At 50.8% G+C, this 285309-nt stretch overlaps 12 protein-coding genes across 23 annotated transcripts; 8 read left to right on the top strand and 4 right to left on the bottom strand.

Moving 5' to 3' along the window:
- The first annotated feature begins 3661 nt into the window (after positions 1-3661).
- On the top strand, positions 3662-9812 carry LOC122388017 (solute carrier family 45 member 3-like). The gene is made up of 9 exons (XM_043378753.1): positions 3662-4160; positions 5204-5384; positions 5957-6147; positions 6698-6863; positions 7231-7411; positions 7606-7743; positions 7995-8100; positions 8488-8711; positions 8859-9812. Exons 1-9 carry the CDS (start codon positions 3995-3997, stop codon positions 9192-9194), a joined length of 1689 nt encoding a protein of 562 aa, XP_043234688.1. The 5' UTR covers positions 3662-3994; the 3' UTR covers positions 9195-9812.
- A 5093-nt stretch (positions 9813-14905) lies between these two features.
- LOC122388045 (protein SDA1 homolog) lies at positions 14906-33244 on the top strand. The gene is made up of 16 exons (XM_043378811.1): positions 14906-15092; positions 20594-20698; positions 21229-21327; positions 21761-21943; positions 22106-22339; positions 22591-22692; positions 22862-22987; positions 26807-26947; positions 27306-27409; positions 27771-27945; positions 28320-28451; positions 28775-29062; positions 30208-30416; positions 31865-31949; positions 32510-32671; positions 32924-33244. Exons 1-16 carry the CDS (start codon positions 14997-14999, stop codon positions 32972-32974), a joined length of 2292 nt encoding a protein of 763 aa, XP_043234746.1. The 5' UTR covers positions 14906-14996; the 3' UTR covers positions 32975-33244.
- A 10690-nt stretch (positions 33245-43934) lies between these two features.
- LOC122388042 (formin-like protein 6) lies at positions 43935-177854 on the top strand. 5 transcript variants are annotated; one of them, XM_043378803.1, is made up of 16 exons: positions 43935-44126; positions 86178-86211; positions 112417-112463; positions 113436-113471; positions 113903-114111; positions 114674-114832; positions 115134-115250; positions 116727-116811; positions 122493-122669; positions 158917-158961; positions 168972-169226; positions 170889-170990; positions 173418-173543; positions 175823-176107; positions 176323-176515; positions 176731-177854. In XM_043378803.1, the coding sequence occupies exons 4-16, from the start codon at positions 113462-113464 to the stop codon at positions 176846-176848; spliced, it is 1881 nt and encodes a 626-aa protein (XP_043234738.1). In that variant the 5' UTR covers positions 43935-44126; positions 86178-86211; positions 112417-112463; positions 113436-113461; the 3' UTR covers positions 176849-177854. The 5 variants fall into 5 exon arrangements, with proteins under 5 accessions (XP_043234738.1, XP_043234739.1, XP_043234742.1 ...); XM_043378804.1 differs by having other exon boundaries at positions 43953-44126; positions 112417-112467; XM_043378807.1 differs by lacking the exon at positions 43935-44126 and adding an exon at positions 82634-82842 and having other exon boundaries at positions 112417-112467.
- LOC122388043 lies at positions 48982-52457 on the top strand. Its single transcript, XM_043378809.1, has 2 exons — positions 48982-50375; positions 52411-52457. Exon 1 carries the CDS (start codon positions 49175-49177, stop codon positions 50327-50329), a length of 1155 nt encoding a protein of 384 aa, XP_043234744.1. The 5' UTR covers positions 48982-49174; the 3' UTR covers positions 50330-50375; positions 52411-52457.
- Positions 78543-80243, top strand: LOC122388044 (guanine nucleotide-binding protein G(i) subunit alpha-2-like). Its single transcript, XM_043378810.1, has one exon. The coding sequence runs from the start codon at positions 78749-78751 to the stop codon at positions 79805-79807; it is 1059 nt and encodes a 352-aa protein (XP_043234745.1). The 5' UTR covers positions 78543-78748; the 3' UTR covers positions 79808-80243.
- Positions 177855-178672: 818 nt separating the features above from the next.
- LOC122388049 (LIM domain only protein 3-like) lies at positions 178673-199264 on the top strand. 3 transcript variants are annotated; one of them, XM_043378821.1, is made up of 6 exons: positions 178673-178754; positions 186250-186336; positions 194103-194337; positions 196201-196326; positions 196654-196770; positions 198874-199264. In XM_043378821.1, exons 2-6 carry the CDS (start codon positions 186252-186254, stop codon positions 198962-198964), a joined length of 654 nt encoding a protein of 217 aa, XP_043234756.1. In that variant the 5' UTR covers positions 178673-178754; positions 186250-186251; the 3' UTR covers positions 198965-199264. The 3 variants fall into 3 exon arrangements, with proteins under 3 accessions (XP_043234756.1, XP_043234755.1, XP_043234757.1); XM_043378820.1 differs by lacking the exon at positions 178673-178754 and adding an exon at positions 185282-185462; XM_043378822.1 differs by lacking the exons at positions 178673-178754; positions 186250-186336 and adding an exon at positions 192543-193305.
- On the bottom strand, positions 179392-182385 carry LOC122388048 (probable transcriptional regulatory protein Nmul_A2722). 4 transcript variants are annotated; one of them, XM_043378816.1, is made up of 2 exons: positions 182264-182385; positions 179392-180649 (listed from the first exon to the last, which is right to left on the bottom strand). In XM_043378816.1, exon 2 carries the CDS (start codon positions 180607-180609, stop codon positions 179806-179808), a length of 804 nt encoding a protein of 267 aa, XP_043234751.1. In that variant the 5' UTR covers positions 180610-180649; positions 182264-182385; the 3' UTR covers positions 179392-179805. The 4 variants fall into 4 exon arrangements, with proteins under 4 accessions (XP_043234751.1, XP_043234752.1, XP_043234750.1 ...); XM_043378817.1 differs by lacking the exon at positions 182264-182385 and adding an exon at positions 182157-182213; XM_043378815.1 differs by lacking the exon at positions 182264-182385 and adding an exon at positions 182021-182151.
- Positions 199265-203196: 3932 nt separating the features above from the next.
- Positions 203197-229720, top strand: LOC122388046. The gene is made up of 12 exons (XM_043378812.1): positions 203197-203285; positions 204863-204981; positions 205758-205921; positions 206250-206429; positions 206828-206929; positions 207316-207456; positions 207948-208086; positions 209067-209164; positions 210307-210466; positions 210960-211955; positions 227425-227574; positions 228006-229720. The coding sequence occupies exons 2-12, from the start codon at positions 204870-204872 to the stop codon at positions 228050-228052; spliced, it is 2289 nt and encodes a 762-aa protein (XP_043234747.1). The 5' UTR covers positions 203197-203285; positions 204863-204869; the 3' UTR covers positions 228053-229720.
- LOC122388047 lies at positions 222834-224791 on the bottom strand. 2 transcript variants are annotated; one of them, XM_043378814.1, is made up of 2 exons: positions 224551-224791; positions 222834-224295 (listed from the first exon to the last, which is right to left on the bottom strand). In XM_043378814.1, exon 2 carries the CDS (start codon positions 224261-224263, stop codon positions 223469-223471), a length of 795 nt encoding a protein of 264 aa, XP_043234749.1. In that variant the 5' UTR covers positions 224264-224295; positions 224551-224791; the 3' UTR covers positions 222834-223468. The 2 variants fall into 2 exon arrangements, with proteins under 2 accessions (XP_043234749.1, XP_043234748.1); XM_043378813.1 differs by having other exon boundaries at positions 222897-224297; positions 224548-224654.
- A 1168-nt stretch (positions 229721-230888) lies between the features above and the next one.
- LOC122388062 (chitin deacetylase 1-like) lies at positions 230889-241542 on the bottom strand. The gene is made up of 10 exons (XM_043378841.1): positions 241217-241542; positions 237182-237263; positions 235568-235689; positions 235047-235174; positions 234481-234689; positions 233798-233951; positions 233294-233432; positions 232470-232716; positions 231954-232157; positions 230889-231458 (listed from the first exon to the last, which is right to left on the bottom strand). Exons 1-10 carry the CDS (start codon positions 241269-241271, stop codon positions 231350-231352), a joined length of 1449 nt encoding a protein of 482 aa, XP_043234776.1. The 5' UTR covers positions 241272-241542; the 3' UTR covers positions 230889-231349.
- A 1489-nt stretch (positions 241543-243031) lies between these two features.
- Positions 243032-255247, top strand: LOC122388060 (sodium-dependent nutrient amino acid transporter 1-like). Its single transcript, XM_043378840.1, has 12 exons — positions 243032-243295; positions 243551-243719; positions 243996-244085; positions 248988-249210; positions 250382-250533; positions 250880-250998; positions 251858-251961; positions 252198-252387; positions 252614-252790; positions 252997-253273; positions 253533-253627; positions 253871-255247. Exons 1-12 carry the CDS (start codon positions 243257-243259, stop codon positions 254219-254221), a joined length of 1986 nt encoding a protein of 661 aa, XP_043234775.1. The 5' UTR covers positions 243032-243256; the 3' UTR covers positions 254222-255247.
- A 282-nt stretch (positions 255248-255529) lies between these two features.
- LOC122388059 (sodium-dependent nutrient amino acid transporter 1-like) lies at positions 255530-281625 on the bottom strand. Of its 2 annotated transcripts, XM_043378838.1 has the most exons (14): positions 281448-281625; positions 274676-274771; positions 272796-272882; positions 272072-272285; positions 271653-271742; positions 265625-265847; positions 264793-264944; positions 262735-262853; positions 261880-261983; positions 261023-261212; positions 260620-260796; positions 259817-260093; positions 258987-259081; positions 255530-256609 (listed from the first exon to the last, which is right to left on the bottom strand). In XM_043378838.1, the coding sequence occupies exons 1-14, from the start codon at positions 281478-281480 to the stop codon at positions 256223-256225; spliced, it is 2244 nt and encodes a 747-aa protein (XP_043234773.1). In that variant the 5' UTR covers positions 281481-281625; the 3' UTR covers positions 255530-256222. The 2 variants fall into 2 exon arrangements, with proteins under 2 accessions (XP_043234773.1, XP_043234774.1); XM_043378839.1 differs by lacking the exon at positions 274676-274771 and having other exon boundaries at positions 281448-281596.
- Positions 281626-285309: the final 3684 nt, after the last annotated feature.

The raw sequence follows: 285309 nt of genomic DNA, 5'->3' as shown, positions 1-285309 counted from the left end.
CACACAGTCTCACTAACCAGACTTGACGAGATCCATCCGTCTGCCCGGGGCCAGTCCGACCAGCAAACAGGGGCGCGGGAACTACTTTCAGACTGGGGGGCACACCATAATAGAGATCAACCTAGGGTACCCCTAAATCTTGTTTTCTCACCGGTTTAAGGCCACTTATTTTTCATCCCTTGGCTTTTTCAACAAAAAAGAAAACATTTACAAAAGAGTACGGCATTCCGTCTCAAAGTTGTGGGGCCCCGCCCCCACGGCCCCAGAATTGAGGGGGGGGGGGGCAAGCTGCCCCCACTGCCCCCCCCCCCCGGTTCACGCCCCTATGCCAGCAAACGGGCTCGGACAGTGACGAGCGAGCTGCGCCGCTGCCAGCGGTATAGGACGGCTGGCAGCAGACTGAAACACCGAGCTGCCAGCTCGCCGAATAGTCAGCTGACAGCTCGGCTCCGTCATCGATGACGTCAGAGACAGACAAGTGATGTCACGTCACTTGCAGATGGAGTGGTGTACTGATAGTCTTTCACCTCAACTGAAAGCTACGATGTTTATGTATGTCGATGGTAATTGGTATGGTATAAATAAATAAGTGAATAAGTTATTAATGCATTGATAGGTAGACGGTATACATCACTGCAGGTTTTCTTTTAGAGTGATAAATTCAACTGGCTGCGTATCCAAGGACTGATGTGGGCGGATACCGTATATAGTCGATATATCTTTACGGTTGACCCAATCTACTCGTGCTTGTCAGGCTTTATGTCTTTAACGGGACCATTCATTATCTGTGATTGCGTACTTTTATTATGACATGAGTCATAACATACGCCAAAGCTAATTTCTGAATGTTTTTTTTTTGCATGTCTGTATATGGCAGCAACAACGAGGGACGCAGATTGCATGAACGATTTTAGGCTTAATAATTTGGCTTACCACCCAGTCCATCATTCAGATCACTTATCGGAATACATCTGATAACCATAGGTTCCACACTCACAGTGCATGGTCATTGCCTGCGCTATCATATTGCTACCCCAAGCAATGCGCTGAAGTTTAACGATTGCTTTGCTCTCCTTCGGTGATATGACCGCTATCTCACCCGGATTTTGTTATCAGCTGATACGCTATCCTCCGCTTCCGTCGCGGCATGTGTCGTCAGGTGGGGTCAGGGACAGGTGTGTCGCTATGTTAAACAAGTCGAAGCAACTGAAAAGGTTTAGTGTTTGCATAAGAGCCACGCATTGTCACTTGTCAGTTTGCTTGGGAGTCACGAACACTATAGTTTTATTCGACTAAACCTAAATACGTTGCTAAAGGGACTATCCCACCTTCTAAAATGTTGTTAAAACCAGTTAAATTGTGCCCGACTTTATAGATTGGATGACCAGGAACACGGTTCTGGCATTTATTTTTCATTAAACATCTTAGGCTTCCCATATTCCAAACACAAACTTTCAAATATGTGACGTCACAGCCCAAAATTACCTCCTTCCCCAGGCCACATTACTGTCATAAAGCTGATTCTTTTTACTCTGTAGGCACCACAACAAAGTTCAGACCAAGTTTTAAGCGATTTTTCAACGAACAAACCCATTTAAATCAGAATGACTAAACGAGGTGACGTCACACTAACGGTCGCTCCATGTTGAAGATAGGGCCTTGTACAAGGCCCATTTTCAAATGAAGGGAACGAATTTCTTCAACACCAAGAGGCCGCGGGGGTTGCAACCTAGATAGATACCTAGTGGTTTCTGAACCTCGCCGCAAACTTGGCTATCTCAACTCAAACCCCATGTTAAAGGTGAGATAGTCCCTTTAAATACTTACAAGTTACAATTTACATACTGTAAATATGTACAGTATTTGAATATTTTAATACTGTACATATCTAAATGTTAAGCCGAAATAATTTTAATAGCTAAATATCTAGCTCGAATAACTTGGATAGCAAAAGCCAAAAGACCTACTTTACGGTAAAATGATCTTCCGCTCCAGAATGTTAAGTGGTCGTGGACGTGGTCTGGGCCTCGTTTCATAAAGCTCTGCCGTAACTTACACCTTTCCGTAATTCACACCCTTTCAAACTACGGAGCGCAAATGAAGCCGTTTCCGGCCTTATACGGCCTTGGCCGTTTCACAAAGCCACGACTGGAATTGTTTACACCTCCGTAACTAAGCAGATTTGCGTGGTTACCGTAATTTATCAAGCGTCCTAGAAATTACAATTTCATGTCAACACTTATTTTTTTACGAGAAATTATAAAACAAGTATGTTGAATTTAAATCTTAAAAATTATTTATGAAAAAACAAAGCTGATATTGATGACCATCCTTTATTAAATCAATATATTGAAAACAGCAGAAAGCCAGCTAAGCAGAATTGCCTAACTACGAAAGTGGCGCGACGCGGCGAATAAACAAAATTCCGATAGTGGCCACAAAAAGCGACTGGTACAGAAGATTCGCAGTTTCTTTTTCTCATTTTGGCTGTTCTTTCTTCCTCACCGGGCTCAACATTATAAAATACATTAAAAGTTAGCTTCGAATCTTCACATTAATTCAAATTCACGCAACATTTTTGTGCGTAGTTTAGGTACACCACTGATATCAAGAACTTGATAAAATATTTGGCGTTAATTACGTCGTTTTATGAAACCCGAATGGCATCAATTGGTCCGGAATCGAGCATTTGCCGTAAATGAAGCTCCGTAATTTCGATGGCGTGAATTACTCCGGTCCCCGGCTTTATGAAACCGAATTGGCATCAAATACGCCAAATCTGGCATAATTGACGGAACGCCGTAAGTAATTCCTTTTATGAAACGAGGCCCTGGTGGCCATCAGAACGCAACCGCCTACTAACGACACAAAACAACCCACCCGCCTGCTAACTACACAAAATGTGCGCCGCCACATCAGAGGACACCGGCTGCGTTTGTCGGTATCGACATCCAAAACATTTACATGGTCTCACAGAAAAGCATCAGTGTTCTGCGTCCCATTTAATTATGTACTCTATCATTAAACAACGCATCTAGAAACACCGTCTTTTCAGGAATTTTTTTTTGTCATCACAGCTTACATCATGCGTCGTAGACAGGCATTGTTATGAAGAGAAAAAAGCGAGTGCTGTCAGGTTGACAATTCAAGTAACTACTAAACTCATTCACCGTGCCATCTTTTCCGCGTTTGCCAGTGTTACGTGACAGCGAAGCCACGGCCATTCTATGTTATAGCCTAAGCGTTCATCACCGAGCTCATATTCTTTTTGTTCATTTTGGCTGATCGTGATAGGTGAGCTTATACCAAAATCGTTCTGTTCACTTCGACTGACCTGCAGCCGCTACTACTCGCTTTTCCTTCACTCCGTTTGAAACTGCGGGGTATGCTGTTCCGCAATACACCTATGTGCTGCGGCGCAGTCCGCAGTCCGCAGCCGCTTCGACGGCTAATCGTGGATTACTGTTGTATCCTTGTTTCATTCGAAGCCCTATCACATCCGCTCGGTCAACAGTGGCATATTACAACGGTTATATCGTTGTCCATGATATAAAATGTAAGATATCCTTTTTATATTGAACCCGGGGCTTCAAATGCGACTATGGCTGACATTTTCCGAAGCGATTTCGATAATGGCTTTGAGTGAATGAAAACTAACGCCCATTAATTTGCGTTTAATGGTGGTTTTCTACATATCTAGTCTCTTTTGCCCGTAGGCGGCAACCGGAAGGCTTACCATTAATGCTGTCGAATGTCGGCCGTACTGTGAACTCAAGCGTTTATCAATTGGTCCGTATTAAATTTCGCTCTTTCGCCCTATTACCATAAATTTGCACACTGTTTACTGACCACTCAGCTCAAATATGCTCACATATTTCTTTGCTACAATTCTCATTTCAATATTTTGATCAACTCTACGAATCACGCAGCGCCTTTTGCCCTCACAGTGCGGTGACCTCTGGCTGACCACGGCGCCCGGTCAAGGCCGGCGGGGATGGTGACGTCACCAGGGGGCGGGCCCTCGCTGCCCCGGCTGCTGCTGCTGAATATGGCGGCGTGCGGCGGCGAGCTGGGGTTCGCCTCTGTTACCACCATCGCGCCCACGCTGCTGAGACGCAGCAACTTCAGTGAGACGGCCATGAGCCTCACCATGGGCATCGGTAAGTTGGGACCGAAGTTTTAGGGTAGAAGGTTAGAAGGTTAGAGGAGACAGGGTTCACATTTAAATGCTTAGAAGTAACACACAATACCTGGTGCCACCTCTTTAATCGCATCGCTGCTATTCGGGAGAATTAACAGCCCTGTTAATTGACTATGGAGATTGGCATTAATTAAGAAGCGATACCATATCCAATCAAGACCATCGAACGTTATCGTGTCAATGCTCGAGATTGATGGCACTGCTGATTAATTGGTTTAGCCTTTTGACCTCCGTCAATGATCTTCGGGTGACCGGTCCGTCGCGATGATCCTCATGGTCGGTTGGTCGGTCAGTCGCTTGGTCCGTCGCGTCGGTGGGTCGGTCGGTCAGTCGGTCGGTCAGTCGGTCCGTCGCGTCGGGCGGTCGGTTGTTTGGCTGTTTGGTCGTTTGGGTTGAAGTAGGTTGGTTGGGGAAACACGTGTGGAAGTTTCTGTTCATTGTTCTGCCTATTTCACCTTTGCAACTTTTTCTGATGCAGCGTCCGTGCACTCAGTTCGGTATGTACAGGTGTGCAACGTGCAATATTGTGCAAAAGTCAGCTGTTGCTGATAACCATGCTCTCTCTCTCTCTCTCTCTCTCTCTCTCTCTCTCTCTCTCTCTCTCTCTCTCTCTCTCTCTCTCTCTCTCTCTCTCTCTCTCTCTCTCTCTCTCTCTCTCTCTCTCTTTCTCTCTCTCTCTCTTTCGCTCTCTCTTTCCATACTTTCCTATAGGAGCGGCCGAAAACTAGAAACGCTCAAAGCCTCATTAACCTATTTTCAAAATTCCAAACATGGCTACCGTCCTGAGCCTAATGCTACTTCTCGCCTCGAGTGAAAATACTTTACCTAGGCGACATCCTGAACCTGTATGGTATGGTATAGCAACCGCCTCGGAATGACAGGACCCACACCGGCCTCTGCGTGCATTTCCGTTCCTAGTAAGCGCTCCACCCATGCAAGGGGATACCAGGGCCTTGGAAATACCATTTCCGCAGTGATGAACCCTCTCTGCTTTGCCGACAGGTCCGCTGCTGGCGCTGCTGGCCATGCCGACGCTGGGCCGCTGGTCGGACCGCTGCAGCAGCCGGATGGGCCGCCGGAAGCCGTTCCTGCTGGGCTACAGCGCGCTGCTGCTGCTGGGCATAAGCTGTCTGACGGGCGCCGCCGAGCTGTCGGCTGCCACGGCCGGCCTCCTCTCGGCGGAGTCAGTACAGAGCCACGGTGTGCATGCGGGACCGGGCCGGGAAGGCGGTGGCAGCGCAGCCGCACTCGGTGTAGCGGAGCGTGCAGTGCACCTTCCGCAGGAGAATTGGTCGTTTTTCGGGGGCCCAGTGGCGTGGATGAGTGGTCCGTTTTCATGGGAGATACGTTTTACATGCCATGTGGCTTTATATGAGACTGCAGCTCTAAGCCAGACCAGACACGAGCACTCGTACCGACTTGGTAGTAGGGCGGTTTTCTATACTTGACGCTCCATTCGTTTCCAAATATTTGGACCAGAGGTGCTGCCATTTACATCACGGTAGATACTGTTCAGATATCATACAGACGCGTGCTGGATATTTATCCTCGTCTCAAACGATTCCGGTAAACATTAGCGTGGAACTTCACTCTTGTAAACATTTAGGCGCACATGGAAAATCACTTCGCTGACCTCGCGAGCCCTATGTGATGTAAGCAAACTGTGATGTGACCTTGGTGCGTGCGTCACTGACGTCCCGCTGACGGCGATGACGCGGCAGTGACGTCCACTGACGCGAGGTCCGTGTCCGACAGGACGATCCTGCTGCTCAGTGTGGTGCTGTGCACGTTCACCGCCCAGGTGTACTTCAACCCGTACCAGGCGCTCATCTCCGACATCTGCCGATCGGAGGAGGCCAACAGCCGCGGCTTCTCCGTGTTCGTCATGCTCGTCAACATGGGCTCCATCGGCAGCAGCCTGCTCTTCTCATGGAACTGGTTCTCAGGTGAGTGGAACTGGCGAGTGGAGACCGACTTGCCATCCTTCTTTGTTAGGCCCTAGACAAAATATCGAATGACAAAATATCGGATCACATGTCTGCAGTCAACGGATACTTTGATAGCAAACTACGAAAATATAAACACTCGAGCATATCTTAATCGATGTTGTATGCTGCGATGTAATATTTATTCGATGAATAGCCATGGAACATCTCCAGGCTCGATGTAAGGCCCTCCAGCAAAAGAGTGGTTAGTTAGCCTATGTGCTTTTGGTGTAATAACTTTGAATGACAGAGACACTCCTGTAAAATGACGCAATAGAAATGTGAAGAGGGTTCGTGCACACACTTCGGCAATGGTTTTCAACAGCCAATAGACGTATTCATCCATGCAGATCGCTTATTGTGATGTTGGCAACCAACCACTAAATACCTGGAGGGCCGTACAGCCAAGTCGTCCAGGCCAGGCTGTCTCCGATGACGTTAGTGATCTGAGTGAATAGTCGTAACGTTTGACTTGGTCTAACGTGAGGTGACACGATGTCTCCATTTGCAGACACGGTGTTAACATCCCAGCACATCACCTTCAAGGTGATAGCCGTGTTCATCACGCTGCAGACGGCAGTGACGCTCATCAGCGTTCGCGAGCCGCCGCTACTGCCGCCGCCGCTCGCGCCGCCGACCGCCAGCGACACCGCCAGCACCAACAGTGATGACGTCGGGTGGGTGTGGCACACAGAGCCCAGAACGTTCATATACTTTGTGACGTATTCGTGTTCGGATTCAGTATATGAGCATGAGCCTAGAGGGCGCTGATATTGGGAGGATAGACGTCACAGATGGAAAACGAGATCAGAAAAAATAATAATTCCGATTTATGTGGGTAAGAGACTGCATATGACCTGCTTTGAACTCTGATTTGACGGCTACGTAAGCGTTCGTACTTTCATATTTCGTTACCCGACTGCCGGCGTGATGTGGGGGAATCGTGTGGGTCATGCGGACGTGCGGACTACCTGCATGACGTGAAGTGAAGAGAAATAGTTAAACACATTCGCCTCAGTTTGCGCCGTGCTGCCATGGTTTCAGATACGCCAGCGACTCAGAGCAGGGCTCGCCTCTGATCCGGGTGCGGGGCCGCCGGTTAGCGGTGCTGCGTCACGGGGGTGCCGGCATTGGGGGCACCATCAGCAGCGGTCTGGACGGCCGGCGGATACTGCGTCGACTGCTAATCACCCCGCTCCAGACCACGGCGCGGCTCGTAGGCCAGGTGACTATGTGTGGGAATTTATAGATCCACCTCGGTGTCTATGACGCACTATTTTTGGAGCATTCTGAACTCTCGATGTGCAAGAAAATGTCTGACCTACGTCACGTGTATTGATTGTTCACCATTGGGTCGCATTTATGTGGAACTCACCTTCGCCAAGCTCGTCTGACGTTATGCCGTGGCTATTTTCGCAGATCCTGCTGTGGCCCTATCAGATCTTCCGGGAGGTTTACGACGCGCCGATGGTTTTACGCCGACTCTTTATTGTTGATGTGCTCTCGTGGACTGCGCTCATGTCCTTCTACATGTTCTTGGCCGATTACATGGGACAGGTAAGTCCGTGAAGCAGACTTGCATTACAATACAGGCCAAGAATGTTGAAAAAATATATCGTAAACTGATCAAGACACCAGAATCATAAGTTTGTCGTTAGTTGCCGTTTATATGAGCGTGCGATATATTGTGTATTGTGTATGACCGTATACCTATACAACCATATGCATGACCGTGTATGTAGATGTCTTTTACGCATCCTAGCTTTCCAATAAGCGTCTCGGTCTCATCTGACCTGGCTCACCCTCAGGCGTTCGGGGGTCGAGCAGAGGACCCAGAGGGCTCTGAAGGTCGGGCCAAGTTTGACGCGGGTATCCGAATAGGCTCCCGAGGACTTCTCATAGACGCTGTCGCCGGTAAGACGTTTGTATCCCCTCCCATGTTCGTTGTTTGTTTATGTCGATTCGTTGTAGAGCCGACCGGGTCATGTTGCTGTCTGGTTGTCGCTGCACCAGACACAGTGTTTACGTGAAGGGTGACTCAAATCCACGGTTGCTCCTGCAATTCGTACCCAGTAACTAATCCGTGCTAACGTGCGAGGAACATAGGCTGCAGTGATCTCTGTTCCTACATATAAAAAGTGTTTAATGCAATTTATGTAGACATTGTCATTAATGTGTCATCTTTATTCGTGGGAAAACGGTGCGAGGCACATACGAGTACATATATGATTATGCCTTTGCTTTTCGAAAGCCCAGCCTCCCGATACCAGAGACCGACTTTTCTCGTTCTTTCTCTTCCAGGTAGTCTGTTCAGCCTGTTCTGCGCACCGTTGCTGACGCAGCGCCTGGGCCGGCGCGGCACCTACGTCCTGTGTCTGTCGCTGTTCAGCGTATCCATGATGATGTTACCGCTGACATCGTCAGTGCCCGTGATATACCTGTTGTGCACGGTGATGGGCTGCGGGTACGCCATCCTGGGCACGATACCCAACAGCTTGGTAACCCTCTACCACTATCAGCCCAAGGTGAGCCATTCGTTTAATTGTATACTGACATTAAAGTAAGAAAAGTTCAGTTTTCTTCCGAATTCGACTTCTTTTATGACTCATTCACTTAACACTTATTCGTATAACTAGATTTTAACAAAACTTCTTCCTCGCCTTCTCCTTCAGATTTTCTTCGCGGACAAGCCGTCGAGCGAGTCGGCCGGTCTGGGTGAGAATTTCGCCATCCTGGACATGTCTTACTGCCTGGCGTCGATCCTGCCGTCGCTGACGCTGGGGTACCTGGTCGACACGTTCGGCATGCCGCAGCTGTATCTTCTGCTGGGAGGCCTGCTGGGAGTCGTGTCCGCTGCGCTGGCCACCACGCTGATCTACAGGGCTGAGGACATGCCGTCCGCGGTAAAACCTCCTTCTCCTCCGCCGGAGATGACGGCGACACCGCTGGAGCTCGTGAGCTCGCCTCCGCCGGCTCCGTCGATACGAACCTCCGAGGCGCTGGTGTAGCGACTCCTGCCGTCAAAATCGGCAGGGCAGACTGTGATCTGACGCGTCCCTAATCTGTGATCGCAGAACCGTATAGCCATCACGTGCCTACGGGGTACCGGCGACCGCAGCGCCGTGCCTCACTGTAGAACTAGCGCCGCGAACAACAAATGTCTGTCGTAACATTAGCAGTGTATTCTCGTGGGGGGGGGGGGGGGGGGGGGTGGAGAGGGACTGGTAAAGATTGATATAAATCTTTAAGGTTTATCACCGTTTTACATACTGTTTGTAGGAATGGTTTTGTGGAAAATGACAATAAGGCGTGTTTTTAATGACTCTATCCTATTTTATCACGTTTTTACTGTACAAGGCTGACAGGGTGAGGCCTATTCAGTTTTGTTTTGAAGTTAGCGCAGGTTGATCTAAATGATAAAAAACGGTGATTGACGATGCATTTTGGGTTAAGCAAGCAAACTTGCAAGATTTTATTGTGATGTGCCACGAAATAATGATTTGGTTCTACTGACTAGTGAGTAGGTATCAATGCGACTGCACCGGCATCATCCGAATGTACGGACAAATTTTCTTTAGATAAAAAGCTCCGACAGTGTTAGCATTTAAACGAAACGACGTAGCCTGTAGGCACTGGCGGTCGCAGGGGGGGGGGCCACGGGGGCCATGGCCCCCCCTTTGGTGCTGAAAGGTGGGGCCATACTATCTTTTGGCCCCACCTTTCAGATCGAACAAAAGTCCTAGAAAAGCTTTTCGTATGTTTCATTTTCTTTCTTGCGCCATCAAAGGACGTAAATTTCACTCATGAGTGGGCTCAGTTTCGCATTCTGTCAATTTGGCGGTCAGCGTCGCTGGCACCGGTTCACGAGTATGGCCGGATCTTATATGGAATATCAGCGTGGGTTTACTTAAGGCTCTCGTAGGCCCAGCATTCAGCAATGGCTGGCATGAGACCCTCTTCGGCAGTGGCGGGTGGGCCCTGCTAAAGGAGATTGGCTCCAAGACACTAAAGTAAGACCTCAAGGGTTGGTGCTGTGCACCTCAGAAGCCCGGTGGTGATGCCGTATGCCGGCTTGGTTTCTTAAGGATTAGCGTGGGACCTTCGGGGCCTGCACAGAGTTTGCATGAGCTAGTATGTAATCTCAGAGGCATGTGTGTAATGTGTACACAGTGGCGGTCGCGGGGGGCCGGGGTGGGGGCATCAGGGCCATGCCCCCAAAGGTCAATAAAGGGGGCCATCATATCATTTGACCCCCCCCCCCTCAAACAACCAATGGGCCCCCATATAGGTGTATGGGGCCCTGGCAATTATTCGATCGTCACGAGGCTAAAAAAAAAACACGCCAAGCTATTAATATAGCTCCCACACCGGTCTTTGAGCGTCCTACACTGACCTTTGAGGGAACTTCAGTGGCGGTCAAGCGCCCACGTTGACCGCTAAGAGCCTACATTAACCTCTGAGGCCCCACATCTGGCCTATGAGGGCCCCTAACCGGCCTCAGGGGTCCCAACCGGCGTCTGAGGGTCTCACACCGGTCTCTGGTGGCCTTATTTCTGTCTCTGGTGTCCCAAGATGAACCTTTAGGTGCCAATAAGGGTCCCGCACTGGCTGCTGAAGACCCGATGCCGGCCTCTAAGGGTCTGCATTGGCCTCTGAGGAGTGCCCATCTTGGCCTTTGAGGCCCCTCTGCTGGCCTCTGGGGTCCAACGACGGCTCATGCCGGTCTTTTAGGGCCCCACGCTGACCTCTGAGGGCCCATGGTGGCCTGTAATGAGTAAGGACCCACATTAGCCTCTGAGAGCCCAACTCGATCTCTGATGGTCTCAAACTACTGGCCTTTGTAGTTTGCAGGCCCTGTACTGGTCTCTGAGGGCCCTAAACTGGCCTCTACATGAAAACATACATGGGTGGGTTTCTGAAGATCAGAGGGCTCACGCAGTCTCCGGCACAGCCTTACGTTGGTCCTGATCGAGATTGCTTAAATTGCTTTACGTCCTGATGGTCCCGCGCTGATTCCCTCATCTTTCGACGTCAGGTCCCCATGAGCCGGTGTGGGTCCTGGGGCTGGCAGAGACTGATGAAGTCCTTAGGGCTCAGGGCCAGTCTTTTTAGCAGTAGGACTACGCAGGTTGAGTGAGCCCCAACAGAGCCGTTGCGAAGCCCCGCAGGAGTCGCGCGCGGCCCTCAGCTGCCAATTCTGAAAGCTCGGAACCTGTGGGGGTCTCCAGAGGTCGGTGTACCTACTCTCTCCCGCCGCCACACAACTAGGTACCTATATGGGTAAATGTCATGGTCTAAAAATGCTCTCTGGGTTTCACATGCTTGTTCAAAGCAAGAGGTATCTGAACTTTTTAGCAAGAGGTACCTACCTATCTGTACTTTTCCGAATTGTTTTATAGTGGTAAGGTCATGAATCCGCGTGCCTGACCTTCCAGTATACCTATGCTACACCGATCCGTCGTCATGGTGCAGCGGCCCGACCGGTGGGCACACCGTGAGACGGTAAATGGAACTGGTGATTTTGCCTTAAATTGAGCTCAAAGATTTCACGCAAGAATGAGATGGATGAAGCATAAGTAATTCCAACTGTGCGGCGCCTCGTGAACGTAAAAAAAATTAGCCGATCACCCCCCCCCCCCTCCCGGTGACGGATAAATGTTATGTCCCGCGAGTGTGACTTTGGCCCCCCCTTTTGCTAGCGGCTGCGACCGCCAGTGCCTGTAGGTATATGTTTGTGTACCTTTATGTCGCAAACAAATGAATGCTCTTGAACGCATATCACAGACCGTCACAAATCAAAATGATAGTCGTACAGCAGCGATATGGGCCGCTGAACGAATAATAGAGATTAGAGCAGTGGGGATGGCTAGCATGGGTTTACAGGGTGGGCCAAAAAAAGTGTCACTTTTCAGCAGCTATTTCTCGAAAGTGGTAAGAGATACCAAAAAGAAATTTTCACAACTTAAAGAAAATCGTTTGACAAATTATATGATACCCATTTTATGAAAAAGTTTCAGTTGAACTGATGTTGCCATCACCATTTCAAAAATGGGATATGTGCGTCTTTTATGTTTGCCCATGTGCTCGAAGTGGGCACCTCAACGCTCAAGGCACGTCTGAACACGCTCCAGGAAACTGGCGCCCACTCTCTCCGCGGTGCCTGCTGGCACGACACGCACGTACTGCTCGACGCTGAGACGCAGCTCCTCCAGGCTACCGGGCTTGTTGCGGTAGACGCTGTCGCTGTCCTTGCAGGCTCCCCAAAACCAGTAGTCCAGCGGGCTGAGGTCAGGACTGTGAGGGGCCCACTGCTTTTCGCTTTCCAGTTCCCTTGGTGATCACGCTACAAGCTTTGTTCATGCAAGATGTAGCGCCACCGCACACGGCCTGAGAGACACTGCAGCTGCTCCAAGAGCTCTTCGGTTGCCGCGTGATCTCCAAGGGAAGTGAAAAGCAGTGAGCTCCTCACAGTCCTGACCTTAACCCGCTGGACTACTGGTTTTGGGGAGCCTGCAAGGACAGCGTCTATCGCAACAAGCCCGGTAGCCTGGAGGAGCTGAGTGTCAGCGTCGATCAATACATGCGTGAAGTGACAGCAGCCACCGCGGAGAGGGTGAGCGTCAGCTTCTGGAGCGAATTTCCGGATGACCTTCAGCTTAGCGGTGCCCACTTCGAGCACATGCGCAAATAAAGAGACGCACAGATCCCGTTTTTTGAAATGGTGATGGCAACGTCAGTTCGGTTGAAACTTTTCCATAAAATTGGCATCATATAATTTGTCAAACGATTTTCTTTAAGTTGTGAAAGTTTCCTTTTCGTATCTTTTACCACTTTCGAGAAATTACTGCTCAAAAGTGACACACTTTTTTTGGCCCACCCTGTATTTGCCCACTTGAAAAAGGTGAAAATAAGGTGTAAAAACCTGTCAAAGTCGCACCCAGAAGTTTGTCTCACTTCGTTTTAGGTAACATATCTCATACCTAATCTTCATCTGTGAATACCGACAACTTGCCACTTGTCAGCAACTGTATTTTTGTTTGTATTTTCACACATGTACAGAGCCGTTCTGTGTGTCCGTTTACGAAATACAGGGAAGATAAACATGATTCGAATAGGAAATTCCTTATTATGATGCACACAGCTCATGGGCCGGGATGTCAGTGGAATTGAGTGGCATGCATAGTGCCTGCCTGAGACCTCTGAGCCCAGAGGTCGGTATACACAGGTCTATGATAGTACATGTTTAACCGTGCTTTCGATTTTGTTTTAAATTTAATTTAGTTCAATTTAATCGATTTGATAAAATAGCTAGCCCCGACCGTCAAAATGATATGGCGGTGTTCCAACTTGAAAGAACGTTACCATTGGTTCAGCTCTGCTCCTGAGTCCTGAGTGGAAAAGTAATAGTCTGCTGACCAGGTCCAGCTGAATTATAGCACTGAGCTGAATATGGGCTGTCTTGATGGACATGCCACTGAGATAACTGTACATAGCCAATCTGCTCCACCCACACCCACATCGGGTACGGCATAAGTAAGCTGTAACCCGGAGCGGACAGGACTTTTCAACCGCCATACTTGCAATGCAAGCTGGCGCTGCAGCCATCCTAGGATGGTATTTGTTGCAAAATGCAATGACAAATTTTGACCTTTCCTCATCAAGGTCATGCTATAACTTGTAGGGGATTCAAGTATCGGAACCTGCAACTTTTTATTGGCTCCCCCCGTGTATAGACATTACGTTAATCAAAGTTACTCTACAATGCCCGCCTGCCACCCGGGTGTATTAACCCTCGCCGGCCGAGGGTTAAACCCTCGAGGGTTACCCTCGAGGGTTAAACTCAAGGTTAAACTAAGCGGCCCGTATGACTGTTCGTTTACGTTCACCGTGTATCAGCCCGGCATCTGCCGTTACCCAACTCAAAGATTTGGCTCACATTCCCGACTCTATATTTTTAGCAGGTAGGTACTGCGGATCAAATCATCTCCCGTTCACTTACTCACATCCACGCGTACCACACACATTTTGCACACTCATACCCGCACTACGCGCCGCGCCGATTAAATATAATTTAGACGGGACGGTCCTGGATATACCTAAACGAGAGTGCCCACCGGCCACCGCTATTTGCGGCGGGTCAGAAAGCCAACTAAAATCCAGGACATATGTCGGGGACTTCCGCAGCGCCTGGCCGCTGCGGCGTCAATTTAGGGGGAGGGAAAAGATTGCTTACCGAAAGGTGTTGCCCCGACGACACCGCACTGGCCAAATGCCCCGAGAGACGGGTCCGCGAGTCCCAGGTGCCGGCCAGCCGCAGCCTTTCACCCGGCGGGCACGCCTTTCCCGCCGGAGGCTATCATACGGCGGACTGGCCTAACGCGCACTCTGGTACTCCGGCCCGCCGCTCCTCGTCGATGTACGCTTCGCGCTGAATTTTGCCCTTACAAACTTAAAGTTTACCAGTTACCGATTATAAGACGGCTGACAAAAACACATTATCAACTTTGTCCATTCTATTAGTTGATTCGAATAATGCAATAAGATTCCCAATTCCTCATAGATAACTATATCTATGTAATTCCTTCAATGCAATATTAATTTCAGCCGACCTGGCAAGTACTGCGTGTTTAAAAACGTTGGCTGTAATTTTGATCCTTGTTTTATAATAAGAAAAGTGCAGTGAAATAACGACAAAATAAATGTTCCGTTTATTGCGCAGAAACGACATTTACACATGCGTGTCTGCTGTTTTGGTATATACACACGTGGATATGTCACTTTGCCCTTAATTTTGTTATTTTTCGTCAAGCATGAATAGAACCGCGAGAGTTGGAAACCAGTTGCCTAATAATTTGCCTCAGCTACAAAACCTCATCAAGAGAGACCATGAAAGCTATCAGGAAGAGGTAAGCTGACACCAACGCTGGCTTGCTGTTGCTGAAATCGAGATATGAATTCATATCTCAATTATGAATTGTTTCACTGTCTTTACATTAGTGTTGATATAATTTTAATTATTCCATTTCAGTTTCATGAAATTACTTAACGGCTTACACTAAGTAGCATAGGTAGAAATATAATTTCTATTTTGTAGCGTTTAGTTCACGGTTGCTAGGGCTGGTCTGTGGTTGATAGGAATCGCCACAGCCAGTTTAAGTGTATTGTTTGGGGCAAACCATGCCAGCTTAGATGTAATGGGTATGCTGAACTTTGACATACAAATTTCTGCTACCTGTCCAGAATTGCTCAGTAAGATGCCAGATGGTAGGGACTGGAAGGGGTCAGGTCAGGGCCTGCTCATTGCTCAATAAGCTCTACTTAGTGTGAGCCATAGGCGGCGGAACAGGGAGGGCACCGCGGCACCGTGTCCCCCTTTGATTTTGGCATTTTAACATTAGCCCTATGGGCGTTGCATGGAAACAATGGGACCAAAAGTCGGCAGTGCCCCCCTTAATTGAAGAATTTCTGCTGCTACTGGTGTGGGTAGTCATAAAGCAGGCGTCACACTTCCGTGTTAACGGCCGGAGGTCAGGTGACGGGCTGTGGCCTTGAGACGGCCGCCGATTTATTACGTCACAAACGTACTATCGATGCAGAGTTTTCTATCGATGTGAGTGCTTTGATTTACGGAGCGGGGAGATGAAAATGACCAGCACACAGCGGACGCAGGGAGAGGAAAGGATAAAAAACTTGGTCACAGCAGCGGACTCGCTTCGAATCCGAAGGTCACCGGTTCGAATCCCACCATGCCGTTCGATCAGCGGCCGACAGTCGCGAACTTTTTTGGGTGTATGCGTGTTTTTTTTTTGTGTGTAGAGGGCTGGGATCGGCAGTGTTGAGGGTGCTAGAGCTCACTGACTCGACCCCAATGCAGAGATCCTGGGTTCGAATCCCACCACGGCGTTACCTAAGCGGCCACTTTATCGTAGGTACTTCTTTAGTTTTATAGGATTGGGATCGGCAGTGCTGAGGGTGCTAGAGCTTACTGACTCGACTCCAATGCAGAGGTCCCGTGTTCGAATCCCACCATGGCGTTGCCTCAGCGGCCACTTTATCGTACTTTTTAAGTTTTAGAGGGCTGGGATCGGCAGTGCTGAGGGTGCTAGAGCTCACTGACTCGACTCCAATGCAGAGGTCCTGGGTTCGAGTCCTACCACGGCGTTACCTAAGCGGCCACTTTATCGTAGGTACTTTTTTAGTTTTATAGGATTGGGATCGGCAGTGCTGAGGGTGCTAGAGCTTACTGACTCGACTCCAATGCAGAGGTCCTGGGTTCGAATCCCACCATGGCGTTGCCTCAGCGGCCACTTTATCGTACTTTTTAAGTTTTAGAGGGTTGGGATCCTATAAAACTAAAGAAGTACGATAAAGTGGCCGCTTAGGTAACGCCGTGGTGGGACTCGAACCCAGGACCTCTGCATTGGAGTCGAGTCAGTGAGCTCTAGCACCCTCAGCACTGCCGATCTCAGCCCTCTAAAACTTAAAAAGTACGATAAAGTGGCCGCTGAGGCAACGCCATGGTGGGATTCGAACCCGGGACCTCTGCATTGCAGTCGAGTCAGTAGATTCCAGGACAAATCTTCGTATGGCATTTCTTCGTCGCGCAATTCTTCGTCCGCATTTCTTCGTCCGCAAATCTTCGTCGGCGCATTTATTCGTGTCGCATTACTTCGTCTCGCATTTCTTCGTAGGTGCAAAAATTCGTAGGGCATTTCTTCGTATCCGCATTTCTTCGTCGGCGCATTTCTTCGTCAAGCATTTTTTCGTCCACGCATTTCTTCGTCTACGCAAATCTTCGTCCGCATTTCTTCGTCCACGCAAATCTTCGTCTGCGTAAATCTTCGTCCGCAAATCTTCGTCCCCGCAAATCTTCGTCCGCAAATCTTCGTCCGCATTTTTTCGTCCACGCATTTCTTCGTCTACGCAAATCTTCGTCCGCATTTCTTCGTCCACGCAAATCTTCGTCCCCGCAAATCTTCGTCCGCAAATCTTCGTCCGCAAATTTTCGTCCGCATTTTTCGTCCACGCATTTCTTCGTCCAACCAAATCTTCGTCCGCAAATCTTCGTCCACAAACCTTTGTCTGCGCTATCTTCGTCTCCGCAAACATTCGTTCACATATGTGGTTCAATAAAACCATGAAGAAATATCAGACAGTCAAGTGAATGACGAATTTAATGCAAGGAATGGATGATCGAAACTTTTGAAGACAGGTAGATGAGGTCAGTCAGGTGAAGCTATTGTATTTGGGAGCCGACAATCGTAACATTCCTCATTTGTGTCCCGGACATTCTTTTTTTTGCGGTCGTTGAATGACAATATAATCTCTTGTACCCTCGCCGGCATAGGCGGCGGAACGGGGAGGGCACCGGGGCACCATTCCCCTCTTTAATTTTGGCCTTTTAACAGTAGCCCTATGGGCGTTGCATGGAAAGCATATTGGACCAAAAGTCGGCAGTGCCGTGCCCCCCTTAATTGAAGATGTTCCGCCGCTACTGCCCGCCGGACCTATTTGTTTTCTACGGTACACGCCGGCCGAGGGGGCGGGTACGACCCCCCCCCCCATCGCCGTTTCGCCACTGTGGAGCTATAGCGCGTCGCGGAAAAAAAAACGAGCGTGACCGTGTGCGCCGTTACGAGCCGCAGAGATTAATACCCGATTTTAAAGCGACCCTCCCACCTTAACATTAGATTTGAGTTGAGATAGCCAAAATGGGGTCCCTGGCTCACAATTACCGGTTTCGACACTCACAACATCGAGAAATGCCTTAAATCGGAAATATTGAATTTCAAAATTGCAGCATTTTGATTCAGAGGGGCTAATGCTTAGGAATACCCCTCTGAATGTGTGACGTCAGCGCAAACATCTAGCGATTTTTAAATGTTTGACTAAAACGTTTTGTAGCACGCGGTGGTATATGCTATTTGCGCGCAACATCTGCCGTAAACGCCGCACTTCTAAATTAAAGTCGCTAGAAACAGCGGAGATCCCAAAAAAGTAAACAAAAGTAAAAGTCTAATATCTTGAAAACCGGTGAATATTTTTCGGTGAAATTTGGTAGATATTCGTTTTCGCTCTTTCTGAACCGAGCGACATCACTTTCATGCCAATTCATAAACTTTTTTGAAGGTGGGAGGGTCCCTTTAAGGCCTTCTAGGTCAGGGGTCGGCATACGGCCCGCGGGCCGGATCCGGCCAGGTGGGTGACGGTTGGATCCGGCCCGCGACCAGCTGACGTCCGGCCCGCGGCTGGTATCAGCGACTTACATCGTGTTCCGGCCCGCGGTTCCTTCATAAATCGACTCCGATATAAAAGTGACTCAAATGTGCTTTGGCACAACAGTTCTTCCCTCGCACACTTCATGAGTTTATAAACACAATTTGCGGGTGTTTTTGTCTAATTCTACTTCTAGACAAAACTTGCAACGGTAAGATTTGGTCAGCAGCTTTTGCGCGCAGCATCAACGACTGCTGCAGCTGCGTGCACTTGGCGGCTTCACGTGGTCTACTCGCTTAACCTTCCAGGCGGTGTGTGTGTGGGGGGGGGGGGGGCGGAACACGATGTAAGTCGCTGATACCAGCCGCGGGCCGGACGTCAGATGGTCGCGGGCCGGATCCAACCGTCACCCACCTGGCCGGATCCGGCCCGCGGGCCGTATGCCGACCCCTGACCTAGAAGGCCTTAAAATCGGATATTAATCTCTGCGGCTCGTAACGGCGCACACGCTCGTTTTTTTTCCGCGACGCGCTAGCTCCACCAGTGGCGAAACGGCGATGGGGGGGGGGGTCGTACCCACCCCCTCGGCCGGCGTGTACCGTAGAAAACAAATAGGTCCGGCGGGCAGTAGCGGCGGAACATCTTCAATTAAGGGGGGCACGGCACTGCCGACTTTTGGTCCAATATGCTTTCCATGCAACGCCCATAGGGCTACTGTTAAAAGGCCAAAATTAAAGAGGGGAACGGTGCCCCGGTGCCCTCCCCGTTCCGCCGCCTATGCCGGCGAGGGTACAAGAGATTATATTGACATTCAACGACCGCGAAAAAAAGAATGTCCGGGACACAGAACATATGGAATGTTACAACTGTCGGCTCCAAATACAATAGCTTCACCTGACTGACCTCATCTACCTGACTTCAAAAGTTTCGATCATCCATTCCATGCATCAAATTCGTCATTCACTTGACTGTCTGATATTTCTTCATGGTTTTATTGAACCACATTTGTGGACGAGTGTTTGCGGAGACGAAGATAGCGCGCGCAGACAAAGATTTGCGGACGAAGATTTGCGGACGAAGATTTGATTGGACGAAGAAATGCGTGGACGAAAAATGCGGACGAAAATTTGCGGACGAAGATTTGCGGACGAAGATTTGCGGACGAAGATTTGCGGGGACGAAGATTTGCGTGGACGAAGAAATGCGGACGAAGATTTGCGTAGACGAAGAAATGCGTGGACGAAAAAATGCGGACGAAGATTTGCGGACGAAGATTTGCGGGGACGAAGATTTGCGGACGAAGATTTGCGCAGACGAAGATTTGCGTGGACGAAGAAATGCGGACGAAGATTTGCGTAGACGAAGAAATGCGTGGACGAAAAAATGCTTGACGAAGAAATGCGCCGACGAAGAAATGCGGATACGAAGAAATGCGTTACGAATTTTTGCACCTACGAAGAAATGCGAGACGAAGTAATGCGACACGAATAAATGCGCCGACGAAGATTTGCGGACGAAGAAATGCGGACGAAATATTGCGCGACGAAGAAATGCCATACGAAGATTTGTCCGGTTACGGAGTCAGTAAGCTCTAGCACCCTCAGCACTGCCGATCCCAATCCTATAAAACTAAAAAAGTACCTACGATAAAGTGGCCGCTTAGGTAACGCCGTGGTGGGATTCGAACCCAGGATCTCTGCATTGGGGTGGAGTCAGTGAGCTCTAGCACCCTCAACACTGCCGATCCCAGCCCTCTACACACAAAAAAACACGCACACCCAAAAAAAGTTCGCGACTGTCGGCCGCTGATCGAACGGCATGGTGGGATTCGAACCGGTGACCTTCGGATTCGAAGCGAGTCCGCTGCTGTGACCAAGAGTCCTTTCCCTGCGTCCGCTGTGCGCTGGTCATTTTCATCTCCCCGCTCCGTAAATCAAAGCTCTCACATCGATAGAAAACTCTGCATCGATAGTACGTTTGTGACGTAATAAACCGGCGGCCGTCTCAAGGCCACAGCCCGTCACCGGACCTCCGGCCGTTAACACGGAAGTGTGACGCCTGCTTTATGACTACCCTGGTGTGAGCTATGCCAGTCCATTTGTTATAGCATTTGTGCTAAATTTTTCAAGACCATAAGCTTTGCATCTACTGATTTGAATTGGTGACACTATGTGATGCTTGCCCATTCCAGTTTAACCAGCAATGGCGCCACTACCAGTCAACAATGCAGGTGTTCCGGCTCCAACCAGATCAATACAACCAGAACCTGGATGAGCTGACCATGTTTGTGGCACAGGTAATACTTCTTTCAGCCTTATGAAGGTTCTTAACTGTTGACTGATGGCTGGAGAACTGACACTATTAACCTAGCATTGTGTAGGCTCACATTAAGTTTAAAAACAAATATATTTTTAATGGTGCTTGATTCATTACTTTTAAATTGAAACTGAAATTCATATGCAATGCTAGCAAACTTCAAGCTGACATTTCCAGGTTCTAATGTCTCAGGGGTGGGAATATTCAAGCTATAGGGGAATATGCTTTAGCTTTTATGAAAAAAGTGATCATTTAGCTTTTATCCTGTGACCTCTCATACCTAACCTGAACTATCAGCCTGGAGCGACATATAGTAAAGGTAGGTAGTTAATTGCTAACAAAAATTTGACAAAAGGGGAAGTCTAACAAAGAACTGAGAGGGGTCTCCAGTTACTTAACTTGCTGGGGAAAACAAAGGGAGATTTCGCCTTGAAAAGATGAAACAAAATGTTACAAATACTGTTAAGCCATTTTATCCCATCAGGCATCTGACGAAGCTCTGTCCGTCAGGTGGCTCACTGCTACCCGGAGACGCTGGCGCTCTACCCCCAGGAGCTGATGGACATGCTCCGACAGTACAGCACCGTCATTGACACAGACATGCGCATGGTGAGACATGACCAGGATGAGAGGGGATTCCTATTATGTGTTTTGCTGTCAGAGTGCTGTTTTTTAGCGATATGATAGCTGTGTGACGATACCCAACAGTGCGATTGGCATAAACGTTTAACGTAGTGTGCTAGATTGAAGGTTATAAGCTGAAACTCGGACGCAAACGAAATATTTTGCTGCAATGGAAAGGTACAGTAGAATCCGCTCAATAAATCCTCGGATAATAAATTCAGCCGCGTATTTTGGCCACTTGAGCTGTTCACGGATTTTTTTCATGAAGCACAATTGGGTCCGGTTAATAAAGCTAATGCTTAATAAATCCAAAACTGCAAGATGTCTTCAGGGTGGATTTATTAAGTGGATCCTACCGTATGTTTTCGCTAGAAAGCGATGCGTCCAATTCTGCTTTTGACGTTACTTTAATTTGTAGACGTTCGTGAAGGCCCTGATACTGCTGAGGAACAAGAACCTGCTGACTCCCACGGCACTGCTGGAGCTGTTCTTCGAGCTGCTGCGCTGTCAGGACAAGGCGCTGAGGGACTTTCTGCAGAGCCACATCGTCAGCGACATTAAAAACGTCAATGCTAAACGGAAGAACATGAAACTCAATTCGGTAAGAAATCAGAAGCAGATAATTTTTTTCGGGGTTTATTGGATGCAGCCTGCACACCGCGCGGGTAGATAGATGCAAAGTCCAAAATTATAACTTAGCATTGGAGTTGACTGGAAGTGACTGCCGCCTGACGATACGTTGTCCTGCTCCCCTAATCCACAGACTCTACAGAACTTCATGTACAGCATGCTCAAGGACAGCCACGCCAAGGCGGCCAAGATCGCGCTGGACGTCATGATCGACCTCTACAAGAAGGGCGTGTGGAACGATCAGAAGACGGTAAACGTCATCACCACCGCCCTCTTCTCCAAGACCACCAAGGTGATGGTGACCGCGCTGAAGTTCTTCCTGGGCAAGGATGAGGACGAGGAAGATTCGTCAGACAGCGAGTCAGAGGTGCGGACTTCGCCGAGCAAAATTTTGGCGATGTTATACGGCGATGTTGAGACGAGTATGTTGCCATACGACGGTCGTGCGTTTTGTGTCTCTAGGCTGCTCGTGCTGCAAATTCTTTAAGCTTACCATTGTAATTCCCAAGGCCGGGGCTACATTTATTCCTCGATTTAAAGACGGCGACATCTTTTTGCTAAGCTGTCGCTAGGATCCTATATATTTACGATTTGTTTAGTGATCGATCCCTTTTTCAGGATGATACAACGGCGGCAAAGGCTGTTATCACGTCATCCAACTTTACCAAGAAGACCAGAAAGAAGAAGAGAGCTCTTGAAAAGGCAAAGGTTCTGGCTAATGTGAGTTACGCAAGCCGTGAGCGTTCATCTAGTTTTGCACCGCTCACTGTCTTTCACTCATCATTTGACATTTCAAATAATTTCACTGCATTTTTCTTTGTTACGTTTGTCAAAAGTAATTTTGCCATCTTGTCCCTAATCAATAATTCATGTGACAACCTATCTTCAGAAATCGAAGAAGAAGAAAAAGAAGAGTGAGTCGTTCAACTTCTCAGCGCTGCACCTGGTGAACGACGCCCAGGGTTTGGCTGAGCGGCTCTACAAGAAACTGGAGACGCTGAATGAGCGCTATGAGGTGGGTGCAACGGACTGATTTAAAGGCGTCCCATTTCGATCAAAGTCGCCGTTACAAGACCAATATCGTGTGTGTTGGGGAGCGACGCACGGCCGCCCGGCCGGCCGGCGGCTGGCGGCGGGCGCCGGCCGCCAAACCTGCAGCTCTGCCGGCGGTGATGACGTCGGTGGCGCGGGGGGCCGCTAATTGGTCGGCGGGCGCCCAGCCCCCCTATATAATGCGGTGCATCGCCGGCGGCGGGCAGTCGCTGAGCGGTGTGCTCGGCGGGAGGGGCTCGGGGCTGAGCGGGTGGCTCAGCACGGGGGCTTGAGCGCGGCGGAGGACAAGAGGCCGGAAGGCACGGGGAATCAGCACAGAGTTGTTAACTGAATTGACGTGTACCGTACGATCACTGTTAATATACTAATCAGCTGAGCCGAGGTGTTTGCCGGTGAATGCGCGTCCGAACAACTGGCGCGGTCGGTAGGACTGTTCGGACACAGCGGACGCGCATTCGTTGGCTTACACCATTTCTTAAGTAAATTTAAATCTAGTTTTTTTTTAATTGACCTCAGTGTAGCATCGTAAGATGGAGAGAGAATTTCTACTCTTGACTAACTTTGAAAATTTCACGGGGGAGAACAAACAGGCATGGGGTCGATGGTACCGACGATTCCGGGCAAAGACGGTCGCCTTCTCGGAAGAAAAAAGGCTGCAGAGCCTACTCAGCCTTCTGCAAGGCAGCGCTCTGGATTACTTCGCCTCGCTGTCGGAAGACATCCAAGGCAACCTGCAACAAACAGTAGCCGCATTGGAAGCCCGCTTCGGCACGGCAAAGAACGCAATGCAGGCACAAGCTGAACTGGCGAGCATCCGACAGCAGCCCGGCGAGGCGACTCGCGACTTCGCGGACAGGGTGCGCCAGGCCGGCCGGGAGGCGTACCCGGGGGCGGCAGCCGGTGACCCGTCCGTCGAGGCGACCATCGTCAGCCGCTTCGTGTGCGGCCTTCGTGACGAACAGCTGCGGATGCGGGTGCTGACAAAGGACCCGGCCAGCCTCATGGAGGCCATGGATGTCGCCGCTAAAGTCCAACAGCAGCAGGACGCACTCCGAGCAATGCGGCCACCCAACGAGAGCGAGGCGTTGGCGGTCCGGGACCGGGGCGCACCGGGCGCAGATCGCCTAGACGCGCTGGAGAGGGGCATTGGGGAGCTGCAGCGCGCCCTGCAGCGTCTCGACACGACGGAAAGGCGGGACGACTACCGCACGTGGTACGGGACGGGGGCGAGGAACCCCCAGCGAGGGTCATCGAACCCAAACAGGCAGGGCCCGGGGCGCCGCTGTTTCCATTGCAATAGCCCGGACCACCTAATCCGCGACTGTCCGGCGCGGCACGCGCAGGCAAGCGGTTACCAGCAGGCGGCCATGGAGTGGGCGGAACGCCCCCGTGGTCCGCCTGAGGAGGCCGGCGGATGGGCACCGTTCTGCCCCGGGTGCAGCCATGGGGGACAGCGATGGGCGGGATGCCCGCCTGCCCCCGCAACTGCAGCCGTAGGTACGCCCGATATCCCGTCGATGGAGGGTCCAACAGCACACATGGGGCACTGGCAGCGGGGAGGCACACAGGCAGCGGGGTGCGGTCGTGAGGGGCAGTGGAGGGTGGGTTACCCACCTGCCCCCTACGGCACACCCACCGCGGGGCAGCCCGCACGCGAGGGACAAGGGAGCCCTCCCACACCCGCGGTCATGCAAAGGGACACTCACGTAGCTGCGGTGGGTCAGCCACAGGGAAACGAGTAAGTACCGGTGCGACGGGACGAGTGCCGGTACGGAATCCATCAGAGTCCCACAGCGCGGGGTTGACGGCATCAGTCGTAAAGGTGCGGGTTGCGGGTCACCAGGCTTGGGCTCTGGTAGATACCGGGGCCGACTTCTCCATGATGAGGGGGGATTTCTGGGACATGATCGGGGAAAATCTGCACCTCCAACCCTCACCGAGCACGCGGCCCGCCAGGGGGGCCGGAGGTAACGAGCTACAGATGCTAGGAGTGGTGCACAATCTGGGGCTCGAGATACAGCAGAAGACATTCGTCTGTCCGGAGGTGGAGATAGTTGGGGGCCTGCTGTACGACATTGTGCTCGGAAGAGACTTCTGCTGCCGCGAAAAGACGGTCATCGACGACGGGAACGGGGTAATCAGGCTCGGGAGCCTGACGCTCCCCCTACCGAGCCACGCGGAGGTGAGGCCGCAGGGGCCCGGGCGCTGCGAGCGTTCGGGGGCCGCGAACACCGGTCTGGCAAGGCGCTGCGCACAGGCCTGCGAGCGGGCAGTGGCCCTAGTGATGGGCACTGCTCGCGCCGTCTTCCAGTCGGCAGGGTTCAACCGACAACGACACAGTCCAACCCAAGCGACCCCATGTGGGGTCCCCGACGAGGCCCAGGGCTCCGGGACGAGCCGTTGCGGGGGCGGGCAGCCCAGCAGCGGCTACTTCGAGGACGCAGTGACCACGAATGGACCAGAGATGGAGAGCGTGAGCCGCTGCGAGGGCGGGTCGCCCAGCAGCGGCAACGCACGTCAAACAGACAGGGAGACCGTCCTGGCCAGCAGTGAGGTCAACCTGGCCAGCGAAGCACTTCTGGTGGCGGACAGACACGCACAGGCCAGCAGCCGTCCAGGTGTTGACGGCGACGCTGGTGATGCCAGCCCGCTGGAGCAGCGGAGCGCCATGCAGAGGGGGCAAGAGGAGAGCTCACCACTCAACTATGCCCGACGGTGTATCAGCCAGCAGACACCCTTCGATATCCCTATGCTGGAGAAGTGGGGTCAGGTCCTGGGATCAGGAGGTCACCATGTTCGGATGGTGGACGGTCTCGTCGGCGTCGACACGACGAGCGGGTTCAGGGCGGCGGTGCCGCCTTCCCTGCGCACCCATGTGATGCAGCTGGCACACGAGCCACCGACGGGCGGACACCTGGGACACCGCCGCACCACGCTAAGGGTGAAGCAAAACTTCGTGTGGCCCGGAATGTATAAGAACATCAAGGAGCACTGCAGGACGTGTACCCTCTGCCGGAGGCGGAACAAGATGGTACCGTCGCCAAGAACCCCGACACAGACGGAACTGGTCACACGTCCCCTCGAGCGCGTACCTGGTGGCAGAGTGAGACCACCGATCGCTAAATGGTGTGCGCAGCATCGCCCAGATCGCGGCGCGGGACCCGAACCGCCCCCTGCCGCCCTCGGTCCGCCTGCGCCGTACCGAACGACGTACGGGCGTCTCAACCGCCCCCGGTACAGTATCAGGCGGGGTCCGTGAACCGCGTGCATTGTGGGCGCTATAGTGTATGTGTGTGAGCGGCCGTGCTCCTCTCCTGTGTGTAGGGGGGGGTGTGTGTTGGGGAGCGACGCACGGCCGCCCGGCCGGCCGGCGGCTGGCGGCGGGCGCCGGCCGCCAAACCTGCAGCTCTGCCGGCGGTGATGACGTCGGTGGCGCGGGGGGCCGCTAATTGGTCGGCGGGCGCCCAGCCCCCCTATATAATGCGGTGCATCGCCGGCGGCGGGCAGTCGCTGAGCGGTGTGCTCGGCGGGAGGGGCTCGGGGCTGAGCGGGTGGCTCAGCACGGGGGCTTGAGCGCGGCGGAGGACAAGAGGCCGGAAGGCACGGGGAATCAGCACAGAGTTGTTAACTGAATTGACGTGTACCGTACGATCACTGTTAATATACTAATCAGCTGAGCCGAGGTGTTTGCCGGTGAATGCGCGTCCGAACATGTGTGCGCAGCTGTAAAATTGATTTAGCTCCCTGGATCATCGTCACTTCTCCCTCATTTTATCGACAGGTGAAACTGATGATGATGAGTCTGATCTCGCGTCTGGTGGGCATTCACGAACTGTTCCTGTTCAACTTCTACCCGCTGCTGCAGCGCTTCCTGCAGCCCCACCAGAGGGATGTGACGCGCATCCTGCAGTATGCTGCTCAGGTCGGTCACGGGAAGATGGGTTGAATTGGAGATGCGCTTCGAATTTGATGGAAGCTCCTCGGGCATATATTGGGCTTCGAAAGATAATCTAAGGTCCATCTTGCTACCAACCATAGACCTCTACATACCTCTACCTCTACATATAGGTATGTAGAGGTCTATGTACCAACATTAATTGTCTTGCATAAATGCTGATGGATTGGATTGACTGTTTTTAGCTGTATTATCTGAGGTACCGATAAAACAAAGCTACGAGTACTACCGACATCGTGCACAGTTCATTAGCCTGCAGCTCACTGTTGCCATCTTCGCTAATCGGCGTGTCTGTGGGTAACCGTCTCTCTCCTCTGTTCTTCAGGCGTCCCACGTGCTGGTACCACCGGATGTGATCCAGCCGATGCTGATGACCATCGCCAACAACTTCGTCACCGAGCGCAACTCGTCCGAGGTTATCACCGTCGGGTGAGTCGGGTCGTTCTGGTAACTGGGGAGGCGCTTTGCTACCGACAGAGATGGGGTGATTTGTCAAAGACGTGACAATTCCGAAAGAGACCACCACGATGAAGACGCAAAGCTGCTTTCTTTTTGGTCAGCTTTGTAATTTTTGGATTGGTGCAAATTGGGCGTTATGATTCAGTCCAGCTCTTGCAATATTGCGCTTACTTACATTTTTTAACGTTTTTATTTTAGGACTATGTAATTATTTTGATGAGGAAGAGTCAATTGGCTAGAAATGAGGTGTCGTTCGGTAATTTCGAATATTTCTGATGGCTTTCATCTGAGCGTGAGTTGATTTTCGCCAACATTGTTCCCCCGCCGACAGTATCAACGCGATCCGCGAGGTGTGCGTGCGTTGTCCTCTGGCGATGGGGGAGGACCTGCTGCAGGACCTGGCGCAGTACAAAAAGTACCGCGACAAGAACGTGATGATGGCGGCGCGCTCTCTGATCCAGCACTACCGCACCACCCACCCCGAGCTGCTGCACAGGAAGGACCGGGTGAGTCCTGGAGAACGCTGGGGACTGTGCTGTTACGTGACTCGTGCTTGGGATTTTGGGGTGTTTGGGTGGAACTAAGTGGATAAGATTTGAATAAAATAATGTGTTAACTGTTAAGCTGGTATGTGAGTCGGGTTCTTGTGATAAAAAATTGTTAATCGGAATATCAGGATGGTCCTTTTCTTGATTATCGTTGACCTTTTGACTATTGGTATGCCGTTCTCATCTTTATGAAAGGATTCATATCTCCCACACTCTTCTCCATGCAACAACAGCTAATGCCGTCACTTCAGCGTCTTGTGCCTGTTTACAGTTACCTGCACCGAACTGCTTTGACTGTGTTTGACCGTGACTGGTTTGTGTCTTGGTTCCAGGGCCGTCCGACAGAGGCCACTGGTGAGCTCGAGCGGCCGGCCTACGGAGCCGTCAGCGCGCGCGACTATATCCCCGGCGCCGAGGTCCTGGACCCGGAGAATCCCACGGAGGACGACTGTAGAGGCGACGAGGTGAGGGACGTGGGGGAAGGTGGTGTGGGGCACGATTAGACCAGGAGTGATAGGTGGAATGTTAGCCGAGGCAGTGTGCCTGTAGGCAGACATAATTTTGGCGTGAAATAGACCAGGAACGTTGTAAGATAGATCGATGATTATTGCATTCCATATAAAGCACAGTGATTGATGCTGTACATTATTGTCAGAGAGCACAACTCTACTGTCAGCATAAAAACGAATATCTCTGCGTTTACCGCTTCCCCAGCCCCCCACTGTGCCCACATATCCGTGCTGTTTTCCCCACTTCTAAACACCGCCTCCCCCTCGCTGTTCCCCAGGACGACTCTGACGGGTGGGTGAACGTGTCGGATGGTGAACTTGACGAAGAGGAAGGCGATGGTGAGGACGCCGAGTTGGAGGACGGCGCCGAGGACTCGGGAGATGAGGAGGGCGAAGCCGAGGTGGACGCCGAAGGAGAAGAATCTGATGAGGAGGTCGATGACGAAGAGGGGGAGGAGGAAGATGACGAGGGAGAGGAAAGCGACGAGGATGAAGAAGTGGAAGAGAAAGTAAAGACAGTGAAGACTCCGCAGAGGTCCAGGAAGTCGTCAGTCAGTAGCAAGGTGGTAAGTTCTGGGCAGATCGGCTTAATGGCCTGGATTTTTACGTCAGTTTCAGACTCTGGGCGGTGAAACAGATGAGAGTATTTCATATCACTGCCAGCCAGCCCTAGCAGCTGCTTTTGGTCAATCGCGAAACTTACGTCAGACATTTGAACCGTCCGCGGCGTCGACAACTTTTAGCCAAACTTTAATGCTCTCAATGATGGCTGCTAATGTCGCTCTTTTTAAAATGTCCCTGGTGTCATGGTTTGAATTACCTGAGACCTATGGCTCGCCCAGGTCACGCTCCCGGCTCAGTGACCTCGTTGACCTCTTAACCCGTGCGTTTGGAAGACAAACCAACTTGTCGCTGGCGAAGTTGCGTCTTTCTACCGGGTTCGGCCGTAGTGTGACTCTTTGTCGACCAAACTACGGCCGGCAGTCGCGGCCGGTGACCTATATGCGGCGACATTTGGCCTTGGGGCATGTTTCCGTGACCTATTCGTGACCCGGAGACGGTAGCGCTGATCTCTGCGTAATCCGCCGCCGGCGTCCGGTCTGAGAAGTTCAGAGCGTTTCTCTGATTGGTGCCGTAATGTCACAATGGTGGAAGCTTAGCATTTCCGAAGCTGGCCTGTGATGTGTGCACCTTTGCCTTTTATCGTTACCTGATGATACAATTCGTAGGGCTGACACGTTGGAGATATGCTTCTAACTAAGGGGGCGTCTCGTATGATTAAAAAGCTTTGCTGGCAAGGACACATCCACTCAGCAAAAAGCCGACAAGGACAAAAAAAGTTGAAAACATGCGATCGCATCCATGGTTTTAGGTATTGGTATAATGCAATATGGTATAACAGTATAATGCAATTAACACGATTGTAGGATTGGACTGCACAATACAAGGGACACTCCCAGTTAGTGCGTTGAAATTTATAATTTTTTACCAGTGTTTCTCAACCGGTGGACTTAATTAAATCATTAACTCCGCTAAGCGTCAGGGGTGCGTTGCAAAGGTGCCTGATCGCAACTTGTCTGTCAACGCAGCTATTAGTCGTTATAGTGTCTTGATAGGTAAGACAGGATCTTACGAGCCCTATTTCAGCAGTCTTGCTAACCCAACATCACTCAGAAACTTTGTGAAATAAATTGACTCTCTCCATCTGCAGTCTCGCTCGTCACAGAAGTCCGGTTCGGCGCTGAGCACGCTCTCCAAGGAGGAGAAGATGGCACGTGCCTCGGCCGTGGTGTCGTCTCGCCTGCTCACTGACTCCGACTTCCGGAGGATCGAGCGCGCGCAGCTGGCCAAACAGATGGACCCGCTGAAGAAGGGAGGCAAGAGGAAGGCGGATGAGATGGTGGAGGAGGAAGAGGAGAGGTGGGTGATAGAGTTGGGGAGAGCGTGGAGGGGCGAATGGGATGTCGTCGAGGGAGGGGGCAAGGATTGAGTAACAATTGTGACGGAAGAAAGCAGGGTGGGATATCTGAGGAGTACCTACCAGGTTTTACCAGAGAGAGGGAAAAAGAGATGTGGAAATGTGCGGAATCGCGTGTTGAGTTGTTCGGCGCAATTTCTGAGTAGTGTGAGCATGTAATTACGCTTCCGGAGATCGGGTTGGAGGATGAGGTTTGCTGCGCAGGCCAGCTCTTGTGACTGAGGTTGGTCGTCTTGTATTACACTAATATCCGGTAGTTTTCTGTCCAGGATGCTGGTCCAGAGAAGTTTTAACTGCGTGCTATTTCACCCTTTGCGTGTGTCATACCATTAGACTATGCATTAGATAATTGTTATGCCATCACTTATTTTAACCCTCGCCCGCACATGGGGGGGGGGGGGGTGGTTGCCACCCCCCCCCCAGGTAGTCTTTCTGCTCTGCACTCAACATTTTTAGAGCTAGAAGGCTGATTTTTCGTATAGCTGCTCCTCTATCCTTTCTTGATGTCCACTGAAAATTTCAAGTTTCTGTGATTTTTGGTTTCGGAGATATGACCTTGTTTTTCAGGTCATGTCATGACCCAAATGGCCAATTCTCAACATCTTGCGTTTGCCATGGGCCTTGTGAGCTTTTGACACCCTGATTTCGGCTTTTTTTGCCAGTCTTACCTCCCACCTATCATGGAACATGTTGTTCGACGATGTACAGGGGTCAAGGTCAGGGTCAATGTCAACCTAGGTCATCTAAGATAATTGCGTTTTAGGCAAGCTGAATCTACTTTTTTTGAAGTTTTTTGACTGCATTTTTGGTAAAAGCTTCTCAGATCATGATTTCATGTAATATGGACCCAAAAACAATCGGTGCACACATCAGTATACACACAGACATACAAACACATATAATTGACCTTGACCTAACTTGACCTGAAATGACCTCAGCAGCAAAATTCTGGTCGGGTAGTGTGACAAAGAGGTTCTAGCTGGCTTGGCACCAGAAAACAGCATCGTCATCGGTATTTGATAAGCAGCACACTTGATATCCAACGGTGACCCAAAACAGCAACATTTTTTAGTTTGACCTGACCTGGAAGGTCAACGACTGACCTGAGAAGGTAAAACTGGGTATCATTGGATTCGTCTCTTCCCAAAGAATCTTTTTGGTCTTTACTGCTAAGCTCTATCTCCAACAGGAACGAAATGGCGCGGGGGGGGGGGTGGCAACCCCCCCCATGTGCGTTCTAGGATGGGAAAATGGCATGTGCGGGCGAGGGTTAAGGGTTGGTTGAAAAGCTGGCCTAAGATTCACCATTGCACTTTTAAACGCCTTTCGTCAATGTGTCTTTTCGGTATGTGTAATGTTCTCATTGGTCTTAACTCCTCTTGTTTTTCAGGGGTGAGATTGTGACGCTGAAAAACATTGAGAGGATTCATAAGAAGCCCAAAGCAGATAAGGAGACCCGACTGCTCACCGCAAAGGTAAGTGTCTTTTGCCGTTCATTGCTGGCTGTGGACGAATAGCAGAACCAGTTCATTTTAATCGTTAGGAATTTGAATCGTTGAATCATTAATATCCGCTAAATCATTTCAATTGATTTTGTTTTGATGTCTTGCTTCGTTTTTATTTATAGCTTAGGCCCTCACTCGAGCATTGTCTTTATGAATTATGATGCTGTTACGCTGTAGTTCATAGCTCTTACATAACCGCTCCGCTGTCTAATTCCTGTTTGGCAGTATTTTTTCTACAATGATAGGTCTGTGAGCCCCTGTTTCGCGTGATAGGGGACTTCTGGAACTATGTCGATCGTCCGGCATCGAGAAGCTGACCGTCATACTTCTGTACAAATGAATATCTTGATTCGTGCGCTACCGGTACTCGACCACGACCCAAAGGCAAAACGCTTTTAGTGTTTTGTCCAGACGCGAACACAAAACACACGGTATTGATATGAATGTCCGGTTCGTGTAACCACGTCACTTTGCCAAATGTTTTGTGCAGGTAACTGATGCTTGCGTTGTCCCGTGCGCTCCCATTACAGGCGGGAAAGCCAGACCGAGAGCAGCTTAAGTTTGGCCGACCTAAGGGCCGGGTCAATCCGAACGCAAGTACCACCAACAAGGAAAAGAAGAAGACCAAGAACTTCATGATGCTCCGGCATAAACTGAAGAACAAAACCAAAAAGTCGTTCAGCGAGAAACAGGTTCGTACAAGGCGGAGGCTGTACTGACGAAACTTTGTATTTCTTACCCATAAAAAGCCAGTTAACCAAGCGATTTCAATCAAACATATTTGCCATCAGGCAGCTGAGTATGGTTTGTGGCAGTTATATGCCTCAGCATTCATACCAGCTTGTTTCCATTCTTGACATTTTAGCTATTTTGTTTACAACTTGTTTTTATGACCTACTTGTTTTCAGTTCTCACTCAAAAACATTTTCTTCCGTCTTTTCCAGAGATCATTGCGGGATTCGTTGCTGAAACGAAAGAAGAAGTCGAAATACTAGTGCCTAGTTTGACAATATTCATACTGAAGAGCTGCATTTGTTAGGGATAAGTGCCCGGTGGCTCCTCATTTGTAATCGTTTCATTGATACAGTGTGTACTGACTGATACTGGGGAAATATCACCCGAGGGTGACGAAGTGAAGGATCCAAGTGAGGTGAGGATGTTGAACGTGACTGTTTTATAACATTGTCCGCTGCTGCCCCGAGTGAAATGTGACGCGTTGCATATTGTTGATCTAAAACATAGGTTAATAATGAAACAAATGTCGATGTTCTGTTTGCTCATCAACTGCATATCATAGTTCCATATCATAGTTCAATTTTGCTTTATCGGAATTCCTGACTCATACATCAGTTAAATTTATAGTTATCAACACATTTGAAAGGACAGTTTGAAGTGCATTGTGAGATAATACCAGATTTCATCCACGTTCGCAATGAACACGAACGAACAGCTTCGGGATTACGTGCAAACTTCTGACGCTAATGACCTGTGCAGTGCATGCACTCCGCAGTTTGGACGCCCGAGTCCTCATCAGCACTTCAGAAGAAGATCTTACATCTGGTATCAATATCTTTCGGCGAGGTTTTTTCCCTTCTGATAGTCGCTGTTTTCCTGACTCTTGAAACTCAGCCTTTTCCCATGAATTAAGTGGCCTCTGGGCCTCTTTTCCACTTCTGGTTTTGTCTCGTGCGTCTTCGCGGCCGGTCGATATCGAATAGGTACGATACGGGGACGTTCCTGGAATGATCTCGGTGGATCATTCGGGACGCCGTCTTTGTGACCGGAAACGGCACCACTTCCGTTCGATAGTCACACGGGGCAACTCCTGTTCGGTCGAGTTCCTTGAAGACCGGTCTACAGGCCGCGCAGGTTGCATAGATAGTAACGGTAAATTATAACTACTCAGTACTCTCAGCATTCTAGGAGTCGACGGGGGCTTTCTGGGACAATTGCTCTGAAGAAGGCTGGGAAGTGTGAAGAAGTTAGTGGCTAGTCGAATTGGTAAACTGGCCTTCGTGGGACTTCGGTGCAATATCTCATCCGTTGTGCAGGGCGCCTGCCCATGCTCTCGTTTATCGGTACGCCCCCCGAACACCCACCAACTTGCCTCGTGTGTAATGCATGTACACCAAAATTATTTGGGATTCCAAATCGACGATGCGAAACCACCTTCTTCTCTTGCAAACCCTTCTGCCAGCTTTTGCATGTTACTTAGGTACAATTTAAACCCGTTTGGCAAGGCTATGCGACGGTCAATTCGTATTGATACAAACGTTTTTGTCGGTACCAATGGATTTGTAAATGTAATTATACAGGGTGTTTCACAATAAATGTTACTTTTGATAAGCATTTAAAAAGATCTCAACTATTATTCGTATGCCCATAAATTATATATTCATTTTGTTGCAAATTCTGTGCGGTTTTTAATCCTTACAAAAACTATAACAAATCATCAACTGTTCATTCTTTATGTACCTATGTGCGAAGTCTACACCATCAAATCGGGTCAATTCGCTGTTAAGCTTCAGAGTCCTTCACAGTGAATGTTGCTTTTCAAACGACGATGTTTCAGTGACAGATATATTACATAGGGGTCATGAGTCATGAGTATTACCACATGAGACAGCAGAACAGTAGGACTTACGAACATTCACGGGCACCCTTCACGGGTTCTCCACAGTGCCACCCTTCCGTCTGACTTTTTCAACCAGATTTCCTGGGATCGCCGTCCGGCCAGGGGGCGGGGCTGGTCTCGTGTTTCCAGTCTCCTGGAACCTCTTTACCACTCGTTTGAAAGCCATTTTGACGGAATATCCTTCCTCCTTTGAAAATGGGTACCGAAACCTCGTCGCACTGCGGTCAAACTCCGCAAAGCGCCGTGCTGCATGACCACCCATACCCCCTCATCATCTGAAAACGGCGAATTGACCCGTTTTGACGGTGCTGGCATTGCAGTCCATCCAGATGGAACTGTTGACGGTTTGTAAAAAAAATATAAGGACTAAAAACCCGAATAAATTTGCAGCAAAATGAATATAAAATTTACGCGCTTAAGAACAAGTAAGATCTGCCTAAAAGCTATTCAAAAGTAACATTTATTGTGAAACACCCTGTAGGTATGTGGATAATCCCTAGGGCGTAATGCATCGCGGACTGCCTCTCGTTTCAGATTTGCCGTCTTTTTACTGATGTGGTTGGCAGCACAGTTCTTGAAACTTGGTTGTTATAGGTTTTGTATCAAAGCGGATATGAAATGCATATAAGCAGAGCGGCCTTTTCTACGCATCAAATTGAAATGCGTGGGTTGCGTTCAGTGATTAGTATTTGGTATACAAAGCTACCTAGCGGAGAATCCAGTGCAAGATACTTTCGTAGAAGGTTTATGCGTAAATTACGAAGCGATCTGCAGATGAAGCGAAACGTCAAACCATTCGCATTCGATGATTTTCGGGGTGGGGGACAGGGTGCCTGGTCGCGGCTAAATCCCATGGTCCATGGATACGTGATCATAAATCCCAACCTTCAGTGCCGTTTGCTGGCGACAAGCTTCCGCCCGCCTACCGCTGAACACTGAATTCTGAGTGAGTTCCCAGCCCTCCCGATATGCCCCTTTATGATATCGTAATCTCACTAATCTAACGCTGGCCCCTCTTCCGCCTATCCCCCACGGATTCACCACCTCCAACCCTCCATTGACCCCTTGGCCACCCCTGACTGGCCTGACGGTTAACACCGACCCTGACCTCACCCTACCCTCCCTCTTACCTCACCCTACCCTCCCTCTGACCTCACCCCTCCCCTCCCCCTGACCTCACCCCTCCCCTCCCCCGACCCCGTCCACTCCTGGCCCTGACCGTGGGCGCCCTGTCCGTGCAGAGTGCCGGCGACCCGCCCGCCGCCGCCTCCGGCCGCGTCGCGTCGCTACCGATGGGCTTCCGGGTGTGGCGGCGCGTCGGCGTCGGCACCGACACTGTCGACGGGCGCCGAGCGGGTATTTTGGGCCGCCGCCGCTGCTGCGACTCAGGTAAGCGCCCGCCTCGCTGCTCCGAGTCGGGCCCGACGGCGAGACGCCGGCTGCGGGTGACGGCCGCGTCGACCACGACGGTCCCCCGACGACCACGACGGCACAACGTGGTCGAACTGTCGGTGGGAGGGAGGGGGCTGGTGAAACATGCGGTCACGACCCCCTCGTGCTGAGCTGGCTAGTTCTGGTTTTTCCTTAGGCGTGGATGGACGAAGAAACTCGACATAATGATCGCACCGAGAAAGTGATATCGGATTGCGTTCTGCGGCAGAAGCAAAGCGTGTGACGACTTACTTTGTTTGTTTATTTTGTTTATTATTTCTTTTCGGCATCATTTGGCTGTAGAAATTTGCCTTCTAGGTTTTCATTTCGGCCTCATTTGGTTATGCAAGCACGTTCTTTTAATTGTCGCCGCAATTTATCGAGAAGGTGAGAGTGGTGGTCCACACGCCCGCTCCGCTCACGTGCTGGTGTGGCGGCGCGGGCCGCGGACGCACGTGACGGAGGTACGGCGTGGAGGAGACGACCGTCCCCAACGCACAGCCTCATTTACCTATAGAACCGGAGCCGGGCCGAAAGGCGTGGGTAGATGGAACTGCGCTGTAGTTTGTTAGTGCAATTAGGTACGGTGACCCGAACACAGTGATTGTTCCCGCACGACCAGTGGCCCGTGCAGTCGGCTGACGCAGAGCTGGAATGTATGTGTATTTGGAATGATATCTGTGCGTCCAGTCCGACCACTAAAAGCGCTGGACGTTTTTTGGTCACATGCAAACCGTGGGACAGAGATTCTGGGTGGTCGTCTCTCGCTAGCTTGGTCTCCTGAGCTGTGTCGTTGTCCGACTCGTATTGCAGCTCGACGGATGTGTAAAAAGCTGACCCAATAGCTGTTTGCGTGATTAGGACAATGGTAACTCCCTTCGGACTCAAGGCTCGACCGATGCGACTCTTATCCCGATCCGTAGCGGGGTTAGCCCCCGAAGCCTGCCCGTCCGGCCGAGTCTTCGTTCGTCTTACGGAATTGGAGGGTGCCTTTTTACGTTATTTAGCTCGTTGCATTATCTTCTTAACCCTCGCCCGTGTTGGTGTTTTGCCAGCCTCGAACGTATAAGGGGGGGGGGGGGGGGTCCGTTGGACCCTCTTGCCGTTTCGCGCCTGATCGAGCTAGAGCTTCGCGGAAAAAACGAGCGTGCTGCCAGGGACGAGAGGAAGTCGATGATACCCAATTTTAAGGGCCGAGGCCATTGGTTGACCTTCCAGGTCAGGTCAATAAACCCAAAAGTCGCGAAAATCGGGACCTGTTAGAACGTCGTAAAGTGTGGCTGCAATTGGGTTTTTCGGGGTGCTGACCACGGAAAGCATGTTAGTTTTGATCACAGATGACGTCTTCATGCATTTAGGCCAGGTCGGCTCAGGTCAGGTCAACGGCCAGTAGGGGTTTTGCCGGGTTTTCGTAGTAGGTGTCAACCGCCTTTTACAGCTTCGTAGCATGTTACGACGGCACCAAAACTACTTCGTTACGTTAAAATGGTTGCTAAATTAGAATTCAGCTCCAAAAAACTAGCCTAGAAACATGTAAAACTCAAAAAGTGAACCGAGGTCATCAAAGGTCAATGACCTGACCTGACATTCAGGTGACCTTGAACCCCGATTTAATGCATGGGAGCGACTTCATATTCTATGTTTGAACGCTTGAAACCACGAAAAGACTGCAAACGCGCGGCTAATGCGAGCCGACATACGCCGAATCGCGATTCCGGCCAAACATGGTCTCGAAAAGTAGGTCATAGGTCAAAGGTCACTAGGATCAGGGTCAGGAACTTTTCAGGGTAGGTGTAAAATTGATTAGTGATTACCGCGAGGGTACTGAAAGTTTCGTCGCGGTCGGTCGCTTTTTACGCGAGTTATTCGCGAAAAATCGCGGGGGATCCGTTCACCCCCCCCCCCCTACACGGGCGAGGGTTAAATCTTGAGAGGTGAGCTCATAGCTGTCTTTTTAACCCGGCAGGCGGTGGGCCTCCCGGCCACCTTCCGCGCGGTGGGGGGGGGGATTTTTTGCCCCCCCCGTATCTCCGAAACTACTGGACGGATCCAGAAAATTCAAACGGCGTTCGATTGCCCTGTCAAATTTGTCGAAGGAGGGAAACAAAATTTCATTGACCTCGGGGTCACCGATGACGTCACAACTCACAGGTCAGGTCAAAGATAAAATGTTTCACCGTTCACACGGGGCTTCTAGGGAAGGCGCTGTAACACCGAGTAAAACGCATTTTGTCGAAAATCAGCGATAGGGCGTCAGTGGTCCAGTACATATGTTGCTATTAAAGGTCACTGGTCATACCAGGTCAGGTCACAGGTCAGGTCACCAAAGGTCACCAAGGCTCACCACATGAACCCAACTTTACTAAGGTTGTGCGATGCATGTTTTATGGCCAGTTTTTCATTTCCAACTCAATGGTGTTGGTTATAAGACCATCAGGTACGGTTTAGGTCACTTTCTGGTGGAGGTCAGGTCAAGGTCAGGTCAAAAAAGGTCAAATTTCAAAGTTGATATTTTTGCATAAAATGGGTATTGATTCGATGCAGCTCGTCACGGGAAGTCTAATGGTGGTCTTTGTTTTGCGCTACGAGGTCTAGAATTGCTAAAAATTGAGTTTGAAAATTTGACGTCATCAATTTTGAACAGTTTTTTGCCATAACTTGGCCAAAAAAGAGGTATCGATCTCAAATTTGGTATGTAGATAGAAGGCGGTAGGAACTATCACATGCATTCCGTTTTTTCGAAATTCATTTTTTTTTATTTTTCGGCTATTATATTCAAAAAATCTATTTTTTTATTTTTGGGGGTCAAAATCCAAAAAAAATTTGAAAAACCGAAATACAAGTTTTGTAGCCCTCTTGATTCCACACCTTTTATGTATGAAACATTTTTCTGTATCTCTAAAGCTGTAGGCCTGACAGCTCTTCCCGCGAAACCTTTTTTTGGGTCGAAAATGGCAGAATTGACGTCACTGTGACGTCATTAGCGGCCAACCTATCATAGCCTTTGGAAAATGTGCGCTAGCTAGCTACTCCCGGGAGGGTAGGGGAGAGTGGGGTAAGATGCCCAGGGTGGGAAAGACGCCCCACCCCCTCTAGCGGCGAAACAAAGAATCGGACCTGGAAATTAATGTTCTTAGCGTAAAGCGGAAGCCTGCCTTGTTAACTGCACAAAAATTTGCGAAGCTCAGTTGGGCAACGGTTGGCTGATGATTGCATGTTTTTTATTTGCTGCTTTCAAAAAATATTTTGGTGTCAAAACATTGTAAATATCAAAGAAGGTAAATAATTTTTGCGTCCCTTGCTATAGTCGTTATACATTAGCATGCGTGTGCTGTGTCCCAAACAGTTTGTTTCAGGGTGTAGTTTTATGGCTAACAAATTGTACTGATTTAATGTTACTTCGGTACCTTGGGGTAAGATGCCCTGGGGAAAGACGCCCGCCTAAATCCGTAGGCTGTCCTTCAAACAGCCGGTCAAATCATTTATTACATACTTGTGATGTAGACAAAAGCCGATCTGGGACTATTGAGAGTCCAGTACGGTTGGGTGCTCCCCATGCCGGTCTCTCGGCCCACACAGCGACTTTTTGGGCGGCATCTGACTCTGAGAGCCCTCACGACGGCCTCTGTGGGCCCCATTATTGGCTCCAGGGCCCCTCACGACATCCTTTGAGGGCTCCCACGTTGGCCCCACGGGCCGCGCTGGCATCGGAGGTCCTCAAGATGGGCTCGAGGACCCTCAAGCATCATGAAGACCTATAAGAGCCCCACAGTGGTCTCCGAACGCCACCACGGAGGCTTGTTTGGCCGCGCTGGACTATGATGGCCCTAACGATGACCTCTGAAGCCCCTTACGACTACTTTTGAGGGCCCTTATGATGACGTTTGGTGTCTACTGCAGGCTCGAAGGGACTACTGATTCGTTCAGGCGATTCACGTGCCCATTTATGTCACTTATAGTGCAGGGGGCATCTTTCCCAACGTCAGGGGGCGTCTTTCCCACCCTGTGGGGTAAGATGCCCCCTTTCACTTCTTCAGGAAAATGGTTAATAGCAAAAAAAAGTTATAATATTTCAGGCACGAAAGTGCGATATTTTGGAGAAAAATGATGTCGGCTTCCGTTGAAACTCCAAGTTTTTGCTTTCCCATCGTCATTTTCGAATAATATATGACATAGCAAAACCCTGGGCATCTTTCCCCACTCTCCCCTACTGAAAGTTTGGTGACGATCGGCGCAGCGGTTCTCGAGATATATCGAAAAAACTAAAGGGGGGGGGGGGAAATGCCCCCCCCACCGCCTGGAAGGTCAAGGTAAAAACTAAAATACCTTATAAGATATCTGTTTACTATGATATTTTCATTTATTTATTTCTTGCTCAGTGTGTAACATGGTCGATGTGACCTTAAAACATTTGCCTCCATTTTTATTTCAGTTTTTTTTTTCGGTATTACCTATATCAGGCGGTTTCGTGCCATCCGTATTAACCCTCGCCCGTAAACGGTGTTTTGCCACCTTCGCCCATGCAGGGGGGGGGGGGTTGGTGCGACCCCCCCCTGGCGTTTGAAAACGGAGCGTCGTAGAGCTTAGCGGAAAAGACCAACGGATTGCTCTCAACGAGCTCGCGATTGGTGGTATATTTTTTGGTTCTAGGTCAACATTTGACCTACTTATGACCGGTCAAAGGTCAAATTTTCGGAAAAATCTAGCTTTTTCAGATTTCCGCGCCGATTGCGGCAAAACGGTAAGAGATATCGACTTGAAACCTTCACTATCGTGATCCTTGATCAATTCTCTATCGTTTGGTGTATATTTCGATGTCATAATTCTAAAAATGATGCGTTGGGAGCATCGGAAGTCTGCAAGGTCATTTGTGCATTGGGTCACGTCAGGCGTGTGACGTCACTGACCTGACCCTGACCCAAAATGAACTACAAGAAACAACCGACGATGCCTGAAATGGATAGCAAATTCGAATTCAGGGCATCAAAATACCCCGAAAAGGCATACAAGTGCAAGAAGTCATTACAGGTCAACCGAGGTCACTGACCTTACCTTGACCTTAAGTAACCTTCAAAATGTCAACGGACATTGTGCCAATGTCAAATCAGCCAGTTGTGATTCTAAAACAATCCATCAGTGTGTCAGGTCAGTCGGCATTTATACCAATGTGAAGCAATCTCCAATTTAGCGTAAATCTGGCCGGAGGTTGTTCCCTTTATGACGTCATAACTCCGTGACCTGACATGACCTTGACAAAAAATTTTTACCAAAAGTTGCGCAAAGGATGCCCCAAAGGGTACTGAAAATTTGAGCAGGCTATCTGAAACGGTTCGGCGTGTAGCTAAGAAAAACCTCAGGGGGGGGGGGGTTGCACCAACCCCCCCCCCTACATGGGCGAGGGTTAGTATTGCGTTGATGCGTTTGTTATCGCGCAAACAGAACAAGAGGAGAATGGAGATAGCAACTCAGTTGACCCGGCTCCCGTGCCCACCGTGGACGTCCTTGTATTGAGAGGCATAGCCAATGTCCTCATGCTTTCTGCGATATCCAGGTGCTCCGGCGCGCACCGGACTTGGAGAGAGGGGGATATTTGCAGTAGCGGCGGAATACCTTTGGGCACTGCCGACTTTTGGTCCCATTCTTTCCTTGCAACGCCCATAGGGCTAATGTTAAAATGGCAAAATCAAGCAAAAACCGGCGTGCCACAGTGCCCCCCCCCCCCGTTCCGCCGCCTATGGATATTTGGCAGGACCGCTGTCCCTCTGAATTCTGACCCACCGCGTCCGCCCCCTGCAGGGGCGGATCCAGGAAAACTCCAAGGGGAGGGTCATGAATCGAAGTGGTGCCCCTACCTATACCCAAAATTAAAAACTCAACGGATTTCGTCCACTTCATTTTGGTGGTGCCCCCATTTTTAGTTTTTTATTTTTATTTTTTATTTTTAGTCAGTATCTTACCTCTTAGCCACAACCACATTTACCAATTGTAAGCAAGTAGGTATATATGAATGTGCTATGTGTATATATGTTGTGGACGCTGAGTAATGAGTACTTACCAGGGACGTTATCAGGTAAGCAAATCGTTGTCAGTCCGACGAACTTGACCCTGGCGTCTAAAGGGTCTGTCCTTGACACTTCAGGCTTGTCAGGGGCACCAAAGTCCTTCCAGGGACACCACAAACCTGTCAGGGGCACCTACGGCCTTGTAGGGGCGCCACAGGCCCGCCAGGGGCACCACAGGCCTGCCAGGAAGCAGGGGCACCACAGGCCTGCCAGGAAGCAGGGGCACCACAGGTCTAGCAAGTATACACGACAGGCCTGTCAGGGGCACAACGGGCCTGTTGGGCCCATGAGCACCCCTAGGGGCAGGGGCACCACAGTCCTTCCAGGGGCACCGCAGGCCTGTGAGGGGCACCAGCGGCCTAGCAGGGGCACCAGTCAACACAGGCCTGCCAGGGGCACCACAGACCTGCCAGGGGCACCAGAGGCCTGCCAGGAGCACCACCGACCTCGCAGGGGTAACTTGGGCCTGTCAGGGCCCAGGGGCACCACGGGCCTGTCGAGAGGCACTTCAGGCTTTTCAGGGGCACCATAGTCCTCTCAGGGCGCAGGGGTAGCAGGGGCACCAGAGGCCTGCCAGGGGCACTACAGGCCTAGCAAGGGCACCACTGGTCTATCAGGGGCACCACGAGCCTGTCATAGCCAGGCATCTCAGGCTTGTCAAGGCCCAGCGGCACCACAGGTCTGTGAGGGGCACCAGCGACCTAGCAGGGGCACCAGTCAACACAGGTCTGCCAGGGGCGCCACAGACCTGCCAGGGGCACCACAGACCTGCCAGGGGCACCAGAGGCCTGCCAGGGGCACCACCGGCCTCGCAGGGGCACCTTGGGCCTGTCAGGGGCACGACGGGCCTGCCGAGGGGCACTTCAGACTTTTCAGGGGCACCAGTCCTCTCCGGGCGCAGGGGCACCAGAGGCCTGCCAGGGGCACCAGCGGCCTAGCAAGGGTACCAGAGGCCTGCCAGGGGCACCAGCGGCCTAGCAAGGGCACCAGAGGCCTGCCAGGGGCACCACAGGCCTAACAAGGGCACCACGGGCCTGTCAGGGGCACCTCAGGCTTGTCAGGGCCCAGGGACACCACAGTCCTTCCAAGGGCACCGCAAGCCTGTCGGGCACCAGAGGCCTGCCAGGGGCACCAGAGGCCTAGCAAGGGCACCCCTGGCCTGTCAGGGGTACCTCAGGCTTGTCAGGGCCCAGGGGCACCACAGTCCTTCCAGGGGCATTACAAGCCTGTCAGGGGCACCAGAGGCCTAGCAAGGGCACCACAGGCCTGCCATGGGCACCACAGGCCTGCCAGGGGCACCACCGGCCTTGCAGGGGCGCCTCAGGCCTGTCACTTGTCAGGGGCACCACGTGCCTGCCGGGGACACTTCAGGCTTGTCAGGGGCGTTACAGTCCTGCCAGGGCCCAGGGGCACCAGGCCCGTGGTGTCCCTGCTAGGCCTGTGGTGCCCCTGGCGGTCCTGTGGTGCCCCTGTCAGGACTGTGATACCCCTGATAGGCCGGTGGTGCCCCTGGAAGGTCTTTGGGCCCCCGGGCCTCAAGGGGGGGGCCATGACCCATGTGACCCCCCCTTGGATCCGCCCCTGGCCCCCTGTGCGTGGACAAACAAGGAGGGGAGCGGTCCGGAAGATAGGGGAGGGGAAGGGGAGCCGAGCCACCGGAGAGGGGGAGGGTGCCACGAGCCGGGAAGACGCTACTGACCGGCATCTCTGCGACCCTCTGCGGGGGGCGGGGCGGGGCCGGCCGGCCGGCTGACCGCCGCCGCCGCCGCCGCGGCCGTGACGTCACGGAACGGGTCTTGGATGACGTAGCCGGGGGCCGCGCGGCGCGCCGGCCGGCCGGCCGCTAGAGTCGCGCGCCGCCGTCGCTGCTGAACACTTCCTGGTTGTGGGTTCGCGCGCGATACAGCCTAGTGCAGCGGGCGCTGTGAGAGGAAGGTGTCCTGTGAGCGTGCGACGGCTGCAGTGATACAGCGAGCACAGAGCAGCACCCTGAGCGGGGTCTGGGATACCGTTCTACAGGTGAGTGAGACGGCCGGCGGCGGCCGCTGCCAGTGTCATTCACCTCTGTGAGCCGCGCTGGCCGGCGCCGTGGCCCACCCGGACCGCGGCCGGCGGAGACCGCCCGTGGCAGGGAGCCGGTGTGTTGTGGTGTGCCCTGCTGGTCAGGCAGGGCACGGCACGGCACGGTTTGACACGAAATGGTGCGACAGAACCCGAGATAGGCTGCGACATGACACTGCCTGGAACGGCGCCGTATAAAGTTGACACTTCGACGCGATGTGACACGGGGGCGATTTGGTGCGATGAGAGCGTCATGACGCACTACTCCGTGACACGAGACGTGGTATATCTGACACTGACACGGCGGCAACATGCTACGACCTGAACTAGCACGGGGTAGCAAGACATGGTCACGTGAAACACAGGAAGTGGGAACGATACGGCAGTCAGCATTGGACTGCTTTGTAGCTGTATGATGGGAACCACGTGAGATGCACGTGAGATGCGCAATTAGTAAAAAGTTATTGTTTAATATTTCTAGCTGAGCCGCTCGAGGTGCTTCGTTCCCGGTCTAGGTATTAAAGGGACCCTCCCACCTTCAAAAAAGTTAATGAATTGGCATGAAAGTGATGTCGCTCGGTTCAGAAAGAGCAAAAACGAATATCTACCAAATTTCATCGAAAAATATTCACCGGTTTTCAAGATATTAGACTTTTACTTTTGTTTACTTTTTGGGATCTCCGCTGTTCCTAGCGACTTTATTTGAAAGTGCGGCATTTGTTGCGCGCAAAGCAGCATATACCACCGCGTGCTACAAAACGTTTTAGTCAAACATTTAACGGACGTTCGAAAGCCTGATGACGTCATCAGACTCCCGTAATGGTTAAGAGATAGGGACCACGCTGGTCCCACCCTGCAAGTAAAGGGAAGAAATTTCTTGAACACCATAAAGCTGCGGGGGATGCGACCAGGATAAATGGTTGTTTCTGAGCCTGGCCGCAAACTTGGCTATCTCAACTCAAAACTAATGTTAAGGTGGGAGGGTCCCTTTAACTAGCAACGTGGCTTGCATGATTTTAGAAATTTGAATTTGACTAGTCCTCAATTTGTTGGGGCGATATGGAATTGATTGTCTGATCGCAAAATGCTGCTCCTGCTGTTTGTACATTTTATTTCGCCGTCCACATTTTATTCATGGGCCTACGCTCCTTTCTTGCTGACGTAACTTGACCCGGGTGATGCAAACGGTGCAGGTTCCTTGCTCGTTGCTGCGCACTGCGCACATTCTGGGTCGGCGAAGGCCTAGGTGCACAAGTGCAGGGGCCACTTGTGCCGTTAGTAATGGTTGTTTTTACTTGAAATATTTATTTGTAAGAAAGTAACTATTTCTTTATTTGACCAGAGTTCTATAGCCTTGAATTGACCGTTCACACTCCGCATTGATAATTTTGCTGTTTTCATTGATTTGGGGGAAATTTGGGTATGCTGTCAGCATTTTCCTGAACTACACTATTTGACACTTGCAGTATGAAGCGGTTTTGTCAAAAATGCTCATTCAGAAAGTCAAAAATGTTATTCCGCATGAATTATGAGGCGTAGACGTTGTGCCCGATGAAGGTATCTCGAGGCCTTTCGTCGACAACCCGGACAACCGTCTGATATCCGCGGCCGTCTTGGTGCACCAGTACGGTTTTCCTGCTTTCCTGCGAGAAGTAGACGGAACGCTGCACGGTCTGCGCACGCAGCGTCCATCTTAGATTGCCCAGGTTCAGTGACCCAAAAATATGTTTTGGCTTGGGTGTCGGAGGGGAATATTCGTCACTACAAAGAGGGCTGAGAGTGAAAAATTGAGTCAGAACGGCACAAAAAAAGGTTGAAAACAGGGATCAACAATTTATTTGTGAATGTTAGAGGGTGCAGGAGCTGCATTATAGGATGATTAATACAACAGGGAGTGAAAAATCGCTCTGGAAAATTGGAGGTGAGAGTGGAATATTATTTTGATTTAGGTGTCGCTTCCCACCCAAACCATCAAGTTTTGGGACACTGCCCAGGTTACATAATAAGTAGCAACTGGGACATGTGTCAATGTCCAAACTGACTGGCCGCCGTCCAGCTTTGGGTGAAACTAGAATAACATTTGACGGGTGTGCCGGGTGATTTCTATGGGCCCCTTAGCTCTCAGGAAGCATCTCCTCTCCCATTCATTTCGACCGTCATGTCATGAGTCATTTCTGCCTGTCACCTACCGATCTCCAACATATGTGGGATCATACATTTCAACCCTGGCTGAGTGTCATGATAATGACAGGCTCGACCTACGGAACGCCTACGTTCGTATATTCCCCGGCGAAATACCAGAGCACGTCGGTTGGCTGCGGCACTTCCGCGTATTGGTAGGCGTATTCAGCTACCAGCCATGACCGCAGAATTCGGATCCATCGGCTGTCAGCTCCATGGGGAGTCATGACACGGGCCGGCCGCTGACCGCACTCCTACGTGCCACGTGCCGGTGGGCTCGCCCCACGTGCCGCGGGTCTCAGTCGCCCCGGACCGGCAGGGAACCGCCAGCGGGCGGCGGTGTCAGCGGACGTGTGAGGAAATAGAATAACACGGGCTGCAGGTATAGCCGGGCAGAGGAGGGGGGCTGTCGTGGAGGAGAGGTGCAGACTCGACTGTATCGGGGCTGAGCGCCCGAAAGCTTTGGAGTTTGGATGGCTTTGGTTGGTCAGGAGCTTTCATGGGTAACGCAAATGAATGTTGGGCAAAGGTCAGTAAGTTTGTTCTTGGTAGTGATATTGATGTTACGTGGTGCATGGTCTGATTGGTTTACTCATTGATACAATTTACCTGTCTTCTAAACCAATTCAGATGACTCTGTCGACTGTCGAGTTACACCACCTTAGAGAGCTTGGTAACCCTGTTCAGCCCCTCCCTCCTTCCCTCCCGCGCCGCCGTGCGGTCCGACTGCTGCGGTCTGCACTCTGCAGTGTCTACCGTCCACTGTTTACGGCCGGTAGTAGCGGCCCGTGAGCCGCTGTCCGCGTGTCGACAACGACCCCCAGGCCAGAGACGCCCCCTGGCGGCGGTCACGCGTCGTGCCGGTGCCAGGGGGCACGGCTCGGCACCCTCCTGCACCTCTGTTGATGTTGGAGGCGACCTCAGACCGGCGCGGTCCCTCTGATGGTGGTTCGGTGCAGCGAGGGGTGGGGACCGGTCCCTCTACGGTCCCTCGGTGGTCCCTCGGCGGTCCCTTGGCGGTCCCTTGGTGCTCCCCCGGCGGCCGATGTCCCTCTGTTGTTCCGATGAAGGGCGGTCGGGTGGTGAACCCGAGAGTAACTGTGGACTGCCACTGATATCCTGATGAGTACTGGAAGGGTGATCGGCCGTCCCAGTGCTGCGTCTGACGCTGTGGGTCTCTCGTCGACGCCTCGACCGGAATGATGCAACGGGCCCAATGTTTGGTGATAGCTCAATTGTTCCATTGGTGACGTATCCTAGCAGTGCGAGACAAAACAATGGCGATGACTGGCTACACTAGTCTGTTTGTTTTCTATTTGACGTGATAATTTCGTCATGATATCGGCTCAACGTTTGGCAATAATATTTGTTCTCATCTCACCAATACTTAGCACATTTTATTTGTGTGAGCTTAAATGCTAGTGATTTCAATTTCTATTTCTAAAAACCATTTCAAGGAGTTAATAAAATCCTCTATTTTATGTAGATCCGTGGGGGATTGGGCGCAAAACTTCCGAAGCTTTCAATAGAGCTCCACTCGTGAATGTTCTGCGAAATCTCAATATGCACATCATGCAGCAAGCAGGCAGCCAACGGGATTTGGAGCCATAGTTTCTCTTGCAATCAATAACACTGCCAACTTCGGCATGGGAACTTAAGCCCACGCATCAACTGTATCGTTGCTCTTTGTTTGAGCGAGGAACGGCATTGAAATCCGGACCGCTCACCCTTGTTCTCGTATGATCACGTCCAGAGAACATCGTATCTGACCTATGCAAGTTCGATCTTCCACGGAAGGAACCTGGAAAGAACAACCAACCCCACCTCTCGAGCCCTTTTTTGCGGTGTGAATGGCTGTTGACCAGGAGTTCGCTCGATGTATCTCGGTGAGATTAACCACATGACACGGCTGGTTTGACCTGGGAGCTGCGTCCACTCCGTTGTGACCGGGAAGGGTTGGGTGTGCCGATGTCGTGTGTCGAGCTTTCTCGCCCGGCACGCGGCGTCCAGTCACTACGAATGGCTGGACTGGTGACCGGTTGTATCGGATTGAGCCGGTGGCAGCGCTGCCGCTCGGCAGAGGTTATAGTGAGTGGTGGTGGGGTGCCGCAGGGTTGGCAGTGCAAGTCAGCTTGATTAGCGGACCGGCGCCGCGCCGCTCTGTAGGGTGGGCTGTTGAGAGGCGATGCGATGAACGCCGCAGGTCCACTGGCCACCGCACCACGTGTGCAGCACCACGCCGATCCGCGGTACGCCGCGGCAAACCAGCCCTCTTTTAAACCTGCCGTCTTCCCAAACCTGCGGCACACGCCTCGCCTGGGGCGGCCTCACCGCGGCTACACATGCTACAGGCCTGTCCGCACCTGGCGTTGTGCGCGGCCGCTCCCACTCCTCCCGTCAGCGCCGGCTCAGCCCTCTGCCCATCCTCTCGCGCAGCTGGCGTCCCGTGCGTCTCCCGGGGACCGTCTCGACGACAGGTTCAGCCTCGTCGGCGGCGACAGCTCCAGCCCCGTCGGCGGCGACACGGCGTCTGCCACGGGTGACGTGTCGGACGCGGGGGGATTGGTGTGCGCCGGGATAGTTAGTTATATCGGTCAGTCGGCCGGTGACAGCGGGCGGGTCAGGACGCGTGCGCGCGCTGCTCCGCTGAGCCACGCAGAGTGCGGAGTCCCCGAGCGTGACCACGCACTCCTCGTTTGCTGTGCCGGTGGCTTTTTGTTGGCTCCACAGTGAACACATGAAAGTGTGAGCCTCAGACTTACGTGGAGCCTGCGACATTAGTGCCTTCGATTTTTGCCAACGCGCTGCAGACACGTGCGTCTGCCATGCCGCGCCGAGCCGCGTCGCAGTGTACAGGCGAGGACAGTGACAGTGTGACGGGTGGTCACCCGTCCGACACCAGTTGCGATCAGCGATCCGTCAGTGAGTTGGTGCGCAACTACAGCGACCCCGCCGGTGAAGGACAGAAGCGGGACCGATCAGAGTCTGGAGACGTTGCACCCGCCTGCAAGCGCGGGGCCAGAGAGCGGAACGGCGAGCCGGGCCGCAGCCCGTCGACACTCGGCGGCAACAGAGGCTTCAGAGAGCAACTGGACGTCGCCATCGACGGGCTGGAGGAACGACTGATGGCCGCATTCTCCAGAGAACTCCACGAGTTCCGCACGTCGTTATCGGCGGAGATCGAAAAGCTCAACGGTCGCGTGAAAGAGTTGGAGCGGCACGTGGAAGAGAGAGATGGCGTTATTGACCAGCTAAGCGAGGAGCTCGGCCGGTCTCGCTCGGTGGTGTCGACGCTGGAGACCCGGGTAGAGGAGGCTGAGATTAATTCAAGACTCCCCTGCATCATCCTCTCCGGCGCCGCCATGGCGGCCCGCCGCGCGCCCCGCCTGGAGCCGCCCCTGCCGAACCAGACAGCGCCTGCGGCGGTCGACCCTCGGCCGATCGCGCTGGCTGACACAGGTCGGGGTTCTCCGACCGTGACGTCAGAGTCAGCTGATCGCCCGAACAGCGGCGGACCGGGTCAGTCGGCGGGCCGCGGTGCCGGGGGGCGGGCTGCGGGGCGAGCCGGCGAGTGGGAAGAGCGAGAGGACATCAACGGTCTCGTCATCAGCACCCTGAACCAGTGTCTGCCGGGACTGGAGGTCACCGCCAGCGATATCGACCGCGCCCACCGCCTGCCTGGCCCGAACAATCGTGTGATTGTGCGCTTCGTGCGTTCGGGCGAGGGGAGCATTCGTGACCGCGTGATGGGTCGCCGTATGGAGCTACGCGGAAAGGAACTCTATGTAAACGAGTCGCTAACCAAGCTTAGAAGCCGGATCTTCAGGTCCCTGCTGGCCGCCAAGCGGGAGCAGAAGATATACACAGTGTATTCCCGCGGTGGCTACGTGTTCTTCAAGGAACAGAAGCATGGCGTGGGAAAGAGAGTGGACACACTGCAGCGAGTGCGAGAGCTGGGCTTCGGCGTACTCGAACGCTAGAGACCGGCAGCTGCCGCGGACGACGGACGGCACGAGCGGTGGCGAGTTGTTGTTGTTGTTGTTGTTTGTTCCCTCCAGGTCGACCTCAGTCGACTGTAGCCTGACGGCTCTGCAGAGTCCTGAACGCGGCCGCCAGGGCCGCGACAACTCCGTCGCTCCGCACCTCTTCCCTGTTGGGTCTGATTGTCCCGGTGAGTCGCAGCCTGGCGCCCATCAGGGCCGGGCACTCGACCAGGACGTGGTACGGAGTATCCGCCGTCTCTCTGCACAGGGGGCAACGGGCACCCTGGCAGTCCACGTCTTCGCACTGCGGGCAGTGTCGCGACGGGTTCCGGCCGATTCGGTGGAGGTACTGGGCGGAGCCTGACCAGTGCCCCGCTCGCAACTGGTGCACATCCACCGCCTCCGCTCGATCCAGGTGTCTGACTGGTCCCGGCAGCTTCGCTCCCATGAGGCTGCGGTACCATCCGCGCGGCCAGTCGCTGACCCACTGGTCCCGCGCCGTCCTTGCCACCGCGCGGTACACCGTCATGGCGTCGACGGGGACTTCCTCTTGGTCCAGTGCTGAAGCTTGCTTCGCCAGCTCGTCCGCTCTCTCGTTCCCGGGCAGGCCGCAGTGGGAAGGTACCCACTGTAGGTGGGTACGCCTGCCGCGGGCCGCCAGCTGTTGAAGCGCCGCCCAGATTTCTCCTCCTATGAGGGTTGTTTGGGTAGAGGGGCCACCCCGGAGTGTCGCCAGAGCTGACTGGGAGTCCGTGCATATCACGATCGGCTCAGGAGGGAGGGTTTGTCGGTCCAGCAGGAACTTCAGCGCTTCTCTGAGGGCTACCATTTCAGCACGGTAGCTGGAGCAGACGTTCCCCGCCGGCACCGTGAGTAGGTGCTGCTGGCCGTCCGGGTCCTCGATGAAAACGCCAGCGCCGCCGTTTGTGATGCCTCCCTCCACCGAGCCGTCGGACCAAACCCAAGTCGCGCACTGTGGCAGACTACCTAGGTGACAGGTCGCCGCGTCTCTCTTCTGTGTGGAAGTCGCATTCAGTGGTAGTGGTCCCACGTCCAGGCTGATGGTGACCCCGCTCTTCACTTCCCACGGGGGGACGCTCGCCTGCGATACTGGGTCGATAGGGGGGCCGACACCGGCCGCCTCCCACATCTCTCGTCCCAGGGTTCTCCAGCCCGTCACGGATCTTAGACGGGCCGGGGCGTCCGACGCGGCTACTCGATGGAGCGGCTCCTCCGGGGGGAGCGCAGTCGCCTTGGCCAGGAAACGCGCAGCCAGTGTCCTTCTCCTCACCGATACCGGGAGAAGGCCCGCTTCCGCCATGAGCGCGTCCGACGGAGTGCTGCGAGTGCACCCCGTGACGACTCTCGCCGCTGCTCTCATTTCCCTCTCCAGAAGTTCCACGTGGGAGGGCGGCGTGGCAGGAAGCCAGGCTGCTGCGGCATGCTCCAGGGCTCCTCGGACATAGCCGCTGGCTACTGTCCGGAGCAGGTCCTCCTCGAGGCCCCAGGAGCGTCCGGACAGCTGACGCAGCTGCGCGATGCGTGGGCGGACCTTCTTCCTCAGCTTATGGCAGTGGGGGCCGAAGTGGAGCAGACGGTCTAACTGCACGCCGAGTAGGCTGATGGAGTCCGTGGCTGACACTGTCTTCCCCGCCATCTTAATCTGGCAGTCGACTGCGTCGCGGTGCCACTGTGACAACACCAGCATCTGGGTCTTCTCAGCTGCAACGACCATCTTCGACTTCTTTGCCCAGGCGAGAAGGGCGTCTGCAGCCCTCTGGGCCCTGTCTTTGGCTATTTGGATGGAGTTCCCGGCGCACAGTGCTGCGGTGTCGTCCGCGTACATATACGGTGAGACACCGGGGATGTCGCGGAGATCTTGCACGAGTGTCGCCGCCCATAACAAAAACAGGGACGGCGAGAGCACACTGCCCTGGGGCAGGCCCGCTCTAAACACTCTCTCCCCGCTGAGCACCCCGTTCACCTCTACCTTGACTCGACGATCTCTGAGCCACTGCCACACCCAGTTCACCATGCAAGCCGGGAGGCCCAGTTCCAGCAACCGCAGCGGTGGCGAGTCGGCGACCCTTGCCGGCTACCTCGCTACCACACCACACCAGGCAAGGAACTCCGATCCCCAACAGCTGCATGTGTCCACCCTTTAGTTACCTTTAAACGTATAGTTGTAGCTGTTACCTGTTTTGTACTGTACCTGTAAAGTTTTAGCGTGTTTTCATGATGGGCGTAAGTTTGCATTAATCATTGCTATAACTGTAATGTGTAAGTGTTTAGTTCCCGCTTGGACTGATGTTAACATATTCTGATTCCGAGTTTGTGTTCAGCCTTGCGAGGAACGAAGAGGAGGTAGTTTGTGGGAATTGTCGCAGGCTCCATGTTTCTTTTTTTTTAACCTTTGTTGATGGTTAGGTTTTGCTTAGTTTGTTTGGTTTGTCTTTGTTTTTGGTGTCTCATGTCTAATCACGATCCATTTTACATTTGTCATACTTTAACAGTTCTTTCTACATTGATGCGCTCATTCTATTGTGTAAAGTATGTTTGGTTCCGCTCTGTCCCTTGCATTTCATTTGTCCTCAGGATAGTTGTGGTGGGCTGCACTTTCGCCGGGCTGCTGGTAGTGTCGGCGGCGTGGCCGGTGGCGGCATCTGCTTCGGCTTCTGGGCGGTGCGCGGCGGCGGCGGAGAAACACCAGCTAGTAACTCCTTGTCGAACTGCGCAGTCACCGGTGCTGCCTGCGGCCGGCGAAGCTCGCTGCATTTCGATCCTCCCGCATCCTTTTGAGACTTTGGTAAGCAGTAGAACAGTTTATAAATTAACCCTAGATGTTACTGAATTTGTCTCTACATGCAGTGGCAGCGCTACTGGTACTCTAGTTAACAAATCCACCGCAAGCGACACGGACACAGCAGTTAAAACATCCCCTATTTCTTTCTCTTTCTTTCTTCTCTCTTTCTTTCAGTTAGTAAGTAAAGATAGCTAAAATTAATATAATTTCATGTAATGCGCGAGGCCTAGGCGCTCAACATAAACGTAGAGATGTGATGCATTACATAAGAAGTAAAAACAGTGACATTGTGTTACTTCAAGATACACACTTAACAACCGAAAAAGTAAGTGCATTTAACAGTTTATGGAAGGGAAAAGCATATCATTCCTTTTATAAATATAACAGTAGAGGAACTTCAATACTCATCAATAAAAGAATTCAACATGATGTAATGAATACATTTACCAACAGTGAAGGAAATTATGTCTTTCTAGAATGTAAAATCGGAACAGAAACATTTCTTATAGGCAGTGTATACGGGCCGAATCGCGATAGTCCAAGCTTTTATGAACGTATAGGTGATATCCTAGACAGTGTGGACTGTGACCACACAATCATTGGTGGAGACTTCAATTTCGTTCTGAATGTTGACATCGATTGCTACGGCTATGTCCAGGAAAATAACGTTAACGCTAGAAGAGAATTCCTCTCAGCTTGTGAGAAACATAATCTTGTTGACATTTGGAGAATTCATAACCCCGGAGATAAACAATATACCTGGCACACACCAGCCTACGACAAAGGTGCCAGGCTAGACATGTTCTTTGTTAGTCAACATTTAGTTAGTTTATGTCATGACGTGAAAATTTTTCCGGGCTATCGCACAGATCATAGTCAAGTTTCAGTCTGGTTGGTCCTAGGTGAATCACGAGGACCGGGACTGTGGAAGTTCAACGAGTCCCTACTGGATGATGAAGACTATGTTAAGACGGTAGAAGAATGCATTAAGAATACTATACAGCAATATGCCGTCCCATTATACACACAGACATTTATTTCAGATGGGATGAACTATAAGGATATACAGTTCAAGGTCGATGATAATTTATTCTATGAAACCCTACTGTTAATGATCCGGGGCGAAACCGTCAAATATTCTAAAAGAAAGACGAGACGAATCAGAGAAAAAGAGAAAGAGTTATCTGACAAGATTACAGACGCAGCTGCTAGGTTAACAATAGCAAGATCGGAAGAGAATTATATTCGCTTGAAAACACTTAAGGAGGAGCTTGAGGAAATGAGAAAACCCACTATTAATGGCCTGATCGTCCGATCAAAAACAAAGTGGCACGAAGAGGGCGAAAAATCGACAAAGTATTTTCTTGGACTTGAAAAGAGAAATGCCATGAAAAAAACTGTAACATCTCTTGCAATTCAGGGCAAAAAAGTATCAAAGACATCCGCAATACTAAACGAATTTACTCGAGACATGTCGAAGAAATATAATAAACCGCACATATTGCTGCCATCAATGACCAGCTACCTCACAATGACTTCGTCAAATTCACTAAGTGCACATGAAAACGCACTGCTAGATAAACCCATAACGTTTGATGAACTGACAGACGCTTTGCGCAAAATGAAGAAAGGAAAGTCACCCGGCTCGAACGGATATACAGCGTGTTTTTTCAGAAAATTTTGGGACAAATTGGGACCGTTTTTGTATAGAACTCTAATTTTCTCTTACGAGCAAGGTAAGATGCCTTCGACTCATCGAGAGGGTATCATCACTATGATCCCCAAAGCTGGAAAATCGCCCAATAGTTTAAAAGGATGGCGGCCGATAACATTATTAAATGTAGATTTCAAGATCATATCAACAGCTATTGCAGTCAGATTTCAAAAAGTAATAGATAAATTGATCGATCCCTGCCAGACGGCATATATCAGAGGCCGTTTTATTGGAGAAAATACACGTTTAGTATTTGACGTCATTAGTAAGCTGTTGGAAAACGAAAGTCCAGGATTAATTATGTCTGTCGATTTTGAGGCGGCATTCGATTCTATATCTTGGCAATTCATAGACAGAGTCTTAGAAAAGTATAACTTTGGTCCGGTTTTCAGAGAGACTGTTAATCTCTTATATCTCAATGGCGAAAACTTCTCACGATTTTTACTAAACGGCTACTTAGGGGATAAGATAACGCTTAATTCCGGAATTCGACAGGGAGACCCAAGCTCCGGTTATTTATTTAATTTGGCGGTCAATATATTGGCAATAAAAATTAAGGAATCCAAACAGTTGAGGGGCATCACGCTAACAAATCATGTCGAAATACGAATTTCGCAGTACGCCGACGACACCGTATTATTTCTCGAGGACGCAAGGTGTGTGAAAGAAGCCTTGAATGAATTAAAAATCTTCTCCGAAGCATCTGGGTTATACATTAACATAGACAAAACAACGTGTCTCCCAATAGGGCCGTTTCAAGAGAATATGGAAGACATCCATGGTGTTAAATGCGTCAGTGATATGAAAATATTGGGTATTGTTTTTAATAACCAAAGTACCAATATAACTAGTGTCAACTTGGAGCCAAAGCTATTGCAATTGCAAAAAGAAATGGCACAGTGGCGTAGAAGAAACTTAACTATTCTCGGAAGGATCACGGTAGTGAAGTCTTTATTCATAGCAAAATTTGTGCATTTATTCACAGCCCTGCCTAACCCAACACAGATTAACTTGAAACGTCTCAATAATTTATTGTACTCATTCGTATGGGCAGGTAAGAACGACCGTATCAAGCGTGCCAAATTATCCCAAAGCTATAAAGACGGAGGTTTAAAGATGGTTGACATCCAAGCGTTCATAATGAGCATGAAACTCACATGGCTCAAAAGATTAGTAAATAGTCGGGCTCCATGGGTTAACATCTTTGCTTTAGAGGTAACAAACATACAAGATATTTTTTCATATGGAAGTAAATATCTGAACAAAATAAGTAGTAAAGCGAGCAACCCGTTCTGGAGAGATGTATTGGGCGCATTTGCATATTTCACTAGCATATACCGACTAGATACGCCAGAAATAATGTCTGAAAACATATGGTTTTCAGACTATACCAAATTTACATGCTCCATCATAAAAAGTTGGCAAACAAAAGGTTTACGATTTCTGGGCGACTTGATTGACGAAAATACGGGGCGGTTGCACACAAAAGAGAGCTTACAGAGAGCGTATCACATAAAGATGACCATTCTCTGTTATACCAGCTTGATTCGAAGTTTACCCAGCTCCATGAAGTCAGAAGTAATGGACAAAATATGTCAACCGACGATTCCATTCAGAATGAATTTGGTAATGAACGAGGCTAATTTCTCTCGTTTAGCCTACACTAAATTAGTACAACATAGAAAGATAGAGCTAAGAGAATCTGACGAAAGACAAAAACAGAAATGGATAAGAGATGTTGGATGCTATGACGAACATAGCTGCCTTGAGGTTAATAACGCCACAAAGTCAACACACATAAGGATTTTCCATTATAAGCTCGTTAATCGTATCCTCGCTACAAATAAATATTTAAATATAATAAAAATAAAAGCTAGTGAAAGTTGTACTTTTTGTAACATGGAGCCGGAAACACTAGCTCATCTGTTCTGGTACTGTCCGATAACAAAGCAGTTTATCAACGCGGTGAAATCGGACATATTGGACAAATACAACATCAACTTAAGCTTAGATCCTAAACTGTGGTTTTTTCCCAAAGACATAAGCGCAAGAGAAACATGCATAATAACATTAGCAAAGCTAGTCATTTATTCAGCACGTATGAAAGAGATCTCACCAAATATTATTCACTTACACAACAAAATAAAACAAGAACTTGAAGTAGAAAGCAAAGCAGCTGAACATACCGGCAAGCAAGACTACTTCAAAAAGAAGTGGGGGTCACTCATAAATATGGGTGACCGACAAAGAAACCGAAACTCAACAAACTAGGAAAATCATCGGTGACTAATAATCAAAAGTCAGCACACTACACATATCGCAGAAACACAAAATAAAATTGGAATACCTACTACAGCCATGTGCAGCGAGCTTCGTCGGTTTGTTGGGCGGGGCAGGGCATGCAGTCCCGATATTTGATTAAACAGGTGACCGCATGAAGGTCCCGTGTACGCTGCCGCCGCCGCGCCCGTCGTCTGGTCGGCCGGGCAGCTGCCGCCGCCGGCGGCGCCGCCATCGCCGCCACGCACTACGGACGATTGTGTCAGTGTTTCTGCTAACTATGTTGTTTAGATCTTCATCTCTGGGTTTATGATTTGTCATATCCATGCTTTTGTCACTGTTTCGTTGTGGTTAAAGAGTATGTGGTCAGTCAGAGAGCGCGTGCGAGAGAGACCGGTGCGTAGAAGGAATCGGTCCGGTGTCCAGTCCGGTATGGGGCCATGAGGTCAGCTCGTAGGCAAATGCTATTTTGTTATGGATGTTATATTATGTTGGCTAGTTTGGTGCGGAGTGAGCGGAAGACAGGGGCCAGGAGCTTTTTGAGGGCGCTGGAACGTCGTGCGTTTGTGACATGAGATCATGTAAAATGTGGTTTGTCGTAATAAATGATGATGTATGAGAAAAAAAAATAGTTATATCGGTCGGCCCGCGACCCCGCCCGAGGCGCGGCTGGCGGTCAACCACCGCCGGCCACTGACGCAACGGGCCCGCCGGCGCACCGCCGCGCCGCCGCCCAGCTGCTCTGGCCCGAGTGGCTGTTTCACTCTCGCGCTCCGGCCGCTCTCTCCCCTGCCCGGCGCCGCGCCGGTCTCTCTCTCCCGCTCTCTCACTCTCCCTGTCAATGCCCTCTGTGGCCTGCGGAGCGGAGCGGCCCGGGCCAGCACTAGCCGCCGGGCAGCGCCGGATTTTGGCCGGATTAGAACAGCTGCCGGGTGAGAGAATAAATCAGGGCGCAGGAAATCACTGGCGAAAAATGATGGAATGTATGTGATTCGGCGTGCAGCGCTGGCCTGCGAGCTCTGGGCGACGGTGGGCTCCGACTTCCTGATTCCAGGGGCGGGGCTGTGCAGCGCCGCCGTCTTCGCGCCGACCGGTGCTGTGGGAACCTGGCCCACAATCTACATTAGTGCGCTCCAAACTTGCAGAGTCAGAGTCCTTTGCGGTGAGGCTCTGCGCATTTTCTTACTTAGATAGCTTCAACTAAACTCGGATGGCTTAACTTGGGCCCTCATGCTCCAAAATTTATCTTGGTGCGTAGTTTTCTTGGTTTGGGGTTTATGACCGTGACGCTGTTGGGGCGCACGGGATGTGTCTTCCCCTGCCGGTAGGGTGTAATTAGACCCGGCCGGGTTTTGTTGGGATTTCCCGGGTCCCCTGGCGCGGCCACGGTCAAAGGACATGCCCTCTACGACGGGCCGCGTCCTCTCGTCGCTCTATGTCAAGTCCCGCTGGTCTGAGCGGCTCTACCACTGCCGGCGGCGGTCGGCCGGACTCGGCACGCCCCAGGCGTCGGACCGTCTACCTGCACTGCGGCGCTGTGCGGGGCGGGACGGCAGTTTAGTGCACCTCTGCAGCCAGCAGCCCGGAGCAGCTCTTGTCGCGCAGCCTGTCGTAGCCGTAGCAGCTGCGTGCGGATGACCACGCAGCAGCCGCGCTGCGGATGACCACGCAGCAGGGGTGACACGGCAGCGCCCTGGGGCACCGACCCACACCTGCCGCCGGCGTGGTGGGCTGGCCGCCCTCCAAGCACAACCACCCGCGGCCGGCGGCGGCGGCGGCGGCGCGCCCGTCGTCGGTGGTGCGTCATCGGCTAATTGTGACTAGGTTTATTACGGCGGACGGGTGTGCCGCACGCGGCAGTCTAGTCTGTTTATTACACTAGCGCACTATGGCCGACCTAGTGGGGCCGGTTTGTGTGGTAGAAAAGTCCTAAATTTGAGGAACTGCGGCGGCTGAAGGTTATAGGTTGAGGTACGCAGTTCGCACGGACCGACCGGTTAGATTATAATGCAGTACAGATCGGCACGTAATCTTGACACGCACAGTGTGTGGATTCCGTGCCAGACCGGCGCGGCAGGATTATCCGAAAACCTGCGAATTAAATGGGGTTAATGCCGCTACGAATGCTAATTTTCTGCGTTTTGCAGGGCAGCTTAGTACGTTATCGGCATCGGAGATTTCAAAGCCGGGGCACAGCATACTAATTTTCTGCACATCAATTGATAGTTTTTGGCAGTTATTCATGATCGAAGCCTAGTACAAATGCTGGAGGTTTCCATTGAACTTGCTGCAACAAAAATATACCAGTTTTTGGCTGCTGTTCATGATCGAAGTAAGTTCGCATGTTAGAAGCTTTCCATTGAACATGCTTCGAAAAATTACCAGTATTCAAATACCACATAGTTGACTAAGAATTTCCGTACATTATACGCTCATTTGTTGACAATAACGATGACTGTTGCGAAAAATAATTTGAAAATTGTTTATGCGATTGCAAGCTGTACATTTAAACTTGCTTCGTGTAATATGCATTTATTCGTACTTCCGAGATTCGGTCAGCCATTTCCTCTGGGGTCTCCTCCATGAATGCCTACGCTGATCATATCACAAAGCCACCACAAATCTCCGACCATTACGCCGGACTAAAGGAACGGGCGGAACTTTTCAGAGATGTCCCAGATCCATTACATTGAGTAATCCCAGTAGTTTTTGACACGTTTAGGCTCAGAATGCTCACCGGACCGGGCCTCAGACAGTCAAACTGACCTGACCCAAAGTGTTATTGCCCCTTGCACTGTGAACTTCAAACCTCAGCGCAGCTCGGGCCTTCGGTCGTGACTCCAACCGTGCCCCGCACACGAGTACGTGCCCACAGCCGAAAGGCACGTCCCGGTGCTAGCCGCCTACCTCAACCTGACCCGAACAACAGCACCATTCGCTCAGTGCATGCCTCCTGCGCCACTCCCAATGCGGGTGCACTGGGTGCGCTGTATGGCACCGACTCAACGCTCTAAACGTGTCCATAAAAGCCGGCGGCCCGCCGTTAAACACGTTGCCATCGAGCGCCGGCCGTACTTTCGGCCCGGCAGATAGTGAAAGTCGCTGTCGCTTTTGTTGGCCGACGGCATGCACGGGCGACATTCTGTTGGCGGCCTGGTACTCACGTGACCAATCGGCTCTGCTTGTGTGCTGTTGGCACGACGCTGGTGGATGGTCACGTGACCGATGGTGTGCAGACTAGAGATGTCAATCAGATACCAACTTTTTGGTATACCGATACCAAACCGATACCAACTTGGTATTTGGTATTTCAATCGTAATGTGTTTGGTATTTTGTTGGTATCATAAGCCCTCACTAATGTATAAGAGGCTAATAAATCGGTAAAAAGTTGGTATTTCCCTCAGTTTCCCAAGTTGGTTTGGTTTCGGTATTTTCCCGTGGTTTTGGTTGGTATTTGGTTTGGTATCGGTATTCCGATTTTCCGTAATTGACATCACTAGTGCAGACTGTCGGGGCTGCCTGTCCCAGTGAGGTGACCGCCACTGGAAAGGTTAATTTATTTGCGAGTGACTTAAAGCTTTTATGTTTTATTTTCATTGGCTGACGTTCTGTGTTGAGGTTGACACAGGACCGATTTCGGTTAGCTGCTTGTATGGATCACTTCCATCCGAGAATCTCCATCTGAGATGACTAATGATGAGGAAAGCTAACTACATTTATCACATTGCGAACGCGATAAACTTATGTCAGTTCTTATCTTCTTGGGCTCAGAAGACTTATACACCAAATGAATGATGCATCATGAGCCTATGCGACCACTGAAAACCCTGAGCTTATTCGCCTATTTAACCGCACGCTCATTTTTCCCACAACCATTCCCCTCTTCCATTGAACAGCCTGAGTTCAGTTCGACTCATGACACGCTGCCACTTACGACTCGACCGGTGGCTTTGGCGTGGCCTCTGCCGCTTTCATCGTGGCCCACCACGCCGGTGTTGAGAGTGAAAACGGTCGACCGGTCGGCGAGCCGGCTCGTACCGGAGCTCAGGTCACGGAAGCTTTCCATCGTGTTGCTGCCGTGGGGGCTGTTTCGGGACCGTTCGGGAGGTGTCATGGGACCATCGAAGGAGCTGTCGTTGGCGTTTGGGACATTGGCGGGTCGTAGTGGGACCTTCACGGTCCGTAGTGGGACATTTGTGGGTCGTTGTGGGGTCTTCGTAGGACATAGCATTGACGGGGTGTAGTAGGAGCTTCGTGGGATGGAAATGGGACTGATGTATGCGTTATAGAAGCCGTAGGTGTATTGTGGGTGCCCCCCTCATCTGCTGCCGGGAGCGACTCGGGTGCGGAGACCGTGATGTCACCCAGGGGACAAATTGAAGCGTGGTTGGAGCGCCAAATGAATATCGCGGCCGTGAGGGAGATGGGTGAATGAATGCGGGACGATACATTCGTTGTAAACTGCATAATAAGCTGGGGGCGGTGAAAGAAAACAGTCCTTTTATGAATGTCTCTGTCTTGTTTTACGGCTGGTGAAACGTTTAATGGACGCAGCTTTTATGTAGGCTCAGCTAAGTATAATAAGAAAATCGTCATATCGACTTTGAGGACCCTTTAAAGAAAGTGAACGCAGTTTCAAAACAGTAAATAACAACACCTAAGAATAAAACGTTGAACTTTGTTGAAAGCGTAGCAGGCGAATGCTGTGAATTGTCTTGTCTGCATTGTTTACTTTGAATGGGTCCGAAAAACAACATTTCGCGGTGAGAGGACGCTTGTCGCCGGCATTGTTGCCTGTGGAACATTCTCCTGTTTGTCGTCGTACAGTGTCGGATTTCGATTTCGTTTGCCACTCCGCTGAAAGGGAACTTTCTCGGACGTCTAACGAGCCCCCGTCGCAGTGTCTCGGATACGGCCGACATGCATATCAAGAGGTTCACACTCGCCTCGGTCATCTCCGGCCACTGGCGGATCCAGGCTTGCGTTTTGGGGGGGGCCAACTCATGCAGGAGCCAAACCTAGGGTACCCCCAAATCCTGTTTTCTCATCGGATTTAGGCCACTTATTTTTCGTCAAAGCCCTGACACTATGAATTTTTTTTAACTAAAAAGAAAAATATATAAATGGTAGCCCAGCCGACCCATGCCTTTATATTACTTTGTAAACACTTACCATTGTTTTTATCGACCAGTTAAAGGGACCCTCCCACCTTAACATTAGATTTGAGCTGAGATAGCCAAAATGGGGTCCCTGGCTCACAATTACCGGTTTCGGCACGCACTCACAACATCGAGAAATGCCTTAAATCGGAAATATTGAATTTCAAAATTGCAGCATTTTGATTCAGAGGGGCTAATGCTTTTGGATACCCCTCTGAATGTGTGACGTCAGCGGAGATCTAATGATTTTTTAATATTTTACTAAAACGTTTGGTAGCATGCGGTGGTATAGGCTGCTTTGCGCGCAACAAATGCCGCACTTTCAAATAAAGTCGCTAGGAACAGCAGCGGATATCCCAAAAAGTAAACAAAAATAAAAGTCTAATCTCTTGAAAACCGGTGAATATTTTTCGATAAAATTTGGTAGATATTCGTTTTCGCCCTTTCTGAACCTAGCGACATCACTTTCATGCCAATTCATTAACTTTTTTGAAGGTGGGAGGGTCTCTTTAACCCGCTTCGAGTCAGTGCTTGGGTCCCTTTGCGGGCCCGGAGGTGGTAAAACAGCCCCGTCTAACTCGGCTCCTGGGCCACGCCCTGATTGAACTATGTTTCATTATCGTTTGGGGGAGGGGGAAAACGGGCCACTTTAGGCCTCTGGGAAGGGGGCATGGCCCTAAATGCCCCCTCCCTGGATCCGCCAGTGTAAGAAGAGACCATTGGAGCTGCAGTTGGGTACCTCAGACATCAGGGTACGCCCTCAGATGTATGTATAGGACTCGCATGGAGACCTCTTATGCTATAGTGTACTGAAAGGACCCAAAGGAGCCTGTCTATATGGGCTCCCGGAGATAGACGTGGGCCCTCAGGAGCCCGCCAGAGCCCCAATGAGGGATAAGTGAGGGATACCAAGTGCCTGCAATTGCATATTGCATAAGCCATACCGCCTTTACAAATCAATATATTATGCATCAGGGGCAGATCCAAGGGGGGCCACATGGGTCATGACCCCCTTGGTGCCCGGGGGCACCACAGGCCTGTCAGGGGCACCACCGGCCTAGTAGGGGCACCACCAGCCCGCCAGGGGCACCACAGGCCTAGCAAGGGCACCACGGGCCTGTGAGGGGCCCCACAGGCTTGTCAGGGGCACCCCAGGTCTGTCAGGGACACCAGAGACCTGCCAGGGGCGCCGCCGGCTTCGCAGGGGCACCATGGGCCGTCAGGGACACCAGAGGCCTAGCAGGGGTACCACAGGCCTTACAGGGGCACCACCGGCCTTGCAGGGGCACATTGGGCCTGTCAGGGGCACCACAGTCCTGTCAGGGCCCAGGGGCACCAGCGGCCTAGCAGGGGCACCACAGGCCTGCCAGGGGCACTACCGGTCTAGCAGGGGCACCATGGGCCTGTCAGGGGCCCCACCGGCCTCGCAGGGGGCACCACCGGCCTCGCAGGCATCACGGCATCACGCAGGGGCACCTTGGGCCTGTCGGGGGCATCACGGGCCTGTTGGGGGCACTTTAGGCTTGTCAGGGGCACCACAGTCCTGTCAGGTCCCAGGGGCATCAGCAGCCTAGCAGGGGCACCCTAGGCCCGCCAGAGGTACAGCCCACCGCTAAAGTAATGTAGGGTTTTACCAAACTCAACGGTTGGCTTTGACTGGCGATTGTTTAATGCAAAGTGATTGAAAAGAAGATGTCAATAGCTAAAGTTGCAGCTGCAAGGGTGACGATACATATAAGCTACATTCAAAGTTTCATTGTAGTCTGGCTAATCGTTCCTAACCTTCAGAAGCAGAACATACCCATGACTGAAATCCCACATTACTTCTGCTGTGGACTGTACCACAGGCCTGCCAGGGTCCAGGGGCACCACAGGCCTAGCAAGGGCACCACGGGCCTGTCAGGGGCACCTCAGGCTCCCGTGCCCCCCCCCCCTCCCCCCCCCCCAGATCCGCCAGTGATGCCACACCACGCGAATCACCACCAACTACCAGCTGCCGCGCCATAAACACGTGCCAACAACAGTCTTTTTTTAAGGTCGACTCCGCTCGCGCAACTTTTGACTGACCCTCACTGCTAATATATTGCTTCCATATTATGCTGTGGAAAGCTTTACTTCACCAAGTGGCTAAAAACCTCCATCAAGGTATATTTTCTTAGCAATTTTTCTGGCGTTTTGGGGGGGCCAAACAGGCCACTTTAGGCCTTTGGGGGGGGCCATGGCCCCCGTGGCCCCCCCCTGGATCCGCCAGTGTCTCCGGCCACTTTCGCTGACTTTTTAGCGCGAAGAGGCTAATGCTACTTGATTCTTGAGAAATGCACTAGGCTAGACATGCACCTACTCTGGCAAGTGCTGCGACGTTTGCTATGTCGCGGCGCTATATGAGCCCACATGACTTGTGTTGGCATGAACATGGTTCTGCTGGCTGGTAGTGTTTTTTTTTTCACGCCGGTACGCGTGATCTGCAGCTGCACACGTTACCTTGTGGTGCAACTGGACTGGACCGTTACAGGCCGTTGAACCCCCGAACTGAGCCCTCTAATCTCACTGTGCCGTAATAACAGTCAATAAACGAGTGGCAACACACGATTTTCCGATCGCCCGAGTATCGGCGATCGTTTTCCTCATCGCTGGAGGAGAGCCTGAGAAACGGCATTCGGTTCACTGACCGCTGATCGCCAAATGCCGCGCATTCCGTATGTATGTGTAATGGACTTGCTGTGTCGACCGTGATGTAATGATGTCATGCATCGCTGAGATGGGTGAATAAGTCGATACATGAAATATATGAACAGATCAATGTTTGATTTCTTCTCATTTACTAATACCACAATTAATTTTGCATGAATGAATGAATAGAAGTTGAAATGTTAATGAATGAGAGGAAAATAGGTCTACACTATGCCAGAATACCTACCGGTGTAACAATACCACAAAATGAGCATCGAATGAAAATGAATGTTTTAGGAAGTACCTTCAGTTTTTAAATCATCATGCGTTATAATCGCGCACGTCAAGAAAATGTTACAGTTAGTTAATGTCATTGTAATACAGAAGGGTTTATCCTTTAAGTCATTTTCGTGCATTTATCTATTTTATATCTGTTTTTATTCGCGACGTCAGACACAATTTATCGTCCTAACACGCACTGGCGGATCCAGGCTTGCGTTTTTTTGGGGGGGGGGGGGGCCAACTCATGCAGGAGCCAAACCTAGGGTACCCCCAAATCCTGTTTTCTCATCGGATTTAGGCCACTTATTTTTCGTCACAGCCCTGACACTATGAATTTCTTTTAACTAAAAAGAAAAATATACAAATGGTAGCCCACCCGACCCATGCCTTTATATTACTTTGTAAACACTTACCATTGTTTTTATCGACCAGTTAAAGGGACCCTCCCACCTTAACATTAGATTTGAGCTGAGATAGCCAAAATGGGGTCCCTGGCTCACAATTACCGGTTTCGGCACGCACTCACAACATCGAGAAATGCCTTAAATCGGAAATATTGAATTTCAAAATTGCAGCATTTTGATTCAGAGGGGCTAATGCTTTTGGATACCCCTCTGAATGTGTGACGTCAGCGGAGATCTAATGATTTTTTAATATTTTACTAAAACGTTTGGTAGCATGCGGTGGTATAGGCTGCTTTGCGCGCAACAAATGCCGCACTTTCAAATAAAGTCGCTAGGAACAGCAGCGGATATCCCAAAAAGTAAACAAAAATAAAAGTCTAATCTCTTGAAAACCGGTGAATATTTTTCGATAAAATTTGGTAGATATTCGTTTTCGCCTTTTCTGAACCTAGCGATATCACTTTCATGCCAATTCATTAACTTTTTTGAAGGTGGGAGGGTCTCTTTAACCCTTCGAGTCAGTGCTTGGGTCCCTTTGTGGGCCGGGAGGTGGTAAAACAGCCCTGTCTAACTCGGCTCCTGGGCCACGCCCTGATTGAACTATGTTTCATTATCGTTTGGGGGAGGGGGAAAACGGGCCACTTTAGGCCTCTGGGAAGGGGGCATGGCCCTAAATGCCCCCTCCCTGGATCCGCCAGTGTAAGAAGAGACCATTGGAGCTGCAGTTGGGTACCTCAGACATCAGGGTACGCCCTCAGATGTATGTATAGGACTCGCATGGAGACCTCTTATGCTATAGTGTACTGAAAGGACCCAAAGGAGCCTGTCTATATGGGCTCCCAGAGATAGACGTGGGCCCTCAGGAGCCCGCCAGAGCCCCAATGAGGGATAAGTGAGGGATACCAAGTGCCTGCAATTGCATATTGCATAAGCCATAACGCCTTTACAAATCAATATATTATGCATCAGTGGCAGATCCAAGGGGGGCCACATGGGTCATGACCCCCTTGGTGCCCGGGGGCACCACAGGCCTGTCAGGGGCACCACCGGCCTAGTAGGGGCACCACCAGCCCGCCAGGGGCACCACAGGCCTAGCAAGGGCACCACGGGCCTGTGAGGGGCCCCACTGGCTTGTCAGGGGCACCCCAGGTCTGTCAGGGACACCAGAGACCTGCCAGGGGCGCCGCCGGCCTCGCAGGGGCACCATGGGCCTGTCAGGGACACCAGAGGCCTAGCAGGGGTACCACAGGCCTTACAGGGGCACCACCGGCCTTGCAGGGGCACCTTGGGCCTGTCAGGGGCACCACAGTCCTGTCAGGGCCCAGGGGCACCAGCGGCCTAGCAGGGGCACCACAGGCCTGCCAGGGACACCACCGGTCTAGCAGGGGCACCATGGGCCTGTCAGGGGCCCCACCGGCCTCGCAGGGGGCACCACCGGCCTCGCAGGCATCACGGCATCACGCAGGGGCACCTTGGGCCTGTCGGGGGCATCACGGGCCTGTTGGGGGCACCACAGTCCTGTCAGGTCCCAGGGGCATCAGCAGCCTAGCAGGGGCACCCTAGGCCCGCCAGAGGTACAGCCCACCGCTAAAGTAATGTAGGGTTTTACCAAACTCAACGGTTGGCTTTGACTGGCGATTGTTTAATGCGAAGTGATTGAAAAGAAGATGTCAATAGCTAAAGTTGCAGCTGCAAGGGTGACGATACATATAAGCTACATTCAAAGTTTCATTGTAGTCTGGCTAATCGTTCCTGAGCTTCAGAAGCAGAACATACCCATGACTGAAACCTCACATTACTTCTGCTGTGGACTGTACCACAGGCCTGCCAGGGTCCAGGGGCACCACAGGCCTAGCAAGGGCACCACGGGCCTGTCAGGGGCACCTCAGGCTCCCGTGCCCCCCCCCCCCTCCCCCCAGATCCGCCAGTGATGCCACACCACGCGAAACACCGCCAACTACCAGCTGCCGCGCCATAAACACGTGCCAACAACAGTTTTTTTTTAAGGTCGACTCCGCTCGCGCAACTTTTGACTGACCCTCACTGCTACTATATTGCTTCCATATTATGCTGTGGAAAGCTTTACTTTACCAAGTGGCTAAAAAACTCCATCAAGGTATATTTTCTTAGCAATTTTTCTGGCGTTTGGGGGGGGGGGGCCAAACAGGCCACTTTAGGCCTTTGGGGGGGGGCCATGGCCCCCGTGCCCCCCCCCCTGGATCCGTCAGTGCTAACACGCATAAACTGACAACGCACAACCGTCAATTTTATCGTCCAACTCGAGCTCCCACGGCTGCTCGTTCAGTCTCCGCACAAGGTATAACCTCTGCCGGCGTGACTGCATACGCATCGCGCACTGACTGCATACGCATCACACTGACAACATAACTGGCACTTTGGCGGCGCGCTGGCGACGTAAGCGGCACCCTGGCGACGTCACCGCGACCGTCGTCGCCGCCGCTCGTTGTGTATGTAGTTTCTATAACTATATGGTGACGGGATGGCTTTCACCGCTTCTCCGGCTGCCGGGCCGGCCGGCCGGTCGCCTGTCTGCATGCATCGCAGTCATGGCGATTTCTCTGCACCGTCCGAGTGGCAGAGACGACTTTCCTGGCGCCGTGCAGAGGTCACTGCCAAGCCACGGAGAGTTAGTTGGTGATGCCATCTTGGTCGACGCGACGCTGGGGCTCCGAGTTATGCCTATCGACCGAGATTCTTTGATCAGCTGATCTGGTGGTTGATCAGATCGGAGAGGCCTGGCGACGGAGTTGAGCTGGCTTTGGAGTTTCGAGCTTGGAGTCGAATTCGGAGTCGGAGTAGAAATTGAAGTGGGTGTCGGAGTCGGAGTCGGAGTTGGAGCTGGAGTCGGGGTCGGAATCGGGTGCCGGGCGGGTCACGTGGTTTCGTTTGCCGTTACCATTCAGGTCACCTGGCAGTCACGTGACGCCGAGCACGGCAATGCCACATTTTGACGGCCACTCCGGTCACGTATTGAACTGAACACGACGGACGTGTGACGTGTGGGCTTCACGACTGCCGGCACGTGGCTCCAGCACGTGGAGTCATCACGTGGTACAATAGAATTACGTGCGGTCGCTCATCGTCACGTGCGATTGATTCATGGTGTAAGACAATCACTCGCAAGTCGCAGTTAAATCACGTGGGTCAACACGTGCTTCCCATCACGTGACCTAATCGGTTGCCGTCCTCACTCACCGTGAAATAATGCCTGAGTCAGATGTCTGCTGCGATGTGATTCGTGGTCACGCTCATTTATCTTTTCAGCCGACAGACATCTGATGATCAGTTTGCCCGTGTCTGAACCGGCGCAACAACGTTGTCTTATGACAGATCTTCACGTTTCCCGTTCCGCACACTCACAACGTACGCAGGACAATGCAGGGTGTCCTACTTGCACCAAGTGTCACAAAATGTGCACTCTGTGTGCATTGTGCAGTGTGCACGATGGTATCTGTTTAAACGCCGACTGTGGCTGTGTGTGAGAACGGTCGTAAAACGTAATCGTCGTAATCGCCTCGCCACCATGGAGTGGAGTGAAAATACGACGTGAAACCGGTTTGGTGTGTTCGTTAATTTTACCCTTGATATATCCACGGCATGCTCGATTTCACTCTATCTGAGTGGTAAAAAACGAGTGAGTGTCCAAAGCAAAAGTAGAACAGAATTAAAAAAAAAAAATTGCGATCAAAATTGAGACTTAGATTTGTCTTACATCTCGTGACTGTAATTACGGCTCTATATGGTCAATGTCTTATAACGTTTTTCAGTTGCTGGCTGCGCGTCGTCATCCAATCTTGTCACTTTGTGGTAAATTGCGTCCTACGCCCACATTTTTTCTGCGATCGGGTGTCTGAAATTGGTCGCAATTTGTCACGAGCTTGCAGAAGGTGCGAGAAATGCGCGTTATATCGGTCACAATTGCCTTAATTGTTCCCGATGTAAGCCACTACATCATTTACAGAAGCCTTTGTCGTCAAGGATATTCTGGAACGTCCATATCGCGTTCCGTCGTTAGATGCTGCCCGTTTCGTCGTTAGTCGCTGCCCCCAGCTGGAGTTCGTAAGCGATCTTCTGCGCCGAACGGAATGCTTTTCGGATTTGCCACTGGTCACTGGTCGGCCAGTGGTCATTGGTCAGTGACCAGTGACCTGCTGACACTGATCAGGCGAGAGAAGAGCCGCGCTGCATCGTGCGACTCGCTCAAAAACGGCGGCAGGATCCCAGCAGCACGAGATTGTGCGTGGGTGTAATGAGGTGCTAGGTCTTAATTGCACCGCCCAGTAGTCAGATGAGACCAAGATTCGTGTGACTGGTTCCGGCTAGTGTTGGTATAGTTCGTACCTGCAGAAACACTGTCAAAGCTTTCGGCGAAATGAGACTGTTGAGCTCTTCCGGATTACCATATTCGTGTTTCCGTGTGCTCGAAACGGACACTGGTAGGTATGCATCAAGTGTATGTAACGTTATCCGATATGTTGACCACGTAGATAGCCAACAGAGACCGTTGACGCTGCATTGTCCCGGCACAAAACGTGATACGAGCTTACTCACGACAGTCACGGCCTGGTCACGGCAGTCTACATCCTGTATATACCTATCCTGCAATGCACAATGCACTTTCTTCTGATGTGACCAAAACCTAGCGTTAATGCTGTCTTGTTTGCTCATTGGGATGCCTAGATTCCTCACGCGGATGTCAATGGATAAATCTGACCTTGTGACTGCGACGAAACAGCGATCCATGCACATAACATTTGATCATATTTAATGTTTGCTAACGTTATTAACTTACGATCTTCTTTAAGTCCCTATTACCACTTAATGCGTTATTTAATACCGCACAAACATGAGAGGCATTCAACCGCGACCCGGGGTCGTTCTCCATCCCTGATCAAACGTTTGGCCGTCAGAGACCAGCCAACCGGCATAAATACAACGCTAGCCCACTCGATCACCGGGCCTCGCTTGTGTTGGCCGCGCCTCGGACTGACCTCTCAGGGTGACGCCGGATGTCACCCTGACCTCTGACCGCCCTGCGCAGGGCTCGGCTCTGACCTCTCCCCTCCTCGCTCCTCTACCCTCCCCTCCCGGACCACCGCGCCGCCGCTCTGCCACCGCCGCTGTCGCGTCGTTATCGTCGCCGCCGCGTTTTGCCGCCGTCGGGGGCGGTGTTGTGTCCGTCATCGCCGCCCGTCGAGCCCGACGGGCGCGCTGCCAGATCGTCAGCAGCGACGGCGGGTCAACGCCCGTCGGGGGTGGGTGAGGGTGGGGGTGCGTTTGGGGGCTGGAGCGGGTGTGGACCGCGTCTCGGGGGCTGGTTAAGTCGTAAATCCCATAAAGTAGGCAGTGTGCCGACGTAGATTTATGCCGGTCAGTTGGTCACTACTTAATCTGTGAAGATAGGAACGGCATTTGTTCCGACCGAATTCATGGTATTTCAAGCCACTTGTTGGGTTATTTTTTGTATTGTAGTGAACATTTATCACAATTCATGAGCATGAAATATTCTCTTTGATCCAAGAACGTGCAATTTGACACATTCTTGAACAATAATGGGCCTTCTAATAAAAAACGCCATGTCGGCTGGCTGCCTATCGGTTTGTGGATAAGCACACGCTCGTTTTTTAGCCATCGCTCAGGCGAATTCATTTGTCAACCGACATGTCAAAACACCGGCTCCAACCGATTCCCCAGTTTTTCCTCGAGTCACCCCGCGTGATGGACCATCTCCCGCCCGGGCCCGTTCGCACCATATCCAACTTTTGAAACCGGAACGCGGCACGGTACCTGCCGGCACGGGGCTCACTGTGCCCTGCCTTCCGTACCATGTTTGGTGTGATCGGGTCGGACTGAGCCGCCGCGCCGGCGCTGCGGCCGCCGGGCCGTGCCTGCCGCCGCTCCCGTTACGTGTGAGATTCAGGAGCTTGCGGTCGCCGTGCGAGGGACCGCCAGACGAAATCGCGGGATGCGGCTCAGGTGCTTTCAGAGAGGTCCGGTCACGTGACTGACCGCAGTGACGCGTGCCTGGCCTCTGTCGGGAGCGGAGGATATCGCAAGGCCGACGGGAAAGTCCGAGGGTTCTTGCTCTGTAGGATATTGGCTGAACCTTCGATGGCGTGTGATGGGTTGTAAATAATGGTACGAACGGCCCTGGCTTGTTGAAGCATTCTCAGATAGAATATTTCTCGCATATGTTCAGGATTTTTCTCACATCGGATCGATTGGCTGCAACATTGAGTATGCTTCTTGTCACCACTCACCTGTGAGATCAAACGCTTTGACTTAACCTTAGAGGTCACCAATGGACTCAGGGTCGTATCAAACAGGATGTCGTTTTCTTCCTTCAAACACAATGCTTTTGTAAAAACACAATTTGGTGCTTTTGCAGAGCTCAGAAGCCAAACGTTAGCGGAGCGGTTCCCCTTTTTCCACTGGCGATCACAAAAGGTAATCCCGGCGGCGCAATTCATTAATTAGCCCATAAACATAAAAGTTATTCGGAAAGGAAACCTGTGGAGACGCAGGAAGTTACATAACCTCTCAGTCCGCATTTCCTTTGGCGTTTTTGTTGAAATGTGTGTTGGCACTCCAATTAGCTCGCTGTATCGACTGTTGGCAGCCAGTGACAGCTGACCGCTGGCCACTGTTGGTCTCTGCGGGCTCTGCCTCTATGTCTGACGGCAGTTTCGGGCAGACTGCATTCAGTCATTCGTAAAGCGGTGTTTGAACCACTGTGGCGTTGGTTCGACTCGCCTGGTCTTGACAGGGCTGTGGGGGTCAGTTAAGACATCGCTATACAACGATCAAGCACGGGACTTACCGTTGCTTTTGCTCTTGTTTTGCAACCCGTTCCGTGATTGCGCCTGGTCAAATGGACACTTGGACAGCTTGGCCCAATGCCTCGCCAGCCTGCGCTCCAGCTTGAAAGCAGTGCGGCAACCTGCCACCTTTGCACTGAGGGAGGGTAGTGGGGCGGGATGGAGGGTAGGGGGGGTAGCCACCGGGGAGGGGGTACAGTGCATTGGCCGGCCTGTTTTCGGCCCTGGCGCGCGGCCAGCCGGTGTGCCGACCCGGCTGTGCCCGCGGAAAGGACCGCCTGTGATGTCTGCCCGGAGCGTATACTGGCTGGACATTCGCTCCTCTCCCCATCGTTATCCATCCTGAGCCGTTTGGAGTGTCATTTGAGGCACAGGTCAGAACAGAACCGATTGGGATTCCGAATTAGCCAAATATCCAAATGGAGTTTCTTAACAACGGCTGGATGCGTCAGACAAAATTAGAATGCTCATTTGTTTTAATGGTTTATTGTTGTGCATTGTTGTGTGATAATTTTATTGCATAAAATAGTTATGTTACTCGATATTAGTTGCTCTTTAATTGGCACAATTAACTTGAATGCTAGCTCATTATATAACATATTATTGATTTTATTGGCAATATTTGGGCTCATTTATGGTTTGAAACACCTTTGGACTTTGATGGACGCATGCGACCCTTGACAATATAATTATAAGTTACTTTCGATAACCATTTGACCGAACTCTCACCAGGCCTCCACCGAGCGTCGAATGTTGGGGAAGATGGCTGTTTCTGAGTCGTGACGTCACAACAGACATATAGGTATGCCGTGAAAGAGACAATTAAGGCGCATTGGAGGCGGTGACGGCGCAGGCAACGAGGGCAACGAGGGTGGTGGCAATGAAGCGGAGGCGAAGACATGCGCTATTAGGCTAGGGATGTAAGGTCAAAACGCAGCCGAAACTGGGATTTGTCGGCGAGCGCGGTCACCCCAGCTCGTCATTCCCCTCACGTGCGCCGCGGGGACTGAACTTTGGTCCTCGTGCCCGGGATGAGAGCGACTTTGGTTGTGGCGGGGGCGAGTGTGTCCAGTCGAATCCGGACCGATGTGAACTTACATAACGAGAGCAGAGCGGAATGCGAAATGACATTCTGAAAGTTCGAAGAGGTGAATGTTGCGTGGGCGAGAATGGCTTGGCCTGTGTCCTCTGAGAATGGATAAATATGAATGAAATTGTTTGGACATTGACCTTTGGAAATGGTCACGTTTTGTTCCACTGGCGACATCCAGGCTTTCTATCACTGAGACGAGAGCAATGCATTTACGTGAACTTAACTCAAATAGTTCTCCTGTATATCATTGGCAATGCTAGGAAGTGAAGACCCGCCTGCAATTAAATGCCGGTCATCACTGTTCAACAGATCATGGGCGCCGAAGACCGATGCAGTCGCCAGCCGGGCGGCCTAAAACGCAATCATCGTGTCATTGGACGACCAATTCTTCATTTTCATCTAATGCAACCCAGAATCAAGCAACCCATCGGGGTGCGAGGGTTGGTGCGAAAGAAGGCAGCGAAGTCATCCGCCCAAGCCCGCAACTACCTTCCTGTTCATGGCTTCGTTTTGCTTTGTGCTTTACATGCCTCCTTCAGGAATCACATGACGTCGGAGGGCAGCGGATACGGGCCAGATTTGACAAGCAGATTGAATGTGGTTACAGGTGTTTGTGCAGCGGTCTGCACAGGTTATATCCGGCATGTCACTGGCCTGATTCCTCCAGGCTCGTGTATAATCTGAGCTAATCTCACATCTACCCCGAATTATGAGTTTTTCCTGCTACTTTGTCATGAGTGAAACGTATGTCAGGGTGCCTGCGAATGCCCTTTTGTTCAGTGTACTACATATACAAAACAAAGGAGATGATTCACTGCCATTTAAAAGCATTCCAGTGTCACTTCTGATGTTTATTTCATAATTGGTCTGAGGTACCGCCAGTTTAGATTAACAACTGAACAACTAAAAAAAATGTGTGTTCATTCATTCGTTTTGTCATTCTATACACCCAGCCTGCTGTGATCCACAAATTGATCATCCAAAATGATCCACTGAGATGATCAAAATGAGGACATAATTGATACCTAGTGAAATCTTTCTTGGCGTGTCTTGGCAACAAACTGCTCCTAAGTGAATGTTGATCTGGGATTTACATTACATCGCACATTCATTATACTGAAGTGTTTGTACTCTCCAGTCTCCAGACTGGCAGACTATTTTTTATAGCTAAATATGTATTATACTGGAAACAAACGTGATCGTCTGAGCCGGAATAAGCAGAGGCGGCATATCACTCGTCAAATCACCGTCGTGCGCACACCAACAACCGTTCCGGCAACAGTTCTGGGAGCGCGGGGACTAGGTGAAGTCATTGGTATTGTCTTCCAACGCGCATTTCCAGCAGTTACGTGAGAACCAACTGTCAGTAGAGTCAGAATGAGCAGTGCTGGTAAACCCGTGATGAGAAAGACAGCTTTTGTGATGAGGCATTGCTGTAATCGTAGGTCAGCACTTTTATCAATTCATCTTTAAACGCCACTTCGATTCGACGTCCTTCTTATACAAGTTACATATATGGTAGAGCACTTCATGGGCCGGATAAATCCGTTATCCACGGATAAATCCGCGGACCGGATAGGATTGGATTCTAAATTTGTTAAAAAAGAACGGGTATGGGCGGGCCGGATTTGGGAATTGAAGGTTGAACCCGGATCAAAACGGATCAAAATTTTAACATTCAACATTGAAGTTAAAAATTGATACCTAGTTTACCAATGTGGTGATTTTCATGTGGTTTTAGGTTTATAAGCATGGTTTTTGGAACCATGATGGTCTGTGAGATGTATGGCTGTCTGGTCCCTTAGATTGAATTTATTAGTCCAGTTTTGGGTGAAACCAGTTATTGGTGAAACGGATTATTACGGATATTTTTTGGAAGTTTGGCTGCAATACGGGCCATGGGTGGGCCGGATTCTGATATTCAAAGAAAGGCGGATGATGGGCGGATCTGGATATGACTTGCCGGATATGGGCCGGGCCGGTTCCTAAAAAGCCTATCCGTGAAGTGCTCTAAATGGGTGTGTTAAAGTAGTAAACCTTTTAGCTTTACCTACTTATTAAATGAAAGAAGGTAAACTTTTAGTGCTTCAATTTGTGCGCTGGTGCTGCATAATGCCTGTCACTCGCCTCCGTTGTTGGTTTTACTCTCGGCCTTACCTTGGAACGCGCCTGACACTGCCAGGTAAGCTCTGTCAGGCTGACAGGCTTACTCTCCGCTCAGCTGTTTTCCACCACGACCGGTCGGTGCGGTCTCCGACATCGTCGGCTGTGCAGCTCTAGTCCTAATGTGCCATGGAGACACACCATCCACCAGTCGAATCATTCTGGGTTCCCTCTATGCTTATCTCCTGTTACGCTTTCTATTCTCTTGGAGATCTTATAACAGAGCGGATATGTCCATGGGCCTGCAGGTTTTCACACCTCAGAACCGCCGTCACCACCGCCTCTGCCTCCACCACCGCCACCCTCTCCGCCACCCCGCGGGGTCATTGACCTGCGTGGCGGTGCAGTCAGCAGTGGTGGCGGCACGGGTGGTGTGTGCGCTGCCAGTGTGCCTGCCGACTGATGCTGACCGAATTTGATGTTAGCCAGAAGTGGAAACCGTCCCGCTGGGTGTCGCTTTATTTGTTGACGGCGTCTCTTGATAAGTGTAGGGATCCAGGGTGCAGATATTGAGTGATGCTCGTTAGCAATATTGATGTCCACAGCTCAATGTCTACTTTTTCATGTTTATGTTGTTATCTTATAAAGAAGACACAGAGGCTGGACAAGTTAACATCACCAGCGAGTGATGTTATGTGGTTGGGTTTTGTCACAGAACTAATCTCAAAACCGAGGGTTGATGCGCGGGAGCAAATGAGCACGATCTAAAAAAAAAAACTACTGAAAGTACACATTCCTGTTGGCTATAGCTAGATGACAACATTCTTTCATCTGCGTTACCTCAGCCTGCAACGTACGAGTATCTTTCGAAGCTCGCAAACGACTAGCTAGTTCAGATTGTCGGCTTTCATTATCTAACGATTGCCGTTTTTGAACGAGCTTTTCCTGCTTTTTTCAACTTGCTTGTTTCTATTTTAAGAACGGGACGGAATCTCTTTTTTTGTGCGTATCGCTATAAGGAGAGGCATTGTCATATCCTTGTATCTCAGCGTAGTTGACGTTCATTATTTGGACATGTGAGTGCGTCTTCTAACGTAAATATCACGTGCGATATCATTCCATCCATCATATTTGACAAGTTGCGTCCAGATGTTGCGTCGTGGCCATTTGTCTGACTGGCATTTCCAGATGCGATCTTATGCTAGGCGAACCGTGAATTTTTCCCTGAGGCAATCATTCTTGTGGTGAGATACGTAGCCTTTGCGGCGGTATTGAATCGAGTGGTGGCATTGTTCGTCGTTCGTCTAAATCTAGTGAATCGTGAACTGTCAATGTCGCCAATCGTGCTGTGCCGGTGGCTGGTTGCCCCGGAAACGCGAGATTCGGTTGGCTTTGCTCGCTGTGCGCCAGTCACAGTGCAGTGATTTTTCGGGCTGCCGAGATCTGATGATGTCACAGACGATGTCAGGTGTACTAGGTGATGTCACCGGTAGAACTTAACCTATGTATCTGTCTAAAAAATGATATGGCATCCTCTCATATAAAACTGGCATCGAAACTGACTGAATGAGTATTGGTTGTGCACTGAGTTTTTTATTACTATGCAAGTTTGACAAGTTTCCGATGGCGTCGGGCTTATTCATGACGTGAATCACTAGACAGACTGTTGATATGAAGGATTCCACCCCATTCATTGTCGGTTTGAATGACATGGCGTGGTGACCTTTTCGGAAAGCTAGACAGTAATTGGTAGCTCCTGCACCGCTTTATGGCGCATTACGTCTCATTCGCCATGTAAAGTGAATAATGCTCATGTGAAGCATTCCACTCCACGGTACGAAGTGTTATCTGGATCGCCTTCTAGCCGCACTGTCCATGTGTTATGTATGTGATCTCGGGTGGCAGCACCCATCCAATCCCATGTAAATTCATTCTTAAATCGAGCACCGCTGGGAGGCCGCAGATATCGCCCCGGTGTCTGCCAGTCGGCGGAGCAAAATGTGCCATTGCGTGGTTCTATCTCCCTCGAGTATTTTGCGGTCACTCGAATTATTCCTCCCTTAGAAACAAGGTGGCACATATCGTGCGGTGTTTAAAGTTGTAGAACTGATACTTTAGGATATAATCAAAGAGAGTGGAAATTGGATCATGCTTGCAGTAGTTACGTACTCCTTCACCGTTTCACGCTTTATTGAAAACCCATTTGTTGCAGGTCGTATAGTTAATTTGATCACTGCCTAGTTTGTTTTGGTGCTTTTTGTTGTCTGTAATATTTTTTTTTCTCCAGCCTATGATAGTATTTTATTCTCTAAAAGCTGATGTTTAATGATTTGCCAAATTGTTTTGAGCGCATCAAACAAATGTGTTTGGCGCCCAATCAAATCAATCAATCAACAAACAAATCAAGCAACTGACAAAGCAATCTGCTCACCTGTCTATGCACACGTACACCCACTTAGAACCTTTTAACCCTTTTCCTGGTATGATAATCCTGCGGGGTATACACCGAATGCTGACGCATGTCAGCATCTCTTAGTCGTCATGGTAACATTCCTATTGAACGTCTCGATACGGCTAACATACTGTGGGCATTGTGGTTTGCTCGCCAAAGTTTAGTCGGCCGGCAGATAGAGTTACGACGCCACCGAGACGGGATCCATTCATGCTGCTCCTGTGAGCTGTGAATGTGACAGTAACTGTGGTTTTGGTGACAGTGATGATGTGGTGAGGCTGGTAAGGGTGCTGGCGGATCAAACGAACGTGTCCGTGGTAGAGTTGGAGGATTTGAGATCCTCATTCCTCATACAACTGTAAAGATAGCGGTGGTCATGTTTGCATTAACTGTTGTAATCTCTTCTGATTGACAGAAGGCTGTTTGTAAATCGGTCCTCAGCATATTTCCAGATGTCTCGTATAATCCACCTTTTTGCTGACTGATTCATATAGCTTTCAGTGGACGTTGGATCTTCTGCGCTACTCACGCAGTTCATACGGACTTGGTATGCGAATGTTTCTGTACCGCCGTCAACCCTGAGCCCTCCCGCCTCCGGGGTGGCGCCGCACCTTCCATGGGGTGCACCATCTCCACGTCAGAGCTGCGGGTACCGGACCTGCGCGTCTGTCTGCCGGACAAGGACCTCACCGAACCTGAGTCGCGCACAGAGGTCAGATTGCTCTTCCTGGGCAGCGCTGGCACCGGCAAGAGCACTCTGATGAAACAGATCCGGATGATCCACGGTAGCGGGTACTCACAAGAGGAGCGGCTGCTCTTCAGGCAGGACATCTATGATAACACCATCGAAGGCATGCGCGTCCTCCTGCAGGGCATGCGCAAGCTGCGTATGGATCTGACCGACCAGGACCTGGACAAGGACATGGCGGCGTTTCTGGCACTGTCCCCGAAAGGCGCCGAGCTGACGCCGGCTCTGGGTCGGCTGGCACACCGTCTGTGGCGGCGCCACGCGGTGCAGGAGGCGTACCGGCGTTGTCACGAGATCCGTCTCTCGGACGCGGCCGTGTACTTCTTGCAGCACCTGCCGCGGCTGGCGGGGACAGAGTACGTGCCCAGCGAGCAGGACATCCTGCACTGCCGCGTCGAGACGCGCACCATCATTGACATCTCGGTGGAGATCCGCGGTGTCACGTTCCGACTGATTGACGTGGGCGGCCAGCGCTCGGAGCGCCGCAAGTGGATCCACTGTTTCCAGGGCGTCACGGCCGTGCTGTTCTGCGTCTCCCTGGCGGCCTTCGACACGCGGGACACCAGCTCAGAGCAGCGCGGCCTCAACCAGATGACCGAGTCGCTCAACATCTTCGACGGCCTCTGGAACAGCCACTGGCTCGAGGGAAGCACGTTCTTTCTGTTCCTCAACAAGAGTGACGTGTTCAAAGAAAAGCTGCTGGTCAGTAAGCTTAGCGACGCGTTTCCCTCCTACAAAGGTGGCAACGACTACGAGTCGGCCACGGCCTTCGTGCAGAAGATGTTTCTCGACGTGGCGTCGCGCACCAACAAAGCCATCTTTGTCCATTGCACTTGCGCGACAAACAAGGAGAACGTCCAGCTGGTCTTTCACGTTGTGGCCGAACTCATCCTTCGTGATAACATGAAGAGCGCTGGACTCTTCTGAGCACGATGCCTTTTTTGTTTTTATTGTTTGTCAATTGGCGTTTGACAGCGGAGAGCCAGTTGTTTGTGGTTTTGTATACTAGTACATTTTGAAGCGTTATGTGTGACCAAATATCAATAGTTGCCACTTGATGCCATGTTGTGCATGGACGTGCGAGACAGCCCCATCTTCGGACGTAGCGTGTTCGATTCAAAATGGCTGCTTATAAAGTAGCTGTTTCGCTGAAGGAAGAGAAGTTTTACGTGTGTTTAATATAAACGCTTTAAAGCGCGTCAAAATTTAGATCATAGACCTCTTATGTGCTGTGGTGGTCTATGTTTGGGCATTCGCGCACTCTGGCTGTAGTCTATTGCATGATTTCATGGCACATGTGTCGGTGTTATTTAGTCTTACCTGGCCTGTTCTGTGTTCAACGTCGCTGGAGAGAGAACTTTAATTTTCTACCGCATTTCAATAAAAGGAGTCGATGGTTACTCGATCGTATGGTTTGGTAATGATTTTCGCACTTTAGTATCTATGGTGGACGAACTCTTCAGCAGTTAGTCATTATCTAAAAACAAGGTATATTGGTGAAGGTATTATAATTTATAAGTGATGTTTTTATAGGTTTGTGCTTTTTAGACTTCTTTTATACTACTTAGACTACTTGGTTATTGGGGCTGAATCAGATCCATGACTTAATGCTATCCCATGAAGTTCTTAGACTGCTGCTGAAGATAGAATTCGGAAGGATGTGCGCCGGATACCTACTGGTACAGCGTGACTGATTTACGGAAACTTGCACTGCGCACAATTGACTCACATGACAAACATCATCACTATCATCATCACTCTGATGCCGCCCACGCCCTCGCCTCGCCCCCGCTTGTTCTCCGCCTCCGCCCCCGCCTACGCATCCGCCTGTTCTACGCCTCCGCCTCCGCCCCAGCCTCCGCCTTCCCGCCTCCGCCATGGGCTCACGCTATCGCCGAGGCGGGACGGCGCGCCGCGGCGCCGCGCCGTCTCGTATAGATCCTTCACGGGCCGCTCGCCCACGCGGAAGCAAAGGTTTGTACGCCTGGCAGAGCTGTTTCAGCTTGTATCGGGCTGCGCTGAGGATGGGTCACGGGCGATCGTGTCATCTGCGCTCAGAGGTCGGGTCAAGGTGGAGGTCGTTAGGCTCCAGACGGGTGGGTTTCTGGCTGAGCGAACGACCGCGGCCGATGGGATGATGCCAGGGATTGACGACGACGAGGGTTAGTTAGAGAAGAGACTAATGCGAGGTGGCCGATGGATTTGCTACAGGGAAAACATCCACTCCTACTGGTCGTGAATTACAAATTCTGCAAGTGACTAGCGAGTCGATCACTGATTCAGTGATCGGACCATGACGTTTTAGCAGATTGTTCAGTGCCGCAAAGGCTCAGTACGTATTTGCATAAAAGGTATGCCATGTTTTCTGATAACACATTACCTTGATGACCTAGGGTACGGCCGATATCCTTAGAAAGAGCGGAATGAAGCAAGGATATGCTCGTTTTGATTTATTTCATTTATTATTTGTCCACTTTTTTTGGTGTGCATTTCCACTATGCATTTACCATTAGACTCCTGCGACCTGTTTTTTTTTTTTTTTTGACGTGCAGTATCATATAGTATCGTAGAGGGGGTCGACATATCAATGTGACGAACAACAGTGCCATTTCTCCTTATCGCCGGTTCTCGTGAGGGGTCACACCAAACTAAGTTCGTGTGCCCATTTGCCGGTCAGCTGGCCCCGCCTCCAAAAGGCCAGAAAATGGTCAGCAGTGGTTGCACTGGTCAGTCAAAGCTCTAAGCGTTCCAAGTGGTCTAAAATGTGGGTGCAGCCTTTCTGGCCCACTTGAAATGTCAGCGATCCATCGAAATACCAATTCCCTGACTGATTCGTTTCCAAAGGCTGACTTGGTCTCGTGCACAATATTCCATATGGTCGCTTCGAAATTGTTGCCAAATGGAATGTTGAGCGTCTTGAACCTCAATTATCTTCACCTCCAAATGGTAGTATGAACTTCATATCAGGCAGGCTGTATGAAATAGTTTCAACTGATGATGAGTCAGACTGGGTGTTTAATGATGGTTTCCATAGAATATCATTACTCAAGTACCACGCCTGCATGTTGCAAATAATGCATGCGCCGTGAAAGCCGGACTTGCGTGAGCATTTCGCACCCTCTAATGATTATCTTCCACTTCACTGTTGTTTTCCGTTCACTTGTTCTATGAAGAGCATCTATGAAGAGCATCTACGGAGTCCTGCATTTATTAATTGTGAATACGAATAAGATTATTCTAATGTGTACAAGATTCATTTTTTTTTTTACCAAGCAACGTGTAAAATATTTGTATCTACATGTATCCCTGAAATATTTGTATACACCGGTTAAACCGATCACATGCAACGTGAATTTCTAGTTTTGGGTAGGTAGGTACTAGGTACAACATAAGTGAAAAATTGTACCATTTTACATTTTTTAAATTTCTCTTGGCTGCGTCTTCTTACCATACGCAATTCTTTTGTGCGATGTTCGCTATTTTACGATGGATGGTACAAATCAGCAAAAAATCGCAGTCGCTTCTCCAAGTTTGTTTCACCTTGTCAGCTACCACAGCGAGATGAGAAATCATCACATCTTCGGCCCTCTGTTGTCCTTACGAATCGACGGGGGGCGCTGAGGGGGCCCGACCGCTGCGGCGGGGGCCAGGGGCGGCCGGTCGGCGGCGGCGGCGGCTTCGGCCGGTCGGCCTTGCGCCGGCCAGGCACCATGCTCGTACAAGGTCAGCCGACCTGGCGGTGTGAAAGTCAGTCAGTGTGGCTCGGACGGCTACCGACGACGGTTGTGTGCGACCGAGCTCCGACGACCGAGAGCGCTCAGAGAGTGAGACCACCGAGCACGAGACCGTGCAGTGCTCAGTGTGCGCCGGTGGATTGACCGGGGAGGAGGAGTGACAGGATTGTTGGCACGTGTGTGGCAAGGACGGAGCCGATTGTGATTGGAATACGGGACATTCCTCAAGTAAGTAGAAATGACGTGCTTTATGTAGTAAAAAATATGCTGTTTCCAGTGGAATTAGGGGAGTCTCGATGGAGTTCGGTTCTGCGTCTATCATACGGATCGCGATTTTGTAAAATTCTTGTAACATTTTCATCAAACTTAGTTATTGCAAGTTTGCAATAGAATGTTCAAAAGTGGCACCCCTTTGAACCAAAGATGGCACCTACACTTGTTTCAAAAGATAATCTACAGGTATGTTAAAGTGAATATCTACCACTCAAACGCTTTTTTATTTATCTCATATAGTACGGTCAATGGGGAGCGACGGTAGGTTGGCGCAGCATCTTTTTGCAGAAATTTTGATTGCTTCCGGAAATGTGCATGGGTGCAAAAGAAGAGCTGAACAGTTTCAGCTGGAATTTATCCTTTGCCTGCCTACTGATGGAAATGCAATGGATGGCAATGCGACCTACGACGGATTGCTACGACCTTCGTACGCACTTCTTTTGACCATAAACCTCGCATTGGTATCGTACCCCATTCAACCGTCAATACATGCCTGCTAATAATCGTGATAAGGGAATCATGACATCAATGTCTGCTGCCACTCATCGTCATTGTCCTGGTCTCTGTCGTTTGTCTGCGACAGGCGCGACCTCTGACTGTTGTACGGGTGTGTGTTTTTGTTAACCTTGTCAGCGCCAAACTGTGTCAAGGTCGGGGCCCGGTCCAGTTTTTGACGCTCCGGTACGTGGGCCAGAGCTGCCGGCTGTCTCTGTTCCCCGGGCCGCTCCTTGAGTGAGATACATCCCCGCCTGGCCGGGACCGGCTCGTCACGTACCGACGTGACGCTGACCGGCCGCGGCGCGCAGTTTCCATGCTGGTGGGACGCTGGTTTCAAGGTCCGCCGGCCTTGCCCTCTGGCGCCCACCCAGCGCGTGGGGCGAGCGGTGAGGGTCGCGGCGCCCGGAGAGTCAGCACTGCGGCGAACTTGACGCGCCGCGTCGCGCCACGCCACTGATATGCGACTGATGTAGGGTTGTTGGGGACGTGCTCTGATCTGGTATGACGGCTGAGCCACGCCGAGGGCAGCTGCGGCTGTGCAAAGGTGACTTCCGGGTTTGGGAATGAGCCTTGCCCTTGGCCTCACTGACGGCTTTTTGATAGCCCGTTGATGGCAAATGTTGTGGTGACGCGTTTCTGGACGTTTTCTTGATTAGCTATCGCGAGACAGTCCGGAGATCAGTCCGGAGCTGAGCCCTGTGTTTCACAAACATGTGCAACATCTCCCGTGCCGTAGTGTTGCGGGGGAGATATAAATTTCGTGTACCGCAGTTAATTCTAATCATCGCTAAGCTGCAGCAACAATTTTTCCTGTGAGGTGTCAGCCTAAAGATTTATGGTTTCGAGAAACGAGATAAATGTGATTCATGGCGTTCCCTAGCTCATTTGGCATTAGTATACGGGTGTTAAAGTTTTTAATCATGTGACTGGCTTTTGTTTGTTTGGTGACATTCATGACATCCATTGAGACTTCTTGTGCGGTATGGGTGCATCACTAATGATGCACACATTTATAAGGCGGAAAACCAAGAACTCCAGCACACCTGGCGAAGCGTGCTTTGTACCGTCTGCATTTGCACTGCAGACGGGGCACGGACCTGCTGTGGTCGAGGGGCGCCACGCGGCATCTGCACTCACAACGCACGGCACAGGCAGGTGTCCAGAGGCCGGCAGTTCACAGGCCGTCTTGACACCAAGGAACCGACGCCCCCATGTCTGAGGTCATTCGACATGGATATTGGGTAGCAACTGTTCGAACTAAGATTTAGAGATGTCAAGGTGTGGGAAATCGATGACGGTTCCGTGTGCCAAGGGTGATTGAAATTATGGGGAGGATAGATTTTAAAATTCTCCGTCTCGTTTTTCCTTCATATCTTGTCCCGTTCGGCACACTACCTTGCCTCATTCGATCTCTCGTCCCGTCTCCGGAGCCGCCTCACCCCAACTCATGCCATCCCACCCTACATCCAGCTCCATCCCTATCTCCTTCCCGTCCCATCACGACCCGCCCCGTCCCGTCTCCCACTCCCAAGTTATCCACGGGAGAAGCCACAGGTGGTTAACTCGGGGGGACAGACCTACCGGTGCTGTATCCCCCTGGGAACCGTTCTGAGAGCCACAGGTGATTCGGACGCTGTCCGATAACCAGCACCGGCGTGAGGCGCCTGCATAATTCCTCACAGCAGGGCCATCGCCGTCCGGCGGGCGAAGGTAGCAGCTCGACAGCGAGAGTGGGCTGGTAGGGACGCGGCGCGAGGCGGACCGTGCAGGAGCTTTGATCCGGCGCCTGTGCCGTGATTGTGGCAGACGCTCGCCCACGTAAACTGGACCGACATGAATGGAGTCTCGCCACTCGCTCGGTGGAGGCCTAGAGGACGGACATGCAGCTGACAGTGCCGGAACAGCACGTTCATAAGCCCGGGATGTGCAATGTGCATGCATTATGCAGTCTGGAGACTCTACATGCCATTGCATATGCTGTTCAATGCCCATTGAACATGTGGTTATTCCAGCTGCGAAAGTCAAGTAAATTCCTTTCCTCACGAAATTAGTGCGGCTCGTACTTTGTTTAGGAAGTAAATGTTTGACACTCATAGATAACTCAACTAACTTGCTTTTACCGGTGAGTGACTTGATGCCGCAGTATTGTTTACGTTGAAATATGTATTTGGTTGGAAATGGTCAAGGACCACGCTTCAGTTGCTGGGTGATTTCTTTCGAAGCTTTTCGGAAATACGTCGTTACATTCAGTCTATATGATGTGCTTCGAAGCCTTACATGGTTTTTAGCACGAGCACTTAAGTTTTGATGCCAGTTTTCCTCAAGGACAATAACATATATGGATAAGAAGTAACTATTGAAACTGGAAAGCTCATACGGCGGCGCAATGAGCTTTGACAATGTTTGTGTGTACCAAGTTTATCGTTATGCTTGACGGTTTTTCTAAACTGTCGGATGAAAGGCCTTTTCTGCCAGTTTTTACCAGTCATATTGAAAGGTTAATGTCTACAATGTCTAGACTGAGGATTAAGGTGTCTTTTCCAGCAGACGAATACCTATTTTGTCTTTATACTTACGGACTGAGTTTTGTCGGTCTGATGAGATCATAGCAATTCAATTTTTACTTCTAGCGACTTTTTGGTTACACACAAACTGCTGGGATTCGTTTCAAAATAGGGGTTCAGCCTGGGATCCTAAAGACCAAAGGATCCAAAAGGGATCTAAAACCAAAGTTGATCTTCCCCAACTCCTGCATTCTGCATCTATGTATCTAACTGTTGTTTCCGTTTCAGAATGGCCGCCCCTGGCTGCTGGATACAGTAGGAGGTAAGTTCACGTATCGGCGCCATCATCAGCCACTACACAGAGCTAGCTGCTTTGGTGCTGAGTGACCTGTGTTACTGAGAGGAATCGATGAGGAGAGAGCAAAGGTGAATTGCTGACATGCGTATGTGCCGGGAAAACGTTCTTTTCCCGTGCCGATGGTGGACACAATCTTGAGATATATCACATTTTTTCAACATGAGTTGCACTTTGCTTAACGACTGCTGTAGATTAGATATGAAAAACAATATGCTCATTGCTATCAGAATCGATAGTTTTAAATAACTGTATATGAAACTACTTTTATCATAATTTTCATACGCCCTTAGGCTGTTGTAAAAACTTGCGCCGTTTTTGCACGCTCATTTGTTGCGCATAATTGCAAGTGTTCGACGAGTTTATGATACTTTAATTTCATTCTTCGCGTATGAATATCGAAATTGCAAGTTCCCCGAACCATGCATTGAGCGAGTGACCTTCGAGGCGATATTGCGCACCCGTACCCCCGGCCGGCCGGCCCACATTGGCTACGGTCTGTTGAATCGGTGATCCGGGCCTCCCGTGCCTCGGAGAGTCGTTCCGGGTTCCCAAGCCGGGCCCCGACACTAGAGGCGGCCTGATCGGGGGTGAGGGGGTCACCCCCCCGTGCAGACCGCTCCCTGGACACCTCACTCGCTGTCGTCAGTTCACTCTGCGACCCTCGGTCCCCTCCCACGACCCGTGCCTGCCGCGCGCTGAGACGCCGCCGCGCGGACCGGCCGGCCGGCAGACCGGCAACCTTGAGGAGCGCGCTCAGTTCCGTGTTGCAGCGCCGCTGAGCGGCCGTGCCGGGATGTGGGACAGGGCCACCAGGGGGCGGAGGGCACCCTGGAGACACCCCCTCCCTCCCACCTCCCTGTCTCTCCCGGCCGTAGCTCGACTCAGCCGCCGCGCCGTCCAGGAGCGGAGGTAGCGCCAGCGGCGCGCGGCGCCTCGCTGCAGAGCCTCCACCGCACCGAGCGAGGTTCATCTCAGCCGGGCTAAAATATGCTGACGGCCAGGATTTAGACCGGTGGCTGCCGGCCGGGATTTAGGCTAGTGGCTGCAGGTGGGGTTTTAGCTTTAGGCCAGTGCTAACGGTTCCCCGGGCTTAGTGACGCGCTATCGCTCTTGTGTCACGGAAGTGAAGTGGACCGATTTGATTCTGCGCTCCCCGAATGAACGATAATGACGCCATTCATTAAAGTGCGCGATTGAAAACGATGCCTAATTTGCCGTCGGTTTTACCCATCGGTCGGAAAAAATGGGCATTGTTCCTGGCACCCGGATGCAAGGAACGTTTCTCGCAGTTCTGACCGAAGTGGCATCAGCGACGGTGCATGCGGGAAGGGAAACCCAAGCACCCTTCTCTCTCTCGCTTACAGTTGTGTATCTGAAGTATCGTCACGCGTCGCTAAACACCGTCTGTTCTCTGTAAGGAAGTTTGTGAGTTCTTTACCACGGCCACTTGCGGAGAACATTTTTTGGTCGGGCCGGTGGCACGTCAGGGCTGCTGGTGACAAAGGAAGGTAGGACGTTTTTCGGCCGGGTCGAGAGACTGCTGTGCTGTCGCGGCACAGTGACAATGGAGAGAAGCTTCTGTGTGGTGACAGTGCTCAGGATTTGTCGCTGCTGACGTCTAACCGTCACTGCCACCAGTACTGCCAGCAGTATGTCCTCCTCTCCACCATGCCGCCGCCACCACGGCAGCGGCTGACGTTACCGCCAGCTCCGCTGCCGTCACCGCCAACATAACCGCCACCGCCACCGCCACCGCCGCGGCTGACACCTCCGTAGCAAACAGCGACGTCATAGCGCCGTTTCACTTTCGCTGGGATAGGAAAGCTATAATGCGCCGCAGCGCTGCATGGCCGGCCGGCTCGGCCGGTAGGTCGACTCGGCGACTCCGGAGGCTCCGTTTGGGTGCAGAGGTCACGACCGGTCAGGTCGGGGACCGGTGCACTCCGGAGAAGCTGACGTGTCACCGGTGATGAGGCTCTTATGCAACATCCGCCTGTGGTGCGCTGCTGTGATACATTCGAGGCAGGCACGGCGCTCAAGACTACGGCCACTTAGCTGGCGCGCCGGGCCACGTCCGACGAGATTTACATGACCCGCGATGGCTGGTGTAGATTGGTGACTTGTCACGAAGGATTATAGGGTGATGTAAGTTATTTAAGTTGCGTGGCTGCTATCATGGGGACACCCAGGACCAGATGCTTTGGGACGCTAGAGGCAGGTGTTAATGGGACAGTCCGTGCTTGGTATAGTCGATAGGATACAGTCGACCACAGGGTTACAGTCAAGCATGCCGTGCTGCCTCGTGGGCCATCGCGTCGAGCGTTCTGGTCTTATGTGGCATGTTTCTTTTTGTATGTATCATTACTCTTTTTGCGTTAATTGAAATACCTTTGTTTTGTTTTCCATGAAATAATGAATTTCTATAGTCAGCCACAGACATATCACATAATGGAGCTTCTTCTCGCATGCAATGTTGTCTTATGTCCATAAACGAACGAGTATGTGCCATAACACACGCGAAACAATGCACAACGCTTTGGTCCGTGGTCAGGCATCGCTTCCTGGTGCACGGTGAGTCACACTCCCATGTGTTGCTGGTGCCTGGCGCTGGCAACATTCGAAGGAACGCCGAGCGATAACCTTGAGTGATGGCTGCGACTTGGTTTGTGGGACTCAGGTCGGTCGTGATGCGTGTCTGGGACATGGCATTCTAGGATCTTTCACGATAGCATGTAATAAGAAATGGACTGAACAGCTGGTTTGGGTAGAAAATTGTGTTGAACATTTGGTAAGCGCTGAACAAAGTTAATTGTAGTTAGTGGATGATTAATGAATGTTTTGTACATTATTGTTAAGTTATTTTGCTAAGCCATTACTTGCCAGAAATATTTTATTGAAAGGGTTTCTGATGGCATATAGATGCGTTGAAAATCATGCGGATGGGGATTGTGACGATGCTCAAATTCCCGTTACTCGCATAAGGTGATCGTTACCATTCGCAATCGTGCCGAGCTTTGTCACTAGGTCGTTTTTTTTTTTTAATCCCAGACATGAACAAAATGCCTTTTAGACGATGCAGAGAGAACAGGTGTTTTTGACATAAGCCAGGCTCATGATTTCAATAACCCTTCGTCGCTCTAGAAATTGTCACTGCAACTGCATTTCTTTCAGTACGCGTTACGCTTTATGCCAGCGCCAAGTAATGGTTAACGGTTTGCGTGCGTGAAAACTATTTTGTAACATTCCGCTTCCCTACAAACTCGATGGCTAAATGGATGCATTCCAAAATCCGCATGTAACCCATTTTTCACTTAGATCCAGTTTGCTGTCCAGCCGCTTCGTGATTTGTCTCCATGAACAATAATTCCGGTTTACGATAAAGCGTTGTCACCCTTGCCTCTGTCTATTGTAGCTGGCGTGACTACGATTGAGTGCCCGTAGTGTGACGGTGTCACTACTTCCGTCACACTGTCACATGTGGAACGCAGCACACGTCAGTGACTTTCCATGACGTCATGACCACGTGACCTCGCCTGTCAGACACCATAGCAACCACACATCACTTCAGCTTAAAATTGTGCGCAGCGCAATGTGCGTTTTGAGTACCGTTCCTTCCTGCGTTAAACGTCACTCCGCTGCAGCTAGTCACGCATAAGCTATACGGAAGGCTGCATAGCCAACTGCGTAGTGGAAACGCACTGTTTGCAAATCTCTCTTACCGTAGCACAACTCCATCGTGACGCTTTGTGACGGTCGTGACGGCCCGTGACATGCCGTGACGCCTCGCATCGTGGCGTGAGACGCGTATCGTGACGCCGCAGGGGGGCAGGGCCGACTGGCACCGGTAGCGATGCTAGTGAAAACGCGGCGCCGCCGTCGAACCGCTTTCGAGTCGAGCTCGCTCCGTTCCGGCGCCTCCACGGCCGGGCCGAACTCTCGGTTTCACCGAGTGTCTCCGCGGCGTAACAGCCGACCGGCCGGGCCCGGCGCCGTGACAGGGGACCGGACCGGACCGGACCAGGACCGGACCGGACCGGACCGGACCAGGACCAGGACCGGGAGTGGGCCATGGAACGTATGCTGTAGGCGGACCAGGGGTGGACAACTGGACACTGGACAGGTCTAGAGTCGTAGGCGGGCCAAGGATGGTCCAGGGCTAGAGTCGTAGGGCTAGGATTGAGCTAGGACAAGGGACGAATGTTTGTTAGGGCTCGAGTGGTAACATTTTGGGACCTGGAAATCGTAGCTGGGCTGACAACAGGTCGGGTCGAGCTGTGACCGGGCTAGAGTCGAGTTTAGCCGACTCAAGTGCTGCTTGGAGCTGGGCCAGCTTTTCATGATCGAAAGTTGTGAAGCGAGCTCTTGTGGCTGACTTCTGCCATGGTTCTCGGTACACGTGACCTCTGACAGGAGCTACCCTGCCCGAATGACAGTCAATCAATTCAAAGCGATGCAGGAGGCTATCACAGGGAGTGCATTGCGGAAGCGGCGTCGAGGCTGCGGCCGGGACTGCCGTTTCACCTAGCCGCGAGGTTGTGAGGCCCGGCGCGGGGCAGCTGGCCTCGTGACGGCCGAGCCGTGGTGACCTCGCCCACTGGGCCGGGTCTGACCAGCACTGACGCCAGCAGAGGCTGGCCCCCTGCCAGCCGCGGACGCCCCCGCCCGAGCCTAGCCGGCCGGCTGCTCGAGCGCTGGTCCGTTATCCAGCACACATACACGGCTCGCCCGGCGGTGGCATCCGCGATCTGCTCAGACGTCGCTCGGCCTATCGGAACTGCTTCCGCTATCTGTGGGCGGGAGCGGTGGAGGGTCGTGGCACGGCGGGCAGCCACCGAGCTCCTCAGGCCTACACGGCGCCTCTGACTGGGCTCTGCGCTTTGTGCAGTCGCGACATGCAGAATCTGTAGCTCATGTGTGCAGTGGACGGTGCTGAGTTTTGCTATCATCACCGCCGGGAACGTTTCAGTCAGCTGTCCTCGGATGTTTTCTTAATCGCTGCGCTGGTGTTTTTGCTGCGACGCTGGTTCAAACGGCTCCGAAATCTGGCTGTGGTTTTTGCTGGCCGATCCGTCATTTCCCGAGCCCTCGGCTGGACCGGGACGGTTCCGGTGTCCCGGTTCCGGTTAGCGGGCCTCGGGCGCGCCGGCAGCCCTTGAGCCCGATTCGGGGGGACAAAAAGTGTCGTGGGTGGCTGTTTGTGCGCCATCGGGCCTACAGAGATGTCCCGGCGGGACTGCTGACACGTGATACCCGGTCTGAGGATGCTGAGGGTCGACACAGAAGACACCTTTTTTCTTAAGGTGCCTTGGCGAGTGTTGAAGGACTGCGACGCTGCTCGAGTCGTGTGGCATTGCATGGGTTTCATGACTGCAATTACTTCTGCAATGTTGATTTTGCCGCTGATGTGCAGACCTCTGTTTTGGCAACAATGTCAAATTGATTCAGGCCGTCTGCACCTTTCGATGTACTGACCTATCGATCTGCCAATTCATTCGTCATTGGTGTTAAATTCAGTCACCCGATCTGCAGCCTTTTCAAACGAACACCTGTACCAAGAACCTCATTCACCGCCCGGCACGCATGCTAACGCACTTCCAGCGACTGCCTGACCCGCACAAAGCCCGCTCGGCGGCTGTGAGCTCGCCGCCGAGCCCGTGGGCTTTCTGCCGGGCTGCGCCTGCGGTCGGCCGGGTCCGGGGGCGGCCTGGCCTGGCGGCGGCGCTCCGAGCCCACCGGAGCGCCATGAGCGGCGCCATGGCCAGCCATCTCCTCTGTGATCAATACGGCCGGTGGCTGAGCCCACCTGCGCTGCCGCCGACCGCTCCAGCTCGCTGGCGGGACGCCGCCGGCCGGCCGGCCGGCCGTCAGGCTGACATTGGTACCACTTCTATCTGGGTCAGGCCGGCGTTCAGGGTCGCCCGGCGCGCCGCCCGCCGCCCGCCGGGCCGGGCCGCGTCACCGCAGCGCGGCCGGTTACCAAATCGGTCGCCGCCGGTCCGGATCGGGGTGGATGACGGGGCGCTCTGTCCCGGCGTGGCTGGCCCGAGCGAGCCTGCGGAGACGGCCAGGACCTGTTGCACTGTTGCAGGTTACGTGATCCGTGCCCGGCGCGGGCGAGGTCCCGCAGGTGTCGAGGCGGCAGAGTGGGGGCTCGAAAGACCGGCGAAACCACCGAGCTGGAACGACGCTCGGCGGGCATCTCCAATTGATATCGTGAGGAGAGTGACGGCGTGAAGTCTGACAGCCACCGGTGCCGAGAGATTGCCGGCCGTCGACAGCCTCGAACCAGGAAGACGGCCTGCAGAGGTAATGGATTAGTTGTACGGGAAGCCGACGCGCCCAACTGCGACGTGGCCATTCGGGCAGTTCTGCGAAAAATCGTCCGACAGAAATTAGCTCCGCCACAAGCCGTGCGACTTCGGTCAAGGATAGACCGAGTTTTCCGGAGTATTTTTGCCGATGTAGGCTATCAGCCGACTGGCCATGAAACGGAGAAGGTTGCGACTTGGTTGCGTGACGTAGCCACTGCGTGAACGGATTTAGTGTGCGAACGGCAGTGGTGTTAATTTGGCGGTAGATTGTGCCACCGATTGTGCTGTCCTTTCCTGTCACGAGCAATATCCCGATGACTAACGAGCAGACCCAGTAGCACCTGTGCGTGCATTGCTCGTTTGAAATGATTTTATCCACGGATTTATGTCTGATTTGAGTGGGTTCGTTATTTATTTCCAGTTTTTGTTTTTAAAATTATTCTTGCAAACTATCTACAGGTAATGATTTTAAACTCCTTTCACGAACTACCTAGCGATATTAGTTTTAACTTCCTTTCACGAACTATCTGCCGATATTAGTTTTAGATTACTTTCACGAACTATCCACTAATAAGTACGAGTATGAGCTCCTCGGCCTTCCCCATTCATCGAACCCACCACTGTTAACCGCGTCCTAACTCCATCAGGAAAGAAGCTGAGTTGTCTGTATAATATGACTGGTTGTCAGTTTCCGCTAGCTCGGCGAGAGGGTCTTTGAGCTACGCCTGTGCTCTCCAGAGGCTGCCGAGAACTCCCTGCGGATGCTCTCTGTTGACGACCGTGAGCTCTTTGTGTGCTGCTCCATGATGGCTCAGGGCTATGAGTAGGTCTGCGGATGCTCTTTTTTCGTCTCAGTAGCATCTTTCTTTGGCCTGCAGGCTGTCAGTAGTTGCCCTGGTGCTCTCTGCTGGGCCTGTTGCTCCTAGAGGGCTCCTGCTTGTCTCCCCGGTGACTTCGATGGCCCTCAAAGCCCCAGAGACCCGAAAGAGGGCACCGATGGCCTGCCCAGCGCCACGGATCAGCTGTTCGGTCTCTCACAGACTGCCGGCGAATGCTCGAGATAGGAGCGGGGCGGCAGACACCGTTCTGACGGACACGTGCTCGTACACGTGAGTTGGCCGAGCTGTTTTGGTGAGGAGGTTGATATACCAGGGGCGGTGACCTGTGTGACCCCATGGCTCAGATTCTTATTTGGTCAAGCTAAATGTCTGTTTTCATTGGCAATGTTATGGTAATGAAGCTTGCTTATTCACTGAAACTACTGAATTTCATTACAACTTCTCATGCTTATATAATATGCATTTGAATTTCAAATTTTTACAACTTCATCCACTCGGTGATCCCGTAGCTCACCTATGGCGCGGTCAGCAGTGGTGTGTGATCAGCACGATCAGCAGTGTCAGCTGGGAGTCAGCAGCCAGGTAAGCCGGGCTCGTGCCCGGTGTCGTCTGTCTGCTGACAGAGCTGTCTGAACGGGAACCACACTCCCTGACCTGGGCCCATCACGATCGTGGTGTGCCCGGTATGTCGACCTGCAGCTGCGGCTCTGCAAGGCATTGGAGAAGCAGAGATGGGGATCGGTCAGAGGACTGAGCTCAGAGGGCGCCGGGCTGAGCTAATCTACAAGCTTCGTTGGAACTGTTTGAGCGGGGTCGTTCTCGAGGCAGTCTGGCTCTCAATTCCGACCCACGCTTCAGAAGCGTTGGCGGGCGAGGTTGGCGTGGGCAGCCGACCCGCGCCGACTCCGGTTTTGTTCCTTAGCTGCGGGCGGGAGCGGGCTCTGCCTGCTGCTGCAAACTTGTCCAGCTGGAGGCACGAACCAACTGCCTGAGGGAGCGCCGTGACCTGATCTCTGCCACTGGCGGACGGAGTGATATGCGCCTCTGCTCAGTGGGCAGAAACGCCCCCGGGCTGGTAAATTGCACTTCAACGCCGCGGCAGCGGCAATGGAACTCATTTCGGCGTGCTCGGGGTAACTTGCACAGAGAATTTGGCCGCGGCTGCGACGCAGATGACGCTGTTACACAGCGACGTTCGTATCACTTTGGTTCTAGAAATCGGGACATTTCTGCCAGTGATCTCCGTCACCGTGCGCTTGATCTTACCATATCTTACCTTTACTTCAAAACTACTTGCGATAAAGTGTACATTTGACCCTCTCAACAAGTGCTCCTGAACAATATGTAAGCTTGTGCGCCGCAGTTCAAACAGCCCCTGTTCATATAACGACCCCTTTGACTGTGACATCGTATGGTCCTGTCCCAACAATAAGTCTAGGGTCGTAGGTCGGGCGCTCCATTACATTGTCTCATAAATTGTACATTGTGAGGGGTGTTGTGCGGACTCAAATGACGCTATGAGCTTTTGACGGTATGTCGTGAAGTGTCTGGATGTCGTTGGGCGCTGAGCTGCAGCTGGTGTTTATTCCCTCTGTTCCCGGGCGACACCGAGCCTCATATATTTTCCCTGAAATGGTCGATGTTCCTTTTGACGGGTGGTTTCAGACTTATTTGTTGTTTGGTATCGACCAAGGCCATATAGGATAACTTGGCTATATGTAGTTATAAATGGACAGGTGTTTTTTTCTTTTGTCAATCATTTTTGCTTCTTTGTGCTTTAACTTGCTTCTGCATTGCATTGCATTTACAACGAGAAGTCTGAATGACTGAGCGATTACTATGGTTGGGCGATTTATTGCCGTCGTCGGCTCATAAACCGGGCACGCCGCCTCCGTAATCCATTGCTCGTGAATCGAAACTGGTCGGCGGCCACATCTACTTTCTCATTGGTGACTTGCTGATCATTACGGCGAGTTTCGACTTCCATTCAGCAACCAGTTTCGGGCGACGCCACATGCCCCAGGAAGGCAGCAGGTTCAAAGGAATGCGACTGGTGTCTCATGACGAACACAATACAACCGCTGCAGGTTATGGCGAGGGAAAGTCAACGAAAGTGCATTGCCAGCTCCCGTTCTGCATAGCAACGTTTAGGACAATCAAGTCCACCTGTCAATCATTGAGGGAGCTATTATGTTGCTGCTCCCTAGCTACCAAACATGAACACAAAGGTATTTGAAAGACCTGGAACAAGCGGGGCAATTCTGCCGCCCAACAACGAGCCATCAGAGTTCAGGGCTATTAGCTAATTGTCATGACGCAATATCCCTCTCAATATATTGCACTAGCACGATACCGGCACACCTTCCAGGCACAACTAACTCTATCTTTTCGCTGGCCGGGTGCCAGGCAGTGGCCTAACCGCCCTCACCACCGCCGCCGCAACCTTAACAGTGACCCAAAACCGGGCTGCAAGTCGGTCAGGGTCGCCGCCTGTTTTTACGCGTTACGTCAGCTGACGGTGACTGGGAGCTCTTCAGCGGCGGCGGTGACGGGCGCCTGTCCTCTCGGCTCGTCGGTAACCCGCTCACACCATCCAGGGAGTGGCTGGATGCTCCCCGCTCCCGTTATGGCTACTGCGAGAGGTCGGGAAGTATGCAAAACGGGCGTTGGCGAGTGGCCAGAAGTTGGAAGGTATTGGCTGTCGGAAGTTGTTTCGTGCGGCGTGAGACACTGGAGAAGGTCGGTACACTGGATCGGACCGGCTTGTACTGGACGCAGCGCAGTTTCTGTCGATGTGGGGTGTTGGCACGGGCTCTGAGCCCCCCCCCCCCGTCTGCAAGGGACTGACTCCCTCCTGTCCTGCACTTTCCTCCGGACTCATGTACTCGTATCGCGAGTCGCCATCCGGACTGTCCGGCGTAACATTGCGTGCGTCTGCTGTCAACCCGGTCGCTCCAGGCGCAGATGAATACGTCGCATGACGGGCATTTTTGGACCACGCTCGGTCAAGGACGACTCGTTACAAGGATGGTGGCGAGGAAAAACCACCTCGCCTTCTTTGAATGCCTGTATAATGGCGTGCCCCGGGCGCGGCGCTCTCCGTTCGTCAGAGTCGTCTACTCAGCGACCTCCCACGCACCATGATGTGAACTGTCATGAAACATGACATCCATGGAGCTGCGTGGGCAGACGACCCGGCGTACCGCTGTGACCCGTTCGGGCTGGTCGCGTGGGGCGCGGCCGCCCGGGTCGAGCCCGTACCCCTGACCTATATCGTCGCCCGGCGTGACGCCTGTGTGGGGCGCCCGCCGCGCTGCACGCGTTGACGACTGGGCACTGGCGACGGCTGTGGCTTTGTGGTTTTTTGTCTGGGTGAGAGACAGGACTGCGGGATCCCCCGACTGCGACGGACGCGTCAGCTGACAACACGGTCGGCTCCGATTGCCGGACGCTCTCGAGAGCACGCGGTGCCGGCGAGCGATGATTCCGCCGTTACGCCGACTGCCGCTGCGCTGCACTCAAGCGCTCGATACTGATAAGGGTCTGCTCAGTAGTTAGTCCCTGTAGCAATTGTTCTTCATGGGGAAAATAAATTATTTATGTGGCAATGCTTCCGGCAAATGCACTGGTGTTGCAGAGTAGAGTTGCAAAGTTTCCCCCAAAGGCTGCTACCGGCACCGCCCCGCCCCACAAAATTTTGGGGGGATACCGGCATGCTACCACACCCAAAGCAAAAACACCACCAAATTACCGGCATACTAAAAAACCTGCATTGTTGATTCCAGTTTACACCTACAAGAGATGCCACATTTTGGCAATTTCAGTAGGTACCCATCCCACCCAGTAGACACCCATTGTCCAACCACAACTACGAGCAGGCTGATTTTTACTCAGTTGGCCCTATAAATACCCACAATTTTGAAACCCAATTCCGTTTATAACTGTTAAAATATAACTTGTAATCAAAGAGGTATTGCCTACAAAAAGCATTTAACTATCATCAAAAAGCAAGGACAAAAAGAACTTGAATTACTGAAATGTGTTTCTGAAAACTGGACAGTTAGAAGTAATCACATTTATATTTCACACGTGTTCTACATAACACATTCTCCTAAAGTGTTTCTGGTACCAACCAAATGTTTAAAATATAGATGACCACAACATAAAAACTACCTACCGATTCGGCCATGTTCCTAACTGAGGAAGCGAGATCAACATCTGTTTTTTTCCCTATTCGCCATGGCTTGCTGCTTCATGAATAATATACGAATCATGTAAAATATGTGTTAATAACTCACTTGTTCAGTTCAGTTCAGTTCATTGTATTTTTTCCATATGTAAACAAGAACAACGAACAAAACAATAGAGGATTGGCGCAAAAGCAAAAAGCTTAAATCAAAGGCGCCTCTCCAATTAAGTTAAACAAAGAACACATGACCAAACCAAAGCATCAGAAAGCGTCGACCCCGCCCGAAACCCGCCGAGCCAAAAAAGCAGACAGTACCCGGCCCCAGGCGACGGACGACTCCAATCGGGCCAGCTTGCGTCATAGTGTCATGTTTTGTGTTTTGTAATGTAGTGTAGTGTTATGTAAGCAGTGTGTTGCATTAATATCAATGGTACTTAAATGCACTAACTAAACAGTTATGTTGTATTGGTAAACCGATTTGTCTCTACAATAAATGTCTGAAGGTGATGGGTGATTTGTGTGCCTTGATGCTTGTTTAAGTCTTTTGCAAAGAGAAGGGTATCAAGTTTTAATTTTGCTGAGAAATTGTCAAAATTTGGAGTGATGATTCGAACTGCATTTATAAGTTTTACTCTTTGTGTATGGTAAAGTGGGCACCAGAGTATGAAGTGAGTTGTGTTCTCATCGTGATAACCGCAAGCACATACTGGGCTGGGTGTGTTGGGGTGTTGTATATTGAACAGGTGTGCCTTGAGAGTCGTCATGCCCACTCTCAATCGTGTGTGTAGTGTGTTACGCGTTTTGTTGCCGAAAGAAAAGAAAGTGGGTGGCTCTGGTGCCCCAAATCGCTGCCAGACTTGACGAGCAAAAGCGGAGCGGAGCGGGATGAGGTGTTACGCAATGTGTCTGGGAGAGTATTCCAGAGTCTTATTGTCGAAGGAAAAAAGGCTCTATAGAAAGAAGTGAGATTGGTAGGGGGGAAAGTAAGAGATTGAGCATTGCGAAGTCTAAGTCCCGAAGTCTAAGTCTAAGTTGAACAGGTGTGCCTTGAGAGTCGTCATGCCCACTCTCAATCGTGTGTGTAGTGTGTTACGCGTTTTGTTGCCGAAAGAAAAGAAAGTGGGTGGCTCTGGTGCCCCAAATCGCTGCCAGACTTGACGAGCAAAAGCGGAGCGGAGCGGGATGAGGTGTTACGCAATGTGTCTGGGAGAGTATTCCAGAGTCTTATTGTCGAAGGAAAAAAGGCTCTATAGAAAGAAGTGAGATTGGTAGGGGGGAAAGTAAGAGATTGAGCATTGCGAAGTCTAAGTCCCGTGGCGTCTTGTCTGGTTTCTGTCAATATGTCTTTAATGTATGAAGGGAGAGGAGGATGATTGAAGTAAAGTCTGTGAAAGAATAGAAGCTTATGAATTAATCGTCTTGTCTCAAGTCGTTCCCATCCTAGTTCGGTAAGTAATGCGGTAGTTGGTGTTCGATAAAGCGTCCCTGTTACAAGTCTGGCACAGCGGTTCTGAAGCGTCTGGAGTCGGATGGCGTCAGTTGATGTCAAATGTCCGTCGTAAATAATATCACAATAGTCGAAATGAGGTGTTATATAGGTAGAGTAAATGTTGTTCAAGACTGGTCTAGGAAGAAGCTTAGCCACGGGATATATCGGTCCTAGGAGAATGTTAATTGTCCGAATGACGTTATTGATGTGTGCGCGAAAGTGAAGGTCCGTCGAGAGTGTCAGTCCGAGATGTTTATGACTTGTCACGGTCGGTATGTCCTGCCCGTCAAATGTGAGTGCTGGAGGACAGCTGTCTCGTCGGTTTGTAAATGTCTGTTGTAGTGTCTTTTTAGCGTTGAAGGTGATGGCCCAGTCAGTCCCATATCGTTTAATCTCGTCCAGGTCGTTCTGCAAGGAGCGTCTATGATCCTGACTGTCGTGGGGATGGGAAGAGTAAAGTGAAGTGTCGTCAGCGTAAAAGAGAGCGTCATTTTTGGTCTTGTTTGATAGATCGTTGAGGTAAATTAAGGCCAGAAGAGGTCCAAGCACCGAGCCCTGGGGGCAACCGGATAGTATTTTTTGGGATGATGATAGACTGTTTCCAACACGAACAACCTGTTCGCGATCTGTAAGGTAAGAGTTAAGCCAGGCTAGCAGAGAACCGGAAATATTGCACTCGATTTTGCATTTTAAAAGGAGTCCATCATGCCAAATTTTATCAAAATATTTCGAGATGTCAAGAAAGATAGCTGTAAAGTTTTGGCTTTTGTTTAGAGCAGAGTATAGCTGGTGAGTTAGATACAAGAGCTGAATTTGTGTGCTATGGCCCGGACGATATCCACTTTGTTTTTCTGAAAGTAAGTTGTTTCCATTCAAATGAGAATATATCTTGGAAAAAACGATTTTTTCGAGAATTTTAGAGAGATTGGGAAGAAGACTAATAGGACGATAGTTTGTTGGATCTGAGCTAGATCCCTTTTGCTTGAAGATTGGAGTGACACAGGCTTTTTTCCAAAGTGAGGGGAACCTTCCTAGTTGAAGTGATTTGTTAAAGAGTTTGGACAGAGGTTCAGCAAGTAAAAGTGCACACATTTTTAATAATTTGTTAGGAATTTTGTCCGGGCCTGTTGCCTTGTTGATGTCTAAGGAATTTAGAATTTTGATAACTTCGGGCTCGGTGACTTGGACATCCGTTAGCGGAGGAATAGGGGGAACAGGAATAGGGATTTCAGGCATTTGCAAGTTGTGTGTGTCTAGTCGAGTCTGGGATGCAAAGTGGTCATTTAAGATTGTCGCTTTGTCAAAGTCGTCTGAGATTGGTATGCCGTCTTGATTTATAAGCGGTGGCATGCTACGATGAGTCCTTTTTCCGATAATACTGTTTAAAATTTTGTAATATGATCGTGGGTCCTTTTTATGGTCAAGAAGTTTGTCAATTTGGTTTTGTATGTGTCTATTTTTAAGTCTTTGGTTTGTCTCTGTGGTCTTGTTTCGCTGTCGTCTCCATCGTTCCCAGTCATCGTCCGTGTTACGTCTTTTTGCTATGTTGAAAAGCCTATTCCGCTTGCGTATTTCTCGTTTAAGTTCAATGGTAAGCCATGGTTTGTCGTGAGATTTTATTGTAATTTTCCGACTTGGAATGGCTGCTTTGGCTGCAGTTAATAGAGCGTCAGTCAAGTTATATGCTGCGTCGTCCAAGTCACAGTCCAAAAGTCTGTCCCAGTCAGTGTCCATCAAAAGTCGTGTCAGTTTGTCTGCGTCCATATGTCTGTAGTCCCATAGTTTAATGGAATATGTTACGCTGGAGGGGCGACTTATGTTAAGACAGGCAAATATTGGTAAATGATCAATTTTTGAAAAAGGAGGAAGTGTACCACTGTCAAGGACCATTTCTGGGTTTGATACTATAAGAAGATCGCGTAAATTGGTAACACTGGTGTCTGCATAACGTGTGGGTTGATTAATGAGCTGCTTGAGGTTGAGTGAATAAAGTTCATCCTGTAGGGTAATTTCAAATGGTGTTACGGGGCTATGGTTAAATAAGTCTGAGTTGAGATATGTGTTTCCAGCATTAAAATCTCCCAAAATAACAATATTGTCTGGTGAGTGGACTTGAGCTAGGGTTATGGATTCGTTCAAGTTTTCTAAGAAATTAGTATGCTGTGGTGCGGTCATATTCGGAGGAAGGTATACTGTGCACACTATTACACTAAATTTACCTAATTTTATCAGACACCAAATCCATTCATAGTCGTGATGTTCGAGATGAAAGAGTCGTTTAACCGGAATATTACTGCGAACGTACATAGCCACCCCTCCCCCATTTCTATTCCTATGTTTAGTTAATGGGTCATGAAAGTTGTCAAGGGTGTAAAGAGAAGGGTGTACTGTGTCGTCAAGCTTTGTCTCAGAAAGTCCCAGTATGTCGATCTCGTGAAGAGAGGAAAAGTAGGATAGCTCGTCAAGTCGGCAGCGAGATGTGATGGAATTTATATTTACGTGTGATACGATGATGTGGTTGTTGTGGCTTCCGCTTGAAGATCTAGAATGTGTTGACGTGTCTGGTGTAGACGCCGCCGACCCAACTGAAGCAGCCCGGCACCCGGGACCTGAAGAAAGTGAAATGACGCTCAGCAGATGTCGGCGGCGCGGCGACGGGCGATAAACAGAACATTCACATAACAAAACAATCAAACAACAAGACCAAACAATGCATATAACAAAATAACTCAGATAGACGGTAAAATTAAACGATTTAAACTTACGGAAACTGACAAAAACAAAAACAAAACAAATGGCAAAGCAGAACGTAGCAGAAAGAATACACATGGATAAATACATCTGAACTCTAAAACTACTTGCATTCACTGCTGACACTTAAAAGAGTACCTTACGTCACACGAAGAGTTTAACAAACCCAAGCCGACGCCCCGACCCCCCCCCCATCCCCATCCCCCAGCCGCCACCCCGGAAGCCCGGTCGTAATCCCAGATCCAAACAGCCCCCCCCCCGTCGCATCCAAACCCCAGCTCTCCCTCCCCTCGGAAGCCCCAAGCACAAGGCAATAGTACCCAAACACTTGATCACCTGTACCGCCCACTACACGCCGACCACCAAACCAGCGTCGACGGAGACGAGCGACGACCAGAGACGAGCGAGGACGTCAGTCGCCCGTCTGAGGACCGACGACCGTGGACGTCAGGCGGGCAGACAGCCGGCCGCCGGCACCGCCAACGGCGCAGGCAGCCGGCCACGACGCCGACAACGAGCAGGGACGGCAGCCAGGCAGCCGGCCGCCGGCACCGACGACCATGGCGCAGGCAGACGACCGGGGACGCAGACGGACAGCCGGCCGTCGGCACCGAACACAGCGCCGGCAGAGACGAGCGGGAACGGCAGGCGGGCAGCCGGCCGCCGGCACCGACCACGGCGTCGACGGAGACGTAGACAGCGGGGCTCAGCAGGCGGGTAGTCGGCCGTCGGCACCAACCACGGCGTCGACGGAGACGTAGACAGCGGGGCTCAGCAGGTGAGCAGCCGGCCGCCGGCACCGACCACGGCGTCGACGGAGACGTAGACAGCGGGGCTCAGCAGGTGGGCAGCCGGCCGTCGGCACCGACCACGGCGTCGACGGAGACGTAGGCAGCGGGGGCTCAGCAGGTGGGCAGCCGGCCGTCGGCACCGACCACGGCGTCGACGGAGACGGAGACAGCGGGGCTCAGCAGGTGGGCAGCCGGCCGCCGGCACCGACCACGGCGTCGACGGAGACGGAGACAGCGGGGCTCAGCAGGCGGGCCGCCGGCCGTCGGCACCGACCACGGCGTCGACGGAGACGTAGACAGCGGGGCTCAGCAGGTGGGCAGCCGGCCGTCGGCACCAACCACGGCGTCGACGGAGACGTAGACAGGGGGCTCAGCAGGTGGGCAGCCGGCCGTCGGCACCGACCACGGCGTCGACGGAGACGTAGACAGCGGGGCTCAGCAGGTGGGCAGCCGGCCGCCGGCACCGACGACCATGGCGCTGGCAGACGACCGGGGATGACAGACGGACAGCCGCCGCCGTCGGCACCGAACACAGCGCCGGCAGAGACGAGCGGGAACAGCAGGCGGGCAGCCGGCCGTCGGCACCGACCACGGCGTCGACGGAGACGTAGACAGCGGGGCTCAGCAGGTGGAGACGTAGACAGCGGGAACGGCAGGCGGGCAGCCGGCCGTCGGCACCGACCACGGCGTCGACGGAGACGTAGACAGCGGGGCTCAGCAGGTGGGCAGCCGGCCGTCGGCCCGACCACGGCGTCGACGGAGACGTAGACAGCGGGGCTCAGCAGGCGGGCCGCCGGCCGTCGGCACCGACCACGGCGTCGACGGAGACGTAGACAGCGGGGCTCAGCAGGTGGGCAGCCGGCCGTCGGCCTGACCACGGCGTCGACGGAGACGTAGACAGCGGGGCTCAGCAGGTGGGCAGCCGGCTGTCGGCCCGACCACGGCGTCGACGGAGACGGAGACAGCGGGGCTCAGCAGGTGGAGACGTAGACAGCGGGAATGGCAGGCGGGCCGCCGGCCGTCGGCCCGACCACGGCGTTGACGGAGACGTAGACAGCGGGGCTCAGCAGGTGGGCAGCCGGCCGTCGGCCCGACCACGGCGTCGACGGAGACGTAGACAGCGGGGCTCAGCAGGTGGGCAGCCGGCCGTCGGCACCGACCACGGCGTCGACGGAGACGTAGACAGCGGGGCTCAGCAGGTGGGCAGCCGGCCGTCGGCACCGACCACGGCGTCGACGGCGACGGAGACAGCGGGGCTCAGCAGGTGGAGACGTAGACAGCGGGAACGGCAGGCGGGCAGCCGGCCGTCGGCCCGACCACGGCGTCGACGGAGGCGTAGACAGCGGGGCTCAGCAGGCGGGCTGCCACCGTCGGCACCGAACACAGTGCCGGCAGAGACGAGCGGGAACGGCAGGCGGGCAGCCGGCCGTCGGCACCGAACACAGTGACGGCAGAGACGAGCGGGAACGGCAGGCGGGCAGCCGGCCGTCGGCACCGACCACGGCGTCGACGGAGACGGAGACAGCGGGGCTCAGCAGGTGGGCAGCCGGCCGTCGGCACCGACCACGGCGTCGACGGAGACGGAGACAGCGGGGCTCAGCAGGTGGAGACGTAGACAGCGGGAACGGCAGGCGGGCAGCCGGCCGCCGGCCCGACCACGGCGTCGACGGAGGCGTAGACAGCGGGGCTCAGCAGGCGGGCCGCCGCCGTCGGCACCGAACACAGTGCCGGCAGAGACGAGCGGGAACAGCAGTCCTGAGAACAGTCACCAAATGATATGTACAAAAACGGTATAATGCCCCTCATCGAATCTCTCATGATCCTCTCCAAACACAAGGCTATCAAGAAGAATTTCGAAACAGATGCGCCATAACAGAGGTAACCAGGTAACCATAACCAGCTGATAAAATTGCTGCAAAAAAAAGTTTTTGGACTGCAGCACACTGCCTTGTGAATGATTTTTATTGATGTAAATGATCCAACACGATATTGAATTCTAATGAAATTAACATTTTGAGTGCAGTTAACTACAAGAAAACTCATTTCCCATCAGTAATTCAACCAAAAGGGCAGATGAATAAGTATTACGTCATCATCTCACATCCTTTCATTAGGGGAGAGAGGATCTTAAAAGTCAATCCTTGGTTCTCTAAGCTCTTATTATTTTGCGCCACTTTTGTCTGCATATTGTGTTTTCTTGTAGAGATAAGGCAAAGTGCCAGTTTCTTTTTAAGTTTCATTTCATTTTTGGGACAAAAGTCAGGCTCAGGGCTACCTAATACGTACCTTTTCAGCTGGATTTTCAGTGTTTAATTCTTTGTAGCGTATCTCAGACCACATCTCATGACTCAAGGCCTGTTTCCAAACAATGTGTTTTGTGGTGTTTTGATTATGCCTTTTCCCTATGGAATGTTGTCAATTGTCATTAACATTTATCTATTTTATTGTATTATACTTTATTACCTACCATTAGACTTACTAATTGATCATGATTTCGCAACATGAATGTGTGTTCTTCCTTTTATAGACCACAGTAGGTTCTTGACAATTCTAGTTATAACCAAACTTGTGAAGTGTGAAATGCTAAGGTTCATATGTTTAATGTTACCCCTACCCTTAACAATGTAACTTCTACCACAAAATATATTTTGCAGTGGCAAAGATTGCTGTTCTTACAATTTAATAACCTCTTAGTGCCCAAAGTTTGAATCAAATGCTAATAATTTTTTTTTTTTTGGTGCAAAACCAAAAATACCGGCATGCTACCGGCAAGACATGCCAGACACCACGAAAAAACCTGCGGTAGTGAAAAATTATCGGCATGCCGGTAGTGCGGTAGGGAAACTTTGCAACTCTATTGCAGAGCCTATTGGCTCTGACTAGTTATTACCCGTGTTTTGCGTCTCTGCCCAGTGCCCAGCTATGCCGTGATGTTCTTTCGCCTTCCACTGCTGAACGGTATTTTAATTTTGATAGTCTTCACTCTTTTGCTATCTGACTCGTACTTGTTCCGCAAAATGTCAACACGGCTGGCTATTTTTTTTTTTTGCTTCAGTTTACCCAGCCCCAGCCCAGTTAGGTATTACCTACATCACCTATCAGTAGAAGGCAAAAAAACATCTCGCTCAAGTCAAACTTTGGAACATTGCTCATCTACCACTTTACGTATCTCTTCAACCTTGTATGATCTCCCGGCTCGCTACCCGCCCAACTCACGCCCGCACCTGCCGAGTGCCGGTGCCACCACCTGCCACTCACTCCTCGTGATCTCATCGGTCTCACTCTCGCCTATCTACCCTCCGCTTGTCCCGCTCTCGCCAGTCGCCACGACCCTCGCGTCGTTCTCTCCCCCAAGCCTCTCGCTCGGTCGCCCGCTCGTTAAATGCACGTCATCGGCTGATGACGCATGCCGCAAGGTCAGCTGAGGTCTCAGGGTCAGCCAGAGAGCCATATTCGGCGACCGGCGCGGTGGCGAGCGCGGGCCGTCCTTGGCTCCGCCAGTGCTATACGATAGACGTTTGTCGTTGGGTGCCGCGGGTCCCTGCGCGTCGCTACCAGCGCGAGCGACCGTGCGTGGCGAATGGGTGCATTTTTCAGCACATTTAGGGTATTTGGTGTTTGTTGTAGCATTCGGGTTTGGGGCTAGAATCTTTTGTGACTCTTGGCTGCTGGTCGTTGAAGCACCCGGTTTATATGGTCTGGAGATCAGCTGGGTGGGTTGCAAGACCAGCAGCTGGGTGCTGTGGTCACGTGCCGATCTAAACTGTTTGCTAATTTTATCGAGTACCTGTTTGATGTGGAATAATGTGAAAGATTAAAGTGCTATTCTTGTCTCGCTTGTATTCAAATCAGCGCTAGAATGGGATGCATTGAATATTGCATTTGCCTCTATATGGAAACGATACGATTTATCGACCTTCAGCCGAATTGTTTCGGGGAGTACGAAACGAAATGAACGTGCTCCGAAGGCCTCGTAGCCGCAAGAGATGTCACGACTTTTTCCCATTCGAGGTGTGCTAGTCGGCCATGAGTTGAGGCCACCCGCCTGGCCCGTCGCTCAGCCACTACCACCACACAGTGGGAACAGGGAACGGTGGCGCACTGTCCCGCCTGTTTTCCTACTTCCTGCTCCTGGCCGGCTTCGCATAACGGCTTGATAGGCATCACAGCGTGTAGGGGAGAGCGGGGTCATTTGGCCGCCCGGGTCACTTTGGCCGCCCCATGTCTACGCGTTTTGACGGACCCGAGCGATTATTTTTTAATATGGCACCATCCGCCGTCATAAAAACTACTTTGGAAAGAAACTAAGGAAACTCGGCGACGCCCAGTTTTTTGTAAAGCCAACGATATTTGAATTTTGGCTAAAAAACGTAACTTTTTCTTCTTTACGAAAAGTTGCATGGTGTCCCTTATTTGGGTGACATCAAAATTTTTACTCTATTGGTAGAACAATCTGGTGATTCAGGGAGCTGTCTGACCCTTTTCCAAGTTTAAGTAACAATTTTTGCTTGTCTGCGGACAACTTTTCCTAAAAATGTCATATTGGGGTAAATTGGCCGCCCCATGCGGGGCGAATTGGCCGCCCAGCGACTTAGTTGATTTTTTGCCTAGTCTGCGAGAGACGCGCTGCGCTGACTAGGTTCTGCCGCTGAGGATGGTAATGCGGCGCAATCTAAATGCAAGAGACGACCTAACCAAGGTGTCCGCTGATTGGCTTTCGGCACCCGGCGGCAGATGGCGAACCCGGGACGTCACATCGACCTCTACCAGGTGGCGCCGATTTTTCGTCGTGCCTAAGACGCCACCTTCACGCGGAAGAACATCCTTAAGGGATTCGAAGCGTCCGGGACATCCCCGCTATACCGAGATATCTTCGACGACGAAGACTGCGCCGACGGCGGTCTTCGCACCGGTCGTCGCCCCAGCGACGGCAGATCAGCACGCCGCGGCCCCGGCCGTGCTCGCGGCTGTGCTCCAGCCGCCAGCCCCGGGGCCGGCCGTGCTCCAGCTGCCTGCCGCGGCCGTGCTCCAGCCGCCGTGTCTTAGTTGCTTGTCGGAAGCCCAGAGTCCATCCGACCACTTCCGCAGCTGCGCATCAACGTTCGAAAAGCCGGTCGACTCGGAAGAAAGGGCGTTCTAAAATCATGACTAACAGCCCGGAGCGGACGGCTTTGGAGGACGAGCAACAAGCACGTATGGCGAGGAGCAAAAAGCGGGGTCCACAAGCTGGACCGTCGAACCATCGAACGTCGGGAGCTGGACCGTCGAAGAAACAGGGGCGCGAAGGTGAAAAACAGTGAAGCGCAGTGATGACTGGACATGTGTCCATGTCGTCGGGACCGTATTTTACAGTGGATGTGATCTGAAGTACTGGGTCGAAGACGGGGCCTGCTAGAATCGTTTTTATTTCGTATTTACGACAGAGTTTGAAATAAACAAACAACTCGTGCACAAAGGACTTTTTTGCAGTGCGATTGTCGTCTATAGCAATCTACGATTTGGCAGCCATTACAGTTGGCTGTTGTTATCACTGGGCAGTGCTTAACTCATGAGTCGTAAGCTCGTAAATCAAATGTGGCTCCTCACTTGCACTGATTGAAATGAATCGAGTGTAAGCCTAGTCTTTTGAAAAATTAAGGATTTCAGGCGAATCAAAGATGAGTCACGATGCTCATCATTTGTGTCAGCATTGGGGCATCTGAATCGTCACATCAGTCATGCGTCGAGTCAATCCAGAATTCATGAGTTAAACACAATCTGGGGCGTCAATATTTCAGGTTGCCTCAGCTCTGTAATGGGTATATCTCTGAATCACATGCCCGGCCAAATGACCCCACTCCCCCGGCCAAATGACCCCGGTACCGGGGTCATTTGGCCGCCGTGCAGTCTTTGAAAGAACGGTTAATTACTACCGAAACGAAGTGTCCCGGCATGATGCAAGTAACAGGCCGGAACAACAATTGAACGCCCCACACTCCTCCAAGGAGAAATCGACCAAACGCGCACTGGTTTTCTCAAAATATCGCTTTTACAAAAAGGCGGCCAAATCGCCCCGCTCTCCCCTACTGCTTACTTCACTGTTCCGCGTATTTCTTACGCTGCCAATTTCACGCCCTGGTCCGGCCGCTTACTTGTCGGCGGCGGCGGCGACGCGGCGGTACCCGCCTGTCGTGTCCACGGACGCCCCGGCCGAGCATCTGATGCGGACCGTTTGAGCGAAACACGCGAGCTCGCCAAAGCGCGCCTCATGGCGTCCCGAGCGGCGGTGCCGGTCTGCAGCGGCAGAAATAGCGAGTCGGCCCAGCTGGATTAGAGCTGCTGCTTTACTGCTGGAGTGGACCGGCACATCTACCCTAAACGCTGGCCTAAATTATTCCGTCCGCGAGCGTGTGTGAGCGGCATCTTTCATGAAGGCAAGCAACGCGGAAGTAGTAGTGTGGACACTTTTCCTGGCGACTTGGAACGAAGTCTACACCTGGTTTAGCTTTCCATGGCGGAAGGCTGGAACTGGAGTGGACCCGAGTTTTCGGAATGTCTGCAGCTCTACGATCCAACCGGTTCCGCACGGTGACGGGCGGACGGCGGACGGCGGCGGCGGCGCGGACTCCCATGGCGGACGCTGCCCGGTGCCGGGGCACAGCGTGATGTAAGAACTGGATGCCGCATTGGGACGTGTGCTGGTTTTACGGTGACGTCACGGCGAGGTCAGACCTCTCCGTGAGTCACCGGTCACGGCTGCGGCTCGGCCGGACGGCAGACGACCCGCCGTGATAGCGATTCCGCTGCACGCCTGTGCGGAAGTACGGCAAGCGCTGCCGGTGGGAGTGATTGACGATCGGCTCAGTGAAGCACATCCTGAAGAAGGTTAGTGCCGGTCGTTTCTCCGTCTCAGTGCCGCCGCTGGGCGGTATGCCCGCCTCATGACTCAGCGCTGGGTTCATGGAACAGCAACAAACCACAGCGTCGGGCGTCGCATATCCCACCGTCTCCATGTCGTGTCACCACTGCCACGGCGCCGTGGTCCTGTGGCAGAGCCCGTCCTGAGACCGGCTCGGCTGCGCCGCGCGCCGTTCCTGGCTCAGTGCAATCGGATCAATGAACGGGCCGCCATGAACCAGGTGAGGTGCCTGGCCGACCCCGACCCCGCCGCTCGACCCAGCCAACGCCGACGGCGCTCGCTGGCACGGGTCACTGACGCCAATCTGCCAGGGAGACCTCTGACAGCCAGCGGGGATGTTCGGATCAACGCCGTTGGTCGAGCAACGCAACGGCGAGGATCAGAGGCCAGAGCGACGGAGATAAGAGGGCAAGGGAAGCATTGACCAGCTGTGTTCGGTTCCCGTAGAGTCAGTGAGGACAATGCGGATAGTCTTGTCAATGGGCCGATGAGTCGGCCGCGGCGGCGCCGTCGGTGGGTGAACGAACGCTCCGTCGCTCGTCGCCGCGCCGCGCCCACCTGTTGAGCGTTTGTTGTGGTTGGCGAGCGCCATCTATGGAGAGCGGCGGCAACTAGGGTCGTGACGTCACTGGTCGATGGGCCGTCTCGGCCGGGCGGGGAGGGGCGGCGGCCGCGGCGGTACGCACTGCCGCCCGGCGACCGGCACCGCTGACGGCGACCCCGTGACCCTTCCCCCTGCCCTGCCCCTCCGGCCCCGCCCCCTGCACCGGGCGCCGCTGCACTGCACCACCGGGGCGAAACCACGCCCACCTGCACGGGGAGGGGCGGGTCGGCGGGGACGATCGGAAATGACGACCGGGAAAAATAAATACTGAGCTCGGGTATGGAATTCGTACCAGAGCCAAGCCAAAAAGTAATGTTTCATCTAGATAGATGTCATTAAACCAGTATAACGCCTTTTGGGGCGACTAACGGAGCGAGCGAGAGGGTGGGCCTTGCACGTGCAAAATTGCGAGGGGGTACCTCCAACTGACTTGTGCACGGCACCCTACTAACTGGTCTCTAGCGATGTGCCAAATTTGGGCACAATCGGATCGGCCCAGCCGTTCTCGAGATCTGGAAGCGGCACCCTGCACGTGCGCACGTGCAAAATGGGTCCCAACTGACTTGTGCACGGCACCCTACTAACCGGTCCCTAACCGTGTACCAAATTTGAGCGCAATCGGTCCAGCCGTTCCCGAGATCTGGAAACGACCCCTGCACGTGCGCACGTGCAGCAGCACCCCAACTCTGGCACATGTATATGCAGTGCCTAGTGGGTGCCTACCTACATGCCAACTTTCAGCGCAATCGGCCAAGTAGTTACCGAGATATTGCAACAATTACAAAACTGACACCTCTTCGTTTTGCACGTGGCACGTGCATAAGGGGTCACCCACATGCATCGGGAATAGTCCAATACTTGGTAGAAGGAATGAAGCTACCCTACAAAAATTACCGCGTGTAAATCGGTCAAGTGGTTGCTGAGATATAAGCCTCGCAAAAGCGTGACCACGGCCGGCCGGCCGGCCGCTCATACTCAGAAATTTCCGTTAATCTAAGGAAAGACTACGCTCGCTTCGCTCGCTCCGTAATTATACATACATTATTTTTAACCATTGGCGATGTCAGATTGCAGCATGCCCTGCGTATTTTTTATCTTGTCAATGTGTTTTTTATATTCTAGTTAGTTGGACAACGCCTGAACGTTATGATACCACAGGTTGATTGCGTTTATAAAAAAGGTGAATTAAGGACCTGCTTCAGCCCTATGTAAAATCGAGGTGAAATTCGTTAAAATCAGCAAAGAAGTTAATAAACAGGTCACAATGCCTAACGGAAAGTATCACCAATCAGACCAGTTATGAAATGACTCTTGAGTGTGCCAATGTTTCATCCAAAACCCCGCTTGTGTCCGAAAAAGTCAAACCATAGATAACATGAATCTGTTAGGTTTGTATTGTAAAGTAATCGGTTTTCCGACAAGTGCAGATAAATGAATCCTGTGTCACTTTAAAGCCTATTCGAGTGGATACCGGAAGACAGTAGGAAACCGGAAACCCGCATGAATGAAAACACATATTTCACTGCATTGCATGTAGCAACGCACGGAATCTGTTAGAGCATGATTCATTTATGCATTCCTTCATTCATTAAATATATTCGCTCATATTTCATACGCCACCACCAACCTTCAATCTTCATTTCATTCACACTATTATACACCATTCATTAATTCACTCATTCATTCATACATTCATACCTAATCATTCATTCATTCATTTATTCATTCATTTATTCATTCATTCATTCATTCACTCACTCATTCATCCCTCCATTTATTCTTTCATTCATTCGTTCATTCATCTTTTAGTTTAATAGCTCTAAGCTCGCTCATTCATTTTAGTAATTGAATAATTCGTTTATTTTCTTGTCTCATTTTAATGGAACATTTCAGCGGTGCGGGGGTTTGAAGAGTGACAATCGTGTAATGTTTTCTGTACTCCTGTTGCCCACCCTGGCGCATGATCTGTATGTGCAGATTTTTTTTTTTTTTTGATGAGAGATATGATTGTACAATATTTTGTTTTGCTGCATAATCCGCATAATTCTCTCTCTCTCTCTCTCTCTCTCTCTCTCTCTCTCTCTCTCTCTCTCTCTCTCTCTCTCTCTCTCTCTCTCTCTCTCTCTCTCTCTCTCTCTCTCTCTCTCTCTCTCTCTCTCTCTCTCTCTCCTCTCTCCATCTCCCTCTCCCATCGCTCCCCTCCCTCCCTCCTTCCCTCTCTCTTTCCCAACTTCGTCTTCCACGGCACACGCTCTGTACAGGTATGCTATTTGACCCCTGCTTTTCGTGTGTTTCAGGTGTACCAGAATGCTCAGAAGAACACTGATCATCTTTTCTTATCTATGTAGGTAAGAGGACACTGGCTGTCTCTCACTTCGGGCAATGAAAATGTTAGATATGTATTTAGATAAATATTATACAATGTGGCATAGGCGCAAATATTACGCGAATGTTACTGGCCTCTGCTCTTTTTATATTTTGAACAAATGTTTTCCGTTGAAATATATCTTTCAAGCGACGACTGGCAAATGCTCACCAGCTCGATTCCACATTTTTTTTTTCTTCAAATGTCTTCCGTTTTCTGTACTCGTGATTGTGCTGAAGAAAGCCTTACTGAAAATTTAACGTCTTGATAGTACTTTCGGTTGTTGTCCAATAAATTTCTTTAATTGGTATGCAGAAACCTCACCCATGGTATTGATTGAGTTCCTATGTCTGCCCTTTGGCGGCGCGTACAGAACAACAAAGTTAATGTTTTCTACTTTTCACGAAGTAACTGAACCCAGTTAGAATAATTTTGTAAAGGAATGAAGGCTGTTTTGCTGACATAATATTGAAACATTGAGCCTAGTATGTATTAAGATGTGCTTTTTACGCTGTTACGTTGAAGAGAAAGATAAGTACCGTGCATCTTACCGTTTATGCAGTTTTTGAAGGACCTTACTCAATAAGCGCAATTAACGTAAGCAATTTGTATTGTGTAAGGCATTAGATGAGTAGTGGTATATATCGACACCTTTTTTTAACCCCACATCTGCTCTCCCGTGAATTTCCGGGAGGCACGAAAGATCTCCTTTTAAAAGTGTCCAATCGTCCGATCCTGATCAAATATGTGTGTTCGTAGGCCTGTTCTGGCATTGCTTTATCTGCCAAAACAGACAAACTTGAGAAAAATCGAGTGATTGTACCCTTTTTGAAGGTCTCTAACCAACTTGTCTGAAATTCACCGGAGAACAAATGTGGGGTTTAAAAAAAAGTGTCGATATGACATTTCCATTGCCTGTATTTGACGATCCATGACTCTTCTGTGTTCCAGATTAAATTATTATCAAGTCACCTAACATGTTCAAAGGTATGTAGCGTCACCCTGTTCAGCGTCACTCATCTCGTTTGCAGACGTGCAACGAATCGACATGTGTGGCCACCTTCCTCTAGCAATCAAATATATTCGGCACTGATAAATTAGTACCCATGCTCAGCATTAAAAGTTTTCTTTTTTCGGTTTACTGGTGGTCCAGTGTCCACTCTATTGTACCAATATTAAAGCACATATGCATGCACTCTATCAGGGCTAATGTTGGCAGTGGACATACATAATCACCGTCATCTAGCACATATCTTTTCCAGACTGTCAAAGGATTATTTGTGCGATAGACTGGACACTGGGCAGCTGATATCAGAGATTGACTATTAAAACGGCATTCGATTCTTATATCGTACCACTCCCCAAATATCCTCTTTGAGGAAACTCTCTGACCCCCCTCCCCCCTCTCCCGTCGCCAGTATGCAGTAACACGGCCGCTCCGCTGGGCGGCGTGGTGCCCGCCCACGGTGGCGAGGACGATCTCATGTCGTGGCTGACCACCCAGCTGGACTACCAGGGCGGGGAGGGCCGGTGTGCAGCGCCGAGGGCGCCGCAGCCCGCCGCCCGCGCCTCGCCAGAGCGCAGCCCCAAAGTGGAGCCGGACATTGCGTCCAACGTGCAGACTATGGTGGGTGTTTGGTACACGGGGAAGGGAAGGTAGCTGCGCTGTTGCCGCTACTTTTGAGGATTAGTACGATCTTATTGCCATGCGATCAGCTTTCAGATTTTTAACGATTGAAGCGGGTTGGGACTAACTTGTTTCCGGCGCTTTAGCGCTGCTTTTTCTGTTCTAGCTTCTTCTACTGGTTTTGATTTCATGTCAATCAATTTCAGACTAGCTTCCGTTGCGATGGTGCAGTTTTATTTAGGTCCCAGGCGCCGTTTTGTTACAGCTGTCGGAGGGCAGTGGCGGAAACGCGAAACTCGCTGTAACATGGCACTAGTCTAGATGCTCGCCTTGACCGAGCCTGTTTGGCCGGTTATATACCGTTATATTCACCATGCAGCTCACGGCTCACTTTCGTGACGTAATTTCGGCGCAATCGCTTGTGTTTGTCACACCACCACCTGTGAACATGGCACTTCCCCGACTCATTATCATGTCAGAGGGCGTTGACCGCATCCTGAGTATTCCTTCATCCGCCATCGCCTGTAATGACACTCCCCTGCCTGCCTGATCTTTGTTCCAGTCGTGTACTATGCTGGAGGACCACATGGCGGAAGATCTGCCAGATCTGTCCTCCCACGATCTGGGAGATATTGAGGAGGCGTTCAACTCGGACGCCGCCCGGCAATTGTTCAATGATCCCGTGCAATTTGACTTTGGCGACCTTCTCTCCGAGTATAAGGTTGGTAGAAGGGTCGTCCGGCCGGCTGTCTGGGTCGCAGCTTTCAAGTACGGATTCCCGACACGTTGTGTTTTGGTGGCGGTGGTCCTGATTCTTTAGACCGCGCGCCGAGCGCACGAACGCCCTGGAAGATGTTGCGAGGACTTTCCTATTGCTGTAGACTGGATTTTTGTTATACCGTGTGGCCGTAATCCTTGCTGCTATGCACTTCCGTGATGTAGGGAAGACGGGACGGGTCGTGTACCGTGCTGCCATCTATGGGGTTTGTCGGTGAACTGACAGTGCTGCTACCTACCGCCAGTCGGACCAAACTCCGTCGGAGGCGCAGCTCTTCGAGCGGAGGATGCGAATGCGGCGCCACCTGGCGTCAGCTGGCGAAAACCCGTCGCAGACGCAACTTCTACAGCTGAGGGGCAAGGTGAGGGGCTCCGCTCGTCACTGGCTCATTAGATCTCACAGTAGTTACTGGATCAGTCACTCTGATGATCCCGACAGATGCTTGCTCCCACGATGCTCGGCAATCGTAGGCTAGATCAAATTTGATTCGTGGGGAACACTTTCCAGACGCTCAACAGTCAACAATGAACGTTTGATGAGTATGTCTATGACAGTGTCGCATTACCTGTCTTCCGATGAACTGGGACTTCAGAGGAACACTCTGCATTTGGAAATTGGACCCCTAGATATTCAGATGCTACTGTCGGCCCTCTCAATCAAGTAGCAGTTTTTACATTCATATTCATTTCGACACTTTTCTGATGTGATTTGTGAGAACAGCGCGAATGGAGGGAGGCTTCTACTCCCTTCAGCAATGTCTGCTAACAAAGACAATTAAACAACTTTCTTCATCTTGAGACAAATACCGTGAGTCCTAGAACAGCGACTTAATTTCCACACGTCTTGCTCAATCATTTAATAAAAGGGTTCCCAGAATCATCAACATAGCTCAAAATTGCTTCAAAACTCCATTTGGCGTAGAGAAAGTGACGAGGCAATCTTACTTTCGAGCAGTTATCGCGAGTCTTCGTCCTTTACGCGGCTGTCTATCGAAACTATAGTTATTTAATTGCCAATAGATGGCGCTAGTAGTAAACGCCTGAACGCATACTGTACCGCACGACCTATTCCCAGTCGATTGGGTTACCACCGCGGAGTAGGAGCTTGGTAAAAACTGCTAGATTTGCAGGGATGGTCTCTCGGCTATTCTTTAAGATTTTATAAGTGACGTTCGGGAAAAGTCAGTGAGTTATTTCAGTAACGATTCTTACTATTTTATTCATCATGACATACGATGTTTTGGTATGGCTCGCTGCAAGCATCTTCTAGCGGTAACTATTTGTTATGATTTGTTGCAATATTCTGCTAGGGTCCGTAGCTCACAAAAACTGTTGATTTTAATGTGTCTGTTGCTTGTTTCTAGCCAAATTGTAAACCAAAGAGCAGCTATGACATTGAGATGATTGTCGCCGTTCTCTTAGTGGGGCTAAAATGTTTTTACGACCCGGCACCAATAACAGACATCAGCTTTAAGCATGATAAATTCGGACCCCACAATGACCGATGCCACACTAAATTTGTCATTTAACTAAATTTGCGATCCTAATCTTACGCTCGTGCGGTATAAAGAATAGACAAGATTTGTGCGGTGAGGGAAGGCTAGAACTCTTTCTAACCGTGTGTAGACCACATTAAGAAATGAGGATTTCGAAACAAGTTTGTCAACTATCTACAAGTATGCCAAGTTAACGAAAATAAAATTCCGTTTTTTTAGCTCGTACACCTCTATCAGTGTCTCATGGTCTAAATTTAAATGAATATCGCCCAACGAACATTTTCATGTAATATCAAGGTGATGTCCGTTGATCACATTGATCTCTCTCGTGTGTGTCTACAGGACCAAGGGCGGGCGACACGAACACCGGATCGGACTGCGGGACCTCCGAGACGCTCGATCGCCAACAGCAACCCCCTCCTGGCCAGTAAGTAACCACAAAAACCCTCTCCTGGTCAGAACGAACACATAACCAACCCCCTCCTGCCCAGTAAGTATGCATAGCAACCTTCTCCTGGTCATAAGTACGCACAGCAACCCCCTCCTGGCCAGTGAGTAGTCACAACAACCATATCCTGGTCAGAACGAACGCATAACACACAAACCCGAACACAAACCCCCTCCTGCCCAGTAAGTATGCATAGCAACCCTCTCCTGGTCATAAGTACGCACAACAACCCCCTCCTGGCCAGTGAGTAGTCACAACAACCATATCCTGGCCAGAACGAACACATAACGAACCCGCTCCTGGCCAGTAAGTATCCCTCTTTAGCCAACAAAAGGGCATCGTTAGTAATCGTTTACTTGCCAGTAAGTACTCAAAGGAGCCTTCTACTGGCCAATAAGTACATAGCAACCCTCCCGCGGTCAATAAGTAATCACAGAACCCTCTTCTGGCCAGTAAGAATGCATAACATCCTTCTGGTCAGTAAGCACTCAAAACAGTCTTCTACTTGCCAATAAGAACACGCAGTGGTCTTATCCTCGCCAGTAAGTATGTACACACACCAACCCTTTCCTGGCCTAATTACAAAGCAGCCTTCTGCTGGCCAGTGTAATCACAAATACCCTCCACCTGGTCAATGAGAATACCCAGCATCCCTCCCCTGGCCAGTAATGGCAGTAACTATGCACAACAACCCTCCTGGCCAGTACGCACTCGTAGCGTCCCTGTCCTGACCAGTAGGCAGCAAGTACTCGTAGAATCCCTATTCTGCCAGGAACTAAATGTGGGATTCCTCTCCTAGCCAGTAAGTACTTACGTTAAACTACCTTCTCTTGGCAAGTAAGTACCCTCTCCTGGACAATAAGTCTCAGTGTGCGTAACAACCCTCTACTGACCAGTGACTACGAAAAGAGCCCCTCTCCTGACCAGTAAGAGCAGATAGCAACCATCTACCGGCCATAAGCTCTTTCTCCCTGCCACTGAATAAGGGAGGTGTCCTTTTCCTGACCAGAAGGCACAAAGAGTCACAGGGCACAAGGAGTTACCATAAGGCACTCTGTTACATCTTAAGTCAGAAGGCACCTCTCTTGGCAAGTGTCCTCTGTATCTTCCTGTAATATTCACTTTCAGTCGTTAGCAATGTTTTGTGGGAATCTGCAGCAATAAATTTACTACGTATTTGATTGCCAATTAATCATCCTGGGATGTGGTGGAAATAAACTGATGACATTAATTTAGAGCTTTGCGTTGGAGAGGAGACGGGGGATGGGGATGAATTGGTTCCGAGGAAAATGTTTGCCGTGGTGGATTATGACCCCTTTCCGTCTATTAAGATATTTCAGGGCTGTATATCAGTATGGAATTGGAAAGGCTGATGGTTAGGTCCTGGTGATTAAGAAGGATATAATATGAAGATGAAAAGGGTGGTTGAGAGAAAATATCTCGTGTAAGACCACATTTCACCATTGGTAGTCCTAGACGAGCACGTTTATGGCCGCTTCATAGCTCTTAGGATTATTTACAAAATTATACTGTCATCTTGTATTGATCACTGCCCTTATGAAACTCGTATGAACTGAAACCTGTCAGTAATCCCTATGTTCATCGGGATTTCTGTTAGCCGTATGTGCCTGTATGATCTGGGACGTTTTTTTTTTGTTTTGTTTTGTTTTGTTGGGTTAGGCCCTTTCGGTCTGGCAAGACCATTTCAGAGCCGGGAGGATGATAGGATAAAGGGGGAGACATTGATCTGGGCAGGCACCCTAGTGAGTCGCCGGGGCTGAGCCCGTCCAGAGGACAGGCCACCCAGCCCCAAGGCACTCACTGCACCCGGCTACGGGGTGCGCTCCCTCGGGAGCAGCGGTGCCGCTCCAAGGGAGCAGCCCGCATGAGATAAAGTTGCCTGTCCAGCCCGGAGGGGGGTTGCGGCGTGGAGGAGAAGGATTTCTATATCCTGAGGATAGAAGCACGGAACGGTGATGGGACGGCAATGTCTCGTGTCGACTGTAGGCGGCAGCACCAGAACTGTGGAGCACGTAAAGCCAACGAAGAAGTACCGCAGGTGGCGGCACTGGCGCTGACTCGCTCATCTAGGTGGCAGCAGGAGTCGCTCAAACGTCCCTCCAGAGCAATGAGCAAGCACCTTTCTGTGACGCTGGGACTATGTGATCTCATAGGTAACATAGATGGCGTCCAAGCTCATCCTTCTGCATCCTGTCCATAGCGGCCTGAGCGTCTCAAATCCCGCGTGAGATGGAGATCAGACTCTGGGATGTTAGAGGCGCCCGTGACGCACCTTAGCTCATTCAGCTTGACGGGTCGTGTGTGTCCTACCAGCTTAGTACTGTTCCGGCTATTTTTTAAAGCGGTAAGCAGATCCTCGTTGCACGCTTAGGGTTGTTTGCTTGCCGGTAAAAAAAGAAGAACTCCTGCTAACGTAAGGACGTGAGCCTGTGATCCTCTTGGTCAGGTGATAGTGTTATCACGACTCGCTTTGTTAATGAAACAACAGTATGATATTCGTTTCTTACATGAGTGTTAAGCCAAAGAATGAAGCTCATGATTACCCCTTTTGGATGATAAACATCTGCACGTCTGCTTGTTGCCGAGAAACTTGTTTAACCCTCTAGTGCCCCCGGTATCATATCTGTAAGTCAATTTGCAGAAAATTCGCCTGCTAATCATAGAGGTGAAAATTGTTGAAAGCCCTGCTGTATCAGAAGTGGTACGTCTTGGCAACCACCTGGTGGCAAAATTAATGACTTCTCAGTTTCCCACCAGGTGATTTTGAAGAGGGTCAGTTTGTCCTTTGCCGAAAATCAATTTGAGATGCAAGTGTAAATTTAAGCATTTAGAAAACAAAAAATTAGTTATTTGGAAAGAAACTTGGTATACTGTGAGACAAATGTTCAACATATATCATAGTATGTTGCAAAACATCGCAACTTTTTCAGGGTCAAAGATATGGACCCCTATTTTTGGGGATACTAGATTTGATACAGTGGGCATAGCACTCCAATATTTTCTATGAAATTTTCGCCGCTGCAACATACGGTGTGCCAATACCATAGTTGTCTCAGGTGATAAGCATTGCAATGGCCTGTGAGTCATTGCGAATGACGATGGTACAAGATGCATAAATTTGTGAAGTTCGCACCTCTTGCGCCAGATAACTCTATTTCGCTCCAGACTTAAAATGTCATAACGATATTGGTACGCTTATGCCGCCTCTCATCCTTGTCAATCTTCCAACATCTAGCTTTCTATGAGTGGCCTTACATGCCTCATACATCTCGACTTTTCTAACGCTCATAGGAATATGGTTTTGCAACTGTTTGACGATGACAATAGTGAACTTTTTGATCTGCAGGACACTAGCAGACCATACCTTCTAAAACCACGTTAGGAATGACATGCTATCGATGACAAGCTTGTTGATTTCAAGGAACGATCATCCGTGCGAGCATTTATACTCGTGAAACCAAAAATTGAGACTTGATGTTAGGGACAGGAGGATTCAGCGGTCTCTTGCACAATTTCGATATTCCAACAGGGGTTGTGGACGGGCTTATTTATGTCTTGTGGGTCTATGTGTTAGCTGGGCATGGCTGAAGACTTGCATTAGCAGCCAGCCAGCATTTTTCATTCATATTGGAGAACGACTCACAATTTGTTTGCGATTCAAATCTCCTCCGTTCATCCCAGTATTAAGAGATTGAATGTGGAGTGGAAAACTATATCGTCATCTTCAGAGGAAGCTGGCTAAACGGGCTCGCCATGAAGACAGACTCCGGACCGAAGGGCGTGGTTCCTTTGATTTCCTATCTAAGAAGTAGGCAACCATGCACTGTTGCCAGGTTCCAGCAGGTGCCTGACACCTGGCAAGCATTTTCACTGCCAGGTATGTCATTTGTTGTCATATATTGACATATACCGCCAACTGTGGTAGCTGAGTGCCACTGAACAAAAAGGATTTATAGGTACTAAAACATGGATACTACTTTTGTACTGACCATGAGAATAAAAGTTTAAGTGCGGTATTGCGTAATGCGTATGCTCACCTCCATATAAGGTCAATGAATATTGTGCAAGTTCCTGCCGATCGGTGCACAGTTACCTGTACCTGTGTTGTCTGACACGTACAACGGTTATTGCACTGGTCAGTGCACGGCTGTTATACCATGACGCCGATGACATCAGGACCGCACGACCAGTCAAAGTACTAACTGACGATTCACAGGCTGAGAGTTTCAGTCACCCGAGATTGTCCGGCTATCATGAAGATAAGCCAACATCGTCTTTGGCATTGATTCCGGTCCGTCGGCAGGCTGTCCAGCATTTTGCATCAGAACTGCTTCACTTCAACCACTTACCGCGAGCCAACTGTAATGTCTTCATTTCTATATCAAGTATGCATAACGCATCTACGTTTGAGAAGCACGGCCCACATGTCTGAATTATGAAAAAATTGCACAAGTGCAACGCGCTTTATCGTGGAAATTGAAGGAATAGAAGGCAATCGTAAATGGATGCCTATGATTAGCGTTGTTCCCTAAGCACCGACTGAAAGGACATTTTGATACAAGAAGGATGCCAATGAAATATTAAGAAAATGTTCTGATAAAAAGTGCACAGTAAAGGATGTCTTGTTGGCATTTTACACATTTTAACTGCCACTTTTATCACTGAAATTTTTAATAATATATATTTTCTCATCTATATCTTCACTTCCTTCTGTGTGGTCTGATACCACTAAAAATTACTAAGTGGAATGCCCAATGTATCACATTTGATACAAAATTTATTTCCGAAATTTGAACTGCGAAAAAATATTTGACTTCACATTTCGAACAAGGGACCCAAAATGAATCATATGTCACAAGGTGCTAATTTTAGGAACCGTGGAACTATGTGTGGGCATTAGAGGGTTAAACTGATTCAATGATGTAGGCTATGCTTCTGAAGCTAGTGTCTTTCTAGCTATGCAATTGATCGAAACGCCCACACCTTTTCACCCCTCCTGCTTATTCGACCTCCGTAAAGCTCTGACGCGATTTCTTCTCCGTCAAACCTCTTTAAGGCCTCAGCCCTCTCGTACTCACAGTTCCCGGTCGACCCTCCATTAGCTCTCAGCCTTCCTCAGTCCTTCCCCACTCCCAGCCTTAAGTCAACCTTTCCAGCCCTCCCCATCTCTCAACCCATTCCACAGCGCGCTTCCTCGGTCATCCGTTAGTCTCCGTGCTCTCCGAAACTGTCAGCCCTCTCCGCAGCTCACTTCTGCCTTCAAAACTCCGTCTCTCCTCCGCCAGAACTCGTTCATCGCAGTTCGTCGGCTCCCCTCAGTCTTCAGCCTTCAGTAATTTATTCCTCGGACCTGGGCCTTGTCCAGATATCCACCCCTCCCGCAGCCTCCTTCAGCCATCAGCCCTTTGACTGTCTCTATCCAGACAAGTCTTCCCATCTGTCAGCCCCTCCTCATTCCCTTCAGTCCTCACTCTCAGCGTTCTGCAGCCTAGTTCAGACCTCGTCCCTTTTACCGAACTCCATCAGTTCTTTGTCAACCCTTCTGCAGCCCCGTCAGCCCTCAACTCTCTGGCCGGACCTCCTCAGTGTTTTACGGTCTCTCCTCACACCTCTGACCGTCCTCCCCCCCCCCCCCACAGGTCTTCTCGAGTCTCCGGGTCCGCGCAGCCCGGCCAGTCCCTGTCCGTCGGGACTCCAGTCGGCGCAGTACGACACCCAGTACCCTACCCTGACCACCACACGGGTGGTGGGCGGCCTGGGACAGATGCCGCCCATCAAACAGGAGAGGGTGGAGCAGGACGGAATGCTGGATACAGGTCAGTCCCGCCGCACCGCGGGCTGGGCGCGACACGGATGGCAGGGGAGGGAGGGCAGGGTGACAAGTTGCCCCAGAAAATGCTGACTTTTTACGTCTCAAAAGGAGTGAAGGGTGAGGGAAAATAGATAACTTTTTCGTGTCATGTAAAGCTAGATTGGCATTAACCAAAAATCGCGAAAATAGGCACGGTTTTCCTCGAAGTAGCCTGCTTACCATAAATTTGGGACCTAAAACCAACAGTGAGGGGACAGAACTCAAGGTTAGGGGACCAGGTCCCCGAATCGCATAAAAATCTGCACCCATGGTCACCGAAAATAAGATCTATTCATGGTTGGATTTGCATGCACGCTACAAAATACGAAGTTAAATCGGCTCATATATCAGCGCTTGCCGCACCTTTTACGGTGTTTATTTTAGTCTGTTGCTGTGTTGGCTTCTTTTGAGCAGTGATCTTCATGAAATCCTCTTTATCTAATTCATCCACGCCGGTGTTTGTGGACAGGCAAGGTTATTACTGACATCATACGTCTTGTTGCCAACGCCCAACGATAACAACCTGTCCAGTGGCCAGCTGCTGAAACATAACTTTGCCAACCGACCGCTAGGTGGCAGGTGTCGTTCCGCTGGCGGTACGATGGCAGGGCGGCCGGTGTGCAGTGCATTGTTGACTGGTCGGGGCGGCGCGGGGTCATGGAGCCGGTTCCTGCCGTGGCAGGCTCATTAGGCGCCTGCTGACTGGTTCCGGGAAGCGGCTGGCCGGCGTCGGCGGCCGGGGCCCGTCGGGTTCGGCGCCATCTTCGCACGGCCGGCTCACGCGAGCCGGCGTCGCGTGAAAGCGCCCTGAAGGCCAGCCGCCCCGGAATGCGCTCGGCAGGCCGGACGGACGGACGGACGGACGGACGGACGGAGGTTGTTGGGCTGCTCGCGGCGGCCCGTGTTGCCGTGAGTCCGTCCCGGGCCGGCCGGCTGCAGGCGGGCGCGGCCACCCAGCCGAGGATTGGGGATCGCTCGGCCGGGCCATGAGACGAAAGACGTGATGCTCATTCACGCGTCGCGTATTTCACCGAATGGGTGCGGCGCTGGCGGATGCAGAATGCAGATCCGGCTAAGGCGCCGGCTCAGGCCCGAAATCCGGCGATTTTTAGCGGTTTGCCTTGCATATATTCAGCCGGTGACGTGCACACTATCTGGCTCCATATATGGTGTCGTTTCCGCGCCCGGCACTTCCATGAAAATCGGGATTACTTACTTTATCTAAAAAACAATACAGACACGGCAGCGCGGATACTTTTTGCCTGATGTTGACGTACACGTCTTTGTTATACATAGTAGAACAGCAATAGCAAGCTGGCAAAAGACGTCATTACGGGATACGGTAATTAGCGCGTTAGTCACATGGGGGCCAGTTCAGTTGGTTAATTATATAATATTTCCCCTGGATAGTATCCGGACGTGAGAATATTATCTGCTGCTGGGATCTAGATAAATGCAGAGCCCAGCCTTGTTCGAGGTGCAAAGACCTGGCTTGGAAAATATAATGCGTTTCTGCCTGATGTTTATCGTTTGACATCCTTCTTCCTAATATCACACTGCTTATATTTTCTGAGAATCGGCGGCTTCAAGGTTGTCGCCTGCAAGGTTATGCTGAGGGCTTGTGACAGCAACAAGACGCGAAAAATCTGATCGTGACACTGGCCGGACCTTACATGTCTAGTGGCGTCGCTAAGATGGACGCCGCCTGCAATTTCGTTTTCCGGAAAGAGAAAGCTGATAGACACTTCATGGAACGCGATAAAATGTCTCGCATTATCTGTGATACGAGGAAAGGCTTGAGGATGGGTCGCTGGGGCGGGCAGAACCCCAAAATGTCTGATCCTCTTGTCACTCCACACGGACTGGGCGAGCCGAACCTTGTTTGTGTCTGATGATCGCGTTGAGCTTTTCAGATAGGCACGACGGTGTCCTTCAAACTGCAACTCGGGCTCACCGCTTTTTAATATCTAGCGGACTAATGAGATGCTGGACATACACTTTCCTGGCATGAAGCATCATTCGCGAGCTCTTTGTACCATCTTCTTGGATCTGGTTCGTAATTAAATTACACTGCGGCGGCTTACCTTGACGAGCCTTCATGTAAGCTTTTTGCTGTTCCGGGTTCTGAATAAAACTTTGTTGCGCGAGTTTCTTGGTTGAAGAGCTCTTCAAGCACTTGGCGACAGCGAGCCGCCCGGCAACTTCGTGGCTCAGTCGGTAGCTGTACAAAACTTCGGCACGTTTCAGAAACTAATTTAAAAACAGGCGTGTAATATCCGCATATCTACACATGACGGGCCTTGCCTGCAATCCCAGACCTAATAAATAATTCACCATAGTTGGCTCAGCATGAGTGTGCAAAATTGTAATGAATCCTCTTCATTTAAGGGTCTACACAGTAATTTTTCTTGTTAGTCGTGCCTTACACAGCGACGTTGTTCTGGGTGCCTGATGAGGCCACTTTTGAACCGCGACGCCGGAGTCGCATAATGCTCGCTCGTTTAGCGTGAAAGGGCTACAAGTGGCAGTCGATTGCGGCTGGTTAGCGCCGATTACTTGTAGTGGCGTTCCGTTCGTGACAAAACCAACTCCAACGGCGAGCATAGCTGTCGTGAAAGACTGCCTTTGCACGCTTTGCCACCGCCAAACATAAAGAAACTGCTACAGCGACTGGCATGACAGCGGATAATACGCTCACATGCCGGTCAAATTTTTTTGCAGCGATCTTGAGCGATCAGATTTACATCGACTATGAAGGTGGTTAGGTGTTGCTGTTACGTGTTCGGAGTCGGTGTGGCGGAGTTGGCGACGTTACATAGCCGCTGAGTGTCCTCACTGAACTGTCAGTAGGTATAACAGCTGTCAGACTGGCCTCCGGGTTCATTGTGTGTCACTGGTGACACTGGTGACACGACCGACCCTGACACCACCTGCACGGCCAGCATCCAACCGCAGCGCTATCGTCCAATGATGGACACTCGGCCGTTCACTGCACTCCCCCGGTCGGCCGGCCGATATCGTGTCCATGGTCTGACTGCTACATCTATGCCGATCAGCCGATATTCACACACGAGTGTTCACGGGGGTCGTGACTGGGCTTGGTGGGATGACGCCGAGCCCGTACCGACCCCGCCGGGCGCTGGACCGGGTCGCCGGCGGGCCGCATCCTTTCTCGCCGACCTTGGTTGGATACAGAGCACCCGGGCCGGCCGGGCCGCCGTCCGCTGCCGGTCGCCCGTATTTTGAGCACACAGAGCGGCGAGACAGCCGCGACACACACACACACACACACACCCGGTGCCGCCACTACAGTGACACATCCCTGGAAAGGATTGGGTCAAGGCCTGGCGCCGCCCGCCACAGCGCTCCGTGCGACAAACAACCGGGCCTGCTGACCCCGACCACTCCTCCCCCATCCCCCATCCCCCGCCCACCCCCACCCCCAGTGACGGTGACATCGGTCCGGTACCCCCCCCCCCCCCCCTGCCTGTCGCTGGCTGTCATGTGTTCCCTTACCGGACGAGTGACTGTCAAAACGACCGGCCGCTTTTTGGTCCGACATGGGTCATTTCTCGACTCTGGCCATACGGTGATAGGGCACTGTATTTCGTTTGGTGTGCCGAGTGGAATTTGATGCTCCGTCCGCTTCATTATTACTTTCGTTGGTATGATTCGATCTCATCGGCTGTTGCGTAAAAGGGACTACGCTCGCTTACCGGCTCGAAAAAAGTCATCACGTTGCATTGTGCTTAGAAGGAGTGAACTTGATCTCAGGGATCAATAGGTTTCGGCTCAGTTTTCTGCCTGAGCGAAATCATTTGAGCGACGATTGGCTTCGTGTAGGATGCTTGGGATAGCGTCACTGCACGAACACGTCAGCAGGACCGAGAGAAGGCAGCCAGGCCAGCTCCTGGCCGGATCTGAGACATTGCGGTTTCCTGCCACATTTCGTGTAATTTGCAAGTCGCACGATGATGTCAGTCCACATAATCAACGATAATGCTCTGAAGATATTAAATTATGCTAAATGTAAAAGGAATTATGTAGTTTACTTGGGAATTATTACAACACACTTGTTCAGATTAGCGAACGAGTAGGTATATGGACTTGTCAAAGACTGCAGTTTTTCATGCATGACATTGTTGCCGTTTTTCGTTTTCAGCTTAGCTGCGTTTTTCATAACTCCATCGTAATGTAAGTCTATATACTTTGCATGCTGTAGAATTAAACGGTAACCTGCGGTTTCAGACATGTAAGCTTTGGATATTACATCCCAGGATGCAGTTTTCTATTGAAGAAGAGCTAACAGTCAGAGCTCCGATTTTCCAAGGATTTGAGCCAAATCCGGCAAAGAATACACGTGCCGGGCACTGCCGATTAAACCCTGGTGGTTGCCTCCCTCCCCCAAAGCAATTGATTACACCTGTTCTTTTTGTGGGTCAAAGTCCCAATGTTGGAGTTCATGCTCGGAATATGGGAAAGTATTGCTCTAGCATTGACCTTTCGAGATTGTTGTGATAATCCTTAGAACGGTTGTCAGCTGTTACCTAGTGGTTACATTATCTTTGCAATTTATATGACATTCATGAGCAAATCATTTCCAAACATCTGTTGCATTTCTCATGGGCAAGTATGTCTGGATCGAGTAAAGTAATATACATAATTCATATTCTGTCCGCCGATAGACGCAGAGCCGCTCTAACCACCTGCTCCAGCTGCAGTTCATCCCTGCGGACATCGACCTCTCTCCCACCGTTCCCCGCCCCGTCCATCCCACCTCCTCCACCCCCACCGCCCTGAACTTCGCCTCCGGCCATCGACCGCTCAGTGTCTTAGTTGAAGTCGAGCACCGCCCCCATGGGCCTGACACGTGAGCTCGTTTCGGCCTGCGGCACCGGCAACTTGGTAGCCATGTTCGTGAATACGAGAGCGTGCCATCGGCCGGTGGGCTATTTCGGTATTCCGTGACGCACGGCCGTGTATCGTGAGAGAGTGGCCGGCCGCCCCCGCCGCCGACCTCTATCGACCGGCGGGCGGCGTGAAATAGTGGCTGGACGTCACTGGGCCCGGAATAGCCGAGCTGCGAGCCCCGAGGGCGATCGGACAGGTGCCCTCCGTATTCCGCCCGGGGCTGACGGGAAGGTCGAGCGAGGGTGGCCGGTGACGCGAGTGGCTCCGCATGACGAGCTTCCTGTCCGCAACTGCTGACGCACTTGGGGATACGATCCACTACACCAGCCGTCATTATTGATGTGATGCTTCAACAGTGACAGGAAGCTTCAATTTGTTGGAAAATTTTGCAATTGTTACACTGAAACGATCTACGCTATTAGTGAGGACAATTGCTTCTTTCCTGTGCGAGTCCGCTTTTGACTCCGCCTCCGTCTTCTTTGTCCGAGCTGAAGAAGAGTGGGCCTACCCTGTAGTCATGTGCTTGCACTTCTCTCCTTGTATCATTTACATCTTCTGGCTAGTTTTGCCATAAATGTACTAGGCAGACGCCGTAGCGTCTGTCTGGAACATCGACTGTCTGCATGCTCATTGGCGTCAGGAATGTGGTTGCCAAGGTGTCACACCTGTTCCCGACTCAATATCGTAAACATGGATCTGCGGAATATGCAAAAATGCGCTCGTGCTTCGCCAGTCGAGCCATATTGAACGATCAACATGTCGCCGCAAACCATAAAGCTTCACGGTCGAAAGAAATATGGATGCGACATTCTCAGGAGCATATTGATGAGCTTTTTTTCTGCAAGTCACAGTGGTAAATTGTGATTGACATTTATGTGCAGATATGAGGAAACGCATGAGCTTATAGATGATAATTGTACTGGTAATACCGTTCCATGTTGCTATCAAATTCATTTAAGATTAACTGACGGAAACGCGTGACATGTCTGCGTTAAGTTTCAATGGCATTTGACCATTTTCGTATGACCAGCTCATATATTTTCCTTTAACAACAATGTCTACACGGCTATGTGCTTTATGGGGCTAGTTTTTATATTCCCGAAATACACGCGAAGTAGGTGGCGACCATGCATGCGCGTTATGCATAAATTTAAAGTCAAATTCAAAGTTATAATTGCCTAACATGTTACTACAAATACTAGGCTTCTATAGCTCTTTGTTCTCTGAAGCGGAGGTTCAAACGTTAAAAGCGAATGCACGCAATGCACGCTTCTTCGAAATGTCGTTTTTGAGGCAGCAAATTTTTCGCAAAATACCAACAAACAATGGCAGCCGGGGAAACCGTGCATCCAGGCGGTGAGGTTTTTCTCTCGTGATGGCGAGACTGGCGGTTTCTGCAGAAGAGGCTAGGGTTAGGGGTGGTTAAGGTGGGATGGGAAATGCGCGATGCCGTGTGGGGTACAGGGTAGAGAAGGTGTTGCCGCCATTGCTGGTGATACTTCTTTTTCCCCTGAAGGGGCCCTCTCCGATAACCGCAGACGCTTCGTCAGCCCCTGCGGTTAACCAACGTTGTCAATAAATTCTGTATCCTCTCGGAAAGAGAGAGTGTCCCCTTTATCACCGGTTCATGGCCCATGTGTCACGCAACCCTTCCGAGGGGGCTGCCAGCGGCGGGGCGGTCGGCGGCCGTTGACCCTCGCGAGCCTGCAGCGCCGCCGCGCTGACCGCCGGACTGGCCACCGTGCTGCCATGACTGGCCCGCTCCGCCGGCCGGCCGGCCGCTTGGCCGCTCTGCCGCGGGGCACGAGTCACCTTGGAGCCAGGCAACTGGGCGGCATCGCGTGCCGCCGCGGCCACGGCCGGCACACTGCTTTCCCCATCGGTCCCAGAACGGCCAGCTTAGGGACGCGGCCGCTGCCGCGCTGCCGAGCCCTCAGCCTGCTCGCCGAACTGGGCTTAGCCGCCGTTCGCGTGAACCGAGATCTCTGCAGCACGAGAGACGAGCGCGGCCGAGCCGGGATGGGCCGGCGAGCGTCAACCCCTCGTCGTGACCGTGGCGGTCGACCGCCGCCGCGCCGGCCTCGACGCCTGGTTTCTCTTTCGGCGAATACTTCACGGTCAGCTCGCAGCGTCATTGGGCGCGACCGCGGGTGCATACTGGCCAGGGCTTTGACACCTAGGCTCTGACGCCCGAGGGCCTCCGCTGGCGGCGGTGGCGGCGGCGGCAGTGGCGAAGTTGTGGTTTTTCCGTGGCATGTAATAAGTACGCATCACGCTCGCGGCGTCCCTTCAACCCGGAGGTGGATGCCGGGACTCAGAACCTGGTGGGACAACTCCCAGACACCCGCAGACCGCCTCAGGATGGCTGACGCCGCCCTGATGTTCTGAAGGGAAATGGATGAAAGGGATTTTGGGTGCGGAGTGCATCCTTGGCTTAAGCCCCAATCATTGTTCTGTTTTGATGACCGCACGGCAATCGCTGATGATTCTTCAACATTTATATAATCTAAGCATATTTGTTGCATTACATAATCTTAAATACATTTTGGTTGTTGCGTACCTGTCGGTCATTGGCATTGGATGGCTGCAAAAAGTCAAAAATGTATTTTCACGGCTAGTCATTACTGATCATTCCAACAATGACCCTTTCGGCCTTCAAAGTCGTCAACCTTTAAAAGTTCAACTACAGCTGCACCGCCCTGGCGTCACGTCCGCTGACCCTCCCCCCTCCCCCACCTGACTGTCCGACGTCTGGCTCCAAACTCGACCCGTCGCCGTTCATCCTGGCCTCGTCGGGACCGGCGCGGGCGCGCCGCGCCGGCTGGACCGACCCACGTCACCCATTCATGACGACTCTTGGGGGGCCGTCGGCGGCGCGCCTGACCTTTGCATCGGCCGCGTCACCGACGACGCCTGCTGACGTCGGCGCCGTTGACATGACGTCACGCCGCCGGCCGTGTATTGAGTGGCCGCAGCCCGGCAACGGAGCGCTCGTCGGCAACGTCGGCGTTGGCGTCGACGGCGACGACGGGTGGGGATCGACGGGGACTGCCCCGGGGCACCTGCAAGGATAATCACACAGCGGCGCCGACGGCTCGGTTGACGCTGTGACGTCAGTGGCGAGAGTCGCCGCTCTGCGTGGGCTGCGTTCGTTGACAGGAATGGCGAGGCTCGGTGGCGACTGACATAGGCGACGCGATCGACTCTAGGCTGAGGTGGCATGCAGTGGGCACCCGAACGGTGTGGTATATGAGAATGAGGCCACGCCATGGCTTCCTGGCGACGGGTGATTATCGCGAGGCACTCGCACCCCTATCGGGGCGATATGCCTTACTTCCGCACCGCTGCGGTCACGCAACATGCGGAGCAATCGCCTACACTGGTCGTTAATCAACGACTTTTGTCATGGCTGGACTGTCATGCATGCTGGCACCTGGCCGTCCGTTTTCGAATAACCGCTACCGCTTCCTGTGTCACGTGTCGCGTGCCACGTGTCATGTGTCATGCCATGTGTGTCATGAGGTGACTGTGTCGGTGTCTGACACTGTCCAGACCGCCGACCGCCTCCCCCGCCCGGTGTCGACTCGACACAGACCGGAAGAGCAGAGTCTGACCCAGTTGGACGGAGCGCGGGGCAATATGGGGCGGCAGTGGGCCGGAGCGGAGGGTAGACAGAAGCGGCGTCGGTCGCTCGGCTGACCCGCAGTATAGTGGCGGGGTGGGTGAGGGCGACGGAGAGTCCGTGAGTGAGGTAGTCGAGTCGAGAGAAACAGAAGGGATGAAAATGCCGAGGGAAAATGGGGAGGGGGATGTACATTGATAAATCAAGACCCTATCCACAAAAACGCTTGCCTTGGTGTTCCATGGCGAATTTCTTATTACATTACCTGAGCATAGAATGCAAATTTGCAATCATCACCATTTTTAGCTCAGTTTACATCATGCATGTCTTGTAAATCAATTCTTAGAGATCTTGCTGGATTGCGCACAATTTTTGGCCTAATTTGCAGGTAGGTACTTGTGCGTTTCTTGGAGCAGCCTTTCTAGAAAAGATTGCCTGTGATGTAGTTTTACGTCTAATGCGTGGTTCACACCGGATCCGTAGTGACTTAGTGGTAAGAACTTAGTAGTGTGCATTTTTTTTTCTCACTACACCTGTGTGAAAACTCGAGGGCTGCTGTGGCCCATCAGTGTTCAGTTGACTTGTCTTATTTTGACTGGAAATCCCCAACACCCGCGATCTATTATTGCACTTGTACTGAGAGGCGAAACGGTATTTATAACAGCTTTTGTCGGCCATTTGTGGTGGTATGACGCACAACTTGGGGATATTCTCTGGCCGGAACCTAACGGTGTTCAAATTGAACAGGATACTTTAATTGCCAAGATCTACATATGTACACGTTTTGTGTGTTATACCACAGTGCACGTTGCACATATTTCATTTCGTTTTTTTTTTTCGGCAGCTTTATGCGCATGATCATTAAACCTGCCGAGCCTGTTGGCATTCAGAGGAATTCCAGAGGTCAAAGGAAGGACGGTATCTTACCATAGCATGATCAGGAAACCAGTTCCTGGACTCGTATGTCCGCGGCTCAGTATGGTGTGCCACGTCAGCCGTTTGCATCCACCAGATTGGCAGGAGCCAAGGTTTTGTCCAATTGAATGACATCATATCATGTCATCTATTCGACTTTGTCCCGAAAGTTTATGAAGTCACGTTTTTCCGATATTCATTTGCGATTCACCTAACTTGAGTATGGCTATTTTATTAATAAATACTTATTTTCCGAGGCATAAAACGCACTGTGCATTCGAGTACTAACTAGAATATCTTTCTGTATACGATACAGGTTTTCAGTTACCTGGAGGTATCCTTTCTGACATCTGAAATCGGCGCTGGGTTGAAAGCAACTTCATTCACGGATAAAAGCTCAACACGCGAAATCTTGTCAATTCTACCTCTCTGTTCCGGATGTGCTTTATATGTCAGTGGATGCCAGTAACAGGGCCTCCCAGTGATAAACGTGCTCCGACCAGCCTAGCAACAAGCGCCGTCTCAGCCGGGCGCTGTGTGTTTCTCGGAGAAAAACTGAGTGTCAGCGTGTGCGGGGATCGAGTTCCACTGCCGTCGGCACCGCCCCCGCGGCTATAGGACGACCGAGCGGGCCTCTCGGCCTAAAAAACGGCCGTTCTAAGGGGTGAAACGGATACCTAGTCATCTCGACGAAATTTACTAGGAGTCCGGCGACAAAATTCTGACAGCGAGCTGCAAAGTGACAGCTCTAATTATGACGGGACGGAGAACGGAACGTTCTTTACTGGTGCGAACTTTTCAGTCTGTTTTCTAAGTAAATCGCTCTGGACTGGCATGCATAATAATACAATGCAAGCAGACCCGCGTGCATGCTATTGCCGGTTCTTTTTTCACTAGATCAAAGCTCAAAGGCGATGACCATGCCTTTGCTGGCTGCATTCGGCATTTGAACTTTATTTTGTTGCATGGCATTTCAGTAAATATTTCGTTTGCATAGTTACATTGCAATCCGCATGCACTGTGAAAATTCCTCGAGAGAAAGTGCACACAATCATGCAGAAAGGCAGCTATCGCTCTTCCGGGGTTTTTGTTTCTTCTACACATGTAGCCTCTTCGGACAAAATTCCTTCAACTTCTCTACTCGACAAGTTCCGACTCCCGTGGAATTTACCTGAGAGTCGGACCGTCGCGTGACGCCCGGAGCCGTCAGCCGGTAGCGCGGAGCACGCGCTGCGGGGCTGCCGACCGCGCCTGTACCCTCCCTTGTCTCTGGAGCCGGGCGTACCATGCCGCGGAGGTATGCCTCGTGTCGGTCGAGGCGGCTCACAAAGGTAATCTGTCGGGAATCATCCCCCCAGAGCCCCACCGGGAAGTCTTTTGTCTGACCGCAACCTCAGCTCCCGGACGTGAAAGGGCATCGGCGCCATCAGGGCACTGGCGCGGCGTTCTTCCTCATTTTGTGGTAACTCGAGTTTGTCGGAATTGAACAGGGAAGAGGTTTTTATGTCGAACTTCTGTGTTTGATATGATAAGTATCTTTGTATGTTTGCATTATATTTGTGTACAAACATAATGCATACATTCGTAGATACTGGATAATTGGTTAAGCTCTTTTTCAAACATTAGGCTAACTCAGATATAGATAAAACGGTTTTCCTGGATGCAGTTTATTGTGTTTTGTATTATAATTAACTGCTGCGCCATATTTTATCAGTGCCATTGTGTTCGCACTTTATCGCCGGGAACTCACCGTTGTTCATCCTTCTTAGCTCATTTTTTCACCGTTATCTATCTTGTTTGTCGCTACGGCAAACGATAAAACGGTAATATACCCTGCCTCGTGTTTTGCGATAAAGACACAACAGTTGAGTTACGCCGATTCGGGTTTGAACCCGACCGTAAAAAGGTGGTCGCCTGTCGTGCGAGCCAGGAAGACGGGCCACCGGGTTCCTGGACGGACCGGACAGTCAGTCGTGTCCCCTGGCGATTTTTTCGCCGACGGGGAGTCCCCTGACACGATAGCTGCTCGATCGCGCACGACATGCCGTGAACGGAACCCTCTTTTTTATTTGTACTCGCCTTCCTGGCGACTGGCGATCATTAACTAATGTCACGTGACACAAATCCAGATTGGAGGGCACCGTTAAGCGGCTATTGCTGAGCTATTGCCGCCTGTAGAGGCGCTGTGCCAGCCAGGTTCCCATTGTTTTCTGAGTGGTGATGAATGCAATATGCACATCGGTGACTTGCTGAGAAACAAAGCGTGATTAGAGTGTGGGACAAGTGACCGCCGCTATTGCCCGTTTGCGGACTGATGTCTGGGCGCCGTCGCGGTCGCTCCCACCATTTGGCTCACGTGTCAGTGCTCCCGGCATTCTCACGGCCATGCTCGCGGTGCTCACGGCCGTCACCCCGACCTGTGACCTCACGTCACGTCCGTCTGGCGGAGGCAGGTCACTTCACCGGGTGTTCGTTTGCCGCCAGTTGGACGTGACCCGGTCAGCGACGGATGCACTGCTCTGTCTCGTATCGCGACCGGTGCCCGCTAATCATATGTTTATGCCGGCACTGTCACCGCGCTTTCCTGTCAGAGCCGGAACCAATGCTGTGCGCTATTCCGGTGGATGGGACGGGACTGGAGGGGGAAGGGTCGAGAGCGGGGAAAGGGACTCTCGCTCAGAGGATTTCCCCAGCTCGGAGAACTGATGCGCCGTAGTCTATTTCAGTCTAGCGTCTTTAGGTAGTCTAGCGCCGCAGTATCTTTTTGGTTTGTCCAAAGCGAAATTAGGTATAAATGAAAACGGTTCTCAAAGTTTGTATATTTGCCTCAAAGTAGGAAAATAATGTCATGCGATGTTCCTTCGCCTATCCGTAAGGCGGGAGGAGCCCGAGCAATCAGCGCGTGGTGGCGGCGCGGCGTGGCAGTCGATTAGTTCCCATTCCTGCCGACAGGTGACGCTAGTTGTAAGCGCCTGAAGGTATGCTGTACCGCCGGGCCTCAGCCGATAATCGTGTCCCGCGCCGGAAATTCCAACCAAACAGCCGGACACTGAAAAAGCCAGATGATGTGTTCAGTGATTTATGGTCATCCAACACTGCACTGGCTGGATATACAAAATGTATGCGCTTTTAAAAACTCGCGGCATGAGGTCACGACGCGGAACACACCTAGTCGAAAGGTATTAGCCGATTCTTATCTAACTCACGGTAATGCGGAAGGCAGTGATAACGTGCAGTTATGTCTTGCTAAATACACTGTCCCCAAGGTTTCCACATGCAAGGAATATTGTTGAAACTAAATGGGAGAACTGTTGAACTTGAGCGAGGTTAACTGTATGCAGCTGAGTACATATACCTAAGGTCACAGCGTCTTGACTCCACGATCTACATTCCGACACGTGCGTTTATCGTTTTAGTTTCCAACATCAAGTCATTTTGCTACTAGGGAGAGTAAATACCAATAGATTACTCGCTGTTAGGTCGGCGGTAGGGCATCCGTTCCTTAACGAATTTCGGCTGACTGACGAATGTCACTAGTGACCAGTGATGATTGACCAGTGACCGATGACTGGAACCGACCCCTGCACGGTCTACTGACCAGTGATCGGTGACCAGTACCGATCTCTGTGCTGTTTAGGGACCGGTGACGGGGACCAGTGCCGACCCCTGCCCCGTGCCGCGGCAGTGACCGGTGCCGGCGGTGCCGAACCCCTCCCCGTGCAGCGGCAGTGACGCACGGCCGGGCCGCTGTCGTGTCCCGCCGGCCGCTGATGTCACCGGCGCGGTACCGAGGCGTGCTCCGTTTTCGGAACGGCGCACCGATGGCGTGATATGGCGCGCCTCGCGGGCTCTGATGCTCGGCTTATCGTGTCCTGGATGCTGTCCGAAGCCGGCCGGCGTGCACCGCCGAGCTGTCCAGCACCGAGATGGCGCCAGGGATCTGCATTGCTGATCCCTCGACTGTTGCCGCGTACACCGGAGCGTGATCTCATGAAAAGTGGTGTAAATATGATGATAATCTTCTCATGATTTTAGGCAAAACAACCGTAAATGTGGTCATTGGTATCTTGCGATCTTAATGATATTAACTGTAAGTATAATTATGGTGATTTCATACTATTGGAATGTTGCGGTGTATATGTTAGTCTTCTTCCCTTCATGGGAAGCTAACGGTACCCGCAGGTCGATGATGGAAAAATCGTTACCGTATGTTGTCCTTCCTCAATTATCATAATGTCAAGGGCACCGTGACAGTCGGGTCCAATCACGACCGTTTTGTGCACAGCAGCGGGCTGAGATCGACGGCGTGTTTCGGTAGTCGATTTTCCCTCCCGTGTGATCATACCCAGGACGGGAGCGCTGTTCACGGTCGCACGTTTCCCGTCAAAAATGACCGCCGCACCGGCCGGTACACGACTGGCGGTGTGGTGCACACTGCACAGCTAGGGGTCGGTTACGCTGAATCACGGACTTACGCTCCTCGGCCGAGCCTCTTTTTCCGTTGGGAGCCGCTGCCACTGGACCGGCCGCTTTCCTGCAGGGTCGGAGCTGTGGCGAGCAGCGGAAATTCCGGCACTGTCGGATCGCTGCTGCCATATCGTGCTGCCATATCGCGCCGGTCCATGGTACACCGAGCCGACGGCCACATGGCTGACCGGAGCTGGTCCAGCGGGCTGTGGAGGGCCAGGGTGACGCAACCATTCTCACAACTCGTCAGTGTCGACATTCCCGCCTGGAATAAAACCTGAAGTGGCTGCTCCTTCGGCGGCGCGCCTGAAGGTCATGAGTCGTAATCCTGCCCATGTAGCCTTCCCTCCCACTAACCAATGCTATGTGGATAGCACGAAATCGAGCAGCCGCAAAACTGTGAGACACTGGCCGCTGCTATTCGCGTTGCCTGACAAGCAGCGAGCGTTGGACTGGCCGGAGGCTAACCGCCAACCACAGTCGAGTCTCACGCCCTGTCTAACCGCAATGACGGCAGCGCCAGCGGTGGCAGCGGCACTGGCAGTAACAGCAGTGGGCGTCAGTGCGCAGGTCCATGAGCCAGAAACAGCCCCACGCACGCGATGGTTGGCGGCCGGATCTGCCATCTTGCGTTCGGCGGCCACCGTCCTTGACGGTTCTTTGGATTGCGTGGCCCATGAGCCGCTCTTTTACCGCGCTCCGCCCCACTTGTGTGCCCTTGGCTCTTATCCCTCGAATTTCCCAGCCTTCTTCAAAGTAGTGATACCACGTCGGGTTCTGTTTGAACATACAACACCCCGTTTTATTTAGAATCAGCTATAGAATCAGCGCAGCTTCACTTCTTGCTCTTGCTGGGCATTTTTGTTTCGTCCTGAGTTTTCGGCCTGGTATTTGTACCTTGCGGCCGTAAGTCGCCGTCGTAAGCCCGGCAGCCGGTGCGGTAGCACTCGGCTCGCCGTTGCCTGTCCGTGACTGCCACCTGGCCCGTGTCCGGTCTCTGGCTGTCTCACAGCACAACGGCGGCACCGTGTCCGCTCCGACCGCTCAAGGTCTTTCTCAGGCATTGCAGCGACGGTGCGGCGTTGGGCGGCGCAATGGCCACTTTGTGGCGCGGTGGCTTCCGGCGCTGGCACCCCTCCCCCTCCGAGACCGGATTCAAACTCAACCTGTGGCCTCAGGAGGAGTCTGCAGGGGCCACGGGTAAAACGGCTGGTCCAGCAGCCTTGCACCTGGCTAACTCACCTGCTATTACAATTGTCACGTTTGCAGTGATGTCTGTAAATGCATCTGACGCCTGACGCTGGACGCATTGAAGTTTATTTTCGGTGCTTTTTACCTATGTTCTTCAATAGAAACCAAATTATACAATGGAATAAATTGTGAAGTGCGTACCTCATGGTCTTTCCGTATTCGTCTCATTTACATTCACTATTCGATAGTCATCAACCGTCCTTTGTTCTATTTACAGCTTTAAAATCGCACGGATTGCTAGCGCAGATTACCCTCAAGTGCGTCAACATGCCGACACAAAGATGCCAATCGCACGCCGGAATGTCACGACTGACGCGCTGGCTGTCTTTGTTTCGTTTCTAAGCACCGCCGCTTCGTTCGCATCTGACGGGTATAGTGTGGGTAAATACCTGCGATGACGCAATTTCAGTGCCATGGGGCGGCTCCACACGTCTATTGTTGATTAATTACCAGCGAACTCACTTTTCCGCTTCCTTCGCGCTATCGCCATATTTTTGCGTCCTTTCTAACTGCCATCACCTACGTGTAGTCTTCCGCGGACACTTGTGGACCTTGAAGAGAGCCTGTTTTGTGAAACAACCGGCCCCTAAGCCGCCAGCGTCGCCGCGACAGGGATCTGGTCGGACGCGGGGCCGGCGATGTCGACTGTGGCGCCGACTGGTCCCCGTCGGGCGGATTCATTGTCTCAGCTCTACTGGCCAGCCTTGATGATGGTGTCCGCGCAGGCCCGGTCGACCATCGGCGCCACTTCCCGAAAAACATCCGCCATGCGGAGGTGCGCTAGCTATAGGGCTTCCGGCGACGGTGTCCGCGTGCGTACGAACTTCGAGTCCCACCCCCGGGGAGATTCCAGGAGTCCGGGCCGCCTCTCTGCCAGTCCTGAATCCTCGAGTCATCAGGAGTCGAATGAACGCAGCCAAGACGGCCTAGTCATATGTACTAGTCAGGAGCTAAGCGGTAATCCTACCCGAAGAACCCGCCGCGCGCTGACGAAAGAGCTCAGCGCAAAACAGCGTCATCGCTCATCTCGGGACGCTCGGCGCGCATCTGCGCTCCTCCCTCTCCCTGTCTCCCCACAACCACCTCGTACTGGACGCACACACACACACACACACACACAAACAAACACCGGCGGCCGGCTGTTTTGGCGGTCGCCGTGTCCGCCGCGGAGCCAGTGGGGCGCGCCAGGAACGTCACGCGCGCGCCACTGTTGTCGCCGTGCGCCATTGTTGCCACACGGCGCGCGCCTGTTTGTGGCGCAGCTCAGGTCGCTGGCGGCCGACCGCCTACTTGCCCTTGTGGGTGCGTCGACCCGGCCACTGTTTTTCGCCTCGAGGAACGGTTCGGCGATCTTTTCGGTGCACCGCCGCCGACGCTGTCACTGCCGAGGTGTCTCACGATGGCCCGGAGTTTGGCAGCGTGCCCCGCGGGCTGTTTTGCTCGTCACAACCGGGTCAGTGCCCACAGATCAATAGGCGTAGCGTTACTAAACTGGGGCGGAGCGCATGGTTCGATTGCAAATGAGTGTTTCGTCGAGCGTTCTCCCCGGAGCCGGGTGATTTCCTGTCGTTTGATATCCATGCATTTATTGCACTAATTATAATAGTTTCTATTAAAGCGATCTGCGTTAACATCAAAGGCCACAAACGAAAAGTGATCTTTGTAGTATCTACCTAGATGTTTGAATATCATTCCCTCTTACCAGTTGCTACCCGATATAACCGTCTGCCCCAGCGGCGCTCAATCTCCGTTGCTAAGCAACATCCGCGTTGAGCCGGGCTGTTCCCGGCACAAATAGCTGTAGCAATTCGCGATGACGCTCTCGGCCGGTCTTTCTGACGTCAGTGGTTAGTTGGCCGCGCCGAGTGCGGACTCTGCCGCGCTCCTACCGCCGCACTGGAAGCCCAGGTGGTGCCCGCTGCTCTTGGGCTTTTATCCCGCTTCTGGGTAATGTGGTGCGCGACTGGATTCAGAAAGCTCTGCAGAGCTCAGAGGTTGAGATTGTACAGTTCGGGACTTGTTGAACCTTGGAGCTCGATGAAAGGCACGAACTGGGGAAAAGAATGAAGTCTGTAGCCCGTGAACCCACGATGTCGGCACGGGGCAACGGTAGCGGGACTCGGGTGTATTAGGTAAGAGGCTGGTCTCGTACAACTCAAGTTCAATGCTTGGGCTAAGTAATCAGAAACCAGTACTGGCATGGCGAGTTGTGGAAATCCCAGTATTTCAAACCGGATGTTTTACGTATAGCCCCTTATTTGCAATGTTCTGTACATGGGATCTCGGCACGATTTTCGCATTTATACTGCGTGTTGTATGAAATTTATTAGCGACCACGTCAGACCCGGTCACAGTGGCACCAGAGTGGAATGTGGTGCGGTCTCTGTGCTCCCCGAGGCGGCCCCAGGAGCAGCGCGTTCCTTCCCACCAGTCTCTCCGCAGCGCTTGTCAGCAGCACCAAGACATTCCGCAGCGCCGGCCGAACCGCAGCGGCGGCGACGGCGGCGGCGCTTCCCCTTCCTACGGCTGACCTTCGCTTTTTGCCGCAAACAGGCAGCCGGCCCGTGAGACGGCTTACTTTCACTTTGGGGCCGGCGCGGCGCGGCGGTCTGGGCGGGCGCAGCTCGCTCGCTGTCTGCCGTGTCCGCTTCGCCGTCTCCGCCCGGCCGCCTGTCTCTGGCAGACTCCGCTGGGACTCTGCTAGACGGCTCCGCTCTTCAGCTTGTCTCTGAATAAATAAAAACTGTCCCTGCATTCTGAAACTATCTCTTCTCCACAATGCCCACTTCTCCGCGTCCACTCCCCCATTCGTCTTTTTACCGTCTCCGTCTCACCATCTATCACCCATTCTTTATCTCTTTCTTCCCGTCATTTTGCGTCTTTGTTGTATCTAATAACCGATGGCGATTGAAACCAATGCCCTGCGCAGGCAACTCGCATCTATGACTCAAAAGTATAGTTTGTGCCATCGCCTCCACCTGGTTATGCGGTAGGCTATGACCAATGATGAGGGGTTGGTGCCCCGGTCCCTGCCCGCCGCCTCATAAATATTAACCGGAATGCTTTGATGGAGACTGGTTTCGGCGGTCGGTTCAGGTGACCATGAAGTGCTGTGGGCTTAGGGAGTTAAGTGGTGCTCCATGCAATCCTCGCCAGCTGCGGTTTTCCCCGTTATTATTTATTTTCTTTGTTATTCTCTACAGTTACAGTGAAAATGTGGAACGTGAAAGGAACATGACAATTAGCGTCACTTGGTTCATACCGCTTTAAAAGTTCGACTGGAAGAAATACGGTCCTTAAAATAATATATTCACGAATACCCGGCGTCGCCGTACAAGTGCCATATTCCTGCACGCAACGTTGGATTATTGAACGCTGGCGGGTCGGGTGGTTCGTGCGCCTTTGTACGGCACACCATGTGTGCCCGTACGTCCCAACGTCAACGCGCGTTGACGAGCCGCCCATGACGTCACTACCGTGTCGGTACCGACGCGCGACCGGGTCCCTTTGGGAGCCGGGTGACGCCATGCTGAGAACGACGGCCGCGCGCCGACGACCGGCCGTCATGCAACGGGCGCGTGACGTGCGCCGCTCGTGTCTTTCATGGGTCTGTTGCTCGTGCCCCGCGGCAATTTGGGATTTGCTGACGTGCCGGTGTGTTGCTGAGGACATGAGTACTTAACTGGGGATGGGCGGGGTGTTACGTCATGTAGGGACGCCTGCTGGTGAGCTGTTGAACGCAATGTGGATCTAATAGGAAAGTGGCTATGCTCGTGGTTATGGAGTAGAAGACGCAGCGTGCTCTGATGCAACATGATGTTGCTTGGTTTTACATACTCCCTGCTTAGCTGGTATCCCTACACATTATCGATCTCCAGATGAGGCCTAATTCAGTTTAAAGCCTCGCGGTAGTGTGATTCAGCAGCTGTTTCCGTTCCCATTCCTGTCCTAACCCTCCCCCGCCGGGCGGGTCAGAGTTGCTACACACGCATCTTCTCACATCCGGGCCGGCCTGAGCTACCGCATCCGCGTCTGTCGTCACTGCTGTTCACCGCGCTTCACCCTACCGTACCGCCACTCCGGCGTCACCGGTCACCGCTAACCCTGAACCAGTTTGGGGGACGAGCGCCGCGCTTCCTGTGTGCGCCGGGCAGCGCGCCGCCCCCGCCCCCGCCCCCGCCCCCGCCCGGCGGCGGGTCGGCCGGTCCGCCGCTCCGCACAGCCACCGGCCTTGACATGATTCGCCGCTCAACCCGCCCCGTCTGAGGGGGCTTCCCTCCCAGCCCCTCCCGTCGCGGAGTGCCGCCGCGCGCGGTCCCAGAGGTGGGGTGGAAGCCCGCGCGGCCCCTGCCGCCGCTGCCGCAGCACCGACATCATACCTCGGCTGGTGTTCTTAGTATCACTGAGGGAAACCAGGGCCGGCGCTACTGCGCCGCTTCTGCTGTCGATCAGAAATGTGACGATCGGGACGCGGCGTAGCGTGACTTGAGAGATGATGTGACTGCTAACCACTGTGCGCTGTGGATTCTTGGAAGACGTAGAGCTGTCGAATGAAAACCCATGACATATGACGCTTTTTGAGGATTGTGGGTGTCATGGTCAAGCAAATAACAGATTGACCCCAAAACGCCGGAAGAACCTTCTTGATAGTTTCAGGTCAGGTTATTACAATACAGCTGTGACATATATCTGGTGAAAGGTTGTGGTAAACGTACTCTTTCAAATTCCTGGAGCATGTCAACGAATGTTATCTTAAGACAGCTCGTGATACTAAACAACCCAGAAGCCATGACTGAAGGTTCGTGTGCTTATATTTGACCTAATAAGAATAATGCTAGGACATTTCCGTCATTTTTCTGTTCCTGTTGCGCATTTCATACCTAGTTTTGCTTGTTTGACTGAGTCAGGTAGATGCTTTTCGAGTAAATGTTCCATCCACTGAATCACTGCCCTCGTGAGTGAATCATTTGGCTCTGTCGATCATTTCAGCGCCACTGGTTTCCTCTACTTGACATTGACGCTCGAACTTTTCTCGGGCGTTTATATCGAACCGGTCTTTGTTAGTTCGCCACAATGCATGCAGCTCAACTTCCTGTAAATTCCGATCGCGACGCCGGGAAATATTCCCGCCTATGGCCGCCTCGTCATCGCGTCGATCGCCGCCTGTTTCCGGGGTTCCCTGCGCTCGCCCGGTCAGACCCACCAGCCGGCGCGGCCGTGTGCACTGTGTCTGTGCACTGTGGGGTGTGCATTGTGCACTGCAGTGTATGGTGTGCACCCGTTGCCCCCGCGCTGCGACCGGCCGACCCCCGCGGCGGTCCCTCGCCCTGCAGCGGGGCGCAGCGGCCGTGAGTTGTCCATGGCCGTACGGCTGCCAATGTCCGCTGCTGGGCGGATGTGGTGGAGCCTCAGCCTCCTGCTAGCTGCTTGGGTGATGTCAGTCTAGCGGAATAGGAGCGAGGATGGCGTAGCGCAGTCGTTATGCACACGATAGCTCTTCCTGTGCCTCGCAAGCTGAGCTGCTGAGGCTGAAATTCAGTGGAAGTGAGGCTGCAATGCCCTCTCCGTCCGCAGTTCTGTAGCGTCTTGGTGCCTAGCTTCCCTCTTGAACAGTAGCGGCGGAACACCTTCAATTAAGGGGGGGGGGGGGCACTGCCGACTTTTGGTCCCATTCTTTCCATGCAACGCCCATAGGGCTCATGTTAAAATGCTAAAATCAAAGGGGAGCACGGTGCCCCGGTGCCCTACCCGTTCCGCCGCGCCTATGCTCTTGAACAGCCTTGTATGTGGCAGGCAACAGGCCAAGTAGATCGGAGCAGATGCAACGATTATAAAGTTTTGTTTTTTGGCTTGCGGATGCCAATTTGCTTTTGTGTATTGAAGTTAGGGATGCTCTTGTTATTTGTTCATATCTTCAATTTTATTAATTTTCACTCGTCTAAAAAATAATGCAAGCTGCGAACTGTGCAGTGGCCAGCTCATATCCGGTGTCGTTTGTGGTTTTCATAGCGGGCCAGGATGGCACCTATCTCGCTGTTCGCCCGGTGCCCGGTGGACTACGGCCTTCCGAGTGGCACGGTGGCATCATGCTGTCATCCGGGACGTCTGAGACGCTTCCGCACCACCGGACGAGGGTCCGGTGCGGCCGCGAAGCAGCTCGCGCAGACCGCTAGCCGCTTGTGACGCACTTGGCGATTCTGACCGCGAGGGGGGAAAGCCGTCTAGGGGCACCGCGCGAAGGGACTCGCCGCACAGCAGCCTTGGTCCCTGCTAACCAAAGGTCTTGCACAGAGACGGGCTGAATCACGGCGGAGATGTGGAAGATATATGGTGCGCGGCTGGGGTATTTTATGCGAATTCGGTTGATGTTTATCCTTCGAACTTGGGGACGTGAAGAACGGGTAATGTTGGTGCATTTTGTTTGGGAGAGTTTCCTGTTGTTCTACTCTAGAAGCACAGCATTCTCAAAATTGATGATTAAGTCCTGCTGTTGACCAATATCTTTGTTTGTGGAAAACACATTCGTGGATAATGCTTCCTACACATGTTACTATGGTTTATTTTATTCACGTAAATTGTAAACTCCTTCCATGCCCACTTCGATGAAGTAAAGCTTTGGATTAAAGGCTGTTGGCCCTGGTGCCGCAACTGTAATGACACAGCAATTATATTTATCATTTACCTACGGAGAAATATTGACACATGCCTAATCATTTTAGTTGAATATAACCGGGCTATATTTGTACAGGTTACAGTTAGTCAGTCTGTCTATTTGAGCCTGTGATACAGATACAGGGCCATGATTCGATTTTACCGTCTATAATTATTATCCATCCTTTCATTGTGTACAATCTCCGTTGCCTGGAATACAATGCGTTGGCGTTAGGCACAATCAGCGTATTCTCAGATGTTGGTAAACTACCTCATTTACAGCAGAAACCGAGCGGCAGGCCTTCTATATGCTAATAATGACACCGATGCCGTGATAATGAGTCATAAGATCCCCTTAGTCACGTTGCAACGGCGTGTGCCGATAGTTGTTGGTTTCTCCCGCAAAGTTTGTGAGTTATAAACCATCTCTTGTTTCTATCAGATTCACCGAGAACGCTGAAAGCAATAATCCCCAGGTCGTTTGGTCCAGATTGGCCAACGCCTCGACGCGTTATGCTCATTACAGTGGTAATATCAGGGGTGGAAAGTGGTAGGTAAGCAGCGAAAAGTAATGGTATAGTTAGATGGCACTGATTATGTGACCGTTCCAACAATGAGCCTGTGACGCGCAAACTATGGATTCTAGGTCTCCCTTATTTCGTCATCTGAACGTTATTACCAAAAGTGCTGTAAGCTGTGATTCCTCAGTTACCTGGACTAGGTATATGGACTGATACGCGGCGTCCGTCCAGTGCGCGTGAGCATTTCGATGGAGAGTTGAGTAAGACACATAAGTAGCTTGACTATGTTTCACGTCCGCGTGACAGTGAACAGGTCGCAGCTTCATTTCTGAAACATTGACCATTCTTTGCTGAAATCCTAAAATATGTATCCTCCGTGTATCCCAGCGAATGCGATGTCGCATTTCGCACACTTCTATTTTATTTACTGTGAACGAAGAGCCATTGGACTCAGCAGCGCTAGAGATGAGAGTTAGCAATCGGCATTCCGAAAATTCAGCCGTGTTTGAGCGAAAATCCAGAAATTGATGGGGGGACTGATCATTGATGAAGCTGGGAGCATGTGAATCTACGAACCTCAGTCAATTCATGTGCTTGCAAAGATGACCGAGCACCAGTTCATGGAAACTTTACTAAAAAAGCACTCCCGCAGATGCACTGAAAACAATTTCACCCAAAACTGGCGAGTAAACCGGTGCCTCGCGGGTACCCCTATCCGCAACCATTTTTAACCACCCTCCCAGGAGTCAATTTAGGACATAACACTTTTGCAATTCACTCTGGAGAGTAGTAACCCTCCACGACTATTCGCGCACCAGTGGCTCGCGACCCCTCCATCGAAAGGTATTCATCGACGCCTACCTGGCAGCAGCGCCCCACAAACCCCTAGGAGATTGGGTTACCCTCCATGCCTACCCTTCGCCGACCAAGTCAAGAGGGCCAAAAAAACTCCCACGCTTGACCATATTTGCGGGAAAATATCTATATTATAGCAATCTCACACCTAGAAAACATGGGTGAGAAAGTTTCACATCGGTGGGAAAGGTCAAATCGAATTCCCATAGAAATTTCGAAATGACTTAGTAACCGGCAGTCATGCACAGGGTTGCCAGATCCAAAATGGTCCTTATCGCCAAATTCGCCCCTCGAATTTCGCCAAAATTCGCCAAATAGGATGCACTGTATAAGCATACGTAGCAGCGCAAGTTGGCGTTCGTGTAACCGTGTTCACGATTCGTTTCCTAGTTCACGATTTACCTATCTCGTTTCTCATGTTCATCTACATAACAGCGTAACAGCGCCAAATAAAATAGCAAAGGCAGAGGTGGAGATCTCGGGGGGGGGGGGGGGTCGGGGGGCAGGACCCCTGCCCCCTGCCCCCTGAAAACGAATTACTGCTATGTAAGTCAATGGTACTGCATCCAGCCCGCCTCCATGCCTCCATCTGCCCGGCCTGGACCCCCCTGACATTTTGACATATCTCCACCCGTGAGCAAAGGTCGTGCGAGATGTGGTTCAGAAGATATTTTCATCAGGAACATTTTATTTTTATATTAAATGTTCGGATGTTAGGTTAACCCTCGCCGGACCTATTGGTTTTCTGCATACGCGCCGGCCGAGGGGGGGGGGGGGGCGGGTACGACCCCCCCTCGCCGTTTCGCCCCTGGTGGAGCTAGCGCGTCGCGGAAAAAACGAGCGTGTGCGCCGTTACGAGACGCAGAGATTGGTACCCGATTTTAAGGTCCTAGGTCAACCGGTGACCTCTGAGGTCAGGTCAAGTGCCCCAAGGTACGGTTCAGTTTTTGGTGAATAACTTCGCAAAAAACGGCCGCAGAGCGCCGATTTTGGCAGCATCGTGTTTGCCTCGCTCAGGCGCGTCGAATGATATACTTTTTGTCCGAGTCAGGTCAACTTGGGGTGTTGACCTCAGGTCAAGGTCAGGTCAGCACCCCCAGGTCACGAAGTTGGTCGAAAGAGGTCATGTCGCATATCATTCGATTCGGCAGGTCTTCCTGAGTCCATTGGTGGCTTTCCCGACTCGCTAGCTCAATTCGATCAAGAGTTATTGACGAAAAACTAATATGACCTTGATGACGTCATAAATGACGTCACGCAAGGTCAACATTGCAAAAGTGACACATCTAACCTTGCAAGGAGTGCATCAAATCACGATTCTGTGTGCTTGAGATAGTTGGAGATCGTTCCCGGCGCCAGAATAGCAGTTTTCATTTTTCCCCATTGACTTATAATGGTGAGGTCACGAAAATGACCTGACCTCATATGACCTTTAGGAAAAATCCGAGATATACAAGTTGTGGGACTCATAATGGATACTAGATCCTGCAAGTTTCATTTCCCTGTGACATCTCCTCTGGCAGTGAGGGCGTTGCGAAGTTGCGACATCTGAAGACCGTGCAGAGGTTCACTTATGACGTCATAGGTCAGTGACCTGACCTGACCCAAAAATGCGGTTGGTGTCAAAAGATCCGGCTTGGATCAAAGGTCAGGTATGCCAAGTTTCAGCTCTCTATCGCCAGCGTGTTCGGAGCTATCGCGAAAAAACCCTATGGGGGGGGCGGCACCCGCCCCCCCCCCCCTCGGCCGGCGAGGGTTAAATGTTAGGAACATTATATATTTGAGTGCCTAATATGAAACGTTGGAAGGTTAAATTAATCAGATTACGAAACATTTCGTAACGATTTTTTTTTTTGCTTTGTTTTGTTTATTTTTTAAAATAATATTCGGCGATTTGGAGGCGAACTCTGGAAATTCGCCAATATTTGACGTTTTATCGCCTATCGCCAAACGCCGTGCTTCTGTCGCCAATGACTTCCAAAATTCGCCAAATTGGCGACATATCGCCAAGTCTGGCAACCCTGGTCATGCAGACCGCCCGAAATCAAGAAGATGTGCCGCCGCTGCTTTCGTGACCTATATAAGAATCTAAATGGTCTCACTAGGTAGTTTCGGAAGAAAAAGCGTTGCCAATCGTCCCGTGATGAATATTGCAGAGGTACATACGTGCACCCTAACAATTGTACTTTCGCCCCCACTTGGAAACCGCCAAACAATGTGCCAATATATCATTGGTTCAAAAAAAAGTTAAAAAATTGTTGTAATTCAAAACTGTATGAGACAACGCCATCTAGTTGTAACAGTAGATCCAACTCCTTCAGGGCTGGTTATGTAAAGGTTCGCCATCCACGGATACGCGTTTACGATACCTCGAGTAGTTCCAACTCTTTCAGTGAGGGCTGTATCAATGACTCGACACACGCGGGGACAATATCCGGTGCTGGCTAGCTACCTTACTGCAGACTGTGGGTGCAGTGCATATTTACGAGTAATAAGGCAGGCAAGTCTGCTTACCCTCTAGCTAGAATCTGGACATGGCGAGTTAATACACATATACCACCCGCAGAGCAACGCTTAATTCGCCAGCTTCGGGTGAAATTGTTTTCAGTGTGGTTTTTAGCGTGCTGAGTACCGGTTTAGAAAGTGGCGTTTCGTGGAAGCCCTCCAATGGTGCCTTTTGTCCGGCTCTGTTCTTCGATGCCATTTTTCCTCGTCGATGTCCACGATAAACTCCTGCAAAACAGCTTCCCAATGATCGCGTAAGAATGCGGCTCACACCGGGCTGCGCGCTGCGGTCGCCGCTGCTGACAAACAGAGGTCTGCAGAGCGCCGACCCTCGGCCCGCCCTGGGGGGCCGCGTCTGCCCGGCCCGGGGCACCCTTCCGTGCGGCTCGGTGGTGCAACCGGGGCCACTGGCCGACCTCGACACGACCCGGCGTTTCCCCACACCTGTCGGCCGAGCGGCGCGCTGCAGCGGCCCATTTCATGCGCGCCGACCCCGGCGGGCCGCGGGCAACGAATTTCTGGCCTTGCCGCCGTGGCCGTAGGGGCGAGAGTCGCGCGTTTTGCGCCGGCCGGCCACGGCAGGTTCGTCGTTGTGGCACGGCGCTGCCGGTGAAAGTGACGGCGCCCGTGAACTTGGGCCGCTGGCCTGGTTACCCCGGCGCTGACGTCATCCGGCGGTGCCGGCGGCGGCCGATGGCGACCGTGTCCGCTACCTGGAACGAGCTGCGCCAATGAGCCGCCCGCCGCCGTGTCACCCTAGCCTTCTGTGACGCACACGCAGAACGGCAGCGGCGACCCCACCGGGCGGGGACGGTTCGACATTCACAGAATCAGAGCGGCCCTGAGCCCGCCCGACGGCACTGTGTCGCTCCTGGCACCGCTGTTTGCTGTCCGTGGGCGCGACACGGGCCCCGCCGGGGTTCGGTGAACGCCTTTCAGCGCTCACTGCGTTGGCGACGCTCGCTGAAAAATGCACTCGATAACCAACATGCCGGGCCGCTGGAGACGCTCAAAATACATGGGTGTAACTTTGTATACTTTCGAGGTCCCATGTGGGACCCCAATGCGAACATTTGGGACCCCAATTGTCATTTTGGGACCCCAATAGTGGAGGCCCCCGAGACGCATCAGCTTCTTTGCAAACGGAGGTCCGATATTCATATAAAAGGTTCTCTGTTTAAATAGGAGGCCCCTTGGACAAATCGGAGGCCCTGTTGGACAAATAGGAGGCCCCCTGAACAAGTAGGAGGCCCCCTGAACAAGTAGGAGGCCCCCTGAACAAGTAGGAGGCCCCCTGAACAAGTAGGAGGCCCCCGGAAAACAGGAAGTCCCCTGGAGAAATAGGAGGCTCTCTGGACAAGTAGGAGGCCTCCTGGACAAATAGGAGGCCCTAGACAAATAAGAGGCCCCTAGACAAATAGTAAGCCCCATGGACAAGTAGGAGGCCCTCTGTACAAATAGGAGGCCCCCCTGCAAAAATAGGAGGCCCCCTGGACAAATAGGAGGTCCTAGACCTAGACAAACAGGAGGCCCCTTTCACAAAAGGAGGCCCCTGGACAAATAGGAGGCCCCATGGACAAGTAGGAGGCCCTCTGTACAAATAGGAGGCCCCTGCAAAAATAGGAGGCCCCCTGGACAAATAGAAGGTCCTAGACCTAGACAAAAAGGAGGCCCCTTTCACAAAAGGAGGCCCCCTGGACAAATAGGAGGCCCCTTTCACAAAAGGAGGCCCCTGGACAATTAAGAGGCCCCCTGAACAAGGAGGCCCCCTGGATAAAGAGGAAGCCCCCTAAAAATAGGAGCCCTCTGGATAAATAGGAGGCCGCTTGGAAAATAAGAGGCTACTTTAACCAATAGGAGGCCCCTTGGACAAATAGGAGGCCCCCTGAACATGTAGGAGGCACGCTGGACAAATAGGAGGCCTCTTGGGCAAAGAGGCCCCCTAGAAAAATAACAGGTCCCTTGGACAAATAGGAGGCCCCCTGGACAAATAGGGGACCTCTTGAACAAATAGGAGGCTCCATGGACAAGTAGGAGCTAGAGGCTCTCTGTACGAATAGGAGGCCCCCTGGACAAATAGAAGGCTCCCTTAACAAAAAGGAGTCCCTTAAAAAAAGGAGGCCCCGGGACAAGTAGGAGACCCTTGGACAAATAGGAAGCCCCTGCACAAATATGAGACTCCTAGTCGAATAAAAGACCCCTGGATAAATAGGAGGCCCCTGGACAAATAGGAGGCCCCTGAACACGTAGGAGGCCCCCTATATAAAGAGGAGGCCCCCTGGAAAATAGAAGCCCCCTGGATAAATAGGGGACCTTCTGGAGAAACAGGAGGCCTCCTGGACAAATAGGAGGTCCCATAGACGAATAGGAGGCCGCTTGGACAAATAGGAGGCGCCGTTAACCAATAGGAGGCCCCCTAGACAAACAGGAGGCCCTCTGTAACAGTAGGAGGCTCTCTGTACGTACAAGAGACCGGCGCTCGACCTGTAGAAGCTTAGCCGTATGTACGCTAGGAGGCTCTCTGTGCAAGTAGTCGAAGTAGGAGGCTCTCTGTACTGTACCTACAATTACAAATAAGAGGCCCCCTGGGTAACTTAGATGCAACACAAATCGGAGGTCATCTATAAAAAAGCGGGACTCTGTTGGAATACCTGATTTAATAAATTATTTTCCTGATATTCAAATTACTTAGGTAATCCTCGTCCGCACATGGGGGGGGGGGGGCAGTGGTTGCCACACCCCCCGGCCCCCACCCCGACCTAGGTAGTTTTTTCTGCTCTGCACTAAACATTTTGATTGCTAGAAGTCGGATATTTCGTATAGCTGCTGCTCTATCCTTTTTTAGCGTCCACTGAAAATTTCAAGTTTCTGTGGTTTTTGGTTTCGGAGATATGACCTTATTCTTCAGGTAATGTCATAACCCAAATGACAAATACCCAATATCTTGCGTTGGCGTTGGGTCTTGTGAGCTTTTGACACCTTGATTTCGGCCTTTTTTGTCAGTCTTACCTCCCACCTATCATGGAACATGTTGTTCAATGATGTAGAGATGCCAGGGTCAGGGTCAAGGTCAACCTAGGTCGTCTAAAAATATTGCGTTTTAGGCAAGCTGAATTTACTTTCGTGAAGTTTCTTTGACTGTATTTTTGGCAAAAGCTTCTCAGTTCATGATCTCATGTAATATGGACACATTCACAGTCGGTGCACACATCAGTATACTCGTACACACAGACACACACAGACATACAAACACATGTCATTGACCTTGAGCTAACTTGACCTGAAATGACCACAGCCAGCAAAAACCTAGTCGGATAGTGTGACAAAGAGGTTCTAGCTGGCTTGGCACCACAATACGGCAGCGTCATCGGTACATGATGAGCAGCGCACGTGATATTCCAACGGGCAACGGTGACCCCAAACAGCAACATTCTTTAGTTTGACCTGACCTGGAAGGTCAATGACTGACCTGATGAGGTAAAATTGGTATCATTGGATTCGTCACTTCCCAAAGAATCTGTTGCTCTTGACCGCAAGGCTTAAAATCTTGTAAGAAAAAATTGTGGTGATGTCGAATAAGATACCTACACAAGCAGCGGGCCAACCCATCATATACCGATGACGCTGCCGTATTAGTGCCAAGCGAGCTAGAACAGCTCTTTGTCACACTATCCGACTAATTTGCTGGCTGTGGTCATTTCACGTCAAGTTAGGTCAAGGTCAATGATATGTGTTTGTATGTCTGTGTATGTCTGTGTATGTACTGATGTGTGCACAGATCGGTTTGTGTGTCCCTATTACACTTGATCATGAAGTGAGAAGCTTTTACTAAACATACAGTCAAAGAAACTTCACGAAAAGTAAATTCAGCTTGCCTAAAGCGCAATAATTTTAGATGACCTAGGTTGACCTTGACCCTGACTCTGACATCTGTACATCGCAGAACAACATGTTCAATGATAGGTGGGAGGTAAGACTGGCAAAAAAAACCGAAATCAGCGTGTCAAAAGCTCACAAGGCCCATAGCCATCGCAAGATATTGGGTATTCGTCATTTAGGACATGACATGACCTGAAGAACAAGGTCATATCTCCAAACCCAAATGCCGCAGAAGCTTGAAATTTTCAATGGACGCTGAGAAAAGATAGAAAAGCAGCTATACAAAGAAAATCAGGTTTCTAGCTTTAAAAATGTTAAGTGTAGAGCAGAAAAACTAACTTGGGGGTGGCGACCCTCCCCCCAGGTGCCGGCGAAGGTTAACCCTCACACTTTCTGGGGTCGGCTTACGGCTAGATTCCTTGCGCAATGCTGTGCCGTTAATTTTTTTTTCTATTATAAAGGCATTGTGTTTTATTGTCAAAAGTGAAAAAGCCAGAAATTTTCGTCGATTTCGGATGCCGCGGGGGATATTTACATACAATGTCACCCTGCTGGCCTGGATCCACCAGTAGGGTCAGGTGACCTACCATTTCTTTATCGATATTAAAAAAAAAATCATGGCATCAGAGCTGTGACGAAAAATAAGTGGCCTAAATCCGATGAGAAAACTGGATTTGGGGGTACCCCATGTTTGGCTTCTGAGCCTCGGGTCCCCCAATGAAAATTTCTTAGAGGAGGCCCTGGCGTGGCTCGTAAATTACCGCTTCCGCAATTGGAGGCCCCTAATTGCTTGGAGGCCCCCACTAAATGGAGGCCCCCTTGGACGTTTGGAACCCCAATGGTGATGTCAAAGTTTCACCCATGTCAAAATAGACGGATTGTCGTGTTTTGCGTCAATCGTGGGTGTTGGCTCCGCACGCAACAAGTAATACGCTGTTATTTCACGGCTCAGCTCATCGCAATCCTCTAAAAATTGCCAACGATTGTGCGTTCTTTTTGTTCAATATTTCACCGGCTTTTGTATTTCGTCATTCCCCGAAGTCTGTTGCGGACTAGTTCGGCGCTGAAGCCGGTGCTGGCGGCTATGGTCGCTGACCATGGTCAGTGGCGGCGGTCCTGCCGCTCTCGACTGGCGCCGACAGTTATTTGTTTATTCAACCTCACGTTTGACCTAGTCAGTCAGGGGCATGGTCACTGTAGCGTCGGCCGCTGCCACCCCGTGCGGGGCCATAACTGGCGGAAAACGGGCCCGGCGCGGCGAGCAGCCCCCAGCCTCCTCACGTACCAGTGGGCGGTACCCAAACCCCATTGGTGACGTCTTTGTGTGCTGTCCTCGAAGGCAGTGGCCATTTCAATGTCACGGTAAATGTGTCGTCAGTTGCTTAATATGCCAAGTATTTTTCCTTACTTAGTCGGTAATGGGTCAGTTGCACAACGTTTTTACTGCGTCGTATAATGTTAGATCAGTCGATTATTATCCCTTAGTGTGGGCATGGGCCGTATATCTTAAATGGGCCGCTACTTAAATTCTCATTATGGCATTGCCGCTCTTCTAACGAAACTAAGTTGTTATTTCCGAATTATTCGCTTTTTCAACTATCTAAAACAAATACATTGATCTCACTCCGTTCTTACTTTCTAACTCTAAAAGCGCTCACTATTTGGTACTTACGGTCTATCCCATAGGCACGACCGCTTCCAAATGCAGATCGGAACGTTCCACAGAATACACTCAGGAGCGATAGCGGTCCGCCGGTAGGTATACGGGGTGGTTAGCGTCGGCACGTGTCGCGAGTTTGACCTTTTCAGACACCTACTATCGTGCCAAAGAACCATGAGTGAACACGATGGGCCCGTTTTCTACCATATCCCCTGACCCTGTAGGTATAGCTCGGAATACAGAGGTATCTGTATTTTTAAATTCACATGAAAACAACCGTTTAGAAGCCATATCGGGGTGCATCTCCTTTTCTTAAAAAATTAAATATTATCAAGACTTGTTTTTGAATTGAAAGTACAGACATCCTTTTTCATGTTTTCTTCACTCGCAGCTCTTGATCTCTCAGCAGGAATAATAATGTTAAGTGAATAGCAAGCGAACATCGGTAGGCGATTTTCAGCTTCCCATCCACAACCGAACAAGCCGTCGTAGCGAAATTGAAATTGCTCACCAAAGGTTTCAAGTTTTTTTACTCCAGCAGCTACCCACACTTAAAAATATTCATAGATGATCCGAAGATGATGCTATCTTATAGGTAACCATCGCTCAATGCATTTGAAACTTTTGTGTTTGACAATGAAGGTCGGTTAAAGTAGCAGGTTTGCAGATATTTTCCGCGTACTCGCATAGCTCAGATTTTGGGTCAGATCGTTTTGCCCGTCCCCATAGGACCTTACACTCTTTCTTCTGTGACGTGCGTAGTTACCTTGATGTGTATTGTGTGAGTAGCCTCGACCTCGCAACCGTGACGTTTGCATTCGCCTTGATACTGCGGCGTCACAATCGAATATCCATCACAATGTGTCCTCCTCACAGGGTTTCTGTGAATCCTTGCAGGCCGTCCTTGTATCATTTCGTCATCGCTGCGCGTTTCTTGTGCTGTCGCCTTCCTCGCAGCCGCTCCCTCTGCCTCAGTGGCTACTTCCCAGTCCATTCTTCCGGCTGACGAAGAAGTCGGGACTGGCGTAAACCAGGACAGACGGCCGATCGGCACCCCGAGGGCCGGCATCTGAAGGTCTCGTCCGGTGCCGCCGGCGTCCGCTGCTCCGCCCCTAACCGGTCTCCCGGAACGGGAGAGGAAACTGGACTGCTGGCCGCACCGGCTGACGTCAAACCCCTACAACTGTGTCAGGGACGGGCGCGGTGCGCTACGAAACGGGCGCTCCGGAGACGAATGCCCGCTGATGCCGGCGGCGGCGCAGCGCGACTGTTGGGTACTCGACGGACCCTCGACCTTGATTTTCAGGTCGAGTTTGGGCGGTTAGCTGTTAATCAATCTGCTGGATGATGACACTCGAAGAGATGTTGGCGTGGTGTTCTTTACATGGATGAGATAAATCGTCGAGCTGTCTTCGCTGGGTCTGTTCTTCATCCCCAAACCACATTTCGCCAGGCATGTTGCGCCATTTGGATGACGAGCATCCTTGGCGTGTGTCTCGCCTCATCTCGTACCGCGTCTAGCTGGGGCCGTGCGTAACCTCGTCGCGTTACGACGATCGTCTCTGGCGGCGTGGTCGACCTCGGGCGCGCGGCGCTCGCGCTGTTGCGCCACTCCATCGCAGCATGGGAGTCGCGCCGTGTCCCTCCTCTACAGTCCCACACCTTTCACCAGCGCAGCTTCTGGTGGTGGCCTTGTCTGCTTCGCACTGGCGAACAGGCGCCGGCGTGTGACCTCAGAGCGGTGGGAAATACACAAACGCGTGAGGGGAGCGTTGGCGAACGGGGCCAGTAGTACTTGGGAAGGAAGTGCGATGTGACAAAAACAGCTCTGCGAGGTACGATTGTAGGTCTCGGCTTCCGTTTGCGTGTGCATTCACGCCTTGTTTTGTGGATGTGTGCGACGAGGAAGGCTGCTGCGGTAGGAATAATGCCAGGCAAACGAATGAGGCGAATTCGTGTGGCGCTACTGAGTTGTGAGAAAATAGGTGGGAGATTTGCACCGAGTCATGCAATTTTCTGTTAGTGTTCATGTTCAAAGCAGAACGGGTCATTTGTGTAATGGTTTTCCCAGACACGTTTTTCACTTCCGTTCGACATGTTATTACCATGTAACACGGCTTTGTGTCGGAAGCTTTATTGATGTGGCAACCACTGAACAACAGGACGGAAGTAACCTGCAACATTGCTATGCTGGCTACGAAGAATCATGACCATTTGAAATGTTCTTTGCTTGCTTTGTTTTATAGACAAGCATTGAAAATAATTACGTCAATTTATGCATAATCCCATCACTTGATGAATTATTTCCCTGTGCGATCTTATCTTTATGCATTATATCACCGGGCGTGCACTACCATCCTACAAAATATGCAAACTAAACAAATAAACAACTAATTTGAAAGCCGTACCGCCGCAGACAAAGGACGGTTGACAGCGGCGGTCGGCGGCCCGGCTCGGCTCCACCGGCCGGCCACGACCCCTAACACTGGCTGCGGCCCAATTTCGGCACAGTGCGCCTGTCACCGGGCAGGTCAACAGCGCCGCATACATGCCGTATCATCGGCATCCGCCGGCGCCAGCTCCGCGGCCGTTGTCGCGGGCGGCGGCGGTGACCTGACGCTGTCAATCCCCGCCGCGCCCCGCCCCGGACCGTCGGACGAGCCACGCACCCCGCCAAGTGCGTGAGCGCCGCCGACCGGACTGACCTCAAAGCGAGGCGGGTCGGCAGGCCGCCAGCGCCCGGCCCGACAGTGCGTATACCCGCGGCTCTGTGGGCGGGTCGCCAGACGCACCTGCTTACACCGCCGCCACCGCCGCCGGAGGCCTGTGCGTGCCGGCCGTCTTTTTGCGTCCGGCGTCGGCCCCATGACCCAAATCGCCTCCGGGCACGGCTCGGATGATCTACCGACCGTGTGTCTTGGCGGCGGTGACGCTGTCGGTGACGGCGGTGGTCTCTGCTGCCGGGGAAGTGATGCGAGCTGCCATCAGACCTGAAAGGCCACCCGCCGAGCGGTGCCGTGCCGAGCGCTTCAGGGAAGCCAATGAGCGTCACGAGTTTTTGTGCGCCCAGTTTTCCACGTTTCTGCCGTTTCTGACCTTTTAACATCAGCGACGGTGCATGGTAACGGTAGCGTGCACCGGTCGACAGCTGTCTTATGTCTAGAATCAGCCGTCTGCTGCCGCTTGCCGCTTATATATTTGTCGTTCATCCGTAGGCCGATTGATTATATAATTATCACTGCATCCCGTAGATTAAATGCTCACCGGAACTCTCACTCCATATCAAGTGACCTGAGATCGACCTCGGGACATGCCCCGCTGAAGAATCGAGTCCGGTGAAGACACCAAGTAACTGACCATCCTAAACCAGAGACCACTCGCCCCTGTCATTCAGTCTCACTCAAACCAGCGCCACTGCTGTGAGCCTGGGCCGTTTCCCGAGCTCTGGAATAGTGCAGCCCGCCGAGCCGACATGCACGGCCCACCTGCCGGTAATCGCTGTTCGCGGTAGCCGCCTGAGATCCGTCTCACGTGCGAGTGCTGGCGTGGCACCGCGGTGGACCCGGCTCCGGGACCGGACGCCGGACACAGCTCGGTGGCGGGTTGGGATTAGGAGCTCTACTGAGGTCACAGTGTGAAAGGTGTGTGCTAGAGAGGCAGTAAATACTGATTGTCTTATCAGGTGGATGCGGGTAGTAGTGTGGCGAATAGAGATCCAAATTTTGGACCCTGTACGCTGTGTATCCTTGATTTTCAAATAATGCCACGGGTAGCTGCCATGTGGTTCTCGAGTGACACAGAGTCGCACTGCTGCAGCTAATGCCATGCGGAATGTCGCCTGGCTGTGCCGCACCGAGCTACCATATTCGGGTCCGGTTACCAGACGGAGCGAGCCCGTCGTCGGACAGGGTCTGCTCGAGCAGCACCAGTTCTCCGAACTGGCTGCTGTGCTCTCCTCTGGAGCGGCGGTGCTCCCCGGCACAGCGCGCTGCCCGGGTGTGATCGGACCGCGGCGCGGCCGGGCCCGGGGCGCCACTCCTCCTCCTCACCCTCACCCTCGGAGGACGTTCCTCCGAGACCGCTCCTCCGAGAAGACTCCTGCCCGCGGGCCGCGGACGTGGCCACACCGCCGGCGGCCGTCCCGCATGCCTCGGCCGCCACCGAGCAAAACAAGGGGCGGGGCAGTCACCGGCGCCGGCCGCAGGGGTGAAAGGGTAACGCGGCGCGACCTCGAGCGGAAGGGGAGCGGGGTGGATGAACTTGGCCCCGCTCAGGTGGCTATTACCGCCGGGCCGCGCACAAGTGGTATTGTGTGCGTGGATGCGGGGCGGACGGCGTGGGGTGCTGGGGGATGCCGTGCGGTCGCACGCGGCGTCTGCCCCGCTTTGGGTACCGGCCGCCGGGGTACCGTGGGAACGAGAGCGGAGCTTCCCTAGCAGCGCAACGTCTGCGGTTGTATCATAACAAAAATAGACGGCGGCTGTTTTGAACGCTACCGGGGCTCCAAGGGGAAGGAGGCGCCGACGCTGTGGTGTGCTGAACGAGGGACGATAATTTACACCACTTGAACGACGAGGGATAACCGGAGAAGCGGTTACTTTTTAAATCCTTGGGCCCGTGGAAGGTAAACAGGAGACATAGTCAGCTATCGACTGGGGGTAAATGATGGACTCGGGCACCATATCCTGTCTAAATGGAACCCTTGGACGCTTTTGGACTCGACTCAGTGACGTCAAGTCATTTATCATGCTACGACCACCCATTTATCATGAAAATGGATTCACAGGGGTGGGTGGGCGATCAATTGGTGCCATCGATTGTACTACGCTTGTTGAACATTTCACAATGTGTAGTGTAATCCGCAGCTGTTACGTTCGGTTTTACGTGGGAATGTTTTGAAAAACATGGCTTTAAGACGAGTTGCTGAGTTTGACGTTTGCTCTCGTTGCTGATGTGGGTTCTCTTTCTGTTGCAGAGGATGCGGACCTGGCCAACTTCATGAGAACTAACGATGTGATCGGTGAGTACCGACTTCCCACCTCACACTGTCCTGTGATAACGGATGTAGATCGCGCGATTTCTGTCTATTTCGGTAGCCATTCCTGCCCCTTTACCTTATCGTTTCTTATATTCTGTTTGCCGGCCGTTTCTGACAGATCTGCGCAGACGGCGTCACAAAGCCTGTTTTCTGTTGAATGGCTACCGGGATAGGGATCAGGAAACTCCGCGGGGGTCGGGATTAGAGCCTGGGCGTTTCCCAAAGTTACCTAACGTGTAAGAACAATACCTTCTCCGGTGATAGTAACGTATAGCTGCTCGGTTCTAACTTCGGCTCCCCGATGCTGTTTGGTTTCAAATACTATGGTTGTTCTGCGGAACGGTGATGGGTTTTACCCTCATATCCTGTGTACGTATGCAATGCAGTGGCAGTGGAATTCTTCCTCGTCACCCTGAGGGTGGCTCATTGGAAGATTCGATGGCATTCACGCTGGAGTTGATTCTATGTCTTCCTCATGATTTGCAAATAAACGACTACCCAAAGCCGGGGCTGGGTACGACGCTCCACCAGACGGCGCGTCTTTTTTAGCTTTGCATGTCCTGTTTTATGCATACATGCTTGATGCTACACCGTGCGCTGGGCTGGCCCATTGCGCGCATGTAACCGGCCACATCCGACTGCCGCGTCCGATACACCCTTGATGACGTCATTGTGTGCATGGTATGACGATCGCGGTGGCTGTCGAGCGACCTTTGCTGGCGTACGATGACGCTCGAACCCGCGACCGGCAGACGCTGACATTTGTTTATTAGCTTAGCTGGGAACCGAGCTTTTAGGCACGGCGTGCGCCCAGTGCTCACCCGCTAGCAATGACCCTGGTGGGGATGTGGTGGAAATGAAGATGGCGCCATGAGGGGTTTGATTGAAAGGTCGATTAGAGGGTAGTTTTTAGAGGAAGGTGGGGATGAGGGATAGTCAGCCTTTTTTTACATTGTCTTGAATTTTGTTTCTGGGCTTGCGTAGTTATCGACGTACGGGTGGTATCACAGTCACATCGTCCTTGTTTCTTTCATGAGCGAGGTTTTACAATGTCTGTGTTTTTGCAATGCACTATCGCAGTGCTCTGCGTTTCGCAACCATTGTCGTGTTAATCTCCGCTTAACCTTCGTGTTCTGAGCCTGATTGGAGTATAGTTATATAAGATGAACATCAATTCATTATGGCGGAATTGTTGCGCCAGGACAAGTCAATACAGCTTGACGACCAGTTTGGTGTATTAGGGACATTTCTTCATCGCCATCCCTCCGGCAGAATAGCTCAGCAAATAAGCTCTTGGTCTGGGTACCTGGAACTTTTTCACGTACCGATCCGTCAGTTACAAATGCTTCATCGAAATACCTGCAAGTACCGGACATTTTTGGACAACAGTTTAATCAACCTTGCCATAACTTTGGGAGGTGAATCGCTTCCAACTTCCCTGAAAACTGCCAACCACTACTGATTCTTGATGGGAAGACGGAGTTCATTAACACCTTACATTTTCCGTTCTCAGATCATGTTTGATAGATTCTTTGCTCGTAGAAGTGTTTCGGAAATGGTTTTTGTTTGCTTTGATCACAGGGAAGAGGAAGGAAGGCGGAAACTGTAAACATGTAGGTACCGGTTTAATATGACTTCGATACTACGAATGAACAAGACCATAGGAAAGAAATGGCAGCAATCGAACCATTTCGGTACATAATAGCCAAAAGAATGCCTGCTAACATTATCAGAAGTTGCCGCTCTTCAGCCGAAGGTGGTACTCTTGTCGAAGCAGGAAGGAAGCGCCGAGGGCCCACTGGCCTGGGTACCGTTCACCGGCATGTTACCTGACTCAGGAAGGAAGGGACGAACAAGGTTTCATCGAAACATCGCCCGGTTCGACCATGCACTATCCCAGGTGAAAGAAATGACTCGTGATGTTGCACAGCGGGTCGCCGTACTTCACAGACACCGCTGTACGATTGACCAACGTGTGACGCAATGCGCGAAGGTCCCGTGGGTCACGCAGGCGGGCGGTGAGACGTGGTCCCTTCCGACCCGACCGCGGCCAGGAAGGAAGGGCGAAGGCCCGCCGACCGGACGCCCGGCCGCCGCGGCGAGGTCGCGCGTCGAGCGGAACCAACCCGCGCCCGAGCCGCGCACGCCGGCAGCCTTGGCACACTTGGTGGCGCTCTTAAAGGCTGCCGCTGTCGGCGACTGGCCGGTCTGTGCCGACCTTGACCTCGGCGCTGGTGTGTGCTGGCGTCAGCGGACCAGCCGGACGGACCGGGCCGAGCCGGTCGGCAGCGACAGACCGACCGGTCGAGTCGCGTCTCTCCACGATCGGCCCGGCCGACCGGTCAGTCGCTGGGCGCTGCTGGCTGGCACAGACAACCGGCGAAAAGCGAGAGTGAGATTGGTCTGCGCGTGAGCGTTTTTCTGGTTGCTCGACCGCAGATCGGCGGCGAGTCGGAGCTGGTACCGGCGGCGGTTCCGCCAGAAATTGTGATTGTTGTTCACCGTAGCAGATAACACGGCTGATGATGCCGGATCAGTGGCTCGGCATGGTCTCAGGCCATCTGTGATAGAGCCGGCCGAATACCCTGAAAGTACCCGTCCTCAGACCGAGAACCAACCACGGCTTAGGATTAGCTGGAAGTCAGATGTTGCGGAAAGTATGTTTGCGAAAAATGAAGGTTCGACTTGATGCGAGGCATCGGTTAGGTAACAATCGACCTGCAATGAAAGCGAAGTTTATCCGATACTTCCAGCTACGCAAGCATTACGAACAATGAGACGTGAAATCGGACTGCGAAGGGTTCTATAATAGTCAGCCTTCGCAACAACAGACAAATACTTTCACACACTCGTAAGCTTTGGATGTTGCATGCCATGTTATCGATTAACTTCGCCCTTGGACTCGTGTGCCTGTGGGTGCTATGTGGCTAAATAGACAAACAAACTGCAGGTGCAAATAGTTATGAGTGGATTTCGATGATTCATGTAATTCCATGCCCGAGTTTTGAATCGCCTCGTTTCACTCCACTATTTTCACGTTCTTCCACGGTACGTCCGACTGAAAGTGGAACGTTTCGACCTTCTACTCGCATTGTGTTTCCGTCCCGTGCCGTCGTACTTGGGAAAGGTAAGACCGTCCAAGGTCAGAGGCGGTCGCTCCGAGCTTTTTGAAAACACTGCCGTGTGTGGCGACTTCCACGGTGTGTGCCCTCGTGGGCCGCGAGGCACTCCTATATTGTACGAATTAAAAATACTGGCCCAAAAACTTGAGCGGCTTTTCGTGATGGCTGAAGACATAGTCAAAGTAGCCCGGCACGGTCCGAGTTTATGGTGAAATTATATTTTCCTCAAGTAATCTGGGAATTCAAAATGTTCCGTGCACATTTGCTGCTCGCTCATTATTGCATGTTGCGAAATAATGCAAACATAAAAAGGCTCAGAAAGTGCATGCCTCTGAAGAATTAAATGAGAAGCTCATATACCATGAGCTCTCTTTTGCAATGGTACACGAACATATTGTCCGTTTTCCCTTTCTATCCCTGAGCTCATCCCTTTCCGTGTGTCTGTTCCACTACCCGGGTGGGGCCTCTGGACCACCTGAGCTGCACCCCTCGGTAGTGGTGGCGGCTTCACGGACCGGGCCGTGCCGTGCCGGGCTCCTCCGCCGCGGGCCTGGGTCTCCTCCGCCGGCCGGCAGCGGCGCGCCGGCCCTGCCCCCTGGCGGCGCCGGCAGCCGCCGGCCGGTCGGCCGCCGCTCCGAAGGCCGCCCTCCACCACCGGAACAGTCGGAGTCTGTGACTCCCGCGTGGTGGACGTGTCTGGTCGGTGTGCCGTCGGCGCTCAGCGGTCTGAGGTGACACGACACGGGACGCGTGGTACCCAGTCAGCTCAGCGAGAGATGCGCGCACCTGCTGCCGTCTAGCGCACCCCGGCCTGCAGCAGAGCGCACGCCGAGCGGTCCGAACTGCCAGTGAGTCGGCGAACGGTGTCGGAGCGGCCGCTGTTGTCTGCGCGAGACACGAGTGAACTCTTAAGGCGTCAATATGAAGTTCAAGCCGCTGAATATTCTGGACGAGCACCTGGATGCGGACGAGCCGCTGGATCTGTCGGTACGGCGCGCCGCCGAGCCCGACAGGGACTTCCAGGAGGCGTTCGATGAGACCGAGCGCAACTTGGTAGCGCCCATCTTCGAGACCAAGGTGCTGCCCATCAAGAAGAGGAACGTGGTCGTATCGTCCGAGTCTTTCGCCAACCCTTGGAGTGATTTCCGAGCACCAGGTTGGTTATGTGGCGGCATGAATGGGATGGTGTGACTGGTTTGGCTGTGTGGATGAAATGGTTGTGTGCCTCCTTGAGTTATGACAGGTGGTTGATTGATTTGATGAGGTGAATAGTTGGCGATCACTTTGGTGATCACTTTGGTGATCGCTAGCTGTCCTATTCAGGGCAGCATTTCCTTCTTCATAGTATAGATCACTTCGAAACGGTTCTTCAATCGCTTTTCAGCTCACCTCAATCCTACACTTCGTGTAAGATTTTGCGATGAGCTAACACGTTTCATTACAATTAACAACCATTGGTGAGCACTGAGTGTACGACCATATTCTGTCGATGTATATCTGAAACTAACTGGGTCGTACGCAGTCTCTCTCAGTAAAGCTCTACTTTCTCGGGAAGCACAGCTGTTTCTGAATGGCCAACCACTAACTCTTGTGGACCTTATTTTCCACATTCGAACTGCATTCTCGATTACTCGTCGCGACGTCTGTAAGCCTCTCTTCAGAGAGCACGTCAGCTTCATTGAACACATTGAAGCACCATTGAGTTTCGACATACCGGCTCGGACCGAGCGGCAGGATAGCGGTGCACCGTCAGCCCGCACCCCGCCGCGTCGGCCCTGATCTTGACCTGAATTCGGGGGCCGCCGCTGCCGCTGCGTCGGCCCGCCACACAGTGGTGGTCTGACAGCGGTGTGCCGAGCGATCGGTGCCGCTACCCGCAGCGGTACGGGTGCTGCACTCCGATCAGAGCGCTCTGCAGTGGAGCGAGATGTTCCGGCAGCTCAATCTAGAGCGCGTCTGAGTTGATGAATACGAGGGAACTCTCAGGGGTGTGTCGGTCTCGCGGAAGACACGGCGAGAGCGAAAGTGGTAGGACGGCTCTGCAGAGTCCTGTCTCTGAGCTGCAGATCTGAGGGCCTGTCTGTCAGACTGGGGTGGATGCGAAGCGGGCTGATGAGTCAGGGGCAGGTCATTCGACCGGTCGCATCCGCCCCGGCGGACGGCGACGGTCTTCGGCGCCCTGAGGCAGCGTGAGTCACGGACTGTGATTCAGTCGCCGCCGCTGTCCATGCAGGCGCAGAGGAACGCGCTGGCGACTGGACGCGGCGTGTCATGGTGCCCTCTGTGGACCCGGGCCGCCGCAGGCCGCTGCAGCTGCAGCTTACATCGCCCGGCGGAGCCCCGTTTGATTACGAGGGGTGGCCATTTGAATTGCAGTACCGTTAGGGCAATGATGGGCCTAGATGTCTTTTTGAATCCTTTTTTTTTGGTATGGGCCAATGCCCATTTCTTCAACATTTTTTTTTTCGCGAACACCAACTCAAACATCACAAAACTTCTGTTGGAAACGGGGATGTACCATGTTCCAATTAATGCAAATGCGGCTGTTTTCTTATCCTTATGGGCGTTTGTTATTGCCTCTATAAACTTATATTTGTTACAGTTCTATGAACTCCAACCGAGCCTCAACCCGGATGGTTCATTCAAGGAATACACTCCGTTTTCCTTGTTCCATGTAGTGCGCTGTTGATTGAAGCCAATAGACGACAAAGTGCCTACGCTTTTGTGCAATGACGTCTGTTGGAAATTAAAGATTTATTTTGTCGTCAATTAGTGCTTAAAATTATCTAAGGCAGCACGAGTTGCGGATGGCAACGGTTTCACTCTTTGATGCGACTTTAAATGTCACGGGTTTTAAAATTCGCCTGGTCATGAAAAATTGATGTCAGCATGTCAGCCAGCTTCTACCTCCGGGTACGTTATTTAATCTGAGACGCTATTTCAAGTGTCTGCACGATGCATATATCTGATGTGCCAGTGGCTGGTTATATTTGCGTCATTCCGGGTCGCTCTGCGGTCCGCGCGGCGGCCGCCCGCGAGCGTCATTGTTTCTCTGACGTCTGACGGGTGCCGGGAACCGGCGCGCCGCGCTCGGCATATCTCCCATGTGACGGCCGCTATTCCTGTCGGCTGGAACGCCGTCTGGATTTAGCGCGCGTCCTTACAAGATCGCAGCTTCCCACTCGGAAATAGCCCGCGGCCAAGGGCCCGTCTCTATGACGTCATTGGCCTCCGAGCGACGATTGGTTGCCGCCGAGACCTTGGCTGGGCCGTCGACTCGGATCGACCGACGCCCTCGCGACTGTCACGCGCATTGCCGCCGACGCGCGTGCTGTTCCGTCAACAAGCGTTTCCGCGGGTGGGAGGCAGCGCGACGAGCCTCAGGGCGAAGCGAACATGTTCTTTGACCTTGCCCGGATGCTGACCTTGCAAGGAGAAGGCAGTGCGCAGTGGGGATGGGAGGAGATCTTGGCATTGTGCCTGCCCGCAGTTTGTTGCCGAATTACTGATGCTAATTTAGACGCGAGGGCGATGCACGCCGACTATCTACTGCAGGTTTAATTGATACCGCACTCTCGGCAACGGCAGCAAAAACACTCGGTCTCACCCGGCACACTCACTTACATGCCCTCCAGTTCCGTGTGACCCGTACGAACCCGGAAGCATGAGCGTGACAGGCCTTATGCGGGCGGCACGCGCCATCGACCGCCGCGCCGGCCCGCCGTCCGTCTCTTCGATGAACCTTGTAAGCTTGGTGACCGAGCCGGTCGCGGTGACCCGCCGTATTCGTACGCCGTCACCCGACGAGCGGTCCAGGACCGACCTGGACCTTCCCGACCCGCCCCGCCCCCTCCCCGGACCAGACCAGATCCGGATGTGGTCATCTGCGAGATGGTCCAGACCGGTCTCCGAGAGCCAGTGAGCCTGAGATTCAGGAGAACCACAGCTTGTCGGCCGGCCGTTACCGTTAGCGTGGCGTTTCAACGGTCTGCTGCCGGTCGAACGAAAGTGCCCGATTTGGGCCGTGCTGATGTCTTGGACACATTGAGATTCAGAGTTGGGGCTGGTGACAAGATCGCGACTTTCGTGTATTCGCACTGGTCGCATCACGATATAACCTTTGATTGCTGATTCGGGAGCAGTTATATGACCTATGATGCCTGGTATACATGTCACTGGGTGTATTAGTTTACCGATCAATCGATTTATGTGTCGCCTGCAACTTGGTTTACGTTTTTGATGCTCACAATCGCTGGAAAACGCCAGTGGCTGTGTTCGGGGATCGGGTTCCAGATCCTGCTTGTGACCGAGTTCGGAGAAGGCCGTGACATTTGACAGCCGTCATTGCTGTCAGAACGGACAACGTTTCGGCCTCCCGTGCACCTACGCGGCCCATCAGTCGGGCGTATCGAGCAAGGACTCTTTTCACCCCGTGACGACCCCTCGACTCCACGACTCGGCGACCCGGCCATGACCTGGGTCGTCCCGGCTGCTTGGGACCGGTTTCCTTCCTGTCCCCGCCGGCGACCGTTGTCCGTCCGTGCAGTCACGCGGAGCGGAGCAACAGCTCGCCAACACGACTATAGGCGCCGGGCGTGCACGGTTCGAATGTCACGGACAAGGGCGTATCCGGAAGACGGCGGCGGTTTGCAGGCACGCCCTGGGATTAGGTGCACCTGTCCGCAGCCAATACTGTATCCGGGCAGTCTTATGGGTCTATTGCAGAACGGTCTGTCGGGTATAATCACACTCGTTCATTGTGTGTGTGGAGCGACGGTAGCTGTACGTTTCTCGATAGTCCTTCATAGTGAGAACTAAGTACACACCCAGTCCGCGCCCACCGGGCCCGTCCGTCCTCGTGGTAAGGAGCACCACTCGTGTCATTACAATGACACATCACGTTTGGTGCACAGATTAGAGGCGGACGCGCCGGGCTGATCAACTACAATGACGCGGCGTGTTGCCACTGCATCGTGGGAGGTGAGAGAGCCGGCACATGGCGCCGGTGGCCGTGCCGGGGCGGCCCGAGCACGCGACACTTGCGTGACCCACCGGAAACGGGGCACGGTGTGACCCCGTGTCGGACCGGGGATTCGAAATGTCACGGTTACTGGCGTCTGGGAGGATCACACTGCCGGCCTTGAGCACGAGGAAACGCTCGAGGTGGTGCTAGAAGGCACCTTTGTTCGTCACGGGTAAAACACCCTCCCTGCTGTCTTCGTCGCAGCTCGTAACGACCGCTACGGCCACTACGCCTCGGAGCACGGCCACTACGCCGCGGAGCACGGTCGCTCCGTCGGGTTGAGTTCGGAGAAGCTCCTACGCTCCGTGATTGGCACTGACTCGCTCCGGTCATCGCCCCCCGAACTCGAGAATGCAGCCCGGCTAGTGTCGTGTGATTTAGTCATGTGCTGTGTGATGTTGGTGGCTCAGTGAAGTCGGCTTTATACGCTTCAGCTTGTCGGCGGCGTAGGCAAGTGACGCACATAGTAGGCTATTGTGCTGCGTCGCCACAGCTTTTCTATCTGGTAATAGGATTAGTTTTTCATTACCCAGGGGTGGTTTTCATTGTAACAATTTCACATTTTTATCGTCTCGAGTGTAATCCCTCCCCGGAATGAACGGAATGCACGCGTTACTTACCGCCCTGTCAGTTTGACGAATTTTGAGCGGGGTGAGGACAGATGTGTCGGAATTTGTCACTCAGTGCCATCCGTGGTATGACATCTCTCGAAGTCCTCTTCGTTTGACCGGGCATTGGGCGAGGGGAAGGGGAGGCGCCAGAGCCAGCCAACTGTCGTGGCTTCCGCCTCACTTTTACGACTTTTTCGAGGCATGTGACCCGTTTTTGTCGTTGAGTTTTTGCGGCCGAGTCTAATTTTCCCGAAGACTTGGCGGACAAAGCAGGCGGGCTCGCGCCGGGCCGACCGCGACCGGGCGTTTTTGCAACTGTGGCCTTGGAGTCGGGGTTGAACAGCCTGCGGTGCGGCATCCGAGACGAGCAGCCATTGGCAGATACTGACGGGAGACCGTCAGAGAATCTCTGAGCCCGTCGTCGACCGCCGCACCCAAAAACGGCACCCGGAAATAGCTTCAAGGGCGCGGCGGCGGAGTGGTGCCTCTGCGGCGGTCGTTGGACCGAGCTGGTAAAGGCTGCAGAGCGGGGAGGGGTGGAGCGGGGGAGGGAGGTGCCCGGAAGCCGCCCCGGGCGCGCTGTGGTCGTGTTGCGCCGGATGCCGCCGCTGGCTCGCTGCCAGCCGCCCCGGGTGGAATGTTGCGCCCGCACGGACCCGGCAGTGCCGCGGTACAAACAGAGCCTCGAATTTATACGACGCAGCGAGATGGGGTCTATTTTGGGCTGGGCTAGGATCTGACGATGAGATGACGCCTCTTTGCCGTGATATCTGGCTTGTTTCCGTGTGATGTCGCTATAGAATTAGCCACTGCCGAACAATGGGGCGGTAGAACCCGTTCCTGTTTACCTTTCCCGGCGCATGACTTTGAGGCGCCGGTGACACGTGTCTGGATCGTCCGTTCGTGTGCATCGGCTGGAAACCTGGATCTGGAGCCGTGGGAACGGACACGTCCTGGCCCGACCCGGCACCGGAAGCCGAGGCTGGTGTAAGCAGGACGCTCACGCCACCTCGCCCTGGTGCTCTATGACCCGACCCGATTGCTGGAAACCGATGTGCCCTCTCGCATGTCGGAAGGCACCACGATGCACTGGTGACACCGGAGAGGTCGTTGATGCACCCGATTGGTAAACAGGCGGCCCATTGTCCGCGGCGCGGCGGTGTTGTGTCTCGGGCGAGCTGTGTCACCCGGTGGAGCCCCTGACGTCCGTCTCACCGCCCTCTCTGTCTTCCCCAGGTGATGAGCAGCGCGGTGCGTCGACCAGCGCAGGCTCGGACGCCGGGTACGCGCCGCCGGCGCCGCCCCGGCCTCCTGTTGACCTGCTGCGACCCGCCGAGCCGTCTCGGCTGCTCGAGATGCTTACCTCCGAGGGCCACTGCTCGCCGGCGGCCATGGCGCGGCCCGGACCGCCGCCGCCGCCGCATCCGCACCCTCATCACCCGCTGCAGCATCCGCACCCACACGCGCACCCGCGGGTGCCCGGCCAGCCAGGTGAGTGTCTGACGGACGGAGCTGGCGGGCGCCGAGTGACCTCTGTATGGCGGGCGCCGGGTGACCTCTGTATGGCGGGCGCCGAGTGACCTCTGTATGGCGAGCGCCGAGTGACCTCTGTGGTGGGAAGGTCGCGGACAAGGAGAGGGAGTGGTCGGGTCATTGACAGCGGCATCGTGCTGCTGCTTACATGCTCGGCTGGACCGGCGGCTAACGGAGCATGACACGGAACCCGGCTGCCCTTCACAGAGGGCAGACGGCTAACGTAAGCGGAAACGAAAGGAAAAGATCTGCCTCGGATGGGCCTCATTATAACGGAATTGCCTGTCATGCTAAAACATGATGTAGATGAGCTGGCCTCATCAGGCGGGTGATTATTTTGCCGGTGCGCAGATGGAACGGTATGCGGATATTGCCTCGTTAGTGGGTTTGCTCACGAAATGTCTGTGACATTTTCCGCCCCGTCGTGTCCGTGGCGGGAGTGGCAGCGGTCACCTCGGCGGCGGTGCGCCGTGACAGGCGCCGCTGCGCCACTGCACGTGTCCACTGCGCCAGTTCCGTGTTGTAGCGTGGCCCTGACATTTGCCACCGCAGCCGGTGCACCGTCTTTTGAGTGACCGCCACAGTCACTTAGTATTGTTGGACGGAGGTAAATTATTCAAACGGTTTTTGTTGTGGAGTAGATATGGCATATAACGTGACTACATTTTCCCGCTTGGCTTACGACGGAGAATGTTTGGTTAACCGTGCAACTGTCGAAGCATGGGCACCTAACGATGCACAGCAAAAACTTTTGGCCGTGCAGCCTGTTGCAAAATCAACCGGCGTCAATCGGGCGCAAAAACTCGCCGCTCATTTCCTGTTAGATTTCGTAAACACAGGGTTTCTTTCCCCTGAGTTTGCCGTTTTTGCAGCATTGCCAAGTACCGAGTGACACACTTTCGTCATCTTCTTGTGTGCGAATGAACTTAGTTCCGCACGGTGCCGCTCTAAACGTCCCCTCCACCGAATTGTACCGAGACGCGAGTGGAATCACTTTCGTTTTCGGTTCTCACGGTCCATTCGTATTGTACCGGCGGGTGACAGATCCCCGTTTTCCGATTGTCGGGAGCTGATCCCATTAGTCACATCATTCTGTCCCCTTCCCTTCCCTCCTCCCCTCCCCTCCCCTCCCCTCCCCGTCATCCCCGCTCCGGTCCCCATTCCGCAGAGGTCACTCGCCTTGCCGCTCCAAATAGAACAACCCTTTCCCTCTCCGTGAGCGATTGTGTCCCCTCCTTTCTGTCGCCCGGCCCTCTCGGCCCTCCCCTGGCTCTAGTGATGGATGGGACAAAATGTGTAAACAAGGTCACTGCCCGCTGACTGGGACGCACCGTCTCCTCTCGGGGGCGCTCGGTGATTAATCTAGCTGGACTCGTTGCGTTAAAACCGACATACTAGGAGCTGGGGCCGAGTTGCACAGATCGTTGATAAACTGAGAGCTCCACTTCAGGCTGTAGGACATGACGCTGGGAATTTTCCATAGCTGATAGCCCCAAATAGTCGGGTGCAACTGGCCACTTTCTCACATGGAGGGAGTGGCGCGCGCGGTGGCCGCTCGGTGTGAACGCCGGCTCGACGCAACGCACCTGGTCCTGACGCGCCTGTGCCTCCGCTCGACAGGCACCGGCTCCCTGCCGCCCAGCCCCGCCGACAGCGGCGTCTCGGACGTCGACAGCAGCAGCGGAAATGCCAGCACCGACGAGCTAAAACCGCGACTTCACAGTGAGTGCCGACGCTGTACACAGCATGTCTTGGTGTGTTCTCATTTCTTGAACTTTCCTCTTTCCGTCCTGGGTCGGGTTAACCTTTTGTCCTTGAAGCTCGCACAACTGGAGCGCCAGAAAGTGAACACCGTCGCCGTCCAACCACGTGGTGGGACATCTGCTCGACGTGTGCATTTCACCCCCACCCAATCCGTTCAGTCACTAATTATGGAGTGCCCCGACAACCAGGTCATCGTCCTGCACCCCTCCCTCGCCCCTGGCCGTCGCGCCGAGGGGAGCCCTCGGGCGCCGCTGACCGCTGCTTCCGGCTGTCGATCTGGCTGTGAGGGGAGCTTGACTGCGGCCGGCCGTGCCACGGCATACACCGTGCGTGCGACAGTCAGTCCCGATCGAACCTCCAATCAACGGGCTCGATGGGACGGGCTGGTTCACGGGCTAGTCCTCTACTGGTGGTGGCAGACGGGTTTTTGTAGGTGGTCTGATTTAGCGGTCCCCGCTGGCACTCGCCGGAGGAGGGGGAGCGAGGGTGACCGTCGACTGGCGGCCCGCCGCGCGGCAGACGTCTGGCACGCAGGGGAGAAACAGGGACACAGACAGACAGTGTGCGCCGTGTCTCAAGGTCAGAGCACGGCTGGTGCCCTTTCTAGGTCGGGACCGGCGCGGAGGTGATACATAGTCACGAGTTGGCTTTGTCTTCACCTGTTCGGCGCTGTGTGACGCTATGTGCGTTCCCCACACGCACAGGTGTTGATGGGGCGGATCGGACCGACGAAGGCCGAACCGGACACTCTTCAGCTGCACAGTGGAGCGGCTCTAGCCGAGCCGGGCCGATCGGACGGTCGGTCGGCCGCTGCAGCCGGCCGGCCGGACAGATCGGCACCGATGGCCTTCGGATCGTATTTGTTGTCGGAACGCGACAGCTCTGTGCAGGCCGCCGCCGTTGGAACGCGGATCCGGCCGTGGTCGGTCGGGTCGGCAGAGGCGCCGCCAGCACGGTCCTCGGGGAGGACCAATGTCAGAAATGGCGATAAAGTCACGTGGATGAACACATTCCTTCAGAAGGATGAAGGACTAGGTGAGCCAAACCCTGGCGAGGCTGGACCTATGTGTCTTTCGTTGATGCCCTCAGCTAAATGCGGACCTAGCAGAGAAGTTTTATCTGCTGATGAGAGCCCCTCTCGGCCTGTTTTGCTCTGCAGGCTGCGTGCTAGTGCGCCTGTCGGAAGTAACTGCTGCTGCAACACGCCCACTCAGCAGACTGTTTGTCTCTCTCGCAGCCGCGGCAGACGCGCTGTGTCGCAACAGCGCCGCGTTCGTCCCTGAAGCGTCAGCTTACGCCGCACCCTTCTTCGTGCGGTGCAAACGGCGTCAAAACGCCGCACTCGTTCGAACCACTTTCCGGGAACCATCGTGCGCTGATGTAACCCATCCGGTGCCACACCTGAATAGTGCGGTTCGGGCCGCCAGCTGCATTGTCCGGCTCGGCTTCAGTCCATTCAGTGTGACATTGAAGTGCGACCGCACGGTCACTACGTCGGCGCCCCTCCTCTATGTGGGGCGTCGCTGAGCCCCCTTTTCCGGGGGGTCGTGCCGGGAGGGTGCCGTCATCTCCCTAGGTCATCGTACAGAGCGGATTAGCGAGCGCGCCGCGACCATGGCGGGGCGGAACGATGAGCTCATCGCTCTGCAGTGTGAATGACCGCTCTGCAGCGCGTCACGCGACCGTTCAGGGGACTCGTTAGCGGTCTGCTATCGCGTCCATCTCGCCGTATCGCCGGTTTTGTCGCCGGACGCTAAATCTCCCCACCGTACCACTCTTGGTGTCGGTACAGCCACCTCTCAGTATGGTGTGTAACCACCCCGTAGCGTCTGTCACTCGCCGTCGCCCTGGGTCTCCCGGATCGCTGCCGTCGGCTCTCAGCAGCCATAAACAAACCGGCGAGAGCCGCGGCCTGCCGGCGCTGCACGGGTGTCGCGCGGTCGCGCGGAGCGGTGACCCTGGCCGCGGCGCCGCCGCCGCTGCTGCAGCCACCTCTTTCCGGGAGGGAGGGAGGGCGGGCAGGGAGCGCTGGCGGTCTGCCAACCGGGGCCGGACAGGCGCGCCGCGGCCGCCGTGCAGGGACGTGCGCCGTGCTACCCGTTACGACGAACTGTTGTGGCCGCACGGCGACGGCGGCCATGTTGTGGGCAGGATTATAGACGAGCCCGTAAACGCCATTCAACGCTGCAGGGATTGCTTCATTCTGCTGCCTGGTGGAAGCGCATGACATTTAGTTGATTGTGCTATGAATGATGTAGGCGTCAGCTTACATTTTCACGTTGTGTACTGCGGTGTTTGACTGCTGTACCGAGTACTGTCACGTGTTTATGTTCCGGCGCGCGGTGCCATGTCCTGGGCTGACCGGACGGCCCCGTTCCATTGCAGTGCTACCAGCGGCACCCGAGGACGGGCACCACCCGGCGGTCCCGCCGCACCCATTCTATGGACAGCAGCCGCCTCCGCAGCGGCACCCGTACCGGCACCAGCCGTACCCGCCTCAGCGGCCACCTGGTGAGTGCGCCACTGCGCAGGGGCACACTGGGTCACACAAGGTCATGCACGAGTCACACGAGCCATGCAGGGCCATACAGGGGTCACAAAAGGTCACCAGGGGTCACACTCGTCCGCCGACGGGGTCGTATTGCTCAATGATAGGAGGGGCTAGGTCAGAGAACTGGGATAAAGGGCTAGTTCGGTTCAGCGGCTCTGAGCTGGTTTAGCAATGAGCGTCATCGCCCCTCTCTGCCACACCCAGTTCGTGACACTCGGCGGTGATGGGATAGACAGATGATAGACGTGATGATCCGCCATCACGGCGGAAAAGGAACACCCGAGCCACTCCTGCCACGTGCAGATGGCGAGGCTGAGCCTTCGAGCGCGTGACCAGCCTCTTTGGCCGCTCTAACGGCTGCTAATGCGTGTCCGGTCGGCAGGGGCTGGCACAGACCGGCCCAGACGTGATGAACCAGATTGCGGATGAAAGAGGCTGCACGCTCGGCCCGGGTTTTATGAATTCCCCGCTCCGCTCATGAGGCGAACATTACCGGCCGGCGACTTTAGAGTGAGCCGGTCGTGGATTATGGTGTCGTCGTATGTCGCTGTCATTGCGAGGCTATCTAGGGTGTGATCTGTGTCGTGGGCGCGGCACGCACAGAGTTTCCGCTCGCATGTCGGACTGGTGTCGCGTCGGCGACTTCTGTGGCCCGCCTGCCGACTGAGGTGGCATGGCAACAGTGCAGCGGGGCCGCCGAGGGTTAGGCTGGTCCATGACGCAACCCTGGGGCCGATTTCGGCAGCAATCTGTCAGCTCGATTGCAGGCGCCGCAGCTGCGGACGGATGAGAGGGACCAGTCATTCTCCTCCCCCCTATCCTCCTCCCCCTCTGACGTAAATCCGGGCCAGTCACGACCATGGTCGTTCCGCCGCCGATGCAACTCTTGAGCAAGCCTCCACCGGCCGGTGACCGAGCGGATGTCAAGGTTGGACCGAGAGTGAAAGTGGTCGCTGGGAACTGCTATCCGCCGCCGCAGCCGGGCGCGCAATGGTGACCGTCCTTGTACTCACGCTCGTCCTAAAACCCGCTCCGGACGTTGCCACAGAGATACACAGCCCCTCGTGAGCGGGGATTTATTCAGGGTCTTGTTTCGGAGCCCTCTGACGTCGCTATGCCGGCGGCCGACGTGGCCGGCTCTCGAATCGCTCTCGCTTCCGGCTACCGTAGGCTGGGCGCCGTCGGTGCGCCTAAATTTAGCGGCCGGCGCCCGTTTTAGCTGGCCGTATTGATCGTTGAGCTTGTGGTGCGGCTAACCCTGACCCGTGCTGACGTCACGCGGCGGAAGCGTTGACGGTCGCTGACGTCATCGGCGGCGATGGACGCACCGACGAGCTCTGGCAGCGCTGGAGCCGGCCGGCGGTCGTCGGGGCCGACGCGCGGCGGCTCGTCGTTGGCGACGGGCCGGTGGCAGAGACTGGACCGAGCTGGCTCGTGACGCACGCGTCGGCCGGGTGTAACGAGCGGTGGCAGAAATACCGCGGCCGGCACGCTATTTACTGGCCCACCCGGCGACCTTTGGCGGGGCGCAGCACCGCACGCGAGCGCGTCAACTATTGGGAATCTATGACGGCCGAATGGCTTCAGCTGCTGCGAGCCGCAACGAGAACTGGTGGCCCGGACACCACAAATAGACAGTAGGGTCAAATAAAAATGACCTCTTCCTAGAAACAGAAGCTGGTTATAGCCGGTTGTCCCGATCGGGATTGTGATGAGACTGTAAGGTAAACTTCTGGTCAGCTTTTGTTCGAGTTTGTTTCCAGTACCTGGAAGGGCTATTCTGAGTGTCGTCTCCTGCGTTCGTTCACCGACGGTTATGAATTAATGGGCGCTCTGAGCGGTGGTTTCCATCAGAGTTCGGTCGGCAGGCGACTGAGTGACAGGGCGGGGAGGGCAGAGGAGGGGGCGGGTGCCAACCAGACCCTGTTGGCCCGGGACTGGGAAGGTCACTGCCGGCTAGCAACTGCCGGCCGGCCGGTCCGGCTCGGGTGGACGCTGACCGCTGACCGGCGCCCCTGGAGCAGCGGGCGACTGGTGCCGCTCCGACCGGGCGTCCCGCTCACTGCGCCGAGTTGTTTGTCAAGTCACAGTCGGGCGGTAGGAAATAATGTTTTATTCATGCCCGCTTTGTTTGCTGCTCGGTACTGCTCACCGGAGGAGGGTAGCGAATCGTCTGTGTGACTGCTCCATGTAATACACCCTACCCAGTGAGTTGACGGCCTCTCTCTCTTCTTTCCAGTGTCCGAGTCTCTGTACGGCTCTGCGCCGAGTACCAGCCAGCTGGCTCCGTACAGTACCGGTACCATGCCGCCGGCGGCTCGCCCGCTCTACTCGGCCGGCCTGGCGCCGCTCTACGACACGGGCGCTCTGCCTCTGGGCTCGCCTCTGATCGGCAGCCCTCCCGCCTCCAGTCCCGAGGACGTCTACAAGGCGGCGGCCGCCTTCGACTTCGATATCAGCAGAAGGCGTGGCCGGAAACCGCGGCCCGACGGAGCGCCGCACCCGAAACGCAAGAGTCGTGACGGTGAGTAATCCGGGCACGGATGGTTTCGGGGAGTTATATTCGTGTGACGTGGGCTACGGGTTGGGTGTCTGATGTTGCATCATTGTATAGAGCAGTGAGATGGCTATTTGTGTTCCTTCTGACCTTTGTGACTAACGATGGTCACTCGGATGGTGTAATCCTCTCTCTGAGCTGTCCCGCTGAGCCATGCTGACGTCCGCTCTCTGTTGTTGCAGGCTCGTCGTTGTATCTGTGGGAGTTCCTGCTGAACCTGCTGCAGGACGCCCGCTACACTCCCTCCATCATCAAGTGGGTCAACTTCCGCGAGCACATCTTCAAGCTGACCGACTCGAAGGCGGTGGCACAGCTGTGGGGCCGGCACAAGAACAAGCCCGACATGAACTACGAGACCATGGGACGCGCAATGAGGTGAGATGGTACTCCGTGGTCAGAGGGTGGGCAGTGGTCGCTACTGGCGCGACATCTATAGGGATAGTAGTGGTGTGGTGAAATGTCAACAGATGTCGCTACCTTTACCTCAATTAACTTCGTATGGCAAGAGCGTATGCAGAACTAAGCGATTTTAGATGGCTCGCTTCTTTCATCGCCAGCTTTCTGACGTTCGCCTTTCTCTTGTTCGCCAGGTATTACTACCAGCGCGGGATCCTGAACAAGGTGGACGGCCAGCGGCTGGTCTACCAGTTCAAGGACGTCCCCCGAGACCTCAATGACGTGGTGGAGATCGACTGTTCATCCACGTAGGCGGCCGGCCCGGACTGCCGGCCCGGCCCGCCCTGTACAAACGTGTGATCTGACGCTGCTGTGACGCCGGCGGCGGCCGCCCGACGGACGGAACTGCCTTACGGGACGGCCGGCCGGGCGAGCTCTCGGCCGCGCCCCACCGACCGACCGAGCGGGCGGCCCAACGACATTCTATTTTTACACATGTTGCGCGCGAAAAGTGAGCAGTGATCTCACATTTTCAAGCCTACTTAATGTTGATTGGTATGCCGTGCTCCCATGGCTGATGTTGGCGTGTTGTAAGAGTTTATGCGTATAATTATGATAATGTATATTATGTGTGCCTGGTGTGTGTAGTGTGTACGATGTATGCACTGCGCGTGTGTCGCTCATCCCGTTCGCTGCGATGTCTGGGTGACCGGGCGAGACGCCGAGAGAGGAGAGGAGTGGGCAGAGTTACCCATATTTTCCAGTACCTGATGCCGACGCGAGCCCGCGGCGGCGACTAGCCTGTAATTGTGTTGGCGCGGCCAGAGCCGGTGGCGCCACCTTCATTATATCAGTGTGTCCGCATTGTGCCGGCTCCGAGCGCCGCTCCGTGCTGCCCATGGCTTCCATTGTGCCCCGCCGCCGCTTGCGCCGCTGCTCTCTGTGTTCGGGCCGCGCGTGCCGCCGGCCGCGCCCGCCTCTTTTCATTACGTACATGTCAAGCTGTTGTTTTACCGTACATCCGGCCGGCCGGCGTCCTGCGCTCCGATTGGTCGCCGGTCGGTGACGTCACCTGAGGCACCGGCCGGCCGCGAGAGCTGTCAGTCACTCTTAGTCGGGTGTTGCGCACCCGGGCCGGTTTTATTGTGTCCTCTGTGACCGCACCCGGAGCCTCTCCACGGTACATATCTACTTACGATGGCGGCCGGCGTGCTCAGCCAATCAGCGGCCGCCACGTGGCCGGTTGGCAGAGCGTGACGTACACCCTGCTGTACAACACTTGTGATGTCTCAGAAATACAGAGAAACACGTGATGCTCCCCAAGCGTTTACGGAATGGGTGTTTAGTGGATATAGAGAAGAGAGGGGGAAGGAAGAATGGAAATCGATTGTGGAGGGAATGGAGGGTGAGACATTCAGCTATGGATGAAGGCTGAAAGAAAACCGTGACTTGATTCGATAAAAGCTTGCGTACAGACAGTAGAAGTTCGAGACACAGAAGCACAGGCGCAGCGCTATGAGAAGGGTCGCAAACGATTTGAGCCCAAACTAAGTCGAGTTCGGTTCTGCTTACACTGCTGAGGAGCACATGCAAGTAGGTACTGTCTGACTGATGCTATTGTGTTGTTTACAAACGAAACCCTGCACAAGACAGTAACTCAGACACTGTCGGGGAGGTTGAACGGGTGATGAACAGCGTATGGGGCTCATGATTCCAGCCTGCGAGCAGTGAACAGCTCACACTTCTTATCACGAGGTTTTCATTATGTAATTTGTAATAAATACCCTGTGCTTGACAGACGGATATGAAACAATTTATGCTGACATTCATTTTCACTCTTTTATTAAGCTGAAATTGTTCGGCACTGCCGTTTTAAGAAAGGCGTGAATGACAGAAGCGCACGGTCAGCTTTTCACTGTTACTGTTATAGCCGGCGTGAAATGTCGCACAAGTGTCACATGTCACTGTCATCACTGCTGACATCAGCTGTCACCCACATCCGGCCGATAGTGGTTCGTTGGCCCGTGTCACGTGACGTTAGGCTGACCTCTGATTGGCCGGTTCAAGGTCACACCAGCTGACCGCCCAGGGTCAAGGTCTTGATCACGCGAACCATCTTAGGCGCTGTGATGTGACGACTGGCAGTGGCTATAACTACACTGTAAGAGGATGGAGCAGCTCGACTGAAGCGCATGCTTCTTCTCACTTCAGTGAGCAGGTGAGTGTGAGGGAGAGTGAAGACTGAGGGCTATGACTCAAGTGTGAAAACTGCTGAAGGTGGCCACCCAGAGCCATCCTCTTCCCTCCCTACGAGGACGAGCTGGCCAGCCGGCACCGACCGCGCCGGCCAGGGTGGATCCGGCAGGACCGATAACACTGCACCGTTCAGTTCACAGACACTGACGCATTAAACGGACAGTACAGATGTATGTATGTAGAAACGGAAGGCACTGAGCGCACACATTGGCCATTCGCGGTCTGGGGTCCCAGCTCCTTGGTCCCGTACGCCGAGGGTGCTACACTCTCAGCCTCAGTGGTCAGCGATGATTTGCAGGCAATAGGCATCTTTTTTGATTTTTTGACCCAGTCGGGAAAAAGTTCTATAAAATAATCCCTAGCTCTATCTTTCCCTTGTCTATGCAGCGTTTCCCCGTTGGCGGTTGTAAAAAGAGGTGGGGAAATGTTTATGTCGATTACGGCGCCATCTCCACTAATATCGGTGCACCCTGCCACCCAGTGAGAAAGGCCGGAACTAGGCAGATATCAACGAATAACGAATGAAGCTTTGAATAAAGTCAACTGTGCTTTAGTTAGGAACAGCTCATCTGTAAAACCCAGCCAAGAAAAACGCAAAATTAATTTGTCATTTCTTTCCAGTGCATTTAGCACCACGGTTTACGTTGTGATAACCAAGCAGCAACCAGCAACCAGAAGCGCTTTGCCATGTTTGCAAACAGCAGCCAATAGTCAACCACGACAAATTCAGTAGGTAACAAGTTCTACGACCCTTGACTGCATACGACCACATACAATCAAGCTGTTGGTGAATGACACAATCAATCAAGCACCCGTTGGTGTTGTGGGTTCTGCCAATGGTAAACCATTGGCATGGCTTAGTGATAAATGCGGACGTCATTAGTTCCGCACCAACTCACTTATTCTGGTAGGCTGCGAAAAGAGCCTAGGAAAACGATCAGCTACGGCATGATGCACAAATAAAATATTAAACATATCAACATTCGCCCAAATTCACTCGCACAGCACCACGGTTACGATTCCACCTCGGCATTTGTAGACACTTTGACCACATCGTTCAGCTCATTGAGTTTATCCAGGAGCGACTCATGCAGCGTCGCGTCCTCACCCGTTAGTGTCACCGGTGTCAGCGGCTCATAAAGAGTCTCAGCGTGTTTGACTGTATACCCTCTCTGCGTGAGCGCCTTCTTCACGGCGTACACGTCATCCCAGGAGGTGTGAAACACGAGCACCTTCTCCCCGGGATCCTCTCCGTCCTGTTCTTCCACATCCTCGGCACCAGCCTCGATGGCGTGCTCGGTGACGGCGTCCAGGTCCCCCGGACCGGGAGCCGTCACCACCACCCCGCAGCGCGTGAACGCGTGCTTGGCCGGCCCCAGTCGGCCGCGGTGCTTCCGCAGGAACGCCGTGATGTCGTTCACGGAGCGACGCACGTTGTCCGTGAAGAGCTCGACCACCAGACTCGAGTTGCCCGGACCGCAGAGCTCCACCTCGCCGGGCCGGGCGTTCTCGCGGCCTTTGGCGCCAGCCTTCAGGATCGACTGGATGGTGGCATTGGGCATGTTGACACCGCGCGCCTGGTCGATCAGGTTCTCCAGACGGAGGTTGGTCAGAGGATCCGGACCGGCCTCGGCCACCGCTGTGCGCATCAGCTTGGCGAGACGGTCGAACTTCTTGGAGCGCTCCTGGTCCTTGGCCGCCTTGATGTGCCGGATGTTGGCCCACTTGCTGTGACCGGCGTGGCGGCAGGGAACGTACAGAGGACGGAGCGCCGGCGTCAGGCCGGGCAACAGGGCTGCCAGCCTCCCCAGCGACATGGCTGCTGTCGGTCTGCAGCTCACATCCAGAAGCACAACTCTGAAAGAGAAGAATGAGGTTAATGCTACTGATAACAAATGTTTTTTTCACAAGTGACCCAATAGGAAATATGTACCATTGGGTCAAATATAAGATCATTTTAGAATTTATGTTCTTCTAAGGATCATACAAAATAACAAAATTGATACTGTTATGTGTAATATTTCTGGCAATACAAGGAGCAATAGCTTTATGAAAAATGTGCACACCATTGGTATAACAGCTACAGGATGGCAAATTGACAGAGAATACATGAGCAGAGTAAATGCATATTGCAATGGATTACATCAGTACAATGCTGATTGCTGAGTGAATAGGAATATCTGTTCCTGATCTGCCTTTACTTGTGTATTTGCCATTTGGGGTCATAGGCCCTGCCTTCTTGCTTGCTTGCTTGCTTGCTGGGTTAGGACGCGCAGCCACCCTTACCCGTAGTGGAGTTTTCACAGATTCTAACATACAGGGGGAGGGGAAGGTTTGATTGGACTGTGGACACCTCAACTGCTCGGACCTTTGCAGACATTTGTAAATGTTACGTGATTAAAGTAAATAGTTCACTTTAAACATGGGGTTTGAACTGGAATAGCAGTTTCGTAGCTTGAGCTGAGACTAGCACAAATCAGGAGCTATTACCGCCCAACGATCACCCCAGACAAAGATATTCAATTTCTCGTTCTGTAAAGGGTGCCTTCCAGAGGAATGAGTGCCTTGCTGAGGAATGCAGCCACATCATCGTCAGCCAATCACCATGCTGCTCATTGCCCATTGGTCAACGTGTAAACTGTAAAAAGCTTCCACGTCAAATAATTAGTTCTTCCTTTATTAAAATAGGTATAGAAAATAATCCTTTTATAAAAACTTCATTTTATTTTCTGATCATTTTAAGCACAAAATATCATAAATCCATTGCAAAAACTTATTTGAGGAAAGCAAACTATTCCCTTTAAATATGAGGTGCCAGATGGCATCATTAGGAGTTCTGCACAGGCCAAGAGTGCATCAATGTGCATCGTGTGAGCAGTGAGCACACACAGGAATGGAAACAATATTTATGAAAGGCTTGTTATCAACCCTCAAACCAGTAATGTATATACTGTACCTATGTTACAGGACACTGATAACTGAGCTATTGTTATCAACAGGGGCCCTGTTCGGGCACTGTTTTTATATCAGCGTGCCGTCGGTTTTCCCCATATAAGGAAGTTATTGCTGGCGTGGCTTGGCCTCTCATTGGTCTTATGAATAGACCACTTGAATTTGACCAATGAGGAGCCAAGAAGCAGCAGCATGGTTGGCGGTTGCAGCCTGCTGATAAATAAACGGAGTGCGAACAGAGCTATGGTCTACATAAGAAAATTAGCCCTCACCCACCTCATCATTGGTCTATTATTATTTATTCACATTTTGAGGGAGAAATTAAACTCAACTAAGAATAGACAGTTTGGTCCGGAACAGTAAAATTTGCAGCTGTCAACTGGCATTTGGTGATGACACACACCACCTACACCTACACTTGGCCGGAGCACATTAAAAATGAAATGTTCATGTGTGGAAAAATTAAGTTGCAGTTCACATATAACCTGCAATCGGCGAACAAGCCCAATTGTAACTTACTTTCGTTTAACTTTACCACTGAATTCTATAATGAACTTTACCTATCAACAATGCCTGCATTTCCATAACCCGAGGCTGACTGTTCTACTGCTGACTCTCTTATGTAAAAGTATTGATGTTGCCAGGCAACCATGTGTTACAGCAGCTGGTTGCTACGCAACTAGCAATGCCCGGCAAAGTTTCTTTGCGTGTTGAGCACTACTTCAAAATTTCTTTTTGCCTCACCTGCGTCATAAGCGCTCGTATATGGAAGCATGAATATGGCAGCACATATTTTCGAGGACCGAGGATCCCTTCATTTTGAAGTCAAACCGTCAGCTCACGATAACAATTTTGTGCCAAGCTTGAAGCTACCCAACGTTTGGTCATAATTCATAATTACACTAGTCTAAGTTTATCAAGTGTTTGGGTTCAGGGTTGCAGCTGGTTATTAGAGCAAAATTATGCCACAAAAAAAGCCGATCGCAATGGCGACTGTGGCAGACGACTTAGTTACAAGCTACAGCACACGGGGCATTTTACGGCTAGGTATGTTTTTTTTTAAGCCTCCGAAACACTGGCAGATCCAGCCATTTTCAAAGAGAAGGGCCAAAGCCGGTCACTGTTGGGTGCTCTATAATGGTACGGGATGAAGGTGACGATGATAATCCCCTCCGCCTCTCAATTAAAATCCCCGGCGTAAATTTAATCCATGCTAGGGCAATTGTCAGATCGTAACATTCCTGAAACATTTATTTGACTGTCAACATTCGAAAGAGCGCTTAAAACATTAGCAAGTACCTACTTTTGACAGACCGAAGGTCAGGACTCCGTTTGTACCAATGATAAAACGTTCCCGCTTTCGATACCTATATTTGCACTGAATGGGTTTGGAATGAGGTTTTATCCGTATCTCACATGCACGTCGTCATCTTTTGTGAATTACGGTCCATAGGAAATTAAAGTGACGAATTATATTTGGAAAGGGGGGCCAAATCACGTTTTGGCCGCCCCTAGTCCTGACTTTGGCCCGGTCCCCCCCCCCCCCCGGAGATCCACCAGTGCTCCGCAATGCATTTTAGATAAAATTCGCTCCTGACCCAGACTAAGCCAACTGCAGAGGCCTCAGCGTGTTAGATAACGGTGTTGACGACTGGTCATCTGGTCCCCCGACGAAATGGAACGTGAATAGCGACCTATCCCTTCGGCTCCACGATCCGACGGGAGGAAGGGCCCTTGTCTCGCCGCTCCAAACGGTGTCGGGGCGGGCCAACTTCGTCGGTGCCTGCAGGGGTTAAGGGTGGAGGGGAGGGAGGGTAGGAGGCTTTGAGCCTTCCGCTGCCGGGCCAGCTGACGACAGTTGGGCGACGGAGGCGGTCGAGTGAGGGCGACGAGACTGAAGGAGGTGCTGTCGTTTGCGAGGAGCTGGTCAAAAGCAGGATTTGATCATCTGGTAAGAAATCGACAATCATTCCCGCAGAAGGCATTTGAACCCCATGCCGGCAGGCGGCGCTTGGCAGGTGAGTAAGGCGATACCTTGTTGCATTTATGCATGATTAAAGGTGTAGGGAAATGAAATTTGACGTTCCAAAGGCAATCACAATACACATACAGCAAAAATGAAGGCAGACGTTTCCGACACTGTGCTTTCACCAGTGGAAAATAATAAATTTCTATACATTTTTGTCTGTGATGGACCTAGGATATGGAACGGAATGGAATAGTATGGAATATATTTGCAAAAAAGTGCGGTATTCCGTTTCAATTCAAAGTTGTGGGGGCACCGCCTCCACGGTCCCAGAGTTGGGGAGGGGGGCAAGCTGCCCCCACTGCCCCCTCCGGCTCCCGCGCCTATGAGCACAAATATCAGTGTAAAAGATAGGGGAAAGTGGGGTAAGACGGTCAGGGTAGGTAAGACGGGCACCCCTTCTGCAGACCAAACCAATAGCGCTACGAGCAAGAAAAGTTAGGACCAGAATTGCCTTTCCCACTACACACCACCATTCAAGTCTGGTGAATTTGTGTTCAGTCGATAATCTTTTATTTTGATTTCTTTAAAACACTCATTTCATTGAAAACATCCATAATGTATTGTGCAAGCTTTTGTGTACAGCACTATAGAGTTAAAAACTCGCAATCACTTGTGGTACACTCATATGCCAACAGTGTTCATTTACGGCGGATTTGCTTTGTCTGCATCAAATTGTCCACAGCGAAAAATCGTGCTGAACTTCTGACATTGAGTTTGGGGTAAGACGGGCAACTATGAACCCAATGGGTCTGTAATGGTGAAAATATTTTTGTTGCTGTAGGAAAAAAGAAGCATTTCTAATAAGAATATGTTCGATTCCGATACTCACAGACATGTTAGCAATATTCCTTCGGCACAGTTTATTCTCGAATAATGAATGTGAAAAACGGTTCTACATGGCTTCTGAACTAGGGCCTATATAGGAGCATACGCCTTCTGCACGAATCTCGTATACTGCCATTTCCGAAGCACTTGAGACCAACGAGCGACTGTATAAATGCGGCTAATCTCGGGCATTTGTTGCGAGCTGCGCTGATCGGTGAAAGAAGCTGGCCGTCTTGCCCTACCCATGTGACCGTCTTACCCCATGGGGTGGGGTAAGACGGGTTTTTGCAAGGTTTTGCAAAAATAGCTGCAGTTTATTTGTTGAATCAGGTCTAAGTCTCATCTTCTGGCAAATGAAAGTAAAATGTCTGAAAAAGGTTTTCACCCAGTTTCCCGTTTCTATGATGTTTCTAACCGGCCGAAAAATGGCTCCAAAGTTAAGGTGCCCGTCTTACCCCACTTTCCCCTATATAAATTCAAAATCAGCTCCAAAACTACCACAAAATGTCGTAAACATCGAAAAATCACCCGAGGTCGCCAAACTTCAATCAATGACCTTGATCTGACCTTCAAATGACCAAACACCCATCATATGCATGGGACGAGCATCATTTCACATGTTGGCACGTTCCTAATCACAAAAAGTCACGCACGGATTATGTGTGCCGACATACCTATGTATATACGCCGAATCTCAATTCCGGCCCGACATGGTGTCGGAAAACAGGTCACAGGTCAGAGATGATTGAGGTCAGGGTCATAAAATTTTAGGGCTGCTTTTTACGCGCGTTATTCGAAAACAGCCACTGGGCTGTCATCCAACCCCCTATAAGTGCGAGGGTGGACATTATGACGTTGCATCAGGTAAGAACAAATGCCAAAGTTTTGAATAGATTTCTCTCATTTTGATTTTCCATTCATATTCCTGTCATCCCATCTTTCTTTTATGTCATTGGATGTGTTAATAAAATACTCTCTCGATTCCAAGTTTCAAAAAGGCCTTATAATGAAAATCGAGAATCTCTCCTAAGTGATAAAACGAAGATAAATGAGATCCTTCGCATAAAATAACGGTCGCTATAGGTATGATACGTAGGCCTCCCCAACAATTCATATCTATCTCACCATCTCCCCCACTTCGTCCGGCCGCCCCTTCAATAACGTAGCCTGCTCCGGCTCGCTTGGTTAAGTTTTCCATTAGTTCGGCAGCTTCTTTCGATTAAATTTCTGACGAGTTTTTACAACACCTGGGTATCCGGGTGTATCCTACCGCAGTTTTTAATGGCTCCGCCAGAATAGGACGCTAATTGAATTTCCCACGGTGTGATAGAGGGCATATGAGACCATCCACGGCGCACAATGAACCTCTATTATCACCAGGGTTACCAATAATCTGCCTCACTCGGCGTTACGTCGACAGACAGCCATAGAAGTGGTATATCACACTGGGGACAGTACGGGGATAATAGCTGCGCCGTAGGCCCCGTGGATGGGACAATAGCTTCGCTTCACTCTGGCTTGGCTGCTAATCCCGTAATACCTGAGACTCTAGTGCTCACCCACAACAGCATCAGACTGGTAGTAGACTGGATTAGACTATCGGTCCTTTTTAATTCAGTCTTCGCTCATCACTGCTGCTCCTCCGTTGCAGAGATGTCGGCTGGCCGGCAGCGCTTGAAGACGCGCGCCATGTCGGGTGGCCAACTCATCAGTCCAGTGGACGCCAGCACCAGCATAGGTGAGGGTACGAGACATCTCTGATGGCTGGGATCTAACAATCGTTAATTAACCCTCGCCCAGCCAACCTCCTTCTCATCATGTGTACGGCCATGGGAGGTAAATACACACTGAAAGAAAAAATTACTCACGTTACCACCCCAAACTGAGTTGTCAAAACTCACGACGGCAACTACTCAGGTTCCCTTGGTAACTACTCTTTGGTACTCTGGAGATACTCATGTTAACACTAACGTGACTCATACATAACGTGAGTATTCCGGGTGAGTTGTCAAAACTCACCACCTAAGTACTCAGGTTTGAGCTTCTACTAAGACGCTACCCACAGTATTACCAAGGTGGACCACACACTTACTCAGGCTAATACTAACGATAACCAACCCTGAATAACGATAATACTAACCCATTTAAGATGGGTCTTACTAACGCGGATGCCAACGCATAAAACCAAAAATGCGTTCGTTAACCTTACGCCTTGCAGACGTGACAAACACGAGGAAAACACTGACGTTTATTACAAAACCCATCATACGAAATCTCTGCCAACATGCAATTCAAGAGCCGAGGACGGGGCGCAATCCATTAAACACAACACTAAAAGACGTCCGTAAAAAAAAAACAATGAAACACTCCCATAGATCGCAAACACTGCGCGAGATCGCTTAGTTTTTGAACCGCTTCCTACCGCGAGATCGGCGCACTGCAGCTCGAAGGGTGCTGGCTGCTGGTATTCTGGCTCAGTAGCGCGAGGGCATGGAAGACCATGGGCGCACTTTCTCCGTCGCCATCCTTGAGACTGCAGTTTCCGGAAAACGCACCAGTGTCTCCGAAACTTTACCTATGGACCGAAAACAATAAGCTGTTAAGAAATAAAGCGGAAACTTCAGAATACATCGGCGAGGTGTGTTAAAGGGAATAGTTCACTTTCACGAAAATAGTTTTTTCAATGGATTTATGATTTTTATGCTAAAAATGATCAGCAAAAAAATAAAACCTTTTTATAAAAAAATATTTTCTATATTAATGAAGAAATACGATCGGCTTTGTATCGGATTTGGTGACAATCGGCGCAGCGCTTCTGGAGATAGGTATATCAAAAAAAAAAAAAACTCCTGAAATAACCCGTCGTGAAAACGGCTAGTGTTTTTCTTTTTGCAAAGCATGCCGCGCTAAATTATGCAGATGGCATAATTATATTTTATATACTGACACTGTGATCGCAAGATACAGAAAGAAGTAAAAAAAAATCTAGTAACTTTTTAGGAACCTGTTAAGATGAGCTATAGATCTCCGTACCTATCGAACAGGAGCAGGCAACTTCACATTCTGAAGCCACCCGGCGGCGAGCATCCGGCGTCGATCGGGGCGAGCGTCTGCACCGGCACCAGCCCCGGCATGCAGCAGTGCGGTGGTATATCCAGAAGAAACTGTGAAAGGAGACATACAGTCGGTATATTTTAACGACACATTTTTGAAAAAAAACTACTTCCCTACCTTAATATATCCAACACAACCCAGAGGAACCCAGCGGATAAAATATTTACATGATATTTTCACGTATTTCATCATCAAAACTTTTCATAGAACAAAAGCATTGAATATCGTCAAATACGCATTCCATCATTAAAATAACACCTGCAAAGCAAAAATCTTCACTAATTACCTATTCTTTAGGGCACATCTCTCTTCGGAGATGTGCTCTCACATCTCCCTCATCTCTCACGGTACCTTATATGCCTATTTCCTCGCGACACACAATTGCGCTTATGGTCATTGATCAATAATAAATATTAATAAGGTAAGTAATGTATATGAACATACTTACTATTGGCCTCGGAATCCGAGTTTCAGTTTCTGCACACCAAGTCCATAAAATGCTGCACACGCGAGCGACGCACTTTCACCACCAAGCAACAGAATTCAACTGAAATAATGGCAGACGCGCGCGAAACGTGCGCGGCTGTGCCACATCGGCTCAACCAATCAGCGAGCTGGAAGCCTACTCACGGCTAGATTACTAACCACATACTCATGATCCTGAGCATAAATACCAAGCATCGATGAGTACTGCCTCACATCATCGCAGGAGCTATGAACGAACTAAGGCATCGTTGGTAAATACGTTAGTTTACCTGAGTATGGCATGAGTCTCATCCTGAATAAAAGGGTTAGTTTCCAAAGGGTGGTAAAATTTTTTCTCAGTGCAGTTGCACCTCCTCCTATCGACGATTTGGACGATTAGCTTCTATTCTACATAGAAACGCTAAATATGCAGGATGGCTGCCCCGTTATGCAGGGGCAGCCTATCAACTCAAGAGAGTATGTCAAATTTGATGAAGCGGCTACGTCGTCGGTAATGCTATACGTGAAAATGTATAAAAGGTGTGGCGTTGGCCGGGCCTGGTCGAGTGAGGACTTAAGACTGGAACTTTTTAGAAACATATCTGAGAATAAACGATTACGGAAGCTGCTGCAGAGCTCTCAGCTCAACCATACGTAATCACAGTATGGTGATGCATCAATGGTATCAATGGCCAATTGGTCCGCTTTAGTTCGTACTTCCATACAGTGTTGTCGGTCTCAGAAGAGAACCAGTTAAGCTTGGTAAACATTTTCTGATGTCAGCGCGCTGCGGTTCTACAGAAACTTTGACCGCTGCAGCCTGTGCCTGCCGGCCCGCTTCATAACGGTAAATGACGGGTGAAACGGTGACGTATTTCAGACAATATGAGGCATGCCCTACTGCCGGAGTTCGTCTGATGCTCGTCCAAGAAACCACTTTGATGTGGAATAGTTCCTAAGTTGATGCGACGCTAGGGTGGTTTATGATCCGAGACTATGATAAGCTCTCATTTGGGAAGGAATTGATAGGCTTATTTCAGCATAGTTGGCAGTAGCGAGAAGTAAATAATAAAAACTTGCCCTCGCCGTTGTGGTACGGAGTTTTTATAGGATGAAAAGACATTTGAATTTTGGAAAAGTTCGTTGTTCATTGGCATATGGTTACGCGTGAGTGACCAATTTAAAAGCTTGCGTACCTACCTAGACCTACCGATTCTAATTTTTGTACTGTTAGTCGTTAGAACGTTCTTCGTGTTGTTGCGATCGCTGAATATCGGCAACCTCGTAAATGCTGATTTGAAGGTCTCCTTGCATTTACAAGTTTCTTTTTACTTTAATAGACGTTAAAATTGAATTCCACGAATTATAAACTGCCTATATAGGCAGTGTATAATACAGTTGATATAATGGCCTATCTATGGGTGAATGAAATGCTTCATAAACTTTTCCTCAGTAAAATCAGACCGAAAAAAAATGCGTCACTGCATAGTGCATGTTGAATGCTATCGGCCACCATATGGTTAAAGGAAAAGGGCCACCTTCGTGAAATATGAAGATAGCGTTGTTTTTCATTTTGACATTATTATTTTTCATTTTCTTTTTAAAACTGGTGCCAGAAGTGCACAATTCGCGAAAAAGTATTTAAAACTATTTAACATATTGGTACTATGTTGATACTCTCTACGGCACCTACTGTATGATGGCATAGCGATGACGTCACACTCAAGCCAATCAGCGTTCAGAAGACAGACTCGTCGGATTGTGTCAGATAAGCTGATTGGTTAACCCATTTACGCCCTTCGTTGCGTTTTCGCAACGCAAGCAAGGGTCGACGTGATCGTAGCTTGAGAAGTGTGTAAAAGAGGCTCACCGATGAGACAACTTTCAGCGTGTGTAGCATGGTTGTGCGCATGACGCTACGCAGTTACAAGTCTGTGCAGCCGGTAAGTTACTGCCTAGAGCTCCCAGAGTGAAGTCGAAGGTTTTGTGAGCGGTGACGTCACGAAAACCAAGATAAGTAGGCTAAGTGCTTAATAATATCGTAATGAATATTGTGTAAACATATTCTGCAGAGTCCCTACAATAGCTTAGATATGCATTTTTTAAAGAAATCATGCTACAAAAAGGGTTTGTGACTATTTTCAAATATGACTACGGTCGCGTTGCGGGAACGCAACGAAGGGCACATCGGAAAGACAGCGATGTTGCGAAAACGCAACGATGGGCACATTGGCAGGGTAGCGGAAGTATGAGTATCAACAATAGACTTCACTCGTGATACGCTGTGGGTTCTCTCTTTCTCTCGCCCATCTTCCTCCCTCTCCTCCTCGATCCCCAACTCTCTCTCCCTCTCTCTCTCTCCCTCTCTCTCTCCCTCTCTTTCTTTCTCTCTCTCTCTCTCTCTCTCTCTCTCTCTCTCTCTCTCTCTCTCTCTCTCTCTCTCTCTCTCTCTCTCTCTCTCTCTCTCTCTCTCTCTCTCTCTCTCTCATTTTGTAGCCATGATGCTGTAGCGGCGGAACATCTTCAATTAAGGGGGGGGCGGGGGGGCACTGCCGACTTTTTGTCCCATTTTTTCCATTTCCATTTCCATGCAACGCCCATAGGAATAATGTTAAAATGGCAAAATCAAGGGGGGCACGGTGCCCCGGTGCCTCCCCCGCTCCGCCGCCTATGCCATGAGGGACGTGTATAGGTATGTTTAGTGCAAGGTGCGTTCGCACGTAAAATGTTGCGACACATTTCACATTTACTGGCTCAAACAGCCACTAACACTCCTTTCTTTTTCTCTCGCAGATTATCGGCCTCGGGCTGTTCGTTCACATAAGCAATGTGTTTCCATGCATCTGAAAATCGCATGGTACGAAAAGGACCCATGCATCAAACGGTCGGCGATGCTGACGGAGCTGAGAGATAATTAGGTTCTTTGGAAATTGGATCTACTATGTACATTGTGCATATATAATGAATAACGGGGATGTAGTCTGGTATCACGCGACAGATAGGCATCGCCATTCTCTGGATACAATCTGCTGACTACCAACCTTTACGTTAGAAAAGATAACTGAGGGTCGGCAAATAGTGGGATAGGCCCCCTCTGGGGGTAGCAGAGCCATTTGGCATGGGGGTAACGAGGGCGGACCTGGGAAAATAATATTTTTTAGGATTCATAACTTGCATAGATTGATAAGCTGCTTGATGTGGAGTATATGCTCGTTTTCTTACTTTGATAGGCTTTTTATCTAATCAGACCATTTTAGAGCTAGCAGGATTATTGGAATTAGGGGAGACATTTGTCTAATCGTAGACTGGAGACTGAGCCCAGCCAGTGGGCAGGCCACCCATGACCCACCCCCTTCCCCCTCCCAAGCACTCACTGCACCCGGCTACAGGCGCGCTCCTATGTGAGCTGCCCGATTGCGATATACATGTATATAGTTGCCCGCGTCCTTTGTCCCGCCCGGAACAGGGGGTTGAGGCGTGGAGGAGAAGGATTCAACTATCCTGAAGATGGAAAGGACGGATTGACGTCGAATCACCATTCTGTCCTGGCATTGTCTCGAGAAAGAGGTTACACGTGAAGGTCGCTGAGAGTGGGGCCATGAACATTTTGGATTAGGTGTTAACATGATAAACTGGGAGTCGATTTGTTGTGATGCGCTACGCCTTACGCGGGTAATTTGTGAGAGCCGGATCGGTCCTTTTTTCTTTTTGCTGAGAGTGGGTACGACTAACCTGCAATGGAATTTAACTTTACTCCTAAGAGGGTGGTTAACAATGATTGCGGATATACGCGCATACGTGAGGCACTGGTTTACTCCTAATCCTCCGTTTAATTGTATTCAGTGTGGGGTCTGATAGGTGGGGGTAATGGCTCTGTCTAGCTTCCAAAAAGAAAGCATCCCCTGGATACGTGTCGACCACAACTTTAAATGGACAACAATGGACAACGTAAATGGTTGATAATGACCGTGTTGCCATCTCCCCGTTCGCGAATCATGAAGTTATGCTTCCTCACTGAGGCTCTTAGGCGGGTTATAGAGCATGATGGATGTGGGGTCCGCATTTTCAAGCAATAGTTTTCAACAGTTGATTGATGTTTTGTCAAAACATATTAGCATATACGGCAGTTCAGTGTACTTTATGTCCGTCTGATGAGCCCGTCGTTGCGTTTTCGCAACACTGGTGGCGCCCGGTGTGCCGCATGTTTTTTACGTTTTTCTCGAAAAACTTTTGCTGCAGGCAAAAACTATTTTCGATTCCATGCAAGGCCGTGGTAGGAGCATAACATATTTTGATTTCATCGATTTTCATGATGGTCAATATTCCTGGGCATAAATGGGTTAAAGCTGAGCTGGTTGGAGCTGATTGGTAAAAAACCAAAGCCTCGCCGCGGGTGGCTGTATTGTCGGATAAGAACGCATTCCTGGGATAAGGACGCATTCCTGGCGTATTTTCTTTTAAAATTGCCGATAACTACGAATGGAGGCCGAAATCGGCCGTAAGGAGGTCGACAGATAGGTTTTCGGACACGGGCTACAAGATGGCTATCTCAGTTTCAATCCCCATGTTAAAGGTGGCCCTTTTCCTTTAACGCTGGTCGCAGATCGATTGATTCGATTTAGAATTTTAGAAGAATACCATCTTAGAAATTGATTTTGTCCGGTCACTGCCCATGTGCCTGCACCTATAGGCAAGCCTATAGGTACCGATCGAATTCCAAGAACGAATGTCAGTCTTAGCGAATGACTACAATACAGAATTCAGATGTCGAGCTAGCAGTCATGCCTGTCTGGATTTATCCAGCTCAAGCTCCAAACCATTGTTCAAGATCCAATTTATTGCAAATCGTTCGGCTGGCTGGTCACCAGCTGGTACTCGGAAGTACAAGCATCCCTCACTAGATGTCTCTGCCGCCGTCCGTGACCAAACCGTGACCGAGGCAAGACCGAGGATCCTCAGTCGATTAGTAGTAGCTGGACGGGGTTCGTCGGAGCCGAGGATCGGAGTGCTGTTTGGGACTCGGGTGTGGCGGTGGCTCTGAAGATCGTTCCTATGCTGTCTGATGAGGGCGCACGAGGTAGCGGCCACCGAGGCAGGGTTCGCAGTCGGGAAAATCGAGATAGGAACGGTAAGATGTAGGCAGCTCGGAGTTTCTGAGGCACCTTCAAATGTTTTATGTTAGCTTACATAGTGGGGTGCAGTGAAGGAGGCACATCAGATTGTGAAGAAAAAGGAAAGGGAAAGGGAAAGAACAACTTTTAAAAATCGATTACCGATTCATCCTCCATGAGCCATTTGCGTGAGTTTATTTTCTGATGTTGAAAATGTGTAATTATACGCGCAGATTAAGCCTCGTATCACCTCGTTTACTGGACGAGCAGCTGTGGCTGGAAAAGCCCTCGTGGAACGGCCTGGCTAGGTAGGCTGTACCGCATCCACTCATGCGTGGCGGCACAGCATCATATTCGTAACGCTGACGGCGCAGCAGCCACGACTATCAATCTCAGAGTCCAGCTTATGCTATGCATTACTGACTACTGACTAGTGACTACCTACCGCTGATTTGTATGCAATTATTAGTCATCATGAGATTTTGAAGCCCAGGGTGTGTCTGCTTATGTTGCGATTAATTATCTTGTTCTCGAGCTAGGTATTTGGGATTATGATTGACACTAGAAACTAGCATTGCCTAATCGATTTCCTCCCTCAGGACTCAGAGCTACATCTTATTTCAGATGTATCTGGAAAAGTAAATATTCGACACCTGGCCCACATCGAAATCGGTCCCTAAAATCCAAATTTGGAGTGATAGAAGTGGGCGCTACTGCTGTTGGACTGAGAGTCGAGGCAGGTTTGCCAACCTCCATAGACGGTCCGACGCCCTTTTGATATGACTGACCTCTTCTCCCTGTGACCTCTCCTCAGACGGCCGTCAGTCGGAGGTGACCTCCGATCCCTCTGATGTCAGCGCTCCAGGCGGGTGCCGTCACTGTGCCGGCTGCGGAGCAGTCATCACCGACCGCTTCCTGCTGCAGGCGGTCAGCAAGTACTGGCACGAGGAGTGTCTGCGCTGCGGCGCCTGCGCCTGCCGCCTGGGCGAGGTCGGGTCGTCACTCTACGAGAAGGCGGACCTCATACTCTGTCGCAGAGACTACCTCAGGTCAGTGTGTGAGTGGGGGAGGAAAGGGGCTAGTTGTGAGTGGGGAGGGGCGGGACTAGGTCAATGTGTACATCTAGGGCAGAGCATGGAGATCATGTGATATTGTTTGGAGTTTGGACTAATGGCCAGCCCATTATGAATATTAATCATGACTTTTTTGCTGTAGCCTTTTCCTCAAATTGACGTTTCATCTTGAACGAAGACTTTCATATGCTGCACGGAAACATTATTGCCATTGTTCACTGGAATGAGGCTATCGACAACTATTTCATTGGTTACGTAGACATCGAACATTCATGTCATTTTTCCAAACGACTGCACTCAATGATCACCGTTTGAAGCGCCTACTCCGAGCCTGTTCCGTCCGTCAAACGAAACGGCTTGCAACAATGGAACGCTGTTCGACGGGCCACCATCCCATCGGCAGCAAACTCGACGCCCGAAGGCTATCAATTCCAACTTGGAGCTGCGATCCGGCCGGGCAATCATGTTGGGCGCCGACAGGTCGCGTTGTTCCCGAAATTAAATTCCTTCCTATCCGCACAAAGTCATCGGAGTAAATTGGACGTGTCAAGATGAAGCGGCCTCCGCCCCGGGCCGTCGTCAAATCGCCCGACGCGACCGTGTCTACTCGTTACTAACTGTAGTAACTGTACACTCGGTGATGTTCATCCTATCGGGAGCGACGAACACCAATCAAATGAGGCCAATCGACGGGAGATGAGAGGCGGCTGAGCCGCCCAGGCATTCACATTTTAATGCGATGATTACGAGCCATCTACTCTGAAAGGGTAGCGACAGAAGAAAATGGTTGGAGTAGCTCTAATCGATTGATCGGTCGGGCTTCATTCTGAGAAGTGATTAAAGGGCCACTGATGAAGCCTGGCATAGCGAGTGCTCACATTCTGAACTGCGTGGCTGATTGGGCTTGTAACGATTTAACTTGTAATGAACCGGTAGCTATAAGCAGCGCTTATTCCCGACACATTCATCACAATTCTCAGTGGCTATACAGGTAGTCGTTCCCAATCGTACTTGGACACGAATGTGTGAAGTTACGTCACTGCAGGGCTCTATACATAGAGGAAGTCATTGGTACCAGTGGTACCACCCATTTACATAGCTGTTATCGTAGCCTTCTCATCCTACAATCGACCTTCTTCCCCATTCGTCCGTGCGCCTGCTCACTGCTCAGCTACCCCTTATAAGGGGTGTATACAGTCAGACCCGTCTCTAGCGACGAAAATAACCTCAGTCAGACTCGTCTGCAGCGTACAGTCTGTATACAGTCAACCAGTGTCGACACCAGCTCTGGATCCGGCCCCTCCCGTGCCACGGGACCATGCCGGGCCCCTCGTCCCACCACCACCACTGACCCTCGGTCCGAACAGGGACTAATTGGACCACGGGCCACCGCTGTCCCACTGTGTACCGATCCGATACAGACGCAGTAAGCCCTCGTTAGTCGCGGAGCTCGGCCAGGAAACGATCGCCCTCTGGTCCACCTCACGAGCATGAAATCAGCGGCCGGACGTGCTAGGGCACAGCACCGACCGTGACAGGGGCAGGGGACATGGAAATAAGGAAGGGGCTTGAAGGGACAGAATAGAGGTCTGCGACAGGGCGCCGGACGGGACAGGGAGCAGTGAGAGTAAAATAACATACAGGACAAACTGCAGAAGGCGGGATAGAGCAGGTTAGGGGCAGAGTGGAGTAGGAAAGACCGACACTTGACAGGACAGGGGTACCGGAACGGGGAGCAGGGATGCCGGATGTGCCTCGGACAAGAAAGATTTACGAGTTCCGCGATAGCAGCCCATTCTACATCAAACTGACTCAAATATTTCCGCTCTGTTTTGCCAGGCTGTTTGGCAGCAGCGGCCACTGCACTGCCTGCAGTAAGCCGATCCCAGCCTTCGAGATGGTGATGCGGGCCCGAGAGAACGTCTACCACCTCGAGTGTTTCGCCTGTCGTCGCTGCAACCAACGGTGATTGATCTGCATTGGCTAGCGATTTGACGGGAAGAATGCGTATGCCATGCATAGGTAATATGGCCTTTCGGAAGTCGTAATATCATATTTGTTTTTAGTCTCAGCCTGCTCTTTTATGAATATTATCGGTAGCCAAAATAAATTATATCGCTTACTTATGTACGGCCAAGGCCTTATATGTATGTACGGCTATTGATTTTCGCCATTGATTATATCGACCTCATTAGGGTGAGATATGGAATGCATATTTACATATATTCACAGGTCATTCCAATCTAGACCGTCAGATAAACATTCAAATGCACTTATCGATATGTTTCGCAGGTTTTGCGTGGGCGACCGCTACTACCTTCACGATGGTCAGGTACTCTGTGAACTGGATTACGAGGAGCGGCGGAACCTACCGTTGGTAGCGCAACTTCCCGCCATTAGTTCCAAACGGTGAGCTTGCAGGGGGCGGGTAATAGCTTTGGTTGGAGGAAGTTATACGAATATGTTTGAATCGGACCAATCGTTTATGATTCAAGCAATAAAAGTTTTCGTCTCTCGTAACCAAAGCATCGTATTTTTAGGCATATTTGTTTAGTCATATTATTCATGTTATTTTTGTTTAGTCATATTAGTGCCAGTAGGTATCATTACTGGTTCATACCAAAATTTGAAGAATTAATAGGTATGTGAATGTACCTATTCGAAACGAAAAACGGAAATGGTTGTGAATTGTGATAGAACTACAGGGTGTTTCACTAAAAGTGTCAAAAAGTAAATGCTTATTAAAGATATATAAAATATGCAAATCACGTGATTGCGCATGTGGCTTTGTTGCAAATGTTTGGACATTTATGCTTTGTCCATTTAAGATGTATTTTACACCCATACGGAGCGAGGGCAGGAGGCCAAAGTTACTAGTCGTTTTTTCCTTATACAGACCAAGAACAGGTTATTTACACCCCAACAGGAGGGGTGAATTACACTTACATTTGGTGCCATCAGAAACTTTGAAACGGTATGCCGACTTTTCAGGAAACGTTTTACTCTCTCACCTCGCTACGTTCCAGATTATAAAAGTTTAAAAGAGCTTCTTAAGAGGTTTAAAAGGGCTCCTTCGATGCCAGTTCCAGTCCCAAAAAAGGCATGGGTCGCCCCTCACATCTCGGCGGAAACCGTTGAAAAGGTCAGGGTCTTTTTGAGGGCCTTTGAAGATAACAAGAAGCTAATTTCAACATCAGAAATAGCCAAGGCCTTACAAGCTATCAAAAACAACCACTGTGACGGCTGTAGCCACCAGGAACTGGCTGGACCAGAAGTTCCTGGGCAAAATAATCAGCTGCCTCACCGCCCGCCACCATGGCCAGCGCGAAGCCCCGAACTGTCACCGCTAGACTTCTGGTTTTGGTCAGTGACTCAGTAGCTCTCGCAGAGCTGAGGAAGACTCAAGTCGCATCACTTCGGGAGCTGAAGAGCACAATTCAAGGCTTTGCCGACAGTCTGGACGCTGAATATGAAAACGGGCTGTGAGCCACCTCCGGACACGTGCGGAAACGGTGCATCAAAAGAAGGGGCGGATATGTGGAATAGGTTTGAGTGACGGTGATTACGGAGCGAGCGAAGCGAGCGTAGTCTTTCCTTAGATTAACGGAAATTTCTGAGTATGAGCGGCCGGCCGTGGTCACGCTTCTGCGAGGCTCATATCTCAGCAACCACTTGACCGATTTACACGCGGTAATTTTTGTAGGGTAGCTTCATTCCTTCTACCAAGTATTGGACTATTCCCGATGCATGTGGGTGACCCCTTATGCACGTGCCACGTGCAAAACGAAGAGGTGTCCGTTTTGTAATTGTTGCAATATCTCGGTAACTACTTGGCCGATTGCGCTGAAAGTTGGCATGTAGGTAGGCACCCACTAGGCACTGCATATCCATGTGCCAGAGTTGGGGTGCTGCTGCACGTGCGCACGTGCAGGGGTCGTTTCCAGATCTCGAGAACGGCTCGACCGATTGCGCTGAAATTTAGTACACAGTTAGGGACCGGTTAGTAGGGTGCCGTGCACAAGTTAGTTGGGACCCATTTTGCACGTGCGCACGTGCAGGGTGCCGCTTCCAGATCTCGAGAACGGCTGGGCCGATTGTGCTCAAATTTGGCACATCGCTAGAGACCGGTTAGTAGAGTGCCGTGCACAAGTCAGCTGGAGGTACCCCGTCGAAATTTCGCACGTGCAAGGCCCACCCTCTCGCTCGCTCCGTTAGTCGCCCCAAAAGGCGTTATACTGGTATCGCTGTTATATTTTCAAATGTCCAACAATTGTCAATTGCGGATGAAATGATATGCACATTTCCAGTTAGAAAACATTGTTCTTATGTGCATTATGACCTTATACTTTTTGACACTTTTTGTGAAACACCCTGCACCCTGAAACACCCTGTAGAAGGTACAAAAAAAGTGTCTTCGAGTATAGCCTGTCCTGTGTCTCATCGACGCTTCATCTCCTCAATCTCCACGCTCAATGTCCGTCACCATATGACTATACCCACTTTTTGCCGCAGGGGAGGAGCGTCAGAACCGGACGGCACGAGACATAGTCAGACCGCACCATCCAACGGCACCAGTCACCAACACCCCTGCTCGGTCCGCTGAGACTGAAACGCCTTGACTAATGACTGAAACGACCGACTGGGTCTAGCGGTGTCACCATGACGGAGCACTGGACGATGTACACCATGGACTCGCGTTTTTCATAGTGGCAGACGACCCTGCGCTTGTCATTTACGTCATTACCTGTTGAACTATGTGGTTTGGAAGACGAATAGGTAGAAGTCTCGGTCTTCTTGTGTAGGTGAAATTATTAGAAACGTTTGCTTTTTATAACGAAAACGGACGTTTTAAAGCTTAAGTATTGTGCAATGTGCACCAACTTTAATATAATTGACCGATGGCGATATGCATATTGCATATTTTGTATAGAACTATGACCACTTTGATGCTATCGATCTTTCTTATATAACATCGCACATTGTCACGTCAGGTAAAGGCCAGTGCAAATGAGCCCGAAATTCGAAAATGCATACCTAATGCATTGCATATGCAATGCATCAATGCGGACACATATGTGTCCGCAGATTGATAAGTTCTGGTTTAGACATGACATCCCTAGTCAATTATATTCAGCGCTTGTTTTTGCTAATTTTTATCGCTTCATGAGCATGCGCTGCGGTGTGCGATAATTACAATAAACCGAGTGTGCTCGTGCTCTTTGGAAAAAAAGCTTATTACTATAATTTTATTTTCATCTGTAGGTACTGACTTATTTGCGCCGTTCATATGGCTGGGTAGTGGGTAATGGACCGATGATCGCATCACGACAACGTTCGTATGTCTAATCCTGTAGGTATCGTTGTATAGGTACTATACTATAAAGTTCAGGTCTCGCGGGTTTAAGCGGTAGGTAAGTACACTACATTTTCTAGGTGCAAAACCTAAGGTAGGTTTTGCACCTAGAAAATGTAGTGTACTTCAGGCCATATCTTCGTCGTCTGAAGCTTTTAAGTGTTGAAGATGCGATCGACTTGTTGGTTCACAAGCCGGCCATGATCGTGTAAAATGGCTTCATCGTAGATTGATTAGTTTCTGAGATATAACCGGAAATGTAAAAGTGCAAAACCTACCGCTTAATCTCGTAAGAGCCGTACGTTCAACTGCGGCCGTCAAAAGAGAGCTTCGCGGACAAAAAGAACACAGGGTCAGAAAATGGAATAGGCTATAGGTAGGGGTGGGTGGGTATACATAGGTACGTATTACGTAGGTACCTTAAGTGTTGTACGTACAACACTAGTTGAGGGAAATACGAAGTAGGATACAATATATTTGAGTGTTGTGCATATTTAAGTACAACACTCACCGAATTCACGCCAGCAAATAGTCATATGTGTAAATAAAAGTGCACATCGCAAATGTTCATAGGACTATATACCTAAGTAGGTACCTACCACTGGCAGATCCAGAAAGACGGTCTTGGACGCAGGCGCTGCGGGGCTGGGGAGTAGGCCTTTAGGACTAAAGTACGTATCGCTAAAGTACGTAGGACAAAAGTACGTATGCAAATGTTCGTACGCAAATATACGTAGGCGATAAAGTTCGTATGCCAAAAGTACGTACGCAAATGTTCGTACGCAAAAGTACGTATGCAAAAGTACGTAGTGCATAAAATACGTATGTCAAAAGTACGTACGCAAATGTTCGTACGCAAAAGTACGTATGAAAAAGTACGTAGTGCATAAAGTACGTATGTCAAAAGTACGTACGCAAATGTTCGTACGCAAAAGTACGCATGCAAAAGTACGTAGTGTAAAATGTACGCATGACAAAAGTACGTACGCAAATGTTCGTACGCAAAAGTTCGTATGCAAAAGTACGTAGTGTATAAAGTACGTATGCCAAAAGTACGTACGCAAATGTTCGTACGCAAAAGTACGTATGCAAAAGTACGTAGTGTATAAAGTACGTATACCAAAAGTACGTGCGCAAATGTTCGTACGCAAAAGTTCGTATGCAAAAGTACGTAGTGTAAAAAGTACGTTGCCAAAAGTACGTACGGTTCGTATGCCAAAGTACGTAGTGTATAAAGTACGTATGCTAGAAGTAGGGTATAGCCAGTGTAAGTTGAGCCACTTTTTCTTGCTGCTCTGTTGCCATACTATAAGGGAACTCATGATAAATTCATATACCAAATAATATAGCTTTGTCCATTTCGCCCATTTACTCATCGAGAAATTTTGCTATGCCTTGTAACAAATGCTCATTAAATAAAGAATAAGAAAGGTATTACACATTGATCAACTTAACCCAAGGGCGGGGTACGTACTTAGTACCCTACGTACATTTGCTATACGTACTTTTGTCCGTGACGTACTTTTGTCCACACGTAGGGTAGACCGGGGCAAGTCGCCCCGCCGAGGTAAAACGCCTCACCGATGTTTCTCGGAACTGGCAGGGTTCTGGGAAAAAATCCTCCCTTCTGGTAATTCCAACCACCGCAGCCCGGGGAGGGGCGTTTTTCGCCCCCCCCCCCCTGTCTAACTCCGTACATAAGAGAGCTACGCAAACAAAGGCGATACCAAACGGTTGGGGCAAAATGCCCCATTTGCAGTTGCTTCACAAAGCACTTCCTAGCTGGGAGTCCGATCATAAGTGAATGGATTTGAGGGATGGAATTTAAAGTAAAATGTCCAAAGAACACATTGAGCACAAATTTGGCCATCCAGGTGATGTGAGATAAAAGTAGGTACCTATGTAGCAAAATAAATTATCTGGGGCGTCTTGCCCAAGGCTACCCTACTTTAGGTATACCCTACGTACATTTGCTACACGTAGGCTTTTGTACGTGACGTACTTTTGTCCATACGTACTTTATACCCTACGTACTTCTGCGATACGTACATTTGTCCGTGACGTACTTTTGTCCATACGTACTTTTTACCCTACGTACATTAGCTATACGTACTTTTGTCCGTGACGTACTTTTGTCCATACGTACTTTATACCCTACGTACTTCTGCGATACGTACTTTTGTCCCTGACGTTCTTTTGTCCATACGTACTTTATACAGTACGTACTTCTGCGATACGTACTTTTGTCCCTGACCTACTTTTGTCCATACGTACTTTATACTGTACGTACTTCTGCGATACGTACTTTTGTCCCTGACGTTCTTTTGTCCATACGTACTTTATACAGTACGTACTTCTGCGATACGTACTTTTGTCCCTGACCTACTTTTGTCCATACGTACTTTATACTGTACGTACTTCTGCGATACGTACTTTTGTCCTTGACGTACTTTTGTCCATACGTACTTTATATTGTACGTACTTCTGCGATACGTACTTTTGTCCCTGACGTACTTTTGTCCATACGTACTTTATACTGTACGTACTTCTGCGATACGTTCTTTAATCCTACGTACTTTTGCTTACGTACTTTTGTCCTACGTACTTTAGCGATACGTACTTTTGTCCGTAACCCGGGGAGTAGGTACCTACCCGATCTACCCCCAAAAAGTTTCTGTAATTTCCCAAATCTCGCCGGATTTCGATTCCTTACGCACTGATGAGCAGTTTAAAACAATCTTTTCCTATATAGTAGAAGTTGTTTTATTTTATTTTATTCTAGAAAAAAACGCAAGACTGTCCATTTTGGGCGCTGCGGGGGAGGGGGGGACTTGCTTCAAATCTTCCCCAAAATCAAGTGTTTTTATATACCTTGCCCGAAATGCTCCCTGGATCCGCCAGTGTACTGTACATACCCACGTTGCATTATGCACTATGTATGTATGTATATGCAGCGATGCGATTGCGAACATGTCCTCAAATAATGTAATAACATTTTGCTCATAGATGGCAGCACCATATCAATCCCAGATGACGCCACCAGAGCCTTTGAGGAGGAATGCCTGCCTGCCCTCAACAGTCAACTCACAGGAGTAAAACAGGCCTGAGCCTGCTGAAAAACCCGAATGTATTTGGAAGTAAGATATGATGGTATACAAGCATCGAAGCCTGCTGAAATTCATAGTCAGCAAAACATTCTGATTGTTTTTGCTTATTTATATACATTGTGGATTCTTCTAGCATTAGGCGATCAGCATGAAATTATGGTTTTTATTTTTCACTTCGTTTTGACTCTTGAGAGCTGCTTTATGAACCACAAAACTGCTGTAGCTGCTTTTTGTAACTGTTTTGTAATTTCCTCTACCCGTAACACTGTTTTTGTTTTGATTTTTGGATGTAACTTCCACTATTTCGCATTTATTTGAAAGATCTTATTTTTGCAGTAGTTTTGTTGTAACTGCATCAAATATGTCTGCTGCGTCAGTATTGTAATTATTATTTATATACACTGTATATAGCTATATACACACCCCGCCATTGTTGTGTAAACAATTTAAAAAAACTTGAAAAGGTGTGTATTTTGTGAGATTTTCGTGCCGACCATATGAAGAAAAATGTCTTTTTTAGGGAAGAATATTTGAAAGTGTTTCAATGACTAAGTGATCTGATTGAATTGAATTTGACCAGTCTCAGTGATTCTGGTGATTCAGATCAAGATTGTCAAAATGGGTTGAATGTTTGCCATTTTCTTATCATTTCATTTTTTCAGTTGTGGTGGTTGTAAGATAAATTATAAAAGGAAATAGGGTACATATTTGCATAAGGTCTGATTGATTGTTCAAGCATAAATTTTACATGTTCTTACATTATTTGAAGTCCTGAATCTAGATATCATACTTACGTGCGGCTGAAAAATGAAAAACACAAAAATAACAACCTATTGCACCCCTTCATAACACGATACGTACCCACGCGCACGTACCGACGATGCGAATGAATGGGACGAGAGAAAAACTCTGCCGTTTCAGTGGTACCATATGACGTTTTTTGCTGCCATTTTCGGGGAAATGTTGGGAACCGGGGTTTATGGGTGGGGAGGGAATCAAATAAGATATTCAATGAAAGTGACAGTGTTACTCAAAGTCAAAAAGCCTGTCATGCAAATTCAGGTGAAGCATTTCCTTCAACTTTGCCAGGTTTGAGGCAGAGACTTTGTTCCATATCAAGCTTGCAGTCTGAGTTTCTTCGGCAGATCGCTCCTCCCCTCAAGAATTTGCGTCTTAAAATGTAAGAGCTGTATACACAGAAATCACGCACTGCTTTCAGCAGGGCACTTCGGCTGCAAGCATGAAACGGAACAGAGTATAGGTACCTCAACAGAAAGACTGACTGTTCCAAGCAGTCTTTCTGTTCCAACTGTTCCAATCAGTCATGCATTGTACAGTGAAGAAGCACTTCCTGATGTCAGTTCCATTCAATAAAGGGAATATTTTGTGCTTAAACTTATGATTTCATAGACTTTAAATTTCATTGCTGCAAAGAAGATTCAGTTAACTGACAAATGTTAACACCTTTCATTAATGTTAACATTTTTGTAACTGACTACCAGCTGATGTGAAGTATTACTCAACTTGTCAATGTAACAAGAAAACTTGCTTAGGTTAGCTGAATTCATTAAAAAGAGCTAAGTCAGAGACTACTGAGACAATATTTAAATGGACTGGAATAAATAGGCATATTGAAGGATTTGTACTTAATCAGTACCTAATGTATGAAAACATGATTACCTGCAAATGCATCACTAGGATCAGGTGGCAGGCATCCCTTGGATATTTGTTTTGAAATTGCGTCCATATCCAGTATCCATCCATTCATCACTGTTAATGATATGCCTACAATGCGATTGTAACATGCTGCAACACTGACTGAAACACTCGTGAGTTGCATAGTTATCCAAGAGAAGAGGCCATGAGAGGGTCAGCATTGATTCTAAAAAATGATTGATAGATGTGGTCTGCACTCTGCAGCACAGCAATCACTGCCGAGTGAACCTTTCATTCACTATGGGGTAAGAATGGCTCTGCTTATTTTGCTGGCCTGACTGACTTTGAGATCTTCTGAATTTTGCATATTACCATTTTATTCCAGTTGCAAAATGGCGTGTCCATCAGGTTCTGCCAACTGCAAGCAGAGGAGCTCTCTAGAACAGTTGATAGAGGAGATCAACTTTCAGAGGGCTAAGGAGATGAGACAGCTACTAAAAGACGGTAAGTCTGATGTGAAGGGCATAGCATATGCCAGGCATATCGCATGTGACTATTGTTCAATCATCAGGACATTGAATCTTAATATTTCTCATATTGATGTTTAGACACAATATGGGTTGTGTCATGTGATGTCACAATCTAAGTCTTTACAATGCTGGGTATGAATAGGGTTTTATAATGTAGAGTGGCATGGGACAAATGCCATCATGCAAGTATTTGAAATTCATTGTGCATTGTGCAAATGATGGTTTATAGGAGGAATCGGTTTGGTTTGTGTTAAAGCCTAGTTTGGTGTAGTTTGATGAAAAGATTACAATCAGTCATAGAGGTCTGTTACAAGTGCACTGTAGGGTTCATTCAGCTCAGCACAGGCTGCAGTGTCATCCAGACTGGGCTGCTTTTGCGTGGTGTGGTGACCCATTCCAAACTTGTGACTAGACAGAAAAATAGGTACTGGCTGTGGTGATTTTTTTCTTTAGCTGAAAGTCGCTTACGAGTTTCGCTAGCGACATGAAAAAGGAATCGCATATTGCAGAAGATTTTCTTATAAATATACATGGTTGAAACGTTATTAGTTGATGGCTGAAACAGGTATTTTCGGCAGTCAGGTAATGGCTTGCTAGATTGCGCTCGTGCGCTCGATGCGGGCGAGAGGTAATTATTGGAGCATGGCGTGCTCTCACATACGTCGATTTCCTGACTGCCAAAAGTGTCTGTTTGAGCCTTGACCTTCCATTTATCATCCACGTGCTCTGACCAGCGATCTGTCTTCCCAGACAGCGGGTTTGTGATGCTCAACGGCTCCACCTACTGGACGGACCTGTTTACGCGCCACTTCCTAATGGAGGAGGATCGCACGGCGCAGGAGTCGGACGATCTGCTCTTCTTTATACGAAAACGACATCTCAAGGAAGCCAAAAAACAGAGCCCCAAGTATGAGGTGAGTTTTTTATCAGCTACGAGCAGAGCACTTCGTGAAGCGAAGTTGGCTAACTGCCAAGAAGACCGAAGTTGGCCAAGGAACAATATGCTTTGATTTTTTTTTCATTTGTGAACAAACATGTTTTTATGTAAAAAGGTTTATTTATCATGTGCTAGGTAACTGCTTGCTTCGTACGCTAGCTCGGTACGTTTTGTCATTGACGATGTTTTCGGTTAGACTTCATCCAAAATCGCCAACACGAAGTCTACATCGCTTGTCAAACAAGCCTGTCATGTTCTACAGGTCTCAGATTAGCTTACATTTTCCCTCCCTGCGCTGTTTTCAGACCCTGCTGGAGGTACTGCGGCGTGACAGCAAGAAGCTGCCCATCGGCGACCCGGAGATCGACTGGGAGGAAACCATCTACGCCAACCTCATCATCCACCGGTTCGACTACTACGTAACCCTGGCCGTGTGCACCCGCACCAGTCCTAAAGAGCTGCAGGTGCTCCGGCGACACACGGAGGTAGGCGGGGCGGGGCGCTGCTTTGGCGACACACGAGGGTAGGCTGGGCGGACTGTGGAGACAGAGGGGCGCTGGATAGGGGGAATAGATATGCAGTGCTGGTTGGGGGAAGGCGATAAGTGCTGTTGCGATGAGTGCTGATGCAGAAAATGGGTGGGTGCTATGGTGAAATACATACATGCTTTAAGTGCGTACTTTAAGTGCGTATATGATAATATTGATGGAGCTACGCACTGCGTAGCTCCATCAATATTATCATTAAGAAGGATGGATATGATTATCTGTTAAGGTATATCTTTAACTCTTTTTCCAGCAACGGATTGCGCGTGTATCAGTACCGGCTGATTTTGCGTTTGTCGAGTCGTACCATTGATTATGATTATGTGCTCTGTCCCCAGCGCGTGTGGGCGTCGCCGAGCCGGCGACTGATGAGCGACAAAGGCACCTCGGAGGAGATCACCTACCCCAACATCTGCTTCATGCTCGACAACTTCGACGAGGTCAGTTCGCGTAAATGATAACGTCACTTGTGATACAAGGTCGAAAATAATTTTGTTAGTTTCTCCGCGACATAATTTAGTGTGTCTTTCCATATGACAGTTGTTTTTTCCTCCTTGCCACATCGTGCTCACCGGTTATTTGCATTGCCTTCCTCGCTGATTCGTTTGTATCATGTATTTAGACTTTCGTTAGCCTTCGTTGTCATCGACCTAAGGCTCAGCTGCAGCTTATGAGCACTCATAAATCTTAAAACTTAGGTAGCCGCTAAGTTCGCTAGTCTTTTTGAATTCCTCGAACGCTCGCCCGTCTCTCACAATCCCAACTGTTTTCCATTGACATTTGCACTCCTCTGACCCCTCCCCCTCTCCCCGGTCCCACCCGGCAGGCTTTCACCGACATTGTGGTCCGAGATGGAGAGATGGTCTCGGTCGAGCTGGTGGCTCGAGACCGCACGGCCGCTCTGCAGTGTGTCATCTTCCTCGGTTCGGTCCGTTACGACGCCCTGCGCAGAGTCTACGACGCTAGGGTAGGTGTAGAGAGAGTGGTGTCAGGCTCTAAGCAAAGTGTACGCTACCAGGGTGGCTGCAAGCAGTCTGACACGGACTTCAGGGCTGGGATGACTGATGTGTGGAGGTGTTTTGTTTTGTGTCATGGTCAATGATCATGTGGTGGTCGGGGGATTACTGCATATTGTGCAGAAAGCTTAGATGGGCGGTGCGTGCTGTGTAACGACCACGCCTGGCTCATGGCTGACTGTAGAGGGCGGCACAAGGCACAACGCCACCATGCAGATGGTCTCATTTCACATGGCTGCTGTCGTAAGACTCTGAGGCATGCATTTTAACGAATAAGTACGCCATTTTAGCTCTCGCTCCGTTCTCACTTACCTGACTGGCCATCTTTCGTCTGTTGAGCGTCTTCAATAACCACGGTGTCTAACACGCAGCACAAGTTCCGGCTATTTTCTACACTCTGTGTGCATTCAGGCGCTGACTGACGGTGTCGTCGCCGTTGCAGACGAGCCTGACGACCAGGATGGCGCAGAGGATGACGTTCGGTCTGTACTCGGGCGCCGACGCGCAGCGGATGGAGTTTGTCCGAGTCCGCGGACCGATGGGCAAGGGTCACGCAGAGCTGGCCGTCACCAAACCGGCCGGTGAGCTGAGCAGGAGGGTGGGAGAATCGGGGTGAGAATTGGGGAGGGATGACGGGGGCTGCTGTGATATTATTTATCGAGACCATCATCGCAGATGGTTTTGGTATGACGTACACGTAGGAGGATCAGAAGTCAGAACTGCAATGAAATCGTGTTTTTAACGAGGGCCATAATTACATGTTATGCACATTTTATAGAAAAGCTGTGTGGGAGCCTCGATTGACGATTCATGACAGTTTTTTTTTTTTGCCAAGGTAATCTATTTCACCTTTGACGAACTGTAATGTGAGCAATGAGTATGTTGAATACCAATATTGTTTTTGTCGTGTCATTCCATTACTCAGAATACCCCATTATAAAAACGATGATAGCTGTAAACAAATGCGGTGACTGGCCGATCACCATGGCCACAGCTTCCGGCTATGTGCTATGACGAACCATTGCAACATCCGGTTTAATGAGTGCGCATAAACCCGCCCATTTTTCCTCATGCCGAATTCCTGTCAGACGTACCATTTGCTATCATTCGCGATCTCTGTCATGGCAATTTTCGCTGTGAATGCCATGTCGTGCAATATAATCCGATTCTGATTTAGAAAAGACAGTTTTCTGTCCGTCGGGTGGGCGCCGATCACCACCGCTCAGTCCGGGTGCTCTAAAACCCGAAATATTCATCATCAACGAAATTTGCCGTCACCCATTGATAGGTGACCAGGAGTTGCTCCATCCAGAGTTCCCGCCGGCCAATGGCACTATCAGGTGAACATATGAGAATAAATATTTAATTTTGCAGCATTCTAATGTACCAGAAATATTGATTACTGAAAAATTAACAATAGGGAGCAAACATGATTGCATGATATGAGGATGCAGAATGTAATTCTAGGTCTCGTCTTATCCATTGATAGTGGGTCTACATCTAAGTACTCGAGGTCTGCTCCCGCTATTCTAGTGCTTTCACGCCTCTCTTTGTGTCCCAGATGTGGAGTGTCTGTCTCCCACGGCCAGTGAGCCCGGCTGCTCGCTTACTGACCAGCTGGGCGGCGCAGAAGCTCGAGAGTACTATCAACACGCTCAGGTGAGTTGATGGGGAACGGGTGGGCGCCGCAAAATCTAGGAGTCGGCTATGATAGGGTACGTCATGTTTGAATGACTGGGCGGTTAACTGGCATCTGACAAATTCCTACCATTTAGTTCTGGAGAGTGTTATGAACTTGTTAGCAGTACGTGACTCTTCTTCATCGCTGCGATCGCTCAGTCGTTTTAATTCTTTGAAGGGTCGTAGGCATAGGTACTTTCCCAATGTCGTCTTTTCTTATCTCCCCTCTTCTCTTTTCCTTTCTTCTCTCTTCCTCTCCTCTCCTTTCCTCTCCTCTCGTCTCGTCTCGTCTCGTCTCCTCTCCTCTCATCTCGTCTCGTCTCGTCTCGTCTCGTCTCGTCTCGTCTCGTCTCGTCTAGTCTAGTCTCGTCTCGTCGTCTCGTCTCGTCTCGTCTCGTCTCCTCTCGTCTCCTCTCCTCTCCTCTCCTCTCCTCTCCTCTCCTCTCCTCTCCTCTCCTCTCCTCTCCTCTCCTCTCCTCTCCTCTCCTCTCCTCTCCTCTCCTCCCACCCCTCTTCCGCACCCTGTGCACTGTGCAGTTCGCAGTTTGCAACCCCGGGCTGCATCCGCAGCATTGCCACGCCGTCATTACACGGCCCGCTGGGCGGCTGGCGGGTGGCTCACGGCCGAAATGGTCCGGATGGGAATCCCGCCATGACCGGCGCGGCCGGCCGGCGGCGCCCGACTCGCCGCGCGGGACGGCCGGCCGTCAGCGTGCCCGGGACGGACAGCCCGGTGGTGGGGTTCGGGGGAAGGCGTGGGCGCGGCGCGGCGGTGATGAGAGATGCGCTGTTACACGTATGAGGCTCATCCGGTCTTTGGGGAATGCTTTGGTTACCATGACAAAGACTTTGTTGAATTTCAGCCGAAGACTGTTGTCTAACCAGCTTTTATTTTGAATGTTGATTCATTCATTTTGTCAAATGGTTTCGTAGCATTGTTATGCGTTGGAAGGGCGGTGAATACTTTAGTGTCTGTTACTGCTATATAACTCTAATGGGTCATTCTCAAGCTTGCAGATTGCCAAAATTTCTATTTGAGGTGTTAAATGCATATTGCATAGGTACTCAACTCAACCTGAAATCTGAATGCTGCATATCTGACGCTTTGTCATCCTTTTCAGCGTCGTGCCAGTGATCCGAGCGGCAACTTCCACCACCTGATGAAGGCCAATCTCCGAATGAAGTCCCCCTGTGCGGGCCCCGGCGGCTGCTCCGTGGAGCTGGGACCTGAGCTGGCAGAAGACTCGGTCACGGAGATTGAGGCCGGCGACCCACGAGCTGGTGAGTCCATGATAGGCAAGATTATTTTACTAAGTACTACTTCATAAGTGCACGCTGGCTCCTCTGACGTAAGTTTCCGGACTAGCGTGTGTAGTGGTGCATTGTTTTGGCATATTGCTCCGTTTATTGGTGCACTAAAGGAGTCTGCTGTACCACTGGGACTCTTGTGGCCCATTGAGTCGCAAGTGTGACATTGAACCTGGCTTGAAATTGATTGAACTTGGCGTTACTCGTTAAATTTAAAGCTTTGCCATGCCTTGCTGGAGTATTTGAACTTCAATAGAGAGTGACCACGCTCAACTTTATTTAAACAATTTTGGCCGCAGTTTTTTTTTTTTACAATTAACGCCAGTACAGTATTATTCTCGTGTATTTTGAGTGAAATGTAAATTTCTCGCAGCATTGTTCTATTCATGTGTGATAGAGTTGCCTTGTGTATGCCTGAGGCGCATATGGACCGCTCGCTTAGCTGTTTTGTATGTCTGTTTCATAGGCATGAAACTGTCAGTGGCGAAGAGCATAGACTCCATCAGTCAGAAGGTGGCTGCTGCCGGCGCAAACCAGCTACGTGTAACGTCTTCTACCAAACAGACTTCCGACCGTAGCGCCGACGAAGAGGACGACTCAAATAGAACGCTCACGGCCACCTCTAGCTCCGGAAACACACCGCTGAGCCCAGAGACTGGCGAGCGGCTTACATTGGAGCATGGCACGAAATCGAACGACGCAGTGTCTCCCAGTCCCACAGAAGGCGAGGAAGCCCGGGCAGATGTGACGGTGGATGTGGCGAAAGACCGTGCTGAAGCGTCTGCTACTTACAAAGATGTTGGACGGACTTCCGCTCCCGAGGCGGACACAGAGATGGGGACACGAGAGAGTACCGAGGAGGATACGACTCGTGAGCTGGAGCGGATTCGCCGGGGCTGTGATACCGGTGGAAACACGGACAGTGCTAGAAATGCTCGGACTAAGGAGGACATAAGTTCAGGCACTGACATCACTGTTGAAACTAGTGTAGAACCGAGCAGCGGGAGTGCAGTGAATGTGAACGCATCTGCTGATGCGGCTACTGTCACGTGTAAAACTTCGGACACCACCATCACAGACACTGCTGCTTCCTCCACTGCTTCTACGGCTGCCGCTACCACAGTCTCCAGCTCTCCCGCTTGTAGCGTTACTGCCTCCGTCACCGCCTCCAGCCCTACCGTCACCGTCGCGCCGAGCGTCACCGTCGCCCCCTCCGTCACCATGCCGGCCGCATCGGCACGGGCCGGCTTCGTGAGACGATCATCCTGCTGTGACTCTGCTCGGAGTCGGCCCTCGGCGAGACACCCCATCGTCACCCCGGGCATGCTGTACCGTCGCGCCTGTGGTCAGGACGGCGCGGCGTCGGCGGCAGCAGCGGGGCGATGTCAGTGTGCACGGACACCGGACGGCACCGTGGTCCACTACCGGTGTCACGTGCAGCAGGCCTTCCTCAGGCAGAGAGGTGAGTCAGAGGACCCCTGAGGGAGGGGGGGGGGGGCGGGAGGAAAGGGTGGAGAGACGGGTGAGTCAGGGATGGGGAAATGGAGAAGAGCGGAAGGGAGGGCGGAAACATGGATTGTTGGCGATGTGATTAGGCCGGCGCGGCGACGTCCCATCGACTGCCGGCCGGCCAGCCAGCCTCTCCGTTGCCCACTCACTCACTACAACAAAACGTGCACAATTTTTAGTCACTTAAGACGACTTTCAGAACCAGCACAACAAATTATCCCTTCATCTACGACAAAAGCATGAGAGAAGAGACGTTACCACTCATGTGATCTATGTTTCATTGTCAACTATTCCTGACTATTCCTTTCTGTAGATATATAAACACTGCGTAGAACGAATCATTCGCATCGTTTTTGTCACGACAATTCTTCGTCTTACACTGCGTGCTCTATAATGGCTAAAAATTGAGTTTGAAAGTTTTTCGTCATACAATTTGAGCAGTTTTTTAATAGCTACCAGATGGCCCGTTTCATGGCTATCATATTCCACTGGGCATGCAGGGGTGAAAACGACCTTCAAAACGGTGGGTGAAGGTGACGGGCCCGTTCCGACGGGAGACGGGCCCAGTGGGAACCGGGCTTTATTCGACTATCTTAACTGCGAATATGACAAATTTTAGACTGCTGTTTAGAAATGTAGACAAATTTTAGAAATAAATGTCGGACGAGGCCGGGGCTGCGCTTTCCAAAAATTTTCGGCGCACGCCTGCGCCCATACCGGACATTGGTTTTCGTAAAAAAGTATGCATAACCTAAAACCATGCACCTCGATCATGGATCATAGGAATTAGGAACCCTGTGACCTTCTGTATCATGCAGAAGCCGGCTGGCTCAGGGGACCGGTTTTCCGTTGTTTATTCACCTCTGGCACGTCTCCCCTGCACTGGGGACGGCGTGTCCTTGGGCTGTGCCGACTCACGGTGCACTAGTTTGGCGGGGCTGGCGGCCCGGCACTCGTAATCACCGGCATTTACACCGCACCACCGCGGAACGACGGCCGACGGGCATTGTGTGCGAGCCGTAGACAAAGCAGCTGGGTCGGATGGACGGAACGGCCGTAGGCAATGCTGTGGGGTATACGTGCTGTTGGCTGAAAGCTGTATGGTTGATTCTTCAGAAGATTGAACTTGTTTCCTGGCATTCAGACTTCCGCCTACTTTGTAGCTTTACTTTCAAGGTTCAGACTTCTTTCATTGTACAGTTATTTCACTAACATTGCCGTGCATTGTTGTATTGTTCGCATTCAGCGAACCATTTACTCTTGGGGTACGTCCCTTTTCATTTTCACAGCACACGAGCCCTTTTACATACGCTACCGGTCCTTCAGTGTTCAATGTTCATGTAAGACACCATTGTAAGACGCTGTGATATTTGGATCGCTGTTTTGTATTTATTTGTATTGTATTAACGATCATGAGCGACCTACACACGGCGTGGCGCTTACCGTTGTCTCTCTTTGCACCGGCCACATGTCCCGGTCTAGAGCTGTACCGCCCTCGACTGGGCCGTGTGCCGCTCGCCATTCCTGTTTGTTGTTTATAGCCCGGCTGCAGGTATCGCAGCGACCGGCCTTGATCCAGGCATGAATGCTGCATGACGTCCCAGTCGGGCGGACGCTGGGAAAGGGAGAGAGCGAGAAAGGGAGAGAGGAAGAGGAGCGGAGGCTAGCTGCGTCAAACGTCGGGCTATTGAGAGTGGAGAGATCAGAGAACGGAACGTGGTGGAAGGAAAGGAACTGAGATAGGCCATACATTCAGAAAGAGTGAATAAATGATGGTTAGGGTACATTTCTGCTGGCGTAAAACATGACTGGGTAGGGAAAACAAAGTGAATTATTAGCTGTGTGTAAAAGTATCGATGAGAGGGAGAATTGCAAATTATTTGGTGAGTTGCTGTGCCTTCTTGAATAGTCTCATCGCCAGCTTATCTCATGAAGCTGTCTGTTGACCGCACAGCCCAGGATGCAGCATCGGAGTTTGTTTAGCCAGAGGTTTGTATATCCCCGTGCAGCTCCGGCTTCCATGAAAATGTCCGTGTATCTCATTCTCCACTTCCATCATCCAGCCACCCGTAGCCTGGCGACTCCCGCGACCCCAGCTGTATCCGAACAGTTGTGAGCTCAGCGGGGCCATAACACAGGACAAATGGCCCTGTTGACATCCCCCTCCGACGCCAGGAGAGGGGACAGCCCGGTCGGCCGGAGCCGACCCTACATCGGTCCCGGCCGACGCCAGAGCTACGGGGGATGACAGTGGGTCTTTGTCTCTCGTCGGCTCCCGTGGGTGCTCTCCAGAGGTTCTCATGACCTTGTGCGGCTGAACGGTGGACTGGAGAGCGCGCGATGGCGGACTGGACCGACTCAGAGTGAATGTCGGAGACGACTGAAAGTCAGTCCTGGCAGGCTGGCGCTTCTAGCGTCGGTGGGTGGAATATTAAGAGTTCGGCTGGCTCCTGGTATGCTATTTGGGAACGTCCGCGGGCATTCGCCGTAATCTCCACGCTATATATGGAAGGCTTTTGATGTCAATACATTCATACATACATACGTACATTACATACATTTGCAGTCAAGTAATGGGAGTATTCAGCTGTCGCACTGTTAGCAGCAGTGCTTAGGCAGCGCTGGTTGGTGTCGTTCGGTTCTGTGAAATCCTTTATGGGTAAACATAATCGACCCAAGGGAATCGGCAATGCGAGGCGGCCCCTGTTCATTTTGACATTCCGCGCGGCCTGAGGCTCTGGTATGTTCGGGACAACCAACAAATATCCCCGTTCTCCAAGAAATTGATAGCTCAGGCTGGCCTCGTTACACATTTCCCGTATATCCCCCGGCCAGATGTATCCTCAGCAGTTTTGGAGCGGGCCAGAGTAGCTGTCTCTGAACGCGTCGGTGGACGGAACATGTCTGATCACGCTCTGGTGTCGGCGGCGTCTGGCCGGGGTCGGCGGTGTCGGGTTTGTCTCGCCGGGGTCGGCTCTCGCCGCGCTCCTCGCCTTTCCAGTCTGCCCTAGCGCGGCGTGGTGCGGCGTAGTGCAGCCGGTCCGGCCCGGCCCGTCAGCACCCAGCCGCCTGCAGTCTGCCTCTGCACTCTGCAGTGTGCACTGTGCACGGCCCGGGTGTCGTCAGCAGATCCCACCACCCGACCCGCCGGCAGGGGCTGGTATATGAGCTCCAGTGGGATAGAAGGGACAGGCGCTGCCACTGACAGCTGTGGCAGTGTTGGCGGTAACCAGACCGGCGGGGCTGCTGCTGCGACTTGGTGGCCAGTAGCCGCTGCTGGACCCTGCCGAACAAACTTATCGGGCCATACTGAGCAATGAGCAAGCAACCTTATTTGGCCATACTGAGCATTGCAAGCAACCTTATCTGGCCAATGGCCATACTGAGCGAACAGCCTCTAAGCGCACGAACAGTAGCGTGAGGTGAATCTAGAAGGAATATGGAATCTCAATTTATCTCAAGTAATGAGTAAAACGTATTTTACAATAATATTGTTCATTGTCTACTCAAGTACTAACTACCTGAACCGCTCAAATGCAGCGCCTTAGCTGCCCCTGTGTAAACCTGGGTCTCTCTCTCTCTCTCTCTCTCTCTCTCTCTCTCTCTCTCTCTCTCTCTCTCTCTCTCTCTCTCTCTCTCTCTCTCTCTCTCTCTCTCTCTCTTTCTCTCTCTCTCTCTCTCTCTCTCTCTCTCTCTCTCTGCCTCCTCTCCTCTCCTCTCTTCTCTTCTGTTCTCTTCTCCTCTCTCTCTCTCTCTGCCTCCTCTCCTCTCCTCTCCTCTCCTCTCCTCTCCTCTCTTCTCTTCTCTTCTCTTCTCTTCTCTTCTCTTCTCTTCTCTTCTCTTCTCTTCTCTTCTCTTCTCTTCTCTTCTCTTCTTTTCTCTTCTCTTCTCTTCTCTTCTCTTCTCCTCTCCTCTCCTCTCCTCTCCTCTCCTCTCCTCTCCTCTCCTCTCCTCTCCTCTCCTCTCCTCTCCTCTCCTCTCCTCTCCTCTCTCTCTCTCTCTCTCTCTCTCTCTCTCTCTCTCTCTCTCTCTCTCTCTCTCTCTCTCTCTCTCTCTCTCTCTCTCTCTCTCTCTCTCTCTCTCTCTCTCTCTCTCTCTCTCTCTCGCTGAAGGGTGCAGAATGCAACGGCCATGTGTGGCCAGTAGCACCCCAGCAGGATGTCGAGACGGCCTATCGCGAATGGGATCCCCGGAAGCGGAGCTCTTGCTTCTCAGCGGGAGCGAATGTCCTGTCGGATGATCACAGGACTGGCAACTGGATCCGTCCTAGCATTGTGCTGACCCTGCATTAGTTAATGCCTGACGCAAACACATGTTGAGTTGTTTGCAACGGTTACATTTATAACCTTAAAAATAATCTTGTGTCATGCATTTCGTGATAATGATTGGAAACATTTTCGTGCCGACATATGAGGTGTGCCATACGTTATCTCTTGGGATATAAACACTGGACTAGCTATGCATATGTAGTATGTAGGCATATAGGGTGAAGTCGTATAAGAGTACGCACTTAGTGGATTTCTTGCTCTCATTTGTTTAATATTTGAAAGAAAGAAATCGCAAATAGGAAATATTAAACTTCATTGAATTAGCCATCAACCCATGGGGCAACGATCCTTCAGCGTAAATGGAAGTGGTCTAAAACTGACATTTTCTGAACCGCTGCAGTTGCGTACTCTTACCACATGGGGTGTGTAAGAGTACGCACGCCAGGCAGGTGGAGTACGCAAGCATATGAGCACACACCTATGCAGCTTGTACTGTCCAAATGCTTAACTTCAAACTCAGAAGGCATTTAATTTAATTCTAGTATCCAAAAAGAAAAGCATAAAATAAATCTTTTAAGTCTATAAATCAGGAAATAATCATGCCGTGTGTTTCTTAAAAAATGCACAATCAAAAGGGAGAATAACTCGTATTTGGAAGAATTTCGGGTACGCATCTGCATCACAGTGCTCCATTGATGATATACCTACAAAACAAACGTCATTGAGCGATAGATTAATAATTTAATATTTCTGTATATTCGATTTAATGTATAATTCTGCGTACTCTTACCCTCCCGAACAGTGCGTCCTCTTACCGTACATGCAATTCGCGCACAAAACAACCCCGAAACGTTGTGCAAAACTTCGCAAACAGAATATTGCACTGCACAGTATTTCCCCAGATAACCTCACAAGTTTCCCACAACAATCACGGAAATGTACCTTATCTCAACTGCCAAGTATCAAAATTATTGTATCATACCATAATAATATCATAACGCTCGAAAATAATATTCATCGCCTTAAACTCAACAGCGTCGCCGCTCAACGCCCACGTTCCGTTGGTGACAATCACGCACTGGCAAGGCCCTATATAGAAGGTATGCTCATTAGGCCGAAGCAGCGATTTCCGTGACGTCACAGGTACGAAGGGTCGGACGGCTGTAATGCAATCCTATGGAAAATGACCCAACTTTAAGGCTCTCCCACATAGCTGCCAGACTCGACACTAAGGTAAAAATTATATCACATAAAAGCTCGAATCAAGACGAACAAGAAACCTATCTGACGTTTTTACGTATTACTGACGGCTTAGACTCTATTCAAGTATATTCAGAGCTCTGCATTAGCTCACTTTTTCTGCTGTCAATGCCACTACAAATGCCTAGTCGGCGCACGTGCGCTTGTCGAGCGGGGACCACCAGTCGGGCGATTCGGAGCTGCCGCCCAATCAGAACGCCGCAATGCCGTGACGTCATTGGTCGCACACGACACGTTACGGAGATAGGGATGAGACAGCCCTGACGCACTGGCGGCTTCATGTCACTTCATGAACTCGACAAACCCGCGTTGCTAAGCAACCGAAACAGCTGATGCGTACTCTTATCGCCCGCGTACTCTTACCCGCCCTTACCCTACGAGTATAACAGTGAAACACAGAACTGGGAGGACTTTATTATAGGAACATCTAACTAACTGGTCGCCGTCCTAAATATATCACCTCGCCGCTTTTTGAAATCGAAAATAATATGATAGATTCCTCCCCTCCCCCTTATTCCCCACATGTCATCAGTCGCTCGCTATTTATATAGAGCGAGAGGCGGCACACGTGTCGCCACCCGGGTCACGTTGCACCACCGACCCCCGCCAGGCCCGGGTCGGCCGGGTGGGTCGCAGGCCACTGATTCCACGATAGATCGACCAAGGCCTAACACCCGACCATTTTTGATTTTGATGAAATCTTGTCTATAGGGTTCTCTTATGCCCTGAAGTCAATGGTGACAACGCCAGGCCCCTACGGTCAGCGATTTAGGAGATATAGCCCCGGGCATTTTGACGAGGTCACTCTGCAGAGTGATTTTTGAGGTGCTATATCTCCTAAAGTAATGAAGGAAATGCATTAAACCTTTGCATCGTTGTGATCGTGGTGAAATGGGCAATTAATTGGCCATCTCGGATTTTCAAAAAAATGATTTTGATTTTTAGCTGTGACGTCATCAATTTTTAAACTTTCTGGCTACTCCCCTAGTACATTAAAATTTGCCATTATTTTTGCTCAGAAATAAAGTTCCGTCAATTTCCTTTCGACTGGGAAAAAAACAAAAATGGTAATCTTTCTACAAATATTTTATTTTATTTTTTGAAAATCGCACTACAAACTCTGATTTACAGAATCGGGTTATTAACCCTCGCCCATGTAGGGGGGGGGGGTTGGTGCAACCCCCCCCCCTGAGGTTTTTCGGAAATAGTGCAAAAACGGCGGCGCGCAGCGCCGCCAAATTTTGGGTACCTTATGGGGCAAACCTTGCGCATCTTTTGATAAAAAAAATTTGACCGGGTCATGTCAGGTCACGGAGTTATGACGTCACAAAGGGAACAGCCTCCGGCCGGATTTTCACAAACTGAGTGCCAACGCCCGAGGTTTCCTGCCGGTGGTACGGACATCGGTTGATGGATCGTGATGAAACTTCCCATGCATGTTGGGGCAAGTATTGGCTATCATATGGTATAAGAAACTTGACCGGGTCAGGTCAGGTCACGGAGCTATGACGTCACAAGAGGAACAGCGTCCGGTACTATTTTTGAAAAGCGCCCGAACCACTATTTTGCTAATTCTTGTCACCTCAATGGGAATATGCAGCAATATTAGCTTCTATAGGGAGCAAATGGACATCCCAAATCCAAAAATACAATCAGATTTCAAAAATTTAAATTTTGATTTTTCGAATTTCTGCCGCCGACTGTGACCTTGCCGACTTCCGGCGCTCCCAACGCGCCATTTTTAGAGCTAGGGAAACGAAATACATACCAAACGATAGAGAATTGATCAAGAAACACGATAGTGAAAGTTTCAAGTCGCTATCTCCCACCGTTTTGCCGCAATCGCCGCGGAAAATTTGAAAAAGTCTATTTTTCCGAAAATTTGACCTTTGACCGGTCAAAAGTAGGTCAAATGTTGACCTAGGACCAAAAAATATACCACCAATCGCGAGATCTCGGCGAGAGCAATCCGTTGGTCTTTTCCGCTAAGCTCTACGACGCTCCGTTTTCAAACGCCAAGGGGGGGTCGCACCAACCCCCCCCTGCATGGGCGAAGGTGGCAGATCGCCGTTTACGGGCGAGGGTTAAGCAATATAAGACACATCTGCGAGGACCAGTTACTTCCAAAAAGAGGTTATCTGGGTTTCGGCATATAATATTCTTCTCTTTAACTTCACTTTTGATAACAAAAAAAAAAGAACTTTAATATTACTTGCACAGGAGTCAATATAATGGCAAAATTATACATACTTTTGAGCTGCCACAGCTGCCTTGTTTATCAACGTAGCTCAAATAAGTAAAAAGTGTGTTTGTGTGGCCGTGATCTCGTTCATTCATTGGTGCTTTGCCGTCTGTTATTGCAACTGCAATAGAAATGCACTCCGTTGTTTATGGCTTTTATTGCATCCAGCGTTGAAAATGATGATTCGCTGATGAAATACCTAGTCACATTACACCACCTTTTGCCTTCCTGAAACTACCAATTATTTTGTTCGTTTATAATTAGTCGGTTCGTAAATATGCTTTGCAAATCGACTGTCGGTTGGTCATTTGAGCTACGTTGATAAACAAGGCAGCTGTGGCAGCTCAAAAGTATGTATAATTTTGCCATTATATTGACTCCTGTGCAAGTAATATTAAAGTTCTTTTTTTTTGTTATCAAAAGTGAAGTTAACCCGCGCCGGGCCGGTGCTCTGAGATTCCGCGCCGGGCCGGGGGGGTGTCTGAACACCCCCCCCCCCTTCTAACTCGGCTCCTGGGCCACGTACCGACACGCGGTAAGCGGCAATCGAAAGAACGTCCAAAATAAGGACGAAAACACTTCGGTCATTTTTTGGGTCAGGTCAAAGGTCAGGTCACCAGAGGTCACCAAAGGTCAAATGTCCGGTATTTCAACATTTTGGAAACTGCCAACGGCTATCTCGGGAACCGATAGAGCTACAGCGCCGCGGAAAAGCGCATTCGATAGCCCTTTTACAGACCTTTCTGAGCAATGTTCTAAGATTTGACCTCAGGTCAACGGTTTAGCCTCCAGGGGGCAAAAACTCCAAAAATAGCCGTTTTTACGAAAAACGTTTTTTTTTTCGGCAATAACTTTTGACTCAAAAGAGTCATGACATTACTTTTACCACCATCGTGTTCCTCTCGTCGAGACGCGTCGAATGAACTATAATTTGACCTTGAAAGGTCAACTTGAAAATTTGACCTCAGGTCAAGGTCATGACCTGACCGGAAAAGGTCATGTTGCATATCAGTCGATCCGCAACGTCGAGCCGAACACATCTAAGGCGTTTTCAGCGCTCTAGCACGTCTCTATCAGAAGTTATTAGCGAAAAACTGTTAGATTCTGTTCGTGACCTGAGATGACCTCCGGGACATAACGAGGGGTCAGAGTTGCCATTTTCCGGTTCAGTGTGTCCATTTTACCTACATCTCGATGTTTGAGAGTGTCTAGAATAACGTTCGTGCAAAACAGACGCTTTTCAATTTTCTCCCATTGACTTATAATGGAGAGGTCGCAAAATTGACCTGACCTTAGGTCACCGATATCAAAATTCCGATATACATTTTATAGATATTGTTGCTCTAATCAATCGCTGAAAGTTTCAAGGCAATCGATCAATCGGTGTAGCTATGACGAGCATTCTTATTTTTTCTGAGGTGAGGTCACTTGGCGTGACCTGGTGACCTGACCTAAGGTGACCTGGGTCTGAAATTTTCACATGTGCGGAAAAGGTTCACAAACAGGTGTGCCAAAAACGGGAGCGCCGCCGTTTTTGAGATATCTGCGAAAAACCGCAGGGGGGTGTTCAAACACCCCCCCCCGGCCCGGCGCGGGTTAAAGAGAAGAATATTATATGCCACGGGTGGAGAATTGTGCTGGACTGGGGGTGCTCGAGCTCTCCCAATTCCACGCCGGCCACGCCGGCTTGGCTTTGGAGCCGCGGCCGGGCGGCGCGGGTCAAGGTCACCGCTAGGCGGCGGCGGATTTGCTGCGCCCGAGCACCCCCAGCTGGTCACAATTCTCCACCTATGTTATATGCCGAAACCCAGATAACCTCTTTTTGGAAGTAACTGGTCCTCGCAGATGTGTCTTATATTGCTTAATAACCCGATTCTGTAAATCAGAGTTTGTAGTGCGATTTTCAAAAAATAAAATAAAATATTTGTAGAAAGATTACCATTTTTGTTTTTTTCCCAGTCGAAAGGAAATTGACGGAACTTTATTTCTGAGCAAAAATAATGGCAAATTTTAATGTACTAGGGGGGTAGCCAGAAAGTTTAAAAATTGATGACGTCACAGCTAAAAATCAAAATCATTTTTTTGAAAATCCGAGATGGCCAATTAATTGCCCATTTCACCACGATCACAACGATGCAAAGGTTTAATGCATTTCCTTCATTCCTTTAGGAGATATAAGCACTTCAAAAATCACTCTGCAGAGTGACCTCGTCAAAATGCCCGGGGCTATATCTCCTAAACCGCTGACCGTAGGGGTCTGGCGTTGTCACCATTGACTTCAGGGCATAAGAGAACCCTGTAGACAAGATTTCATCAAAATCAAAAATGGTCGGGTGTAAATCTGATAAAATTTTGGTCGATCTATCGTGGAATGCCCCAGGCGCCGGGACTGTTATGATTGGGCGGCGTCATCCGGTCTGGGGACTTCCCCCGGTCTGTCCTGAGCTGTGTCATCACTCAGGTCAGCCTTCCCCGGGCACGACTGGCTGTGTCGGTATCTCAGTCGGCTCATGTTGCAGTCGGGGATTCAGATGCCGCCCTCCCCGTCCGGTCTCTTGATCTGGAATTGATAACTGAGAAATGGAAAAAATCCCTTTCTGTTTCCAAATATCTACTGTTTCTACGCTGGTTGTTATTCGGCGAATCTGGGTGTGCACGTATATTTATAAAGGCACTTATTTTTGCCATGCTATCCTGAAGATTACATATTTCTATGGTGACAATAAAACTGCTTTAGCTCGCAGCAAATTATTCACATTTTCTACATTAGTTGGTCACAGTCTTGCTCTGACCCACTGGTATTTACTATTTATCCCAGTATGTGCTTATTTCCCTTTGTGTCCCCAGCCTACGCTGAGGACCTTCCTGTTCCTGATTCCCCGCCTGTGCTGTGTTTTGTGTGCGTCCCTGACTCCCTGGTTTGCTCTGCAGTCTACGAGTTCTTTTTTTCTCGGTTTTCTGCACCTCGGCGTTTGGACGGATGATTTGATCTTTTGACCCCCTGCTTCAGGCATGCCACTAGCTCTCGAACTTGCCTCTAATTATATCCATCAAAACAATAACGTCAGGATGTGATAATATTTAAACCGCATCATTCGGATTTCGTTCCACAACACAAACAGGGTTATAGACAAAGCGTGTTTATTTAAAAATGAATGGGCGGTGACATGACATTGACACGCTACCCCCATCTAGGTTAGCTGTTTTCCAACAACTTCACATAACGCTACTAGCGTAGTACTTCACTCCGCGAGAATCTCTGAACTAATCCGCGGCTACGGCCCGCATCTGACGTCACCGCTCGTCTAAAGAAGCTCTGAATTAAACATAAGGGGCAACCTGCAGGTGCAAAACGCCACGCGTCATCGTGGACTCAAACGCTAATGAAGACGACAAACTAAGCAAGTGATGAAAACAAACGCATCAGTAACACATGCCGGAAAATACACCTTGTTTCCCAACACAGTTACTTATTGGTCATGACCGCGCCGCATTGAGTCAGACACGCCACACCGGTCCCCGGAGCATCACTCGCTTCTAAAACATCACAGAGCACTGTCATACACCTGCAGAGACCAGGGGGTCTCCCCCTTGGTCTCCCCCGTCCCGTCCCGGACCCCAGGTCCTGACTCCGGTTCCTGTCCGGCACCTCCATATCTCCCGCTGCTCGTGCCTCGTGGTACTGGCTGCCCGCCTCTAGGCACACTCCTCAGCCTTGATGAGCTGGCCGTTCGGCGTGCACACGAGCGGAGTGGGCGAATCCTGCAGCGACACCTCACGCTGGTACTTGAAGCCGCGCGTGGCATCGCGGAGCTCGCGGTAGAAGGTCAGCACGAGCACCCACCAGAACCAGAGCAGCACGCAGACGCCAATGTCGACGACGCCTCCGATGATGCCTGGAAGGATGACGCCGTTGACGTTCACGCTGCCGACCATCACGAGGCAAGCGATGAGAGCTCCAACAACCGCGATCGAGTGCAGCACGAAGTGGATGCCGTAGAACACCAGCCAGGCGAGGACGGCGCAGCTGGAGTCGTACTCAACGCCGTGGATCAGCAGGCTGTTGAAGATGACCGCCAGCAGCACGTACACGGTGCAGCAGATGAGCGCGATCTGCACCCCCTTGGCCAGACCGTCCAGACCGGGCACCAGGTGGTTGTTGTCACTGCGCAGCTCGCCGCCGGGAGTGTGCAGCGACACGTGACCCCTGTCGGACACGGACGCGCCGTAGCGGCCCAGCTTTCCCAGGTTCAGTTCGACCTTCTCGCTGCGTCCGCCGATGACCGATCGCGACTCGCCCACGTTCAGGCCGAACGTGCCCTCCGACGTGTCGACGCCGAAGCCCTGCGACTCGGTCGGTACCGAGTAGCACACGGCCCAGGCGACGATGACGCCGATCAGCATCAGCAGAGATATGACGAGGAAGAACACCCCGACAGACTTCGCACCGCCGCGCAGACCGCAGCAGCAGCAGCCCTTCAGTCTTGCCATCCTCCTGGGCTTTGTTTCAGACAACTCGCAGTCTGTGAAAGAAAAACACGACCATTCAGGTCAGGAAGAAGTCCAAAGGTATCACATAAGACATGGGAGGTCCAAACAAGTCGCAATTAAATAAGAGAACATGCAACATCGTACTCGCGTGGCTTGGCGGGGGTCGCGCAATACCTCCTGCTACGCGTGCTTGTCACGATTCACACTTACCGAGTTGATTTTAATCACAATCACTCAATAACCCCAATCAGTGCAAGATAGATATTCCTGAATTATTTCTCACTCACCCGTTCTCCTCCTTCCTTGATGCCGTGTGTGACCGGTCCCGATTCCCACTCGCGTTCGTTACGGTCCGCCGTCGGCCAGACCTCGATCACGACTGAGATCGTGAACCGGGCGGCGAGGGGCACCGGCGCGGCGGCTCAATACCCTAGCGGCGGCGGCTGGGAGCTGTGAAGGGTGCGGCACCGGCCCGGCCGCGGCCGCCATGGGCCCGCAGCGGGCTCTACCAAACTGGCAACGACTGGCAACTGACAGACAACTGACTCACACTTTCCGCCTAGACGGCGTCTGAGAAAGTCTTGCAATGTGCATAGTTACTCTTCAATGATGGCAGTGCAGGGTCATGCAAAATGAGCGTTTTACTTATTTCTAGACGGCTGGGGATGTGGCTCGCTTGGCATCATAGTTCATTGATTGGTCGATATTTTAGCTCTGCTTTCGGGCTTGCATCTGTGCAATGGAGGATCTAGTTGTTAAACTTGGGCGAAGCCGTCGTAGAGCTGTGCCGGTTTCCTTGGGTAACAGCTACTGAGGTCTGAGAAAGTCTTGCAATATAGGTACATAGTTACTCTTCAATGATGGCAGTTCAGGGTCATGCAAAATGAGCGTTTTACTGATTTCTAGACGGCTGGGGATGTGGCTCGCTTGGCATCATAGTTCATTTTCCATGAGACAAAATGTGCATTAAATTCCATAGCAACGCATAAGAATGCCAAATTGGAGGAATTATTGCAGTGTGGATAGTTATTGGAAGAGTAGTTGCCACTACCGTAGCATCCAATGCCTAGATCACAGAGCATCTGGATCCGCCATTCAATCTGTGCTGAGCTCACAGCTCCTCTTTCTAACTATTCCTCGTTTGAGGCCAGTTTTATGAACAGAAAAATAGCCGGCTGCCGGTATTTTCATTTCTAAAAGCCTCCCTCACGATCAACTAATCACGCGACAAAACCGCTATTGTGAAAACAAGTTAGGCTGGCTGATATTAATATTAACAGCAGTAGACTTTTTCGCCTGAATAGCGAAATTTGGGGACGACTGAAGGCAACACAAATTTGGGCACTCGGCGATTTTTCTGTTAGTATAACTGGCCTCTGATAGGTAGTCAGCTGGAAATTAATGTCTTTTTCTTTTTCGCTGAGTTCAATTTCAATGCCAGTGGCCAGGCCGGGTAAAGGTATTCAATACTTCGATGCATTGTTTTGTGAACAATACATGTACCTACATGAACATACATGAACAATGTACATAAGCAGGTCAAGAGCGAATTTAACTTGACTAGCTCGCAGCTGTGGTCGTGGACTCTGTGCCACACGGCGGCATTGCACAGTCTCGAGACGCCTGAGGCTGTCTGGGCTGCAGCTGGGGAAGGTGCAGGGGGAGGAAGGGAGGGGAGGGGAGAGAGCTGCGAGGTCGGCTAGCGGCGGGCTGGGGCCCGTTTGGGAAACCCTCCTTCTCCGCTTCCGGACAGTGAGAACAGGGAACATGGCCGGGAATATATGGTCGTTATTTGTTGAATCAGTTTCCGGATCACCAGTGTTTTGGTTTAGTCACTCATCACTCGTACGAAACTAAAGACTCATATATCGTTTCCACCATTCCATCTTTGTCATCGCCTCTTTGGAATACGGATGGGATCATTGGTTCGCAACTTTCATTTGATGGTAAAAACTCAGACTCTGGATTCTAAAAGACGTCCATAAAACAGCCGTCGACGAAGTTTCTTTGGCATTGTCTCACGGGGTCAGTGGCGTGCGGGCAACGGCGCAGCTACAGCGGCCGGCAAAGGCGGTTCCGGCACAGCCCCACTACCCCATGCTGCACCCTGGACCCGACCCGATCCGGCAGCCACGCCGGCTCGGCACTCGGCAGTCGGCAGTCGGCAGCCACAGCACTCGGCACTCGGCAGCCACGCCAGCCCCGGCCACAGCTGTGTTCAGAGAACGCACCGCGGCCGTCAGACGTGCCCCGAACGTGCCGGATCCCTCCCCAGAGGGACGGAGCAGGGAGGGTGTCGTACTGCCGGACCGTCTCAGGTTCGGTCGTCTCCGACAGAGGGGTGGGGGGGGGGGAGGGGCGGTCGGTCGGGGCAGGGGTAGGCCCTCGTGTCCCTCAGACGGCTGCGGGGTTTTATGGTTTGTTTGTCGCTGGGGTGAGAGGGAGGGATTAGTCGTATGGAAGAGACGCAGTCCGTCTCAGTTTCGGCACTCAACTATTACCTACGACCTCGGTCTCGGTATGCGCTTGGTGCTATTATGCTGCACTAGCCACTACGGATAACAACTATCCGCACTCCGCAGCCTGTCAGGTCCAGCGACTGCGTCATAAAGGGACCGGAATTATAGCTTCTTTATCCTTTTTTGAAAATGTTTATTCAATCACAAAATATGTGAATGGGCGCTAAATGACCTAGTCGCAGCCATAGCAGCTGGCTCACTTAGAATCCAAATGAACAAACAAACAAACAAACAAACAAACAAACAAACAAACAAACAAAAACTTGTGCGGGTTCCTGGAGAGAATGAATCAACAATTTTAGAGAAATCAACAACAATGAATTATAGAAATCTCTACCTCAGCGGGTCTGTGTCTTCTCACAGCGTTGGTCATCAGGCATCGCCGACTGTTGCTTTGCGTGAATGACGTCCTCGACTGACGCTGATAACGCTTATGACGTGCTGTCTCTGACGACGTTGATGACGAACTGTCTGATGACGCTGTTGATGGCATGCTCTCCCTGATGACGCTGATGACGTACTGTTTCTGCTGTGGTGCGATACCTGATCACGTGCGGTTTGTGATGGCGTTGGTGACACTGTTGACGCGCTGTCTCTGATGACGCTCTGTATCTAACGCCATCGTTCCTGTTGTTGTTACAGAGCTGGATGACGGCGTCTGTAACCCGATTTGGTCCATGCGCGGCTTCTCTCAGACGTTCAACTTTTGGAGGGAGACGAAGCGGACGTCCAGCCTGCCGCTCAGCACCTACCTGACCTACGTGATGCTGCCCTGGCAAACCATCATCAGTGGTAAGTGGTGCCGGCGACCGGGGTTCGCCGCCTGACCTCACCCTGGCGGTCCGTCAAGCGCATGCTGCCTTACCGCACCCTACGTCTGGATAGTGAGCAAACTGAGGGTACGATGCGCGCTTGATGAGTTCCTTTTACAATTCGAAACGTGTTCGTACCGTATGGAAGGCAGGGAGAAGAGTTGGAATCGCAGTCGTATTGCGTGCTCGTAAAATTGCTGCTTTCACTTTCCAGGGGTTCACAAAATGTATCTTGCGTCTTTCCCTTTCATTCGCTCTCCTACCTCAGAAAAGGACGATGTGTAGATTTTCTGTCTTGTATTTTGGTCTATATACAATCATATTGTTAACCCTTTTAAAGGCATAAGAAAACGCACCAGTGAAAATGACGTTTTGACCTATTGATTGACACCAGCCTGCATCTACTTTCAGATATCATAGCTGAAGAGAACAGGCAAGATCCGATTTTATCTTTTTAAAGTCGTCTCAGATGCAACGGTCATCGTCTAGTCAAGCTTCCACGCAAGTATTTGTATTTCTTCGCTACATCTCTCTCCCTCTCCTCTTCCGTGTACCGTCAATCGTATGCACTTTTACTCTTAGCTCCATTACTCCATCGAACTATTGGAGCGTGCGATATTGACAACACAACGGTTAGCCTTACGGGCTAGCCCTCGAAGCCGACAGTTCAATGCGCACAGTTTTACACGGGTTCGCGTGAGCTTTAACCCAGTTCTCTGCGCGACGTCAGTGCTTCATACCATAAGACCAACGTGCCTCCAAGTGGCGAACGCCCCTGAACGGAAAGGGTGGCAAATTCAGAACGGTAAAGCAAACGGTTTCATACACCTAGTGCGTACTGCGTAGCGTCACGCACTGTGAGACTGTGATTTAGCATGTAGCCCGTATTGGGGCGAGCTGAAATAGGCCCAACAGGGATCTGAAATGCATTATCTCCAATGGAGACTGTAGAATGGTCTCAACAGTTGGCGCATCCTTTAAACAGATATTCAATCACCTAATGAAGACGTAATACATGACGGGGCATTGTCAAAGCTTCCCGTATACCTAAATGATGCTTTTTGACAAGTGATTGGGTGATCGGTGCCATTGCGCTCAGCCTAGGCTCGTGAAACAAATGTATCGATATTTTGTAGCGCCGCAGTCGGTCGTGCTTTTGTGATATTGGATGGGCGTTAGGTGCAGATAGTTGCTAAATGCAATCGGTACATTAAACCCTTTTGTGTTTCATTTACTATTTTATGCTTCCTGCTTATTTATGCTACTTTTTAGGAGCAACTCAGTGGCAATGTATTCTTGTGGCTACTGAAGTTTTATGTACTGTTACGGTTACATTCCTAGGTTAAATAATCGCAGTATTTTTTAATATCGTGATTAGGATGGATTGTAATAATACATTAAACGAGTAAATATTTACATATGCCAGCACTTTTTAGACACTTTTAATGTTTTCGGCTAAAGATCCCTGAATGTTATCGGAAATACCGCCTGGCATTGTTATGAAGTCCTACGCAAAACCGGGTCTGAGATATTGTGCATTAATAGCCTAATAGGTAATCTTTTGTGTAGCTTTCAATAACATTGTCGGGTTAGCTCATTTAATTATTACGTTCCTTCATTGTCTTTCGTGATTCAGATGTCGTATATTGTGTACTGTCTCCGTTGTTTGCTCGACGTGCTCTTATTCTTGTTGTGTTTTCGTGTGCTTCTTTTTTGTGTGTGTATCTGTATCAGATTTCATAGCTAGTTTTAGAGTCACCCCTCGTGGTCAATGTTCATGCAATTGACCGTTATGTGGGTTGGAAAAAGTACTATTTTCCTATACGGCTAGTTTGAATACGTGTAATTGGCGTTCCGGCATATTTGTTCATGTTTTATGTCTTTATATCATTTATATTACACTATTTTAGTCGTAACGGGTGTCCGTACGTAACGGGCCATCCTTTTGAATACAGGGTATCTGGCTTCACATTACGAAGTTAACTGATACCGGCGTCAATTTGGTTTTAATGGCAAGTTTCAGGCTCTGTATAACACAAAGTGCCTATAATGGTACAGCTTTTTAAGCTTGTATGTCAGTTTTACATTTGGGCTTTAAATACACGGCATTTATGCTACAAAATATCGCATTACGGTTTGCTTGTTTAGGGATTCGCTGGAGCTGTTTGGTTGCAGTGGTGTTTGTTGTATTGTTTGTATGAACCCTTTTGGGAACGATGAGACACGATGGCCATCGTGAAGTAACTCTTGTGATAGTGATGATGAAAGATTGTCAGAGTAAAATATTTGTAATGATTGTGGATTAACCCTCGCATGTGTGCGGCGTTTGCCAGCTTCTAATGTGTAGGGGGGGGGGGGGTCGGTTGGACCCCCCCTTGCCGTTTGGCCCCTGATCGAGCTAGAGCTTCGCGGAAAAAACGAGCGTGTTGCCCGTGACGAGAGGAAGCCGATGATACCCAACTTTAAGGTCCTAGGTCATTGGATGACCTTCCAGGTCAGGTCAATGACCCAAAGTCGGGAAAATCGGGACCTGTTAGAAAGTCGTAAAGTGGGGCTGCTAAGGGGTTTTTCGGGGTGCTGATCACGAATATCGTGTTATTTTTGATCACAGATGATGTCTTTAAGCATTTAGACCAGGTCGGGTCAGGTCAGGTCAGGTCAACCAGTAGGCATCGTGACGGGTATTCGTAGTACGTGTCAACCGCCTCTGACAGCTTCGTAACATGTTACGAAGGCACCAAAACTACTTCGTAAATGTTCAAATGGTTGCTAAATTCGAATTCAGCTCAAAAAACTAGCCTAGAAACATGTACAGCTCAAAAAAGGGAACCGAGGTCACCCGAGGTCACCAAAGGTCAATGACCTGACCTGACCTTCAGGTGATCTTGACACCCACCTTAATGCATGGAAGCAGCATCAAATCACATGTTTGAACGTTTGAAACCACGAAAAGCTTGCAAACGCGCGGCTAATGCGAGCCGACATACGCAGAATCGCGATTCCGGCCAAACATGGTCTCAGAAAAGAGGTCACAGGTCAAAGGTCATTTGGGTCAGGGTCATAAAATTTTCAGGGTAGGTGTAAAATTGATCAATGTGAGGGTACTGAAAGTTTCGTCGCGATCGGCCGCTTTTTACGCGAGTTATTCGCGAAAAACCATTGGGGGGTCCATCCGACCCCCCCCCCCCCCCTACACATGCGAGGGTTAATGAGGCAATACTTCAGGCAACATGCATTGGCTTCTGATGCCTCGTTACCGTTTTTATGTCACGGTATTCCGAGAGCAAACCCACATTCGCAGCTGGTACACAGTACCCGTGTATTTTCGAACAAAAACAAGCACTGGGCGTCCAGCCAATACCGTGAGCGTGCACGGAGCCCGCCCGTCTCTCCTTTTCCGCTGTGAGGACATGGAACCCCCGTGCGACCCGTCCTCCTGAACTTTGCTACACTAGCGCCACCTTCTCCGTAACATCCGATCGACCTGCCCTCTGTGGCCACCTCTCCGCAACTCGCTGACTGCCCCGGGCCCGGTGTTTCCCGTACTGCAAAATCACTGGCGCAACGTACGACAATAACAATCCTTTCACTGATAGAAATTAGAGTGACAACAACATTATGAACTACTTAAAATGCAATTCTGTCTGTGTGGCAAAAGTGGAAACAATAAGTTTACCGACAACTGCAACCGACACCTGCTGCTCTGAACGTTGCATAAAACCTTTGAGTTTGATTTTTCTCCGTTTCTGACCTATCTACTGCTCAAACTCTGGCGGCTCGAAGAAGTCGGCCTGCCCGCCGTCGCCGTCCACATCATACAGCCACGGGTACTGCTTGGGACACGAGAAACACGTGCCCATGTACCTGCGGGCAGAGGCGGGACCGTTAGAAATCTGCGAGGCGACCTGGAGGGGAGGGAGTTCATCGATGAATGGGAGTCTGTGACGGGTGGTTGGGGCGGCCAATCCAGGCGTTGGGTTTGGAAAGTGGAACAGGGCGTGGCCCATGGTGACCTAATAGTTAGAGATTGCTGGCATAGACTGATTAAAAGAACAGCCAACCAGACCCACGGATAGGCACTGTGCCAGTCGAGAGATTCTGTGCGGTACTGGTTAGTGGTTAGGTATCTGGACACACATGACACAATGTGACGTATGTACGTGATCCTCTTTTTGCATATGCCTTGAACTACACTTGTCTCTATTCATCACTCCACCTCTCCTCCTTCCACCCTCTCTCTCTCTCTCTCTCTCTCTCTCTCTCTCTCTCTCTCTCTCTCTCTCTCTCTCTCTCTCTCTCTCTCTCTCTCTCTCTCTCTCTCTCTCTCCCTCTCTCTCCTCTCTTCCTCTCGCCACGCACCTGGTGCCGGGGATCCAGCGCTTGTCCACATCCGGCGGCGGCTTGAAGGGCACCTTGCACGAGTTGGGGAGGTTGCAGGCTGGCGGAGGCACCTCCTTGCGCTTGCGGCAGTCCCAGTCGTCAAACTGGGAGATCTGGTTGACGGGCACCGGATCGGACATCCACAGCAGCGCCTGTGTCATCGTCACGAACCACGTATCGTCCCTGAGGAGGAGGGGGGGGGGGGGCGGTCAGTGGTTGTCGTTTTTACGGCGAGGGTCGGGGAGTTGTGGTTATTGTTGAGTTGCAAAGAGCCCCTGCGTTCTGAGTCCTACGTGGTTTATGCGGTCGAGTAATAGAGGGTGGTGGTTATTTAGGGCTGGAAACCTAAGTTAGTTACTGTAGTGGGCGGGAACCGTAAGGTTGCGCTGCAGTGTGGAAAACACTACCATAAATAACGCACTAAAAATGGTCGGGGCTTAGATGCGAATGAAACATAAGAGCACGGCACACCCCAACCTCCTCTCCTCAACTCACTTGGTTCTCGCCCACTTGAGGAACTTGTTGAGACCCTCGATGAGGTTGGCCTCGTTGAACCAGTTGGTGTGGAAGGACATGACGTAGGGCGCGCGGTTGTTCTCGTAGTGCCGGTTGAAGTCCTCCTGGAGCCAGGTCAGGATCTCGTTGGGCTCGTAGTTGAAGAGCACGCACTGGTCCAGGTAGGGACAGTGACCGCCCTCGAAGCTCTCAGTGTAGTGAGAGTTGAGTGGCACCTCCCAGATGCCTGGTGATAGGACAGGGATGAATCAACTAAGTAACGAGCTTGGTGCAGGCTGGTACTATGGCTGGTACGCCTAAAGAGGGCGGCGGTGGGCTGATAGCGAATGTTAGAATTAGGTTGGTGTGGACTGTGGAGTGAACAAAAGAAAGCACGGGATGTCATGAGAAGTCGCATACGCTTCCTTCTTTACGAAAATCCATCGTAAGAAATCATTTTGAAACTTTTTCCCTTCACATGGATCCAATGCAAAAATGCCTGTTTTTTTTTTTTTTTTAGTATGCATGCATGCAAGGCTAGTTGTATTGAGCGAGAAGCTCATGGTGAAAGTCCGTATGAGCTAATGGGCCACCCCGTATCTAATTCCTTGTTGTTTTCTGTTCATAGTGTGGTACTCCCACGTCGGTCCTTCCCGTATAGCGTGTACCGTGTACCTTCCCCACACCTGAGTAATTGACAGCCGTTATCCGAGTACCGCTTTAAGTGTATCCCCGTACCTGGGTACTGCGATGTGGGGCAGCCGCCGGAGCGGCAGTCGTGCGAGTGTGTCCCTTACCCGAGTACTGTGAGCTGTGTCCCTTACCTGGGTACTGCGATGTGGGGCAGCCGCCGGAGCGACAGTCGTGCGGGATCTTGTAGTCGAGCGTGTACGGCCAGACGGGAACCCGTACCGGCGGCACCGACACTGAGCTGTCCCACACGAAACCGTAGTCGAGCATCATCTGTGAGCGGCCAGGGCGTGGGTTAGGGTGGTGGCGGGCTGCAGACGGGCTTCCTAGACGCTGGTCGTGCGCTAATGTCGAGCACGGGGGATTACGGCAAACAGTAAAAGGACTCGCGTATCAGCATGGTGGCCTAGTGTTGAGGATGTTGGCTATAAAGATAACAAAATTCAACTTGTGATGTGCAATATTGTATGCAATTACTTCAATGCAATGTCTGTGTGACCGAGAAGAACATTTGCCACTAGCTCAGGATCTTCTGCCCTAAACTTGGCCGATTAGGACAGGAATAGTTAAGTTTAAGTGAAGTGCTAACTCCCTCACGAGTTTCATTTCGCCATATTTCCCTCTTCCCGTCCACTCACATTGAACTGTTCGTTGCCACCGGGCTTCAGTCTCGGGGAGCGCATTCCGAGCACCTCGAACTCGGAGACGTTGGCCCACAGGTTGAGCATGGTGCGCATACCGACCATCTCTTGGATCCACTCCTCGTACGGCTCCCGAGACAGGTCACGTGACCTGTGGGGTGGGCCAGGGCAGCACGGTCAGGTTTGGGGGGACACGGGACTGAGTAAGACGTGGAGTGACTTGGCGTACGAAATAGATACGGTTGGCTCAGTCCGCCGAGTTCGAAATGAAGACTGCTTACACCTTAGGTGGTGTAACTCTCGTTTGTTTACGTTCCCAAAAACCCTTTTCAATTATGTCATATTACCAGTCTAGCTAGCATGTTGTTGATAAATAAAAAAGTAATTTATTGGATTATCCTTATGTTAACCAGACGATGGTCACGAATGTTTACAGTAATTTGCCATATAGAAGTGTTAATGGTGTTCCACACATGTTTGTTTGAGAACCCGTCGTGACTCACGGCTTTTCCTCGTTTGCAGAGTAACCTCCGTAGCCCAACGGAGATCAATTCATCTACCTCGTGGCATTGCAAAGGCTAATCCTATCCAACTCTCGTGACACTCATAGTGTGATTCCATGTGGCTTACACACCACAATTATATTACCGTGAGCAACGTCGTGAAATCTTGTAACTCACGTCACGCTGTAGAGGGCGATCTCGTGGCTCTTGCTGTAGAGCTGCTGCACCATCTGGTAGTCGGTGTACTCGTGGCTGATGAAGAAGGTGCCGCGCATCGGGCACTCGTTGGGGTTCTTGTGCTCGGTGTCGTTGAACAGCCGGACGTAGTGCTCGTAGTTCTGACCGTTGACGGCGCCGTCCAACGCGAGAATGATCATCTGCGGCGTCTGAAATCCGACAAGGAGGAAGTGTAAATGTAAGCAACATAAGGCATACTTTCACTATGATGAGCTTGGGTTCCGAGCGTCTGCTGCACTGATCCTCGACGGCCAGGTGGACATATTCATGGTGCTGCCTGGTCACTCTTTCCAGAGAAACTTCTCAGCCTTTAGCCGGCGGAGGGCGATAGTTCCTCTGTAGCGCCCAGTCCCTTTTGTAGGCTTGTTGATAGCCGAAACTCACCTCTGCAGGGTCCCAGGCTGGGCACTCCCTTCCCCAAGCAAACCATTTGCCAGGGCTCATCTCTGCAGGATCCAGTCCGCCTCTTCCCCACACACTAAGGCTGGGTGGTAGTCTAAACTCACCTCTGAGGGGTCCAGTCCGCCGGGGATCAGTGTGCCGTCCTTGGAGCAGAAGCAGTTGGGCAGCGGACAGTTGGCCGTGTCACAGGACGTCGCCTTGTACGGGTCCTCGGTGGTCGGCGGACCCGGGGCTGACGATGGAAAGAAAAGTTACCGGTGGTGTCGGCGGCGAGAATCGTTATGACGGCCGGTTTGGTCGTGCTTAATGGTCACAAGCTTACAGCTAGCGTGTGATAATATTGAATCCGGCTGGGATTTCTTGAAGGCGCAGTAAACACATGGTTGAATCATGTGCACATTTCATAATGCACTTTTCAAAAAGCATGTCCAAATTATAAGCACTTATTCAACTGACAGCTCTGATTGGGTGTCGAACCGGAAGATGTCGTGGGGATATGATAAGTTTATCCCTGAATCGGCAAATAAATTATAATGTCATTAATTAAATGCTGTATATTGAAAACATACACCGAAATCAGGCGTTCAACCGTCCCCTCCGATGAGCAGCGCCATAAGTCCCTTACTGGTTGTGATGGGTCCGCACTCGGCGACATCCTTGAAGTCACATTGTTTCCTCCTGTCGTCCCAGTGCAGTCCGGAGGGACAGAGCTGGTCGTACGGGTAGTCGTCCACACACTGGTAAAACCTGCGAGCAGGGGAACGGTCAACGAGCTGAAATGTGGACGTCGAGCGTGCCAGAAAGTTTGAGTTTGTAAGGAATGCGCTGAACAGTGAACAGCTAAGTCACACGTAATTCAAAGCACCTTGGACTTATTGTTCATCAATTATGGAAGGTTGCTGGGACTGGGGCCGCCCTCGGGACTTCCTGTGACGTTTTAGATGGCTGTTCGCCAACCCTCGCTCGGTTGGGGCCTTTCCTGTCGTGCCGTCGGGGAAACAGCCCGTCCCTCCCGCTGTCATGTCTAGAATGAGTTCTAGTATGACGAGTGACGACTTGAGAAGCCTATGATGAACTTTCAAACATCGGTCACAACAAATGGGAGACGGACTTCCTACTCAAGCGCCTCAATGGTGCTCTGTATATTTATCAGAACTTTCGTTTTAAATAATGTTTCAAAGGACTGAAAACAGTCCTTAAAGCTCAGCGTCAAAGTCTCTATCCGGCATCATGCAGTTGAAGAATAAGTGAGACCTTCCAGGACCTGTCACGGAACAAACTATATAGTGAATATTCTCCGTACTGGGTGAGCCGGAAGGCTCTAATGAAAACGAACGTCAGAAGGTCGTTGGTTTTGACTCGCTATTTCATAACGCATTACTTGATATAGCATTGCCCAACGCATCTGAGCGTTTCTGCGGTATTGTCGGTTTAAGTACCATGCGTTCTCCGATCTCCTCCTCAAGAGTCCGCTGAGCGAAGGACATGAATCGATTTTCGTGGCTGTCTGCGCGGCGATTAAGCCGCTAGAACTGGTCGCCGACGGCCGGCGGCGGAGCCGGTTAATGGGCGAAAGTCGCCCGCGTCGTCGCTGGGGCCCGCTCGAGCGGCTCGGTCGGCCGGCACTGACTGTCTGTGATGGTCCTGATTGGGTGTCGCGGAGGGGTGGCTCGCTGGTCCCTAGCAATTAGCGCACGGAGGGTTGCCCTGTGCGAGTACGTACCTATCACCGTTTGTTTGTTTTAGTGGGTGCGGTCGGAGTAAATGGGAGTAAATGGCCGTCCGATGGTAAATGTGAACAGTGAAAGTAACTTTGCTCCTAGTTCCATGTGGATCGTCTGAATAGCAAAACTCCAAGGACTTTTGTCCTATTTCGGTTTCATTCCCGGCAGGAAGAGACAATTTTTAATGAAAATGTTTAGGGCTATCGTCATTAGCCAAAACGACTAAGACGGACTAAGACGGATGTTTTAATGCTGTTCTTTAGTTCATGGATGTGCTTGTGACTTTCTGTTCGCTGTGAGGAAAGGGAGTTTGATATTTTCGTCCCACAATGGAGGTGCGTGCAATGAACGAAGCATGAATCGAATCGATCTCGTCATTAAGTACCTTTTCTAGCTTCTGTGAAACATCGCTACCGCATGCTTACTGAAGATATGAGAGGCTCATTTCACTCGCATATTGTGGTTTGGTAGGCATTGAGCACAGATGAGTGCTTCTGCCTTCGGGGATGACTCACTTTCGGCAGTTGTCTGGGTCGGCAAAGTACCCGTCCTTGGCAGGGCACTGGAAGCCCTGGTCTTGAGGAAACTGCGACTCCACTGAAAAAGAAGAGTTTGGTTCTGTCATCGAGCGGGTCTACTTCACAAACTCATTGCAACGACTCAATGTATCGACGTAGGGTGTGTTGCCTTTGAAGCTTTGAAACATGTCTAGTAATGTACCATGACGGATCTGGTACCTTTCCTCTAGATCCAAGGCACGTATGAGGTGATGACTGATGGAACGTGCTGCGTGCACTATGCACCGCAGGGGGAACGCTAAGAAAGATCAGAAAACATTATCTCAATTACTACATTCTTATGTAGTGCACGACCCGCTCCGAATAAAATCACCGACAGTGCACTGTGCAGTGCCAGATCCAGGGCGGCCAGAGTGGACGCATTGTTCGATGGAAGGTGATACAGGCGCCCGAGGGCAGGGCGCAGCGCGCTCCGAGCCGCGGTTGCGAAATTCGCTGCGTGTTTTGCAGAGGCCGCCTCGGCGGTCAGCGGTGCAGGAGGGGCATTGTCCATTGTGCAACGCTCTCGAGCTGAGCTAGAGCACGGTAGGCTGGTTTGTGTCGCGCTTCGAAGCGCTCCCCGTACCTCGGATAGGATGGTGCTCGGTTTATGATTGTTGAGTTGACGTTATATTCTATTTATTTTGGTTCATTTCTTTATGTTATATATTCCATTGATAATCTGAGATTACACCAACACTACGCGCCTACTGTATCTGTCATACAATGTAGTCAATCGCTAAGACGACTCTCCTCCTTAACGACCACGTTTTCATTATAATGACATCATTTCAATTATAATTCACTCCAATATTCAGCGCTATTGTTATTAGTATCGGCTCAGATCGGCAGAATAACTGCGTCGTAAATACAATCAAACGTTCCTCGACAACGTTCGGCACTGCCCATCACGGGACAGGAATCGCTCTGCGTGTCACGCCCCTTGCTGTCACGACCGTCACGTCGCCTTTGTGGCCCGTCACGGAAACTGGACGGTCCGTGACGGGGACGGACCGTTCCGTGACGGTTTGGCCGACACGGACACGGGTCGTGTCCGGAAGAAGTCGAGGGAGGTCACAGATGGTCATTGGACGAAGTCTAACTGTTACGGCTGCCGATGAACGTAGCTCGGCGGATGCATTTTGGTGTGCAACGTCCGAGAAATAGTTGAGGCTGAAGAGGTATAAGAATTTGTCCAGGATTGATGTGTTTCTGAATGTATCCAAGCTGGATATGCTACATCTGTCAGTGTAGGAATAGTTACGTAATGCAAAAGTCATTGATGAGGGAGTGCGTTGAAAGCTATTTTAAATACTTTCGTGTGATTAATGCGTGAACGTTTCCCCGAAAACCGGCCAGATTATATGATTATATTACACATTACAACATTCCCTCCCTCTAGCCAAGTCGTCAAACAAGTAGCACAAGGCCAAGTTCTACGTATCGCGCCCAGAATTGTGCGAACGTGCCGCGCGGTAAAGTGAAGTACGAGGGTCACAGTTCCAACCCGTGACAATGAATCAGCTTTCACGGAACGGGCGCGCTGTGACGTTATCAGCGCTTCCAGCTCGTATGGGTGGGTTCTGGGACCAGCACGGTGGGCGTCCCCGCGGCTCCGTCCCGGCCATCGCGCGAGGTGTCTGGTGAGATAGCCGATCCTTTCCCGGCGCGTGGCTCCGTCCGCACGCTATCCGCACAGTTCGCCGGAGGCCGCGATCGCCGCCCGTCGCGGCATATCGCGGAGAAAGTGACGCTGTTTGTGAAAACCTCGCCGGCGGTGGCGGCGCGGGCGGCGGGCTGAGATGACCGCGATGTCAGCACAGGGCGCCGCTCGCACCCGGCGCGGCCCAGCCCTGGGCCTGCGCCCTGCAGCCACCCTCTCCGCCTCTGTCGAAACGCACAGCTCCGCGCGGCGCCGGCCGCCGCGCTGTGGTGTTACGCTCTGCTGCCGCAGTGCAGTCTCCATCTCGGCCGGTGCCTGAGGCAGGGGCGGCCACCACCGCGCGTGTGACACAACAGTGGAGTGCCGGTCCGGCGGTCCTGCCCACCGCAGAGCTGGACTGGCGGTTCTGTCCGTCAGTCTTACTTCATGGCCCGCCGTGGAGGTGGGATTAGCCCTGGGAAGATCCTGCTGGCGGATACGCCTCGCTAGTAGCGGCGACCTTGGCCAGATTGGCTTACATCTGACTAGGAATGTTCTGGGAACCGTCGTGGGAGGATGGCTTCCTCAGAAACTGACGCATACTATGACAGATGTGTCGGCGTTTTGACGCTTTAGGTGAACAGCAATGCTGTTTTCCTGTCGTATCTCAACATTGCCAATAGAATACTGGATATGTTATTCAAATAATATAAAAACGTTCTGTTTAACCGTCTTTAATGTTACCTTGAAGACGGTTAAACAGAACGTTTTTATATTATTTGAATGACATACCTATCCAGTTTTTTATTTTAGTATGTCAATGTTACATTGAAGACGGTTAAACAGAACGTTTTTATATTATTTGAATAACATATCCAGTATTTTATTGGCGGGTAACACTGCAATATTCACTTTATTGGTGAATATAATCTGTTCTATGAAACAGCTGGTCCTTAGGCCTGTGGCTTCGTATTTTTTGACGTTCCTTGGTCTTTGCGTCGTGGCTCTGTAAGGTTTGGCATCGCCGCACAAAGATCTGTATTTTTCTGGTTTGCAAACGTTCTCATCTTACGGATTAGTCACCACATTGGTTTGCAAACTGGCTTTCGCGGCTTATCAGTTACGTTCTTAATAAATGGTCGGTGAATGACTATGGGGAGCTTCTCGTGATCTCAGCTTCTACTGATGCAGAAAAAAAAACTAAAAAATAACGAATCGCGTGTGCTTGCTTGCACCACAAAAAGGCAACGCAAGACATTTCATGACACCCGGATTTCGCACGTGCATCTCACGGAATGGCGAGACTTCTTGCTCAAGCTCATGCATGATAACAGCCGATTAAAGGCGGCGGCAGGTTGATTTACAGCGTTGTTCAAATAGCCGTGCCGGCTTTGGCTGCCGGTGAGCAGCGCGGACCTGCCAATGGAACCGGAGCCGGCACGACTCCGGGGCAGCCCGTGGGCCTCTTGCCGGGAGGTTGATGCAACCCGAGTACCCCGAACGGTGGCAGAGCGGCGCTCTCATGCAAACGAGCCAACTGGGAATTGTAGGAGCGGTCTGTGGCGTTTGTTAGAAGGCACAACCGTAAGCTGAACAGGTGGATGCATGTAGATGGATATGCAGAGCAGATGGATGCATTTGTGTATAGGAGAGATGGGCCTCTGGGATGGAATAAGCGTGTCTTGCAATGTTCAACATTGCTCCATTGCTGAATAGCCGCGGCTTCGAACAATCACTGATAACGAGAACGCGAGCCTCAACATTGTTAAATAGCAATGAAATTTTACAGATTTTTGGTTCCCAATGGGATGAGACACTTTAAAATGGAAAACATCACCAAAGACAACAGCCAACATGCAGGCACGCTACGGCTATGCAGTGCAATGCAAAATGTTGGCATGTGGAACACGCCAGATGGAAGACGATTAGTGATTGGTCGAATGGATAGGGTACAAATGTCCTAAAGAATTCCAGAAATTCATACAACAAGTTATACAAGAGGGAAAGCAAGTTAAACCAGGTAGATGCCCACTAGATGTGCTAACAACACCTGTACCATCTTGCCCGGAGCAACGATGTCAAAATCTAAGCCACGAAAGATAATTATCGAAATCAATGGCATTTAAAGTTGAGCAGCTGTTTCCTCAGGGCTGCTCCCATCATTAAATTTATCAACAACCAATTATGTAATCGCTTTCAGAACTGGAAAATGCGCGTCAATTGATGAAAAGATTTTAAAAAATGAAATAGCGGCACTATTTACTTTCGTCCACATCCCGGGCGGCACACTATGGAAGAACGGAGGGATGGAGGACCAGAGGGTGCAATGCTGCACCCCTGCAGACACCCACCTGGCCCGAAGGAGGCCAGCAGGCCAGCAGCCAGCAGCAGACACCAGCGCGCCATCACGGCAGACGCGAGACTGGCCGGGCGCCGCCGCCGCCGCCGCCAACCTCACTTTCTCAAACGCGCGGCGGGTGACGGCGGCGGCAGCCCGGGGCCTGGCACCGTGTCGGCCCAGCCGCACCGAGTCGCACCTCGGCCGGACACCGGTCAGCGGAGGCACGGCCGGCTGGCAGCGGCCGTCACCGTCCCAGCCGGCCGCACACCGGTGACCGGCAGGTCGTGCAGACTCCTCTGGGCGGCCACCACCCACGGCTAGCTGAGACCTCATCTGCATACAGAGAGAGCTGACTCTGAGACATACTGCGGTGCTCTAACGGGCCCACGAGACGTAACGAGCTGGATCCGTGGTATATTTCCGCCTTAACCCGACCAGGGGTCAGACGCCACAGGTCAGAGGTCATAGGTCGTGACTCGTGGGTCACGAGTGAATGGGTGAAGTCGGCCTCTGTAGTCGGACGTTCTACGGTGGGACGCGGTCGTCCAGACAAGTACGGAAGGCACGGGGATCACCGCGGCGGAAAATACATGTCTGTGGTCGGAGAAACGTTACGGTTCAGTGATGCGAATCAGCCTGGATGTGAGTTCAGGGAATGTCGACACTCGTCATGAACTGCTGGAAGCCAACAAAGGAATGCTGGAAGATTGTGGCATTGCTGACTAGAGCGTCACGTACCAGTTGTTTTATAAGACTAAGGAGTGACATACCTAATTGTCGGGACTTTCAATACAGACAACTAGGGAAGATTGTCACTGGTGGACAAATTGAAGAGCAGCTGGTCATGGCCGCTCAACTGGGAGGCGGGTGCCGGTATTTCATGGTAACATATGACTGGAATTACATAGTAACGTGTCATCACTTTTGCTTCATAATTCAGGAATCCATGGATCTGCACATGAAACGTGCCAAAATGTATTTCATTTCAGCATCAAACTTACGATTGAGTGCTTAGAAGGCACCATAGCGGTACATTTCCAAGACTCAATATTCTGTCTTCATTGCGTTCCTTTTCTACATTGTGCTCTTCCGTGTGTTTCCTGCCTTCTGTTCCTTGAAACAGTAGTTTCGTGTGCTTCCACTTCCAATCGTAATATCAGACATTAGAGATTCAAGGTCGGATACTGAAGTGTCGGTTCGCATACACCGGAGGCCGATGTGCGAGTGTTAATTGGACGCTCACTTTCACCTTCAGAGTCGTCATGGAATGTGACGATAAAAATCGCACCTACCTGTTTGTCGCCTGTCCGTCGCCGAACCGAAGGTCACCGTTCAAATCGCAGCTGCTTGGTATACGCTTACCTGAGGTATGTGATGTAGATGTGCAGATGCCCCAGTGACATTTGACGTGCTGCTTTTAAGCAATGCTGCCGAGAGAATAAGACTGTGTGCGGGTTAATAACTTTTGAGAAATGATTCTGCCTGTGTAACTGAAGATGATAGCTGAAGACAGCTCGTCTTGTGCGCATTACGAATCTTGTGCTCATTACGAGTCTGAGAATTGAATATCATTTCAACTAATGTAGCCTTGCTTCAGCTGCAGCCTTCAAATACCTAATGTTTTTAGTTGCTTTGATTCATTTTTAAATCCGCCTTTTCTTCCTCACCAAAGTCGCATTGGTAACAGGGGTCAGTTGATTTCCAAAGTGTAACCCAAAGCCGAGCTTGTCCTTGGCATAGGTTGTGTGGGCCCGGTATGCCTGCTGATTCAACTGGCCTCTGTGCCGAACTGCTGTTATCGGCAAACAGCGAACAACACGCTCGTCAAGAGCGGGCTCAGCGGACCCTGGCCTTTTGTCGGGCACGGGTTGTGTCTGGTCATGGGGTGCCAATGGGTGCTGCGCGCCCCGAAGCCCCGGCCAGCTCGGCCGCGGGCCGCAGTTGGCTCCCGTGGTCCTCCCAGAGGCTCAGGCAGCTCAGTCAGTGCAGGGAGCCGCCGCCCGAGGCACCAGGATCTGCCGGGGGCCGTCCGACGCGGCCATAAATCGTCATGGGTGACGATAACGGCCAGATTATTGAGAAGGATCAGGTACGTGAACTGAAGGTGTGGCTGTCCCTAGGGATCTAAATTGCATTGGAATTAATTTGTTGAAAGATTCAAGCGTCTTTTGATTTCGTTTGCTTTAAGCTGAACCTTTATCCATAGCAAAAAGCACAAAAAACGTTTAAATCTAAATGAATTAAAATGGGGCTTTTTCTAGACAACATACACCCCAACTAACTTCGTGCATTCGCTAGTCCACTATAGCTCATACATCAGGGTCTCATGATCCCACTTCCGCAGAAAGGCAATGGTGAGCCTCGGGCGAGATGGGGCAACCGTATCGAGTTCCTGCTGTCCTGCATCGCCATGTCGGTGGGACTGGGCAACGTGTGGAGATTTCCGTTCACCGCCTACGAGAACGGCGGTGGCGCCTTCCTTCTGCCGTATCTATTCGTGCTGATTACCATAGGTGAGGGAATCTGTATATACATACTCGTGCTCTTGAGCTCTTAATGTTCAGCTTAGGCTGGTGACCTGATGCACGCAGGAACGTACGATACAAATAGTTTTCCAGCAACCGATTCTCATCTTTAGATTCGTCAGAATGCTCTTTCATCTTGTTTAATGTGATTATGTTCCTTGTTTTCCACTATCTAGCTACAACTCCGCTAAGATGATAAACAGCGCTGTTTTGATGCCAATGACGAATTCATGACAAAGTACACACGTCTGCTGAGGGTTTCAGGAAAGCCGATGTACTTCATGGAGCTGGCCTTGGGGCAGTTCTCATCACACGGGAGCGTCAAGGTCTGGAGCGTTGTGCCGGCATTTAAAGGTGAATGCCTACCCAGTGACATTCTGATTTCATTGCTGTGTAAAACTTGTGTAATAAAAATATTTTCAAAATCCAGCGATAATGAATCTAGCCATAAAATGTGTAGGTGTTATAAACCTTCTGTATTGTGAGCTCGGAGCGGAATTTAATTTTAGTCGCTCGGTCTCTCCTTTCTGCCTTACGTGCCGGAACCATGGAGCTCAGGCTTCCTCATGTTACGACCTTCTAACCTTGCCTCTTACCATGGACCACAGATTATCCGGCTCAGCAGTCAGCACACCAGCTCTTTGCATGTCTCGAAAATACTGGACTTTTTCCACGCGTGATTCCCGTGATTTAATTCGTTTATTATCCAGAGACATGGGGCGTTTTATGCTGTTTGTACTCGATTCCGGGTCGGACTTTAGCTGAGAGGCCCAGATGCCAAGCTTACGAGGCAAAATAACTGTTAAGTGTCCGAAGCTGCAATAGCCGTTTTCACGACGGCCATCTGGTACACATTTGGTGCACATCTGGTGCTGATAAGGTGCAGATTTGGTCAAATTAGGTTCAGTGTGTCTCTTAGTAGCTGGGGCATTCCACGATAGATCGTACCAGGCCCGTCACCCTCATCTCTCAGATTTGAATGAAAATTGGTACCTACTAGGGGTAATCATAGGCTCTAAAAACACCTACCAAAATATCAGACTTCTCAGATGAAAACTTTTTGAGTTACATTGCATAATATTTTCTAAACTTCAGATTGTAAGGGTGAGTTTGATGAGCTATGACTACGTTTCCATGGGCAAAGGGATTCGTATCCGGATCAGTGAAGCCGTTACTGATCCGGATGACTGGGGCCGTTTCCATGGGCAAAGCCGGTACTGATCCGGATCAGTGAAATAAGAGCTCAGCCGCTACTCATCGGCTTAGGAGAGACGAGTATGGCGCACTTTGGCAATTAATAAAAAGTTCAGCTAACATTTCTGCCCTGGTCTTGTGCAAAAATCGACAAGGATCTTCCGTCCTGAAGATTGGCTTTCTTTTATCATACCGATAGCAAACTCGGCTATTGGGCAAATCTTCCAAACTCTCTACAATAACTCATTTTTCAGTTCGGTTCATGTTAAAAAATAATCATAAACAAATAAATTTACATAGCAATTCGTTCGTCTTTCATTACTTCACAAAACGTTTCGGGCGACCCCGAGTTTCGAACCTAAGACCTTTGGCTCACAAAGCGAAAATCATACCGCTGCGCCACCGCGGCGCTCAGACTCCGGCGTCCTAAATTTATATGTGAGAATAGTTGACAGGCAAATGATGCAATATCGAGAAAGTTTGCATTTGTGCTGTAAGGGATTACACGGGTAATGAAAAAATGCTGGAAAAGATTGCAAAATTGATTTGCCATTCAACACCAACAAATAGATTTAGAACATTGGCACAATAGATCGTAGCAAGATAACTGATTGGTGGATGCTGTTGCGCAACGGGACACCGTGCAGGAGGAATGCACAAACAAATATCTACAATGGTTTAAATCTTTAATAATATTGCCCAAATTTTGAAACATATCATTTTAATAAAAGTATAATTTAAATAAAATATTTCTAATGTGATATATGCATCCAGGCCCATTAAGGCAATTAAAATGAAAATAAGAAAATTAAAAAGTCAAACATTAATCCCTATCGTAACGGCTCAGCTTCTTTCGAAGCTGGATTAGAATCCGGATCAGCGGTAAGGGATTACGGGTGTTTCCATGGGCAGCCTAATCCCTTACGAGGCACTGATCCGGATCAGTGATGCCCATGGAAACGGGGTCTATAACTCAAAAACGAGCTAAGCAAGCAACAAACGGTAAACAGCTTTGAACTAACGATGAATCAAAGATTAATACAGTATTTTTAAAATTGGAAAGAAAAGCTTAACATATTGAAAAAAGTCGTAGTATTTTTCTAAATTGTCTATAATGGCCCTTGGGACCAAAATTTTTGCCATTTTTATTTCTTCAAAATAAACCTCAGGTCCTTTAAAATCGACGTGCAAAAAATTAGAAAGGTGTTCTTTCTATAAGTTCCTCATTTAAATGTATACAAAATGGGTTTCCGGGGGGTCGGTACGACCCCAGCTCGCCGTTTCGCCTCTAATGGAGCTAGAACCTTGCGGAAAAAACGAGCATGTGCGCCGTTACAAGATGCATCGAATGATACCACATTTTAAGGTCTCGGGTTCATTGGTGACCCCTGAGGTCATTTCAAGTGACCCAAATTACGGGTCCGGTTTTTGATAGATAACTTCGCAACAAATGGTCGCAGAGCCGCGATTTTAGCATCTTTGTGTTTGCCTAGCTCCGGCGCGTCGAATGGTATACTGTTTGTTTCGGTGAGGTCAGCTTAAGTCGCTTACCTCGGGTCAGCACACTGCCGTGTATTTGGCTCCGCTCCCCGACCGGGCGGCCCAGCCGGCAGCCAGCCCCCGGGCATCACGTGACCGCCCGAGTCCGCGGCAAAGCCAACCAGCACGGCGCTAGACAAACAGCGCCGCTACAGAGATGGTTAACAGTCGGGTCAGGCCACGAAGCTGGGTGAATGAGATCATATCGCACATCATTCGATTCGCAAGGTCTTCCCGAGTCCATTGGTAGCTTTCCCGTCTCTCTAGCTCAATTTGATCGAGAGCTATTGACGAAAAACTCTTATGACCCCTAGTGACGTACGAATGACGTCACTCAAGGTCAACAATGCAAAAGTGAGGCAAAAATGACTTCAATTGAGCTTTCAGTAACCAGTGATGTCACTAGGCAGCTTTACCACCCCATTAACCCGGCAGTTGCTGGGGTATTTCGCCACCCACCGTTTGCTGGGGGGGGGGGGGCGTTAAACGCCCCCAGCCGATAACTCGAGAACCAATAGGCGCAGCGAAACGCACGAGGCGGCAAACAAAAGAACGCGACGAGACGCTTCAGATGAATACTTTAAAGTTGAATTTTGAGGTCACAGGTCGGGTCAAGGTCAGGTCAAACACCTGAAATCGGGCTTTCAGTAGCATGGACTTCAGGACTTCGCAATGGGCGCCTTTCGTCATAAACTCTGTCAAAACGGCGCACAATCCATCATATAAGGCCTACAAGAGTGTCAGCTCCATCTAGGGGTCAGTCAAGCATAGGTCAGGGTCAAGGTCAGGTCAACCGGGCAGGCACATATCCCCGAAAATCAAAACTGATATTCGCAGCCTGTGACACATGTTTTATGGGTAATTTGGGGCGTAGAACACGATGGTGGTATTCATTTTATCATATGTGTACGTGTTTGGCTAAAAAAGTTCAATTTAAGAAATGCATGTATCATGGTCGTGAAGTAGTCACGAGAAATTGCCAAGATTCAGTTCAAGATTTTGGAAAATGCGGAACGATAATCAATAATCGAAGATAGCCATTTGATTGTTCATGGTATTGGCAGTCTAATGGCGTTTACGGCATGTCTGTATGTCTATTCTGTGATTTTATATGATTTTTGGAACATATGCCGTTTTTGGTCGAAAACTCAGAAATCATGACGTCACTAAAAGCTCGATATCTCAAAAATTTTCCGACCGATTTTTTTGAAACTTTGTCACAATAAGCTTCAATCAATTCCCTACAGGTACCTAAAATTTGGCGCGCCTGCGGCGCGCCGTTTTTATGCTATGGCCCGGCGAAAAAAGTGGGGGCGTTTAACGCCCCCCCCCCAGCAACTCGCGGGTTAATAGGCTCTCTTCCGAAATCACAATTCGAGACCATTACGGTGACGCAAAAAAGTACATTTATAGAAAGAACACCTTCCTAATTTTTTGCATACTACTTAAAAATGACCCAAAAATGATTTTAAGTAAATAAAAATTCAAAAAAATTTGGTCCCAAAGGCATAAAAATGCAAATGAAAGGAAACTCGAGGTGTTATATATCAAAAATAGTATATATTTCAAAATTTTAAAAATGCATATAATTCTTTGTTTCAATGCAAGTTCAATGCAGTATAGCATTTGGCATTTGAATTATCCGTCTTAGAGTTACAGCCCGCCAAACTTCGGGCTGCAACGCAAGATCCAAAACATGTTATACACTATAACTCAAAAACCACTCATCTGATAAGCCTGAAATTGTTACAGGAGGATTCAGAGCCCCTGATTACCCCTGAGACCAATTATCGTTAAAATCCGAGAGATGAGGGTGTCAAATTGGAAAAAAGTGGTACGATCTATCGTGGAATGCCCCAGCTATCAGCTAGGGTTGCACTAATTGCTTATATGCCTGTTTTGTCATATTATCAGAGCGCATCATCGACTAAAACACTGAAATAAATTAATAGAATAAAGATATTTGCTGTAAAAGAGAGTGGGTGCAGATTTGGTCAAAGTATGGTGCAATCGCCGGATAGCCCGTCGTGAAAACGGCTATTATCACTCGGCATTTCATCTCGCCTAATGTCCGGGTCCAATCCGGATTGCCGCAAATAAAGTGAACAGTTAAATAAAGTACATATAATGTTGGTATGTACATATAATGTTGGTATTTTGCGGATTGCCGCAAATAAAGTGAACAGTTAAATAAAAAACATATAATGTTGGTATGACATGTGAAGTGTGAACCCCAAAAGCCAATGGAATGAGTTATTCATCAAACGACAAATACCTACCAAGGAACACCACCTGTCGATATTTGAAGACCGCTAAAAATTAATTTCACATAAAACTCTACAAAATATATGCTAGGTGGTCATCATACGATCACGAATATCAGATCCCTTTTACGGTATCAATCGATGATTCCATCTGCATATTTATCGATTGTGCATGACCTCACCCCGGAGCCAAACCTCATTCACCCCGCCATCACCGGCCACTAGGTGTTCCCACAATCCCCGTCTGTGTTTCGGACAGGTGTCGGGTACGGCCAGCTAACAGCCACGTCCGCCGTGCTCTCCTACTACGTGGCGCTGATGGCGCTCACGGTGTTCTACTTTTTCGCCTCGTTCTCGTCGGTATTGCCGTGGATGGTGTGCGACCCGAGCTGGGCCGACCTGACGCGCTGTGTCGACCCCACCACCAACCTGTCCCAGCTCACCAGCAACGACACCATGGGATCCACCGAAATGTACTTCCAGTGAGTGCTCGTACAGGCGAAAATCCCGAAAATCTTGTCATTATAAAATATGGCTTAACCCTAGAACGCCTAGGGGGGTTGTATCAACCCCCCCCCCCTGAGGTTTTTTCGAAGTGCACGCTAAACGGCTTGTCGTAGCGGGCTGAAATTTTCAATACCCTCTGGGGCAACCTTTGCGCATCTTTTGCCGAAAAAAAAATTGATCGGGTCATGTCAGGTCACGGAGTTATGACGTCATAAGAGGTACAGCCTCCGGCCGGATTTTCACAAACTGAGTGCCAACGCCCGAGGTTTCCTGCCGGTGGTACGGACATCGGTTGATGGATCGTGATGAAACTTCCCATGCATGTTGGGGCAAGTATTGGCTATCATATGGTATAAGAAATTTGACCGGGTCAGGTCAGGTCACGGAGCTATGACGTCACAAGAGGAACAGCGTCCGGTACTATTTTTGAAAAGCGCCCGAACCACTATTTTGCTAATTCTTGTCACCTCAATGGGAATATGCAGCAATATTAGCTTCTATAGGGAGCAAATGGACCTCCCAAATCCAAAAATACAATCAGATTTCAAAAATTTAAATTTTGATTTTTCGAATTTCTGCCGCCGACTGTGACCTTGCCGACTTCCGGCGCTCCCAACGCGCCATTTTTAGAGCTAGGGAAACGAAATACATACCAAACGATAGAGAATTGATCAAGGAACACGATAGTGAAGGTTTCAAGTCGATATCTCCCACCGTTTTGCCGCAATCGCCGCCGAAAGTTGAAAAAGTCTATTTTTCCGAAAATTTGACCTTTGACCGGTCAAAAGTAGGTCAAATGTTGACCTAGGACCAAAAAATATACCACCAATCGCGAGATCTCGTTGAGAGCAATCCGTTGGTTTTTCCGCTAAGCTCTACGACCTTCCGTTTCGAAACGCCAGGGGGGGGGGGTCGTAACAACCCCCCCCCCCCCCTGGTCGTTCGTGTTATGAGAAATGGCCTGGTCGTGCGAGGGTTAAGTTAGTTCATAGCTTTTGCTGTATTTTTTATCTTTTGTATTTTTGTTTAAGGATAGATAATATTCGTTTGCTTTCACTCAAACGTGTGCATCGTAATGAGACGGTGCACGACCGAATAGACGGATGTGCTACTAAACTAGTGGACCTCCCTTATCCCCGTTCTCAGGATGAACGTGCTGAAGGAGCTGCCCAACATTGACCAGGGTATCGGCCTGCCCTGCTGGAAGCTGACACTCTGTTTTCTCTTCTCCTGGCTGATCGTGTTCCTCACCATGGTGAAGGGCGTGCACAGCTCCGGAAAGGTCGCATACTTTACTGGTAAGTGGCTGCGAGTGGGTGTACTCGCATCAGAAAAGAGGGAATGAGAGGATGAGAGATAAAATTGAGGGAGGGAGGTAGAAGGCTAAAGTATGTATGCATAGGAGTAGCTCAGTTATAGATGGGTGAGAGATTGTTGATAGCCAATTGGGTGTCTGAACTCTGAAACTAATTAAGTACTAAGTGGTTTATTAATGTGATATTTTTATGAATTCGTTATTGTTAAATTGTCCATCGAAAGTAGTAAATGAAATATTTCGGGCGTTGGCGAGCAATGGCGCTACAATGGCAATCGGCTTTGGCTGTTTCATTGTAACCGCACTTTTCTGGTTTCATTTCCCCACAGCCATCTTCCCATACGTCGTGCTGATCACTCTCCTGATCAGAGGGCTGACGCTCCCCGGTGCCTACGACGGAGTCGTGTTTTACATCAAACCGAGATGGAACGAACTGCTCAACGCTAGGGTAAGTATTCGCCTGAATACCCGAATATTCTGACCTCTGAGCTATGAGTGCGTGACTAACTAGTAACTACAGAGCAAAGTTTGTTTAAAAAATAAAAAATCAGCCACCGCTCCCAAGACCCATCCGGGCCAACCCGGGACCGGCCTCTTTGACTGGGGCCGGTCGGCCGGCCGGGCGTGCGGGGCGCCGGCCCTACAAGTCGACGGCTCGCACGTCCGGCCGGTGGATAGGGGGCGCCGCCCGCGATACCCCTTCGCCGGGCGGCGCGGGCGGTGGCTGATGGCCCGCCGCGTTTCTTTAGTCCATGAAAGGACACCGGGGCGGCTTGGCCAGGCGGGCCACACCACATCACGTGGTGGTGGCGAGCTATATTTTTATAATTCGGCCGCCGCCCAGTCAAAATGCAGTTGAAATGTGGCGTCCGATTTGTGTATATTGCCAACACTGCACTGTATGCCAGCGTGTACGCTCGCCAAATATTACTCGCACGTTGTGGGGGTTTTGAAAGCCCTATTGTGTCGGTGCATATCAGGTGTTTGTGGGTCTCACCTGGGTCACGTCTCATTTGCGGGTCACGTCTCAACCTGGAGCGCGCGTTAGCATAGACGGGAAACCGGCTGTTTCGTGTCAGAAGCCATGACAGAGACTGTCCTTGTTGGGCGTGAGAGCCCTCGATTATTATTTACTTGTGTCATATTGTATGGTTTGTCAATAAATGTTTGAAAAAAAACTACAGAGCAAAGTCGCGTCTCGACACTGATTCGCAGACACAACGCGTTTCCATACCTTATTAGCTACTTCTTTACATTATTTTTAAACCGACTTTGCTCGTAATACCCCGATCTCCGCTCTGCCCCAGGTGTGGTACGCGGCCATCACCCAGTCCTTCTACTCCCTCTCCATCGGGTTCGGACCGCTGGTCATGTACTCGAGCTACAACGACTTCAGAGACCCCGTCGCCAGGTACGAGACGGCTTGATTAGAAATAGTAAGATGTGGTATTCCGCAAGTAGGACTTTCTCTATGAGCTCTCTTATCATTATGGTTCTTTCAACATGAAATGCAACTCAAAAACAAAATAAAGCTACTTGTGTCTACGAGAGTCTATCTTCATCACACCCATCTAGTCTCAATCGTCTTGATTTTGATGATTAAGGGTAGCATAGGTACCACTGAGCTCTGTGAACGCAACATTACAGAGACGCAGCCATCATCAGCGTGGCCGACATGTTGACCTCACTGCTGGCCGGGTTCGTCATATTCGGCATCCTGGGTAACCTGGCTCACGAGCTGGACACCACGGTGGACCAGGTCATCAAGGGCGGCGGCACGTCGCTGGCCTTTGTCTCGTACCCGCAGGCGCTGGCCAACTTCCCCGGGGTGCCGCAGGTCAGTGACACGGGCCGTCAGGTCAGATCAGGTTAGGTCACGCACGGAAAGATGAATATCAAAATACTAACAACAATGTGCTTTCAGGGTTTATGGTAGCTCTTGGTTTTCACTGGGCTCGATCTTTCGGATAGTTTTTAGCTATGGAACTTTGCTGATTAATCGTGGAATCAGTCATCCCCTAGTAGACCCGCTGACCTCGTACCCCTATCGTCTCTCCTTGCAGCTGTTTGCCGTGCTGTTCTTCCTCATGTTGTTCACGCTGGGTGTGGGCTCGGCCACCGCCCTCACCGGCTGCGTCATCACCATCCTTCGGGAGGAGTTCCCCAGTGTCAGTCAGCTGGCGGCCACCACCATCGTGTCTGTGGGAGGCTTCCTCGTCGGACTCGTCTACATTACGCCGGTGAGCTGAAGATGATCGAGTGTTTCTTATATGACAAGTGCTTGTATAAAATTGGGTGGCAGCTTAGTTTAACTGAGCCTTTGTTTACTATAAACGATTGATGTGTTTTATTTATTTCCAGAATTTTGCTGTTTTTCTTAATCGCCTTTGATTGTACTGACATAAGGTGTCATTGGCATCTTCTGCTAATTGGTCATATCTTTCAGGGAGGTCAGTTCATTCTAAACTTGGTGGACTTCTTTGGAGGCGGATTTATCGTGTTCATCCTGGCGACTCTGGAAGTTGTGGCTATCCAGTGGGTTTACGGCATCAAAAACTTCTGTGACGACCTGGAATTTATGACTGGCGCTCGTCCCAACTGTTATCTGAAGTTTTGCTGGATGTTTTTCATCCCACTGGCTCTCATGGCCATCTTTATCTACTCGGTGGCTACCATGAAACCTCTGACGTACGGCAAAGTCGAGTACCCGGACAGCGCAATGAGTGAGTACTGAGAAAGATGGTAGTGCAAGGATGCAACAATTTCAACAGTGACGAACGTTGCAGCTGCGTGACTCACTAAAAGCTCCATAGTCCGTACACATTGCATGTCATGTTTGAGAAAAAAAATCACCATAAGTCAAATTACATAATTTTCTTCAAGCTTGAATCCTGACGCAAAGTTATTTCTTGAGGGAATGTCATTTGTATTTGCTTGACAAATGTATCTCTGGCTGACCGTTATTCGTCGTTCTCTCGCCAGTCTGCGGGGGAGTGCTCATCCTTCTGACTCTTCTCATGCTGCCGGTCTGCTTCGCCCGCGAGGTCTACAGGGCGAATGGAATGACCCTTCTGGAGGTGAGCGTAATGTATTGGCTTTCCATATTTTGGAAATAAACTGGAGGATTTTTCGCGTGTGAAGATAGGGAGCATGCTTTGTGATGCCCGAAGGACAATAGCTAACCGGCTTCATGGCTTTGTGGTGCCACATTTCCCTTTATTTCCAACATGATGCACACTTATGTAACTAAGGCTGCAAATCTTCTCTGAAAACGACTGTAATGACGTATTCCCCCGACTCCCCCTGTCCCCTTCCACCAGCGGGTGCGGTCGACGTTCCAGCCGGCAGCGGACTGGGGTCCGGCAGAAAACGAGCACCGCAGGGAGTGGCTGCAGGCCACCGGCCGAAAGGACCCACTGGCCGGCCGGGAGTCGCACCGGCGGCCGCGGCCGCCGCTCCAGCCGCGCCGCCCCAGCTACCGGCCCGGCCCCGAGCCCGCCTACCGACACAGTGTGGCGTTCGCAGTACCGCCACCGGCACTGGAGCGCGGTCAGCGCCGCCTGGCGGAGCTGACACGAAGACACAGTGCGCCGCACCGCTCGCTAGGCGGCGGGTATGTGAATGAAGCTGTGACCGGCAGTCGTACAGATGTGGCCGATGAACGTGTATGAGCACCGTTCCGTGCTTCTATCCTCAGGATACTGAAATCCTTCTCCTCCACGCCGCAACCCCCCTCCGGGCTGGACAGGCAACTTTATCTCATGCGGGCTGCTCCCTTGGAGCGGCACCGCTGCTCCTGAGGGAGCGCACCCCGTAGCCGGGTGCAGTGAGTGCCTTGGGGCTGGGTGGCCTGTCCTCTGGACGGGCTCAGCCCCGGCGACTCACTAGGGTGCCTGCCCAGACCAATGTCTCCCCCTAATTCCTATCATCCTTCCGGCTCTGCAATGGTCTTGTCGACCGAAAGGGCCTAACCCAACAAAACAAACAAACAAACAAACAAACAAACAAACAAACAAACGTGTATGAGCGGACCACCAGAGGGGATGTCGACATTCGACAGGTGTATCACAAGGTCAGTGAGTCCGTGTACTCGAGTCAGCTTGGTAGCTAGATGTACAGCGCTACAGAAAGGCGGAAAGGGGGCGAGGTCGATTTAGTGGCTAAGCAGAGCACGATGCGTGGTGCGCATGATGCATCTCGTTCCGTCGTTTCCATCCTCAGGATGCTGAAATCCTTCTCCTCCACGCCGCAACCCCCACTCCGGACTGAACAGGCATCTTTATCTCATGCGCACTGTTCCCTTGGAACGGCACCACTGCTCTCGAGGGAGCACACCCCGTAGCCGGGTGCAGTGAGTACCTTGGGGCTGGTCGGCCTGTCCTTCGGGACGGGCTCAGCCCCGGCGGCTCACTAGGGTGTCTGCCCAGACCAACGTCTCCCCCTAATTCCTATCATCCCTCCGGCTCTGAAATGGTCTTGTCAGATCGAAAGTGCCTAACCCAACAAAACAAGACAAACAGCTTGATGCATGAAGTGTAGCCTGTAGTAATCAAAACAGAAGGGCCTATGTTGCAAAAAAAGTCTAATTTAGAGCTGACGTTTACAGTGGATGTGCTGAATGCCCTTCTGTAGTGCTCTCTGCTTCTGTAACTGTATTTTAAGCGAGTCTTTTGTATGGAAATACAAATTCGCTTTCATTCGGTTTCAAGCAAATTCTAAGCGATGCCTCCATCATGGTCTACATAGCCGATTTTCAGATGCCAATTATTTATGTCAAATTTATGTCTTTTATGCGGATGAAATTGAATGAAGCGTTCTTAAATCGATTTTGTGTTCAACTCTGCGGTCTATTTTTTCTATTCAACTGTACCAATCATATCCTCCGAATGATAGCTAAAATCTTTGTCTCTTATCAATGTCTGGATTCAATGAAATAATTGGCCAGGCTCTCCTCGGGGTGGAATTTCAGGGACAAGTGGTTAAATTTTTAGTCATTTATTGCATTTACTTAAAAATACCCCACAGACATCACAGAGTAACGTCTTGACACATGCGTTTGTTTAGAGGTTAAATTCGATCGAGAGTGTCTACTTTCGACATGATTGCTCGCTCTCACTCACGCAGCTCACAGACGCGCTATCCGGTATGAAAAACTCGCGCACCCGAGAATCTTCAATCTGTTCCACAGTCCCGGCTGTGACAAACGCTCGAGTGCACATTGAGCGACGACAAAACGGCTCGCCTGAGTCCGCACTCGACACGGGTCGTCGAATTTCTTCACTTCTCTACCGTTCAGTGAACATATCTCGATTTGAGAGGCAGTTCTGCACATCACCCGTGCACATGCAGGAATGCGTTATTGCTCACGTGATCTGTTAGGAGTTTGAGGGCACGATCGCACGCTCAACAATAACATACATCGTTACGCGTTGTAGTCCTAGGCTAGAACACTACATATTCAGAGCCCGGCTATTCCGCTGAAATCTATCGGGCCTCGTATAATCAGTAACAAGCTGGTCTATTGGACACTTCGTCGCATCAAATCTACACATGAAATATTCTGAGAAAAATCGACCCCAACACTCTCATCATTTCATGAGACACCCCTATCGCGGTTTTCTCATCTCGCCAAGTTCGTGTCTCACAAAGTACGCGTCCCATGATCGCCGACATCACACACTGGTGTCGCGGCTGGCGCCGTCTGTCGGCGGACGCGGCGCACTGTGCCTTCTGGCCAGCTCCGTGTGGCGGCGCTGCTGTCGCTGCTCCAGGGACGGCGGCGCGTGCGACACGGTACGCCTGTAGGTGCGGCCCGTCGATGACATGGTGCGCTGGAACGTGTGCCCGCCGGAGACGGTGCGGCGGTACGCGGCGCGGCCCTCGCCCGATACCGTGCGCCGGTAACTGGGGCGGCGCGGCTGGAGCGGCGGCCGCGGCCGCCGGTGCGACTCCCGGCCGGCCAGTGGGTCCTTTCGGCCGGTGGCCTGCAGCCACTCTTTGCGTTGCTCGTTTTCCGCCGGGCCCCAGTCGGCCGCCGGCTGGAACGTCGACCGTACGCGCTGCAGAAAATGGAGAAGGTCGTCATTGATCTGGGCGGCGGACAAGAAAAAAAAATACAAAGAACAAGGACGGACTTGGCTCAGTACGACGAATGTCACGTTCTCGTAAAGGAGCGCCATATTTTTGCTGATGAGCATTGTGACACTGCGGACCAATCTCCAGTACCAGCGGTGTTTGATCGTTACGGACAAGTCAACAAGTAAATCTCAGCAGGAATGCGTGAGGGCTATAAGTTTGGCTAATTAGTGCGTCCCTTACTCGACTCTCATGTTGTTCTTCCCTCTACGCAATGCCACCGTTTCGGTGAGCGTCTTTCGTAAATCCCGCTGGATCTCAGAGGAGTCTGGTATTAAGTTGACTGGCGCTCTCTGTTAGCCGAGACTTCCTCGGAGAGCTCTACAAACAAGCTATGACACCCCAGTCTCAACAACTGTCTTCATTAGAGCCGGAACGGCTGGACTTCTTAGCAGCGGGCGTGACGGTAGTTCATCGAGCTCCGGCCTTTGCTAGAGGAAGTTGTAATGAATTCTGGACTCACAAGGACAATAAGCGAATCGTCTATGACAGTACGTGTCCGGCTTTGATGGGAAAGCTAAACTTTGCCATCCGAGTCAACCTTCCAATTGCCCGGCATTGTTCGATAAGACGGATAGGTCTGATGGGGACTCCACAACAAGCTCTGCTTAGCTTTGGCTCAGTCGCTCTGCCAATCCGTGCATTCAAACATTCGATCAGATTTATTTCATAATTGAAATATACGCTGTACAATCTTATTCAGTAACAGTGGCTTTCCATGTCCAGCATTTTCTGATATCGTTAGAACCAATTTCACCTCCAATAAAGTACCTATTGGAGAACCCAGCCTCCCAATGCCAAACGGCCGGGACCATGTGGTGTTCTGAGACACCGGCCACGACCAGCCGACATAATATGGACCCGGACAAGCCCGCCCCAAGGCCCCTGGACGTGCCTGGGACCGGCAGGGCGTACCGTGCCGCTGTGCCTGTCAGTGGGAGTGCACCGGCGGACCTGACCGCCTGGTGACACGAAGTGAAATACGGGGGGGGGGGGTAGTCGAGAAAAGTTCCCATTTAATTTTGATACATAAGTTCGCAATAAATGAAATCCTAACCTGACTAGTGGTTAATTGGGGCTTTGAAGATTATTGTCAGACAGTTTGTCAACGGTACGCGTAAGCGGTACGGTACGCAAAACAACAAAATGGTCTTTACTTTTGCCGTAAAAGATCACCGATAAGTTATCGCCAATGCTTTCATATCGATTCTATCCAAAAAAACTTTTAAAATCAGTGCCGTACTCATTATGCGGTAACGATACAACGTGCGGCGGTGTACAGTGTGTTGCGGCACAGCATGAATCAGGCGCTAGTCGCCAGTGCCATCTATCGGTGGATTCTGAAACTGGCATTCGTCAGCGCCAGGCGGTGAAAACTGGTATCTTGAACACACAAGGGAAAGCCGATGGCTCAGCGCAGCATAAAAATCGTTTGATATTCCCTTTTTATTTTCGCATATTTTTGTTCAGTATCTTTTTACTCGACCGGGAGACCCTGGCAGTGAAAAAGGAGAACAGTTAACGGAGAAGAGGGAGAGAACATGACGGAGAGAAGAGAGGAGAGTAGGGACAAAAGACGTACTGGGGTTTTTCTCCCCTATAAAAGAGACCAAAGCAGCAGCTAATCTGTAGATGAAGCCATACGACAGAGACAGCATCGGATCTGTGGGTCAACGTTGATTGCTTTTCTGAAGACAAGAGCCAATTTGAAAGGCAAACATCTTGGCCAGCTGCAGACTTCCGCCGCAGAGCAAACGACGGACGTGCAATGCCACCGGATGGACCTTCCTAGACCGTCCCGGAAAGCACGTATCGCAGCCTTGAATAGGATCTGTGGACAACAATGGCGCGAAAAGCCCCCCGCAAATCCGATAGATATTGGCAAATCTGAGTCAGATTGTGCAAAAGTGCTGAGAGTCACCGAGTCGGTATCAGTGCCGTCAGCACGGCATGGGAACAAATCAATCGGCGCGGAGAGCCGGCAGCGCGCCGCCGCCGATGGCGATTTATCGCTGCCGACCGATGACGTCATCAACTTATGGCGTCATCGATATCGCGGCATCTACACAGAGTGTTGCGTCTGTGGGCTATCAAACGAAGACGAAAGAGAAACCTTACGTTTTTAACAAGGATTTAAGCTAGATATGCATTGTGTTATTTTATAGACATCATTTTAACCTGTTAGTTTAATAAGAGTGATCCAAATCTTCAATACCATATCTCGCAGGAAAACAACGAGAAGTTGATCGGTTGCGCTCACATTCATATAGAATATTTATAGTAAGTTCATCTATGTCTCACCTCCAGAAGCGTCCTTCCTTTGGCGTTGTAGACTTCATACACGAAACATACGGGTACCGTAAGAAGGGCGACGGTGATCAGAACCCAACCGCAGACTGTGGGACAGAGCGAAGGTTTTGGTAGATCACTGATCAGTACCCATCCGCAGACTGGAACACAGATACGGCCAGGGTAAACAGCTGGGTATGGACATTGAAACTATTGGGTTAGACGCCGTGACTATTCTGACGACAGATCAACCCAATCATCTGCGATGACAACACATGTCAATTATCATTTTCCGTTGATTTGAAATATTTAGACTCTGAGATAGCTTTTCTGGCTTATGAGGACTCTGTCGACTATGTTTCACCTCTGGTGGTAGACAGACAGATAAATCCATATCTATTATCCTCAAGGCCTGGTTATTTCTCGTTCACCAGCCAGAGATCGAAGCTTTCAATCAATAGGGCCGCTCGGAATCAGGCTGATAGTACAGCTGTCCCGGTTGTTTTTACCGCCATAAAGTCGGGACTGTAGCTGCTCGTTATCCAGTGCCCTTTTACTCGGCAGATTATATATAGAGAGCAAGTCACAAAAAGCTACTCGAGTTGCTGCCGTAACGTGCAGCAAGTAAACGAACAAAAGCCTTGCTGTGATCTGTGAAACATTTTAGTTCGTTATATTCCTTGCACGACCACGTATTCGATGCCTCCAGCTTTTAGCCATCATTACTCCCCAAAAGGGATTAGATCGTTAATTTCACATCAGTATCATTGAGAATGTCTTTCATAAGTTCTTATCAACTCAGTGTGGCCGAGGCCGGACAAAATTGTGTCGCCTGCACTTACTCATTGCGCTGTTTGGGTATCCGATCTTGCCGTACGTCAGCGGCTTCATGGTGACCACGGCGTAGATGAAGATGGCCATGAGAGCCAGCGGGATGAACACTGCCCAACAGAACTTCCAGTAGTAGTTGGGCCGCGTGCCGATCATAAACTCCAGGTCGTCGCTAAAGTTTTTGATGCCGTAAACCCACTGGATAGCGACCACCTCGAGCGTGGCCAGGATAAAGATGATGAAACCTCCACCAAAGTGGTCTACCAGGTTCAGAATGAACTGACCGCCCTGAAATATAGATACCGAGTTATATAACTAGCTCATGATACACTACATGGCCATTGGCCAGGTTATAGGTAAGTGTACCTTTAAGTTTTGTAATATAGCCGGCCGGGCCATGAGAAATCATTTGACGTCCTGATCAATAAGTTATTCGTGCACTTTACATGTCAATTATACTATCAATGAGCGGGGTCTACCATTTGGCGGCGTTCCGGCCCGTGTGCTACTGGCACCATGGGCCGACCGCCTGCCATTGCGGGCCGTCAGTGCCGACCCGGGCAATACCAGTCATCACTCATTCGGGAGGTTCTCATAAGGAGAACGGTAGGTTATTGATGACGTGCTCCGAATATCAGCTCTGCGCCGACCGACTGCACCGCGGCCGTGGTGATATCCGGCCGCACACACCGATACCGCAGACAAATCCCGGATCGACTGTCAAACTATCCCGAGCGGGCAGCGTTGAGGAAGTCAGAGCGTCCTTAGAGTTCGTAGGGGTCAAAAGGGTGACATTGAGTGACGTCACACGTACCGGTGTGACGTAGATGAGTCCCAGGAGGAAGCCGAGGACGGAGACGATGCCGGCCGCCTGCCATTGCTGGATGCGCGGAAAGTCCTCCCGGATGATGGTGATGACGCAGCCGGTAAGGGCGGTGGCCGAGCCCACACCCAGCGTGAACAACATGAGGAAGAACAGGACGGCAAACAGCTGCAAGGAGAGACGATAGGGGTACGGGGTCAGCGGGTCTACTAGGGGATGGCTGATTCCACGATTATTCAGCAGAGTTTCATAACTAAAAACTACCCGAAAGATCGAGCCCAGTGAAAACCAAGAGCTACCATGAACCCTGTAAGCACATTGTTGTTAGTATTTTGATATTCATCTTCCCGTGCGTGACCTAACCTGCCCTGACCTGACGACCCCCATCACTGACCTGCGGCACCCCGGGGAAGTTGGCCAGCGCCTGCGGGTACGAGACAAAGGCCAGCGACGTGCCGCCGCCCTTGATGACCTGGTCCACCGTGGTGTCCAGCTCGTGAGCCAGGTTACCCAGGATGCCGAATATGACGAACCCGGCCAGCAGCGAGGTCAACATGTCGGCCACGCTGATGATGGCTGCGTCTCTGTGGATCAGTCATGGAAATATGAAACAACTTCATAAGGTTTTGGTCACTGATAGTTGTAGGCAAAACTTGCCTTCACCATTATGTCATTTAGTGGAACCAATAAAAACTACATGCATCATCCACCACACGCTCAACTTTGTCATATGTCATTTGAAACTAGCAGTGGCCCTGACACTGTCTGGGCTTATTCATTTAACCATCGAGATGTAGTACGTTTTGAAGACAAAGGACTTCGATATTAAACATTCATGCTATGTGGAGGAGCTCTTTTGGCAGACGGCGCTTTGAAACCAAGTTTTGTCGCCGCTATTTCTGTTCTTAATCTGGGGGATAAAAGTTGAAATGTGGAGAGCTGACACCGGCTGGTTTTCGCGACCCATGTCATAAAGAAGTGGGCACAGTTGCCACGGAGTCGGTCGAGAACTCAAAGCCTGCCAGGAATCCCAGGAATTCATGAGTGAAAGTTATTTATTTCTAGTTCTGGATATATGTAGTTCGGAGAAGCGCTCCGTATGCGATACGTAGGCGTATAGTAGAAACGCTAAAATAAATAATTCATTTACTACAGCTGTGAACAGTTTGACTTTATCCACGGTATAAGCACGGCGGAGGAAGGACGCAGGAACCAGCAGAGACAATGGCAGCACTATTCGGTAACACCCACCTGGCGACGGGGTCTTCGAAGTCGTTGTAGCTGGAGTACATGATCAGCGAACCAAAGCCCACAGACAGCGAGAAAAACGACTGAGTGACGGCGGCGTACCATACCTGAAATGGCACCGGCGAATGTGAGATACCTTCCACAGAGAACTATTGCAGCATTGCATGTATACAGAGGTCTATGATTACGCACATTTTGTGAGAGATATTCTCCTTGTCTAAGAAGCAACAACCCTTTATTTACAGACTTATGGCGCACCTGCGACTAATGGCGCACATATACCTGCAAAGGTCAGTGATGAAAACCGCCAATGCCTCGTATTCATACGTAATTTAAAATGTCATTTACAATAAATTTATTTGTGAGTGGAAGAATGCAAGTACATAATAGGTACGTCGTCAACGGTCACTCTGCCTACATGCATATATTGCAGCACTCTGCTAGATACAAAATTTATGGGGCCAAAGTCCCTGCAAGAAAGGACGCCCGATGAATGAAGATGAGCATTGGTTCACACTCAATCGATGTGGCTTGGCAGATTTGTGACTGAATCATACTGAGTAGGGCTAGACACTGGAGGATCCAGACAGACCGTCAAATTTACAGCCCTAGAATTCACTGTGCTTTTGAAAACTTTAGAGCATTCGGAATGTTCTAGTGGTTGGATGTGATTTTATCGTTCCTCTAACATAATTTAGGTGCGTAATCACACCCCACTATAACTTTATTGATGTCGAATCGCATAGGTACTGGATACAATCTCTTGCAAATATATAATCTTAAGCCCAAATCTATCGTTAGCATCATAGTCCGCCAAAAACTTATTCGCAGAACGCCTGCTCTCTAGCGAATTCTCACCTTTGGGTTGAGTAGTTCGCTCCAGGTAGGTTTCAGGTAGAAGATGATGCCGTCGTAAGCGCCCGGTAGCGTCACTCCTCTGATCAGTAGGGTAAACAGTACCACGTACGGGAAGATGGCTGTGGAAGGGAGGGTAGACGTAGAGATTAGTGTTAGAGGGAGAGAGAGAGAGAGAGAGAGAGAGAGAGAGAGAGAGAGAGGGAGAGAGGGGGAGAGAGAGAGAGAGAGAGAGAGAGAGAGAGAGAGAGAGAGAGAGAGAAGCTGAGAGAGTGAGGGAGAGAAAGACAAGTCGAGGAAGTGAGAACATGACCCAGTAAACCAGCACTTCAAAGGCCTACTAACGTTTGTTTTATCTCGCTCCTACACCAAATCTGGTCCTGTGTAAAGCAGCTGTTCCAGCCGATTGACACCGTTCCGTGACCCCGAAGTGCCGTGTCTGCGTGCCTGTCTCTGAGGTAACACCCTCTCCTGTACGATGGCGCGCCTCGGCCGGCGACGATCGAGCCATCTCCGTGGACGGGCCATCGGAGCTCATCACCGCTGGTCGTCGGCGTCCATCACTGGGACGGTCACGGCCGGCGGCGCCGGTGACCCAGTCTGACCTCAATTAGGGAGACGTCTGACCTCAATTAGTGGGACGTCTGACCTCAGTTAGTGGGACGTCTGAACTCTATCCGACGACGGTGACCTCAGTCTGACCTCAATGACGTATGTATTCTACTAAGGGCTGGTGAGTGATGACATCGGTTAACCTTGACTGATGAGGTGACTGATTTCTACGCAGAGGCAGTGACTTCATCTGACCTCAATTGATAGGATATCTGACCTCTCCGACGATAGAGACCTCGTCTGACTTATGTCCGATGGCATTGACCTCAGTCTGACTAAGCGGCAGGTGGCGAACTCAGTCTAACCTCTAGCCGGCAGTGGTGACCTGCGCCCTGCGGTGCTGATAAACTCTTCTAACCTCTACCTATAGGTGACATCTGACCAGGCGGCGATGCAATGTGGAGGTATTTATGAATGGCCTCAACTTGATTTCGACTTTGAGCTGACTTCTGATTCGCCCCTCAACCGCATTCAATTCGTCTCGTTTGTCGGGAAAGTTTCTCTCAAATACATATTTACGCGCGCGTTCTGTCCCGCTGTGAATGGGCCCCGAATTTGTGAACTTCCGTTCGGAGTTTTCGTTAATTCGCCAATAGCGAGTAAGGTAGCAGCTTCATGTTCCCTTCTAATTAAACACCACTCCTGCGTCCCGTGACACCACTCCCAACTCAGTCATGGAGTACCGATTGCGTAACCCTACTCGCTCACCGGCGGCCTTGACCGCCACACTGACACTGCAGAGCCATAAACGTCTCACTTTCTGCAACTGCGTCTTGCCTGGTCCACCCATCCCGGCTCGCGCCCTCCAACTGCGTCTTGCGTAACCCGTCCATCGCGCCCGGCGTTATAACAACGACGCAACGGCACGTCGGCTGCGACGCACTACCATCGAAAGCGCGCTTCGGACCGGCGGCCGCCCGTCATCGACCGACGAGCCGACGGGAGCGGACGGTCGCCCCCCGCGACCCGACCCGGGGGTGTTACGGATGGGGGGGGGGTGCGGAACTGACCCGTCTCATATGTCGCCGGCCGACCGGGGGTCGTCGGAGAGGCGAGCTCTGACGGATGGCCGCTGACGGGCCGGCTGTGTCGGCATGTTTAGCGCCGTGGCGACTGTGAGGCGTCGCTGACACTTGTTTTGACTGGGTTCAGCGGCACTGCTGACGCGGCACTAATGGAGCGGCAGAGGCCGCCGGGTTTGTTAAACCGGCGAACGCGCGACGAAGCGCTGTTGACACGGCTTAACTGTTGACGCTTAGCTGTGTTGTGACATTGCCTTGCAGTTTGTTGGCTGCTGAGCGAGGATCTGTATTGTGTAATCATATTCTTACCGGTGATAACAACGATCATTTGGCTGATGTGATGCGTGTTCCTAACATTGATCACGGCTGTTATGATTTCACAACTTCCTTTCCACACCCCCACCACAGAAGTTGAACTCCAACTAACCTGTGAAGTAGGCGACTTTGCCGGAGCTCTGGACGCCTTTGACCAGCGTCAGAAACAGGATGACCCAAGACAGCAGTAGACACAGGGTGAGACGCCAGTCGGGCGCGCCGATGCCGTTGTCGATGTTTGGCACCTCCTTCAGAACGTTGAACCTGTGAAGGAGAATAGGGAGGTCGCCTGCTGAGCTCAGACCCCTACTTGTTGAAGGGTATTCGGGTACCACTAACTGGTTGTGTAACAAATCGCTCTTCGCTCGCAGCTCGCAGCTGGTTTTCAGCAACCAGCGGGCAGCAGGCATGTAATAGAGAAGGGCGAATTGACATTTACATATGTAGCTCATTAAACGATATCCCTCAGTAAACGGTTTTCATTTGGCTGATGCAAACTTCTTGTATACCCTACTAAATGCTGTTGCGCACCACTGAAACGGTGACAACAATGACACCGATTTGTCTTTACCGGAACCTATCAACGAGAACTATTCAACTTCAGTGTCGCAGGCCTTGTTTCCTTAACTTCGGCATTCCATTGCGAAATTCCTGACTTAGGCTTACGACGGTGCATTTATCACACACCCTGAAACGGTTCGGAACATTTGACATTCAGGCGGATAGGTCAAGTAGGAAGATGTGTAAGCCTGCTCAACATACGAATAACTATAAATAGACATTGGACTTCGATCAAGTGAAAAGTAGGAACCGCAGTTGTATACGCCAAAGTAGTTTGTATACATTAACGCAGATTTCCAGCAACGGAACCCAGCGCAGCGCTCCGCCCCTGCAGCACTCACTGGAAGTACATTTCGGTGGATCCCATGGTGTGGTTCACTCACTGGAAGTACATTTCGGTGGATCCCATGGTGTCGTTGCTGGTGAGCTGGGACAGGTTGGTGGTGGGGTCGACACAGCGCGTCAGGTCGGCCCAGCTCGGGTCGCACACCATCCACGGCAATACCGACGAGAACGAGGCGAAAAAGTAGAACACGGTGAGCGCCATCAGCGCCACGTAGTAGGAGACGACCGCCGATGTCGCGATCATCTGACCGTACCCCACACCTGCCGCAGAATGGAAAATGTTAGAAAAGGCTGTGACTCATAACTTGTAAGTTGTGTCGGGAGCATCACCCTCGGCGAGCCGACTGTATCTGCATGCTTCGTAGGGCGGTGCGGCATGTTGTAAATCGGAGCTATTTCATTGTGTGTTGTGCGTTACCCAAGCATACAAAAATTGTCGGACAACCAAATTTTGGGCCGAATTCGCTAACCTTGAACCGCACAGTCGAGATACCTATTAGATGAACGAATTCGGATGCATTTCTAAAACCAACACATCAACAATTTTGGGCGTTTGTTTCTGAAAATCAGAATGAGCGGGATAATTATGTAAGTAACTTTTGGCTTTGCATGAGCATCAATTCCGAACCATAACACAAGTGACAAGTCCATCTTCCTACACAACATCTCTCCGCCGAGACAATGCTGCTAACGTCACCACTGTCTCCGTCGGTCTGTCCTCTGGATATGGCTGGCAGCAGTACCGACGGACGCCGGACAAAAACAAGGCGCGGGCGACGCGACGCCGCCGCGGGCGCAAACGAGCCCCCTGCTTGGGTTGCAGATCGATTATCTGTCGCCGCTCGGTCGGACCGGGTGTGTTGATCAAATATGCTGAGGAAAGATCGCTCCGCTGGCGGCGGTCACTGGCGAGATTTTGATCCGAGCTGCGGCGAGCTCTGGTCCGAGCTGCGAGGTTGCCGGTCCTGCCCTGCTGGCTGATTGCGAACGGGCGCTGCTACTTTATGGAGATCTGGTCCTGCTGGTCTGTGCTGCGAGCGAGATCTGGTTCGATTTCGAGCTGCGAGGCTGCCGATCCTGTACTGCTGGTGCCGTGCTACTGGCTGAATGCGCACGGGCGCTGGTTTTGTACTTCGAGCGGCTGCTGGTCCTGCCCTTGCTGGCTAACATGCAAACCAGCGCTGATTTGTGCTGAGCAGCCCAGCGCTGTGATCAGCCGACACGCTCGACCAGCAGCTGAGGCTCGATGGGCGCGTTTGGCCGCTCCCCCTTATGATCCCTGGGGAAACTCTGGCCTGATGTGTCTGGTCCCTGAGGGCGAGGCCGCTGCCTGATCTTGCCCGTCCCTGGGGTGGAGACAGATGAGATGACCGCTTGCGGTGGATGCGTCGCTTCCTTGGTATCTTGAGGCCTGACTGCCGATTGCGCTGGCGGCTTCGGCTATATTGTTTACAATTTTATTACGTCTTATGCCGTATTTTTACGCTTTCTAGACTTTGCATTATACTCTCAGTATTTTCCATTGACAGTACCCTTTCCTTTGCGGTATAGAAGACATGAATGACTTTTGAAACGAATGCGCCCAGACAGTCTTTGATATGCTTTGCTTTAATGCCGGGCACGATGCTTTGCCGGCTTTTTGTATTTTCAACTTTTTTAATACTAGGTATCTTTTCCCCACAGGAGCGTGGCCAAAATAAGGATCTCCCAAAAATAACTTTAAGACATTACCCCAGGTACCGGGTATATAACTGGTCACAAGACTTCGAACCTACAACACAACCTTCATGATACTTCGTCAAATGATATGAACTTCTTACCTCTGTGAGCTTGAGATGAATTGAGTAAGACCTGAGCGAACAGGGCAAGAGCGGCAGGTGCCAACGTAAGTAACATTACCGGGGACCCTCCCGGGTGCTGAGATAGTTAGCAAACAAATCTGAGTTCACTCTCTGTGGTCTTTCGTGAGGTCTCTGAAGGTCAAAACTCAAAATGATTGTTGTCTCCTCAACTGCCTCAGGAAGCCGTAATTAAATGAAGCTTAGAATAGGCTCAACAACATCCGCTGCTCATAAATGATTCATGTCGTCACGACAGGCTAAATAAAGCGTCACACATTTGTATAGTCATTTGAATGAGTGCTGGATATGAATGGTGTAGCGTATGGGATATGACAGACCATGCTATTCTGGCTTGTTTCACGGTGACTATGGTGCGCTTTGCGTGGGAAGCCCTCGCCACTCACTCTATTCTCGTTAACCCCGCCGTCGGCACTTTAGGTCTCAGATAACCAGATCAGTCATCACATATCTGCTCCTAGCGATTCTGAGCGAAAAGGCTGCTGCGTTCCGGAGCTGCAGCCTGCGGCTTCTTTGAGGGCATACGGAGATAATACGCGCGTAACATAAATATTTAGACTAGAACGCTCGGGTATAGCGGCGCTCTGGAGAGCTCTAGAACGTGGGCAGACCAGGGCACGTTGTTATACATTATGTATGTCGTTGGGTTTCCCGCATAAAAAGTTCGCCAAACCATCTCCAGTCATTCGATTATATAAGGGGTTATATCTTTTCTGAGTATCTCTCACGAGTGATGCATTGGTTTTTCATGCTTCGCAATGAACTCTTTATGTTTGGGTGCCCCATTACTGAAATCCGCTCCCTTAACCCCCGCGCTGGGGCGTTGATCCGAACGTAACACATCGAGGCGCGGCGTTTTCACCCTCCCCTTACTCGGATCGTGATCCGATGCCAGGGCGAGGGCTATGTATAGCGACAAACGGAGAAATGCTGCGAGAAGTCTTTGAAAAGATCATTTTAAATAAAGAGCCTGTCATTTCTAGTTAAGTTAAAGGTCGGGTCACCAAAGGTCATCAATAGGTATGGAAGGGAGATATAAAGTGTGTATTGAAAAAGATAAGACTGCCTTTTGCTTTGATCAGCTTCTGGCGGAATCCTTCCCCTAGCCCGCGCGCTGGTGGGGTCTGTTTATAACGCGACCGGTGGGGGGGGGGGGTATTTTTAGCCTCCTCCCCTCGTATCTCGGAAACCACTGGAAGGATTCGTAAAATTCACACGGTGTTCGAAAGCCCTGTCAAATTTGTCGACGGAAATCCAATTTATCGACCTCGGGGTCACCGAGGACGTCACAGGTCAGGTCAAAGATAAAGTGTTTTGCTGGTCACGGGTCTTCTAGGGGAATGCGCTATAACATCGAGCAAAACGGATTTTATCGAAAATCAGCGATAGGGCGTCAGTTGCCTAGTACATATGTTGCTATTAGAGGTCACTGATAGTACCAGGTCAGGTCAAAGGTCAGGTCACTAAGGGTCAGCAGTAGCACATGAACCCAATTTTACCTAGGGCTGTGTAATGCATGTTTTATGGCCAATTTTTCATTTCAAACTCAATGTTGTTGGTTATAAGACCATCAGGAACGGTATAGGTCACTTCCTGGTGGAGGTCAGGTCAAAGTCAGGTCAAAAAGTTCAAATTTCATAGTTGATATTTTTGCATAAAATGGGCATTGATTCGATGCAGCTCGTCACGGCCAGTCTAATGGTGGTCTTTGTTTTGCGCTACGTGGTCTAGAATTGCTAAAATTGAGTTTAAAAATTTGACGTCATTCATTTTGAACAGTTTTTTCGCTATAACCTGGCCGAAAAAAAGGTATCGATCTGAAATTTGGTATGTGACTAGAAGTTAGTAAGGGCTATCACATATATTCCGTTTTTTTTCGAAAAGCGATTTTTTTGGATTTTTTGGGCAATTATATTCAAAAAATTACTTTTTTATTTTTGCGGGTTAAAATTGAAAACAATAAAAAATTCCGAGATAGCAGTTGTGTAGCCCTGGTAATTCTACACCTTATTGTCTTAAAAAATCTCTTCTCTTAAAAAAAAAATCTTCAAGAACTGATATCTCTTCCCACGAAACCTTTTTTGGGTCGAAAACGGTAGAACATGACGTCACTCTGACGTCATTGGCGGCCAATCTATCATAGCCTTTGGAAAAATGTTGGGTCACAATGTGTAAAATTGATGCCCGGGAGGGTACTGTAAGTTTGGTGACGATCGGCGCAGCGGTTCTGGAGACATATCGAAAAATCTGGAGGAGGGGGCAAAAAATAGCCCCCCCCCCCCCCCACCAGAGCGCGGGCTAGACGTCACCCGTCTCTCTTTGACCGATAAACGGTTTGCTGGATCAACGCACGCCACTCTTCTCACCCACTCCTTTGCGTCATAGGTACCCTGCGTCATCCGGGACCGCGCAGCTCCCCACTCCGGCCGATTTTCCAGTGTTTGACGTGTCACCGACAGCTCGCCCCAGTTGCCGTGCCAGAGCAGACACGTTACTCAGTGCTCGGTTTAGTCGTGCCGTCTCAATCTGGCACTGTATGACATGTTCACGGCGCCGCTGCGTGTCGCCCCAATATGTCTCGGATGGCGCAACTGATGGACGTTTATAAACAGACCTGGCCACAGGCACGGCGGTCCGGCGGTTTCAGAACGGGTCTCGTTTGTCAGAACGGGTCTGGATCGTGTTTCAACTCCATCTGGGCCATAGTTTGATCCCCTTTTTTGGTCATTTCTGAACCATCGTCTGTGTTTCATCCTTCCGCAGACGGAATGTTTCTCTCGTATGTTCGAACTCTGTTGGCGGTCGACAGATATGCATATCCAGGGACCGATTCGCGTTGGCGCACTAAGGCCCTAGTGACACTTGATTTCAAGCGTCACTATGCGATTTCGGTTCGCGCTGAGCCACTAGCCGATTGGTGTAAAATACCGCTTAGTGTCACTACATTCAAGTGTCACTTGGCCGCCTAGTCTTACTAGCTTCCTAGTGCGCCATCTCGAATCGGCCCCAGGTTCCAGTTAACTGCAGCAGTGTGTCACGCTCATTAGCGTTTGTACGCTCAACTGCATATCTCCACCGTCGATAAGCAGTGGCCGGCTCTGCCGCTTATCGTCAACTTCCGTCTGTTGATGGCCGCTGTGCCTTCAAAGCGCCGGGTCATCAGTCTGGCTCAGCGTTGATCAGCTCGGTCCGATCGGCCGGCCGGCTGGACGGTCCTCTCCACCGCCGCCGATTGCTCCCAAACGCCGCGGCAGCAACGCGGCGCCGGCTGCGGCGGCATTTTCTGTGATGTGTTGTTCGACGCCCGAGGCTGAGCGCCCTCGGCGATCGACCCGAGCCGCCTGTGGCTGGCCGGGCGGCGCGCTGGGCCACCGGCGCCGCCCACCCCCTCCCCGTATATCCGAGCCGGGCATATTGCCCCGGCCGCAGCTGCGCCGTCCGCCGCCTCCGCAAGCCGCCGCTCCTGCCGCTCCTGATGACGTCACAGCACAGGGGTCGGTCACGTGACACTCGTTTGGCTGTTACGCGCTGCCTGCCGCCCGATGTCTCTGCTGAGATATTTGGGGGCTTGCTTCAAAGAGACAACGGTAGATGGGAGATGTCAAGAGCCAACATTTAGTGGAAGAAATGTCTGGACGCCATCGGGTGAAAAAGCTGGCCCTGTAGAAATGGACGTGTCTGGCTGACAGATTGAGAAAGTTGGGCAGTAGATGTTAAAATATGGCCGTCTGCTCGACGTAGGTCAAATTGTTGAACAGAGTGGGCCCGGCAAATCAATGTTATTAGTGGACCGTTTAACTCTGCGGGAAAGCCTAATTGACAACACCACTAAACAATATTGATTTGCCGATGCAAACGTGGCTCGAAAGATTAACTTTGGGTAAAATGGCGTCGTGAATTTACTCGCTCATGGTGTGCTGTTCTTCTCGTCATGTCTTTTAGTTTCATAATGTCCGGTTTGGTATGATAAGAAGTCATTTGGTATTCGTAATTGGGATATTTATTGATTTTTCCTGAAAGACATCAACAATTTCTACAAACAGCGATACAAATTCGGTGTAGTTGAATGCAAATTATTGTGGATCACACTATAGAGAACAGAGCATGGCATTTAACTACAACATGACATTAACTAGCTCCGTTCTCACTATCAGTTACTTAAAAACCGAAAGGACATCCGAACGACCCAATGTTATGAACAGCTCACCTCTGAAGGCCGGAACCACACTCCAGACTCGAACACTGCCGTGAGACGAGAACTGTCCCATGGCCAACTCCATGTAGTACAACGGTTTACCTGTTCACGACACAGACGTAGGTACTGTCACGGTGCTGGCAGAGGCTCAGCAAACCACTGCGTCACTCCCTGAAGCATATCATCGTCCTACGCATAGGATAAGACATTGCAGTTGTGCTTCCTCACTTTATCTCAAATATCTGCCCTTTGTTACGCTCCTAAAATAACGCCATAAGTACCGTTACCATTTTAAATTCATGTGAGAAATAGCTGGACATATTTCAGGAAGCGCCTCATACCCCGTCCCATTGATTCGCTGAAATCCCAGGAGCGACCACACGTCATCACACTGATGGACCAAAGAGCGACCGATCCATCAGACCACTCACCAATAGATAACAACACTATGATGTAGGGTATCAGGAAGGCGCCGCCGCCGTTCTCGTAGGCGGTGAACGGAAATCTCCACACGTTGCCCAGTCCCACCGACATGGCGATGCAGGACAGCAGGAACTCCACTCGGTTGCCCCATCTTTCACGTTTTTGTCCGTCGTCGCCGGCTTCGCCGCCGCCGCCTCCGGCGCCCCCGCTGGCTCCATTCTCCTGGGGCATAAATGCGATTAATCCGGGCTGGATAGCATGCACGTGGAGCACCTGATGTTCCCAGATCGCTTTGTTATCGATTTTGTTATCGAATGTTCCAGCTGTGCCGGCCGATAAATGAAATTGGAGCATGAAAGGTGGGTGACTAGCATGGAATCTTGCATCACGGTAAAAAGACATACACCTCATTACCTGCATATCCTTGATATATTTTCCCATGTTTATAGATGCAATGGTACATTGTGCAAAATGTGCATGCATCAGAATAATGTTTCGTTTTAGCAAACAGCTCGGTTATTGCAATGTCAAATCTTCCAGTATGCATTGTTAGTTTCCCAGAGACATCACTGCTAGAAAGCTGTAGGTACTCGCAAATGAACATGGGCTATGCAATGTACGTAAGAGCGATTATCATTATAGTTAGTTGAAATAATCAGGAAAATGGACCTTGCAATTACGTAGGTCATTATTAGACATGTATTGGGTCACCGACAGCAGGCCAGTTCTTACCGTGAGAGGGAGGTCAGTGAACCCGTCGGCGACATCCACGGGTGAGCTGTCCTCCTCAGGGATGGCGTCCCTGCCGGTTAGCTGTAACTGCGGGGAACAGAGGCCAGGGACAGAGGTCACGATAGGTCACGGCAAGTCATTGCAGGTCAGCAGTCCGACGGGAGTGTTAGGAATGAGCGTTTGGTAACAGTTATCGCACGCATGTGTGTGGATTGGATGTCAAGGCAAAATCGGAATGTTATGTGCGAATGTAAGCAATCGCATGAAAGTTATAACAAAGATATATGGAGCTGTGGAGAAAATGTAAGATAAATTGGAAAATCGCAGTCTTGAAAAACGCGGTGTATTATTTTCTTGTTATATTATGCAAGTACTAGCAGCCTGGTACTCCATGTGCCCGGTTACATGTTAGCCGTTGCGACATATTCACAGTTTGTGCTTGTCGTGCAATGCGATCGGTTAGTTGTGTTTCGTGGTCATTGGTTGTTAGGCAATCGTGTCAGCGTTCAGATGGCTCAGCATCACGAGCATGCAAACTGTTTACTCGTATGTATGTATAGTGTTATACGGTATAACTTGTATGATTATAAACCTCCCGGGGCTCCTGGAAATTTTATTCACAGCAAACAGTTATTCTTTGCAAATGTTGTCCGCTGCACGCATACATACAAACACAATCCAAACATATTATGCAAAGTCGCCACAAATACACCACACATCCATTATGCTTTTTGATATCCATCCATTGTACGCTGGTCTGTATGGCCCAGTCAGAAAAGACTGCCGATAGACCGCTCGGGGCGGGCCACAGTCAGTCGGTATGATTATATATGGCCCCCTCAGTGGAACATTTGTCACTGACTTCGATTGGTGGGCAGGCTGATGAAGACTTTCAACGATCGATTGATTCGTGACGCGCTCAGCGATGAGGAAGTCAGCGCCTGCAGCCTCCGCGGCGGGCCGGATCGAGGCGAGACTGAGCTCGAAAAACGCGGACAGGTCTGGACCGTGTCACCGAGAGGACGAGAGAGAGAGAGAGAGAGAGAGAGAGAGAGAGAGAGAGAGAGAGAGAGAGAGAGAGAGAGAGAGAGAGAAAGAGAGAAGAAAGAAAAAGAGAAGGAGGAAAGGGAGAGACGATGTGGGACTAATGGATCTCTCACTCGGACTGTTTCTTTGGGTGAGGATTTGTGACAGACAGAAAGCAGGAGGTGCCAGATTCTCCGAAAAGACCGATAAGAAGGGAGGGAAGGTAAGACGAGGCGTGATCGTTCCGGATCCGGATAGCGCCGCTAATTGTCTACAGCAGCATTTCCGCGGCTGTCCGAGCCATCATACGGGACATTGTTAGCGAAGGTCGGGGCGGACAACGTGGGCAACGAGAGAGTGACGAATGGAGGTGACTGAGGAGAGAGAGAGAGAGAGAGAGAGAGAGAGAGAGAGAGAGAGAGAGAGAGAGGGAGAGAGAGAGAGACGAGGAGAAGGAAAGGTGAGAGACGCTGAAAATATTAGGTGAAATGTAGTAGGTATTGGTATGGTACCTAATTGAAAAGTTGCCTAGACTTAACTTAGCGTGTACCCTACGTTGGAAGATCTTCTAAAGATAAGAGAAGATTCATAAAAAGTACTCGTATCCATTGACATCCATTGACAACGGATGGTTCTCACTTCTCAGCGACTTTTTCATTCGCCATCTTCAAACATTTATATCAATATCTTGTAGCATGCAGTGCCAGTGCCCCATTGATGCAAAAGCATAAAAGCAGCATGCTTATTACAATATTGCCTATCATACATCCGGCAATAAATCATTCGCCAATTATACAGTGAAGCTAAAGACCCGGCGGACTGGTCATCCCCGAGCGGCATTCTTGCACTCTGACCTGTGCCGTGTCTATTTCGGACCAGGTTTCTGTGGTCACCTCGGTAACAACCACCTGCTCAACCTCGATATAGCTCTCATCACCCAGATCATCACCCTGTAACGTGAGGTGGATGACGGTTCATTCTGCCACTGGATGTTATTCAAGGGTAGCTCTACGGGTGGCTTTTCTGTTGGTACTAACTACTAAAGCAAGCCTGGCCCCGGCACACGTTTTCACTTTAGATGATCGTTTGCTTCGATTGTTTGTCTACCTAGTACCTACCATCTGCTAAAGTATGGTCTTAGAGAAACACGCAAGCTTTTATAATTAGGATGACAAGACGGGTGTCAACGGTATTTTGGGCCTAGGAGAATATGGGTCAAATGTTCTGATTGCCTCGGCATAACAGCATCTCTAATGGCATATTTCTATAGCAGCCAGAACCTGCGAAGCAATCGTGTAGTTGCATACCATTTTCATAGATGTGTCTGTTAGTCACGGAAGGCGTTTGCCTGCGTGGGTAGTGTGTGCCGCATCACACGCACTCAGCGTGCTCAGGGTCACTTTTCCTGCTCTGATTCTGGTTTCTTTCTGATGGGTTTATAGCTACGAAGTCGCTTTAAAAACACATATGCGAAGTATTTTTTTTTGCATGAATTTTCAGTTTAGAAACCAGGAGGCACCTGAAAAGGTCTTCAATGTATAAATTTGTGTACAGCTATGCGTAATTACGTCAGAGAAACATGAGTTTAGTTGAGTGGCCTGAACTAGTAAGCCAGAAAACTTATTTCTTTTCCATCACAATTATTGCTATTTTATTGCGTTTTCTTGGGAGCCAAAGTGTCGATATAACTCAGAAATGTCTCATTATTCATCCCTCCATGCAGCTCCCATCCCACTCATACACATACAAACATACACAGCCGGCGAGCTTTGGACCTACTAACCCCGTTAAACCACTGATGTTTGTGTATCTTGTGTCCCGCGTGCGGCACACAGCGCGCATATTATTCGGGGAACAAAAAGCGTGTTGTGTCTGTGCCATGTCCCAGGGCTAGTTCGGATGCCTGGTGTAGATCTGCTGCCAGGGCAGCTTCTGGTAGTGTCAGCAAAGCCTGCCCGTCCTCTATAGTAGCATGCAATTGCATCTTATCTGTACGTATAGATTATATGAAACATTGCATAAGATAACTTGCCTATTTTGAGGCGAGGTCCGAACACACACGTCACACTTCACCCAAAAAATAAAGATTAAGTGTTTTTGCGACACAATTTCGTTTTTCTAGTCTGCAATGCAATTATGCTTCAAACTCGAAGCAAAAATAATTGAAAAATAAATATTGCTATGCAATGACTCAGAAGATAATTATTAAGTTCCCCGTTCAGCTTATAGCATTGACCACTACTTTTCGGCGAAATCTGTGGTATTTTGGTCAGTTGTGCAGTATCGTGAGCGTCGGTAATCGATTAAGGTCACGACACGCTAAGATCCATCGCTTTTGGTACTTTCCTGTGTTGATTACTTAACCCGCGAGTTGCTGGGGGGGGGGCGTTAAACGCCCCCACTTTTTTCGCCGAGCCATAGCATAAAAACGGCGCGCCGCAGGCGCGCCAAATTTTGGGTACCTGTAGGGAATTGATTGAAGTTTATTGTGACAAAGTTTCAAAAAAATCGGTCGGAAAACTTTTGAGATATCGAGGTTTTAGTGACGTCATGATTTCTGAGTTTTCCACCAGAAACGGCATATGTTCAAAAAATCATATAAAATCACAAAATAGACACACAGACATGCCGTAAACGCCATTAGACTGCCAATACCGTAAAAAATATAATGGCTATCTTCGATTATTGATTATCGTTCCGCATTTTCCAAAATCTTGAACTGAATCTTGGCAATTTGTCGTGACTACTTCACGACCATGATACATGCAGTTCTTAAATTGAACTTTTTTAGCCAAACACGTACACATATGATAAAATGAATATCACCATAGTGTTCTACGCCCTAAATTACCCCTAAAACATGTGTCACAGGCTGCGAATATCAGTTTCGATTTTCGGGGATATGTGCCTACCCGGTTGACCTGACCTTGACCCTGACCTTTGCTTGACTGACCCCTACATGGAGCACACTCTTGTAGGCCTTATATGATGGATTGTGCACCGTTTTGACAGAGTTTATGACGAGAGGCGCCCATTGCGAAGTCCTGAAGTCATACTGAAAGCCCGATTTCAGGTGTTTGACCTGACCTTGACCCGACCTGTGACCTCAAAATTCAACTTTAAAGCATTCATCTGAAGCGTCTCGTCGCGTTCTTTCGTTTGCCGTCTCGTGCGTTTCGCTGCGCTTATTGGTTCTCGAGTTATCGGCTGGGGGCGTTTAACGCCCCCCCCCCCCCAGCAAACGGTGGGTGGCGAAATACCCCAGCAAGTGCCGGGTTAAAACAGCTTATAACCTCGCCGGGTCTAATGGCATTTTGCACAGTCGTAGTCGAAGGAAAGGGTCAGCGAGTTCCACCGCCCGAATCCGAAAACCACAGACCATTCGTAACAAGAAGAAGGCATCAACAGCTTTCAGTACGTCGTGCAGATTTATAAGACGGGCACATAATTACAACCATTCTTTGATTCTTCTTAAATCGGGCTGGTTCCAAATTGAAAAAATGTCAAACTTGTTGTTTTATTTAACCTAAAATCAACGTAACATTTCTTAAAACCTGTCTTGCTGCACTCTCTCTCTCCCTCTCTCTCTCTCTCTCTCTCTCTCTCTCTCTCTCTCTCTCTCTCTCTCTCTCTCTCTCTCTCTCTCTCTCTCTCTCTCTCTCTCTCTCTCTCCCCTCTCTCTCTCTCTCTCTCTCTCTCTCTCTCTCTCTCTCTCTCTCTCTCTCTTGCTTCCCTCTTCCTTCATTCTCTCATCTCTCCTTCTCATCCTATAACTAATCTTTTTTCCCATTTACTTTGAGCCAGTTAGTTGGTGCGATACCAGGCATTGTAGGTTGAATAGATACAATAATCAAATGTCGCGTCGGTTAACAAAAATGTTTTATCTTTTAATCAGCTTTTTGAGTTGTTACTTATGTTCACGGGCCGGATAAACGTATCAGCATTTTGCTTTTGCAGGTAATTGGAAGTAACAACTTTTTAGTGCCTGTCTATCATCTGATAGATGACATTGTCGAAAGAAATGATCTCGTTACAGCCCCGCGTTTAAACATATGGGGCTGTAATATATAATTTAAATATAAAAATAGAAATAAACGTCAGCGTAAGTTGACGAGTTCAAAAAAGTTGAGCAGTGCCGTTTTCTGTGGTCAGTGGGGCGGACGGGTGACCGGTGTGTTAAATATATGTAGTCGGGAGGAGCGTCTCCAACTCGTACCATCGGTCTGAGGTTGACCGTAAATCTGCTGAACGGCGTGGCGACACTGAACTCTGACTACATGGCCACCGGACGGCACTGTTTGGCTGACGGCGGCAGAGGTCAGCAGGTCCAAATGCCGAAACTGCCACCACAGCCATTTGTGGCATTAGCTTAATTGGATTGCAAGGCGCAACAGAGGCGAGAGATCGTAATTGTAACAAATGGTGATGATAATGACGTCGTAAAGATAGCTTTTAACAGTTACACTCTGTATTTCAATCAGGGATGCGGAGCCGTGGAAATTTCAGACGGCTCCGGCTCCGGCTCCGGCTCCGGAGAAAAAAATCGGCTCCGGCTCCGGCTCCGGCTCCGGGTGAAATGTTATGGCGGCTCCGGCTCCGGCTCCGGCTCCGAGTAAAATGGTCCGGCTCCGGCGGCTCCGGCTCCGGCGGCTCCGGCTCCGACTCAGTACATCCCCTACGCAATCAATTAAATACGGGTGGAAGAAAAATTGGATTGGTTATACGCGTTACTCTTTGCCATGACCGGCTCACCGCGTCCCCGCGCAAACGCACCTCGGAGAGAACTGGCAGAACAAAGGGCTAGGAAGCGATGGCATTGGAAACGCAGTCGCCGCGAATCGGAGTTCAGTGAACCATCGTAAGCTGACACCCGTCTCGGCTGCATTGGGGGGTGAGGGGTGGGGGGTGTGTGGGATGAGACGGTGCTGGGTAGAGGTGGCAAAATGTGGACCCGAGGACCCGGTCCAAAGAACCAGTCTGGACCCATATGGGTCCAGACCGGTTCCTGGAAATTTTATGACGGGTCCAACCGGGTCCTACCATAAACTATACTACATCTTGCACAATGCACACTACACATTATTGCAAAATATGAAGTGAATTAAGTGAATGTTTCTTTGCACACAGTAGCTCACGAATATTCCCAGTGGGAAATAGGCTGTTTTATATGATCCAACTGATGATACCTACAAGTAGTTTGCATGGGGAACGGGTCCAACTGGTTCCGATTCCAACTAAGACCGGGTCCGACTGGTTCCAGAAATGTCCAGTCGGGTCTGGTTCGAGTCTGGTTCCCAAAATTTTCATCTTTTGCCACCTCTAGTGCTGGGAGTCGCAGTCCACTGCACTGGTTTGAAAACAATGGCCGTCACCTGATGACTGGTCCTCATGTTCTGGGGATGCAGTAGACGTGGGGGGGGGGGGAGAGCAAACAGGAAGTTGTTTGCGTACTGTGGGATACTGGGGATATTCGGATTTTTTCATTCATTTGATGGCCCATGACGTAAGTACCATATGTTTTGCCTTGTACTGTCAAACCGAACTAGGTCAATTATTTTTTTTCCTCTTCAAAAAATAAAAAGGAGCCGGAGTCGCCCCCTTTTTTGGCGGCTCCGGCTCCGGCTCCGGCTCCGGGCTATATTGTTTCACGGCTCCGGCTCCGGCTCCGGCTCCGGGCAAAATATGCCGGCTCCGGCGGCTCCGGCTCCGACTCCGGCTCCGGCTCCGCATCCCTGATTTCAATGTAACGATTTGCCAAAGAATATCTCCATGAAATGCTTGATCTGTAGCCAGTTGGACACAAGAGTTAGGATGTGACAGTTCATTTCATCTGTCGTTTGAGGCCAGATTTTGCAGGCTGGGCTAGGTCAAGGTCAAGGAAGATCAGATTTTGAAGTTGAACATAGGTAAGTCAAAGAAGAAGTGTCCAGGAGCTAGAAAATATACTCAGAAATCCATGATGTCATTTGCTTTATATATCTACGTTTAAAGCAAACAGAAAAGTGATGTTCGAAATGGGGTACAATATTAGGTAGGAGAAAATTGATTTTGAGGTCATACTTTGAGAACTCTTGAGAAAACTTGGCAGTTAGCACACCAGTTGAAGATTTGAGGTTTTGTATAGTTTATCCTTTATTGTGAGAAAAATGGGGATTTGTGCGTTTTTTGTCTTTAAAAAAGTTTTTATTTAGGACCATTTTCTTTAAAATCCCAGAATTTAATTTGGGAAGCATGGTATTTGATGTCTTCAGTAGCGTTTACTTGTATATTCATTACAAAATACCTACGTCTATGATGGAATCGATTTTTTTTTTTGCCACATTAGACCAAAACATAAAAAGTGATATCGAAAAATTAATTATAATTCTCTAAATGTTCTATGACATTTTACAAACTGTGTAAAATGTATGTGGGAGAAGCTGCGGAAAGTTTAAAGACGATCGCAAGATTAGTTCTTACTTCTTGACTTTTTGCAAAAAAAAAAATCGGCTGGAGAGGCGTCAGATGCCCCCCCCCCCCCCTCCAGGTCGATTAATCGGATAAGGAAGTCCGCTCTTAATACAGCAAGAACTTGAGGCAAATTATATCTACCGGCTCGATTGATTGCATTAAGATACATATTAAAAAAAAAAACGACGCATGTGTCGAACATGCGTCAAACCCATAAACACTAGCGCTCCTGTTCAGCACGTAGTCTCGTATACATAGTAAAACCTCACTCAAGCTCAAACAATAACGCAACTTCGTCATCCAGCCTTTGCAATGACATCTTTATGTGGTCTACTCACTGTTTATTTTTGTGGCACGGCAGGTAAGCAAACGTACGATGTTCAATTAGTTTCAGTCTTTTTTAATTGGATTCAGTTATCTTAATTCTTAGTTTGAGGCTTTTTTCAATCGATCGCCACGTACATAGTCAATGGAAGGGATTTAAAGTTCCCTTTATTTTTATCGCATTCGTCCAAGTCTGACTCAGTCAGGTCACTGGTCAAGGCCAAATTTGAAGTCATTTTTTATCACTTAGGTCACGATTTTCCGCTCGAAACGTCTCGTTGAAGGGGATGCAAATTGCAAAGGCAATAAAATTGTTCTTACGAGTTACGATACACCTGAAAATTTATCGCAGAAAACAATATATGCTAAGTGGGTCAATTTTACAATGCTTTTTTACAACGAGGCATTAGGTAGATTATTCTGTCGCACCTTATAAGCTGTTTAAGCGCACGAGCTACGGCGCTGCTCTTCGGATATTGTCAGCTTCAGTCGGGAACAAAACGTGTATTAAATTTCAATGACAAGTAACCTGCACAGGTGACATCATTTAATACCCTCAATGAAATATGCGCGAAGTGCAAACTACTTTCGATGGACCTTCGCTGGGGCTCATCATTATCCATTATGCTGTCTGGTATTCATATGCTAAACATCTGGGTTATTTATCATAAAGTTTACACAATTCGCGTTGTTGCTTTTCTTTGATCATTTGACATTTTGCATACTTTTTGAAAACGTCAAGGAACAAAAGCGACTCTAATTTAAATCATCGTGGATTGCAACAACTGCTTGTCCTGCAACCTGTTGGCATGCCTTCACATCTATCTCAATCCATCTTCTGGTGACACCTACCTCTTCCGCGCCCATGGCCGGATCGGCCCCCATCGACTACCGTCTGTACCGCGCCGCGTATCACCACTCCACTACGACGGCCCACGCCCGCACTGTCACAGGTCACTGTTTGCAGCACCGGGGCAGCGCTTCCGACCGTGCCCGGGTGAACACTGCCGCCCACCGCCGGCCCTCGGGCGCCGTAACCCCCCCCCCCCCCGACCCCCCTCGGCCCCCTCCCGCGTCGGTAGCGATGACAGTCGGTAGGCGCGTCAGTGGGGCGACGGTGATTTCTGGACGATGCCCGGTGGTTGAACGGGCACTGTCTTTGTGATGAAAAATCCGCTCAATAGCGTTACCGTGGGGTGTCGTTGTTTTATTTGGCCCTCTTTTGTGTCTTTTTCCGTTAGCTTTTCTACCCCTTTCAATGAAAGCACTTTTGAATGTATTTTGTTAGTTTTATGGTTTCCGGTGTTATGTTCTTATTTATTTCAGACAAAAAGCCCAAACCTCAGTTATCGTAACAGTTATAAATAAAGCATTCAATTGAGTGTTTTATCATACCATAGGTAGATGCTCCATGGAGTTATTTATTATGGTTCAATATGGACCTTTCCACCACTGTCCAAGAAGAGCGAGCATTATCACGATTCTATCGCGAAAACTTCAGCTGATCCTTAATTCAACTGTTAACATCGGAAGGCTACTTAATTTTCCCTCCACCGCAGCTATGCCAGCCTCATTGTCTTTTCAGATAAGAGAGTATCCGCGGCCTCCGTCTCCTGCTGGCCTTCCCATTAATTTTCCCATTTTTCTGATAAGGAGGACCATCCCTGCGCTGTCAAGTCCCCATTCTCGTATTTTCGCATAGCCGAATGACAATGGATGTTAAGTAGGGATATATTTGACTTCTGTATCTCAAAAGATTTCAGAAGAAAGGCAAAGCGGATCGAAGGTCCTCGACAATATCAAGAATATGTTTCAAGCGTATAAAAAGCAAGACTGAATCCCAATAGGCTTCCTAACATATCTTTTTTCCAAAGTTCGGTCACAAACAGCGGGCTGAAGTGCTCCCTTGCTCAATGGAACCATCTGGGCACCATTCTTTGTCAACTTCAACTTGAGCCGGAAGTCACCAAACCCGACCTTATCTCTCGAACCCAGGGGAGAAGCTGAAAGTGAGGACTCGGGGATGGTCGGCGTCCATTTATTTTGCCGTGGATGCGCGAAAGACAGCTGTTTTAGCAGTGTGTGAATGCATAGTAGGTTCTGTTTGTGTGCTTTATCAAAATGGCTCACAGTTCATTGAATGTCATCCATTTGCAAATGATTATATTTTGAAGTCAGTTTCAAGCATGTGTGCTATCGACTGATATTTGGCTAGCATGAAGTTCTATTCGAATGCGACCTCCATTGCAGGATGGCAATGCTCGAAACACGCCAGAAAACGTTTTCATTGTGATCTTTTAAATGTAGTATAAATAATTATGAAAATGAAAATAATATAAAACGCATTGTATGAAACAAACATCCTGTTTTTTCGTCAGCCGTCTCGCGGACCATCGAGAGGAGAGTCGTTCTGATTACCAGCATAGTGCGTCGCTCGGCGCCCCTCGGCCTGGCGCCAGAGCAAACACATCACGGGAACTCCGCGCTCTGACCCGCGCAGGCTGCAGCCGACAGCGCCGACACCGGCGAAACGCGGTCAGCACCAGGGCAACATGAAACGGATGCTCGGCATACTACTCTCTCGAGAATGAACAGGGTTTTCAGGAGCCGGGAGACATTAGTCATTTGTACCGGGTACTCACTTGTCAGTTCCGGAATTTCAGGACATCAACAGGACCAGCTGTTCATTGGTTGTACAAGAGTTGTGAGTATGCGGAATGGGCTTATAAATAACTTGCCGAGGTTTCCTGGGGAAATTCCACTCACATGCGGAGCTCAAGCGTCCGGAGTCCGAATGATGCATTGGGCTTGGGTACGCATTTATTTTTGAGCTACCTCTCCGCGCGCGTCATGTGTGGCTTCGTCAGACGGCAGACCTTACATAATTTAAATGAACGGCCTGATCAGATGCCAAGACAGCTGTCCCTCTTTTATATCTTGTGCCACTAATCTTCCTTGCGTTTCTAGCCAAACGTAACTTCAGACTCATAACGATATAAGCTTACCGTGACGTGACGAGGCGGGGTCTCATCCACCTGTTTTTTTTTTTCGTGAAAAGGCCGCCGTTTTCAGCACGCATTATGATAGCGATACATTTTACCCTCATGTCTCGAGTGCGGATAAAATGTAGGTATGCATGTATGTGACAAAATATATGCGTACAACGACTTAAGCCCCAGGCTTCCTATGGTCAGGTCACCAGGTCGGAGTAAGCGACCTCGCCTCTAGAAAAGCGAATGGTCGTCCTAAAATAGCTACTCCAATGTGCCTAATGCTCTTAAAGTTTTAGAGAATGTTTAGGGTGTACCCGGTGTAGACGGACTATGTCAAACATACGTCTCGGATTTTCAGTCATTGTGATCAATGTTTAGTTTAGCATTTCGACAGTTTTATTATAATTCAATGACCGCTGGAACGTCATAGGTAGTAAACACTAAAAAAAGTCTTATAGTGGTCTGAATTGAATACTGAGAAAATGGCAACACGATGAATTTCACTTTGCTTTTGATGTCATGCTCATGCCAGACAATGAAAAGGTCCAGCAGGTTCCGAACTGACTGTTGACAGATACATGCATGAAAACACCTTGGATTTGTTCACCCTAGCGATACGAGTTGACTACTCAGACTAGTGTGTAGCCGTTCCTCTCCTCTCAGGTCATGACATTGACCAAAGGATAAAGGTCTCAAGTTGACCTTTTCATGTTATTCGACTCGTCTCGACGAAAGGAACAATATGATGGTAAAATCAGTGTTATTTGGCTTTATATAGCGACCTATGGTAGGAGCAAAATTTTCCTTTGGACGCAAGATGTAACGAGGTCAAAGGTGTCAAATTGATGTAACTGAGGGTACTGAAAGTTTCGTGTCATACGTTCAGCGGGTTTGAAGATATTTCAGAAAAACGGGAAGGGCTCTAAAGCTCCCCACCCCTCCAGTCATGTGTGAGTTAATGATTATGACTTTTCAAACTCCGCTGTATCATCCTATTGCTACTCAATCCAGGCGCCACTACGGTGGGTCTAATCTCTCCAGTCCCTGGGTTCGTCTCAATGTGACACGATCGTCGATCAGACCACGGCTCTTGCGCGGGGTTGATTGGCAATACCTGCCGGTTAGAGACGAGAATAGCCCGTTACGTTTAGTGCGTTTGCGATTTTGTGACGTGCTCTCTCATCGCCCTTAGTGGAGTCCGTGCAGGCAGCCAGCCCATAGTTATTAAACGTAACAAACCTTGAAAGTTGAGCTTGATTCGGCTGTGCGTAGGTATTTGTGTAAAGTATCCCACACTTCCGTCTTTTCATTCTCAGGACGATCCATCCTCATTTTTCATCCTTGATCGCACTTCCCCGTCCAGGGCTGATGGTCATCTCACCCATGAGACAACCGGTGAGGGTAGCTCCAATTGGACGCGTTCACATGCCTCCGGCGCAATGAGTCTTCCTCAGTAGCCGTTGATTAGTAGCGCCCCGGACGATTACCGTACTAATCAGTACAAAATGTTATACTGGCTAAAACGTATTCGCGCGGCGTTTGCTCTTAGTAAACGCATTATACAATGATCATTGATTATTGAATGGTTTCTCTTATTTCCATAGATATCCCTAAACTTTCTTGTCTCTGTTTCTAACGTCATCTACATCTAGGTCGTCGATCTAGCTCCATTCCGTGCGAACAATGCACTACACAGAAACACGAAATGGGCCCGGAAATTG

Source organism: Amphibalanus amphitrite, unplaced genomic scaffold (assembly GCF_019059575.1).
Source record: "Amphibalanus amphitrite isolate SeventyFive unplaced genomic scaffold, NRLGWU_Aamphi_draft 000306F_arrow, whole genome shotgun sequence".
NCBI classification, from domain to species: domain Eukaryota; kingdom Metazoa; phylum Arthropoda; class Thecostraca; order Balanomorpha; family Balanidae; genus Amphibalanus; species Amphibalanus amphitrite.
Note: the sequence above shows the minus strand (reverse complement) of the source record. Positions and strands in the feature narration are given on the sequence as shown.

Coding starts and splice junctions, on each gene's coding strand:
- LOC122388017 (XM_043378753.1), top strand. CDS start 3,995: ATGGTGACGTCACCAGGGGGCGGGCCCTCGCTGCCCCGGCTGCTGCTG. Junction 4,161..5,203: donor GAGCCTCACCATGGGCATCG/GTAAGTTGGGAC, acceptor CTTTGCCGACAG/GTCCGCTGCTGGCGCTGCTG. Junction 7,412..7,605: donor CGGCGCGGCTCGTAGGCCAG/GTGACTATGTGT, acceptor CTATTTTCGCAG/ATCCTGCTGTGGCCCTATCA.
- LOC122388045 (XM_043378811.1), top strand. CDS start 14,997: ATGAATAGAACCGCGAGAGTTGGAAACCAGTTGCCTAATAATTTGCCT. Junction 15,093..20,593: donor ATGAAAGCTATCAGGAAGAG/GTAAGCTGACAC, acceptor TGCCCATTCCAG/TTTAACCAGCAATGGCGCCA. Junction 21,944..22,105: donor AGAACATGAAACTCAATTCG/GTAAGAAATCAG, acceptor CCTAATCCACAG/ACTCTACAGAACTTCATGTA.
- LOC122388043 (XM_043378809.1), top strand. CDS start 49,175: ATGCCGCGCCGAGCCGCGTCGCAGTGTACAGGCGAGGACAGTGACAGT.
- LOC122388044 (XM_043378810.1), top strand. CDS start 78,749: ATGGGGTGCACCATCTCCACGTCAGAGCTGCGGGTACCGGACCTGCGC.
- LOC122388042 (XM_043378803.1), top strand. Junction 115,251..116,726: donor TTCTACAGCTGAGGGGCAAG/GTGAGGGGCTCC, acceptor GTGTGTCTACAG/GACCAAGGGCGGGCGACACG. Junction 176,516..176,730: donor ACCATGGGACGCGCAATGAG/GTGAGATGGTAC, acceptor CTTGTTCGCCAG/GTATTACTACCAGCGCGGGA.
- LOC122388049 (XM_043378821.1), top strand. CDS start 186,252: ATGTCGGCTGGCCGGCAGCGCTTGAAGACGCGCGCCATGTCGGGTGGC. Junction 186,337..194,102: donor GGACGCCAGCACCAGCATAG/GTGAGGGTACGA, acceptor ACCTCTCCTCAG/ACGGCCGTCAGTCGGAGGTG. Junction 194,338..196,200: donor TGTCGCAGAGACTACCTCAG/GTCAGTGTGTGA, acceptor CTGTTTTGCCAG/GCTGTTTGGCAGCAGCGGCC.
- LOC122388046 (XM_043378812.1), top strand. CDS start 204,870: ATGGCGTGTCCATCAGGTTCTGCCAACTGCAAGCAGAGGAGCTCTCTA. Junction 208,087..209,066: donor GGCCGTCACCAAACCGGCCG/GTGAGCTGAGCA, acceptor TTTGTGTCCCAG/ATGTGGAGTGTCTGTCTCCC. Junction 209,165..210,306: donor AGTACTATCAACACGCTCAG/GTGAGTTGATGG, acceptor CATCCTTTTCAG/CGTCGTGCCAGTGATCCGAG.
- LOC122388047 (XM_043378814.1), bottom strand. CDS start 224,263: ATGGCAAGACTGAAGGGCTGCTGCTGCTGCGGTCTGCGCGGCGGTGCG.
- LOC122388062 (XM_043378841.1), bottom strand. CDS start 241,271: ATGGCGCGCTGGTGTCTGCTGCTGGCTGCTGGCCTGCTGGCCTCCTTC. Junction 233,952..234,480: donor ATCGCCCTCTACAGCGTGAC/GTGAGTTACAAG, acceptor CCCACCCCACAG/GTCACGTGACCTGTCTCGGG. Junction 231,459..231,953: donor CGCTGGATCCCCGGCACCAG/GTGCGTGGCGAG, acceptor CTCTGCCCGCAG/GTACATGGGCACGTGTTTCT.
- LOC122388060 (XM_043378840.1), top strand. CDS start 243,257: ATGGGTGACGATAACGGCCAGATTATTGAGAAGGATCAG. Junction 249,211..250,381: donor TCCACCGAAATGTACTTCCA/GTGAGTGCTCGT, acceptor CCCCGTTCTCAG/GATGAACGTGCTGAAGGAGC. Junction 253,274..253,532: donor GTACCCGGACAGCGCAATGA/GTGAGTACTGAG, acceptor TTCTCTCGCCAG/TCTGCGGGGGAGTGCTCATC.
- LOC122388059 (XM_043378838.1), bottom strand. CDS start 281,480: ATGGGGGCCGATCCGGCCATGGGCGCGGAAGAG. Junction 264,945..265,624: donor TCCACCGAAATGTACTTCCA/GTGAGTGAACCA, acceptor TCTCCTTCACAG/GTTCAACGTTCTGAAGGAGG. Junction 262,854..264,792: donor CAAAGTCGCCTACTTCACAG/GTTAGTTGGAGT, acceptor TCCCTTCCACAG/CCATCTTCCCGTACGTGGTA.